Source organism: Chiloscyllium plagiosum, unplaced genomic scaffold (assembly GCF_037043375.1).
Source record: "Chiloscyllium plagiosum isolate Xiang-an unplaced genomic scaffold, Cpla_swu_hap1 HiC_scaffold_4, whole genome shotgun sequence".
Taxonomy (NCBI): Eukaryota; Metazoa; Chordata; class Chondrichthyes; order Orectolobiformes; family Hemiscylliidae; genus Chiloscyllium; species Chiloscyllium plagiosum.
Window position 1 is genome coordinate 108149467 of NW_028270142.1, and position 288358 is coordinate 108437824.

General features: G+C 45.7%; 1 protein-coding gene and 30 non-coding genes across 32 annotated transcripts; 29 read left to right on the forward strand and 2 right to left on the reverse strand.

Annotated features, from left to right (window-relative positions):
- The first annotated feature begins 417 nt into the window (after window positions 1-417).
- trnay-gua (transfer RNA tyrosine (anticodon GUA)) lies at window positions 418-507 on the forward strand. Its single transcript is given in 2 exon segments — window positions 418-454; window positions 472-507. It is a non-coding gene; the product is annotated as a tRNA-Tyr (tRNA).
- A 1155-nt stretch (window positions 508-1662) lies between these two features.
- Window positions 1663-1752, forward strand: trnay-gua (transfer RNA tyrosine (anticodon GUA)). The gene is given in 2 exon segments: window positions 1663-1699; window positions 1717-1752. It is a non-coding gene; the product is annotated as a tRNA-Tyr (tRNA).
- Window positions 1753-2904: 1152 nt separating this feature from the next.
- trnay-gua (transfer RNA tyrosine (anticodon GUA)) lies at window positions 2905-2994 on the forward strand. The gene is given in 2 exon segments: window positions 2905-2941; window positions 2959-2994. It is a non-coding gene; the product is annotated as a tRNA-Tyr (tRNA).
- A 1152-nt stretch (window positions 2995-4146) lies between these two features.
- On the forward strand, window positions 4147-4236 carry trnay-gua (transfer RNA tyrosine (anticodon GUA)). The gene is given in 2 exon segments: window positions 4147-4183; window positions 4201-4236. It is a non-coding gene; the product is annotated as a tRNA-Tyr (tRNA).
- A 1155-nt stretch (window positions 4237-5391) lies between these two features.
- On the forward strand, window positions 5392-5481 carry trnay-gua (transfer RNA tyrosine (anticodon GUA)). The gene is given in 2 exon segments: window positions 5392-5428; window positions 5446-5481. It is a non-coding gene; the product is annotated as a tRNA-Tyr (tRNA).
- A 1152-nt stretch (window positions 5482-6633) lies between these two features.
- On the forward strand, window positions 6634-6723 carry trnay-gua (transfer RNA tyrosine (anticodon GUA)). Its single transcript is given in 2 exon segments — window positions 6634-6670; window positions 6688-6723. It is a non-coding gene; the product is annotated as a tRNA-Tyr (tRNA).
- A 1152-nt stretch (window positions 6724-7875) lies between these two features.
- Window positions 7876-7965, forward strand: trnay-gua (transfer RNA tyrosine (anticodon GUA)). Its single transcript is given in 2 exon segments — window positions 7876-7912; window positions 7930-7965. It is a non-coding gene; the product is annotated as a tRNA-Tyr (tRNA).
- A 1152-nt stretch (window positions 7966-9117) lies between these two features.
- trnay-gua (transfer RNA tyrosine (anticodon GUA)) lies at window positions 9118-9207 on the forward strand. Its single transcript is given in 2 exon segments — window positions 9118-9154; window positions 9172-9207. It is a non-coding gene; the product is annotated as a tRNA-Tyr (tRNA).
- Window positions 9208-10359: 1152 nt separating this feature from the next.
- trnay-gua (transfer RNA tyrosine (anticodon GUA)) lies at window positions 10360-10449 on the forward strand. The gene is given in 2 exon segments: window positions 10360-10396; window positions 10414-10449. It is a non-coding gene; the product is annotated as a tRNA-Tyr (tRNA).
- A 1152-nt stretch (window positions 10450-11601) lies between these two features.
- trnay-gua (transfer RNA tyrosine (anticodon GUA)) lies at window positions 11602-11691 on the forward strand. The gene is given in 2 exon segments: window positions 11602-11638; window positions 11656-11691. It is a non-coding gene; the product is annotated as a tRNA-Tyr (tRNA).
- A 1152-nt stretch (window positions 11692-12843) lies between these two features.
- Window positions 12844-12933, forward strand: trnay-gua (transfer RNA tyrosine (anticodon GUA)). Its single transcript is given in 2 exon segments — window positions 12844-12880; window positions 12898-12933. It is a non-coding gene; the product is annotated as a tRNA-Tyr (tRNA).
- A 1155-nt stretch (window positions 12934-14088) lies between these two features.
- On the forward strand, window positions 14089-14178 carry trnay-gua (transfer RNA tyrosine (anticodon GUA)). The gene is given in 2 exon segments: window positions 14089-14125; window positions 14143-14178. It is a non-coding gene; the product is annotated as a tRNA-Tyr (tRNA).
- A 2394-nt stretch (window positions 14179-16572) lies between these two features.
- On the forward strand, window positions 16573-16662 carry trnay-gua (transfer RNA tyrosine (anticodon GUA)). The gene is given in 2 exon segments: window positions 16573-16609; window positions 16627-16662. It is a non-coding gene; the product is annotated as a tRNA-Tyr (tRNA).
- A 1155-nt stretch (window positions 16663-17817) lies between these two features.
- Window positions 17818-17907, forward strand: trnay-gua (transfer RNA tyrosine (anticodon GUA)). The gene is given in 2 exon segments: window positions 17818-17854; window positions 17872-17907. It is a non-coding gene; the product is annotated as a tRNA-Tyr (tRNA).
- Window positions 17908-20301: 2394 nt separating this feature from the next.
- On the forward strand, window positions 20302-20391 carry trnay-gua (transfer RNA tyrosine (anticodon GUA)). The gene is given in 2 exon segments: window positions 20302-20338; window positions 20356-20391. It is a non-coding gene; the product is annotated as a tRNA-Tyr (tRNA).
- Window positions 20392-21546: 1155 nt separating this feature from the next.
- trnay-gua (transfer RNA tyrosine (anticodon GUA)) lies at window positions 21547-21636 on the forward strand. Its single transcript is given in 2 exon segments — window positions 21547-21583; window positions 21601-21636. It is a non-coding gene; the product is annotated as a tRNA-Tyr (tRNA).
- Window positions 21637-24030: 2394 nt separating this feature from the next.
- trnay-gua (transfer RNA tyrosine (anticodon GUA)) lies at window positions 24031-24120 on the forward strand. The gene is given in 2 exon segments: window positions 24031-24067; window positions 24085-24120. It is a non-coding gene; the product is annotated as a tRNA-Tyr (tRNA).
- A 7362-nt stretch (window positions 24121-31482) lies between these two features.
- On the forward strand, window positions 31483-31572 carry trnay-gua (transfer RNA tyrosine (anticodon GUA)). Its single transcript is given in 2 exon segments — window positions 31483-31519; window positions 31537-31572. It is a non-coding gene; the product is annotated as a tRNA-Tyr (tRNA).
- Window positions 31573-32728: 1156 nt separating this feature from the next.
- On the forward strand, window positions 32729-32818 carry trnay-gua (transfer RNA tyrosine (anticodon GUA)). Its single transcript is given in 2 exon segments — window positions 32729-32765; window positions 32783-32818. It is a non-coding gene; the product is annotated as a tRNA-Tyr (tRNA).
- A 2394-nt stretch (window positions 32819-35212) lies between these two features.
- Window positions 35213-35302, forward strand: trnay-gua (transfer RNA tyrosine (anticodon GUA)). The gene is given in 2 exon segments: window positions 35213-35249; window positions 35267-35302. It is a non-coding gene; the product is annotated as a tRNA-Tyr (tRNA).
- A 1152-nt stretch (window positions 35303-36454) lies between these two features.
- trnay-gua (transfer RNA tyrosine (anticodon GUA)) lies at window positions 36455-36544 on the forward strand. The gene is given in 2 exon segments: window positions 36455-36491; window positions 36509-36544. It is a non-coding gene; the product is annotated as a tRNA-Tyr (tRNA).
- Window positions 36545-40180: 3636 nt separating this feature from the next.
- Window positions 40181-40270, forward strand: trnay-gua (transfer RNA tyrosine (anticodon GUA)). The gene is given in 2 exon segments: window positions 40181-40217; window positions 40235-40270. It is a non-coding gene; the product is annotated as a tRNA-Tyr (tRNA).
- A 1152-nt stretch (window positions 40271-41422) lies between these two features.
- On the forward strand, window positions 41423-41512 carry trnay-gua (transfer RNA tyrosine (anticodon GUA)). Its single transcript is given in 2 exon segments — window positions 41423-41459; window positions 41477-41512. It is a non-coding gene; the product is annotated as a tRNA-Tyr (tRNA).
- Window positions 41513-43906: 2394 nt separating this feature from the next.
- Window positions 43907-43996, forward strand: trnay-gua (transfer RNA tyrosine (anticodon GUA)). Its single transcript is given in 2 exon segments — window positions 43907-43943; window positions 43961-43996. It is a non-coding gene; the product is annotated as a tRNA-Tyr (tRNA).
- A 1152-nt stretch (window positions 43997-45148) lies between these two features.
- On the forward strand, window positions 45149-45238 carry trnay-gua (transfer RNA tyrosine (anticodon GUA)). The gene is given in 2 exon segments: window positions 45149-45185; window positions 45203-45238. It is a non-coding gene; the product is annotated as a tRNA-Tyr (tRNA).
- Window positions 45239-48874: 3636 nt separating this feature from the next.
- On the forward strand, window positions 48875-48964 carry trnay-gua (transfer RNA tyrosine (anticodon GUA)). Its single transcript is given in 2 exon segments — window positions 48875-48911; window positions 48929-48964. It is a non-coding gene; the product is annotated as a tRNA-Tyr (tRNA).
- Window positions 48965-50115: 1151 nt separating this feature from the next.
- On the forward strand, window positions 50116-50205 carry trnay-gua (transfer RNA tyrosine (anticodon GUA)). The gene is given in 2 exon segments: window positions 50116-50152; window positions 50170-50205. It is a non-coding gene; the product is annotated as a tRNA-Tyr (tRNA).
- A 2394-nt stretch (window positions 50206-52599) lies between these two features.
- trnay-gua (transfer RNA tyrosine (anticodon GUA)) lies at window positions 52600-52689 on the forward strand. The gene is given in 2 exon segments: window positions 52600-52636; window positions 52654-52689. It is a non-coding gene; the product is annotated as a tRNA-Tyr (tRNA).
- Window positions 52690-53841: 1152 nt separating this feature from the next.
- On the forward strand, window positions 53842-53931 carry trnay-gua (transfer RNA tyrosine (anticodon GUA)). The gene is given in 2 exon segments: window positions 53842-53878; window positions 53896-53931. It is a non-coding gene; the product is annotated as a tRNA-Tyr (tRNA).
- Window positions 53932-93805: 39874 nt separating this feature from the next.
- LOC122547880 (uncharacterized) lies at window positions 93806-215385 on the reverse strand. Of its 2 annotated transcripts, XM_087986569.1 has the most exons (5): window positions 214617-215359; window positions 185413-186673; window positions 136981-137169; window positions 103834-103909; window positions 93806-94340 (listed from the first exon to the last, which is right to left on the reverse strand). In XM_087986569.1, the coding sequence occupies exons 1-5, from the start codon at window positions 214720-214722 to the stop codon at window positions 94185-94187; spliced, it is 1788 nt and encodes a 595-aa protein (XP_087842695.1). In that variant the 5' UTR covers window positions 214723-215359; the 3' UTR covers window positions 93806-94184. The 2 variants fall into 2 exon arrangements, with proteins under 2 accessions (XP_087842695.1, XP_087842696.1); XM_087986570.1 differs by lacking the exon at window positions 103834-103909 and having other exon boundaries at window positions 94199-94340; window positions 214617-215385.
- On the reverse strand, window positions 172916-172988 carry trnaa-agc (transfer RNA alanine (anticodon AGC)). The gene has a single exon. It is a non-coding gene; the product is annotated as a tRNA-Ala (tRNA).
- Window positions 215386-288358: the final 72973 nt, after the last annotated feature.

Here is a 288358-nt window from a genome sequence, read left to right on the forward strand (position 1 = left end):
GGTCCTGCTGTTTCAGGGTGCAGCGTAGGAAGAAAGTCGAGCTGCGCAGCGAAGGCAAACGCCTGCGGGTGAAAGTCAGCTCCTTGAAAGGATCATACAGGTGGTGGGTGAGCTGCCTGAGGTCAGCGGGCACGTCCTGGACGTGTTTGGAGGCAACTTGAACCAGTCGGTAAGCTGCGGCCCAAACCCTAACCTGACATGTACATGAAGCTGCGAGTCAGGTACTGTACCGGCAGAATCTGGCAGTTTCGGATCAGCACTCAAGACGATTTCTTCATGCCAGCACTGGCCGAAGCTGTGGAGATCAGCCATTGGCTCAGGATCTCCCAGAGTGACAGATTTTCAGGGAGGCAACGGCGTCACATTAGTGGAGGAGTGCGGCAAAGTATCAGCAAGGGAGAGCCACTGCTGGGCTCTCCTTCGATAGCTCAGCTGGTAGAGCGGAGGACTGTAGTGTGTCGCAAATCTGTCATCCTTAGGTCGCCGGTTCAATTCCGGCTCGAAGGAGCCTCGGCTGCGTTTTTGGAAAGAGTGAGCATTCACCAGCACGCGGGCCACAGCAACACAGATGAGCTGAAAACGCGACACCGCTTTCAGGACACATCAGCACACGCCCTTCCCCCTCTGCAACGAGCCAGCTGTCTCCGTGCTGCAGCTGACGGCCAGCAGGGTGCCTTTTTTTCAACACAAACGCATGAAAGCACTTTGTGCTCACTGCAACCAAATTAAGTCTTCTATCAGTCAGGCGGGGCCACCCGACGTCACCTCACGCTCGTGGTGGCTGCGCCAAGGTTGAAGTCGTTTCGACCTCCAATCAGCAATTGCCATCTCCTCAGCACTTCTTTCCTCGTCCATGTGGCCTTCCGCCTCGCCTGAGTCCACCAGCTGCCGCTGCTGCTGCTCCTCCGACAAGTTGGTTGTTTCAGCGAGACAGGCATCAGCAATGTTTGGTCTCAGCCGTCCGACGGATGAGAGGATTTTCTGCACATCCTGGAGCGTGGCTACTCAGGATCCACTGCGGAAGAAGTCAAAGCATGGCCAGCTCACCGCCCGGGCGATTGGCTCAAATGGCAGAGTGCATGCTTGAGGTAGTGGGATCAATGCCCGCATTCTTCACTTGCTTTTAAAACTGCAAGTGCACCCACTCACTCAGCTGGTCTGCAGCAGACGGATTACCGTTTGCGTACGCCGCCTCCCTGAGAGTGGTCCCGAAAGATCAAAAGCTTCAAGCGTGAGCGACAGGCAGGTCCTGCTGTTTCAGGGTGCAGCGTAGGAAGAAAGTCGAGCTGCGCAGCGAAGGCAAACGCCTGCGGGTGAAAGTCAGCTCCTTGAAAGGATCATACAGGTGGTGGGTGAGCTGCCTGAGGTCAGCGGGCACGTCCTGGACGTGTTTGGAGGCAACTTGAACCAGTCGGTAAGCTGCGGCCCAAACCCTAACCTGACATGTACATGAAGCTGCGAGTCAGGTACTGTACCGGCAGAATCTGGCAGTTTCGGATCAGCACTCAAGACGATTTCTTCATGCCAGCACTGGCCGAAGCTGTGGAGATCAGCCATTGGCTCAGGATCTCCCAGAGTGACAGATTTTCAGGGAGGCAACGGCGTCACATTAGTGGAGGAGTGCGGCAAAGTATCAGCAAGGGAGAGCCACTGCTGGGCTCTCCTTCGATAGCTCAGCTGGTAGAGCGGAGGACTGTAGTGTGTCGCAAATCTGTCATCCTTAGGTCGCCGGTTCAATTCCGGCTCGAAGGAGCCTCGGCTGCGTTTTTGGAAAGAGTGAGCATTCACCAGCACGCGGGCCACAGCAACACAGATGAGCTGAAAACGCGACACCGCTTTCAGGACACATCAGCACACGCCCTTCCCCCTCTGCAACGAGCCAGCTGTCTCCGTGCTGCAGCTGACGGCCAGCAGGGTGCCTTTTTTTCAACACAAACGCATGAAAGCACTTTGTGCTCACTGCAACCAAATTAAGTCTTCTATCAGTCAGGCGGGGCCACCCGACGTCACCTCACGCTCGTGGTGGCTGCGCCAAGGTTGAAGTCGTTTCGACCTCCAATCAGCAATTGCCATCTCCTCAGCACTTCTTTCCTCGTCCATGTGGCCTTCCGCCTCGCCTGGGTCCACCAGCTGCCGCTGCTGCTCCTCCGACAAGTTGGTTGTTTCAGCGAGACAGGCATCAGCAATGTTTGGTCTCAGCCGTCCGACGGATGAGAGGATTTTCTGCACATCCTGGAGCGTGGCTACTCAGGATCCACTGCGGAAGAAGTCAAAGCATGGCCAGTTCACCGACCGGGCGATTAGCTCAAATGGCAGAGTGCATGCGTGAGGTAGTGGGATCAATGCCCGCATTCTTCACTTGCTTTTAAAACTGCAAGTGCACCCACTCACTCAGCTGGTCTGCAGCAGACGGATTACCGTTTGCGTACGCCGCCTCCCTGAGAGTGGTCCCGAAAGATCAAAAGCTTCAAGCGTGAGCGACAGGCAGGTCCTGCTGTTTCAGGGTGCAGCGTAGGAAGAAAGTCGAGCTGCGCAGCGAAGGCAAACGCCTGCGGGTGAAAGTCAGCTCCTTGAAAGGATCATACAGGTGGTGGGTGAGCTGCCTGAGGTCAGCGGGCACGTCCTGGACGTGTTTGGAGGCAACTTGAACCAGTCGGTAAGCTGCGGCCCAAACCCTAACCTGACATGTACATGAAGCTGCGAGTCAGGTACTGTACCGGCAGAATCTGGCAGTTTCGGATCAGCACTCAAGACGATTTCTTCATGCCAGCACTGGCCGAAGCTGTGGAGATCAGCCATTGGCTCAGGATCTCCCAGAGTGACAGATTTTCAGGGAGGCAACGGCGTCACATTAGTGGAGGAGTGCGGCAAAGTATCAGCAAGGGAGAGCCACTGCTGGGCTCTCCTTCGATAGCTCAGCTGGTAGAGCGGAGGACTGTAGTGTGTCGCAAATCTGTCATCCTTAGGTCGCCGGTTCAATTCCGGCTCGAAGGAGCCTCGGCTGCGTTTTTGGAAAGAGTGAGCATTCACCAGCACGCGGGCCACAGCAACACAGATGAGCTGAAAACGCGACACCGCTTTCAGGACACATCAGCACACGCCCTTCCCCCTCTGCAACGAGCCAGCTGTCTCCGTGCTGCAGCTGACGGCCAGCAGGGTGCCTTTTTTTCAACACAAACGCATGAAAGCACTTTGTGCTCACTGCAACCAAATTAAGTCTTCTATCAGTCAGGCGGGGCCACCCGACGTCACCTCACGCTCGTGGTGGCTGCGCCAAGGTTGAAGTCGTTTCGACCTCCAATCAGCAATTGCCATCTCCTCAGCACTTCTTTCCTCGTCCATGTGGCCTTCCGCCTCGCCTGGGTCCACCAGCTGCCGCTGCTGCTCCTCCGACAAGTTGGTTGTTTCAGCGAGACAGGCATCAGCAATGTTTGGTCTCAGCCGTCCGACGGATGAGAGGATTTTCTGCACATCCTGGAGCGTGGCTACTCAGGATCCACTGCGGAAGAAGTCAAAGCATGGCCAGTTCACCGACCGGGCGATTAGCTCAAATGGCAGAGTGCATGCGTGAGGTAGTGGGATCAATGCCCGCATTCTTCACTTGCTTTTAAAACTGCAAGTGCACCCACTCACTCAGCTGGTCTGCAGCAGACGGATTACCGTTTGCGTACGCCGCCTCCCTGAGAGTGGTCCCGAAAGATCAAAAGCTTCAAGCGTGAGCGACAGGCAGGTCCTGCTGTTTCAGGGTGCAGCGTAGGAAGAAAGTCGAGCTGCGCAGCGAAGGCAAACGCCTGCGGGTGAAAGTCAGCTCCTTGAAAGGATCATACAGGTGGTGGGTGAGCTGCCTGAGGTCAGCGGGCACGTCCTGGACGTGTTTGGAGGCAACTTGAACCAGTCGGTAAGCTGCGGCCCAAACCCTAACCTGACATGTACATGAAGCTGCGAGTCAGGTACTGTACCGGCAGAATCTGGCAGTTTCGGATCAGCACTCAAGACGATTTCTTCATGCCAGCACTGGCCGAAGCTGTGGAGATCAGCCATTGGCTCAGGATCTCCCAGAGTGACAGATTTTCAGGGAGGCAACGGCGTCACATTAGTGGAGGAGTGCGGCAAAGTATCAGCAAGGGAGAGCCACTGCTGGGCTCTCCTTCGATAGCTCAGCTGGTAGAGCGGAGGACTGTAGTGTGTCGCAAATCTGTCATCCTTAGGTCGCCGGTTCAATTCCGGCTCGAAGGAGCCTCGGCTGCGTTTTTGGAAAGAGTGAGCATTCACCAGCACGCGGGCCACAGCAACACAGATGAGCTGAAAACGCGACACCGCTTTCAGGACACATCAGCACACGCCCTTCCCCCTCTGCAACGAGCCAGCTGTCTCCGTGCTGCAGCTGACGGCCAGCAGGGTGCCTTTTTTTCAACACAAACGCATGAAAGCACTTTGTGCTCACTGCAACCAAATTAAGTCTTCTATCAGTCAGGCGGGGCCACCCGACGTCACCTCACGCTCGTGGTGGCTGCGCCAAGGTTGAAGTCGTTTCGACCTCCAATCAGCAATTGCCATCTCCTCAGCACTTCTTTCCTCGTCCATGTGGCCTTCCGCCTCGCCTGAGTCCACCAGCTGCCGCTGCTGCTGCTCCTCCGACAAGTTGGTTGTTTCAGCGAGACAGGCATCAGCAATGTTTGGTCTCAGCCGTCCGACGGATGAGAGGATTTTCTGCACATCCTGGAGCGTGGCTACTCAGGATCCACTGCGGAAGAAGTCAAAGCATGGCCAGCTCACCGCCCGGGCGATTGGCTCAAATGGCAGAGTGCATGCTTGAGGTAGTGGGATCAATGCCCGCATTCTTCACTTGCTTTTAAAACTGCAAGTGCACCCACTCACTCAGCTGGTCTGCAGCAGACGGATTACCGTTTGCGTACGCCGCCTCCCTGAGAGTGGTCCCGAAAGATCAAAAGCTTCAAGCGTGAGCGACAGGCAGGTCCTGCTGTTTCAGGGTGCAGCGTAGGAAGAAAGTCGAGCTGCGCAGCGAAGGCAAACGCCTGCGGGTGAAAGTCAGCTCCTTGAAAGGATCATACAGGTGGTGGGTGAGCTGCCTGAGGTCAGCGGGCACGTCCTGGACGTGTTTGGAGGCAACTTGAACCAGTCGGTAAGCTGCGGCCCAAACCCTAACCTGACATGTACATGAAGCTGCGAGTCAGGTACTGTACCGGCAGAATCTGGCAGTTTCGGATCAGCACTCAAGACGATTTCTTCATGCCAGCACTGGCCGAAGCTGTGGAGATCAGCCATTGGCTCAGGATCTCCCAGAGTGACAGATTTTCAGGGAGGCAACGGCGTCACATTAGTGGAGGAGTGCGGCAAAGTATCAGCAAGGGAGAGCCACTGCTGGGCTCTCCTTCGATAGCTCAGCTGGTAGAGCGGAGGACTGTAGTGTGTCGCAAATCTGTCATCCTTAGGTCGCCGGTTCAATTCCGGCTCGAAGGAGCCTCGGCTGCGTTTTTGGAAAGAGTGAGCATTCACCAGCACGCGGGCCACAGCAACACAGATGAGCTGAAAACGCGACACCGCTTTCAGGACACATCAGCACACGCCCTTCCCCCTCTGCAACGAGCCAGCTGTCTCCGTGCTGCAGCTGACGGCCAGCAGGGTGCCTTTTTTTCAACACAAACGCATGAAAGCACTTTGTGCTCACTGCAACCAAATTAAGTCTTCTATCAGTCAGGCGGGGCCACCCGACGTCACCTCACGCTCGTGGTGGCTGCGCCAAGGTTGAAGTCGTTTCGACCTCCAATCAGCAATTGCCATCTCCTCAGCACTTCTTTCCTCGTCCATGTGGCCTTCCGCCTCGCCTGGGTCCACCAGCTGCCGCTGCTGCTCCTCCGACAAGTTGGTTGTTTCAGCGAGACAGGCATCAGCAATGTTTGGTCTCAGCCGTCCGACGGATGAGAGGATTTTCTGCACATCCTGGAGCGTGGCTACTCAGGATCCACTGCGGAAGAAGTCAAAGCATGGCCAGTTCACCGACCGGGCGATTAGCTCAAATGGCAGAGTGCATGCGTGAGGTAGTGGGATCAATGCCCGCATTCTTCACTTGCTTTTAAAACTGCAAGTGCACCCACTCACTCAGCTGGTCTGCAGCAGACGGATTACCGTTTGCGTACGCCGCCTCCCTGAGAGTGGTCCCGAAAGATCAAAAGCTTCAAGCGTGAGCGACAGGCAGGTCCTGCTGTTTCAGGGTGCAGCGTAGGAAGAAAGTCGAGCTGCGCAGCGAAGGCAAACGCCTGCGGGTGAAAGTCAGCTCCTTGAAAGGATCATACAGGTGGTGGGTGAGCTGCCTGAGGTCAGCGGGCACGTCCTGGACGTGTTTGGAGGCAACTTGAACCAGTCGGTAAGCTGCGGCCCAAACCCTAACCTGACATGTACATGAAGCTGCGAGTCAGGTACTGTACCGGCAGAATCTGGCAGTTTCGGATCAGCACTCAAGACGATTTCTTCATGCCAGCACTGGCCGAAGCTGTGGAGATCAGCCATTGGCTCAGGATCTCCCAGAGTGACAGATTTTCAGGGAGGCAACGGCGTCACATTAGTGGAGGAGTGCGGCAAAGTATCAGCAAGGGAGAGCCACTGCTGGGCTCTCCTTCGATAGCTCAGCTGGTAGAGCGGAGGACTGTAGTGTGTCGCAAATCTGTCATCCTTAGGTCGCCGGTTCAATTCCGGCTCGAAGGAGCCTCGGCTGCGTTTTTGGAAAGAGTGAGCATTCACCAGCACGCGGGCCACAGCAACACAGATGAGCTGAAAACGCGACACCGCTTTCAGGACACATCAGCACACGCCCTTCCCCCTCTGCAACGAGCCAGCTGTCTCCGTGCTGCAGCTGACGGCCAGCAGGGTGCCTTTTTTTCAACACAAACGCATGAAAGCACTTTGTGCTCACTGCAACCAAATTAAGTCTTCTATCAGTCAGGCGGGGCCACCCGACGTCACCTCACGCTCGTGGTGGCTGCGCCAAGGTTGAAGTCGTTTCGACCTCCAATCAGCAATTGCCATCTCCTCAGCACTTCTTTCCTCGTCCATGTGGCCTTCCGCCTCGCCTGGGTCCACCAGCTGCCGCTGCTGCTCCTCCGACAAGTTGGTTGTTTCAGCGAGACAGGCATCAGCAATGTTTGGTCTCAGCCGTCCGACGGATGAGAGGATTTTCTGCACATCCTGGAGCGTGGCTACTCAGGATCCACTGCGGAAGAAGTCAAAGCATGGCCAGCTCACCGCCCGGGCGATTAGCTCAAATGGCAGAGTGCATGCTTGAGGTAGTGGGATCAATGCCCGCATTCTTCACTTGCTTTTAAAACTGCAAGTGCACCCACTCACTCAGCTGGTCTGCAGCAGACGGATTACCGTTTGCGTACGCCGCCTCCCTGAGAGTGGTCCCGAAAGATCAAAAGCTTCAAGCGTGAGCGACAGGCAGGTCCTGCTGTTTCAGGGTGCAGCGTAGGAAGAAAGTCGAGCTGCGCAGCGAAGGCAAACGCCTGCGGGTGAAAGTCAGCTCCTTGAAAGGATCATACAGGTGGTGGGTGAGCTGCCTGAGGTCAGCGGGCACGTCCTGGACGTGTTTGGAGGCAACTTGAACCAGTCGGTAAGCTGCGGCCCAAACCCTAACCTGACATGTACATGAAGCTGCGAGTCAGGTACTGTACCGGCAGAATCTGGCAGTTTCGGATCAGCACTCAAGACGATTTCTTCATGCCAGCACTGGCCGAAGCTGTGGAGATCAGCCATTGGCTCAGGATCTCCCAGAGTGACAGATTTTCAGGGAGGCAACGGCGTCACATTAGTGGAGGAGTGCGGCAAAGTATCAGCAAGGGAGAGCCACTGCTGGGCTCTCCTTCGATAGCTCAGCTGGTAGAGCGGAGGACTGTAGTGTGTCGCAAATCTGTCATCCTTAGGTCGCCGGTTCAATTCCGGCTCGAAGGAGCCTCGGCTGCGTTTTTGGAAAGAGTGAGCATTCACCAGCACGCGGGCCACAGCAACACAGATGAGCTGAAAACGCGACACCGCTTTCAGGACACATCAGCACACGCCCTTCCCCCTCTGCAACGAGCCAGCTGTCTCCGTGCTGCAGCTGACGGCCAGCAGGGTGCCTTTTTTTCAACACAAACGCATGAAAGCACTTTGTGCTCACTGCAACCAAATTAAGTCTTCTATCAGTCAGGCGGGGCCACCCGACGTCACCTCACGCTCGTGGTGGCTGCGCCAAGGTTGAAGTCGTTTCGACCTCCAATCAGCAATTGCCATCTCCTCAGCACTTCTTTCCTCGTCCATGTGGCCTTCCGCCTCGCCTGGGTCCACCAGCTGCCGCTGCTGCTCCTCCGACAAGTTGGTTGTTTCAGCGAGACAGGCATCAGCAATGTTTGGTCTCAGCCGTCCGACGGATGAGAGGATTTTCTGCACATCCTGGAGCGTGGCTACTCAGGATCCACTGCGGAAGAAGTCAAAGCATGGCCAGTTCACCGACCGGGCGATTAGCTCAAATGGCAGAGTGCATGCGTGAGGTAGTGGGATCAATGCCCGCATTCTTCACTTGCTTTTAAAACTGCAAGTGCACCCACTCACTCAGCTGGTCTGCAGCAGACGGATTACCGTTTGCGTACGCCGCCTCCCTGAGAGTGGTCCCGAAAGATCAAAAGCTTCAAGCGTGAGCGACAGGCAGGTCCTGCTGTTTCAGGGTGCAGCGTAGGAAGAAAGTCGAGCTGCGCAGCGAAGGCAAACGCCTGCGGGTGAAAGTCAGCTCCTTGAAAGGATCATACAGGTGGTGGGTGAGCTGCCTGAGGTCAGCGGGCACGTCCTGGACGTGTTTGGAGGCAACTTGAACCAGTCGGTAAGCTGCGGCCCAAACCCTAACCTGACATGTACATGAAGCTGCGAGTCAGGTACTGTACCGGCAGAATCTGGCAGTTTCGGATCAGCACTCAAGACGATTTCTTCATGCCAGCACTGGCCGAAGCTGTGGAGATCAGCCATTGGCTCAGGATCTCCCAGAGTGACAGATTTTCAGGGAGGCAACGGCGTCACATTAGTGGAGGAGTGCGGCAAAGTATCAGCAAGGGAGAGCCACTGCTGGGCTCTCCTTCGATAGCTCAGCTGGTAGAGCGGAGGACTGTAGTGTGTCGCAAATCTGTCATCCTTAGGTCGCCGGTTCAATTCCGGCTCGAAGGAGCCTCGGCTGCGTTTTTGGAAAGAGTGAGCATTCACCAGCACGCGGGCCACAGCAACACAGATGAGCTGAAAACGCGACACCGCTTTCAGGACACATCAGCACACGCCCTTCCCCCTCTGCAACGAGCCAGCTGTCTCCGTGCTGCAGCTGACGGCCAGCAGGGTGCCTTTTTTTCAACACAAACGCATGAAAGCACTTTGTGCTCACTGCAACCAAATTAAGTCTTCTATCAGTCAGGCGGGGCCACCCGACGTCACCTCACGCTCGTGGTGGCTGCGCCAAGGTTGAAGTCGTTTCGACCTCCAATCAGCAATTGCCATCTCCTCAGCACTTCTTTCCTCGTCCATGTGGCCTTCCGCCTCGCCTGGGTCCACCAGCTGCCGCTGCTGCTCCTCCGACAAGTTGGTTGTTTCAGCGAGACAGGCATCAGCAATGTTTGGTCTCAGCCGTCCGACGGATGAGAGGATTTTCTGCACATCCTGGAGCGTGGCTACTCAGGATCCACTGCGGAAGAAGTCAAAGCATGGCCAGCTCACCGCCCGGGCGATTAGCTCAAATGGCAGAGTGCATGCTTGAGGTAGTGGGATCAATGCCCGCATTCTTCACTTGCTTTTAAAACTGCAAGTGCACCCACTCACTCAGCTGGTCTGCAGCAGACGGATTACCGTTTGCGTACGCCGCCTCCCTGAGAGTGGTCCCGAAAGATCAAAAGCTTCAAGCGTGAGCGACAGGCAGGTCCTGCTGTTTCAGGGTGCAGCGTAGGAAGAAAGTCGAGCTGCGCAGCGAAGGCAAACGCCTGCGGGTGAAAGTCAGCTCCTTGAAAGGATCATACAGGTGGTGGGTGAGCTGCCTGAGGTCAGCGGGCACGTCCTGGACGTGTTTGGAGGCAACTTGAACCAGTCGGTAAGCTGCGGCCCAAACCCTAACCTGACATGTACATGAAGCTGCGAGTCAGGTACTGTACCGGCAGAATCTGGCAGTTTCGGATCAGCACTCAAGACGATTTCTTCATGCCAGCACTGGCCGAAGCTGTGGAGATCAGCCATTGGCTCAGGATCTCCCAGAGTGACAGATTTTCAGGGAGGCAACGGCGTCACATTAGTGGAGGAGTGCGGCAAAGTATCAGCAAGGGAGAGCCACTGCTGGGCTCTCCTTCGATAGCTCAGCTGGTAGAGCGGAGGACTGTAGTGTGTCGCAAATCTGTCATCCTTAGGTCGCCGGTTCAATTCCGGCTCGAAGGAGCCTCGGCTGCGTTTTTGGAAAGAGTGAGCATTCACCAGCACGCGGGCCACAGCAACACAGATGAGCTGAAAACGCGACACCGCTTTCAGGACACATCAGCACACGCCCTTCCCCCTCTGCAACGAGCCAGCTGTCTCCGTGCTGCAGCTGACGGCCAGCAGGGTGCCTTTTTTTCAACACAAACGCATGAAAGCACTTTGTGCTCACTGCAACCAAATTAAGTCTTCTATCAGTCAGGCGGGGCCACCCGACGTCACCTCACGCTCGTGGTGGCTGCGCCAAGGTTGAAGTCGTTTCGACCTCCAATCAGCAATTGCCATCTCCTCAGCACTTCTTTCCTCGTCCATGTGGCCTTCCGCCTCGCCTGGGTCCACCAGCTGCCGCTGCTGCTCCTCCGACAAGTTGGTTGTTTCAGCGAGACAGGCATCAGCAATGTTTGGTCTCAGCCGTCCGACGGATGAGAGGATTTTCTGCACATCCTGGAGCGTGGCTACTCAGGATCCACTGCGGAAGAAGTCAAAGCATGGCCAGTTCACCGACCGGGCGATTAGCTCAAATGGCAGAGTGCATGCGTGAGGTAGTGGGATCAATGCCCGCATTCTTCACTTGCTTTTAAAACTGCAAGTGCACCCACTCACTCAGCTGGTCTGCAGCAGACGGATTACCGTTTGCGTACGCCGCCTCCCTGAGAGTGGTCCCGAAAGATCAAAAGCTTCAAGCGTGAGCGACAGGCAGGTCCTGCTGTTTCAGGGTGCAGCGTAGGAAGAAAGTCGAGCTGCGCAGCGAAGGCAAACGCCTGCGGGTGAAAGTCAGCTCCTTGAAAGGATCATACAGGTGGTGGGTGAGCTGCCTGAGGTCAGCGGGCACGTCCTGGACGTGTTTGGAGGCAACTTGAACCAGTCGGTAAGCTGCGGCCCAAACCCTAACCTGACATGTACATGAAGCTGCGAGTCAGGTACTGTACCGGCAGAATCTGGCAGTTTCGGATCAGCACTCAAGACGATTTCTTCATGCCAGCACTGGCCGAAGCTGTGGAGATCAGCCATTGGCTCAGGATCTCCCAGAGTGACAGATTTTCAGGGAGGCAACGGCGTCACATTAGTGGAGGAGTGCGGCAAAGTATCAGCAAGGGAGAGCCACTGCTGGGCTCTCCTTCGATAGCTCAGCTGGTAGAGCGGAGGACTGTAGTGTGTCGCAAATCTGTCATCCTTAGGTCGCCGGTTCAATTCCGGCTCGAAGGAGCCTCGGCTGCGTTTTTGGAAAGAGTGAGCATTCACCAGCACGCGGGCCACAGCAACACAGATGAGCTGAAAACGCGACACCGCTTTCAGGACACATCAGCACACGCCCTTCCCCCTCTGCAACGAGCCAGCTGTCTCCGTGCTGCAGCTGACGGCCAGCAGGGTGCCTTTTTTTCAACACAAACGCATGAAAGCACTTTGTGCTCACTGCAACCAAATTAAGTCTTCTATCAGTCAGGCGGGGCCACCCGACGTCACCTCACGCTCGTGGTGGCTGCGCCAAGGTTGAAGTCGTTTCGACCTCCAATCAGCAATTGCCATCTCCTCAGCACTTCTTTCCTCGTCCATGTGGCCTTCCGCCTCGCCTGGGTCCACCAGCTGCCGCTGCTGCTCCTCCGACAAGTTGGTTGTTTCAGCGAGACAGGCATCAGCAATGTTTGGTCTCAGCCGTCCGACGGATGAGAGGATTTTCTGCACATCCTGGAGCGTGGCTACTCAGGATCCACTGCGGAAGAAGTCAAAGCATGGCCAGCTCACCGCCCGGGCGATTAGCTCAAATGGCAGAGTGCATGCTTGAGGTAGTGGGATCAATGCCCGCATTCTTCACTTGCTTTTAAAACTGCAAGTGCACCCACTCACTCAGCTGGTCTGCAGCAGACGGATTACCGTTTGCGTACGCCGCCTCCCTGAGAGTGGTCCCGAAAGATCAAAAGCTTCAAGCGTGAGCGACAGGCAGGTCCTGCTGTTTCAGGGTGCAGCGTAGGAAGAAAGTCGAGCTGCGCAGCGAAGGCAAACGCCTGCGGGTGAAAGTCAGCTCCTTGAAAGGATCATACAGGTGGTGGGTGAGCTGCCTGAGGTCAGCGGGCACGTCCTGGACGTGTTTGGAGGCAACTTGAACCAGTCGGTAAGCTGCGGCCCAAACCCTAACCTGACATGTACATGAAGCTGCGAGTCAGGTACTGTACCGGCAGAATCTGGCAGTTTCGGATCAGCACTCAAGACGATTTCTTCATGCCAGCACTGGCCGAAGCTGTGGAGATCAGCCATTGGCTCAGGATCTCCCAGAGTGACAGATTTTCAGGGAGGCAACGGCGTCACATTAGTGGAGGAGTGCGGCAAAGTATCAGCAAGGGAGAGCCACTGCTGGGCTCTCCTTCGATAGCTCAGCTGGTAGAGCGGAGGACTGTAGTGTGTCGCAAATCTGTCATCCTTAGGTCGCCGGTTCAATTCCGGCTCGAAGGAGCCTCGGCTGCGTTTTTGGAAAGAGTGAGCATTCACCAGCACGCGGGCCACAGCAACACAGATGAGCTGAAAACGCGACACCGCTTTCAGGACACATCAGCACACGCCCTTCCCCCTCTGCAACGAGCCAGCTGTCTCCGTGCTGCAGCTGACGGCCAGCAGGGTGCCTTTTTTTCAACACAAACGCATGAAAGCACTTTGTGCTCACTGCAACCAAATTAAGTCTTCTATCAGTCAGGCGGGGCCACCCGACGTCACCTCACGCTCGTGGTGGCTGCGCCAAGGTTGAAGTCGTTTCGACCTCCAATCAGCAATTGCCATCTCCTCAGCACTTCTTTCCTCGTCCATGTGGCCTTCCGCCTCGCCTGAGTCCACCAGCTGCCGCTGCTGCTGCTCCTCCGACAAGTTGGTTGTTTCAGCGAGACAGGCATCAGCAATGTTTGGTCTCAGCCGTCCGACGGATGAGAGGATTTTCTGCACATCCTGGAGCGTGGCTACTCAGGATCCACTGCGGAAGAAGTCAAAGCATGGCCAGCTCACCGCCCGGGCGATTGGCTCAAATGGCAGAGTGCATGCTTGAGGTAGTGGGATCAATGCCCGCATTCTTCACTTGCTTTTAAAACTGCAAGTGCACCCACTCACTCAGCTGGTCTGCAGCAGACGGATTACCGTTTGCGTACGCCGCCTCCCTGAGAGTGGTCCCGAAAGATCAAAAGCTTCAAGCGTGAGCGACAGGCAGGTCCTGCTGTTTCAGGGTGCAGCGTAGGAAGAAAGTCGAGCTGCGCAGCGAAGGCAAACGCCTGCGGGTGAAAGTCAGCTCCTTGAAAGGATCATACAGGTGGTGGGTGAGCTGCCTGAGGTCAGCGGGCACGTCCTGGACGTGTTTGGAGGCAACTTGAACCAGTCGGTAAGCTGCGGCCCAAACCCTAACCTGACATGTACATGAAGCTGCGAGTCAGGTACTGTACCGGCAGAATCTGGCAGTTTCGGATCAGCACTCAAGACGATTTCTTCATGCCAGCACTGGCCGAAGCTGTGGAGATCAGCCATTGGCTCAGGATCTCCCAGAGTGACAGATTTTCAGGGAGGCAACGGCGTCACATTAGTGGAGGAGTGCGGCAAAGTATCAGCAAGGGAGAGCCACTGCTGGGCTCTCCTTCGATAGCTCAGCTGGTAGAGCGGAGGACTGTAGTGTGTCGCAAATCTGTCATCCTTAGGTCGCCGGTTCAATTCCGGCTCGAAGGAGCCTCGGCTGCGTTTTTGGAAAGAGTGAGCATTCACCAGCACGCGGGCCACAGCAACACAGATGAGCTGAAAACGCGACACCGCTTTCAGGACACATCAGCACACGCCCTTCCCCCTCTGCAACGAGCCAGCTGTCTCCGTGCTGCAGCTGACGGCCAGCAGGGTGCCTTTTTTTCAACACAAACGCATGAAAGCACTTTGTGCTCACTGCAACCAAATTAAGTCTTCTATCAGTCAGGCGGGGCCACCCGACGTCACCTCACGCTCGTGGTGGCTGCGCCAAGGTTGAAGTCGTTTCGACCTCCAATCAGCAATTGCCATCTCCTCAGCACTTCTTTCCTCGTCCATGTGGCCTTCCGCCTCGCCTGGGTCCACCAGCTGCCGCTGCTGCTCCTCCGACAAGTTGGTTGTTTCAGCGAGACAGGCATCAGCAATGTTTGGTCTCAGCCGTCCGACGGATGAGAGGATTTTCTGCACATCCTGGAGCGTGGCTACTCAGGATCCACTGCGGAAGAAGTCAAAGCATGGCCAGTTCACCGACCGGGCGATTAGCTCAAATGGCAGAGTGCATGCGTGAGGTAGTGGGATCAATGCCCGCATTCTTCACTTGCTTTTAAAACTGCAAGTGCACCCACTCACTCAGCTGGTCTGCAGCAGACGGATTACCGTTTGCGTACGCCGCCTCCCTGAGAGTGGTCCCGAAAGATCAAAAGCTTCAAGCGTGAGCGACAGGCAGGTCCTGCTGTTTCAGGGTGCAGCGTAGGAAGAAAGTCGAGCTGCGCAGCGAAGGCAAACGCCTGCGGGTGAAAGTCAGCTCCTTGAAAGGATCATACAGGTGGTGGGTGAGCTGCCTGAGGTCAGCGGGCACGTCCTGGACGTGTTTGGAGGCAACTTGAACCAGTCGGTAAGTTGCGGCCCAAACCCTAACCTGACATGTACATGAAGCTGCGAGTCAGGTACTGTACCGGCAGAATCTGGCAGTTTCGGATCAGCACTCAAGACGATTTCTTCATGCCAGCACTGGCCGAAGCTGTGGAGATCAGCCATTGGCTCAGGATCTCCCAGAGTGACAGATTTTCAGGGAGGCAACGGCGTCACATTAGTGGAGGAGTGCGGCAAAGTATCAGCAAGGGAGAGCCACTGCTCGGCTCTCCTTCGATAGCTCAGCTGGTAGAGCGGAAGACTGTAGTGTGTCGCAAATCTGTCATCCTTAGGTCGCTGGTTCAATTCCGGCTCGAAGGAGCCTCGGCTGCGTTTTTGGAAAGAGTGAGCATTCACCAGCACGCGGGCCACAGCAACACAGATGAGCTGAAAACGCGACACCGCTTTCAGGACACATCAGCACACGCCCTTCCCCCTCTGCAACGAGCCAGCTGTCTCCGTGCTGCAGCTGACGGCCAGCAGGGTGCCTTTTTTTCAACACAAACGCATGAAAGCACTTTGTGCTCACTGCAACCAAATTAAGTCTTCTATCAGTCAGGCGGGGCCACCCGACGTCACCTCACGCTCGTGGTGGCTGCGCCAAGGTTGAAGTCGTTTCGACCTCCAATCAGCAATTGCCATCTCCTCAGCACTTCTTTCCTCGTCCATGTGGCCTTCCGCCTCGCCTGAGTCCACCAGCTGCCGCTGCTGCTCCTCCGACAAGTTGGTTGTTTCAGCGAGACAGGCATCAGCAATGTTTGGTCTCAGCCGTCCGACGGATGAGAGGATTTTCTGCACATCCTGGAGCGTGGCTACTCAGGATCCACTGCGGAAGAAGTCAAAGCATGGCCAGTTCACCGACCGGGCGATTAGCTCAAATGGCAGAGTGCATGCGTGAGGTAGTGGGATCAATGCCCGCATTCTTCACTTGCTTTTAAAACTGCAAGTGCACCCACTCACTCAGCTGGTCTGCAGCAGACGGATTACCGTTTGCGTACGCCGCCTCCCTGAGAGTGGTCCCGAAAGATCAAAAGCTTCAAGCGTGAGCGACAGGCAGGTCCTGCTGTTTCAGGGTGCAGCGTAGGAAGAAAGTCGAGCTGCGCAGCGAAGGCAAACGCCTGCGGGTGAAAGTCAGCTCCTTGAAAGGATCATACAGGTGGTGGGTGAGCTGCCTGAGGTCAGCGGGCACGTCCTGGACGTGTTTGGAGGCAACTTGAACCAGTCGGTAAGCTGCGGCCCAAACCCTAACCTGACATGTACATGAAGCTGCGAGTCAGGTACTGTACCGGCAGAATCTGGCAGTTTCGGATCAGCACTCAAGACGATTTCTTCATGCCAGCACTGGCCGAAGCTGTGGAGATCAGCCATTGGCTCAGGATCTCCCAGAGTGACAGATTTTCAGGGAGGCAACGGCGTCACATTAGTGGAGGAGTGCGGCAAAGTATCAGCAAGGGAGAGCCACTGCTGGGCTCTCCTTCGATAGCTCAGCTGGTAGAGCGGAGGACTGTAGTGTGTCGCAAATCTGTCATCCTTAGGTCGCCGGTTCAATTCCGGCTCGAAGGAGCCTCGGCTGCGTTTTTGGAAAGAGTGAGCATTCACCAGCACGCGGGCCACAGCAACACAGATGAGCTGAAAACGCGACACCGCTTTCAGGACACATCAGCACACGCCCTTCCCCCTCTGCAACGAGCCAGCTGTCTCCGTGCTGCAGCTGACGGCCAGCAGGGTGCCTTTTTTTCAACACAAACGCATGAAAGCACTTTGTGCTCACTGCAACCAAATTAAGTCTTCTATCAGTCAGGCGGGGCCACCCGACGTCACCTCACGCTCGTGGTGGCTGCGCCAAGGTTGAAGTCGTTTCGACCTCCAATCAGCAATTGCCATCTCCTCAGCACTTCTTTCCTCGTCCATGTGGCCTTCCGCCTCGCCTGAGTCCACCAGCTGCCGCTGCTGCTGCTCCTCCGACAAGTTGGTTGTTTCAGCGAGACAGGCATCAGCAATGTTTGGTCTCAGCCGTCCGACGGATGAGAGGATTTTCTGCACATCCTGGAGCGTGGCTACTCAGGATCCACTGCGGAAGAAGTCAAAGCATGGCCAGCTCACCGCCCGGGCGATTGGCTCAAATGGCAGAGTGCATGCTTGAGGTAGTGGGATCAATGCCCGCATTCTTCACTTGCTTTTAAAACTGCAAGTGCACCCACTCACTCAGCTGGTCTGCAGCAGACGGATTACCGTTTGCGTACGCCGCCTCCCTGAGAGTGGTCCCGAAAGATCAAAAGCTTCAAGCGTGAGCGACAGGCAGGTCCTGCTGTTTCAGGGTGCAGCGTAGGAAGAAAGTCGAGCTGCGCAGCGAAGGCAAACGCCTGCGGGTGAAAGTCAGCTCCTTGAAAGGATCATACAGGTGGTGGGTGAGCTGCCTGAGGTCAGCGGGCACGTCCTGGACGTGTTTGGAGGCAACTTGAACCAGTCGGTAAGCTGCGGCCCAAACCCTAACCTGACATGTACATGAAGCTGCGAGTCAGGTACTGTACCGGCAGAATCTGGCAGTTTCGGATCAGCACTCAAGACGATTTCTTCATGCCAGCACTGGCCGAAGCTGTGGAGATCAGCCATTGGCTCAGGATCTCCCAGAGTGACAGATTTTCAGGGAGGCAACGGCGTCACATTAGTGGAGGAGTGCGGCAAAGTATCAGCAAGGGAGAGCCACTGCTGGGCTCTCCTTCGATAGCTCAGCTGGTAGAGCGGAGGACTGTAGTGTGTCGCAAATCTGTCATCCTTAGGTCGCCGGTTCAATTCCGGCTCGAAGGAGCCTCGGCTGCGTTTTTGGAAAGAGTGAGCATTCACCAGCACGCGGGCCACAGCAACACAGATGAGCTGAAAACGCGACACCGCTTTCAGGACACATCAGCACACGCCCTTCCCCCTCTGCAACGAGCCAGCTGTCTCCGTGCTGCAGCTGACGGCCAGCAGGGTGCCTTTTTTTCAACACAAACGCATGAAAGCACTTTGTGCTCACTGCAACCAAATTAAGTCTTCTATCAGTCAGGCGGGGCCACCCGACGTCACCTCACGCTCGTGGTGGCTGCGCCAAGGTTGAAGTCGTTTCGACCTCCAATCAGCAATTGCCATCTCCTCAGCACTTCTTTCCTCGTCCATGTGGCCTTCCGCCTCGCCTGGGTCCACCAGCTGCCGCTGCTGCTCCTCCGACAAGTTGGTTGTTTCAGCGAGACAGGCATCAGCAATGTTTGGTCTCAGCCGTCCGACGGATGAGAGGATTTTCTGCACATCCTGGAGCGTGGCTACTCAGGATCCACTGCGGAAGAAGTCAAAGCATGGCCAGTTCACCGACCGGGCGATTAGCTCAAATGGCAGAGTGCATGCGTGAGGTAGTGGGATCAATGCCCGCATTCTTCACTTGCTTTTAAAACTGCAAGTGCACCCACTCACTCAGCTGGTCTGCAGCAGACGGATTACCGTTTGCGTACGCCGCCTCCCTGAGAGTGGTCCCGAAAGATCAAAAGCTTCAAGCGTGAGCGACAGGCAGGTCCTGCTGTTTCAGGGTGCAGCGTAGGAAGAAAGTCGAGCTGCGCAGCGAAGGCAAACGCCTGCGGGTGAAAGTCAGCTCCTTGAAAGGATCATACAGGTGGTGGGTGAGCTGCCTGAGGTCAGCGGGCACGTCCTGGACGTGTTTGGAGGCAACTTGAACCAGTCGGTAAGTTGCGGCCCAAACCCTAACCTGACGTGTACATGAAGCTGCGAGTCAGGTACTGTACCGGCAGAATCTGGCAGTTTCGGATCAGCACTCAAGACGATTTCTTCATGCCAGCACTGGCCGAAGCTGTGGAGATCAGCCATTGGCTCAGGATCTCCCAGAGTGACAGATTTTCAGGGAGGCAACGGCGTCACATTAGTGGAGGAGTGCGGCAAAGTATCAGCAAGGGAGAGCCACTGCTCGGCTCTCCTTCGATAGCTCAGCTGGTAGAGCGGAGGACTGTAGTGTGTCGCAAATCTGTCATCCTTAGGTCGCTGGTTCAATTCCGGCTCGAAGGAGCCTCGGCTGCGTTTTTGGAAAGAGTGAGCATTCACCAGCACGCGGGCCACAGCAACACAGATGAGCTGAAAACGCGACACCGCTTTCAGGACACATCAGCACACGCCCTTCCCCCTCTGCAACGAGCCAGCTGTCTCCGTGCTGCAGCTGACGGCCAGCAGGGTGCCTTTTTTTCAACACAAACGCATGAAAGCACTTTGTGCTCACTGCAACCAAATTAAGTCTTCTATCAGTCAGGCGGGGCCACCCGACGTCACCTCACGCTCGTGGTGGCTGCGCCAAGGTTGAAGTCGTTTCGACCTCCAATCAGCAATTGCCATCTCCTCAGCACTTCTTTCCTCGTCCATGTGGCCTTCCGCCTCGCCTGGGTCCACCAGCTGCCGCTGCTGCTCCTCCGACAAGTTGGTTGTTTCAGCGAGACAGGCATCAGCAATGTTTGGTCTCAGCCGTCCGACGGATGAGAGGATTTTCTGCACATCCTGGAGCGTGGCTACTCAGGATCCACTGCGGAAGAAGTCAAAGCATGGCCAGCTCACCGCCCGGGCGATTAGCTCAAATGGCAGAGTGCATGCTTGAGGTAGTGGGATCAATGCCCGCATTCTTCACTTGCTTTTAAAACTGCAAGTGCACCCACTCACTCAGCTGGTCTGCAGCAGACGGATTACCGTTTGCGTACGCCGCCTCCCTGAGAGTGGTCCCGAAAGATCAAAAGCTTCAAGCGTGAGCGACAGGCAGGTCCTGCTGTTTCAGGGTGCAGCGTAGGAAGAAAGTCGAGCTGCGCAGCGAAGGCAAACGCCTGCGGGTGAAAGTCAGCTCCTTGAAAGGATCATACAGGTGGTGGGTGAGCTGCCTGAGGTCAGCGGGCACGTCCTGGACGTGTTTGGAGGCAACTTGAACCAGTCGGTAAGCTGCGGCCCAAACCCTAACCTGACATGTACATGAAGCTGCGAGTCAGGTACTGTACCGGCAGAATCTGGCAGTTTCGGATCAGCACTCAAGACGATTTCTTCATGCCAGCACTGGCCGAAGCTGTGGAGATCAGCCATTGGCTCAGGATCTCCCAGAGTGACAGATTTTCAGGGAGGCAACGGCGTCACATTAGTGGAGGAGTGCGGCAAAGTATCAGCAAGGGAGAGCCACTGCTGGGCTCTCCTTCGATAGCTCAGCTGGTAGAGCGGAGGACTGTAGTGTGTCGCAAATCTGTCATCCTTAGGTCGCCGGTTCAATTCCGGCTCGAAGGAGCCTCGGCTGCGTTTTTGGAAAGAGTGAGCATTCACCAGCACGCGGGCCACAGCAACACAGATGAGCTGAAAACGCGACACCGCTTTCAGGACACATCAGCACACGCCCTTCCCCCTCTGCAACGAGCCAGCTGTCTCCGTGCTGCAGCTGACGGCCAGCAGGGTGCCTTTTTTTCAACACAAACGCATGAAAGCACTTTGTGCTCACTGCAACCAAATTAAGTCTTCTATCAGTCAGGCGGGGCCACCCGACGTCACCTCACGCTCGTGGTGGCTGCGCCAAGGTTGAAGTCGTTTCGACCTCCAATCAGCAATTGCCATCTCCTCAGCACTTCTTTCCTCGTCCATGTGGCCTTCCGCCTCGCCTGAGTCCACCAGCTGCCGCTGCTGCTGCTCCTCCGACAAGTTGGTTGTTTCAGCGAGACAGGCATCAGCAATGTTTGGTCTCAGCCGTCCGACGGATGAGAGGATTTTCTGCACATCCTGGAGCGTGGCTACTCAGGATCCACTGCGGAAGAAGTCAAAGCATGGCCAGCTCACCGCCCGGGCGATTGGCTCAAATGGCAGAGTGCATGCTTGAGGTAGTGGGATCAATGCCCGCATTCTTCACTTGCTTTTAAAACTGCAAGTGCACCCACTCACTCAGCTGGTCTGCAGCAGACGGATTACCGTTTGCGTACGCCGCCTCCCTGAGAGTGGTCCCGAAAGATCAAAAGCTTCAAGCGTGAGCGACAGGCAGGTCCTGCTGTTTCAGGGTGCAGCGTAGGAAGAAAGTCGAGCTGCGCAGCGAAGGCAAACGCCTGCGGGTGAAAGTCAGCTCCTTGAAAGGATCATACAGGTGGTGGGTGAGCTGCCTGAGGTCAGCGGGCACGTCCTGGACGTGTTTGGAGGCAACTTGAACCAGTCGGTAAGCTGCGGCCCAAACCCTAACCTGACATGTACATGAAGCTGCGAGTCAGGTACTGTACCGGCAGAATCTGGCAGTTTCGGATCAGCACTCAAGACGATTTCTTCATGCCAGCACTGGCCGAAGCTGTGGAGATCAGCCATTGGCTCAGGATCTCCCAGAGTGACAGATTTTCAGGGAGGCAACGGCGTCACATTAGTGGAGGAGTGCGGCAAAGTATCAGCAAGGGAGAGCCACTGCTGGGCTCTCCTTCGATAGCTCAGCTGGTAGAGCGGAGGACTGTAGTGTGTCGCAAATCTGTCATCCTTAGGTCGCCGGTTCAATTCCGGCTCGAAGGAGCCTCGGCTGCGTTTTTGGAAAGAGTGAGCATTCACCAGCACGCGGGCCACAGCAACACAGATGAGCTGAAAACGCGACACCGCTTTCAGGACACATCAGCACACGCCCTTCCCCCTCTGCAACGAGCCAGCTGTCTCCGTGCTGCAGCTGACGGCCAGCAGGGTGCCTTTTTTTCAACACAAACGCATGAAAGCACTTTGTGCTCACTGCAACCAAATTAAGTCTTCTATCAGTCAGGCGGGGCCACCCGACGTCACCTCACGCTCGTGGTGGCTGCGCCAAGGTTGAAGTCGTTTCGACCTCCAATCAGCAATTGCCATCTCCTCAGCACTTCTTTCCTCGTCCATGTGGCCTTCCGCCTCGCCTGGGTCCACCAGCTGCCGCTGCTGCTCCTCCGACAAGTTGGTTGTTTCAGCGAGACAGGCATCAGCAATGTTTGGTCTCAGCCGTCCGACGGATGAGAGGATTTTCTGCACATCCTGGAGCGTGGCTACTCAGGATCCACTGCGGAAGAAGTCAAAGCATGGCCAGTTCACCGACCGGGCGATTAGCTCAAATGGCAGAGTGCATGCGTGAGGTAGTGGGATCAATGCCCGCATTCTTCACTTGCTTTTAAAACTGCAAGTGCACCCACTCACTCAGCTGGTCTGCAGCAGACGGATTACCGTTTGCGTACGCCGCCTCCCTGAGAGTGGTCCCGAAAGATCAAAAGCTTCAAGCGTGAGCGACAGGCAGGTCCTGCTGTTTCAGGGTGCAGCGTAGGAAGAAAGTCGAGCTGCGCAGCGAAGGCAAACGCCTGCGGGTGAAAGTCAGCTCCTTGAAAGGATCATACAGGTGGTGGGTGAGCTGCCTGAGGTCAGCGGGCACGTCCTGGACGTGTTTGGAGGCAACTTGAACCAGTCGGTAAGTTGCGGCCCAAACCCTAACCTGACATGTACATGAAGCTGCGAGTCAGGTACTGTACCGGCAGAATCTGGCAGTTTCGGATCAGCACTCAAGACGATTTCTTCATGCCAGCACTGGCCGAAGCTGTGGAGATCAGCCATTGGCTCAGGATCTCCCAGAGTGACAGATTTTCAGGGAGGCAACGGCGTCACATTAGTGGAGGAGTGCGGCAAAGTATCAGCAAGGGAGAGCCACTGCTCGGCTCTCCTTCGATAGCTCAGCTGGTAGAGCGGAGGACTGTAGTGTGTCGCAAATCTGTCATCCTTAGGTCGCTGGTTCAATTCCGGCTCGAAGGAGCCTCGGCTGCGTTTTTGGAAAGAGTGAGCATTCACCAGCACGCGGGCCACAGCAACACAGATGAGCTGAAAACGCGACACCGCTTTCAGGACACATCAGCACACGCCCTTCCCCCTCTGCAACGAGCCAGCTGTCTCCGTGCTGCAGCTGACGGCCAGCAGGGTGCCTTTTTTTCAACACAAACGCATGAAAGCACTTTGTGCTCACTGCAACCAAATTAAGTCTTCTATCAGTCAGGCGGGGCCACCCGACGTCACCTCACGCTCGTGGTGGCTGCGCCAAGGTTGAAGTCGTTTCGACCTCCAATCAGCAATTGCCATCTCCTCAGCACTTCTTTCCTCGTCCATGTGGCCTTCCGCCTCGCCTGAGTCCACCAGCTGCCGCTGCTGCTCCTCCGACAAGTTGGTTGTTTCAGCGAGACAGGCATCAGCAATGTTTGGTCTCAGCCGTCCGACGGATGAGAGGATTTTCTGCACATCCTGGAGCGTGGCTACTCAGGATCCACTGCGGAAGAAGTCAAAGCATGGCCAGTTCACCGACCGGGCGATTAGCTCAAATGGCAGAGTGCATACGTGAGGTAGTGGGATCAATGCCCGCATTCTTCACTTGCTTTTAAAACTGCAAGTGCACCCACTCACTCAGCTGGTCTGCAGCAGACGGATTACCGTTTGCGTACGCCGCCTCCCTGAGAGTGGTCCCGAAAGATCAAAAGCTTCAAGCGTGAGCGACAGGCAGGTCCTGCTGTTTCAGGGTGCAGCGTAGGAAGAAAGTCGAGCTGCGCAGCGAAGGCAAACGCCTGCGGGTGAAAGTCAGCTCCTTGAAAGGATCATACAGGTGGTGGGTGAGCTGCCTGAGGTCAGCGGGCACGTCCTGGACGTGTTTGGAGGCAACTTGAACCAGTCGGTAAGTTGCGGCCCAAACCCTAACCTGACATGTACATGAAGCTGCGAGTCAGGTACTGTACCGGCAGAATCTGGCAGTTTCGGATCAGCACTCAAGACGATTTCTTCATGCCAGCACTGGCCGAAGCTGTGGAGATCAGCCATTGGCTCAGGATCTCCCAGAGTGACAGATTTTCAGGGAGGCAACGGCGTCACATTAGTGGAGGAGTGCGGCAAAGTATCAGCAAGGGAGAGCCACTGCTCGGCTCTCCTTCGATAGCTCAGCTGGTAGAGCGGAGGACTGTAGTGTGTCGCAAATCTGTCATCCTTAGGTCGCCGGTTCAATTCCGGCTCGAAGGAGCCTCGGCTGCGTTTTTGGAAAGAGTGAGCATTCACCAGCACGCGGGCCACAGCAACACAGATGAGCTGAAAACGCGACACCGCTTTCAGGACACATCAGCACACGCCCTTCCCCCTCTGCAACGAGCCAGCTGTCTCCGTGCTGCAGCTGACGGCCAGCAGGGTGCCTTTTTTTCAACACAAACGCATGAAAGCACTTTGTGCTCACTGCAACCAAATTAAGTCTTCTATCAGTCAGGCGGGGCCACCCGACGTCACCTCACGCTCGTGGTGGCTGCGCCAAGGTTGAAGTCGTTTCGACCTCCAATCAGCAATTGCCATCTCCTCAGCACTTCTTTCCTCGTCCATGTGGCCTTCCGCCTCGCCTGGGTCCACCAGCTGCCGCTGCTGCTCCTCCGACAAGTTGGTTGTTTCAGCGAGACAGGCATCAGCAATGTTTGGTCTCAGCCGTCCGACGGATGAGAGGATTTTCTGCACATCCTGGAGCGTGGCTACTCAGGATCCACTGCGGAAGAAGTCAAAGCATGGCCAGTTCACCGACCGGGCGATTAGCTCAAATGGCAGAGTGCATGCGTGAGGTAGTGGGATCAATGCCCGCATTCTTCACTTGCTTTTAAAACTGCAAGTGCACCCACTCACTCAGCTGGTCTGCAGCAGACGGATTACCGTTTGCGTACGCCGCCTCCCTGAGAGTGGTCCCGAAAGATCAAAAGCTTCAAGCGTGAGCGACAGGCAGGTCCTGCTGTTTCAGGGTGCAGCGTAGGAAGAAAGTCGAGCTGCGCAGCGAAGGCAAACGCCTGCGGGTGAAAGTCAGCTCCTTGAAAGGATCATACAGGTGGTGGGTGAGCTGCCTGAGGTCAGCGGGCACGTCCTGGACGTGTTTGGAGGCAACTTGAACCAGTCGGTAAGTTGCGGCCCAAACCCTAACCTGACATGTACATGAAGCTGCGAGTCAGGTACTGTACCGGCAGAATCTGGCAGTTTCGGATCAGCACTCAAGACGATTTCTTCATGCCAGCACTGGCCGAAGCTGTGGAGATCAGCCATTGGCTCAGGATCTCCCAGAGTGACAGATTTTCAGGGAGGCAACGGCGTCACATTAGTGGAGGAGTGCGGCAAAGTATCAGCAAGGGAGAGCCACTGCTCGGCTCTCCTTCGATAGCTCAGCTGGTAGAGCGGAGGACTGTAGTGTGTCGCAAATCTGTCATCCTTAGGTCGCTGGTTCAATTCCGGCTCGAAGGAGCCTCGGCTGCGTTTTTGGAAAGAGTGAGCATTCACCAGCACGCGGGCCACAGCAACACAGATGAGCTGAAAACGCGACACCGCTTTCAGGACACATCAGCACACGCCCTTCCCCCTCTGCAACGAGCCAGCTGTCTCCGTGCTGCAGCTGACGGCCAGCAGGGTGCCTTTTTTTCAACACAAACGCATGAAAGCACTTTGTGCTCACTGCAACCAAATTAAGTCTTCTATCAGTCAGGCGGGGCCACCCGACGTCACCTCACGCTCGTGGTGGCTGCGCCAAGGTTGAAGTCGTTTCGACCTCCAATCAGCAATTGCCATCTCCTCAGCACTTCTTTCCTCGTCCATGTGGCCTTCCGCCTCGCCTGGGTCCACCAGCTGCCGCTGCTGCTCCTCCGACAAGTTGGTTGTTTCAGCGAGACAGGCATCAGCAATGTTTGGTCTCAGCCGTCCGACGGATGAGAGGATTTTCTGCACATCCTGGAGCGTGGCTACTCAGGATCCACTGCGGAAGAAGTCAAAGCATGGCCAGTTCACCGACCGGGCGATTAGCTCAAATGGCAGAGTGCATGCGTGAGGTAGTGGGATCAATGCCCGCATTCTTCACTTGCTTTTAAAACTGCAAGTGCACCCACTCACTCAGCTGGTCTGCAGCAGACGGATTACCGTTTGCGTACGCCGCCTCCCTGAGAGTGGTCCCGAAAGATCAAAAGCTTCAAGCGTGAGCGACAGGCAGGTCCTGCTGTTTCAGGGTGCAGCGTAGGAAGAAAGTCGAGCTGCGCAGCGAAGGCAAACGCCTGCGGGTGAAAGTCAGCTCCTTGAAAGGATCATACAGGTGGTGGGTGAGCTGCCTGAGGTCAGCGGGCACGTCCTGGACGTGTTTGGAGGCAACTTGAACCAGTCGGTAAGTTGCGGCCCAAACCCTAACCTGACATGTACATGAAGCTGCGAGTCAGGTACTGTACCGGCAGAATCTGGCAGTTTCGGATCAGCACTCAAGACGATTTCTTCATGCCAGCACTGGCCGAAGCTGTGGAGATCAGCCATTGGCTCAGGATCTCCCAGAGTGACAGATTTTCAGGGAGGCAACGGCGTCACATTAGTGGAGGAGTGCGGCAAAGTATCAGCAAGGGAGAGCCACTGCTGGGCTCTCCTTCGATAGCTCAGCTGGTAGAGCGGAGGACTGTAGTGTGTCGCAAATCTGTCATCCTTAGGTCGCTGGTTCAATTCCGGCTCGAAGGAGCCTCGGCTGCGTTTTTGGAAAGAGTGAGCATTCACCAGCACGCGGGCCACAGCAACACAGATGAGCTGAAAACGCGACACCGCTTTCAGGACACATCAGCACACGCCCTTCCCCCTCTGCAACGAGCCAGCTGTCTCCGTGCTGCAGCTGACGGCCAGCAGGGTGCCTTTTTTTCAACACAAACGCATGAAAGCACTTTGTGCTCACTGCAACCAAATTAAGTCTTCTATCAGTCAGGCGGGGCCACCCGACGTCACCTCACGCTCGTGGTGGCTGCGCCAAGGTTGAAGTCGTTTCGACCTCCAATCAGCAATTGCCATCTCCTCAGCACTTCTTTCCTCGTCCATGTGGCCTTCCGCCTCGCCTGAGTCCACCAGCTGCCGCTGCTGCTCCTCCGACAAGTTGGTTGTTTCAGCGAGACAGGCATCAGCAATGTTTGGTCTCAGCCGTCCGACGGATGAGAGGATTTTCTGCACATCCTGGAGCGTGGCTACTCAGGATCCACTGCGGAAGAAGTCAAAGCATGGCCAGCTCACCGCCCGGGCGATTAGCTCAAATGGCAGAGTGCATGCGTGAGGTAGTGGGATCAATGCCCGCATTCTTCACTTGCTTTTAAAACTGCAAGTGCACCCACTCACTCAGCTGGTCTGCAGCAGACGGATTACCGTTTGCGTACGCCGCCTCCCTGAGAGTGGTCCCGAAAGATCAAAAGCTTCAAGCGTGAGCGACAGGCAGGTCCTGCTGTTTCAGGGTGCAGCGTAGGAAGAAAGTCGAGCTGCGCAGCGAAGGCAAACGCCTGCGGGTGAAAGTCAGCTCCTTGAAAGGATCATACAGGTGGTGGGTGAGCTGCCTGAGGTCAGCGGGCACGTCCTGGACGTGTTTGGAGGCAACTTGAACCAGTCGGTAAGTTGCGGCCCAAACCCTAACCTGACATGTACATGAAGCTGCGAGTCAGGTACTGTACCGGCAGAATCTGGCAGTTTCGGATCAGCACTCAAGACGATTTCTTCATGCCAGCACTGGCCGAAGCTGTGGAGATCAGCCATTGGCTCAGGATCTCCCAGAGTGACAGATTTTCAGGGAGGCAACGGCGTCACATTAGTGGAGGAGTGCGGCAAAGTATCAGCAAGGGAGAGCCACTGCTCGGCTCTCCTTCGATAGCTCAGCTGGTAGAGCGGAGGACTGTAGTGTGTCGCAAATCTGTCATCCTTAGGTCGCTGGTTCAATTCCGGCTCGAAGGAGCCTCGGCTGCGTTTTTGGAAAGAGTGAGCATTCACCAGCACGCGGGCCACAGCAACACAGATGAGCTGAAAACGCGACACCGCTTTCAGGACACATCAGCACACGCCCTTCCCCCTCTGCAACGAGCCAGCTGTCTCCGTGCTGCAGCTGACGGCCAGCAGGGTGCCTTTTTTTCAACACAAACGCATGAAAGCACTTTGTGCTCACTGCAACCAAATTAAGTCTTCTATCAGTCAGGCGGGGCCACCCGACGTCACCTCACGCTCGTGGTGGCTGCGCCAAGGTTGAAGTCGTTTCGACCTCCAATCAGCAATTGCCATCTCCTCAGCACTTCTTTCCTCGTCCATGTGGCCTTCCGCCTCGCCTGAGTCCACCAGCTGCCGCTGCTGCTCCTCCGACAAGTTGGTTGTTTCAGCGAGACAGGCATCAGCAATGTTTGGTCTCAGCCGTCCGACGGATGAGAGGATTTTCTGCACATCCTGGAGCGTGGCTACTCAGGATCCACTGCGGAAGAAGTCAAAGCATGGCCAGCTCACCGCCCGGGCGATTAGCTCAAATGGCAGAGTGCATGCGTGAGGTAGTGGGATCAATGCCCGCATTCTTCACTTGCTTTTAAAACTGCAAGTGCACCCACTCACTCAGCTGGTCTGCAGCAGACGGATTACCGTTTGCGTACGCCGCCTCCCTGAGAGTGGTCCCGAAAGATCAAAAGCTTCAAGCGTGAGCGACAGGCAGGTCCTGCTGTTTCAGGGTGCAGCGTAGGAAGAAAGTCGAGCTGCGCAGCGAAGGCAAACGCCTGCGGGTGAAAGTCAGCTCCTTGAAAGGATCATACAGGTGGTGGGTGAGCTGCCTGAGGTCAGCGGGCACGTCCTGGACGTGTTTGGAGGCAACTTGAACCAGTCGGTAAGTTGCGGCCCAAACCCTAACCTGACATGTACATGAAGCTGCGAGTCAGGTACTGTACCGGCAGAATCTGGCAGTTTCGGATCAGCACTCAAGACGATTTCTTCATGCCAGCACTGGCCGAAGCTGTGGAGATCAGCCATTGGCTCAGGATCTCCCAGAGTGACAGATTTTCAGGGAGGCAACGGCGTCACATTAGTGGAGGAGTGCGGCAAAGTATCAGCAAGGGAGAGCCACTGCTCGGCTCTCCTTCGATAGCTCAGCTGGTAGAGCGGAGGACTGTAGTGTGTCGCAAATCTGTCATCCTTAGGTCGCTGGTTCAATTCCGGCTCGAAGGAGCCTCGGCTGCGTTTTTGGAAAGAGTGAGCATTCACCAGCACGCGGGCCACAGCAACACAGATGAGCTGAAAACGCGACACCGCTTTCAGGACACATCAGCACACGCCCTTCCCCCTCTGCAACGAGCCAGCTGTCTCCGTGCTGCAGCTGACGGCCAGCAGGGTGCCTTTTTTTCAACACAAACGCATGAAAGCACTTTGTGCTCACTGCAACCAAATTAAGTCTTCTATCAGTCAGGCGGGGCCACCCGACGTCACCTCACGCTCGTGGTGGCTGCGCCAAGGTTGAAGTCGTTTCGACCTCCAATCAGCAATTGCCATCTCCTCAGCACTTCTTTCCTCGTCCATGTGGCCTTCCGCCTCGCCTGAGTCCACCAGCTGCCGCTGCTGCTCCTCCGACAAGTTGGTTGTTTCAGCGAGACAGGCATCAGCAATGTTTGGTCTCAGCCGTCCGACGGATGAGAGGATTTTCTGCACATCCTGGAGCGTGGCTACTCAGGATCCACTGCGGAAGAAGTCAAAGCATGGCCAGCTCACCGCCCGGGCGATTAGCTCAAATGGCAGAGTGCATGCGTGAGGTAGTGGGATCAATGCCCGCATTCTTCACTTGCTTTTAAAACTGCAAGTGCACCCACTCACTCAGCTGGTCTGCAGCAGACGGATTACCGTTTGCGTACGCCGCCTCCCTGAGAGTGGTCCCGAAAGATCAAAAGCTTCAAGCGTGAGCGACAGGCAGGTCCTGCTGTTTCAGGGTGCAGCGTAGGAAGAAAGTCGAGCTGCGCAGCGAAGGCAAACGCCTGCGGGTGAAAGTCAGCTCCTTGAAAGGATCATACAGGTGGTGGGTGAGCTGCCTGAGGTCAGCGGGCACGTCCTGGACGTGTTTGGAGGCAACTTGAACCAGTCGGTAAGTTGCGGCCCAAACCCTAACCTGACATGTACATGAAGCTGCGAGTCAGGTACTGTACCGGCAGAATCTGGCAGTTTCGGATCAGCACTCAAGACGATTTCTTCATGCCAGCACTGGCCGAAGCTGTGGAGATCAGCCATTGGCTCAGGATCTCCCAGAGTGACAGATTTTCAGGGAGGCAACGGCGTCACATTAGTGGAGGAGTGCGGCAAAGTATCAGCAAGGGAGAGCCACTGCTCGGCTCTCCTTCGATAGCTCAGCTGGTAGAGCGGAGGACTGTAGTGTGTCGCAAATCTGTCATCCTTAGGTCGCTGGTTCAATTCCGGCTCGAAGGAGCCTCGGCTGCGTTTTTGGAAAGAGTGAGCATTCACCAGCACGCGGGCCACAGCAACACAGATGAGCTGAAAACGCGACACCGCTTTCAGGACACATCAGCACACGCCCTTCCCCCTCTGCAACGAGCCAGCTGTCTCCGTGCTGCAGCTGACGGCCAGCAGGGTGCCTTTTTTTCAACACAAACGCATGAAAGCACTTTGTGCTCACTGCAACCAAATTAAGTCTTCTATCAGTCAGGCGGGGCCACCCGACGTCACCTCACGCTCGTGGTGGCTGCGCCAAGGTTGAAGTCGTTTCGACCTCCAATCAGCAATTGCCATCTCCTCAGCACTTCTTTCCTCGTCCATGTGGCCTTCCGCCTCGCCTGGGTCCACCAGCTGCCGCTGCTGCTCCTCCGACAAGTTGGTTGTTTCAGCGAGACAGGCATCAGCAATGTTTGGTCTCAGCCGTCCGACGGATGAGAGGATTTTCTGCACATCCTGGAGCGTGGCTACTCAGGATCCACTGCGGAAGAAGTCAAAGCATGGCCAGCTCACCGCCCGGGCGATTAGCTCAAATGGCAGAGTGCATGCTTGAGGTAGTGGGATCAATGCCCGCATTCTTCACTTGCTTTTAAAACTGCAAGTGCACCCACTCACTCAGCTGGTCTGCAGCAGACGGATTACCGTTTGCGTACGCCGCCTCCCTGAGAGTGGTCCCGAAAGATCAAAAGCTTCAAGCGTGAGCGACAGGCAGGTCCTGCTGTTTCAGGGTGCAGCGTAGGAAGAAAGTCGAGCTGCGCAGCGAAGGCAAACGCCTGCGGGTGAAAGTCAGCTCCTTGAAAGGATCATACAGGTGGTGGGTGAGCTGCCTGAGGTCAGCGGGCACGTCCTGGACGTGTTTGGAGGCAACTTGAACCAGTCGGTAAGCTGCGGCCCAAACCCTAACCTGACATGTACATGAAGCTGCGAGTCAGGTACTGTACCGGCAGAATCTGGCAGTTTCGGATCAGCACTCAAGACGATTTCTTCATGCCAGCACTGGCCGAAGCTGTGGAGATCAGCCATTGGCTCAGGATCTCCCAGAGTGACAGATTTTCAGGGAGGCAACGGCGTCACATTAGTGGAGGAGTGCGGCAAAGTATCAGCAAGGGAGAGCCACTGCTGGGCTCTCCTTCGATAGCTCAGCTGGTAGAGCGGAGGACTGTAGTGTGTCGCAAATCTGTCATCCTTAGGTCGCCGGTTCAATTCCGGCTCGAAGGAGCCTCGGCTGCGTTTTTGGAAAGAGTGAGCATTCACCAGCACGCGGGCCACAGCAACACAGATGAGCTGAAAACGCGACACCGCTTTCAGGACACATCAGCACACGCCCTTCCCCCTCTGCAACGAGCCAGCTGTCTCCGTGCTGCAGCTGACGGCCAGCAGGGTGCCTTTTTTTTCAACACAAACGCATGAAAGCACTTTGTGCTCACTGCAACCAAATTAAGTCTTCTATCAGTCAGGCGGGGCCACCCGACGTCACCTCACGCTCGTGGTGGCTGCGCCAAGGTTGAAGTCGTTTCGACCTCCAATCAGCAATTGCCATCTCCTCAGCACTTCTTTCCTCGTCCATGTGGCCTTCCGCCTCGCCTGAGTCCACCAGCTGCCGCTGCTGCTGCTCCTCCGACAAGTTGGTTGTTTCAGCGAGACAGGCATCAGCAATGTTTGGTCTCAGCCGTCCGACGGATGAGAGGATTTTCTGCACATCCTGGAGCGTGGCTACTCAGGATCCACTGCGGAAGAAGTCAAAGCATGGCCAGCTCACCGCCCGGGCGATTGGCTCAAATGGCAGAGTGCATGCTTGAGGTAGTGGGATCAATGCCCGCATTCTTCACTTGCTTTTAAAACTGCAAGTGCACCCACTCACTCAGCTGGTCTGCAGCAGACGGATTACCGTTTGCGTACGCCGCCTCCCTGAGAGTGGTCCCGAAAGATCAAAAGCTTCAAGCGTGAGCGACAGGCAGGTCCTGCTGTTTCAGGGTGCAGCGTAGGAAGAAAGTCGAGCTGCGCAGCGAAGGCAAACGCCTGCGGGTGAAAGTCAGCTCCTTGAAAGGATCATACAGGTGGTGGGTGAGCTGCCTGAGGTCAGCGGGCACGTCCTGGACGTGTTTGGAGGCAACTTGAACCAGTCGGTAAGCTGCGGCCCAAACCCTAACCTGACATGTACATGAAGCTGCGAGTCAGGTACTGTACCGGCAGAATCTGGCAGTTTCGGATCAGCACTCAAGACGATTTCTTCATGCCAGCACTGGCCGAAGCTGTGGAGATCAGCCATTGGCTCAGGATCTCCCAGAGTGACAGATTTTCAGGGAGGCAACGGCGTCACATTAGTGGAGGAGTGCGGCAAAGTATCAGCAAGGGAGAGCCACTGCTGGGCTCTCCTTCGATAGCTCAGCTGGTAGAGCGGAGGACTGTAGTGTGTCGCAAATCTGTCATCCTTAGGTCGCCGGTTCAATTCCGGCTCGAAGGAGCCTCGGCTGCGTTTTTGGAAAGAGTGAGCATTCACCAGCACGCGGGCCACAGCAACACAGATGAGCTGAAAACGCGACACCGCTTTCAGGACACATCAGCACACGCCCTTCCCCCTCTGCAACGAGCCAGCTGTCTCCGTGCTGCAGCTGACGGCCAGCAGGGTGCCTTTTTTTCAACACAAACGCATGAAAGCACTTTGTGCTCACTGCAACCAAATTAAGTCTTCTATCAGTCAGGCGGGGCCACCCGACGTCACCTCACGCTCGTGGTGGCTGCGCCAAGGTTGAAGTCGTTTCGACCTCCAATCAGCAATTGCCATCTCCTCAGCACTTCTTTCCTCGTCCATGTGGCCTTCCGCCTCGCCTGGGTCCACCAGCTGCCGCTGCTGCTCCTCCGACAAGTTGGTTGTTTCAGCGAGACAGGCATCAGCAATGTTTGGTCTCAGCCGTCCGACGGATGAGAGGATTTTCTGCACATCCTGGAGCGTGGCTACTCAGGATCCACTGCGGAAGAAGTCAAAGCATGGCCAGTTCACCGACCGGGCGATTAGCTCAAATGGCAGAGTGCATGCGTGAGGTAGTGGGATCAATGCCCGCATTCTTCACTTGCTTTTAAAACTGCAAGTGCACCCACTCACTCAGCTGGTCTGCAGCAGACGGATTACCGTTTGCGTACGCCGCCTCCCTGAGAGTGGTCCCGAAAGATCAAAAGCTTCAAGCGTGAGCGACAGGCAGGTCCTGCTGTTTCAGGGTGCAGCGTAGGAAGAAAGTCGAGCTGCGCAGCGAAGGCAAACGCCTGCGGGTGAAAGTCAGCTCCTTGAAAGGATCATACAGGTGGTGGGTGAGCTGCCTGAGGTCAGCGGGCACGTCCTGGACGTGTTTGGAGGCAACTTGAACCAGTCGGTAAGTTGCGGCCCAAACCCTAACCTGACATGTACATGAAGCTGCGAGTCAGGTACTGTACCGGCAGAATCTGGCAGTTTCGGATCAGCACTCAAGACGATTTCTTCATGCCAGCACTGGCCGAAGCTGTGGAGATCAGCCATTGGCTCAGGATCTCCCAGAGTGACAGATTTTCAGGGAGGCAACGGCGTCACATTAGTGGAGGAGTGCGGCAAAGTATCAGCAAGGGAGAGCCACTGCTCGGCTCTCCTTCGATAGCTCAGCTGGTAGAGCGGAGGACTGTAGTGTGTCGCAAATCTGTCATCCTTAGGTCGCTGGTTCAATTCCGGCTCGAAGGAGCCTCGGCTGCGTTTTTGGAAAGAGTGAGCATTCACCAGCACGCGGGCCACAGCAACACAGATGAGCTGAAAACGCGACACCGCTTTCAGGACACATCAGCACACGCCCTTCCCCCTCTGCAACGAGCCAGCTGTCTCCGTGCTGCAGCTGACGGCCAGCAGGGTGCCTTTTTTTCAACACAAACGCATGAAAGCACTTTGTGCTCACTGCAACCAAATTAAGTCTTCTATCAGTCAGGCGGGGCCACCCGACGTCACCTCACGCTCGTGGTGGCTGCGCCAAGGTTGAAGTCGTTTCGACCTCCAATCAGCAATTGCCATCTCCTCAGCACTTCTTTCCTCGTCCATGTGGCCTTCCGCCTCGCCTGAGTCCACCAGCTGCCGCTGCTGCTCCTCCGACAAGTTGGTTGTTTCAGCGAGACAGGCATCAGCAATGTTTGGTCTCAGCCGTCCGACGGATGAGAGGATTTTCTGCACATCCTGGAGCGTGGCTACTCAGGATCCACTGCGGAAGAAGTCAAAGCATGGCCAGTTCACCGACCGGGCGATTAGCTCAAATGGCAGAGTGCATACGTGAGGTAGTGGGATCAATGCCCGCATTCTTCACTTGCTTTTAAAACTGCAAGTGCACCCACTCACTCAGCTGGTCTGCAGCAGACGGATTACCGTTTGCGTACGCCGCCTCCCTGAGAGTGGTCCCGAAAGATCAAAAGCTTCAAGCGTGAGCGACAGGCAGGTCCTGCTGTTTCAGGGTGCAGCGTAGGAAGAAAGTCGAGCTGCGCAGCGAAGGCAAACGCCTGCGGGTGAAAGTCAGCTCCTTGAAAGGATCATACAGGTGGTGGGTGAGCTGCCTGAGGTCAGCGGGCACGTCCTGGACGTGTTTGGAGGCAACTTGAACCAGTCGGTAAGTTGCGGCCCAAACCCTAACCTGACATGTACATGAAGCTGCGAGTCAGGTACTGTACCGGCAGAATCTGGCAGTTTCGGATCAGCACTCAAGACGATTTCTTCATGCCAGCACTGGCCGAAGCTGTGGAGATCAGCCATTGGCTCAGGATCTCCCAGAGTGACAGATTTTCAGGGAGGCAACGGCGTCACATTAGTGGAGGAGTGCGGCAAAGTATCAGCAAGGGAGAGCCACTGCTGGGCTCTCCTTCGATAGCTCAGCTGGTAGAGCGGAGGACTGTAGTGTGTCGCAAATCTGTCATCCTTAGGTCGCCGGTTCAATTCCGGCTCGAAGGAGCCTCGGCTGCGTTTTTGGAAAGAGTGAGCATTCACCAGCACGCGGGCCACAGCAACACAGATGAGCTGAAAACGCGACACCGCTTTCAGGACACATCAGCACACGCCCTTCCCCCTCTGCAACGAGCCAGCTGTCTCCGTGCTGCAGCTGACGGCCAGCAGGGTGCCTTTTTTTCAACACAAACGCATGAAAGCACTTTGTGCTCACTGCAACCAAATTAAGTCTTCTATCAGTCAGGCGGGGCCACCCGACGTCACCTCACGCTCGTGGTGGCTGCGCCAAGGTTGAAGTCGTTTCGACCTCCAATCAGCAATTGCCATCTCCTCAGCACTTCTTTCCTCGTCCATGTGGCCTTCCGCCTCGCCTGGGTCCACCAGCTGCCGCTGCTGCTCCTCCGACAAGTTGGTTGTTTCAGCGAGACAGGCATCAGCAATGTTTGGTCTCAGCCGTCCGACGGATGAGAGGATTTTCTGCACATCCTGGAGCGTGGCTACTCAGGATCCACTGCGGAAGAAGTCAAAGCATGGCCAGCTCACCGCCCGGGCGATTGGCTCAAATGGCAGAGTGCATGCTTGAGGTAGTGGGATCAATGCCCGCATTCTTCACTTGCTTTTAAAACTGCAAGTGCACCCACTCACTCAGCTGGTCTGCAGCAGACGGATTACCGTTTGCGTACGCCGCCTCCCTGAGAGTGGTCCCGAAAGATCAAAAGCTTCAAGCGTGAGCGACAGGCAGGTCCTGCTGTTTCAGGGTGCAGCGTAGGAAGAAAGTCGAGCTGCGCAGCGAAGGCAAACGCCTGCGGGTGAAAGTCAGCTCCTTGAAAGGATCATACAGGTGGTGGGTGAGCTGCCTGAGGTCAGCGGGCACGTCCTGGACGTGTTTGGAGGCAACTTGAACCAGTCGGTAAGCTGCGGCCCAAACCCTAACCTGACATGTACATGAAGCTGCGAGTCAGGTACTGTACCGGCAGAATCTGGCAGTTTCGGATCAGCACTCAAGACGATTTCTTCATGCCAGCACTGGCCGAAGCTGTGGAGATCAGCCATTGGCTCAGGATCTCCCAGAGTGACAGATTTTCAGGGAGGCAACGGCGTCACATTAGTGGAGGAGTGCGGCAAAGTATCAGCAAGGGAGAGCCACTGCTGGGCTCTCCTTCGATAGCTCAGCTGGTAGAGCGGAGGACTGTAGTGTGTCGCAAATCTGTCATCCTTAGGTCGCCGGTTCAATTCCGGCTCGAAGGAGCCTCGGCTGCGTTTTTGGAAAGAGTGAGCATTCACCAGCACGCGGGCCACAGCAACACAGATGAGCTGAAAACGCGACACCGCTTTCAGGACACATCAGCACACGCCCTTCCCCCTCTGCAACGAGCCAGCTGTCTCCGTGCTGCAGCTGACGGCCAGCAGGGTGCCTTTTTTTCAACACAAACGCATGAAAGCACTTTGTGCTCACTGCAACCAAATTAAGTCTTCTATCAGTCAGGCGGGGCCACCCGACGTCACCTCACGCTCGTGGTGGCTGCGCCAAGGTTGAAGTCGTTTCGACCTCCAATCAGCAATTGCCATCTCCTCAGCACTTCTTTCCTCGTCCATGTGGCCTTCCGCCTCGCCTGGGTCCACCAGCTGCCGCTGCTGCTCCTCCGACAAGTTGGTTGTTTCAGCGAGACAGGCATCAGCAATGTTTGGTCTCAGCCGTCCGACGGATGAGAGGATTTTCTGCACATCCTGGAGCGTGGCTACTCAGGATCCACTGCGGAAGAAGTCAAAGCATGGCCAGTTCACCGACCGGGCGATTAGCTCAAATGGCAGAGTGCATGCGTGAGGTAGTGGGATCAATGCCCGCATTCTTCACTTGCTTTTAAAACTGCAAGTGCACCCACTCACTCAGCTGGTCTGCAGCAGACGGATTACCGTTTGCGTACGCCGCCTCCCTGAGAGTGGTCCCGAAAGATCAAAAGCTTCAAGCGTGAGCGACAGGCAGGTCCTGCTGTTTCAGGGTGCAGCGTAGGAAGAAAGTCGAGCTGCGCAGCGAAGGCAAACGCCTGCGGGTGAAAGTCAGCTCCTTGAAAGGATCATACAGGTGGTGGGTGAGCTGCCTGAGGTCAGCGGGCACGTCCTGGACGTGTTTGGAGGCAACTTGAACCAGTCGGTAAGTTGCGGCCCAAACCCTAACCTGACATGTACATGAAGCTGCGAGTCAGGTACTGTACCGGCAGAATCTGGCAGTTTCGGATCAGCACTCAAGACGATTTCTTCATGCCAGCACTGGCCGAAGCTGTGGAGATCAGCCATTGGCTCAGGATCTCCCAGAGTGACAGATTTTCAGGGAGGCAACGGCGTCACATTAGTGGAGGAGTGCGGCAAAGTATCAGCAAGGGAGAGCCACTGCTGGGCTCTCCTTCGATAGCTCAGCTGGTAGAGCGGAGGACTGTAGTGTGTCGCAAATCTGTCATCCTTAGGTCGCTGGTTCAATTCCGGCTCGAAGGAGCCTCGGCTGCGTTTTTGGAAAGAGTGAGCATTCACCAGCACGCGGGCCACAGCAACACAGATGAGCTGAAAACGCGACACCGCTTTCAGGACACATCAGCACACGCCCTTCCCCCTCTGCAACGAGCCAGCTGTCTCCGTGCTGCAGCTGACGGCCAGCAGGGTGCCTTTTTTTCAACACAAACGCATGAAAGCACTTTGTGCTCACTGCAACCAAATTAAGTCTTCTATCAGTCAGGCGGGGCCACCCGACGTCACCTCACGCTCGTGGTGGCTGTGCCAAGGTTGAAGTCGTTTCGACCTCCAATCAGCAATTGCCATCTCCTCAGCACTTCTTTCCTCGTCCATGTGGCCTTCCGCCTCGCCTGAGTCCACCAGCTGCCGCTGCTGCTCCTCCGACAAGTTGGTTGTTTCAGCGAGACAGGCATCAGCAATGTTTGGTCTCAGCCGTCCGACGGATGAGAGGATTTTCTGCACATCCTGGAGCGTGGCTACTCAGGATCCACTGCGGAAGAAGTCAAAGCATGGCCAGCTCACCGCCCGGGCGATTAGCTCAAATGGCAGAGTGCATGCGTGAGGTAGTGGGATCAATGCCCGCATTCTTCACTTGCTTTTAAAACTGCAAGTGCACCCACTCACTCAGCTGGTCTGCAGCAGACGGATTACCGTTTGCGTACGCCGCCTCCCTGAGAGTGGTCCCGAAAGATCAAAAGCTTCAAGCGTGAGCGACAGGCAGGTCCTGCTGTTTCAGGGTGCAGCGTAGGAAGAAAGTCGAGCTGCGCAGCGAAGGCAAACGCCTGCGGGTGAAAGTCAGCTCCTTGAAAGGATCATACAGGTGGTGGGTGAGCTGCCTGAGGTCAGCGGGCACGTCCTGGACGTGTTTGGAGGCAACTTGAACCAGTCGGTAAGTTGCGGCCCAAACCCTAACCTGACATGTACATGAAGCTGCGAGTCAGGTACTGTACCGGCAGAATCTGGCAGTTTCGGATCAGCACTCAAGACGATTTCTTCATGCCAGCACTGGCCGAAGCTGTGGAGATCAGCCATTGGCTCAGGATCTCCCAGAGTGACAGATTTTCAGGGAGGCAACGGCGTCACATTAGTGGAGGAGTGCGGCAAAGTATCAGCAAGGGAGAGCCACTGCTCGGCTCTCCTTCGATAGCTCAGCTGGTAGAGCGGAGGACTGTAGTGTGTCGCAAATCTGTCATCCTTAGGTCGCTGGTTCAATTCCGGCTCGAAGGAGCCTCGGCTGCGTTTTTGTAAAGAGTGAGCATTCACCAGCACGCGGGCCACAGCAACACAGATGAGCTGAAAACGCGACACCGCTTTCAGGACACATCAGCACACGCCCTTCCCCCTCTGCAACGAGCCAGCTGTCTCCGTGCTGCAGCTGACGGCCAGCAGGGTGCCTTTTTTTCAACACAAACGCATGAAAGCACTTTGTGCTCACTGCAACCAAATTAAGTCTTCTATCAGTCAGGCGGGGCCACCCGACGTCACCTCACGCTCGTGGTGGCTGCGCCAAGGTTGAAGTCGTTTCGACCTCCAATCAGCAATTGCCATCTCCTCAGCACTTCTTTCCTCGTCCATGTGGCCTTCCGCCTCGCCTGAGTCCACCAGCTGCCGCTGCTGCTCCTCCGACAAGTTGGTTGTTTCAGCGAGACAGGCATCAGCAATGTTTGGTCTCAGCCGTCCGACGGATGAGAGGATTTTCTGCACATCCTGGAGCGTGGCTACTCAGGATCCACTGCGGAAGAAGTCAAAGCATGGCCAGTTCACCGACCGGGCGATTAGCTCAAATGGCAGAGTGCATGCGTGAGGTAGTGGGATCAATGCCCGCATTCTTCACTTGCTTTTAAAACTGCAAGTGCACCCACTCACTCAGCTGGTCTGCAGCAGACGGATTACCGTTTGCGTACGCCGCCTCCCTGAGAGTGGTCCCGAAAGATCAAAAGCTTCAAGCGTGAGCGACAGGCAGGTCCTGCTGTTTCAGGGTGCAGCGTAGGAAGAAAGTCGAGCTGCGCAGCGAAGGCAAACGCCTGCGGGTGAAAGTCAGCTCCTTGAAAGGATCATACAGGTGGTGGGTGAGCTGCCTGAGGTCAGCGGGCACGTCCTGGACGTGTTTGGAGGCAACTTGAACCAGTCGGTAAGTTGCGGCCCAAACCCTAACCTGACATGTACATGAAGCTGCGAGTCAGGTACTGTACCGGCAGAATCTGGCAGTTTCGGATCAGCACTCAAGACGATTTCTTCATGCCAGCACTGGCCGAAGCTGTGGAGATCAGCCATTGGCTCAGGATCTCCCAGAGTGACAGATTTTCAGGGAGGCAACGGCGTCACATTAGTGGAGGAGTGCGGCAAAGTATCAGCAAGGGAGAGCCACTGCTGGGCTCTCCTTCGATAGCTCAGCTGGTAGAGCGGAGGACTGTAGTGTGTCGCAAATCTGTCATCCTTAGGTCGCCGGTTCAATTCCGGCTCGAAGGAGCCTCGGCTGCGTTTTTGGAAAGAGTGAGCATTCACCAGCACGCGGGCCACAGCAACACAGATGAGCTGAAAACGCGACACCGCTTTCAGGACACATCAGCACACGCCCTTCCCCCTCTGCAACGAGCCAGCTGTCTCCGTGCTGCAGCTGACGGCCAGCAGGGTGCCTTTTTTTCAACACAAACGCATGAAAGCACTTTGTGCTCACTGCAACCAAATTAAGTCTTCTATCAGTCAGGCGGGGCCACCCGACGTCACCTCACGCTCGTGGTGGCTGCGCCAAGGTTGAAGTCGTTTCGACCTCCAATCAGCAATTGCCATCTCCTCAGCACTTCTTTCCTCGTCCATGTGGCCTTCCGCCTCGCCTGGGTCCACCAGCTGCCGCTGCTGCTCCTCCGACAAGTTGGTTGTTTCAGCGAGACAGGCATCAGCAATGTTTGGTCTCAGCCGTCCGACGGATGAGAGGATTTTCTGCACATCCTGGAGCGTGGCTACTCAGGATCCACTGCGGAAGAAGTCAAAGCATGGCCAGCTCACCGCCCGGGCGATTGGCTCAAATGGCAGAGTGCATGCTTGAGGTAGTGGGATCAATGCCCGCATTCTTCACTTGCTTTTAAAACTGCAAGTGCACCCACTCACTCAGCTGGTCTGCAGCAGACGGATTACCGTTTGCGTACGCCGCCTCCCTGAGAGTGGTCCCGAAAGATCAAAAGCTTCAAGCGTGAGCGACAGGCAGGTCCTGCTGTTTCAGGGTGCAGCGTAGGAAGAAAGTCGAGCTGCGCAGCGAAGGCAAACGCCTGCGGGTGAAAGTCAGCTCCTTGAAAGGATCATACAGGTGGTGGGTGAGCTGCCTGAGGTCAGCGGGCACGTCCTGGACGTGTTTGGAGGCAACTTGAACCAGTCGGTAAGCTGCGGCCCAAACCCTAACCTGACATGTACATGAAGCTGCGAGTCAGGTACTGTACCGGCAGAATCTGGCAGTTTCGGATCAGCACTCAAGACGATTTCTTCATGCCAGCACTGGCCGAAGCTGTGGAGATCAGCCATTGGCTCAGGATCTCCCAGAGTGACAGATTTTCAGGGAGGCAACGGCGTCACATTAGTGGAGGAGTGCGGCAAAGTATCAGCAAGGGAGAGCCACTGCTGGGCTCTCCTTCGATAGCTCAGCTGGTAGAGCGGAGGACTGTAGTGTGTCGCAAATCTGTCATCCTTAGGTCGCCGGTTCAATTCCGGCTCGAAGGAGCCTCGGCTGCGTTTTTGGAAAGAGTGAGCATTCACCAGCACGCGGGCCACAGCAACACAGATGAGCTGAAAACGCGACACCGCTTTCAGGACACATCAGCACACGCCCTTCCCCCTCTGCAACGAGCCAGCTGTCTCCGTGCTGCAGCTGACGGCCAGCAGGGTGCCTTTTTTTCAACACAAACGCATGAAAGCACTTTGTGCTCACTGCAACCAAATTAAGTCTTCTATCAGTCAGGCGGGGCCACCCGACGTCACCTCACGCTCGTGGTGGCTGCGCCAAGGTTGAAGTCGTTTCGACCTCCAATCAGCAATTGCCATCTCCTCAGCACTTCTTTCCTCGTCCATGTGGCCTTCCGCCTCGCCTGGGTCCACCAGCTGCCGCTGCTGCTCCTCCGACAAGTTGGTTGTTTCAGCGAGACAGGCATCAGCAATGTTTGGTCTCAGCCGTCCGACGGATGAGAGGATTTTCTGCACATCCTGGAGCGTGGCTACTCAGGATCCACTGCGGAAGAAGTCAAAGCATGGCCAGTTCACCGACCGGGCGATTAGCTCAAATGGCAGAGTGCATGCGTGAGGTAGTGGGATCAATGCCCGCATTCTTCACTTGCTTTTAAAACTGCAAGTGCACCCACTCACTCAGCTGGTCTGCAGCAGACGGATTACCGTTTGCGTACGCCGCCTCCCTGAGAGTGGTCCCGAAAGATCAAAAGCTTCAAGCGTGAGCGACAGGCAGGTCCTGCTGTTTCAGGGTGCAGCGTAGGAAGAAAGTCGAGCTGCGCAGCGAAGGCAAACGCCTGCGGGTGAAAGTCAGCTCCTTGAAAGGATCATACAGGTGGTGGGTGAGCTGCCTGAGGTCAGCGGGCACGTCCTGGACGTGTTTGGAGGCAACTTGAACCAGTCGGTAAGTTGCGGCCCAAACCCTAACCTGACATGTACATGAAGCTGCGAGTCAGGTACTGTACCGGCAGAATCTGGCAGTTTCGGATCAGCACTCAAGACGATTTCTTCATGCCAGCACTGGCCGAAGCTGTGGAGATCAGCCATTGGCTCAGGATCTCCCAGAGTGACAGATTTTCAGGGAGGCAACGGCGTCACATTAGTGGAGGAGTGCGGCAAAGTATCAGCAAGGGAGAGCCACTGCTCGGCTCTCCTTCGATAGCTCAGCTGGTAGAGCGGAGGACTGTAGTGTGTCGCAAATCTGTCATCCTTAGGTCGCTGGTTCAATTCCGGCTCGAAGGAGCCTCGGCTGCGTTTTTGTAAAGAGTGAGCATTCACCAGCACGCGGGCCACAGCAACACAGATGAGCTGAAAACGCGACACCGCTTTCAGGACACATCAGCACACGCCCTTCCCCCTCTGCAACGAGCCAGCTGTCTCCGTGCTGCAGCTGACGGCCAGCAGGGTGCCTTTTTTTCAACACAAACGCATGAAAGCACTTTGTGCTCACTGCAACCAAATTAAGTCTTCTATCAGTCAGGCGGGGCCACCCGACGTCACCTCACGCTCGTGGTGGCTGCGCCAAGGTTGAAGTCGTTTCGACCTCCAATCAGCAATTGCCATCTCCTCAGCACTTCTTTCCTCGTCCATGTGGCCTTCCGCCTCGCCTGAGTCCACCAGCTGCCGCTGCTGCTCCTCCGACAAGTTGGTTGTTTCAGCGAGACAGGCATCAGCAATGTTTGGTCTCAGCCGTCCGACGGATGAGAGGATTTTCTGCACATCCTGGAGCGTGGCTACTCAGGATCCACTGCGGAAGAAGTCAAAGCATGGCCAGTTCACCGACCGGGCGATTAGCTCAAATGGCAGAGTGCATGCGTGAGGTAGTGGGATCAATGCCCGCATTCTTCACTTGCTTTTAAAACTGCAAGTGCACCCACTCACTCAGCTGGTCTGCAGCAGACGGATTACCGTTTGCGTACGCCGCCTCCCTGAGAGTGGTCCCGAAAGATCAAAAGCTTCAAGCGTGAGCGACAGGCAGGTCCTGCTGTTTCAGGGTGCAGCGTAGGAAGAAAGTCGAGCTGCGCAGCGAAGGCAAACGCCTGCGGGTGAAAGTCAGCTCCTTGAAAGGATCATACAGGTGGTGGGTGAGCTGCCTGAGGTCAGCGGGCACGTCCTGGACGTGTTTGGAGGCAACTTGAACCAGTCGGTAAGTTGCGGCCCAAACCCTAACCTGACATGTACATGAAGCTGCGAGTCAGGTACTGTACCGGCAGAATCTGGCAGTTTCGGATCAGCACTCAAGACGATTTCTTCATGCCAGCACTGGCCGAAGCTGTGGAGATCAGCCATTGGCTCAGGATCTCCCAGAGTGACAGATTTTCAGGGAGGCAACGGCGTCACATTAGTGGAGGAGTGCGGCAAAGTATCAGCAAGGGAGAGCCACTGCTGGGCTCTCCTTCGATAGCTCAGCTGGTAGAGCGGAGGACTGTAGTGTGTCGCAAATCTGTCATCCTTAGGTCGCCGGTTCAATTCCGGCTCGAAGGAGCCTCGGCTGCGTTTTTGGAAAGAGTGAGCATTCACCAGCACGCGGGCCACAGCAACACAGATGAGCTGAAAACGCGACACCGCTTTCAGGACACATCAGCACACGCCCTTCCCCCTCTGCAACGAGCCAGCTGTCTCCGTGCTGCAGCTGACGGCCAGCAGGGTGCCTTTTTTTCAACACAAACGCATGAAAGCACTTTGTGCTCACTGCAACCAAATTAAGTCTTCTATCAGTCAGGCGGGGCCACCCGACGTCACCTCACGCTCGTGGTGGCTGCGCCAAGGTTGAAGTCGTTTCGACCTCCAATCAGCAATTGCCATCTCCTCAGCACTTCTTTCCTCGTCCATGTGGCCTTCCGCCTCGCCTGGGTCCACCAGCTGCCGCTGCTGCTCCTCCGACAAGTTGGTTGTTTCAGCGAGACAGGCATCAGCAATGTTTGGTCTCAGCCGTCCGACGGATGAGAGGATTTTCTGCACATCCTGGAGCGTGGCTACTCAGGATCCACTGCGGAAGAAGTCAAAGCATGGCCAGCTCACCGCCCGGGCGATTGGCTCAAATGGCAGAGTGCATGCTTGAGGTAGTGGGATCAATGCCCGCATTCTTCACTTGCTTTTAAAACTGCAAGTGCACCCACTCACTCAGCTGGTCTGCAGCAGACGGATTACCGTTTGCGTACGCCGCCTCCCTGAGAGTGGTCCCGAAAGATCAAAAGCTTCAAGCGTGAGCGACAGGCAGGTCCTGCTGTTTCAGGGTGCAGCGTAGGAAGAAAGTCGAGCTGCGCAGCGAAGGCAAACGCCTGCGGGTGAAAGTCAGCTCCTTGAAAGGATCATACAGGTGGTGGGTGAGCTGCCTGAGGTCAGCGGGCACGTCCTGGACGTGTTTGGAGGCAACTTGAACCAGTCGGTAAGCTGCGGCCCAAACCCTAACCTGACATGTACATGAAGCTGCGAGTCAGGTACTGTACCGGCAGAATCTGGCAGTTTCGGATCAGCACTCAAGACGATTTCTTCATGCCAGCACTGGCCGAAGCTGTGGAGATCAGCCATTGGCTCAGGATCTCCCAGAGTGACAGATTTTCAGGGAGGCAACGGCGTCACATTAGTGGAGGAGTGCGGCAAAGTATCAGCAAGGGAGAGCCACTGCTGGGCTCTCCTTCGATAGCTCAGCTGGTAGAGCGGAGGACTGTAGTGTGTCGCAAATCTGTCATCCTTAGGTCGCCGGTTCAATTCCGGCTCGAAGGAGCCTCGGCTGCGTTTTTGGAAAGAGTGAGCATTCACCAGCACGCGGGCCACAGCAACACAGATGAGCTGAAAACGCGACACCGCTTTCAGGACACATCAGCACACGCCCTTCCCCCTCTGCAACGAGCCAGCTGTCTCCGTGCTGCAGCTGACGGCCAGCAGGGTGCCTTTTTTTCAACACAAACGCATGAAAGCACTTTGTGCTCACTGCAACCAAATTAAGTCTTCTATCAGTCAGGCGGGGCCACCCGACGTCACCTCACGCTCGTGGTGGCTGCGCCAAGGTTGAAGTCGTTTCGACCTCCAATCAGCAATTGCCATCTCCTCAGCACTTCTTTCCTCGTCCATGTGGCCTTCCGCCTCGCCTGGGTCCACCAGCTGCCGCTGCTGCTCCTCCGACAAGTTGGTTGTTTCAGCGAGACAGGCATCAGCAATGTTTGGTCTCAGCCGTCCGACGGATGAGAGGATTTTCTGCACATCCTGGAGCGTGGCTACTCAGGATCCACTGCGGAAGAAGTCAAAGCATGGCCAGTTCACCGACCGGGCGATTAGCTCAAATGGCAGAGTGCATGCGTGAGGTAGTGGGATCAATGCCCGCATTCTTCACTTGCTTTTAAAACTGCAAGTGCACCCACTCACTCAGCTGGTCTGCAGCAGACGGATTACCGTTTGCGTACGCCGCCTCCCTGAGAGTGGTCCCGAAAGATCAAAAGCTTCAAGCGTGAGCGACAGGCAGGTCCTGCTGTTTCAGGGTGCAGCGTAGGAAGAAAGTCGAGCTGCGCAGCGAAGGCAAACGCCTGCGGGTGAAAGTCAGCTCCTTGAAAGGATCATACAGGTGGTGGGTGAGCTGCCTGAGGTCAGCGGGCACGTCCTGGACGTGTTTGGAGGCAACTTGAACCAGTCGGTAAGTTGCGGCCCAAACCCTAACCTGACATGTACATGAAGCTGCGAGTCAGGTACTGTACCGGCAGAATCTGGCAGTTTCGGATCAGCACTCAAGACGATTTCTTCATGCCAGCACTGGCCGAAGCTGTGGAGATCAGCCATTGGCTCAGGATCTCCCAGAGTGACAGATTTTCAGGGAGGCAACGGCGTCACATTAGTGGAGGAGTGCGGCAAAGTATCAGCAAGGGAGAGCCACTGCTGGGCTCTCCTTCGATAGCTCAGCTGGTAGAGCGGAGGACTGTAGTGTGTCGCAAATCTGTCATCCTTAGGTCGCTGGTTCAATTCCGGCTCGAAGGAGCCTCGGCTGCGTTTTTGGAAAGAGTGAGCATTCACCAGCACGCGGGCCACAGCAACACAGATGAGCTGAAAACGCGACACCGCTTTCAGGACACATCAGCACACGCCCTTCCCCCTCTGCAACGAGCCAGCTGTCTCCGTGCTGCAGCTGACGGCCAGCAGGGTGCCTTTTTTTCAACACAAACGCATGAAAGCACTTTGTGCTCACTGCAACCAAATTAAGTCTTCTATCAGTCAGGCGGGGCCACCCGACGTCACCTCACGCTCGTGGTGGCTGTGCCAAGGTTGAAGTCGTTTCGACCTCCAATCAGCAATTGCCATCTCCTCAGCACTTCTTTCCTCGTCCATGTGGCCTTCCGCCTCGCCTGAGTCCACCAGCTGCCGCTGCTGCTCCTCCGACAAGTTGGTTGTTTCAGCGAGACAGGCATCAGCAATGTTTGGTCTCAGCCGTCCGACGGATGAGAGGATTTTCTGCACATCCTGGAGCGTGGCTACTCAGGATCCACTGCGGAAGAAGTCAAAGCATGGCCAGCTCACCGCCCGGGCGATTAGCTCAAATGGCAGAGTGCATGCGTGAGGTAGTGGGATCAATGCCCGCATTCTTCACTTGCTTTTAAAACTGCAAGTGCACCCACTCACTCAGCTGGTCTGCAGCAGACGGATTACCGTTTGCGTACGCCGCCTCCCTGAGAGTGGTCCCGAAAGATCAAAAGCTTCAAGCGTGAGCGACAGGCAGGTCCTGCTGTTTCAGGGTGCAGCGTAGGAAGAAAGTCGAGCTGCGCAGCGAAGGCAAACGCCTGCGGGTGAAAGTCAGCTCCTTGAAAGGATCATACAGGTGGTGGGTGAGCTGCCTGAGGTCAGCGGGCACGTCCTGGACGTGTTTGGAGGCAACTTGAACCAGTCGGTAAGTTGCGGCCCAAACCCTAACCTGACATGTACATGAAGCTGCGAGTCAGGTACTGTACCGGCAGAATCTGGCAGTTTCGGATCAGCACTCAAGACGATTTCTTCATGCCAGCACTGGCCGAAGCTGTGGAGATCAGCCATTGGCTCAGGATCTCCCAGAGTGACAGATTTTCAGGGAGGCAACGGCGTCACATTAGTGGAGGAGTGCGGCAAAGTATCAGCAAGGGAGAGCCACTGCTCGGCTCTCCTTCGATAGCTCAGCTGGTAGAGCGGAGGACTGTAGTGTGTCGCAAATCTGTCATCCTTAGGTCGCTGGTTCAATTCCGGCTCGAAGGAGCCTCGGCTGCGTTTTTGTAAAGAGTGAGCATTCACCAGCACGCGGGCCACAGCAACACAGATGAGCTGAAAACGCGACACCGCTTTCAGGACACATCAGCACACGCCCTTCCCCCTCTGCAACGAGCCAGCTGTCTCCGTGCTGCAGCTGACGGCCAGCAGGGTGCCTTTTTTTCAACACAAACGCATGAAAGCACTTTGTGCTCACTGCAACCAAATTAAGTCTTCTATCAGTCAGGCGGGGCCACCCGACGTCACCTCACGCTCGTGGTGGCTGCGCCAAGGTTGAAGTCGTTTCGACCTCCAATCAGCAATTGCCATCTCCTCAGCACTTCTTTCCTCGTCCATGTGGCCTTCCGCCTCGCCTGAGTCCACCAGCTGCCGCTGCTGCTCCTCCGACAAGTTGGTTGTTTCAGCGAGACAGGCATCAGCAATGTTTGGTCTCAGCCGTCCGACGGATGAGAGGATTTTCTGCACATCCTGGAGCGTGGCTACTCAGGATCCACTGCGGAAGAAGTCAAAGCATGGCCAGTTCACCGACCGGGCGATTAGCTCAAATGGCAGAGTGCATGCGTGAGGTAGTGGGATCAATGCCCGCATTCTTCACTTGCTTTTAAAACTGCAAGTGCACCCACTCACTCAGCTGGTCTGCAGCAGACGGATTACCGTTTGCGTACGCCGCCTCCCTGAGAGTGGTCCCGAAAGATCAAAAGCTTCAAGCGTGAGCGACAGGCAGGTCCTGCTGTTTCAGGGTGCAGCGTAGGAAGAAAGTCGAGCTGCGCAGCGAAGGCAAACGCCTGCGGGTGAAAGTCAGCTCCTTGAAAGGATCATACAGGTGGTGGGTGAGCTGCCTGAGGTCAGCGGGCACGTCCTGGACGTGTTTGGAGGCAACTTGAACCAGTCGGTAAGTTGCGGCCCAAACCCTAACCTGACATGTACATGAAGCTGCGAGTCAGGTACTGTACCGGCAGAATCTGGCAGTTTCGGATCAGCACTCAAGACGATTTCTTCATGCCAGCACTGGCCGAAGCTGTGGAGATCAGCCATTGGCTCAGGATCTCCCAGAGTGACAGATTTTCAGGGAGGCAACGGCGTCACATTAGTGGAGGAGTGCGGCAAAGTATCAGCAAGGGAGAGCCACTGCTGGGCTCTCCTTCGATAGCTCAGCTGGTAGAGCGGAGGACTGTAGTGTGTCGCAAATCTGTCATCCTTAGGTCGCCGGTTCAATTCCGGCTCGAAGGAGCCTCGGCTGCGTTTTTGGAAAGAGTGAGCATTCACCAGCACGCGGGCCACAGCAACACAGATGAGCTGAAAACGCGACACCGCTTTCAGGACACATCAGCACACGCCCTTCCCCCTCTGCAACGAGCCAGCTGTCTCCGTGCTGCAGCTGACGGCCAGCAGGGTGCCTTTTTTTCAACACAAACGCATGAAAGCACTTTGTGCTCACTGCAACCAAATTAAGTCTTCTATCAGTCAGGCGGGGCCACCCGACGTCACCTCACGCTCGTGGTGGCTGCGCCAAGGTTGAAGTCGTTTCGACCTCCAATCAGCAATTGCCATCTCCTCAGCACTTCTTTCCTCGTCCATGTGGCCTTCCGCCTCGCCTGGGTCCACCAGCTGCCGCTGCTGCTCCTCCGACAAGTTGGTTGTTTCAGCGAGACAGGCATCAGCAATGTTTGGTCTCAGCCGTCCGACGGATGAGAGGATTTTCTGCACATCCTGGAGCGTGGCTACTCAGGATCCACTGCGGAAGAAGTCAAAGCATGGCCAGCTCACCGCCCGGGCGATTAGCTCAAATGGCAGAGTGCATGCTTGAGGTAGTGGGATCAATGCCCGCATTCTTCACTTGCTTTTAAAACTGCAAGTGCACCCACTCACTCAGCTGGTCTGCAGCAGACGGATTACCGTTTGCGTACGCCGCCTCCCTGAGAGTGGTCCCGAAAGATCAAAAGCTTCAAGCGTGAGCGACAGGCAGGTCCTGCTGTTTCAGGGTGCAGCGTAGGAAGAAAGTCGAGCTGCGCAGCGAAGGCAAACGCCTGCGGGTGAAAGTCAGCTCCTTGAAAGGATCATACAGGTGGTGGGTGAGCTGCCTGAGGTCAGCGGGCACGTCCTGGACGTGTTTGGAGGCAACTTGAACCAGTCGGTAAGCTGCGGCCCAAACCCTAACCTGACATGTACATGAAGCTGCGAGTCAGGTACTGTACCGGCAGAATCTGGCAGTTTCGGATCAGCACTCAAGACGATTTCTTCATGCCAGCACTGGCCGAAGCTGTGGAGATCAGCCATTGGCTCAGGATCTCCAGAGTGACAGATTTTCAGGGAGGCAACGGCGTCACATTAGTGGAGGAGTGCGGCAAAGTATCAGCAAGGGAGAGCCACTGCTGGGCTCTCCTTCGATAGCTCAGCTGGTAGAGCGGAGGACTGTAGTGTGTCGCAAATCTGTCATCCTTAGGTCGCCGGTTCAATTCCGGCTCGAAGGAGCCTCGGCTGCGTTTTTGGAAAGAGTGAGCATTCACCAGCACGCGGGCCACAGCAACACAGATGAGCTGAAAACGCGACACCGCTTTCAGGACACATCAGCACACGCCCTTCCCCCTCTGCAACGAGCCAGCTGTCTCCGTGCTGCAGCTGACGGCCAGCAGGGTGCCTTTTTTTCAACACAAACGCATGAAAGCACTTTGTGCTCACTGCAACCAAATTAAGTCTTCTATCAGTCAGGCGGGGCCACCCGACGTCACCTCACGCTCGTGGTGGCTGCGCCAAGGTTGAAGTCGTTTCGACCTCCAATCAGCAATTGCCATCTCCTCAGCACTTCTTTCCTCGTCCATGTGGCCTTCCGCCTCGCCTGGGTCCACCAGCTGCCGCTGCTGCTCCTCCGACAAGTTGGTTGTTTCAGCGAGACAGGCATCAGCAATGTTTGGTCTCAGCCGTCCGACGGATGAGAGGATTTTCTGCACATCCTGGAGCGTGGCTACTCAGGATCCACTGCGGAAGAAGTCAAAGCATGGCCAGTTCACCGACCGGGCGATTAGCTCAAATGGCAGAGTGCATGCGTGAGGTAGTGGGATCAATGCCCGCATTCTTCACTTGCTTTTAAAACTGCAAGTGCACCCACTCACTCAGCTGGTCTGCAGCAGACGGATTACCGTTTGCGTACGCCGCCTCCCTGAGAGTGGTCCCGAAAGATCAAAAGCTTCAAGCGTGAGCGACAGGCAGGTCCTGCTGTTTCAGGGTGCAGCGTAGGAAGAAAGTCGAGCTGCGCAGCGAAGGCAAACGCCTGCGGGTGAAAGTCAGCTCCTTGAAAGGATCATACAGGTGGTGGGTGAGCTGCCTGAGGTCAGCGGGCACGTCCTGGACGTGTTTGGAGGCAACTTGAACCAGTCGGTAAGTTGCGGCCCAAACCCTAACCTGACATGTACATGAAGCTGCGAGTCAGGTACTGTACCGGCAGAATCTGGCAGTTTCGGATCAGCACTCAAGACGATTTCTTCATGCCAGCACTGGCCGAAGCTGTGGAGATCAGCCATTGGCTCAGGATCTCCCAGAGTGACAGATTTTCAGGGAGGCAACGGCGTCACATTAGTGGAGGAGTGCGGCAAAGTATCAGCAAGGGAGAGCCACTGCTGGGCTCTCCTTCGATAGCTCAGCTGGTAGAGCGGAGGACTGTAGTGTGTCGCAAATCTGTCATCCTTAGGTCGCTGGTTCAATTCCGGCTCGAAGGAGCCTCGGCTGCGTTTTTGGAAAGAGTGAGCATTCACCAGCACGCGGGCCACAGCAACACAGATGAGCTGAAAACGCGACACCGCTTTCAGGACACATCAGCACACGCCCTTCCCCCTCTGCAACGAGCCAGCTGTCTCCGTGCTGCAGCTGACGGCCAGCAGGGTGCCTTTTTTTCAACACAAACGCATGAAAGCACTTTGTGCTCACTGCAACCAAATTAAGTCTTCTATCAGTCAGGCGGGGCCACCCGACATCACCTCACGCTCGTGGTGGCTGCGCCAAGGTTGAAGTCGTTTCGACCTCCAATCAGCAATTGCCATCTCCTCAGCACTTCTTTCCTCGTCCATGTGGCCTTCCGCCTCGCCTGAGTCCACCAGCTGCCGCTGCTGCTCCTCCGACAAGTTGGTTGTTTCAGCGAGACAGGCATCAGCAATGTTTGGTCTCAGCCGTCCGACGGATGAGAGGATTTTCTGCACATCCTGGAGCGTGGCTACTCAGGATCCACTGCGGAAGAAGTCAAAGCATGGCCAGTTCACCGACCGGGCGATTAGCTCAAATGGCAGAGTGCATGCGTGAGGTAGTGGGATCAATGCCCGCATTCTTCACTTGCTTTTAAAACTGCAAGTGCACCCACTCACTCAGCTGGTCTGCAGCAGACGGATTACCGTTTGCGTACGCCGCCTCCCTGAGAGTGGTCCCGAAAGATCAAAAGCTTCAAGCGTGAGCGACAGGCAGGTCCTGCTGTTTCAGGGTGCAGCGTAGGAAGAAAGTCGAGCTGCGCAGCGAAGGCAAACGCCTGCGGGTGAAAGTCAGCTCCTTGAAAGGATCATACAGGTGGTGGGTGAGCTGCCTGAGGTCAGCGGGCACGTCCTGGACGTGTTTGGAGGCAACTTGAACCAGTCGGTAAGCTGCGGCCCAAACCCTAACCTGACATGTACATGAAGCTGCGAGTCAGGTACTGTACCGGCAGAATCTGGCAGTTTCGGATCAGCACTCAAGACGATTTCTTCATGCCAGCACTGGCCGAAGCTGTGGAGATCAGCCATTGGCTCAGGATCTCCCAGAGTGACAGATTTTCAGGGAGGCAACGGCGTCACATTAGTGGAGGAGTGCGGCAAAGTATCAGCAAGGGAGAGCCACTGCTGGGCTCTCCTTCGATAGCTCAGCTGGTAGAGCGGAGGACTGTAGTGTGTCGCAAATCTGTCATCCTTAGGTCGCCGGTTCAATTCCGGCTCGAAGGAGCCTCGGCTGCGTTTTTGGAAAGAGTGAGCATTCACCAGCACGCGGGCCACAGCAACACAGATGAGCTGAAAACGCGACACCGCTTTCAGGACACATCAGCACACGCCCTTCCCCCTCTGCAACGAGCCAGCTGTCTCCGTGCTGCAGCTGACGGCCAGCAGGGTGCCTTTTTTTCAACACAAACGCATGAAAGCACTTTGTGCTCACTGCAACCAAATTAAGTCTTCTATCAGTCAGGCGGGGCCACCCGACGTCACCTCACGCTCGTGGTGGCTGCGCCAAGGTTGAAGTCGTTTCGACCTCCAATCAGCAATTGCCATCTCCTCAGCACTTCTTTCCTCGTCCATGTGGCCTTCCGCCTCGCCTGGGTCCACCAGCTGCCGCTGCTGCTCCTCCGACAAGTTGGTTGTTTCAGCGAGACAGGCATCAGCAATGTTTGGTCTCAGCCGTCCGACGGATGAGAGGATTTTCTGCACATCCTGGAGCGTGGCTACTCAGGATCCACTGCGGAAGAAGTCAAAGCATGGCCAGTTCACCGACCGGGCGATTAGCTCAAATGGCAGAGTGCATGCGTGAGGTAGTGGGATCAATGCCCGCATTCTTCACTTGCTTTTAAAACTGCAAGTGCACCCACTCACTCAGCTGGTCTGCAGCAGACGGATTACCGTTTGCGTACGCCGCCTCCCTGAGAGTGGTCCCGAAAGATCAAAAGCTTCAAGCGTGAGCGACAGGCAGGTCCTGCTGTTTCAGGGTGCAGCGTAGGAAGAAAGTCGAGCTGCGCAGCGAAGGCAAACGCCTGCGGGTGAAAGTCAGCTCCTTGAAAGGATCATACAGGTGGTGGGTGAGCTGCCTGAGGTCAGCGGGCACGTCCTGGACGTGTTTGGAGGCAACTTGAACCAGTCGGTAAGTTGCGGCCCAAACCCTAACCTGACATGTACATGAAGCTGCGAGTCAGGTACTGTACCGGCAGAATCTGGCAGTTTCGGATCAGCACTCAAGACGATTTCTTCATGCCAGCACTGGCCGAAGCTGTGGAGATCAGCCATTGGCTCAGGATCTCCCAGAGTGACAGATTTTCAGGGAGGCAACGGCGTCACATTAGTGGAGGAGTGCGGCAAAGTATCAGCAAGGGAGAGCCACTGCTGGGCTCTCCTTCGATAGCTCAGCTGGTAGAGCGGAGGACTGTAGTGTGTCGCAAATCTGTCATCCTTAGGTCGCCGGTTCAATTCCGGCTCGAAGGAGCCTCGGCTGCGTTTTTGGAAAGAGTGAGCATTCACCAGCACGCGGGCCACAGCAACACAGATGAGCTGAAAACGCGACACCGCTTTCAGGGCACATCAGCACACGCCCTTCCCCCTCTGCAACGAGCCAGCTGTCTCCGTGCTGCAGCTGACGGCCAGCAGGGTGCCTTTTTTTCAACACAAACGCATGAAAGCACTTTGTGCTCACTGCAACCAAATTAAGTCTTCTATCAGTCAGGCGGGGCCACCCGACGTCACCTCACGCTCGTGGTGGCTGCGCCAAGGTTGAAGTCGTTTCGACCTCCAATCAGCAATTGCCATCTCCTCAGCACTTCTTTCCTCGTCCATGTGGCCTTCCGCCTCGCCTGAGTCCACCAGCTGCCGCTGCTGCTCCTCCGACAAGTTGGTTGTTTCAGCGAGACAGGCATCAGCAATGTTTGGTCTCAGCCGTCCGACGGATGAGAGGATTTTCTGCACATCCTGGAGCGTGGCTACTCAGGATCCACTGCGGAAGAAGTCAAAGCATGGCCAGCTCACCGCCCGGGCGATTAGCTCAAATGGCAGAGTGCATGCTTGAGGTAGTGGGATCAATGCCCGCATTCTTCACTTGCTTTTAAAACTGCAAGTGCACCCACTCACTCAGCTGGTCTGCAGCAGACGGATTACCGTTTGCGTACGCCGCCTCCCTGAGAGTGGTCCCGAAAGATCAAAAGCTTCAAGCGTGAGCGACAGGCAGGTCCTGCTGTTTCAGGGTGCAGCGTAGGAAGAAAGTCGAGCTGCGCAGCGAAGGCAAACGCCTGCGGGTGAAAGTCAGCTCCTTGAAAGGATCATACAGGTGGTGGGTGAGCTGCCTGAGGTCAGCGGGCACGTCCTGGACGTGTTTGGAGGCAACTTGAACCAGTCGGTAAGCTGCGGCCCAAACCCTAACCTGACATGTACATGAAGCTGCGAGTCAGGTACTGTACCGGCAGAATCTGGCAGTTTCGGATCAGCACTCAAGACGATTTCTTCATGCCAGCACTGGCCGAAGCTGTGGAGATCAGCCATTGGCTCAGGATCTCCCAGAGTGACAGATTTTCAGGGAGGCAACGGCGTCACATTAGTGGAGGAGTGCGGCAAAGTATCAGCAAGGGAGAGCCACTGCTGGGCTCTCCTTCGATAGCTCAGCTGGTAGAGCGGAGGACTGTAGTGTGTCGCAAATCTGTCATCCTTAGGTCGCTGGTTCAATTCCGGCTCGAAGGAGCCTCGGCTGCGTTTTTGGAAAGAGTGAGCATTCACCAGCACGCGGGCCACAGCAACACAGATGAGCTGAAAACGCGACACCGCTTTCAGGACACATCAGCACACGCCCTTCCCCCTCTGCAACGAGCCAGCTGTCTCCGTGCTGCAGCTGACGGCCAGCAGGGTGCCTTTTTTTCAACACAAACGCATGAAAGCACTTTGTGCTCACTGCAACCAAATTAAGTCTTCTATCAGTCAGGCGGGGCCACCCGACGTCACCTCACGCTCGTGGTGGCTGCGCCAAGGTTGAAGTCGTTTCGACCTCCAATCAGCAATTGCCATCTCCTCAGCACTTCTTTCCTCGTCCATGTGGCCTTCCGCCTCGCCTGAGTCCACCAGCTGCCGCTGCTGCTCCTCCGACAAGTTGGTTGTTTCAGCGAGACAGGCATCAGCAATGTTTGGTCTCAGCCGTCCGACGGATGAGAGGATTTTCTGCACATCCTGGAGCGTGGCTACTCAGGATCCACTGCGGAAGAAGTCAAAGCATGGCCAGTTCACCGACCGGGCGATTAGCTCAAATGGCAGAGTGCATGCGTGAGGTAGTGGGATCAATGCCCGCATTCTTCACTTGCTTTTAAAACTGCAAGTGCACCCACTCACTCAGCTGGTCTGCAGCAGACGGATTACCGTTTGCGTACGCCGCCTCCCTGAGAGTGGTCCCGAAAGATCAAAAGCTTCAAGCGTGAGCGACAGGCAGGTCCTGCTGTTTCAGGGTGCAGCGTAGGAAGAAAGTCGAGCTGCGCAGCGAAGGCAAACGCCTGCGGGTGAAAGTCAGCTCCTTGAAAGGATCATACAGGTGGTGGGTGAGCTGCCTGAGGTCAGCGGGCACGTCCTGGACGTGTTTGGAGGCAACTTGAACCAGTCGGTAAGCTGCGGCCCAAACCCTAACCTGACATGTACATGAAGCTGCGAGTCAGGTACTGTACCGGCAGAATCTGGCAGTTTCGGATCAGCACTCAAGACGATTTCTTCATGCCAGCACTGGCCGAAGCTGTGGAGATCAGCCATTGGCTCAGGATCTCCCAGAGTGACAGATTTTCAGGGAGGCAACGGCGTCACATTAGTGGAGGAGTGCGGCAAAGTATCAGCAAGGGAGAGCCACTGCTGGGCTCTCCTTCGATAGCTCAGCTGGTAGAGCGGAGGACTGTAGTGTGTCGCAAATCTGTCATCCTTAGGTCGCTGGTTCAATTCCGGCTCGAAGGAGCCTCGGCTGCGTTTTTGGAAAGAGTGAGCATTCACCAGCACGCGGGCCACAGCAACACAGATGAGCTGAAAACGCGACACCGCTTTCAGGACACATCAGCACACGCCCTTCCCCCTCTGCAACGAGCCAGCTGTCTCCGTGCTGCAGCTGACGGCCAGCAGGGTGCCTTTTTTTCAACACAAACGCATGAAAGCACTTTGTGCTCACTGCAACCAAATTAAGTCTTCTATCAGTCAGGCGGGGCCACCCGACGTCACCTCACGCTCGTGGTGGCTGCGCCAAGGTTGAAGTCGTTTCGACCTCCAATCAGCAATTGCCATCTCCTCAGCACTTCTTTCCTCGTCCATGTGGCCTTCCGCCTCGCCTGAGTCCACCAGCTGCCGCTGCTGCTCCTCCGACAAGTTGGTTGTTTCAGCGAGACAGGCATCAGCAATGTTTGGTCTCAGCCGTCCGACGGATGAGAGGATTTTCTGCACATCCTGGAGCGTGGCTACTCAGGATCCACTGCGGAAGAAGTCAAAGCATGGCCAGTTCACCGACCGGGCGATTAGCTCAAATGGCAGAGTGCATGCGTGAGGTAGTGGGATCAATGCCCGCATTCTTCACTTGCTTTTAAAACTGCAAGTGCACCCACTCACTCAGCTGGTCTGCAGCAGACGGATTACCGTTTGCGTACGCCGCCTCCCTGAGAGTGGTCCCGAAAGATCAAAAGCTTCAAGCGTGAGCGACAGGCAGGTCCTGCTGTTTCAGGGTGCAGCGTAGGAAGAAAGTCGAGCTGCGCAGCGAAGGCAAACGCCTGCGGGTGAAAGTCAGCTCCTTGAAAGGATCATACAGGTGGTGGGTGAGCTGCCTGAGGTCAGCGGGCACGTCCTGGACGTGTTTGGAGGCAACTTGAACCAGTCGGTAAGCTGCGGCCCAAACCCTAACCTGACATGTACATGAAGCTGCGAGTCAGGTACTGTACCGGCAGAATCTGGCAGTTTCGGATCAGCACTCAAGACGATTTCTTCATGCCAGCACTGGCCGAAGCTGTGGAGATCAGCCATTGGCTCAGGATCTCCCAGAGTGACAGATTTTCAGGGAGGCAACGGCGTCACATTAGTGGAGGAGTGCGGCAAAGTATCAGCAAGGGAGAGCCACTGCTGGGCTCTCCTTCGATAGCTCAGCTGGTAGAGCGGAGGACTGTAGTGTGTCGCAAATCTGTCATCCTTAGGTCGCTGGCTCAATTCCGGCTCGAAGGAGCCTCGGCTGCGTTTTTGGAAAGAGTGAGCATTCACCAGCACGCGGGCCACAGCAACACAGATGAGCTGAAAACGCGACACCGCTTTCAGGACACATCAGCACACGCCCTTCCCCCTCTGCAACGAGCCAGCTGTCTCCGTGCTGCAGCTGACGGCCAGCAGGGTGCCTTTTTTTCAACACAAACGCATGAAAGCACTTTGTGCTCACTGCAACCAAATTAAGTCTTCTATCAGTCAGGCGGGGCCACCCGACGTCACCTCACGCTCGTGGTGGCTGCGCCAAGGTTGAAGTCGTTTCGACCTCCAATCAGCAATTGCCATCTCCTCAGCACTTCTTTCCTCGTCCATGTGGCCTTCCGCCTCGCCTGAGTCCACCAGCTGCCGCTGCTGCTCCTCCGACAAGTTGGTTGTTTCAGCGAGACAGGCATCAGCAATGTTTGGTCTCAGCCGTCCGACGGATGAGAGGATTTTCTGCACATCCTGGAGCGTGGCTACTCAGGATCCACTGCGGAAGAAGTCAAAGCATGGCCAGTTCACCGTCCGGGCGATTAGCTCAAATGGCAGAGTGCATGCGTGAGGTAGTGGGATCAATGCCCGCATTCTTCACTTGCTTTTAAAACTGCAAGTGCACCCACTCACTCAGCTGGTCTGCAGCAGACGGATTACCGTTTGCGTACGCCGCCTCCCTGAGAGTGGTCCCGAAAGATCAAAAGCTTCAAGCGTGAGCGACAGGCAGGTCCTGCTGTTTCAGGGTGCAGCGTAGGAAGAAAGTCGAGCTGCGCAGCGAAGGCAAACGCCTGCGGGTGAAAGTCAGCTCCTTGAAAGGATCATACAGGTGGTGGGTGAGCTGCCTGAGGTCAGCGGGCACGTCCTGGACGTGTTTGGAGGCAACTTGAACCAGTCGGTAAGTTGCGGCCCAAACCCTAACCTGACATGTACATGAAGCTGCGAGTCAGGTACTGTACCGGCAGAATCTGGCAGTTTCGGATCAGCACTCAAGACGATTTCTTCATGCCAGCACTGGCCGAAGCTGTGGAGATCAGCCATTGGCTCAGGATCTCCCAGAGTGACAGATTTTCAGGGAGGCAACGGCGTCACATTAGTGGAGGAGTGCGGCAAAGTATCAGCAAGGGAGAGCCCCTGCTGGGCTCTCCTTCGATAGCTCAGCTAGTAGAGCGGAGGACTGTAGTGTGTCGCAAATCTATCATCCTTAGGTCGCCGGCTCGAAGGAGCCTCGGCTGCTTTTTGGAAAGAGTGAGCATTCACCAGCACGCGGGCCACAGCAACACAGATGAGCTGAAAACGCGACACCGCTTTCAGGACACATCGGCACACGCCCTTCCCCCTCTGCAACTAGCCAGCTGTCTCCGTACTGCGGGTGCAGCTGACGGCCAGCAGGGTGCCTTTTTTTCAACACAAACGCATGAAAGCACTTTGTGCTCACTGCAACCAAATTAAGTCTTCTTGCAGTCAGGCGGGGCCACCCGACGCCACCTCACGCTCGTGGTGGCTGCGCCAAGGTTGAAGTCGTTTCGACCTCCAATCAGCAATTGCCATCTCCTCAGCACTTCTTTCCTTGTCCATGTGGCCTTCCGCCTCGCCTGAGTCCACCAGCTGCCGCTGCTGCTCCTCCAACAAGTCGTTCGTTTCAGCGAGACAGGCATCAGCAATGTTTGGTCTCAGCCGTCCGACGGATGAGAGGATTTTCTGCACATCCTGGAGCGTGGCTGCTCAGGATCCACTGCGGAAGGATTGAAAGCATGGCCAACTAACCATCTGGGTAATTACCTCAAATGGTAGAGCACTCAGTTCACACCTCAGACGTAGTGGGATCAATGCCTGCATTCTGCACTTCTTTTTAAAACTGCAAGTGCACCCTCTCACTCAGCTGGTCTGCAGATGGAATACCGTTTGCGTACGCCGCCTCCCTGAGAGTGGTCCGAAAGATCGGCATCTTCTGTATTGGCTTTTCTTACTCACCTCAGCTTTCCCCCTAAGCTGCACACCAAAAGCAGCTGCACACCAAAAGACAGACTTGCTGAGTCTGCCCAGACATCTCCAGCTTCGAAAGGGAATGGAGTATGCATCAGTCCTGCAACTTCTCAGATTCAAAGCCAGTGCTCTACCATTTAATCTAATTAACCTCATTCGAAGGTGTTTACACTTTCACATCTTTCCCAGTGGACTTTGAACCTATCCTTCAACATTCCATGTTCTGCAAGAAAACATCGTCGCCATTAACTCGCTAACCACAGTCGATGTTTTGCTCCAAACAACATGTCTGAGTAACAGCAGGTGAACTCAGACAAGGCAGAAAGCCACATAAACAAAAGAAGACCATACGATGCAGGAGCATTAGTAGGCCTTTCGACCCGATGTATTCACTCCATCATTCAACAAGATTCTGGCTTTTGTCATAATCCTTTTCTCAATTTTCTAGCCATTTCCTCATAACCATTGATTCACTTACTCATTAAAAAGTTGTCTATCTCAGCCTTGAACATAATTAATTATTCATTATCTACAATCCTCTGCTTATGGCATGCTGGCTCAATGGCTAGCACTATTGCCTTATGGGTACCTGGGTTCGATTCCAACCTCAGGTCACTGTGCTTGTATGGGTTTCCTCCCACAACCCAAAGATGTGCTCGTTAGACGAGTTGGCCATGCTAAATTGCAAAGTGTTCAGGGATGCAGAAGTCAGGGGTAAACATAAGGGGAGGGGAATGGGTCTGGGTTGGTTCCTCTTCTGACGGTTGTTGTGAACTTGTTGGGCTGAATGGCCTGTTCCCACAGTGTAGGGATTTTAAATTTTTTAATAATTCCACTTATTCACTTTCCGCAGAGAAGAAATTTTTCCTAATCTCCATCTTAAATGAAGAATACTTGGGTATTATGTCCTCTAGTTCGAGATTATTCTGCACCATGAAAGAACCTTTCCATACTTAAACTTACAAGTCCTGTAATAACCTTACATGTTTCAGCAAGATACCTTCTCATTCTTCTCAACTCTAAGGAGACCAGATCCAACTACTCAATCTCTCTGTTCAGAAAATGCCTCCATACCCAGAATTAACATCGTGAACCTTCTGTGGACTGTCTCCAATGTCCATATTTCTTTTCTTAGGTAAGGAGACAAAAATGTACACAATATTTTAGATTCAGTTTGACTAATGCCGTGCACTGATTTAGCAAGACCTCCTTATTTTGAATTGAGTTTAACTTATTGTCACACCTGCCAAGGCACAGTGAAAAGCTTTGTCTTGTGGGCAATTAAGGAAGATTAAAAAGTTAAGTAACATTGATAAGTAAATAATAGGTAAACAGCGGCAAAAACAAAAACACAGGTACAAGCGAATGTTAAGAGTTGTCAGTCCATTCAGTATTCTAACAACAGTCGGGTAGAAACTGTTTTGAAACCTGGCTGGTGCATGTGTTCAGGCTTCTGTATCTTCTCCCTGATGGTAAAGGATGTAGAAAAACATTGCCAGGGTGGGATGGATCTTTGAGAATGCTAGTAGCCTTTCCTTGACAGTTGGCCTGGTAGTTGGAGTCGATAGATAGGAAGTTGGCCTTTGTGAATGTCCGGGCCGAGTTCTCTATTCTCTGTAACCATCTCCAATCTCGAATGGTATAGTTGCCATACCAGGTAGTGATACATCCAGATAGAATGCTCTTCATGGCACACCTATAAAAGTTGGCAAGAGTATTCGCCGTCATGCAAATTTCTTCAGCTGCCTGAGGAAGAAGAGACGTTGTTGGGCCTTTGTAACCAGTGTGTCCACATGAGTCCAAGAAAGCTTGTTGTAGGTGACCACTTCCAGGAGCTTGACACTCTCTCCTCGTTCCATCTCTGTGCTGTTAATGTGTAGGGGGCATGAGTAACATCCCGCCAAAAGTCAATAATTATTTCCTTGGTTTGACCAGCATTGAGAGCTAGGTTGTTCTCGGTGCACCATTTCTCCAGATCTCCTACCTCCCATCTGTAGTCTGTTTCATCGGCATCTGAGATTCGACCGATTATGGTGGTGTCATCAGCGAATTTGTAAATGGCATTACTCGGATACTTGGCGATGCAGTCATGAGTATACCGTGAGTACAGTAGGGGGCTGATTACACGCCCCGGAGGGGCTCCAGTGTTGAATGTCAGTAAGAATGAAATATTATTCCCAGTCTTCACTGATTGTGGCCTATGGGTCAGGAAACTAAGGATCCAGTTGCAGAATCGACCTGACATTAAGTTATACTTGCCATTTTTTAAATACATTCCTAAAGTGTTGCAATTATCCATTTATCTTCTTTGGTTTTCTACAGTCCTTACCATATTTCCTATTTCAGGATCATCTACAAATTACAAGACCAATTTTTAAGGCCAAAGTTGAAATTAATCATTTTCATTTTATGACCTGAAAAACTTTGGATAAAAAGTTAGGAATTTCCTTGATGACAAGTATGGTTGCAGGTCAACAATATCATTATCCAGCTGAGCTATCAGAAATCAGTTTAGCTCAGTTGGCTGGATTGCTAGTTTTACTAAGCAGTATGATACCAACAGTGTGGGTTCAATTCCTATCACTGGTTTGAGGCTATCATGAAACTTTCCTTCTTGACCTCTTCCCTGTCTGATGTCTGGTGGCTGTCAAGCTAAATCACCAGCAGTTGCCTCTCTCAAATGAAAGTCGCCCCTATGATCTGGTAAGACTATGGTAACGCAACAACTTGGGTCCTTAATCTGCAATAAACATAGCTTGACATACAGTTTACTTTAAATGTATTAACGTATATCACAGCATTTATAGTCAGACTAATGGTAGACAGCTTATCCTCAATCTATTACCATTGGTAGTTGACTTAACTGTCTAAATTAATGAAGTAATAATTGAAAATGTTATAAAATATTAATAATAAGTCTGGAATTTCATTCTTAAATTGCCAACAAAAACAATTAAAAATGCATTGCATGGTTACACCACAATAAGATACAGTGTTCTTCAGGAAAATACCATTGATTCACCTGTTAGTTTGCACAATTTGCTACTGGAGTGAACATACAATTATTCAGCTCAGAATTTATTTTCACCTATTGTGCCTCTGAAAGCTCTTTGAAAGGTATATCCAATCAGATCCACTCTGCTGTACTTTCCCCATTGCACTGCAATTGTTTTGCTTATAATGTCTTTTAAAAAAACTCTTTATATGGGAAAGAAGAGCAGGTGGGTTGGGGGGGGGGGGGGAGGTGCTACTGGGATAACACTTTATGACAGCTAATAAGACACAATGAATTAAATGGTTCTTTCCTTGTAATAATTCTTCAATTTCATCTCCATTCTCATTGTCATCAGTTATACCTTGATTTGAGATTGATGTATTTTCAAGACAAATGCTTGTGTCTGATTTTGTTTAAAAGGGGGCATTGGGGTTCACACATTCCTTATGGTTTGGTGATCAGACTGTGTGATTGACTGGAGCCACCTTCATTCTTCAACCTTCGCTGGTGATGAGATCCAACACCAACCTGTTCTGCTGTTGAAGAACTTTTGGACCACACATTCTATGGAACTTCCAACTCTTTAGTCAACAATAATGGATCTACACTCCCTGATCACTTACCTTCCTGCCAAAACAGGATCTTATAATAAAAGAATGAATTAGGAGACTTGGAAACACCCCATTAATGTCCCTTTAAGCCAATCCATTTTAAAGTTAATAATCCTTGAAAGTGGAATCGCAGGTAGATAGGATAGTGAAGAAGGCGTTTGGCATGCTTTCCTTTATTGGTCAGAGTATTGAGTACAGGAGTCATGTTGCGGCTGTACAGGACATTGGTTCGGCCACTGTTGGAATATTGCGTGCATTTCTGGTCTCCTTCCAATCCTTGAAACTTGAAAGGGTTCAGAAAAGATTTACAAGGATGTTGCCAGGGTTGGAGGATCTGAGCTACAGGGAGAGGCTGAACAGGCTAGGGCTGTTTTCCCTGGAGGGTCGGAGGCTGAGGGGTTACCTTTATAGAGGTTTACAAAATTATGAGGGGCATGGATAGGATAAATGGACAAAGTCTTTTCCCTGGGGTCGGAGAATCCAGAACTAGAGGGCATAGGTTTAGGGTGAGGGGGAAAGATATGAAAGAGAGCTTGGGGACAACTTTTTCACACAGAGGGTGGTATATATATGGTATGAGCTGCCAGAGGATGTGGTGGAGACTGGTACAATTGCAACATTTAAGAGGCATTTGGATGGGTATGTGAACAGGAAGGGTTTGGAAGCCTTAAGCCAACTGTGGGATACCTTTTTTTTTGAAGATGACATTTTGATAATCTACTTCCAAATCATACACTTTAGCACTACCTACACAAACAGTCCTTGTATTAGTGGAGTAAATAATACCAACTTTCATTCATTAGAGAGCAAAGCGTGGACTTTTGTTTGAAGAAAGTATATAATGTACATATTTAAAAATTCCGTCACGTCATTGTCCGCAACATTAACAAAGCCGGCATTTATTGCTCACCCTCGTCGCCCTGGCGGCTGCTCCAAGTTTAAGAATCAGAGAGATCCTTTTTGGGTGTGAAGTCAGGTAATGCGCCCAGGGTGAGTAAGGACAGTACACCTGCTGAGGCTCACCACACACACACACACACCATTTCAAGTCTCAAACCTTATTCCTTTTAACGGTCCTGCGATTGCGGACTGATTGATGGCTGGTTTGAGGCACTTTCCTGTAGGGTGGGATCCTCAGAAATCGAAGCACTCCTCAGCAGGAGGACGGCAGCACCGATCGTTGACACCAGCCTCCATCTTTCTCCTGTCTTCCCGCCATCGCAGCGGCAGCGGCCGTCAGCGTGATGCCGTCACGAACGTGAGCCTCGACAGCACCTCCTGCAGAGCGTTCCCCCGTCCCAAGTGCAGTCAGTCCCCTTGCCACGTGCAGAGCGTCCCTCCGTCCCAGGTGCAGTCAGTCCCCTTGCCACGTGCAGAGCGTCCCCCCGTCCCAGGTGCAGTCAGTCCCCTTGCCACGTGCAGAGCGTCCCCCGTCCCAGGTGCAGTCAGTCCCGTTGCCACGTGCAGAGCGTCCCCGGTCCCAGGTGCAGTCAGTCCCCTTGCCACGTGCAGAGCGTCCCCGGTCCCAGGTGCAGTCAGTCCCGTTGCCACGTGGAGAGCGTCCCCCGTCCCAGGTGCGGAAGGTTCCCCTTCCCACGTGCAGAGCGTCTCAGTCCCACTCAGCTCAGTGCGATCGGCAATCGTGCATTATTGTATTAAGCTGCCCGAAAAAGAGCGCATTTTATTGAAGAAGGGTTACTGGGGCCGAAATGTCGTCTTTGCATAGATGATACCGGACTTGCTGAATTTCTCCAGCAATTCCTGTTTTTGTAACTCAATTTATTATGGTCCGCAGTTGTTGAAATGCCTTTACATTTTCCGGCTCATGGACGGTCCCAGTATTTGATGCAGGCAGTGAGACTGCTCCCGGAAGCCATGGTAGTAGCAAACAACACCCATTCATTTTAAGTACAGCCAAACTAGGTTTACCCAGGGAGTGCACAGAATTGCGGGCTAACGTGCAAGAGCAGTTAATTTTTCACGATTATACAAAGGATACTTGTGATTAATTGCACTCAGAGGATGAAGTGGGGTTAGAGATAGGGGTATAACTGAACTAGAGAAGACTGTCCGAATTCAGTCCATCATTTCACAAGTTTGTCTTTCGGAAGTCCAGTACAAATTTCCACATTTACATTTAAAACGGAAATTACCAAGTTCTAGTTATTAGATTAGATGACTTACAGTGTGGAAACAGGCCCTTCGGCCCAACAAGTCCACACCGCCCCGCCGAAGCGCAACCCACCCATACCTCAACATATACCCCTTACCTAACACTACGGGCAATTTAGCATGGCCAATTCACCTGATCTGCACATCTTTGGACTGTGGGAGGAAACCAGAGCACCCGGAGGAAACCCACGCAGACACGGGGAGAACGTGCAAGCTCCACACAGTCAGTCGCCTGAGGCGGGAATTGAACCCAGGTCTCTGGTGCTGTGAGGCAGCAGTGCTAACCACTTCTGTCCAATTGCATACCGTGGCCACCTCAGCGTTTACTATTTTGGCCAGCAGCATGTTTGCCTCTGTCACTTCATCTTGCCTGCCATCCACCTTTCCACTGGATTCCTTCAATTATTTTTTCCTCCCACAGCACCACACCCCCAACCTGTTTTACCTGCAAAATTTGATTCATCATCAATATTTACTGTTGAAAAGGACATGGAAGGTATAGAATGTAAGGAAATAGATGGTGACTTCTTGAAAAATGTCCATATTACAGAAGACAAAGTGCTGGATGTCTTGAAATGCATAAAAGTGGATAAATCCCCAGGACCTGATCAGGTGTACCCTAGAACTCAGTGGCAAACTATGGAAGTGATTGCTATGCCTCTTACTGAGATATTTGTATCATCAATAGTCACAAGTGAGGTGCCAGAAGACTGGAGGTTGGCTAGCGTGGTGCCACGGTTTAAGAAGGGCAGTAAAGACAAGCCAGGGAACTATAGACCAGTGAGCCTGACCTCAGTGGTGGGCAAGTTGTTGGAAGGAATCCCGAGGGACAGGATGTACATGTATTTGGAAAGGCAAGGACTGATCAGGGGTAGCCAACATGGCTTTGTGCATGGGAAATCATGTCTCACAAACTTGATTGAGTTTTTTGAAGAAGTAACAAGGAAGATAGATGAGGGCAGAGCAGTAGATGTGATCCAACTGGACTTCAGTAAGGTGTTTGACAAGATTCCCCATGGGAGACTGATTAGCAAGGTTAGATCTCATGGAATACAGGGAGAACTAGCCATTTGGATACAGAACTGGCTCAAAGGTAGAAGACAGAGAGTGGTGGTGGAGGGTTGTTTTTCAGACTGAGGCCTGTGGCCAGTGGAGTGCCACAAAGATCAGTGCTGGGTCCACTACTTTTAGTCATTTATATAAATGATTTGGATGTGAGCGCAAGAGGTATAGTTAGTAAGTTTGCAAATGACACCAAAATTGGAGGTGTAGTGGACAGCAAAGAAGGCTACCTCAGATCACAACAGGATCTTGATCAGATGGGCCAGTGGGCTGAGAAGTGGCAGTTTAATTTAGATAAATGTGAGGTGCTGCACTTTGGGAAAGCAAATCTTAGCAGGACTTATACACTTACTGGTAAGGTCCTCAGGAATGTTGCTGAACAACAAGACCTTGGAGTGCTGGTTCATAGTTCCTTAAAAGTGGAATCGCAGGTAGATATGGTAGTGAAGAAGGCGTTTGATATGCTTTCCTTTATTGGTCAGAGTATTGAGTACAGGAGTTGGGAGGTCATATTGCAGCTGTACAAGATATTGATAAGGCCACTGTTGGAGTATTGCATGCAATTCTGGTCTCCTTCCTATCGGAAAGATGTTGTGAAATTTGAAAGGGTTCAGAAAAGATTTACAAGGATGTTGCCAGGGTTGGAGGATATGAGCTATAGGGAGAGGTTGAATAGGCTGTGGCTGTTTTCCCTGGAGCGTCAGAGACTGAGAGGCGACATTATAGAGGTTTATAAAATCATGAGTGGCATGGATAGGATAATTAGACAAAGTCTTTTCCCTGGGGTGGGGGAGCCAAGAGCTAGAGGGCATAGGTTTAGGGTGAGAGGGGCAAGATATAAAAGAGAGCTAAGGTGCAATTTTATGATGCAGACAGTGGCACATGTATGGAAGCGCTGCCAGAGGAAGTGGTGGAGGCTAGTACAATTGCAAAATTTAAAAGGCATTTGGATGAGTATATGAATCGGAAGGGTTTAGCGGGATATGGGCCAGGTGCTCACAGGTGGGACTAGATTGGGTTGGGCTATCTGGTCGGCATGGATGAGTTGGACCGAAGGGTCTGTTTCCGTGCTGTCCATCTCTATGACTCTATCTGAAGTTTTCCCATTTCTGACAAAATGTCAAATTTGTGCTTCCCTGCATTGATGCTGTTTGGTCTGTTGATATTGCAAACATGCATATTTTGTATTAGCTTTATCTGTTTGTATTGGGCAAGTGCGGCATGCTGAACAATCTCTCTGGTATTTATTATTATATTTATTGTAGCTCATCATCTGAAACTGAGGCACCAGGGTTTAGTGGAGGTCAGCTGCCGAAGGTCCCTCCAAGCAGGAGTGTGCACAGTGGCAGGCAAATGTAGCAATTATAAAGAAACAGTGCACGCCATTCACAGGTTTGCTTTAAGATACCCCAGAAGCTAATATGGAAAAATAATTTCAATGAAGAGTGTGATGAAGTAAGCAAGTGGCGCCCAACAAACATTCAGATGGATCAACAGGTAGCAGAGAAACAATTATTGCACCTTTGACGATAGCAATGACATCCCAAGGCTCTGTCACCACTCTTTGTGGCCAATGACTTTTCTTATTCAAGGGATTTAACTACCAAGGCCAACATCTGTTGTTTGTCTTTAACTTTCCTGGTGGGGAACTGCATTTGTGAACCACTGCAGGGTGTAGTGACTGTAGGGAAGGGAGTTGCTGTATTTTCACCGATTGAAGAAATGGCAGTATAGTTCTTAGCATGTCCATGTGGTTTGGATAGGCTTTTGCAGGGAGTGGTGTTCCATTGTGCCTGTAACCCTCATCAATTTGGGTAAAGGTGCTAGTGGTAGGTTTTGGGAGAGGTTTATGGGAGGAAGAATGGAAAGGTTACAGGCAAATCAAGCAAAACGATTTAAAGAAATGATTTGGATGTGAATATAGGAGGTATAGTTAGAATAGAATACCCTTTATTGTCATGTGTATTCAAGTACAGTTGAAAAGGGGTAGAGTGAAAAGTTTACAATGTTGTCTCCTATGGGCCATTTTAAGTGCAAGTACCTAGGTATAAATCTTAGATACAATAAAAGGAATAAAAGGTAAAATAGTTGCATTACTTTACAGAGATAAGACACAGTCATTACAGTCACATAAACAAATTACTCCACAACATTACATTGCAATAGGCAAGCACGGGGACTTCCATACGTTGTCTGACCACCTGCATCAGAACTCAGTCCAAGAAGCATCCTGCACTGTTCCAACCCTCCAGTCGGCTCCGCACCGGCTCTCAGCTGCTCCAGATTTCACCTCCAGAAGTTGCCAGCTCCTCCATTCCCCTCTGGGTAAGGCAAAGTCATTAGTTTAAAATAAAGCAAAAAGGAGGAAAATGAAAAAAAGTAAAAAGAAAAAAAGAATGGACAGAGCAAAGGAGATCTGGCTGAAGCATCTTACTCTGCTGCCAATTTGCACGAAAGTGTAAGTTTGCAGATGACCCCAAAATAGGTGATGTAGCGGACAATAGTGAAGAAGGTTATCTCATAATACAATGGGACCTTGATCAGATGGGGTAACGGGCTGAGGAGTGGCAGATGGAGTTTAATTTTGATAAATGCGAGGTGCTGCATTTTGGTAAGGCAAACCAAGGCAGGGCTTATAAAGTTAATGGTTGGGTCCTGAGAAGTGATGTTGAATAAAGAAACCTAGAAATGCAGGTGCGTAGTTCCTTGAAAGTAGAGTCGCAGGCAGATAAGGTGGTGAATAAGTTGTTTGGCATGCTTGTCTTCATTGGCTAGAGCATTGAGTATAACAGTTGGGATGTCATGTTGCATATGCTCAGGACATTGGTGAGGCTAATTTTAGAATACCGTGTACAGTTCTCGTCACCCTACTATAGGAAGGATGTTGTTCAATTTGAGAGGGTGTAGAACAGATTTACAAGGATGTTGTCAGGACTGGAGGATTTGAGTTACAGAGAGAGGCATAATAGGCTGGAGCCTTTTTCCCTTAAGTATTGGAGGCTGAGAGGTGACCTTATAGAGATCATGAGCAGCATGGATTAAAATCATAAGGGGCATGGATTAGGTTAACAGCTAAGGTCTTTTTCTAAGAGGGCATGGATTTAAGGTGAGAGGGGAAAGATTTAAAAATTACCTGTATACCTTAGTATTGCAAGTACAATCTGAATACTTCTTAAATGTCTAGAGGGTTTTTGCATCTACCACCCATTTAGGCAGTGAGTTCCAGATTCCCACCACCCTCTGGTGAAAAGGTTTTTCCTCACACTTCCACTCTAACTTCTGCCCCTTACCTTAAATCTATGTTCATCGGTCATTGATTCTCTACATCAACGGGAAAGATTAATTCCTGTCTACCTGATCTCTGCCCCTTATAATTTTATAAATCTCAATCAGTTTCCTCTCAATCTCCTCTGTTCTAAGGAAAACAACCCCACTCTCCAACCTCTCTTCATAACTGTAACTCTCCAGGCAACATCCTGCTAAATCACATTTGCACCCTCACTAGTGCATTTTAACAAAATAGTGCATTACCTATTACACAGTGCAAGATGATTGTGATCACTAAATCATTTGCAACAAGAAAGGTTTGAAAATCAGAGGTAAATTACCCATTATCTTATTATAGTCCACTGGTACTCTTATTTTTTATGTTCCTTTGCCTTTTTAAAAAAGTTTGATTAAGTATGTTTCTTCGTGGACTTCAACTGTACTCATTGTGTAACAATTTCATTTGGGTAAGTTTAGTAAGAAAAACAAGATCAGCTATGTTCATTAGATTGTGATTCAACATCAGAGTCGGGGTTCTGGGGAAGGTGAAAGTTATTTTAAAATGGAAGATGTCGCTCACCACATTTTATGCCGTTTCTTCCTGCCTCCTTACTTGAAGGCCACTTTGTATATGATTTCCAGAAGGGGCAAAATTTTGTTTGTCTGGCTAATCATCAACAGTGTCACTCTTTTGAGACCCTAGAAAAAAGTCCACTGCTCCAACAGTTCACTCTGTACCAATTCTCTGGTGGTTGATGTTTTCCTGACTTTCTCCTTTCCTCTCACTGCTTAATTTATTGCTGCTTCTGGAATGTTACTTTTGTTTACTATATCAGAAGTAATGCAAACTGACTATTCAATTCATCTTCCATTTCTTTATTTTACATTGATAATTTTTCAGTCTGACTTTCTCTAGAACCAAAGCAATTAGTCAACTTCTCTCAAATATTTGTAGAAACTCATTTTTTTTTATATTTCTGACTACTTTTCTCTTATACTCTAATTTTTCTCTTTTTATTAATTGTTGGTCATTCTTTGTGTGTGCATATATCTTGTTCAATCTTCTGACTTGTCATCTGTCTTTGCACAATTATATTCTTTTTCTCTGTTTGATACTACTTTTCATACGAATGGCCTACTCCTACCTCTTGTTTATATTTTCGCATGGATAAGATTTATTTAAGCACACCACTTTGAGACAGTTTTGATCTCCGTAGTTAAGGCGGAATACATCAGCATTGGAAGCAGTTCTGAGAATGTCCAGTTGACCGAATCCTGACATGAAAGAGCTGTCTTGTAAGAAAAGTTAAGTAGTTTTGGTTCATCGCAAATCATATGGACATTTCTTAGAACTGTAATGACATAGAGATAGCAAGCCAAATAAAAATCAGTATCATTATCACTGGATTCATAACGCAGTTGTCTTAAAACATTCATAATTGCTCAATTGATCCTAACCAGGCTTTGTAAGTAACCAGTGTTGACACCAAATTTATAACATAAAAATTCACAACTTATTATTAATAATGTAACTTTAGCAGAGCACAGATGAACAACATAAAGTCCAATCTTCTTTGATCGTAAACCACCCACTCAAACACAATCAGACAGACAGTTAAGGGATAATCTTTTTAAAAAATCATAATTTGCTAGTTCAATAACTGTTTCAAAGATGAATACCAGATCTTTATGAAATCCTTGAATATTGAGTTTCATTGCAGTCATATGGAAATTTCAGAGTCACCATCAATTCAAAGGCTTCCACTGGAGTCTTTTAATTGTTTCTTCCAGACTGGGATTATTTCATCAGAACTTTCAACAAGTCTATAACTGGAGAATAACTTGAGACAGCCAAACCAAAAACAGCTTCCCAGTTTGACAGCTCCTAAAGCAGAACTCACTCATGTCCAAAATTCAGTCAGAATCAGTTCTCTCTTTGTTTTTGCTTCCTTTATCAACATTTTATATGTCTAGCTGGCCAGTAATTGTCCTTCTTTGATTGGCCAATTCAACATCCAACCAGTTGCTAGTCCCTGACCATAACAGCACCTTGGCCCGTTTGTCTAAAGTGTTCATAGAACAGTAATTAACCTATGTTTTTTTTCCAGGCCACTTTCCAACAGCAAACATCAGTCTTTCATTCTGTCTTTTTTTTTTAAAAAGCTGCCATTCAAAGTTCAATTTTCTACCTGAATTCACAGTTCCAAACCAAAACAAAATGAGAGAAAAGGAAAGGAAAATAATGATGGTATTAACAGAAGGATGTGGCCCATAAGCTAGAGGTGAAACTGATGCCAGTTCCCTCTGATGACCCAGATTTCATTGAATCCTTTAACCAATGAGCAGCTTTGTATGCCAAGTAGCAGCTGGCTATGTACCATGATTCACTTGATGGATGTAGTAAATCATAGGTAAAGTTAATTTTGAATTTGTTATTTTACTGGGATTCTTATTAAAATGTAATCATTTAAATAGCACTGTTTGAGAAAACAAAACCTATTAAAGGTATTTTGTTCCAAAGCCAATTTACCAGCTTCACTTTCTGATTAAGTGTTTTATTCATCATATTGTTCATGCTTACAGTATATTACATCATTAAGACTTTGTGAGGTCTTTGCCACTTAAATAATCTTTGAAAAACTGGACATGGTGGTCTATACAATGGTGGTACCTTGACAAGGAAAAATTATGAAGGTAGGATACATGCCCCATACCTATTTTATATTAAATAGATATAATATGTGACCATATCTTATATCTATTGTGGTCACACCTTTATCTATGTTATACATATGTATGTTCTGCTAAAACAGAAGTTACATTATTAAGAAAAGGCACATCTGGAACTCTCATTACAGTGGTGACTGATCATTTGGCACTTTATTGGTTACCAGTTAAACAATTTTCTAATGCAATGAAATGTTCGAATTCATATGTATCTCAACTTTTGTTCTAAATATCAGGGTTGCCAAAATAACTTAATAATGTCTTCTTGATTTGGCAACTTGAATGTTCAATGGATAACATAATTCTGCAATTTTTATATGTCACAAGACTTGTCCCTTTTTTTCTAAAAGCTGTTTCTTGGCTCCAGGATATTCTGTCCTTGATTGTTTTCAGAGGAGTAATAAACCAGGCCAGGTTCCAATCAGTCTGGTTTGGTACAGAGTTGAAAAGGATTTCGAGAGGCCTTTTGTTTATATGTAGACAGATGAGACTTCAGGCTAAAGTGGTAATGTTTTAGAAGTGACCTGTATAATGAAAGGAGAGTGGTCAGCTCTCTAGCTGAGCAGTTTAGTTCAGTCCTGAACTGGTTGGGAGTTCAACAGTGAGCTGTGTGGAAACTGTCTGTCTCTCTTTCTGCCCTTCAACTTCAACCTGTAAGCATGTGGGCGGCACAGTAGTTAGCACTGCTGCTTCACAGCGCCAGAGACCTGGGTTCAGTTCCCGCCTCAGGTGACTGACTTTGTGGAGTTTGCACATTCTCCCCGTGTTTGTGTGGGTTTCCTCCGGGTGCCCCGGTTTCCTCCCACAGTCCAAAAATGTGCAGGTTAGGTGAATTGCCATGCTAAATTGCCCATGGTGTTAGGTGAAAGGGTAAATGTAGGGGAATGGGTCTGGGTGGGTTGTGCTTTGGTGGGTCGGTGTGGACTTGTTGGGCCAAAGGGCCTGTTTCCACACTGTAAGTAATCTAATCTAAACGTGTTCCATCTATTCTGGCTTTTATAGGGAGTTTGCTTATTAGGACTGTTGTGTATATTTGGATCAGCATACTTAAGTCTAGTCTGGTAGAGTTTCTTTATTCTGTTCTTTGTGTTTCATTGTGTAATTCTGTGAATAATTTTTTGTCTGTTTTAATATGTAGTAGTCAACGTGGCTAACTTATTCCGGGTAATTTTCAATGTACACTTAACGAAACAAATTGCAAAGTTTTGGTCTGGGCTGCCTGCTTAAGAATGTTTTGAGTGGTCTGGCCTAAGCCATAACAGACTGGGGGCTCTTTGCGGGATTTTGAACAGCAAGTGGTAGGTGCTAGTGTCTTTATTTTGGGTGTTGGCTTGGTTGGGTAGACAAAACTTGGGAGAGGAATGGCTCTTTCAGTCGCCAGAAGTTTTCTGGTTGTGGATCCAGTGACTTTGAAAATTTTGCAAAAAGTGAATAAGACCAAGTTGCAGGAATTAGCAGAGAAGCTGGAATTGTAACTGCTTGCTTCTGTGGCAAAAAGAGAGGGCAGCAGAACAGAGAGAAAAATAGAGAGCAGCAGAAGTGAGGGAAAAACAGAGAGCAGAGAAAGAAAAAGAGAGAGCTTTTGAACTTCAAAAACTGATACTTACTAAGGAAAAACAGCTTAAATTGCTGGAGATAAAAGCTGAAGTAACCTTAGTGAGGAAGTAGTGCGAACTCGTGTGGAGGAGCAGAGAGTTAAAACAGCAAGGTTAGCAGCTGATAATTATGAGCTGGTCCATAAAACTCGGTTTGGCTTCCAGAATTAATTTCAGTCCATGAAGGTTAGAAATTGGGGCAAAAAGAAATCCTCATGTGGAAAGGAAAAGGTAGATCTCAGTGAAGATCATAAGGATAACTTACCACAGGGTAAAAAGAAAACTCTTGAGGGAGATAAAGAAGTTAAAAAGCTCCTGTGTTCGCATTGTAATAAAGTGGGCCACATGAAATCACAGTGTTAGTGGGCTAGGAGAAAGCTAAATGTAGGAAAACCAGACAAGCCTGGAAGTGTTGTTGGACTAGTCACAAAAAGCACAAGGGAAGTTCGACAACTGCCTCAGAGTGTACAAGATGATCACAGGTTGATTAAGGAGGAAGAGCCAGATCTGCTTAAAAATGTACATGCAAGGGTAAAGTTTATTCACATAGGCCAGGAGTAATAGGTAAGGATGTTACAATGTTAAGGGAAACAGGATCCTCTAAGTCTATAATGCTGAAGAATGAGGAGGTATGCACTCCTGAGGGACTCTTGCCAGAAAAGGTACTTGCTCAATTATGTAAAGTGAGGCTAGAAAATCCAGAGAAGAGTGGAAAAGTTGTGGTAGGAGTACTGGACAAACTCTCAGCTCCAGGAATGCAATTTGTCCTTGCAAACGATATAGCTGATTCACCAGTAGGTGTGCTAGCTACTCTAGTTGAAAAGCCAGTGGAGACGCAGGCAACTGAAGAAATGAAGGATCTTTTTTCAGGAATTTTCCCTGATTGTGTGGTCACAAGACCAAAGAGGCACAAGTTGAAGCAGGAGAGATCAAACTGCACAGATAAGGAAGCTGACATAGTGTTATCTGAAATTTTTTTTGATCAGATAAGTGGAACAGTGAAGGAGCAAATGGGTAAACATGCAAGTATCTTTCACTCTGCTAAGCTGATCGAGTTATGGCTAAAAGGTGAGGAGTTAAAACAGTTATATCAAAAGGCATTTACAGAGAAGGAAAGTGAATGTTTTCCTCTGTGTTATTACTTAACAAATGATATCTTAATGAAGAAATGGAGACCATCACACATTCAAGCAATGGAAATGGGCAGAGATTCATCAAATTGTTTTGCCATTAAGGTATGGAAAGCAGGTGTGGCAAGTGGCACATGACCTACCACTTGGAGGTCATTTAGGGGTGAGGAAACACAGGCTAAAGTACAAAGACATTTTTACTGAACACCAAGCTGTTGACCCCGGGAAACATTGAGGAGCTCAAGAGGGATTACGCAGGTTGGAGAACCGTGAAGCCCCTCTTTGATTCCCCAGCAGACTGGTGGGAAACAGTAAAAGGGAACATCAAGAGGTTCTTCATCCTCAAAGGTGTTCAGGAGGCGAGAGAGAGACGGGGAAAACTGTCCCAGCTCCAGGAAAGTATGCAAAACCTGCTCCTGCTGCAGTCGTTGGGGTCGATGTCACGAAGGACCTCAAGGAGGTGAAGGGCCAGCAAGCCTCGCTCTTTGCCTCGGAGGCCGCCAAGATAATCTTCCGGTCCAGGGTCCGCTCGGTGGAGCAGGACGAGACGTGCTCACGTTTCTTCTTCCAGAAGGTGCACAAAGAGAGCTCCGTGCTCAGCAGCCTGAAGGAAGAAGATGGCTCGCTAACGTCATCTCAGGCTGACATCATGAGGATCAGCAAATCCTTCTATGCCAGTCTGTATGACTCGAAGCCGACCGACAGCGCGGCCTCCAAGTCGTTCCTGTCCTCTATCACGGAGGTCCTAGACGACGGAACACGAGAGAGGCTGGACCAGCCGCTATCTCTGGATGAGCTGACCAAGGCCCTCGAGTCCTTCGAAAAGAATAAAACTCCCGGAAGCGACGGCTTACCGGTCGAGCTCTATTCCGCTCTTTGGGACTTGATTGGTCAGGACCTGCTGGAGGTGTATGTCAGTACGCTTCGGGCAGGTACCATGAGTGAATCCATGAGGAAAGGCATCATCACCCTCATCTGCAAGCAGAAGGGGGAGAGGGAAGAAATTAGAAATTGGAGACCGATCTCACTGTTAAACACAGACTACAAAATCTTGTCAAATGTCATCGCCAACCGGGTCAGGTCTGCTCTGGGATCGGTGATCCACCCTGACCAAACCTGTGCTGTACCGGGCAGGAAGATCGCTGAGAGTCTCGCACTCCTCAGAGATACGATTGCCTACGTGCAGGACAGGGGGGTGGACACCTGCCTCATCAGCCTGGACCAGGAGAAAGCCTTTGACAGGATATCGCATACGTATATGAGGGATGTCCTCTCCAAAATGGGCTTCGGGGAGAGAATCGCTAATTGGATCAGACTGCTCTACACCAACATTGTCAGTGCAGTCTCAATCAATGGGTGGGAATCAGATAGCTTCCCAGTCAGATCTGGAGTCAGGCAGGGCTGCCCTCTCCTGCCTTGTTTGTGTGTTGCATAGAGCCATTTGCTGAGTCCATCAGGAAGGATGCGAGCCTGAGAGGGGTGACTATTCCTGGCAGCGGGGGTCTGCAGGTTAAGGCCTCCCTGTACATGGACGACATCACCGTTTACTGCTCGGATCCGCTGTCCGTGCACAGACTCATGTGCATCTGTGACCAGTTCGAATGGGCCTCGGGGGCCAAGGTAAACCGAGGCAAGAGCGAAGCCATGCTCTTCGGGAACTGGGCCGACCAATCCTCTATCCCCTTCACCGTCAGGACTGACCACCTGAAGGTGCTGGGTATTTGGTTCGGGGGGCCTGGGGCGTGCGCCAAGACCTGGGAGGAGCGGATCAGGAAGGTGAGACAGAAACTGGGCAGATGGGAGCAACGGTCGCTCTCCATCACGGGTAAAAACCTGGTCATCAGGCGTGAGGTACTCTCAGTATTGTTATACGTGGCACAGGTCTGGCCTATCCCCAGAACCTGTGCCGCCGCAGTCACCCGGGCCATCTTCCACTTTGTGTGGAGATCAAAGATGGACCGGGTCCGAAGAGATGTAATGTACAAAACCGGTGCAATGGGGGAAAAAACACACCCAATGCAACCCTCACCCTGATGGCCACCTTTGTGTGTGGCTGCATCAAGCTGTGCGTGGATCCCCGGTACGCAAACACCAAGTGTCACTACGTACTGAGGTTCTACCTGTCCCCGGTGTTGCGAAGGATGGGCCTGGTCTCGCTGCCGCGGAACGCTCCGAGTAGTTGGACCGTTCCGTACCACCTGTCCTTCGTGGAGAAATTTATCAAGAAAAACACCTTTGACCACAAGTCCATCAGGAAGTGGTCAGCATGTAGTGTCCTTGAGACCCTTCGGGAAAAGGAGAGGGCAGATCCTGTCGAGCGGTTCCCTGAGCAGACTGTCAAAGCCATTTGGCAGAATGCCTCATCGCCAGAACTTTCCAACAAGCACCAAGACATGGCTTGGCTGGTGGTGAGAAGGGCTCTGCCTGTGAGATCCTTTATGCACGCCCGGACTCTCTGCCGCACCGCACGCTGCCCTCGAAGCGGCTGCGGGGGGAACGAGACTGTCACACACCTCCTTCTGGAATGTGCCTATGCAGAGGAAGTCTGGAGAGGAATGCAGTGGTGTCTGTCGAGGTTCGTCCCGAGCAGCGCCGTGACGCGGGACTCCGTGCTCTACGGCCTGTTCCCCGGGACGCACACCGAGACGAACATCAACTGTGCCTGGAGGATCATCAACTCGGTGAAGGACGCTCTCTGGGTGGTCCGAAACCTGTTGATCTTCCAGCTGAAGGAGTTGACCCCGACTGAGTGTTGCAGACTGGCACATTCCAAGGTCCAGGACGACGTGTTGAGGGACGCGCTGAAGTTTGGGGCAGCTGCCGCCAAGGCGCGGTGGGGAAAGACCACCGTCTAACATCTGCCTGCCTGAGAAGGACAGGGGTCCCACGCAGTCATTTGGGCTCCGCTGGCGTCTCAGCTCAATGTAATCACACCAACCTGTGAATATGAATGATCACCCTGTTTCGATACGTAAAGAAATGGAATGTTTACAGAATGATGACATGTCCTATTGTATAGATTAAATATATATGAATAAAGTATATTTTTGAAATTTAAAAAAAAAAATTGGGGTTCGAAACACCGTCCGGGTGACTGTGAAGAAGATAGAGGATCGTACACCACTTGACCGCATGCTGTTTATCAAGAAAGTGCTGCTGGGATGCTGTGGGTTCACTGCAGCGGATGTGTACTGCCTGCAGGATTTCCCTGGGGCAGGCTACTTTCATGTGACCTTCAGGAGTGTGAAGCAGTGCGAACAGCTCCTGAAGGTCTTCAAGGAGAAGAAAGGGGAGCCACTGTTTTACATCTTGTCGGCAACCCCATTGTGTGTGCTTCCTGCACAGAGGAATCGGGTTGTTACAATCCATATGTACAACCCCTATGTTCCAGCGGCTGATGTCCTGACCTTCCTGGGAAGGTACGTCCAAGTTGAGCGAGAAGCCACTGATGTGATCGACCCCTTTGGGATTTGGACCAGTAAGCGGCAGGTCAGGGTGACTCTGAGGGTCGATGGCAATGGGAACATTCTTCACCCACCCTTGAGCTTCGCAATTGGAGGGAACAGAGGCTACCTGACATATGCAGGGCAGCTGAAAGTGTGCCGAACCTGCGGGAAGTCGGGACACGTGGCAGCGGACTGCAAGGGGACCATCTGCAGGAACTGCAAACAGGAGGGTCACCTGACTAAGGACTGTCAGGAAACAAAGAGCTGCAACCTGTGCGGAGAGGCGGGCCACATGTACAAGACCTGCCCAAGACGGGGGGGGGGGGGGCCACTTACGCATAGATGGCTGGAGGTAGCAATGTGAACCGTGGACCCCCAAAGACCAGTAAGGTGCACCCAGACAGCAGAGAAACGGAGTCTGGTGGCACCCATAAAGAAGAACAGGCTGGAGTAGAGGAGGCGGCAGACAGCGGAGAGACACAGCAGCTGATCCTAGCTCTAGCTGGGCAGATGGAAGCAATGGAGGAGAAGGTAATCGAGCAGACAGAGGAGTGGATACCTGTTAAAAACAGGAAGAGAAAATCCGGCCAGGCCCCCAAAGCCTCCCAGCAAAGGGGGAAAAGACAGCTGCATGAGGGAGGGACGGCCAGCTCTTCGGATGGTGAAGACGGGCGCAAAGAATGTCATCACCACCAGAAGAAGAGACAGAGCGCCATAGATAAAGAGGTGGGCATTTCCTCCCAACCAGGAAACAACGGACCCCCCGAAGTCCACCCTCCACCCAGTGAGAACCAGGGGGTACCCACTGTCCCACAACTACAGACAACTGAGAGCTGCGATCCTCTGACAGTCCCATTGTCAGACACAGAACTGGATGGTGCGGACCCTTGCCTTGGGGCTCAATGACTCCAGAGCAGGTAAATGACCCCAGTGAGAGCCTGGATAGCTACCTCAGCCCAGCGAGGGTCCAGCAGTTCGTGCTCACCATGGGGATGCAGACAGCTACCCCAGAGACAGGACAGTCAAATGGACAATGGTAACCCCATAAACTGGGATTAAATAAGGTTCATTTGCTATAGTATAACAGGGCACCCACTCAGTAGGTGGGTTCTGCTGAAGCCACAGCTAAATAATAAGAGACTGGATGGTTAATAAAGGGAACTGTAAATAGGATAACTGTAAATTCGAGTAATTCAATCTGTTCTTTGTAATGTTTAAGACATGCAATGTATATATCTATGAACGACATGAAAAATTGTACAAGTACCAAAGATTTATTTCTATGAATAAAGTATATTTTGAAATAAAAAAATAAAAAATTGGGGACTGTCATTGCTATTATACGTAGCACAGGTCTGGCCTATTCCCAGAACCTGTGCCGCTGCAGTCACCCGGGCCATCTTCCAGTTTATGTGGAGGTCAAAGATGGACCAGGTCCGAAGGGACTCGCTGTACAAAGATCTGGGCAACGGCGGAAAAAATACACCCAATGCCACCCTCACCATGATGGCCACCTTTGTGTGTAGCTGCATCAAGCTGTGCGTGGATCCCCGGTACGTAAACACCAAGTGTCACTACGTATTGAGGTTCTACCTGTACCCGGTGTTGCGAAGGATGGGCCTGGCCTCGCTGCCGCGGAACGCTTCGAGTAGTTGGACCGTTCCGTACAACCTGTCCTTCGTGGAAAAGTTTATGAAGAAAAACACAAGTCCATCAGGAAGTGGTCAGCACGTAGTGTCCTTGAGACCCTTCGGGAAAAGGAGAGGGCGGATCCTATCGAGCAGTTCCCTGAGCAGACTGTCAAAGCCATTTGGCAGAATGCCTCATCGCCAGAACTTTCCAACAAGCACCAAGACATGGCTTGGCTGGTGGTGAGAAGGGCTCTGCCTGTGAGATCCTTTATGCATGCCCGGACTCTCAGCCGCACCGCACACTGCCTTCGAAGCGGCTGCGGGGGGGAGGAGACTGTCACACACCTCCTTCTGGAATGTGCCTACGCAGAAGAAGTCTGGAGAGGTGTTTGTCGAGGTTCATCCCGAGCAGCGCCGTGACGCGGGACTCCGTGCTCTACGGCCTGTTCCCCGGGACGCACACCGAGACGAACATCAACTGTGCCTGGAGGATCATCAACTTGGTGAAGGACGCTCTCTGGGCGGTCCGAAACCTGTTGATCTTCCAGCTGAAGGAGTTGACCCCGACTGAGTGTTGCAGACTGGCACATTCCAAGGTCCAGGACTACGTGTTGAGGGACGCGCTGAAGCTTGGGGCAGCTGCCGCCAAGACGCGGTGGGGAAAGGCCACTGTGTAAAGTCTGCCTGCCTAAAGAAGAACAGGGGGCCCACGCAGTCATTTGGGCTCTGCTGACGCCTCAGCTAAAAATGTAATCGTACAGACCTGTAAATAGGAATGATTGCTTTGTTTTCGGTATGCAAACAAATGGAATGTTTACATATGTACGGCATGTCTAGTTGTACAGATCATCAAAGTATTTTATGAATAAAGTATATTTTTGAAATTAAAAAAAAGTAATTGGGGAATTTCCCACACCTTCAACAAAAAAAGCAGTACTACGGTTCCTGGGGTTGAGTGGATTTTACCAAAAGTTTGTGCCGAACTTTAGCAGTGTGACTGCTGCACTCACCGGATTGTTAAAAAAGGGCAAGAAGTTTCAGTTCACAGTGAACTGTCAAAAGGCATTTGACAGCCTAAAAACTATGTTAACCATTGCCACAGTATTAGCCACACCGGATTGCACAAAGCCTTTCAAGGGGGCTATCGATACCAGTGATGTGGGTGTCAGTGCAGTGCTCCTGCAGGAGGATGACGAGGGAATAGAAAGACACATCGGGTATTTTTCCAGGAAGTTGAACATTCATCAACAGAAATATTTAATGGGGAAGAAAGAGACTTTAAGCTTAGTGTTGGCATTACAACATTTCAGTGTTTATATTACAGCAATGCATCGATCATAACCCATTAACATTTGTGGAGAAATTTAAGGACAAAAATGCCAGACAGTTTAGATGGAGCTTGTTGTTGCAGCCAATCAATTTGACAATTGTACACGTGGCAGGTCACGAAAACGTGATTGTCAATGTGTTATCGAGACTCGAATGAGTTACGGAGGTGTTCAGTGGTGGGTGTGCCACAGCTGAATTTGCATGTGGTTGCGCATTTTTACATGTTTATAGTTGGTATAGTGTATATGCGTGTTTATAATACCAACCAAGAGTTTGAACGTTTAAAAATGAAGCCACCTTTTGGTATTGATGGTTCATTTTTTTAAAGGGGGAAGTGTCACAAAGTTGGTCCCTTTTTTTTCTAAAAGCTTTTGCTTGGTTCAAGGATACTCTGTCCTTGATTTTCTTTCAGAGGGGCAATAAACCAGGCCGGGCTCCGATCAGTCTGGTTTGGTACAGAGATGAAAAGGATTTTGAGAGGCCTTTTGTTTATGTGTATATGTGCTTTCCATTAGGCAGGGAGACTAGGACCCATAGGCACAGCCTTAGAATTAGAGGAGGTCAATTTAGAATAGAAATTAGGAGACATTTCTTCAGCCAGAGAGTTCATTGCCACGAAGCACAGTGGAGGTGGAGACGTTAAATGTCTTCAAGACAGGGATTGATAAATTCTTGACCTTGCAAGGAATTAAGGGCTATGGAGAGAGTACGGGTAAGTGGAATTGAAATGCCCATCAGCTATGATTAAATGGTGGAGTGGACTCAATGGGCCGAATGGCCTTACTTCCTCTCCTATGTCTTATGGTCTTATGTTTCACTGTACACTTACTGAAACAAGTTGCAAAGTTATGGTCTGGGTTGCCTGCTTAAGAATGTTTTGAGTGGTTTGTCCTAGTCCGCAACATATGTTAACATTAGAATATTAATGCTTAGTTCATAGATACAAGTTGACTGGTATGTATTTGCTTTTGAAATCACAAACCTATTTATGTTCTGTTGAGCCTCCAAGTTTTTTTTTGAACTAATTTGTTGTGATGTAGCCTTCAAATTGCAGAATCTTTTGTTGTACTTTCATATCAATTTGTATTTCCTTAAATTTGTCAGTTTTAAATTATTTTACTGATTTGCTAAGTATCTCAGAAACCATTACAATTCATCCCTTGCTTCAAGCACTCCGGTTTTTACATAGCTTGATTTTATCTGTTAATGTAAACATTTTACTTATAAGTATCATCATTTGAACATTTATTTCAAAAACTGGACTTTGACTTTTGACTAATACAACTTTGCCATTATTTGGCCTATTTGTTAACTAATTTGCTGTGTTTTTCTATATTCCAAGAGCTTTGACTTCTACTTTCAGAACAGATGTACAACAGCCACAGCTTCTACTGATTCAGACAAAATCTTAGAAAGAATGTCAAATTTATTAATAATGATCGACAATATTTTATACACAATGAAGATCTTATACACACTGGCACAGATTTTCTGATGACCAGAGAATCCTTATTTTAGTATAAATGGAATTGTGCATGGTGAGCTGTGGAATCCCCATTGTAGTAGACTCTGAAGGAATTGTCCAGGTAGATTCCACTGGCCAGAAGTCTCCATTTAAAACAGCGAATTCAATGATTCCGATGAAATTAAGTAAAGTAGTTAGTCAGCAAAAGTTGGACTATTAAATACGTAGTCTAATTCCTGAGTAGCTATTTGAAAGAGACCTACTTACCAAACACTACATCTTCCCTAGAACCTATTCTCCTTCGCCCCCACTTTACGTCAGATTCTAACAATCCTTCTCTGCTTCCTATCCTCGACTCCCATGTCTTCACAACCCCATTAGACTTTCTCCCACCTACTCTGATTTATCCTAACCATTGCATAACTCACCTGATGCCCTTGCCATCTTTCATGGCATCTTACCCACCTGTCAATCTACTTAACTGCCACCCTCTCCCTACCTTTCTAGCACCCTCATCCAATGGACTACCTATTTGACTCTGTTGGTACCTTATCCCCTATTCATCTGGCAGACACCTATTTATCTGGTGGCACATTATTCCTCCTGTTCATCTGGCCATCCCAGCACCCTAACCTCACACTTCCTTTATACCCTGCCTATTTGAGAACAGCTTCAAATTTCAGAATAAGGCAGCAGACCAGTGTGGGGAGGGGCCATATTTAGCCTTCTCCTAACAGTTCTGCATGACAAAAGAATTGTCAGAATGGATGAATAGTTCCATATTGTGAAGGAGTCCTGATTTGAATCTCTTCTCAGAAATACAGAACTCCTTTCTTTAGTTAAAAAGAAGAGCTTGATTGGAATCTGCATGATTGCCAATCCTCTGAACATTTGGCCCACTATTTCCAATTAAATCGCTCCTGATCATTTACCATTTCAGCATAATTAATATGTAGTCACTTATGCAAGCATGTGTTAGTTCTAGTTGGAGATGATTCTGAAAGGTAGGATTTACATGCACTTGGAGAGACAAAGAATGATTAGGGGTAGTCAGCATGGTTTTGTAAGGGCAATCATGTGTCACAAACTTGACCGAGTTTTTTTGAGGATGTGACCAAAAAGATTGAGGGCAGAGTGGTAGATGTTGTTGACTTGCACTTTAGTAAAGCCTTTGACAAGGTTCCACACAGTAGACTAATTAGTAATGTTAGATCAAGGTGAGCTTGTCAATTGGATACAAAATTAGCTTTACTGCAGGAGAAAGAGGGTGATGTTGTTTATCAGGCTGCAGACCTGTGATCAGTGCTGCTCCACAGGGATTGGTACTGTATCTACTTTTGATTGTCATTTATATAAAACGATTTGGATGAGAATATAGGAGGCATGGTTAGTAAGTTCACGATGACACCAAAATTGTGGACAGTGAAGAAGGTTATCTAAGATTACAAGAGATCTTGATCAATTGGGTCAATGGATAGAGGAATGGCCAATGGAGTTTAATTTGGATAAATGTGAGGTTTTGCATTTTGGTAAAACAAACAAGAGCAAGACTTATACAATTAATGGTAGGGTCCTCAGCAGTGTTGTAGCACAAAGAGATTTAGGGGAACAGGTACATAATTCTTTGAAATTTGCTTCAAGGCAGATAGAGTGGTTAAAAAGGCTTGCTTTCTTTCACTGCTCAAACCTTTAAGAATAGGAGTTGGGACATCGTGTTGAGGTTTAACAGGATGTTAGTGACGCTTCTTCTGGAGTAGTGTGTCCAGTTCTGTCGCTCTTCTAGAGGAAGGATATTATTAAATTAGAGAAGGTACAGAAAAATTTACCAGAATGTTGCTGAGAATGGAAGGTTTAAGTTGTAAAACTGGGCTGGACTTTTTTTTACTGGAGAATAGGAGGTTGAGGGCTGGCAACACAGAGGTTTACAAAATCATGAGGGGCATAGATAACTTGAATAGCAAAAGCTTTATCACTAAGCTGTGGGGATGCAGAACTAGAAGGCATGTTTTCAAGTTGAGAGGAGAAAAATTTAAAAATGACATGGGGGCAACATTTTTTACACAGAGAGTGGAATGAACATCCAGAGGAAGTGGTGGATGCGAATACAGTTGTAATGTTTAAAAGATATGTGGATTCATAGAGTCATAGAGATGTACAGCATGGAAACAGACCCTTCGGTCCAACCCGTCCACGCCGACCAGATATCCCAACCCAATCTAGTCCCACCTGCCAGCATCTGGCCCATACCCCTCCAAACTCTTCCTATTCATATACCCATCCAAATGCCTCTTAAATGTTGCAATTGTACCAGCCTCCACCACATCCTCTGGCAGCTCATTCCATACACGTACCACCCTCTGTGTGAAAAAGTTGCCCCTTAGGTCTCTTTTATGTCTTTCCCCTCTCACCCTAAACCTATGCCCTCTAGTTCTGGATTCCCCAACCCAAGAGAAAAGACTTTGCCTATTTATCCTATCCATGCCCCTCATAATTTTGTAAACCTCTATAAGGTCACCCCTCAGCCTCCGACGCTCCAGGGAAAACAGTCCGTCTGTTCAGCCTCTCCCTGTAGCTCAGATCCTCCAACCCTGGCAACATCCTTGTAAATCTTTTCTGAACCCTTTTAAGTTTCACACCATCTTTCCGATAGGAAGGAGACCAGAATTGCACGCAATATTCCAACAGTGGCCTAACCAATGTCCTGTACAACCGCAACATGACCTACCAACTCCTGTACTCAATACTCTGACCAATAAATATATGAAAAGGAAAGTTTTGGAGGGATATGGGTGCTGACAGATGGTACTAGTTTGGTTTAGGAACATGGTTGACATGGACTAGTTGGACTAAAGAGCCTGTTTCCATGCTGTATGACTCCATGACTCTATAATCTAATTGTGTCATTGAGTCATGGAGTTGTACAGCATGGAAACAGACATTTTGGTTCAACTCTTCCATGCCAATCAGATATCCTAAATTAACCTCGTCCCAATGTGACTTTATGTGTCCCACTTTACCATAGGGCAAACACCTGAGGCCTTTCACCTCATTTCCACTCTCTTGGGCTTCTTTTTTATCTTGTGGTAAATTTTTACCAGTGCTCCCTACTGTTGGTTTTGCAGTGTAGGATCTCCCCTTCTCCCAACTTCTATTCCTCACAGGATGAAATTCTTGCCAGAAGCTTGTCTTATGCACTAACATATATTCATCTGCTAATTCTGCTGCCCTTCTCATTTCCTGAACTTTCTGTTTCTCCATGTGAATTCTTACCATCTTTGGTAGTGAGTTTTTAAACTCCTCCAGCAGAATAATCTCTCTTAAAGCCTCAAAGGTCCTATCTAGTTTCAAAGCATGTACCCATCGATCAAAATGCCTATGTTTAATTCTCTAAACTCAACATAAGTCTGACCTGGTACCTTCTTTGTGTTTCTGAACCTCTGTCTATATGTGTCTGGTACCTATTCATAAGAACTTAAAATAGTCTGTTTCACCTCTTCATAATCTCTTGACACCTCATCTGACAGTGCGGAAGTACATCACTAGCTCTGCTTACCAGTTTATTCTGAACTAGCATTACTCGTATATCCTTGGACCACTCCATCTGCCTAGTCAATTTTTCAAATGAAATAAAGAAGGCTTCAGCATCTTTTGCATCAAAATGTGGCAGACACAACTTCTCAAGTTCAAATTCTCTCTCTTTTTGCTCAGCTAAGAACTTCCTCTTTTTCCTCTCTCTCTCTCTCCCTTCCTTTCTTCTCTCTCTGCTCAATCAAACATCTTCTCTCTCTCTCTTTCCTCTCTTTCCCTTTGTTTATCTTCTAATTCCATTTTCCTCAATTGTAATTAAAGTTTTTCTACTGCTACTGCACTTGAGAGTGTGTTGCTGGAAAAGTACAGCAGGTCAGGCAGCATCTGAGGACCAGGAAAATCGATGTTTCGGGCAGGAGCCCTTCATCAGCTCCAGCCCAAAACATCGATTTTCCTGTTCCTCGGATGCTTCCTAACCTGCTATATTTTTTCAGCAACACACTCTTAACTCTGAACTCCAGCATCTGCAGACCTCACTGTCTCCTCTATTGTATTGTTTGTTTCTCTGACACACCTAATTGTTTGAATAACTCCCTTTACAGCTTTAGTGTCCTTGGTTAAACCCAAATCTAGCTTATTTGCTAATTATAAAAGTATGACCTTTTTCTTCCCTTCTAAACTTTCTTGGCAAATTTGAGAAACATCTTCAAATCCGAGCATCTCTTTAGCAATTTTAAGAGCCATTTGTCTCACTTTTAATTTAATCAACCATAAATTATTGAGATTAAACAAATTGTCTCACGTTTTATTTAAAGATCTAGGACACTAGCCTACAATTATTTAAATCTGCTGGGATTTTTCATACCATCAAATCTAGTCAAATCCATCTAAACCACTTCAAATCACAGACCAGGGACCCCAAAGTATTACAATATGGGGTAAACCCTCCTGCTTAACTTAAAACCAGCAACACAGAAAGGATTTAATCCGTGCGGTAATCTGTAAAAATCAGGTGACCAAAAGCTATTTAAAGTAAAAATTAACAACTTTAATTCTTAAAATAAAGTTAACTAATGACTATTTACAATTCTTTCCTCTAACCTATCGTTTACCTTCTCATCTATAATACTAGTCCAATAAAATTCCCAATTAAGATTTACAGGAAAATTCAAATTTTAAAACCAGCCATTGGTTGAATTTTCTCTTTATCTTCGTTGGTAGATTGGCTCTCCAGGTCAGTGTTAAGGTTTTTCTCTGTGCAAACTCCTTCTCTCAACAGGTACCTCTCAGAGAGTTCTGACTAGCAGTCTACAGCAGTTGGCCTGGTAGCAGTTCTCCTCCCAACTTTTCAATTTTCCCTAGTCTTATATCCCAAAGCATCATAAGATTGTCAATATACTCAATTAAAACTTGATTGGAATTTAGTTAATTTCCATGGTATAATTTAAACTGATTGGTCTAATTCAAATCTGTTTTGTCATTTCCAGGCAACCAGCTACCCCAATAGCTGGAGCACATGTTACGTAGTGTTTTATTGAGAATACTTGGTGCTATCACTGCTCGCTTTTAACTTTCTTAACGGTACATAACACCCACATTTTCATACCACTGGCCTGGACTGCACAAGGGTGTAGTTGCATTTTGCTAGACATGTCATACATATCAGGTAATTGGAAAACCACAGGCAGCAATAAAACATGCACCTTTTATACACATTCCTGCATTTGAGGAACCTTTTACAAGAGTCTTAATTGATTGTGTAGGACACCTACCTAAAACAAAAAGTGGGAATCAGTATTTGTTAACAATAATACATGTGTCTACTAGATTTCTAGAGATCATTCTATTACACTAAAAGAATTTTAGAAGAGTTACTGAAATTTTTCATGATATACAGACTAACGACAGAGATACAATCAGATCAAGGGTCAAATTTTACATCACAATTCTTCAAGGACGTTATAGACAGCATGGGAGAAAAACAATTCAAATCCACTGTGTACTATCCACAATTGTAGAGAACACTGGAAAGATAGCATCAGACATTATAGACCATGTTAAGGACCTAAATTCAAGACTATCCAGATGATTTTTACTTCTTGCCATTAGAGATGCACCAAATTAATCAACTGAATTCAGTCCAATTAAATTAGCTTCTGGGCATGAAGTGAGAGGACCACTAAAATTAATTAAGAAGAAATTGGTGAATCAGGATTCAGAGACCACATATTTGGATTGTGTGTCAAACTTTAGGGAATGGTTAAATAGAGCTGGCGAGAGAGCATTTAAAAATATCACAGCATACAATGAAATAGGAAGTAGACAAGAAATCAAAAACTCACAATTTTGCTAACAGAGGTAAAGTGTTAGTGTTTCTTCCCATGACAGGTGAACCTTTAAAAGCAAGGTTTAGTCGATGTTATCAAGTTGGAAGGAAATTGAGTGAGGTGAACTCTTTGATAAGGACTCCAGACAGAAAGAAATCTTTAGAGTGTGTCATGTCAATATGCTCAAAGGGTATTTTGATAGGGAAGGAAAGCATAAGTAGAATGTGGCATTGGTTACAACACAGTGTGTTGAACCAAGTTCAGAGGATTCTGAATTGGACATTCCTCAAATTAAATTGGACAATGAGGAAGTTGTCAAAATTAGGATAAATTATTAAGTTACCTTTCAAAGGAAAATCAAAATGACCTAAAAGAGTTATTGCTATCGCACAGGGAGATACATGGAAATAAGCTAAGACATACTTATCTAATTATGCAGGATGCAGATGTATGAAATGCTGTTCCAATTAAGCAACATCCTTAGAGACCTAACCCTCTAACGGTGGCACAGAATCAAAAAGAGATTGAACGCATGCTCCAAGACAACATAATTGGAGTGAGTTGAAGTGACTAGAGCTCACTCATAGTCATGGTTCCAAAACCAGATATTACTCATTATGGACCAGGCCAGACCCCCTCAAAACATATCAAGAAAGTAGCCCAACCCTAACTTTGCTAATTGTTTTAAGCAGGAATACAGTGGATATTCCAGGAGAGATGCAGCTGGCCCACTTTTTAAACACAGCAGAATTTATTTGCAAGATGACGGAATAAAACACAAACAAAAGAGAACAGAATATAGAATAACTTAACCCTCTCCAAAAACACAACAGATTATCCCACTAATGATGCTGTTCCAAATTCCTGCAACAATCCACATAAACACCCCTTGGCAAAAAAAAGGTAAAATCAAACACAGTCTTACAGCAGAGAGAGATAACGGAGAGATTCAATATGGAACATCTAATTCCATGTAGCTGTTACTTTGACCAGCAGTCATTATAAAAAACTGATTGCTTGCTAAAAACAAAGTAGACTAGAGAAAAACTGAGCTAGGAGAACTGACCACACCCCTTTCATTGTACAAGTGTTTTTTTTTTAAACTTGAAAGCCTTTCAACTGAGGCAGTATCTGTTGCTTTAATCAAATTGGCCCTAAAACCCATCCACACTAGACACCCCAGAACCTCTGCATTTAGGATCACACCAAAAAAAATCAAGGACAACATAATCTTGTTAAAGTAGCAGTATCATCACATACCTAACATTTATGTGTGGACTATTGCAAAGTCAACGCAGTTACAAAGTCTGATGCATGTCTGATTACAGTTTGGAAGACTGTATTGAAAAGGTGGGACAGGCAACTTATATTTCTAAGTTGGACTTACTCAGAGGATACTAGCAGATTCCTTCTATCTGAAACAGTGAAGACAATTTCAGCTTTCGTAACACTGAATGGATTGTATCAATTTAAAGATATGCCATTTGATATGAAAAATGTGCCAACCACATTTCAAAGACTAACCAATAAAGTCATTTCTGGATTACCCAGTTGTGTGGTATACATCGACAACTTAATGATTTTTAGTCACACATGGAAGGAACATTTGCAACATTAATCAGAATTATTCAACCAACTTTGGAAGGCAGGCTTGGTGATAAACCTAGCTAAGAGTGATTTCACCGAAGCTCAAGTCAAGTTCCTGGGCCATATTATTGGTCATGGACAGATGGCCATATTGAATGTGAAAAGAAAGGTTTTTGAGGAGTTTCCCATACCATCGATGAAAAGAGCAGTACACGATTCTTTGGATTTAGTGGGTTTTATCGGAAATTTGTACCGGATTTTAGCAGTGTGGCTGCTCCACTCACTGAATTACTGAAGAAAAGCAGCATGTTTCAGTGGATGGCAGACAGTCAAAAAGCATTTGACAGCCTCAAAGCTATATTAACCACTGCCCCAGTATTAGCCACACCTAATTATGCAAAGCCATTCAAGGTGGCTATTGATGCGAGTGATGTGGATGTGGTGCTGTACTCTCTCAAGAGGATGATGAGAAGATAGAAATACCTACCAGATATTTCTCCCGGAAATTGAACACTTACCAACAGAAATATTTAATAATTGAGAAGGAGACTTTGAGCTTGGTGTTGGCATTACAACATTTCAACATGTATGTTGCCTGTAATGTGTCTGAGACAATCATATATACTGATCATGATTCACTAAAGTTTCTGGAGAAATTTAAGGACAAAAATTCTAGATGGAGATTATTATTGCAGTCATTCAATTTGAGAATTGTGCATGTGGCAAGACAAACAAACATAATTGCTGACATACTGTTGAGTCTTGAATAAAAGAACGGATACATTCAGTGGAAGGAGTAAACAGACTGAAATAGAATGTAGTAGTGCATGTTTGCATAGATATAGTCAAGTAATGTATATGTATTGTAGTGTACTAACAAAGTAAGACTAAGGGGTTTTAAAATGAAACCATCTTTGGAAATGTATAGTTTTTTAAAAAAGAGAATGTGACGATGCTGCCCCTTTAACAAGGTTATTTTGTCCTTGGGCTTTTTAAGAGATGTCGTGAAAACAGAGTGCCAAAATGTCTGGGAAAGAGCATAGTTTATTAATTGCAGAGGAGTGTCCCATTCTCTCAGTTCATGTTTTCTTCTAGTTTCTTTCAGTTTTAACAGTGAGAAGCTGCTTCCAGTGGAGAAAGGTTCCAAGCTTCAGCAGATAGTTCCTGACTGGCTTTCTCTCTGAAATCTCTCCTGCTTGTAAGAACTTGTGCTTGAATTTACCTTTTACGAAGGGGTGTGTTTATGGGATGTTCCGGGAATTGGAACAGGCCTCAGTTACGTTGCAGCATCAAGTCAGTTAAATTTTCTTTTGCTTGTGTTTCAACTGTGGTGTTTAAATAATTTCTGTTTTGCTTACAATCAACCAGCTGCATCACCCCTGGAATATCCACTTCACATCTGCCTTTAAAATAAAAAAAAGTTAGTGTCAAGGCTACCTTCTTGAAATATTTTGAGGGGGTCTGGCCTGGTCCTTAACATCTGAACTCCTATTAATTCTCTTGACCCAGTTCTCCATAACTGTACCTACAGCAGCATTTTAAAAAAATTCTTACATCAGATCAGAGCATTTGATGTCCCAAGCAACTTTGTACCTCAGCAGGAGGTAACGTTTAGAATAAAAATATATGTATTACCATACTCTGCAGCTGGCACCATCAATTGTCCAAACAATTGTCAAAAGATAATTAGAGCAAGTGTGTGTCAATCCATCTACCTCTCACAAATGGTCTAATTGTTTGAGTTAATTTCACAGGTTTTACAGTCCACCTACTGTGGATTGTTTTGTAGGAGGCCCTCAGACCCAATTTGCAAGTTACTTTGTGATTAGCAAGGAAATCTTACTGACTGAACACATTAATCTCTTTGCTCTAATTACCATTCCCAAACAGCAGTCTCCAAGCATTAGCAGAAAAGATAAAGGCACTAACAATCTAATAATAAGCTAACAACAGCCTGAACTTGCATTGGAACAGCAAGGTGATCAAATGCTAGCAATCATCCTGAACTTGAGGGGAGCAGTTGAGAATTTTGAGACACTGACAGAAGACTTTTATTGCTTTCAAGCGAATGTTGACTGTTTCAATGCATCCAGGCTCAAAGGAACTCCCTACTGGTTAACCTATTTGTTTTAACCCGGTTGCAAGACTGTTGGTTCTCATGCTAAACATATCTTGCTGAAGTGTTATAAATTTTATTTCAAAAATATACTTTATTCATAAAAATTATCTTTGTATATATAATGTGGAAGAGCTATTGTTGGACTGGAGTGGACAAAGTTAAAGAACAGTTTGTGACTATGTATATATACAAAGTTAAAAATCACACAACACCAGGTTATAGTCCAACAGCAGCAGTGATCCAAACACTAGTGTTTCCAAATAAATCTGTTGGACTACAACTGACATCATGTGGTTTTTAACTTCGTATATATACATAGTCACAAACTGTTCTGTTCATTTTCCATCAAAAAGCACAGATGATCTTTATCTGTAAAAAAAGCCCCACATTTTTAAACAGGTTACTTTTATTCCAAACACCTTTTGGTCTTCTCAATGCATGCTGCTAAGATTGGATTAATTTTTATATACTTACTTGCACCAAACAGCGTTCTATATTTTATTTAATTTAATCTGGTGGTATACCTGAGTGGAATGGCTTTGACATATTTCAACCATAAATTTCACTTATTTTAAAAATGCTTTGGAAAAAAGTATGTGCACTAATGCACATGGACATCTGACACCAGCATGGTGTCTGAACAATTGCTCCAAGCCATTTTTGCTCCAACCTAAAAATGATTGGACGATGCAGGTGTCAGTCCAACATCACCTCACATGCAAAGTGAACACTATTATTTGAGTTAATTCCTCTCTCTGTTTACATCTTACTCCATCTTGCAATGCAGGAAACCCTGTTCCAAGCTTCTCTGCGATCACCAGGGAACTCCTGCTTCAGGCTGGCCGGTGCCTGAGCACATGAAATGTTATGCTCCATCCACTCCTGTCTGAACAATGGCAGGCAAGCACCAGCAGGATAGAAAGGCACAATCATGGCAAAGAAGCTAACAACCCAAGTTGCTGAAGAGAGGTGACAATGCTGCACTGTCAGAGCATCCATTATTAGGATGAGACATTAAATCAGAACCCTGTATGTCTTCTTGCAGTTTGTTTTTGCAACTTCACAGTTGTGTTCCCTGGGTAAAGGTGACAGATGTAAACCTCATGCAAACTTCCTAACCATAAAGAGAGAGAAAAGAAATGAACACAACCACACATGCTACCAATAAATTTAAAAAGATTTATTTCAGTACTCAACATCTTTGTTTTCCAATTTTCAAAGGTCAAAACAAAAATTCCACAAGAGAGAGAAAAATATAGCCAGGGTGGCTAAGTACAAAACTCAGCAGCAAACGTATATCACACCATCAGACTGCAATAAATGATCAATCAAAGCAAGGTTGCTGGGGTCACGATTCATGTTGAGGACAGGAAATTTTTTCACTGTTTTCTGTCTTTTTTGTCAAACAAATAACAAAGGATTTCTTGTAATTATTTCTCTTTTCATATATATATTTATATAAAATACATCAAAGCATGCTAAGCGTTTCATAAGGCAGGAGAAAAACTGTAATTTTTTTTAAAATGGACACTTTTGCAATTGTTTTACATCATGTTATTCTGTAGTGAGTTTACCTCTGCACTAGCACTTTCCTTGTTGTCATGTTTTGGTGTCCAGTTGTTTTGCACATTGAGTGAATCTCCATCTTTCGGGCAAGTTTTTAATGATTCTTGAGTTTTAGTTTGTCCGTTCACATCATCCTGGAGATAGAAATTTTACAAAACAAAAATCACACACAGATATATTTACATAGGTAAACATATAGACACATAAGCACACATGCACACTCAGATAGACACACAGGCAAACACACAGGCACAGACATATACAAAAAAAAGGCGTGTACACAGACGCACCCGCGCACAAGCACACACACACATTCAGACACAGATAAATAGACAGATATACACAAACACATAGATGCCCACACAAAGATATCAATACACAAACACACAGATATACACACAGATACAAAAACACATAAAAATACAGATAGAGATATACGTCCAGACACATGCATAAACATACACACACACAAATACAGTTGACCAGACATAGACACATATTGAGACAGACGCACAACCACACAGACACAGACAAACACATAAACAAACACAAACATACAGATGCCACAATAAACATAGACACACAGATGTATGGACATAAATACATCCAAACACATGCACACATACATATACAGGGAAGAAGAACAGAAGGAAAGAATTAAATGTGTTGTTTCTGGAAATGTTGCACAAACGTAGTTTTCCCTCACATCATGTTTGACAGTGAAAAATATCTGCTGCCTATCACAGCACATATGGGAAATTTATAATCCAGGATGGAAAGTGAACACAGTTTTCTTTATTGAGAATCCAATAAATTTACATGCAGGTCAATGTAACATTACAACCAATTGTAATGGGTTAATTAATAAAATGGAACGTAGATCTCGCAAGCATATAGGTTTACGGGGTGAATTTGTATTTGCAGAATTATATTTGCAGATTCATTCTATTTTGCTCAAAAAATGCATTACCTGCAAGCAGTAAATACAGGCATCAATCCATATATTTGTAAATTCCACTTTGCAAATAGAACCAGTCTGACTCAAGATTGGGATACAGACAGACTCTAAGCTCAGACCTTTAAGGCATTGTCTGAGCTGAGATGTCACCTTTTGTAATAAAACCTTAAATTTTCTTGAGGATGTGACTTAAAAGAAGTTCTGGGATTTACATATTAAAGAACCAAAACAAGCAAATCCATTCTAAAAGATGAAAGACTTAACAATCTCGGTTTGTTCACTGTATCATTGTATCCTTGTAATCTTTTGCTATAAATTCTGTGTCTTATGGTTCTGCTTCACAACCACCTGATGAAGAAGCAGTACTTCAAAAGCTAGCACTTTCAAATTAACCTAGTGGATTATAACCTGGTGATGTGTGATTTTTAACTTTGTCCACATCAGTCTAACACCAGCACCTCCAAATTAGAGTAGAGATGAGTGTTGGAGGGGGTGGAAACAGAAACAAGAACTTCTCCTCTGATGAAAAACCACAACACAGCAGGAAGCATTGCCTATGGTGTTGGGGTTAGTTTATTCTTTTTATTATTTGTTTTCTTGTTTTACCCCCACACTACCGCCTAACTGCGGAAGTGCTTATGTTTTCCCCAGCACCCATGTTGTGTGTGTGCAGGTGTGCGACACAGTGAAAGACAGCAGGTGTACAAATCTTTATTCAATTTCCACCACCAGGAAGAAAGGAAACACCCAAGTGGTCAGTGACAAGCAATGCTCTTCTCATCAAAGGGCAATGCTGCATGATCAAAAAAGTAAAGGGGAGGGCAGGGATTGAATCAAAATAGAGTTGGAGGGGGAAATAAAGCACTCCACTCCCTGTGGTGCCCACCTCTTGGGGTTACTTTATTAGCATGAATAGAATATTGGGTAACCAGTAGAAGACAGAGAGTTAGGATAAAGGGAGAATTTTCAGAATGGCAACGTAACTAGAGTGCCACAGGGATCAGTGCTGGGCCACAATTATTTATATTGTACAGGGGTCCCCGATTTCCAAATGTCTGACTTACAAATACTTCTACTCAGGAATGCAATCTTATATAGGGATGATATTTTAAAGACCCAACATATAATCATTTCTTGTACTTATAAATGGCTGTATAATGTCCTGCATTACGTTCCAATATGCGAACAAATCAACTTGTGAGCAGAATCTGGAATGGAACCTATTTGCAACCCAGGGACTGCCTTAATATATTCATGAGTTCGATGAGGAAAATGAATGTTTTATAACCAAGTTTATGAATCACAATAAAAAGGCAGGAAGCCAAGTAGTGAGGATGACGTAAAGTATCTATAGAGGGATATAGACCAGTGTTCCCTCGAACTCTGTTGCTGACTGCACAGGCCTCTGAAACCGAGTGATTTGGAACTGGAAGTCAATGCCATGAATGATGGGCAAACACCGATCACCATGGATAGAAGCTTGGAGTTGTGTGGCTTAGAGGGAATATTGATATTGACTGAAACAAAAACAGAAACTGCTTGAAAAGCTGAGCAGGTCTGGCAACATCTGTGAAGAGAAATCAGAGTTAATGTTTCGGTTTGAGTAACCCTGCCTCAGAACTGATGGTAGCTATGAAAATGTTGGTTCATATGCAGAAGATAGGATGGAGGGAGGGGAAAGACAAAGGAGTGGCGATCAATCAGGCTAGGAGAATGAATTATTAATGGAGACTGATAGTGGCAAACAATGAGTTGTGTGAAATAGCAGACTAGGTGATAACAAGGCCTGGTTACCTCATAAAAGACCCTGAGCTTTCAGTTGCCTGCCACTCCAACACACCACTCTATTCCCTGAACAACATCTCTGTCTCAGGCTTGCTGCAGTGCTCCAGCAAAGCTCAGTGCAGTCTGGAAGAACAGCACTTCATCTTCCATTCAGAGACCCTGCAGTCTTCTGGAGTTCAATATGGAGTTCCATAACTTCATGGTTTGAGCTGTCCCACGTCTTTAACCCAACCTCCATACACCAGGCCTTGTTATCACATAGTCTACTGTTATACATAACACATTGTGAGCCACTAACAGTCAACATTAGCAGCTATTCACCCCCCAGCCAGATCTAATATTTTGCCTAACTGTCCTTTTCTCTCTTTGGGGTCGACCCCACTTATCGTTTACTCCTTACCCCTCCCCCCACTCTATCTGTGCATATAAACCAATATTTTCCTCTGATGTGTCTCCACAGATGTTGCCAGACCTGATGAGCTTTTCCAGAAATTTCTGTCTTTATTTCTAATTTACAGCCTGCACAGTTCTTTCAGTTTTTAGTGTTATAGACTGGATATTAAGTGTGTAAAATCTTAGCAGATGGAATATAATGTGGGAAAACATACGTATTGCATTTGGCAGAAAGAATAGAGGAGCTGAGTATTATTTAAGTGAGGATGAATGCAGAAAGCTGCAGCAGGAGGGATTTGGGACATATATATATATATATATATATGTCCTTGTGCTAAAATCACAAAAAGCGAGTATTCAATTTTAACAGGTAATGGGAATGTAAATAAATATTGACCTTTATTTCAAAGGAAGCAATATATAAAAGTAAGAAATTCTTGCTAAAACTATACAATGCCACAACTGGAATACTGTGAATGGTTTTCGTTGCTCTGTACAAGGGAATATATACTGGCATTGGGGGCAGTCAAGAGAAAGGTCGCTTGGCTGATACTGGGTTCAGAGGAAATGTCTTTTGAGGAGAGATTGAGTAGACTGATCTTGTACTCAATGGAATTTAAAAGAATGAGAGGAGATCTTGCTGAAGTATTTAAATCCTCAGGAGGCATAAGAAGATCAATGAGGAGAGTTTGTTCCCACCTATAGAATTCTTTAGGACCAGACAGCATAATCTGAAAGGGCTCACACATTTAAAATAGCAATGAGGAGGAATTTCTTCTCTCAGAGGGTAGTGAATCTGTAACATTCTTTACCACAGAGGGCTGGAGCACAAATTTCACCTTCATATCTAGCCCTGATGTTTGGTTCCACAGTGTAACAAGAATGTATCCACCTTTTGCTTAAAAAAATCCTGCCTCTGCCCCCCGTGATCCTAGTTCTGAGCAATCCCATAAGCAGAAACATCATTTCCATGTTGACCTTGTCAAAGTAATTCACAATCTTATACTACTTAATCAAGTCACACTTCATTCTTCTAAACTCCAATGGAAACAATGCTGGTCTAACAAACATTCCTCCTCAGAAGACAACCTTCTCATTCCGGGTATAAATCTACTGAACCCCCTTTGAAACACCTCTAATTCACTAAATCCTTACTTAAAAAAGGAAATCAAAACGAAATACAATATTACAGATGTGGTCTTACTAGTGCCCTGCATAACAGAACTACAACATCCTTGCTTTTATGTTCAATTCCTCATATATTAAAGGATAGCATTCCATTCTTCTCTTAATTACTTAGTGTACTTGAAAACTAACGTTTGGTAATATGCACCAGAACGCCTTGATTCTCTGCAGTCATTCTCCAATTAAGTAATACTCTGCTTTTTCATCCTTCCTGTCCAAGTGAATAACTTCGTGTTTTTCATATTATATACTCTTTGTCAGATTTTGCCTACTCACTCAACCTACCGATATCCATCTGCAATCTTCACAACGTACTTTCCTCTCTTTTTATAGCATCTGCAAGTTTACCTACTATGCCCTTGATCCCTTCAGATATGATAAAGATTGCAAAGGCTGAGGGCCCCTGCCCCCTGCATGACTCTACTCATCACATCCTGCCAATCAGAAAAAACTCATTTATTCTTATTCTCTGTTATCTGTCAGCCAGCCAATCTTCCGTCCATGCTAATATGTTACTCCAGCAATAACATTTCACGTGTCACTTTGATAAATGCCTTCTGGGAATCCAAGTATAGTACATCAACATGCTTTATATCCTAGGTGTACATTACTCCATCAAAGAAATGCACTAAATTGTTTAAACTTGACTTCCCTGTCTGAAAACCACACTGATTCATCCTGATTATCTTGATATTTTCTAAGTGCCCAATTTTAACCTCTTTAAAGGTCCATTCCAACAACTGTTTTCATGCAGTGGATAGTGCACGTACAGCATGAGCTGCCAGAGGAAGTGGTGGAGGTTGATAAACTTTCAACATTTAACAGAAATCTGGTTGGGTATATGAATAGGAAGGGTTTAGAGGGATATGGGCCAAATGCTGGCAATGAGACTAGGTCAGATTAGTATGTCTGGTCAGTGCAGATGAGTTAGACCAAAGGGTCTGTTACCATGCTGTATGACTCTATAACTATCTCATGACAGATGTCAAGCTCACTGGCTTATAGTTTCCTATTTTCTGCATCCCTTCTAAAACAAGAATTATATTTGCTACTTTCAAATCTAATGGGGCCCTACTAGAATATGGTGCAGTTTGCAGAATGAACACTAATGCAATTACTTCCACACTAACCATCTCTGACAAGCTCACCTGGAGACTTGTCAGCCTGCAGATCCATTAGTTTGCTCAGTACCACTCCCTCGTAATTGCAACTTCACCAATATACTCTCTCCCTTCAACTTCAAGTGCTGTCACATATAGAAAATATCTTTTTAAGAATGAAGTTCTAAACTTTAAAAGCTGCAGGATAATTGAACAATAAAAGCCAGCAAGAATTAACATGAGAATCCCATCCCTTTCTTAGATTCCCAATCTAACATTCAGGAATGAGATTTTGACATGAAGTTAAAGTGGGACAATCACATGATGATGCAATGTCTCAGTGGTGCCACAACTCAGTTGGGTTGCTTTAGCTGGAAGCAATACAATCAAGCTCTGATTAGTGCATCTCTCACTTTACAAGGGATTTTCTATTCTGTAGAGTGGGAAATGGAAGGACATAAATCAAAGCTCATTGGGATATATATAAATTGGAATTTCATGCAGTGAAACTGAATTGCAAGAGGTTGTCAAATCTAATTTTATTCGATGGATGGCTTTGGGATGGAGGCTGTACCATTTGAAATGTAGACAATGGGAGTAAATGGGACAGGGTTTGTTCTGTTAGGAATCTAGTTAATGCAAGTAAGTGAGATAAGGTTTGTGAATCCAAAAATGTGAGTTATTAGGGCACGACTTGCTCCTTTGGAGTTGTGTATGCATAGATTTAACATGAGGGCTGAGCTCTGTTGGATTTATAAACAATGGGAATGAAATAGTTCGCATTTGTTCCTTAGGGTTTATTTATTTCACACATTCATAGTATGTGGATTTCAACTAGCTAGGCCAGCATTTATTGCCCATCCCTCATTGCCCAGAGGACAGTTAGAAGTCAACCACATTGGCATATGTCTGGAGTCATATGTAGACCAGACCAGGTAAGATGGCAAGAACATTAGTGAACCAGATCAACAATCAACTGTGGTTACATGGTCACTATTAGATAGGAGGTTTCTACATTCCAGATTTTAATTTAATTCAGGTTTCACCATAGACCTGTTCCAGTGACAATATGATTACACCACTGCCTTCCCCAGAATAATTAGATTGGGTGAAAAGGGTCTTTTTTCCACGGAAAGGGTTTTAATACATTGTGATTCTAAACAATATGAAAGCATGGGAAAGGAGCTGTTGCATTGTGATTTTGTACACATTGGAAGAACAAGCTGGGATTTGGGTTGGGATATGTGTTTTTCTGGACTTTAGCATCAGCCAATCAGTTCCTTGAATTTCAGTTTCTTAAGCAAGCATAAATTACTATCAATTTCCTACAAAAGTTAAAGGCAATGCCCCTTTTCACCTTTTTCATATTTATTCTATTTATTCATTTTTAATTTACTGCAAGTTTAGAACTATTTAGCAGTCAATGCGTATTCTGTTGCAATAGAGAAGGATGAACATATTAAGTCATTTAACCAGTTTGAGCTAAGTTTGTACATTCTGTATCTCAATATGAATTGACTTTACTCCAGTAAAATGCTTTTCAGATGACTAGGATTTTTTTCCTTTCTCCTTTTAATGCTCTCATTCTTCCTGGGCTATCCTGTGTTTTAATTTTCCATTATGCTTTTGAGTGTCGACAAGCCATTAATTCATCAAGAGAGTCAAACTTGATTTAGTTCTCAACCACCAACAACAAACGTGCTTTTGAGTGCGAAGTATGCATGTGTTCAGAGATCATAAGCAAGTAACTTGGCAAAATATGTTTCCTGCTCTGGGCAAAGAAAGAATTTCAGTATGACTCTATTACCGAAGTTGAGAATCATAATATAAATAATGAATATAAATTAATATAAACTTAATATAAATTAGACCTTGTATCTCAGACCTTCTTGGCTCCATTATTCATTATCAAACCAGATGGTACATTAATAAGTTGTCCTCAGGATGAGGGTAACATTGGCAAGACCATATTTATTATTCATTACTCATGACCCTGTTACTTTAAAAAATCAACACAATTTGTAGAATTGGAATATCACGTAGGTAAGTGATGTAAGTTTCCTTCTGTGAAGAGTAGGTTCGACCATTAGGATTTTACAATAATATGGAACTTTTTAAAGTTTTTTTTGGTGTCAGCCCAAAAATTATAAAATGCATTCAATTCAACAATTTTCATTGTAGAATTTGAACTCCAGACTAGGGCTGCTAGATATTTAGCGTCACTGCTAGACTGAATTGATGGTTAACAGGTTATACTAGGCTGCTATGCACTTCAGAACAGGCTACAGCAGCACTTCAAAGCATTTCAAAGAAGTACTATCAGCACTGCCTTCACAAGATCTAGTGGCAATCCAGTTCAACAGCAGCATCCTCTACTAAGGCAACTTGGCCAGCATCAAGATGCTATAAAAGCCAGCTCTGCTGAGTGGGACGGGTTGCTCACACGTGTAATACAATATTCCTGAAGTAATTTCTCAACTTGAACTTGATCACTGCAGGAGACTCCCAGGAAAACAACGGAAAGACTTTTGGCATGCCCTCAGAGCATCCCCAAAGAGATCAAATATCCCTGCAGACTCATGGGAGTTCCTGGCTTGTGACCAGCTGAAATGGAGAGGTGGAGTCCAGTCAGGAACTTGCAGTCAAGGCATTATGGATAGCGTGCACAACTACCAAACACTTATTTGCCCAACAAGTACTGCCTGCTTCACATATGGCAGAGACTGTAGGTTGTGCATTCGCTTATCAGCCATCTGAAAATCCAGTGAACTGGAGCAAATACAAATCATCCCAAGGGACTGCCTGAGAACAGCTAGGTACTGTAATCCTGTATAACCAAGGCATTAATAGGTTACTTAATAAATTAAACATCAATGATTAACTATGAATCACAGTGGATGTTTCTCAGCACTCCCTTCCTAACATTATTGTGGGTCTACCTGCAGCAAATGGACTGCAGCAGTTCAGGAAGGTAGCTCACCACCAGTTTCTCAAGGGCAATTAAGATGGGCAATAAACGCTACCCAGTGCTGCCCCCAAGTCCCATGAACAATTTATTTTTAAAATACTGGTCAATCTACAGTTTCCTGTTCTACTTTAGTGTTATTGGGTCAAAATCTGCTGGTACATGAACCAACGTGTATCCACTTTGTACTGCACAGATACACTTTCTATATCCCTGGCACAGTGGTTTCCTAAAACGATTCAACCTGCAGCCAGCTGAGGTTAGAAATGGGACAGAGTAGGATATAATGGGACATTTTTAGACATTCCCTGGAGACCATGTGCAGAGGTCTTTGGCAGTATCCTTAAGTTTGTGACAAGAGATTTATGCCAAGGGCCTGAAAGAGTCTTGAAATGCAATTAAATGTTCAAAATGGAACAATTTATAAAGAATGGTCTTTGCCTTTCTTCAAGAACTGCTCCAGTGCACAACCAATCTTACACCATTCTGTGTAATCCTTCCACACAAAATATGGAGGAAGCAGATTGAATAGTAACTTGCAAAGGAGATTTGAATGTATCTTTGAAAAGGAGCCCCTTCTGGACTATGGGTAAGGTGTAGGTAGTGGGAATTATTGGAAGATTCCATCAAGAGCTGGCACAGTCCTAATGTGCTAAATGACCTAGTTCAGTTAGATTTTCATATAAATCCAACATAATGCCTTCACTGATGCCCTTTAGGGAAGGAAACCAGCTATTGTTATCCAGTCTAACAGTAAGTTACATAAGTCACACATAAAAATAATTGTTTCTGAACTGGTTGAGCAATTCCTGACCTGTATGCATGATTCCCAAGAAGAAAAATAAAACTCCACAAGTCAGCAGGTTCTGCATTTTCACCACTCTGCCACTGAAGTAAGATCGGATGAGAACAATAACCTCTGAAAACATCTTCCTTGAATATACCGTCTTGGACCTATTTCCACTACTTATAATTGCTTATTGTCGAATTCAATTACTGTTCAGCACAGAAAACTTCCCCTGACTTTAATCAGATGTTTTGTTTTTCTGAAGTACTGTGGGATTCTGATATAAGATCAGACCTGCTCTGAATGGCTGGTAGACTTTGCTTCTCACTGTGGGATCAGAGGCATTTAGAAAATATACATGAAAAATGATTACCTGATATATAATGTTATCATAGTAAACCAATGCTTAATCATGGGGAAAAACATTAGATGAAATGGTGCATAATTTTCTTACATTTGCTTGGGAGCCCTCAGCAATGGTGGAGAGAGAGAAATTATCATTGTGCTGTTCCAGCTGAGGCCTGTATTTGCTGAAAAAAAAGGGAGAATGTTTCTTTTAATATATTACATTCATACAAATTACCATGAAGGACAGATTTCACCTGTGAATTATGTTGATTTTTCTGACTCCTCAATGTACAATTAACAGTTCACACAGTGTGGCCACTGCGAGAAATTTCTTCTGCCTTTCATTAAAGTCATTGTTCATAAAATGAGTTTTTAATTTTGTCTGCATCAAAGAGAGATGAGCAGACTTTAATGCAGGTGACAGGGGTTACACCTACCAAATGGTAGATTGAGTAATGGTAAAGTCATTGAACTAGTATCCCAAAACTCCTCTCAGGGTAATGTTCTGGGACCATGGGTTTGAATCTCACCATGACAAATATGAATTTTGAGTTCAATAAAACACAACCAGCTCATGTGATGGCAACTATTGTTGTTTGTTGCAAAAATCCATCCAGTTCAATTATGCCTTCTCTGATCTACATGTAATTCCAAAGTCACAGCAATGTGGTTGACTCTAACTGCCTGCTTAAACTCATGCCATTTTAACAATAGGTTTTCAATTTTTTTTTTCCTTAAATAGGGAGGCAATGACATAGGTGAGTTATCACTTGACTGGTACTCCAGAGACTCAGGTACAAATCCCACCATGGAATTTAAAAAAAAAATCTCTGAAATTAAAAGTCTAATGATGATCATGAAACAAAGATTGATAAAACCAGAAAACTAATACCACTTAGGGAAGGAAATCTAGCCTACATATGACTCCAGAATGATAGCAATACAAGTTAGTCTTAACTGCACTCTGAAATGGCCCAGCATGTCACCTGACTGCTAGAATGTCTCAGAAAAACATTTAAACCAGACAGACAAGGCAAAAGAAATAACAACTGCAAAGTACTGCTCACTAACATCTGTGAGCTCCCAATATCAGGACAACTGTGTCAGACTAGTTAGGGAAGAGCCTGGCATAGACTTACAGAATCATACTTCCTGGTATGTCCTGTCCCACCAGCAGGACAGATCCAGGAGAGATGGCAACACAATAATACAGAGTCTTGAGGAGCAACCCGGGGTATTCTCAACTTTAGCTCTGGGTGCCATGATGTTTCATGGCATCAGGTCAACCAAAGGCAACAAAACTTCCTGCTGATTAGTATGTAATGTTCTCCCTCAGCTGATGAATTAGTGCTCTTCCTTGTTGACTTCCACTTGGAGGAAACACTGTGGGTGGGCAGGGCTCAGAATGGAGGATTTCAATGACCACCAGGAGTGGCACAGCAGTACCACTAATGATTGAAGGACACAGCTGCTACTGTGGGTCTGCAGCATGTGGTACAGAGCCAATAAGAGGGAAAACATACTTACCCTCATCCTCACCAATCAGCCTACCACAGATCATCTGCCAGTGACAGTATTGGTAACTAACTACTGTACAGTCTTTGGAGACAAAGTCCTTCCTTCACATTGAGAACATCCTATATTGTGTTGGGTGGCACTAACACCTAGCTAAATGGGACAGACTTCAAACAGATATAGCAACTCAAGAGTAGGCATCTATGAGGCGCTGTGGGCCATCAGCATCATCACAATCATACTCCAATACAATTCTGCAACCTCATGGCTTGGCATATCCCCGACTCAACCGCTACAAGTGAACCAGAGAATCAGTCCTGGTTCAATGGAGAGTGGAGGAGGACATGCCAGGAGCAGCACCAGGCTGTCTAAAAATTAAATGTCAACCTGGTGAAGCTACTAAACAGGACCACTTGCCAGTTAAATGGCATAAGCAATAAGTGATAGACAAAGCTAAGCAATTCCACAACCATCAGAATAGAGTCATAGAGATGTACAGCATGGAAACAGACCCTTTGGTCCAACATGTCCATGCCGACTTGATTGATATCCCAACACAATCTAGTCCCACCTGCCAGCACCCGGCCATATCCCTCCAAACCCTTCCTATTCTTATACCCATCCAAATGCCTCTTAAATGTTGCAATTGTACCAGCCTCCACCACTTCCTCTGGCAGCTCAGTCCATACATGTACCACTCTCTGTGTGAAAAAGTTGCCCCGTAGGTCTCTTTTATATCTTTCCCCTCTCACCCGAAACCTATGCCCTCTAGTTCTAGACTCCCAACCCCAGGGAAAAGACTTTGCCTATTTACTCTATCCATGCCCTTCATAATTTTGTAAACATCTATAATGTCACCCCTCAGCTTCCGACGCTCCAGGGAAAACAGCCCCAGCCTGTTCAGCCTCTTCCTATAGCTCAAATCCTCCAACCCTGGCAACATCCTCGTAAATCTTTTCTGAACCCTTTCACGTTTCACAACATCTTTCCAATAGGAAGGAGACCAGAATTGCATGCAATATTCCAACAGTGGCATAACTAATGTCCTGTACAGCCACAACATGACCTCCCAACCCCTGTACTCAATACTCTGACCAATAAAGGAAAGCATACCAAACGCCTTCTTCACTATCCTGTCTATCTGCAACTCCACTTTCAAGAAGCTCTTTGTTCAAGGTCTCTTTGTTCAGCAACACTCCCTAGGACCTTACCATTAAGTGTATAAGTCCTGCTAAGATTTGCTTTCCCAAAATGCAGCACCTCGCATTTATCTGAATTAAACTCCATCTGCCACTTCTCAGCCCATTGGCCCATCTGGTCAAGATCCTGTTGTAATCTGAGGTAACCCTCTTTGCTGTCCATACACCTCCAATTTTAGTGTCATCTGCAAACTTACTAACTGTGTCTCTCATGCTCGCATCCAAATCATTTATGTAAATGACAAAAAGTAGAGGACCCAGCATCGATCCTTGTGGCACTGCACCAGTCACAAGCCTCCAGTCTGAAAAACAACCCTCCACCACCACCCTCTGTCTTCTACCTTTGTGCCAGTTCTGTATCCAAATGGCTAGTTCTCCCTGTATTCCCTGAGAGCTAACCTTGCTCATCAGTCTCCCATAGGGAACTTTGTCAAACGCTTTACTGAAGTCCATATAGATCACATCTACCGCTCTACCCTAATTAATCCTCTTTGTTACTTTCTCAAAAAACTCAAGTTTGTGAGACATGATTTCCCACGCACAAAGCCATGTTGACTATCCCTAATCAGTCCTTGCCTTTCCAAATACATGTACATCCTGTCCCTCAGGATTTTAAAAAAAAACCTTTACACAGATCATTGCCTCAGGCAGTATCTGTTAGGTCCCTATATCCAGACAAATCGTAACCTCTGCCTTTTACAACCCATCTTAAGAAAAAAAACAAGGAAAACATAACCTTATTAAAGAAGCAGCATTGTCACACACCAGTACTGGTGCCTGCACTGGAATCCACTTCTCCCACACCAGGCTTTGAGCCATATATTTATTCATTTAATCTAATTTGTCAAATACCAATTTGCACATGGCTAAGGTAATAATCCAGAAGTTCTGACCTTTAATGTTCTGCTTTCTTCATTTGATGCCTAGCTCCTCATACTGATTATGCAAAACCTCCTGCTTTGTACTGCCTGTCATTAATATCCATATGGTCAATGAGGACTGAATCCTCCCCCTACAGCTACAATTTCCTCTCCAGCAGATGCCCCAAACTTTGGGAACAGGAATAAAACACAACTAAGTGGACTCACTGCAGAGAACTGTACTAGTTCTTCTCATTGTACTATCATCTACTATCATTGCAATTCTTTTTGGTCTCCCCTTTTGAATGGCTTCTTGTACTTTGGTGCCATGATCAGTTCATCCAACTGCAACCCTCAATCTCATTTGGAAGGGCCTCTAGCCAGTTGATCAATTCCAAATCCTGAAGCTCCTGCCCTCAGGATCCCTTTATCTCCCTCATCTGCAGTCACATTCTTCTGTCCATCAACACTGACCAAATCAGATTACTCTATTTAACTAGTGTGACTACCTCCTGATACAATGAATTCAGGTAACATCTATTTCTCTGGTATTGCACAATGTCTGTTGTTCAGCCTCCAGTTCATAAACTCTGACCTGAAGCTATTTGAACTTCAAACACTTACCACAGAAGTGTTTGCCCTGGATCACACAAACATCCAGGAGCTCCCACATGCTGCAGCTATAACACATCAACCTCCTGCCATCCTTCAAGCATTCTAACTTAATACATAATGATATTATTTAAATGCATATGTTTTAGAATATTTTATTAGCCTTACCATGAGTTGCTATTTTATTTTGAATCTCAGAAATAAACCTTTACTTACCAGACACTCATTAAATAACTAATCTCTTCTCCTGAGGGATAATGACTCTATTTTGTATCACTTGGACTTTCACTTCATTCATTTATGTATGCCCATTACATTTTTGTAGCAAAAGGTATATCCTTGATGGTTTCAATCCATCCTTTCATCACTACCTCCTGCACTTGACGTATTACATCGTGCTGAATAGTTTTCTTGATTCAAGCAAGATGCTTATTTTTCAGATTTAATGTCTTTGCTGAATTGGTGGCTTCCAGAACATGTTGACCTGTGGCTTTTCCTTGAATCTGAAGATTTTACATTCTGTCTTAGCATCCTCAACTTGCTTCTTAAACAGACTGCTCTTATCATCATGTCTGTTTTGTGCATCTATTTGCCTTGTTCCATTGTACTGGCAGCACATTGCAAGGTGCCTTCATCATTGACATCATATTATCTAGGAACTGGTGTTGCCAATACTAGTTGTTTGTTTCCAGTAAAAACTGCTTCCTGTTCAATGCCCCAATACCACTGCACATCCTTAACTATGAGCTTGTTTAGAGGTTCACATTCTAATTAGGCAGAACTTTGCTAGATAGTTCATTGCACTTCTACCACATCTATTGATCATTGTAGTATGCTATAGCTACCACTTTATCAGGACTTGGGTGAAGACCTTTTGCTGTCAGTACATGACATGTGCTTGACTTTAGGCATTTTCAACCCCACCTTTATCTTTTTCAACTTCAGGGTCATCTCTCCAGCCATCAGATTATGTTCAAATCAAGGTCTGTGATGGTTTCCTTCACTGTACCTCCACATCACAGATGAGCAGATGTGGATTGTTCCATTATATAGCTTTATCCTTACCATCAAAAGTTTCATTTTTGGGTCATCAATTTGAGTCACTTTGCACAAGTTTGCAAAGCTCATGAAATTGTATGAAGCACACATCTGACACCTTGTTTGTTTGATGCCCTGCTTCTGCAGTCATCATTCTAACAGTCTTAACTATTTATCACCTTTGGATGTGATGATGCCAACCTTTTGTGTAGAGTGATTCATAAAATGTGGCACCTGTAATTTCTCCAGGAACATTCTTTGTAGGTTTACTTTCCTTCTTTCCAGTCAAACACCTGTGTGCAAACTCTTTCCACTCAATGTTAGAGTACTGCTTTTTCCATACTAGACATGCTTTCCTTTCTGTTGTGTGCTGCCCTCTGTAATATTTACAATCAATCTTCTGCTCTTGAACTTTTTGCTGTAATTTCTGCAATCATTTCCTGGTATAGAGTTCAAACTGTGCCTTCAAGGCCTTCAGTATCTCTCAGGCCTCTTCAGTGAGGTCTAGAGTTCATTACATGCTTGCAGCGTACTTTCCCCAGCGCTGCGAGCAAAGTTGTTCCTCTTACTTAGTAAGGCTTCTTTCTCAATTTTGAAGTGATCTCATAGTTTTGCCACTGAGACTGGAAGAAATTTCAATTCTTTCTTACGTCACCTTTCATTTCCATAGCACCAGGAAGTGGAAAATTTGCAGCCATTCTGGCTTACCCAGTAATGTGAAGTTGCAGACTGATATTCTAATTTTACTTGCTGCTTCTTACAGTAGCTGGCTCTCTTTCTGTGCTGAAAATCCACAATTTCAGCTGGACTCTTCCATGTAATGCATTATAAAGGTTACTGCTTCAAAAGTGAAAACAAGTAGATGTCCCATTATTGTATTCCAGGACACAATTATATAATGTAAAATGCATTTCTCTAAACACAGAGTGAAGCTCCCTCAACAATTTCCTATCAACCACTCAACATGGGATAGATACAGAGGAAGCCCTTACATCTCTTGTTGTACATTGACAACTGGGAAAGTGGTAGAAACCCAGAACATAGAAAAATAGGAACTGGAATAGGCCATTCAATCCTTCAAGCCTGCTTTGCCATTCAACATGATCATGGCTGATCATCCACTGCAATACCTTGTTCCCACTTTCTCCTATATCCTTTGATCCCTTTAGCCCTATGAACCATATGTATCTCCTTCTTGAAAACATTCATACTTTGGTCTCAATCTTTTCTGTGACAGAGAATTTGACAGGTTCACCACTCTTTGGGTGAAGAAATTTCTCCTCATCTCAGTCCTAAATGGCCTACCCTGTATCCTTAGACTGTACAATGTGTTCTGAATTCTTTCCTGAGATTATTCTGTATCAGTGGAAGATATAAAAATACTTGAAAGCTATTCTGTAACACTGCATAATAGATGTTTGTAAGTAGGAACAACTATTCAAGTTAAACAGACTTGACTAGAACAACATTTATAGAATGCGGTCTATCACATTGCTGCTGCTGAATCAAGCTAACAGTCCATAGATTCCTTTGCAGATGCAGTGTTCACCTAGAAGTCATTAAAGAACTTATTGGAGAAAATGAGATGATATCCTGACCTTCCCCACTGTCAACGAACAACCAGTATATCAGTGAAATGTCAAGAGTAGGGATGCAGAGCTGGTCCAATTTTTCAACTATTCCTTCAGTCTCAGTCCTCTTCAGCTAGGCAGGAGAAAATCAAATAGGATTTACGCTCATGATGCAAGGTTACCAACTCCCAAATTGTCCTGGAGTATTCCAGAATTAAAGATTAATTTTCTGAAACCTTGTCCACATAAAAATGAGAGCCACTTCGAACTAGGGTTGATATTTAATGCTGGCAGAGGGGTGTTGCCTGCCTCTTTTATGGAAGCCCCTTAAATGCCATTCAGCATTTCAGTGGACAGCAACAAGCCTTTCTACAATCAAGAGCAATGGGAATGCAAATCCTACCCACTGGGAACTGCCGATCAGAGCCCAGCAGCTTTATCTTAATATCACTGAGGAGGCTGCTGCAGAAAACACCAAAGGCCTAGGATCCAAGAATATGGGTGAATGCTTGTAGGATGTGTCCTGTGGCATTCACTTGGAGCAGAGGATGCAGTCAACTGCAAGGCCATAGTTCTCTCAGCTGGATTCCCATTCCAATGCTAGGTCCATCAATTAAGCAGTGCATTAGTGCCTTTGAATGATAGACACTTCCTAGGGAGCCTGCAAGCAAACATAGACAGATTTGCTCTGTGCCCTCCCATATAGCAAGCTCCCTGTCCCTGCCATTTGGTTATTAACAGTGATAGTGGGTCTGGCTCTTAAGCGAGCAATGCTTGCACTTTTAAGGTTTTTCTATCACAGATTGAATCAGAGTGATGGTGAGATTTGTGGGTTTGGAAGGTGCTGTCTAAGCATCTTTGGAGAATTGCTGCAGTGCATCTTGTAGTTAGTAGCGGCAGTATGTCTCGAATGTTGGCAGTGAAGACAATGGATATTTGCGGGTGTGGTGCCATTCAATCAGGCTGTTTGGTTCTGAACGATGTCAAGCTTGTTGAGTGTTGTTGGAACTGCACCCATCCAGGCAAGTGGTACCAGAGAAGGTAGATGAGTGTAATGCTGTTGATGTCATGTACATAGACCTTCAGAAGATATTTGACACATATCACACAACAGACTTGATAGAAAAATCCATCTTTCCACCCAATAATGTCTCCCAGCACACCAAACTCAAGGGGCATTAAATTTCTCCCTAGGTTGCACCATAAAAGCTGTATCCCCGCATGATCATTGGAGAATAAATGGGTCAGTGAAGTTATAAGGGAAGTGAAAATTGAGACAATATAAAATAAATATCAACTTGCTATCATCTATTTTGTATCAACATACAAAGTCAAGAGCTAGACCAGTTCTTTGAGAGATATAAACAAATGAGAAAATAGATCAAGTTATTTCAATACTTGAAATATATGGAGCCTGTGGGGTCCTCCTCAAATTTCTCTGGTTCTGATTCAATATGTGGGGGAGGTACCCTGATCACTAAAGGATTTTTTGAAAACACTTTACTGTGTTACTGGGGAAGTGTTTTTATCCCTGAATCTGTGCATCTGCAAATGAATTATTATCTCAGCTGATCACAATATTCTATTCATGGGAGCAAATAAGTGGGGCAAAACTTTATGAAGCATTGTCTCTGCATGACACTCAATATCACATTTAATATAAACACCTGGTAGTTAAAAGTTGGGAATTCAAAGTCCCCAGTTAAGTTGTAAGAGCAGCCTGATGTAACATTTTTTTAAAACAAAAATGAAGGTGTTCTTCCAGGCTTCATCTAATATTTCTTCCTCAATCTAAACCAGCGTAGATCATTCTTATTTCGGTTTGTGGCATTTTGCTTGTATAATATGACACCCATATATGTCGCCTGTCACTGCACTCAAAATAATTTGTTATATGGAGAAGACTTTGAGATTCATACAGTAAAGTGCTCCCTCGGTGCATCACCTTTGAATACAGAAGCAACATTGGTCGATTTCCCCCACTTCCACAACATTAAGGAGTTGCATTAAGTTAATAAAAACAGTGAATGGGTTACATGGAAACAGATGGATTGATTAGAAACAGCCAGCAGATATTTCTAAGGGGTAGATCATGTCTAACTTGTTAGAATTCTTTTGAAGATGTACCAGAGAAGATAGATGAGTGTAATGCTGTTGATGTGGCTATATGGATCTTTAGAAGACATTTGATACAGTACCACACAACAGACTTGATAGAACAATTATAGCTCATGAAATAAAAGGGTCAGGAGCAATATGGATACAACATTGTCTGAGTAACAGGAAATGGAGAAGTGGTCATTGGAGGGGAACTTGCAGGTAGTGGTGTGCCCATTTACCTGCTACCCTTGTCCTTCTTGATGGAAGTAGTTGTATGTTTGGAAGGTGCTGTCTAAGGATCCTTGGAGAATGTCTGCAGTGTTTCCTGGAGATAGTAGCAGAAGTGTGTCCTGAGCATTGGCAGTGAAGGCAGTAGATGATTGTGGATGTGGTGCCCATCAAGCAGGCTGCTTTTTTTTGGATGGTGTTAAGCTTGTTGGGTGTTGTAGGAACTGCACCCATCCAGGCAAGTGGGGAGTATTCCATCACACTGCTGACTTGTGCCTTGTAGGTGGTGGATAGGCTTTGGAGAATTACTAGGTAAGTTGCTGTTTAAAGAATTTTCAAGGATCAGGCTCGCAGGAAAGTAGTCTGACACAGAACAAACGACCGAGAGACGAGTCTGCTAGAATATAAGTGTTTTATTCCCCGCAGCGTCGCCACAACCAGGTCTCGTACTTACAACGGGTCTGGTTTTATACTCACTCTACGTGTTACCGAACTGGGAGCCGTCAGTTCTCGTAGAGCGGTTGCCAACAACCCACGCTCGGCGGTTAGACGTAACCCGGAGCAGACTCTACCGAACTGGGGACTTTCCCAGCTTATATACTCTTTCGAGATCTAAACATTCATGCGAACAACAGGGCAAGACTAAGCAACCCCTTCCATTCTGGTAACATATTCATGCGAACAACAGGGCAAGACTAAGCAACACCTTCCATTCCGGTAACATATTCATAATAAGATTCACACATGTATTGGGACATAATTTTAACCCTTTCACCACAGTTGCTTGCCACAGTAATCCTGGTCTCTGACCTGCTCTTGTAGCCACTGCATTTATGTGGCAATTCCAGTTTCTTATTAATGGTAACCCCAATGATATTGATTGTGGAGGAATTCAGTGATTGTAACACCATTGAAATGTCAAGTGGTGATGGTTAGATTCTCTCTTATTGGAGATGGTCGTTGCCTGGCATTTGGATGGGATGAATGTTACTTGTCACTTTTCAGTACCAGCCTGGATATTGTCCAGATCTTGTTGCATTTGAACATATGCTACTCTGTATCTGAGGCATCACTGGACAACCAGGAGGCCAATACATAAGATACTTTTCCCTGAAGCAATGGCAACAATTACTCAGCCAGTAAAACTACAAGTACAGTGAGGCAGAAGTCATATGTAGCCAGAAACTGATTTCATGTGAAGAAGAGTGGATTTACTGTGTTTGCATACCCAATTGCTTTCACAATCAAATTTCCTATTAGCACCATCCCAATTCATTGAGTTAAACCATACAAGTTACCATGGTGAAATGTGAACACAGATCCTTTTAGTCATAGCCTCTGTACTTCTCATGTGAGGGATAGCAAGATCATCAGATATGTTAGGAACCTGAGATCCATTGAGATCATCAGACCATCAAGATCACTCAAGGCCGTCCTCCCACCCAGACCCAAAGTCTTCTCACAACGTTCCTAAGTCATTATAAAGGAAAACCTGTAGCCAATTCAAAAATTCAGTGAAACTTCTCTGACTCTATTCCAACAGAAAGCCAAAGTGTCACCTTACTTATTGATAAGACAAAGTGTGGAGAGCTGCATGCAATCATAATCTTTCTATTTCAAAATGACAGTGCAGAATAGGGAAACCTAATGGTACTGGAGAGAATTCACTATACAGTACCATTAGGTGGCTGTAAACTAAAATTACTTTGCCAGTTCCGATTGAGTCATTTAGTTACTTCTTCTTTCTTTGCACACCCTTATCCTCTATTATTGTAGCATTCAACTATTTCTTAACTCAGTCCAAGATTTCTGTCCCCACTTTTCTCTCTGGGAGTCAACTGCAAGTGTTCATCACTCTCCATGTGGTGAAGGATTTCTCAGCAATATTTTGCCTTTAATAGTTTGAACCTATGTCCATTAGGCCTACACATACTGATATGTATGTAATTGAAAGTTATGATGTGCATTTATCTTGTTCTCTCCGCTTACATGTATCACAAAGAAACATAGAAGACAGGAGCAGAAATAGGTCATTATGGGCTGCATGGTGGCACAGTGGTTAGCACTGCTGCCTCACAGCGCCAGAGACCTGGGTTCAATTCCCGCCTCAGGCGACTGTGTGGAGTTTGCACATTCTCCCTGTGTCTGCGTGGGTTTCCTCCGGGTGTTCCGGTTTCCTCCCACAGTCCAAAAATGTGCAGGTCAGGTGAATTGGCCACGCTAAATTGCCTGTAGTGTTAGGTGCAGGGTAAATGTAGGGGAATGGGTCTGGGTGGGTGCGCTTTGTGGGGTCGGTGTGGACTTGTTGGGCCAAAGGGCCTGTTTCCACACTGAAAGTAATCTAATCTAATCTAATCTAATCTAATCTAATCTCAACCCTTCAAGCATGCTCCGCCAGTCAATATGATCATGGTTGATCATCAAGCTAAATAACATAACCCTGCCTTCCTCTCATATCCCTTGATCCCTTTAGCTACTGGATCTACTTTCTTCCTGATTTTACTCCACAGAGGCTGGTTTCCTGTAACTAAGACCCCCTTATTTACATGTGAAAAGTCCTTCACACTGATCCAGCTTCTGTAGAGTTAACTTTCAGAGTGAGCAGCATCTCTGACATTCCTGTTTATATCTATCAGCCAAAGCTCCCTAACAGGACCAGATTAACAGCCTCAATCAGGTAACTCATATTCAATGATATCCACGTGACTGACCTCGCTACAATCACTACATCCCTCCATAAGCTGATTTTTATTGTAGCTCCTCCTGGGGCATTTCAGCACCAGGTCAGGTTCTTCTAGCTCTGCCTCTGATGCAGGCAGTATGTAACACATGGTAGCTCATCTCTTATGCCCAGAGCATCTCGGAAGAAATTTATTTTCTTCTTCAGGCAGCAAACGCATCAAGTAAGCAACATCCGTTGTGTCAGAATTTGAGGTATCTTCAACACTTGATGGAGAGGGAGAACCCATGGGTTCCGGAACAATTGGAATGGCAGACAAGGAGCCAGGAACATTTTGCTCCCACACCATTTGCAAGTTTACAGCTTTATATGGTCCATGTGCATGTTTAGGACCATTGTACCTACTCAAATGTCACTGGACCTGACCTTGCTTCAAACATGCCTCTTAGCCATGCAGGGCCAATCCTGGTAGTTCCTACACCAATTTCATCCCCTCAAGTAAACTCTCTCTCTTGCTTACCAGAGTCTTGTATCTGAGGTTCCTGGCATCATTTCACCCTCCCTGAACTAGGGAAAGTCAGATTTAATCAGTTGCAGAATGTTCTCTCCACTACCAATCTGCTGGACCTATGCCTGTAGTCGCAAAAGGGGTGATCCTATAATCTAAGTAGGAACCAGGACAGTTCAGTATTTAGAGAAATTTTAGACTGTTTCTTTAAGCCTGCTTCAAAGTTTGGACTGCTCTTTCTGCCAGACCATTGGATGATGGATGATATGGAGCTGTCCTTATATGACAAATACCACTTGACTCTAGGAAATACTCGAATTCCCTGCTGGTAAACAGTGGGCCTGTTATCTGTGACCAACACTTGCGGCAGTCCACATATTGCAAAAGATATGCATAGTTTTTCTAACATCGTTCCCATGTTTGACGAATGAACTCTACGTATGTGCAGCTATTTTGAGTGGGCATCTACAATGACTAAAAGCATTGAGACCATGAAAGGCCCTGCATAGTCAACATGTACCCAGCCAATCCCACAAATTGTGGGAGCTGCTGGTAGCAACTGTTGTCCTTGTTGGCACTCTGGGCACTGCCTCACCAATGCAGCTCTGTTTGTATCCAGTCTTGGCCACCAGTCTAACATGTCGCCAACATCTTCATTTTGGAAACTCCTGGATGACCCTAATGGAGTTCAGCCAGTATCTGGCAGTGACCTTTGCTTGGGAAAATCTTGCTTCTCATAATCATATGCTGTCCTGTTGTGTGTTCTGGTCTCTCTGCATCCAAAAAGGTTTCATTCATGTGACAGCTCTATGGTTTCTCCCATCACCACCAACTGTCTCAGTTTTGCCATGACAGGATCTTGCTGCTTCCAAAGTCTGATATTGTCAATTGTGACAGGAAGTGTGTCCTGAAACTTTAAAATCATTATTGACTCGACCAATGGGGGCACCACCAATGGCGTATCTGATGGTGGAAGGCAGCTGACTGCTTTTGCATTTGCATACTTGGATTCCTGATAGTGTTCCAACTTGTAATTATACACACATAATATTATAGCCCACTGGTGAATTCAGCCTGAAGGTATGGGTGGCATTGCCTTGTCTCTTTATATTAACCTAGCAGGGATTTGTGTTCCGTTAATATTATAAACTGACATCATTTAAGGAATTGCAGGCACTTCCTGACTTCTAATATGACTGCCCAATCTTTATTCTCTATCTGGGCGTATTTACACTCTGCATTAGCAAAAGTCCTAGATTCATACACTATTGGGCATTCCTCTCCATTGGGCTATCAACGAGCTAATATTTATTCCGATGCCATATATGGCATTGTATGTCAATACCAGTTCTTGCACTGGATCATAGTGTGTCAACACCTTACAGGATAATAACTGTTTCTTCACCTCCGTGAAGGTTATGGCTTGGCTATGTGACCATTTCCAAGACTGACCCTTTTTTTAAGAGTTAGATTGGATTAGATTCCTTACAGTGTGGAAACAGGCCCTTCGGCCCAACAAGTCCACACCGACCCTCCGAAGGGTAACCCATCCAGTCCCACTTCCCTCTGACTAATGCACCTAACACTAGGGGGAGTTTAGCACGGCCAATTCACCTAACCTGCACATCTTTGGACTGTGGGAGGAAACTGGAACACCCGGAGGAAACCCACACAGACACGGGGAGAATGTGCAAACTGCACACAGACAGTCACCCGAGGCTGGAATTGAAGCTGGGACCTGGTGCTGTAAGGCTCACCACTGAGCCATCGTGCAACCCTTTGATACAAAGATGCCAGGATTCACCAATCCAAGGAAAGACGTAAGCTCAAATACAGACCTGGAACCCAGAGCACCTTTGATCGCTCTCACTCTACCTTCCAACAGGTGTAACCCGGTCTCATTGACTCAGTAGCTTAAGTAGGATACTTGGGTTGCCTGGAACACATTTTTCCCTTCAGATGTATATCCCCGCCTGGGAGAAATATCTAACAAATGTCTCCAAGTTCTCTATGAACTTATTGGTTTTCCCTGTTATTAGCACATCCTCTAGATAAATGGCGATCAGGGTAGATCTTGTAAAATGTTCTCCATCATCCACTGAAACATTTCACAGGCTGACAATGCCCCAAATGGCTGTCTTGTTTCTTGGTGCAGATCCTTATGAGTATTAATTGTAGCAAATTTCTGGGTATCTGACTGCAATTGCAATTATGCATGGCTCATGTCCAGCTTCGTGAAGGACAGTCCTCCCACCTGCTTTGCATTTAAATCCTCTGTGTGAGGGATTGAGTATTTATCCAGCTGCAAAAAGTGATTTATCATTTGTTAAACCAACCCATCAACCTCCACAATTTGGCCAACCATTACTGCCCATTCTGTAAACTGGACTGATATGATGATTCCTTTGCTTAAGGAAGGCAAATAGTAATGGGTGGGCCTTGCAGAATGGTGGAATTTCTTCCTGGTCAACACGCAAGGTGGCTTTGGCTCCTTTGATAGCCCGTAGACCTTCCTGAAAAACTTCTGGATATTTAGTTAGAACCCTTTTCAGACATGCATTTTCTAATCAAAAAAGGTTTTAATATCTGGTGTCTCAGGGAAAGCTAGGCTTCTAATAACCACAAGAGCTGCAGGTCCACACAGTAGAATTATTCATTGCTTTTCATCTGCCCCAGTGTCATTTGTCTGGAAAACATAACTCATTTGGTTCACATACCGGGCCCAGTTTGCGATGGCAGGGTTAAGCAAGTCAAGCTTTCCAAATGATGGCATGATGCCAGAAATGCTTAACCCAACTCAAAGATGACTGTTGCGAATGAGTTTCTTCAGGAGCTTGCTTTCTCTTGTTGCCACTGAAATAACTCCACAGAGGCCAGTATCCATCACCAAGTCACCCTTTATTTAAACATGGAAGGTCCTTGACACTGATCCAGTTCTCTCACAGAAACTCACAGAGTGAGCCAACTCTCTGATACTCTTGTTTATATTTGTCAGCCAGGACTCCCTGATTGGACCAAATTAGCAGCCCCAATCAGGGAATTCAATATCTATGAGATCCACGTGGCTGACATTATTACAATCACTACACTTGCATTTAATATTTTTCTGCCTCTTTCAATCTCTTCTGTCATACTTCCTAACCTAGATTCCAAATCGTGAAGTCAACCATGCAGAAAGTTAAGATGGGGTGCTACTCTTCATCAAACTGGCCTTCCTTTCGCCTGACTTTACTGTTCATATATGAAATGCAGGGTCAGTTCATAAAATTTACAAGGGCCTGGTTATTCCTTCCTTAATTCAGAAGACAATACCAGGCTGAGATTAAAATAAAGATGCATTAAGGAAGGCCGTATAGCCTATTCAGAAGGAATTGCAGTGGTCAGCCAGCCTCTGACTGTACATGTTGCATTCTTTGATTCCTTTAATCCCAAATATGTCAAGGTGCAACATAGAGATTCTGGTTAGGTTTCAATTACCAATCATGCAGCAGCCCTGAGAACAACTATCTAAATCAATTAGACCCATAAAATACCAGCAGGACAAATTAGCTAACAATGGATAAACACAAATAGAATCTCGGCGTCCGAGTTTCAAAGGTGATATTACCTGCAGTCATGACTGGATTGCCAAGGTCCAAAGCTGAAGGAAGAATTAGGGTTGGACTTCCAAACTCAGAGTTGGATTGCCAAGATTTGGAACAGATTGCCATGCCTCAGGATTCAATCCACTCACATAATGAAACACTTTTTCCCATACACGGCAGTATCCTGGAAATATCCAGCTTAAGGTGTTAGATGACAAGTGCAACTAATACAAATGCCAGACATTAACCATCTCCATCAAGATGGAGTCCAACTATCTCCCCAGTACATCAATGGCATTATTATTTTTGAATCCACCACTATCAACAATCTGGGATCACCAGTGAGCAGAAACCTTACCGGACCATTATATTGTTGGTAGAGGAGCAGATCAGAGATTGCTTATTCTGAAATAAATGGCTCAACATCATGAATTGAAGACACAAGAATAAAGAAATACAAATTGAATATTCTCCAGATGTCTGGATGACTGCAGGTTTGCAACTATACTCAGATAGCTTAACATTATCCAGTCTGATTGTTCAGAACTCACGCACCAAGTTAAAGGTTCACTCCTTCCATCACATCCTATTTTGCTTACCATCAATAAGATGAAGTGCAGCAATTTGCCAGCACATTTTCAACAGCACTTCTTAAAACTGCTAATTATACTACCTAGAAGCATTAAAGCAGCAACTGTGTAGAAACAGTTCCACCTGCAGATTCACCAAATCACACACTATCCTGACCTGAGACAATATCATTTTCCTTCACCATCACTGGGTCAAAATCTTAGAACGTTCACCCTAACGGCACTGTGGCAGTCCCTACATGGCAAAGACTGCAGCATTTCAAGAAGCAATTGTTCACCACCTTCTCAAGGGCAATTAGGGATGAGCATTAAATGTTATCCCAGCCAGAAACACCCACACGCTGTAAAACAAAACAAAATGAGAAGAATATTCAGGGCTGAATTGCTGAGGATTTCAAAGATTTAGAGTCCCATAAGTTAAATGGGTCCTCATATTGTCTTTACCCCACAATTTGAACACCTTTGTTTTAACAATTCCCAAGATTTTGGTTTCATCACTACAATCAAAGACCACCCCAAGCACTGACCAAGCTTTGGCTGGCTTTATGATGCCATGTAGTTATGTCAGTACCATTCCTCAATGCGGCTATTCCACCAGCCAAAAGCCCCTCTGGCTGTCAACTATACTAAGTTTGCACCTTTGTTTTGTAAATTGAGAATAAATGCAGCTTTTGTAGAATTACTAAAAACAGATTAATTGAGAATTGAATCTGAGCCTCTCTAAGTTGTACCTTAATTTATTGTGGTTCTTTTCACCGCGCTGGGAATTTGTGTTGCAGACATTTCATCCCCTGTCTAGGTGACATCCTCAGTGCTGTGAAGCACTTCTGTGATCTTTCCTCCGCCATTTGTAGTGGTTTGAATCTGCCGCTTCCAGTTGTCAGTTCCAGCTGTCCGCTGCAGTGGTCAGCAACTAGCCATGAAACGACACGACCAGCTATCCTTGGTAGCCACACACGCAGATGACAAGCAACATGAATTCGACTGGGACAACACTACTATTATAGGACAAGCCAAACAGAGAACAGCCAGGGAATTCATAGAGGCATGGCACTCATTCACAGATATAATCAATAAGCACATCGACCTGGACCCAATATACCGACCACTGCAACGGACAGCTGGAACTGACAATCAGAAGCAGCAGATTCAAACCACTACAAATGCCGGAGAAAAGATCACAGAAGCGCTTCACAGGAGGCTCCCAAGCACTGAGGATGTCACCTAGACAGGGGACGAAACGTCTGCAACACAAATTCCCAGCACGGTGAACAGAACCATAACAACGAGCACCCGAGCTACAAATCTTCTCACAAACTCTGAACCTTAATTTATCTATTGGGTGCTCAATGATGCTATCAAGGATGGGACTTAGTACCAGAGGGGTACAGTAAAATCTTTAAAAATGGTCGATAGTTATCTTTAGAATCAACCACATCATGTGAGACTGGAGTCATACATAGGGTTAAGAGTTCCCTTCCTTGTTAATGACTCCCATTTGGGGTTTGAACATAATTTTCAGGTTTAAAGTTCATTTTGTCTAAACCCTCCCCAAGAATGACCAGCTTTACAGAGTTTAATTTCATAATGTATTCTGGAGGGATCTGAAGTATCAAACCCTGGTTTACTGGCTGAGTATCCTTATACCATTTGATACTAATTGCTGTAATAGATAGAAATATGTCTGCTTTATTCAGCAACGTTTTCACTGGAAATCAACGTTCAGTAGATTATAAATTAGGACTGAATCTTCATGTAGATCCAGAAGCTCTTCATCTAAGAAAAATGCCATGAGAGCCCAAAATCTGGAAATGCCATCTCCTACCCAGGGGAAACAGGCAGTTCGATTCTTGGCATCAGCTATCCATATAAGTCAACAGCTGCATCTACTCATACGTAATTTTGATGAGGTAGAGTATCTGAAACTCAAAGTGTGTAAATAAATCTGTTATAATCAGGTATGAAACTTGTGGATTCATTTAGATAGCTAGGGTACCCTTTTGGAGAGGTAAAGTACACCTTTTGATATGGTCCTAGATACTTTGGGAGAGGAAAGGTACCACTTGAACTAGATTAAGTGTGCCTTGGGATCATTAAAGATAGGCATGAATGTATGCGAAAACTACATAAGCCTATTGGAATTGTCGAGGCTGTCAAAGAACTGTCAAGCTGTCAAAAAATTGTCAAAAGGCCAAAGTATTACGAAGACACAAATAATTTTTGAGATGCCATAGGTGTTAACAACTTTCAACTGTTAAATTCCTTGTAACTATCAATTGTAGTAAGTCCCGACATCAAATTATGGCTGCCTTTCAGAAAATCACAAATGTAAGTGGAATGACTTTCAGTGAATCATATGTCATGGAAATTAATGTTAAATCTGGAGTTATATTACTTCAGTCATTTCTTGCTCTGAAAAAATAATACACAGTTTGAAAAGATGTCCTGTATGTGCACAGTATTGTTTATTTCTAGCTTATATAACTTGCAATATAAAATACGTCATGAAATGTGAAATAAACACTGAACAGTTTGATACACCAGGACCTTCTCAACTGAAAACAAATCTAAGCCATTATTAAATTGAAATGGTACACATTCTTAAATGCCTACATTCTGTTATGAAGATGTAGCATTGTTTCTTATTGAGAACACTTGGTGCTGTCACTGCTAACTTTTAACTCTCGCAAAGGTACAGTTCACCTACATCTTCATAACAGTTCATAAATAAGACAACGAATAAAACAAATTTTAAAATATTGAAGAAATACAATAGAAATTTAAGGATTGTAAACAAATATTACAATTACAATTAACTGAGAGCTATCATTAAAGGATTTGCACTGCATGGTGGATTTTACAATATAAAGTTGTCACCGTGAGGGTCACTGCTAAGTCAACAGTTTGACTGATAGCTCCAAATTGTTATAGACTAGAAATGCTTGTTGTCATAAGAGGTTAAGTATGAGTAAAAATTTTTTTTTAAAACAAGGTAAGGATGGAAGTGTATTTCATAAGTAATTAATTGAAGGAATCACAATGCACTGAGATTTTGTTTAAATGAATGAGTGTCTTTTTTAAAAAAGGGGACATCAAAAATGGACACAGTTTTATTAGAGACAATTTTATTTTATGTCAGCATGACCTCTAGTAGATATTAGGGACCTGGCATGAAGTGGCTAAGGAAAAAGGGTGGTCGGTGAGAACCATGATTTAGCATATGCTGGCACTATTTTGGCATGGGGCTGTAAAGGATAATGGGGAAGAGAGGAGGGCTGGGTTGGGCTATGGGGTATGAAGGGCCTTTGAGGGAAAAGTAGGGCTATACAGTTGTATATAGAGTATGAGGGGCTATGGAGCATTTATCAGGTTATATGGGAGCACAGAGGATATGAGGTGTTGAGGCAATGGGTAGAAGGACTGAGAGTGATATGGAAGGTACGATAAACCAAACAGATGGGTAAAGCAGTGCATGGTGGTGCATTGGGAATGAGCAGCCTTAGATTGAGAAATAGAGGGTGGAAAGAGACAGATGAGGGGCGGAAGATTGACATGAGCAGGAATTGGTGTGGATAAGGGGACCTACATTGGTCTCGAGTGTTTTTGGGGTTAGGCATGGTTAGGGGATGTAGAGTGTGTGAAGGGGTGGGGTTGCTGAGGGCTGTTTCTCAATTGAATCAACCTTCTAAGAACTTTAACACAGTATCTTCTACACGACCCACCTGTGCACTCAGCTGTCTCCACACGCGAGCTTGGGAAGCCCACCAGCCTGGAAGGAAAATCCGATATCTCTGGGCACGTCTTCCTGTGCAGGCCTGCAGAGCTGGGAAATATCCCAACTTCTGCACTGGAGCAAAAATGTGGGCCTTAATATCAATACTACCATGTCCTGCCTCAGTCTGTGCTGAGTCAGATGATTAACGTAGAACAAGGGATTGGATTTCTCCTTCCTCAGAGTCAGCTTGAATCTGGGGTCAACTCCAGGAGATCTCCAGCAATCTGCCACTGTGGTAGGAAAATTCAAAACTAAAGGGCACAGTCTTAAGGTGAAGGGGAAAGATTTAAAAGGGACTTGAAGGGGAACTTTTTCACATAGAGGTTAGTATGTATATGGAATGAGCTGTCAGAGGTAAGGCAAAGCCAGGGAACTATAGACCAGTGAGCCTGACGGCAGTGGTGGGCAAGTTGTCAAAGGGAATCCTGAGGGACAGGCTTTCCATGTATTTGAAAAGGCAAGGACGGATGAGGGAGAGTCAATGTGGCTTTGTGCATGGTGAATCATGTCTCACAAACTTGATTGAGTTTTTCGAAATAGAGGATTGATGAGGGCAGAGCAGTGGACATGATTTATATGGACGTTCAACAAGATTCCTCAAGGTAGACTGGTTCGCAAGCTTAGATCACAAGGAAAACGAGGAGAACTAGCCATTTAGATACAGAACTGGCTCAAAGGTAGGAGACAGAAGGTGGTGATAGAGGGTTGCCTTTTAGACTGGAGGCCTGTGGCATGTGGTGTGCCACAAGGATCGGTGATGGGTCTACTGCTTTTAGTCATTTATATAAATGATTTGGATATGAACATAGGAGGTATGGTTAGTAAGTTTGCAGATTACACCAAAATTAGAGTGTAGTGGACAGTGAAGAAGGTAATCTCAGAGTGTAACAGAATCTTGATCAGATGGGTCAATGGGCTCGAGGAGTGGCAGATGGAGTTTAATTTAGATAAATGTAAGGTTTTGCATTTTGGAAAAGCAAATCAGGACTTGTATGCAATGAAAAGGTCCTGGGGAATATTGCTGAACAAAGATACCTAGGAGTGCAGTTTTATAGTTCCTTGAAAGTGGAGTCACAGGTAGAGACAATAGTGAAGAATGCGTTTGGTATGCTTGCCTTTATTGGTCAGTGCATTGAGTGTAGGAGTTAGGAGGTCATGTTGCAGCTATGCAGGACATTATTTAGGCCACTTTTGAAATACTGCATACAATTCTGGGCTCCCTGCTATAGGAAGGATGTTGAAACTTGATAAGGTTCAAAAAAGATTTGCAAGGATGTTGCCAGGGTTGAAAGGTTTGAGCTATAAGGAGAGGCTGAATAGGCTGGAGTTATTTTCCCTGGAGCATCTGAGGCTGAGGGGTGACCTTATACAGGTTTTATAAAATCAGGAGGGGCATGAATAGGATAAATAGCCAAGGTCTTTTCACTGGGTTAGGAGAATCAAAAACTATAGGACATAGGTTTAGGGTGAGAAGGGAAAGCTTTAAAAAGGACCTAAGGAGCAATGTTTTCATGCAGAGGGTGGTCTGTGTACGGAATGAACTGCCAGAGGAAGTGGTGGAGGCTGGTACAATTACAACACTTAAAAGGCATCAGGATGGGAATATGAATAGGAAGGGTTTAGAGGGATATGGGCCAAGTGCTGGCAAATGGGACTCGACTAATTTAGGATATCTGTTGGACATGGATGAGTTGGACCAAAAGGTCTGTTTCCATGCCACATTTTAGGAAATGGTGGGTGCTGGTACAGTTACATTTAAAAGAAATTTGGACAGGTACATGAATAGGAAAGGTTTCAAGAAATATGGGCCAAACACAGACATATAGGATTAGTTTGGTTTGGAAAACCTGGTCAGCATGGACGATTGGATCAAAGGGTCTGTTTCCGTGCTGGATGACTCTATGACTGCCAATAGCTGTAATTAGCTTCAGTACCACTGGGCTCATACGCTTTGCAAAGTAACCGCTTAAGCTTGTGTCCTTGGTCACTCTTCTGTGGCATTTGCTGGAAGGTGGGAACTAGTTAAGGGGTTAGCATCAGACTTGACTGTCATGCCCTGTGACAAATAGCCCAGTAGGATTTAGATACGTGTGAGATCCATGGTGGCTGGATGGTGAGAAATGCAAATGGTAGCCCCAGGAACAATGAAACTATATTCTGGAAGGAGGCATCTTCAGAGCAGTCCACCCCAGCAGTCGAATAATTTTACATTGTGAGTATCCAATCAAAATCGAACAAGGAATTCCAAGGTTCAGGTGCCTAGTTAGTGCTAAAGTGTCTGCTTGCCTCTTTGACACAGGAACAGCAGTTGATCATTTAGTCCCTCAAGCTTTTGCTATTTCTCGATCCTATCTGACATCTGGTCTTGAAAAGAGTGTGTAAATGAAGGTTACAGTATATAAGGACAGGATGGGAATGGTTTCTCATACTCTCAGAAGAAAATGCAATAAAACTAGAATAGAAAACATAATGTGTACAAAAATCTTTCATTGAATCCCTGGCTAATTTTGAACAGCTATTCACCATTCATCTCCATGGAAACCACAGATCAAGGCTGGTTCACGCCTACTTAATCCCTTCTCAAGCAATTCCCAGCATTATATTTTTGCATCCAACTGACATAACCTTGATTGGCAAGAGATTGTGAAACATTTGCTTTGAAAGTTGTTTCTCTTCATCATGCAGGGAAAACAAGAAAGGTCAATAATGACAGGATTCCTTAATTAGATTTCACATAAACCGTTCTTTCATAATTGATCACACAGAGAGCCCTGTCTGTCTCTGTGCTAATGAGCATCATGCACAGACTTGATAAACATCCCACTGAGAGACCTATTTCCAATCAGCAATATAGCTTGGGTCCTGTTGTGCTAAGTTCACTTTTTCAGGTCATTGTTGCATAGGGGAAATTCAATGACAGGTATCACTAGAATCTCTGAAAAATGAAGCTCTCCATGATACTGAATGCCTAAAGGATGCTCCTGTATTTTTATTTTAATTGTTCTTGGAACACTAAACCAGTTTGGGTATTCAGATATAACAAATGCAACAGAACCTTTGCTGTTGCGGAAATCACCAGAATCAATCTGAGGATGTGCAAATCTACCTCAATGGAAGTGACTTAACCTAGAGTGATGAAGGAATAGACCAGGTGCATACTGACTGAAGGAGAGAAGCAATATGAATTCAGGGAGAGAGAGGTATGGTATAAGCAGAGGGTGAGGGAGTAATATGAACACTGATAGAGTGCCAATGTAGTGAGAGGAAGTAAGTTAATATTCGTAGGGAGTCGAATGGAATGAGTTACTGTTAACAATATCTCTGAGTGTGTGCTCATATTGAAGGATATCTCTGAGGTCCTGCACCAAAAGAAAGTGTTATGATTCATAGCATGTCTCTGGGAGTATTTTCCTATTAATTGGGTGTCAATGGGTATGTGTTATTGTTGACAGGGTGTTTCTAGGAGAGTGTTTTTATCAATAGCATTTCTCTGAGAGTGTGTTACTATTGACAGGGTGTCTCTGAGAGGAGACAGTGAGGACAGCAGATGCTGGAGCTCAGCGTCGAGAGTGTAGTGCTGGAAAAGCACAGCAGATCAGGCAGCATCCGAGGAACAGGAGGATCGATGTTTCGGGCATAAGCCCTTCACCAGGAGGATTCCTGATGAAGGGCTTATGCCCGAAACGTTGGTTCTCCTGCTCCTCGGATGCTGCCTGACCTGCTGTGCTTTTCTAGCACTACACTCTCGACAGGGTGTCTCTGAGAGTGTGTTATTGATGAGGTGTCTCTGGGAGTGTGTTATTGTTGTTGGTATATCTCTGGGAATGTGTTACTATTGCCAGAGTGTCTCTGGAAGTTTGCAGTTGTTGATGGTGTATCTCTGGGAGTAGGTTATCATTAACAATTTAACTCTGGGATTGCATAATTATTGATAGGTGTTTCTGGGAGTGTGTAAAAGTAAAGTTAACAAAGTGATCACTAGTGTCATAGAAAGCAAGTCTGGTTGACTCTTAACTGCCTTCGAGCAAGTCAGTCAGATCAAGGGTCAATCGTGGATAGGCAATAAAAGCTGACCCAGCTGGAGATATCAACAGGAAGCAACAGGCCAATTAATATAAAATTTGTTATATGGAAGATATTAGAAGTTACACAAAGGCATTATAGCAGAGAACTTAGAAAAGTTCAATGTAATCAGGCAGAGTAAACATGATGTTGTGAAAGGGAAATCAGGTTTAACCAATTTAATGGAGTTCTTTGAGGAAGTAACATGTTTGGAATGATGGGAATCGCTGGATGTACTATACTCAGACTTCCAGAAAGCATTTGATAAGCTGCCATCAAAGGTTATTCATGGAAACTAAAACGTTATGGTGTAGTGGGGGGAGGTGGGGTAACATATTGGCATGGATAGAATACTGGCGAGTTAACAAGAAATTGACTAGATATAAAAGGGTCTTTTTCTGGTTGGCAAGATGCAATGAATTGTGTGCCACAGGGGTCAGTGCAGGGCTTCAACTTAGTTACAATTTTTATGAGTTATTTACATGAACAGACCAAAGGTATGGTTGCTAAATTTGTTGATGTTACAACGATAGATAGGAATTTAAGTTGTGAAGAGAACATAAGAGAGCTATAAGGAGAGTCACCCTTTTTCAGTTAGTTGAGAGTCTTTGGAATTCCCTTCCTCAAAAGGCAGTAGATGCAGAATTTTTAGATATTTTTAAGGCAGCTGAGTGGCCTACACTTGTTCCTTGTTCATAAGTTTGTAGGCAACAAAGCAATATAGTCAGGTGAAGTGAGTGGAAGTTCTGGCAAATAGAGTATAATATAAGGAATTGTGAGATTGTCCATTTTGGCAGGATGAATAAAAAATGTAATATCTAATAGTGAGAGAAGTAGAGGTCTGAGAAGAAGACGGATCTTGATGTTTTCACGCATAAATTGAAAGAGATTAGTATGCAGGTGGAGTCATTGAGTCATAGATGTCTACAGCTTGGAAAGAGGCATTTCATGCCATTGTGTTCACACCCGTCATTAAGCACCCATCTACCTTAGTCCTATTTTCCAGCATTTAGCTCCTAGTCTTATATGCTATGGCATTCAAGTGATCATCTAAATAGTTCTTCAATATCATGACGGTTCCTGCCTCTACAAGCCCTTCAGGTAGTGAGTTCCAAATACTCAGCATCCTCTAGGTGAAATATTTCTTCCTAAAATCCCCTCTGAAACTCTTGCCCTTCACCTTAAATTTATGGCCCCTGGGTATTGATGCTTCCACTGAGGGGAAACATTTCTTCCTATCTACCCAGACTATGCCTTGCATAATTTTCTACACCTTAATCAAGTCCCTCCTCAGCCTTGTCTGCTGTAAGCAAAAAAAAACTCTCAACCTATCTAATATCTATTCATTGTTAAAATACTCCAGCCCAGCCAAAATTCTGGTGAATTTCCTCTGCAACCTCACTCCTACATCACATCCTTTCAATAGTGTAGCAACCAAAACTGCACACAGTTGAGGCCTGACTAATATCTCACATTGCTCCAACACAACCACCCCGCTTTTGCATTCAATGCCTTGACTTATAAAAGCCATAGGTAAAAACAATGACCGCAGATGCTGGAAACCAGAGTCTAGATTAGAGTGGTGCTGGAAAAGCACAGCAGTTCAGGCAGCATCCAAGGAGCAGTAAAATCGACATTTCGGGCAAAAGCCCTTCATCAGGAATACAGGCAGAGAGCCTGAAGGGTGGAGAGATAAAAGCAATATACCATTTTAACTGTCTGATCTACTGTCCTGCTTCCTTCAAGGATCTGTGACCATGCACTCCAAAGTCCCTCTGATCTTATGCACTTTCTCTGGTTCTATCATTAATCAAGTACTCTCTTGCCTTGTTAGCTCTCAGAATGCTTTCACCTCACACTTTACAGGTTTGAATTATATTTTCCATTGAACTGTCCATCTAACCAACCAGTCTATATCTTCCAATAGTCTAAGGCTTTCTTCCTTGCTATTCACACTACCAATTTTCATGTCATCGATGAATTTACAGATCAAACCATCTCCACATTCATGTCTACAACAAACATCAAGAGACCCAGCATGAAACCCTGCAGTACCTCACGAGACATATGCTTCCAATCCCAAAAGCAACCTTCAGATATCACCTTTTGCATCCTGCCATTCAGCCAATGTTGGTTCCAATTTACCAAATTGCCCTGATTCCCATGAGCTCTTACCTTCTTGACCAGTCCCCAGTTGAGAACTTGTCAAACTGAAGTCTATGTGGAACACATTCACCTCAATACTTCTATCTATTAACCTAATCACTTCCTTGAAAAACTTAATCAGTCTGTCAGATATGATTTCCCAATGCTGAAGCCGTATTGACTATCCTTGATTAATCTTTACCTCTACAAATGAAGATTAATTCTATCCCTTAAAATTTTTCCGAACAGTTTCTGCCACCAATGTTAGACTCATTGGCCTATCATTCTTCTTTATCATGAATATTGATGTAAAGTACTCATTTAAAACCTCACCTATATCTTCCAGTTCTACCCACAGCTTGCCACTTAGATCCTTAATAGGTTTCATTCTATTCCTGGTTATCCTCTTGTCCTAATTTTCTCATAAAATACCTTTGGATGTACCTTTATTTTATCTACCAGTGTTTTATCATGCCCCCCTTTGACTTTCTAATTTCCTTTTTGAGTAACCCTCTTGGGTTTCTGTAATACTGAGCCCTTAATATCTACCACAAGCTTCCTTTTCTTTTCTTATTCAATCCTGTAAATACCTCATGCAGTTATCTGGAATGTTAGGCCCCAATTTTTGCTTTTACAGGCACAAGTTGGCCCCATGCTTTCACGATTTCCTTTATGAAAGGCTCTTGCTGTTTCAATATAGATTTTCCTACAAATAGCTGCTTCTAGTCCATTTTGGCCCAATCCTGTCTTCTAATGTTAAAATCAGCCTTCCCCCAATTCAAGTTTTTTTAAATTTTTGGCAAGCTTTATTTGTTTACAAGACTAGAACAAGTAATTAGGAATGTTAATAGAATGTTATAATTTATTGCACAGGATACTAAACACGAAAGTAGGAAGGTTAGAACATAGAACATCACAGCACAGTACAGGCCCTTCAGCCCTCGATGTTGCGCCGACCTGTCATACCAATCTGAAGCCCATCTAACCTACACGATTCCATGTACGTCCATATGCTTGTCCAATGACGACTTCAATGTACTTAAAGTTGGCGAATTTACTACCGTTGCAGGCAAAGCATTCCATACCCTTACTACTCTCTGAGTAAAGAAACTACCTCTGACATCTGTCCTATATCTATCACCCCTCAATTTAAAGCTATGCCCCCTCGTGCTCTCTGTCACCATTCTTGGAAAAAGGCTCTCCCTGTCCACCCTATCTAACCCTCTGATTATCTTATATGTTTCTATTAAGTCACCTCTCAACCTTCTTCTCTCTAACAAAAACAGCCTCAAGTCACTCTGCCTTTCCTCGTAAGACCTTCCCTCCATACCAGGCAACATCCTAGTAAATCTCCTCTGCACCCTTTCCAAAGCTTCCGCATCCTTCTTATAATGTGGTGACCAGAACTGTACACAATACTCCAAGTGCGGCCGCACTAGAGTTTTGTATAGCTGTAGCATAATCTCATGGCTCCGGAACTTGATCCCTCTATTAATAAAAGCTAAAACACTGTATGCCTTCTCAACAACACTGTCAATCTGGGTGGCAACTTTCAAGGATCTGTGTACCTGGATACCGAGATCTCTCTGCACATCTACACTACCAAGAATCTTATCATTAGCCCAGTACTTTGCATTCCGGTTACTCCGACCAAAGTGAATCACCTCACACTTGTCCGCATTAAATTCCATTTGCCACCTCTCAGTCCAGCTCTGCAGTTTATCTACATCTCTTTGTAACCTACTACATCCTTCGTCACTATCCACAACTCCACTGACCTTAGTGTCATCTGCAAAATTACTTACCCACCCTTCTACACCCTCATCAGCAGTGGACCCAACACCGACCCTTGCGGTACACCACTAGTAACTGGACTCCAGGATGAACATTGCTTAAAAATGTGTTGCTGGAAAAGCACAGCAGGTCAGGCAGCATCAAAGGAACAGGAGAATCGACATTTTGGGCATAAGCCCTTCTTCAGGAATGAGAAGGGTGTGCCAAGCAGGCTAAGATAAAAGGTAGGGAGGAGGGACTTGGGGGAGGGGCGCTGGGAATACGATAGGTGGAAGGAGGTTAAGGTGAGGGTGATAGGCCGGGGAGGGTGGGTGGTGGAGGATCGGGAAGAAGATTGCAGGTCAAGAAGGTGGTGCTGAGTCTGAGGGTTAGGACTGAGAAAAGGTGGGGGGGAGGGGAAATGAGAAAGCTGGAGAAATCTGCATTCATCCTTTGGTTGGACGGTTCCTAGGCGGAAGATAAGGCGCTCTTCCTCCAGGCATCGTGTTGCCATGGGATGGCGATGGATGAGGCCAAGGACCTGCATGTCCTTGGCAGAGTGGAGGGGGAGTTAAAATGTTCAGCCACGGGGCGGTTGGGTTGGTTGGTGCGGGTGTCCCAGAGGTGTTCTCTGAAATGTTCCACAAGTAGGCGGCCTGTCTCCCCAATATAGAGGAGGCCACATCGGGTGCAGCGGATGCAGTAAATGATGTATGTGGAGGTGCAGCTGAATTTCTGATGGATATGGAAGGATCCCTTGGGGCCTTGGAGGGAAGTGAGGGGGGAGGTGTGGGCACAAGTTTTGTATTTCTTGCGGTTGCAGGGGAAGGTGCCGGGAGTGGAGGTTGGGTTGGTGGGGGGTGTGGATCTGACAAGGGAGTTGTGGAGGGAGTGGTCTTTCCGGAATGCTGATAGGGGTGGGGAGGAAATATATCCTTGGTGGTGGGGTCTGTTTGGAGGTGGCGGAAATGACAAAGGATGATACGATGAATCTGGAGGTTGGTGGGGTGGTAGGTGAGGACCAATGGGGTTCCGTCCTGGAGGTGATTGGAGGGGCGGGGTTCAAGGGCGGAGGAGCGGAAAGTGGAAGAGATGCAGTGGAGAGCATCGTCAACCACGTCTGAGGGAAAATTGCGGTCTTTGAAGAAGGAGGCCATCTGGGTTGTTCGGCATTGGAATTGGTCCTCCAGGATGAACATTTCCCATCAACCACCACCCTCTGATCCAAACTGCTATATCTCACACAATCCCATTCCTCGCATTTTGTACAATAGCCTACTGTGGGGAACCTTATCGAATGCCTTGCTGAAATCCATATTCACCACATCAACCAGTTTACTCTCATCTACCTGTTTGGTCACCTTCTCAAAGAACTCAATAAGGTTTGTGAGGCACGACTTACTCTTCACAAAACCGTGCTGACTATCCCTAATCAAATTATTCTTTTCTAGATGATTATAAATCCTATCTCTTATAACCTTTTCCAACACTTTATCAACAACTTAAGTGAGGCTCACTGGTCTATAATTACCAGGATTGTCTCTACTCCCCTTCTTGAACAGGGGAACCACATTTGCTATCCTCGAATTTTGGGCTTCAGTTAAACAGAAAAGTGCCGAGACTACATTTGGAGTACTATACAATATTGTGCCATGGACAAATTTGGTCGCCTATTTAAGGAAGATGTAAATACATTGGTAGCAGCTCTGAAAAGGTAATACCTGCATTGAACGGGGTATTTTATTAGGAAATGTTGAACTACCTAGGCTTGGATGTTTAGAAGAGTGAAGGTTGACTTGACATAAGATCCTGAGGGATCTTGTTAGGATACATGGGAGAATCTAGATCTATCAATCAATGTTTAAAAATAAACAGCCACCCTTTTAATACACGAATAAGAACATAGTTAGATTTGTAAAAGGCATTAAAGGTTACAAGGCATAGGCATGAACATAGAGTAACGATACCAGTTGTGACCTTAAAAATGCAGAGCAGACCTGCTCCTGCTCCAAATTTGTATGTTCACGTGGATGGTTCATATGTTACTAGATTAGATTCACTACAGTATGGAAACAGGCCCTTCAGCCCAACAAGTCTACACCAACCCTCCGAAGAGTAACCCATCCAGACCCATTCCCCTACATTTACCCCTGATTAATGTACCTAACACTTTGGGCAATTTAGCATGACCAATTCATCTGACCTGCACATCTTTTGGATTGTGGAAGGAAACATACAGACACAGGTAGATTGTGCAAACTCCAGACAGTCACCCAAGGCAGGGATCAATCCCAGGTCCTTGGTGCTATGAGGCAGCAGCGCTAACCACTGAGCCACCCTGCCACCCATCTATTTCCAGGATGTCTCCAGCAGTGTGACATTATTGACAGAGTGGCTCTGGGACAGTATTATTACTGACAGGTGAGTCTCCAGGTGTGTGTTATTATTGACAGCAGGACACCAGGCGTGTATTATTACTGACAAGGTTTGTCTGGGCATGTGCTATTATTGACAGGGAGTCACTAGGAGTGTGTTATTATTGACAGGGAGTCTCCAGGAAGGTTATTATTGACAGCGTATCTCTAGGATAATGTTATTATTAACAGGGAGTCTCCAAGAATGTGTTATTACTGACAAGCTATATCTGGAAATATGTTATTATTGACAGGTATTACAGGGAGTGTTATTTCAAAACGGTCAGTGGAAGTGTATTAATAGAGTCAAAGAGTCATGCAGCATGGAAACAGACCCTTTGGTAGAACTAATCCATGCCAACCATAATCCAAAATTAAACCAGTCCCACCTGCCTGCGCTTGGCCTATAACCTTTCAAACATTTCTTATTCATGTATTTATCCAAATGTTTTTTAAATGTTGTAACTGTACCTGCATCCAGAACTTCCTCTGAAAGTTCATTCCACACACAAACCACTCTCTGTGTGTCAGCATTGTTTCTCTGGTGTTATTATTGACTTTGGGAGTTATTTTTCATTGAAGCAGTCAATGTGATCTATATGGACTTCAGTAAGGCATTCAACAAGGTTCCCCATGGGAGACTGGTTAGCAAGGTTAGATCTCATGGAATACAGGGAGAACTCGCCATTTGGATACAGAACTGGCTCCAAGGTAGAACAGAGGGTGGTGGTGGAGGGCTGTTTTTCAGACTGGAGTGCCACAAGGATCAGTGCTGGGTCCACTACCTTTCATCATTTATATAAATTATTTGGATGTGAGTACAAGAGGTATAGCTAGTAAGCTTGCAGATGACACCAAAATTGGAGATGTAGTGGACAGCAAAGAAGGTTACCTCAGATTACAACAGGATCTTGATCAGATGGGCCAATGGGCTTAGAGTGGCAGATGGAGTTTAATTCAGATAAATGAGAGGTGCTGCATTTTGGGAAAGCAAATCTTAGCAGAACTTATATACGTAATGGTAAGGTCCTAGGGAGTGTTGCTGAACAAAGAAACCTTGGAGTGCAGGTTCATAGCTCCTTGAAAATGGAGTTGCAAGTCGATAGGATAGTGAAGAAGGCATTTGGTATGCTGTATTGGTTAGAGTATTGAGTACAGGAGTTGGGAGGTCATGTTGCGGCTGTACAGGACATTGGTTAGGCCACTATTGGAATATTGCGTGCAATTCTGGTCTCCTCCCTATTGGAAAGATGATGTGAAACTTGAAAGGGCTCAGAAAAGATTTACAAGGATGTTGCTATGGTTGGACGATTTGAATATAGGGAGAGGTTGGATGTGCTAGGGCTGTTTTCCCTGGAGCGTCGGAGGCTGAGGGGTGACCATATAGAGGTTTATAAAATCATGAGAGGCATGAATAGGATAAATAGACAAAGTATTTTCCCTGGGGTGGGGGAGTCCAGAACTAGAGGGCGCAGATTTAGGGTGAGAAGGGAAAGATATAAAAGAGACCTAAGGGGCACCTTTTTCACACAGAGGGTGGTACGTGTATGGAATGAGCTGTCAGAGGAAGTGGTGGATGCTAATACAATTGCAACAGTTAAAAGGCATCTGGATGGCTATATGAATAGGAAGGGTTTGGAGGGATATGGGCCGGGTGCTGGCAGGTGGGACTAGATTGGGTTGGGATATCTGGTCGGCATGGACGAGTTGGAGCAAAGGATTTGTTTCCGTGATGTACATCTCTATGACTCTATGACTCTATGTGGACATCGTTAGTTAGGACAGCATTTATTATCCATTCCTAATTTGCCCAGATGACTGTTAAAAGTCAACCATATTATTCTGGATTGAAATCATATATAGAGAAACCTCGATTATCCAGCATTTGATAAACCGAATTTCGGATTATCCAAGCAAAATCGCAAGGTCCCGATACTTAGCTAACTATGTTATCCAGCATTCAATTAACCGAACGAAATATTCCTCACCCGAGCCCTTTGGATAATCGAGGTTCCTCCATACAGGCCACACCAGAAAAGGTGGCAGATTTCTTTTCTCAAAGAGATTTAAAGAACCAGATGGATTTTTATTAATCAAAATATTGTGCCAATTAGCCTACCTTGTTATCAAATTCAATCACCTAACCAAGATGGGATTCAAACCCATATGCCCAGAACAATCACCTGGGATCCTAGGTTACCAGTCCGGTGATATTACCACTTCTCCATTGAATCCCTTCAAGTGTGTGCAACTTGTCCCTCTCACTAACCGGATCACTGTCTTATGCTCCCTATCCCACAGATTGAGAGACAAATACCAGAGGAAAGTAAGTCAGGAAGAATAAGATAAATGAAAAGTAATTAAGAAAACATACTAAAGCAACCATGTAAGACACAGAGATAGAGAGGAAAAGAAATATTTCAGAAAGAGATAAAAATAAAGACATGAAAGACAAAAAGTGAAATAAAGGTTTGAAAAGTGGAAGAGTGATAAGTAGATCAGATCTGATACTGGTGTTGTTTTAATGAAAATTATTAAAACACTTTTTCATGTACTCACCATTACCTTTGTTCCAGAGGGATGGTTTCACTATACTCACCTCCTCTTCCGAAGCTTTTTGTTTTCAGTTTTTAAGGAGTACACCTTCTTTGCAAAGAAGACAGTGAGCATAAAGAGGAGCAGGATCACCACTGCCGAGGAACCAACAGCTATACACATCACCTGGAACTCTGTGATGATAAATTCACATCGAATCCCTTTGTGCCAGATGTAGTCCTGAGCATTACATCTATGGGAAGAACAAATTGCTGTGTAAATATGAAAATTAACATTTGGGCTCCACTCTCTTCCAGACTTGCCTAGGTGACTAATGACAAAATTATAAAATATATCTGAAATTATTATTGATTATATCCCTCTCAAGAATTCATAATGGTAATTGCTGTGTGTGGACGCTCCTCAAGCCCAAGGTGGTCGAGTCCAAAGGTTCAATGGTCTATTGAGAAGAATCATACCTATGTGATCTAACTAAAAGACTCTTGATGTGGAGGTGCCAGTGTTGGACTTGGGTGAACAAAGTTAAAAATCACATTACACCAGGTTATAGTCCAACAGGTTTATTTGGAAGTACAAGCTTTCAGAGCTAGCTACCTGATGAAGGAACAGTGCTCCAAAAGCATGTATTTCCAAATAAACCTGTTGGACCAACCCCTGGTGTTGTATGATATTTATAAGATTCTTGTTCAATAAACGACAGGGAATTTATTGTATTACTGCAACTGTTTACTGATCACGTGAAAAAAGACTACTAACAGGCTCTGGAGCACATTAGCACTTAGGTCACTCTAACCAAGTCCTTGTGACATCAACACAGTGGATGGTGCCTTATTGCATTTGTATAAACCCATCCAGACCCATATACAGCTGCCCTGATTTTTGCAAAGTCGGGGAAGATCCAGACTTTGCAATCCTAATCTTTATAAATAGCCAATTACATCTCATAATTTTGATCCAGAAATGTGTGAGCTGGATTGGCAATCCTGGAAGGTCCTAAGAGGTTATCCAGTTCTTGATTCAGATTGGGTGGAAAGCTTATGTAGAGCTTCCAATACTGCTATAAAGTTTAAAAGTAATTATTTAAACAGAAAGTATTCCTCCTGCTCTCAAGACCTTAATCCTTCATTTTTATGATCTATCCTTGCCAGCCTTGCCCTCACCCCTCATAGCCCCTCCTATCTCTTAAACATTCCTATAGTCATTTCTCATGTCCCTCGTACCCCATACAGTCCAATCATCCTTTTTTTATTGCAAAAGTATACTTTATTCACAAGAAGTCTTTATATACATACACAGTTACTGAAGCATTTCTGTACAGCCTTTGCATATGAATAACAACAAAAATTGGAAATTTGGCATTCTCTGGAATTGTAATCAAAAGCCAATTTCCTACTTACACAGGGCTATATTTACAAACATTGAAGACATTGAAAGGGTCTGATAATTAAACGGACCCCTATTAACTTCAGCAGAAAGACTTTAAACAGGGGTTTTTCCCCATGGTGCTTTGGTGGCAGCTGCCAACAAGCTTTAGTGCGTCCCTCAGCACATAATCCTTGAGCTTGCAATGTGCCAGTCTGCAACATTCGGTTGACGTCAACTCTTTTCACAGGAAAACCAATAAGTTTTGGGCAGGCCAAAGAGCATCTTTCACCATATTGATGGTCCTCCAGGTGCAGTCTCGGTGTGTGTCCCAGAGAACAGACCATAGAGCACAGAATCTGGCATCAGGGAGCTGCTCGGAACGAACTTCAACAAAAGCCATTGCATCTTTCTTCAGAATTCCTTTGCAAAGCACATTCCAGAAGGAGGTTTGTCTCTAGCAGGTCCCCTTTCTTCCTCACAACTGCTTCGAGGACAACATGCAGTGGCACACCGAGACTGGGCGTACATGAAGAATCTCACAGTAAGTGCCCTTCTCACACCAAGTAAGTGCTTGTTGGAAAGTTCTACTGATGAGGAAATCTATGAAATGACTTTGACAGTCTGCTCAGGGAACAACCCAAAAGGATCACCCACTCCTTTTCCTGCAGGATCTCAAGAACACTATATGCTGACCACTTTCTGATGGACTTGTGGTCAAAGGTATTTTCCTTTACAAATTTTTCCTGGTGAGACTGATGACACAGAATAGTCCAACCTTGGAATGTTCCTTGGCAACAAGGCCAAGCCCATCCTTCATTACACTAGGGACAGGTAGAACTACAGTATGTAGTGGCACTTAACGTTTGCATACCGAGGGTCTACACATATCTTGATGCAGCCGCACACAAAGGTGGCCATCAGAGTGAAGTAACATTGGATATGTTCTTCCCCACCTTATCCAGAGCTTTATACATGGTGTCCCTTGGACCCAGTCCTTCTTTGACTTCCAAATAAAGTGGAAGATGGCTCATGTGACTTCAGTGGTGCAAGCTCAGGGGATAGACCAGAATAGATCACTGCTCATTCTTTGTTGCCTTGTTTGTGTGTTGTATAGAACCTTTTGCCAAATCCATCTGGAAGGATGCGAGCCCTTAGGGGTGACTGTTCCAGGCAGTGGAGGCCTGCAGGTCAAAGCTTCCTTGTATATGGATGACATCACCATTTTCGGCTTGAATCTGCTGTCAGTGCACAAACTCATGATCATCAGTGACCAGTTTGAACTGGCTTCAGGAGCCAAGGCAAGAATGAGGCCATGCTCTTTTTGGGCCAACCGATCCTTTATGTCCTTCACCGTCAGGACAGATGACTGAAAGTGCTGGGCATATGGTTCAGAAGGGCTCAGGTCATGCGCCAAAACATGGGAGGTGTGTATCGCCAAGATAAGACAGAAACTATGCAGATGGGAGCACTGCTCCATCTCCATTGCAGGTAAAAAAACCATCATTCATATAGTTTTTTATATCCTCTATGCCAACTCAACACAAACTCACCAGGTGATGGTGGCTCAGTAGTCAGCACCGCTACTGCACAGCACCAGGGATTTGATTCCAACCTTGAGTGACTGTCTGCGTGGAGTTTGCACATTTTCCCTGTGTTTGCATACGTTTCCTCCAGGTGTTCTGGTTTCCTCCCACAATCCAAAGCTGTGTATGTTAAGTGCTTTAGCCATGGGAAATGCAGGGCGAGAGGGATGGGGTGGGATGCCTTTGGATAATCAGCATGAACTCTATGGGCTGAATGGCCTGCTTGCACACTGTGGGCATTCTATGAATATGCCTATTATTCAGCATGGGCATTTACCGGGAGGCATCACAACAGAAAATAAACTTCCCAGTTGATTGGTAGGTCACTCTTGCAAAAAAGCACAATCTCATAATAAACAAGCCTCGAAGACAGTGAAATTTCAAAATAATTGTTATGTGAACAAACATTTCACTTGTGGTTAACACTTCCCTCACTGAAATACTTAAAAACATTACATCAGTGAACATTTCCATTCATTAACAGATGGAGCTACAGGCACCCCATTGTGAAAGAAGAAGGGCTAATGCCCGAAACGTCGATTCTCCTGTTCCCTAGATGCTGCCTGACCTGCTGCGCTTTTCCAGCAACACATTTCCATCTCTGATCTCCAGCATCTGCAGACCTCACTTTCTCCCCATTGTGAAAAAAAGTTTATCGAATCAATCATGCAGACCAATTCCTATAATGGTTTTATATTACCAGACACTTCCAAATGAGCAAGCATTTTAACTGCCTATTTTTAAACAGTTTCTTGACAAATTTGCAGGTTTATGCATTTTTTATACACTAGCATTCCTTTTCACAGTCCCAAAGGATGCCTTATCTCTCCCAAAGCTATCTCACCTGCACCAAATGCATCCTGCCAAATCTGAAAGATTGAGAGATATGTAAAACATTTCTTCAACATTTACCCCTCACACCTCTTCTCTTCCCTTTGCACCAATACTGATAAAGACAAACAGACTATGACAGTATAGGATAGAGATAAAAAATCTAAGAGGAAACCAACAATAAGATACAAAGTTACAAAAAAGTGATATAATGAAACACTCTATCTGAATGCACATAACATTCAAAACAAAGTAAATGAGAATTGAAAGTGCAAAGGAAAATAAATACACATTTGGTTGCCATTGCAAAGATATGGCTGCACGATGTCATGGCTTGAGACTTGAATCGTGAAGGGATCTGGTTATGTAGGAAAAACAACAAGTTAGGAAAAGGTGGAAAGGTGGCTCACTATTTATGCACTATTTATGCCCATTCTTCCCTGATGTTAACTATCATAAAGGACACTTTTATCCCCGCCTGACTCTCAACTAGAAAGAATACCAGATATCCCCTTCACAAGAAAGATCCATGCCCTTAATGCCCATATTTGTAGGAGTGCCTCAGCTCATCAAAGAAGTACCCTGACCATCCAAAAGAATAGCACTGAGAAGTGGCCTGTTCAAATCTGGTCTAATCTCCGTACTCTGGGTTCCACACTCCAGGGATCACGAAATCCATTTTCAGAGAAAGCAGCTGGTCACGTATATGGCCAGATTTCTCCAGAAATTGGACATGCATGAAATATAAACTCGCCCCAAAATCTTCCCACTGTGAAAATGAAAGAATCCAGGTGCAGGGATGAGAATTGTGGATGAGATTCCTCCCAGCATTCTTGCGAGGATGGGACGCTCTCTGTCCTGGCACAAATTGGGGCCAACATCTCCCCGCAAGTCTTTTTTTCCATCGTACAATTACTGCTTTTTAAATATATATTTACATTTACCACTACTCCATTTTCCCCAAAGTCTTTACCAGTCTTTCAAGACTAAAGAGAACATATTTGGGGATAAGAATGAAACCTCCACATCATCTGGATACGTAAAGTAAGTTTGTTGGCTTGAAGGTAGTTTAATTGGACTGTCTTTCAGACAATGTGAAGTCTATGGTTCTCTCTTGAACTGGAGGGCCTTTAATCACTTGTATTTCCTTTGTAGAGGAGTCAACAATATATGATTATTGTTTATTGCTGTTGTGTGATCCCTGTTTCATCAGCCAATTTCTTTCTTTGCAACATTCCAGGTTTTTGCATGTCATTTGTCTTTTCATAGTGGTGTCTTCCATGGAATTGCATTGACTACACCTTCAATTTGTGTTAATAGAATTTGGTTCTCTTTCCACTTCTTGAATAAGATAATTATTCAACTTCTTGAGTATTTTGGTCTTCCATCTCCCCTCTCAGTGACTGGATGATTGGCGTAATCATCTTGTTCACTTCCTTATTTGCAATACCTAGAGATTCAGTCTTACTTGTTATGTTACCCTGTCCTATTGTTGGGGATTCTTCCTTGGAAAATGGAGTGGTCAGGCATTTTACTTCAACTTGTCCCTTCACCCCAGCTCCTAGTGACAGGCTTGAAGTTGGAATAGATAGTTGTTCACTGTGCTGTGTGTCAAATTCAGTTGCAGATGCTTCCATTGTCTGTCGTAATGCACCCTCTGAAGTAATGTAGATGATTCAGTTTCTGCCAATTTGCTTATAAAGAATCACAGAATTGCTACAGTGTGGAAGCAGGCCATTTGGCCCATCAGGTCCGCACTGACCGTCCCCTATCCTGTAACCCTACATTTCCCATGGCTTATCTACCTAGCCTGCACATCCCTGGACATCAGGGACAATTTAGCATGGGCAGACCACTTAACCTGGCCAGCTTTGGTCTGTGAGAGGGTGGGTGGCACGGTGGCACAGTGGTTAGCACTGCTGCCTCACAGTGCCAGAGACCCGGGTTCAATTCCCACCTCAGGCGACTGACTGTGTGGAGTTTGCACGTTCTCCCCGTGTCTGCGTGAGTTTCCTCCGGGTGCTCCGGTTTCCTCCCACAATCCAAAAGATGTGCAGGTCAGGTGAATTGGCCATGCTAAATTGCCCGTAGTGTTAGGTAAGGGGTAAATGTAGGGGTAGGGGTAGGGGTAGGGGTAGGGGTATGGGTGGATTGCGCTTCGGCGGGGTGGTGTGGACTTGTTGGGCCGAAGGGCCTGTTTCCATACTGTAAGTAATCTAAAAAAACCAACACCGGGAGAATGTGCAAACTCAATACAGACAGTAGCCGAGGGTGAAATCAAACACAGATCCCTGGCACTATGATGCAGCAGTGCAATCTACTCGTATGCCTTCTCAAACTTTGTTGCCACTTGGAATCTGAACTTTTTGATTCCAGGGAAAACAGCCCCAGCCTATTCAACCTCTCCCTGTAGCTCAAATCCTCCAATCCTCGCAACATCCTTGTAAATCTTTTCTGAACCTTTTCAAGTTTCACAACATTTTTCCAATAGGAAGCAGACCAGAATTGCACGCAATATTCCAACAGTGGCCTAACCAATGTCCTGTACAGCCACAACATGACCTCCTAACTCCTGTACTCAATACTCTGACCAATAAGGGAAAGCATACCAAACGCCTTCTTCACTATCCTATCTACCTGTGACTCCACTTTCAAGGAGCTATGAACCTGCACTCCAAGGTCTCTTTGTTCAGCAACACTCCCTCGGACCTTACCACTAAGTGTATATGTCCTGCTAAGATTTGTTTTACCAAAATGCAGCACTTCACATTTATCTAAATTAAACTGCCACTTCTCAGCCCATTGGCCCATCTGATCAAGATCCCGATGTAATCTGAGGTAATCTTCTTCGCTGTCCACTACACCTCCAATTTTGGTGTCATTTGCAAGCTTACTCACTATACCTCTTGTGTTCACATCCAAATCATTTATATAAGTGATGAAAAGTAGTGGACCCAGCACCGATCCTTGTGGCACTCCAATGGCCACAGGTCTCCAGTCTGAAAAACAACCCTCCACCACCACTCTCTGTCTTCTACCTTTGAGCCAATTCTGTATCCAAATGGCTAGCTCTCCCTGTATTCGTTGAGGTCGAACCTTGCTCACCAGTCTCCCATGAGGAATCTTGTCGAATGCCTTACTGTAGTCCATATACCGCTATGCCCTCATCAATCCTCTTTGTTACTCCTTAAAAACACTTAATCAAATTTGTGAGACATGATTTCCTATGCACAAAGCCATGTTGATTATCCCTAATCAGTCCTTGCCTTTCCAAATATATGTACATCCTGTCCCTCAGGATTCCCTCCAACAACTTGCCCACCACCGACGTGAGGCTCACTGGTCTATAGTCTGGATCAGTGGTGCTGGAAGAGCACAGCAATTCAGGCAGCATCCGACGAGCAGCAAAATCGACGTTTCGGGCAAAAGCCCTTCATCAGGAATAAAGGCAGAGAGCCTGAAGCGTGGAGAGATAAGCTAGAGGAGGGTGGGGGTGGGGAGCTCTGGTCTATAGTTCCCTGGCTTGTCCTTACTACCCTTCTTAAACATTAGCACCACGTTAGCCAATCTCCAGTCTTCCGGCACCTCACCTGTGACTGTTGATGATACAAATATCTCAGCAAGAGGCCCTGCAATCACATCCCTAGCTTACCACAGAGTTCTAGGGTACACCCAATCAGGTCCTGGGGATTTATCCACTTTTCTGCATTTCAAGACATCCAGCACTCCCTCCTCTGTAATATGGACATTTTCCAAGATGTCACCATCTATTTCCCTATATTCCATATCTTCCATGTCCACTTCCACAGCAAATACTAATGCAAAATACTCATTTAGTATCTGCCCCATCTCCTGCGGCTCCTTGCTGCCTTGCTGCCTTGCTGATCATTGAGGGGCCCTATTCTCTCCCTAGTTCCCCTTTTGTCCTTAATGTATTTGTAAAAACCCTTTGGATTCTTGTTCACTATATTTGCCAAAGCTCTCTCATGTCCCCTTTTTGCCCTCCTGATTTCCATCTTAAGTATATTCCTACTTCCTTTATACTCTTCTAAGGATTTATTCGATCTATCCTGTCTATACTTGACATATGCTTCCTTCTTTTTCTTAACCAAACCCTCAATTTCTTTAGTCATCCAGCATTCCCTATACCTACCAGCCTTCCCTTTCACCCTGACAGGAATATACTGTCTCTGGACTCTCGTTATCTCATTTCTGAAGATTCCCATTTTCCAACCGTCCCTTTGCCTCAGCTTTTGAAAGTTTTTGTTTAATACCGTCAAAATTAGCCTTTCTCCAATTTAGAACTTCAACTTTTAGATCTGGTCTATCCTTTTCCATCACTATTTTAAACAGAATTATGGTCACTAGCCCCAAAGTACTCCCCCACTGACACCTCAGTCACCTGCCCAGCCTTATTTCTCAAGAGTAGGTCAAGCTTTGCACCTTCTCTAATAAGTACACCCACATACTGAATCAGAAAGTTTTCTTGTACACACTTAACGAATTCCTCTCCATCTAAACCCTTAACGCTAAGGCAGTCCCAGTCTATGTTTGGAAAGTTAAATACCCTACCATAACCACCCTATTATTCTTACAGATAACTGAGATCTACAAATCATCTACGGATTCATCTAGACACTTTGCTCGTTTATCGAATCTTACCCTATCAAGAATCATATCTGTTCCAGAATTAAAATAATTGTCAAAGATTTCCAATACACCTCAAATTTTTCAGGTGTTTCAGGTACCTCTTGGCAAACAATAACATAATCTACTAAACATTTAATTGTGTAGAGAAGTGCATATACTTGCTCAGCTTTTGTATTAATGTTCAGTTTAGAAGTTCTTAGAACATCAAAATTGTTTTCTTCAGTGGTGGGAACATATGTATTTATGGATTATGAAAATTGAATTGTGAACACATTTGGATATTACTGAGTTGCAATTAATTTATCATGTGTTTTCTCGAAGTTGAAGGCCAAATGTTAAAGGAAAGTATAGTTAATCTTGCCATTAAACAAGTGAGTTTGGAAAGCAGTGTCCAGCAAAGTTATCAGAGAAAGGTTTGGTGGAGCTTTATTATTTTAATTGCTGAGCGAAAAGGCATGGAAAATCCTAGTAGATAAATGCTGCTGTCACACTGGGACAGGCTTTTTCAAAGCACACCTTGAAGCTGTGGATGTTGCTGAAGACGTTTGTAAGGACAGACAGAATAGTTTTTCTTATTAAGTGTGAGAATTTGGAGCTAAAAGCAACACTCTCTATAGCTATCTCAGTGGGGTAGTTTCAAACAAATTAATAACGTTTCAATAATCAGGACTTTGAAATGTTTCTCAATTGAATTTGAAGATTTGCTATTGTACTGCATCTGTCAGCAATCAGATCTCATCAGCACATGTTCAAACGAATTGTGAGAAGTCAATTTGTCATTGAATTTAGTCCTTGCCTTACAGTGCGTTTTTTCTCCGTTCTGCCTAATTTTTTTCCTCTAAATATAATAGTTTTACAGAGCTGTACATGTCAAGACTCATAAGTGGGGCTGTAACTTTCCAACTCAGAAGTAAGAGTGCAATAAGGAAATAGACTGGATGGTGGGCTAAACTGATGGAAAACTCTCACCCATCTGAAACAACTACCATCAAAGAATCAAATGAATAGTGTGGAGCTCGAACCACTTGTATACCAGAAGATGTAGAAGTGGCAGCTCTCCTTCTCTGAACAGACTACCAATGAAAACATTTGTAGAGGACTGTGTTTCCAAGTATGTGATGTGCTGTCTTACAGACAAGATGGTTAAAATTTCAGCAAGCTAGAACACAAGCAATGTTGCCTGGTCACATCTCAAACTGCAGTTATTACTCTCAATAAGACAAAAGCAAACCCAGTTCTGATGAAAAGTTATCAACCTGAAACATTAACTCTGTGTCATTTCCAGGAAATATATCACATCTATAAACTCAAGGTACTGATTTAGGTCAATTTGGCTTTTAAAAGTGGACAATATGTCGCTACAAAAGTTGCTAAAGGTCAGGTGACTACTGTTTATGATTTCTGCACGGAAAGAATTTAACTTATGAGTCAACCTGCTTCTGAAAATTTTGCAAATTAGAAATGAGTGATAGTAAATCAAATGCAAATTTATTAACTTGCTAATTTTGAAACACTTATGAAGACAATACAAGTGTTGATCAGGTGGGTCATTGATCAAAACTGACTTGAGATAACAGAGCTCATTGTTCCAAGAACTAGGCAGAATCATGTCAGTCTCGAAACTAACAAGAGGGCTATTTCTCCATCTAGAACAACAGAACCATGCCTGAACAACCAGTCAACTTAGCCAGTGAGAAAGAGATTTGTCTTCTCCTATAAAGATTTGTCTCCACTGAAACTTGGCCACAATTTTATCTGAAAACACAAGTACGCTCATCCAAGAATCAGGGGATAAAACCCTCCAAGCATGCAAAAAAGGCATCTTAAAGGAGTGAAATGCAAACATTGACTTACTTCTAATACTTTTGTCAATAACCTAAATGTATGCTTGATCTCTGGAATCCATCTTTGTTTATATTGGAGTGTGTTTCTGTGCACGTGAGGAAATAAGTACATTTCATTGTATTTATATCTTGGGGTATTGTGTCAGCAAACATGATCTTTTCTTTCAAATTAAATATACTCAAAAGCTTACTTCATACTTATTATTAAAAATTACAATACACAAAAGGTTTAAAAAAATTTCCTTCAAAAGACATGCCTTTTCACCCACCCAAGAGAGGTAAGAGGGAAGTTATTTGTTTTTGTTTTCCTCATAGGGTCAGTATTATGGCTTCTTAGCTGCCTATTTTCTCTGGATGAGACAGGGAATTGTCTACAATGCCCCACTGTCCCAGTTGGAAGCAAAGGAACCAGGGAAGACCATTCAGCCCTTTTAACCTGTTCTAACACTTAATTAGATCATTACTGATTTAAATTTTAATGTCAACTCTTACCCAACTAAACCCAGCAATGTTGATTAAAAATATCTAAGTTTTTTGTCATGCTACCAAACAAATGACCTCTAGTCAACTTGCAGTAATGGAAGATATTAGCTGCAATATTTTTCATTTTCATACTAATGTCATTCACGATCTATAGGCCTCTGTAAATTTAAGACAAATTCTCTTTTAAGGTCGATGTAAGTAATTTGCATTTCTGTACTCTTCTTCTAATTCTGATTCTTGTTGGAATTTAGTTTGACAGGATCCAACAGTCCAGGTGATTGTTCTTGAGGTGTGGCCTCAGACTATCTATTGCAACATGATGGTTATATTGATTGAACTCTGTCAAGAGTTTCACTAATATACATATATGAACAGATCACAAACAGAATCCTGGTAGTTGTGTCCTTCATCTAATCCAGGTCAATTACTGCATCACAAGTGCTGTTTACTTAGTACAAAATGGGCATCAAACTTAAGACCTCTACATTAGGAAGACAAACACAGACTCAGCTACTTTGCAGTATATACATCCATTCAGTCTGCAAGCATGGCTATAGGTTCCCTGGTGCTGGCTGTTCCAATTCTCTACCAGTGTCAAGTATTATGCATATATTAGTAAAGGGTCATTTACTGACTTCTGTGGAGTTATTTCACTGTCCATCAGCTTTTCCCATCTGGACACAACATCTTTACTTTACTCATTACTACAAAATGTTTTGTCCTCTTTTCTCCTCAGCTGCCCACCATATTGTAGACCTTTACTTTTATTCTTCTCTTCCTCCACCCCTTCACAACTGTAATGAGGGATATGTAAAATAATGTATGACCATTTTTGGAATCTGGATTGTTTTAAAAAAGTCAAATAAATGTACGTTAATGCTGAGGGTTATTTTTAAAAGAAGGTCAAAAGGTCATTCTGGAACAGTGACCTAATTTATCAGTTCCACAAAGACATATGGCTGCCATCAAGAGCTAAGAGACTCTGTGGAGTGTTAATCAAACAAGATGTATCAATTTTGGGGTTTGTGACAGCTTGTACAAACACATTAAGCAATTAGTTTTGTTACAGTGCAGTTCAGAAAACACCATATTATGCTTTCTCAGATGTGCTCAAGAGGTAATGTAAGAATGCCACCTTCACAAGGACTGCAGCGGTTCAAAGAGAAGACTCGAATCAAGGCACCAAGGATGGAAAACAGATGTCTACCTTGTCAATTGCTTCCATGTTGATGCAAATGTTACTCCTGATGTTCCTTTATACCTCTTCCTTTTCCTTCTCAGAAGAGCTTCTAATTTTAATCAACATCCTCAACAATAAGTGTTGCCTGAAGGCATCCTTGGGTTGCTGAGATATCAGCTTCCCTGAACCTTTTTGAATCTCCAGGGAACCTGACTCAGCATCACTAACCCTTTTTTTTAGGCAAATGTGAGGACTGCAAATGCTGGAAACCAGAGTTTAGATCAGAGTGGTGCTGGAAAAGCACAGCAGGTCAAGCAGCATCCAAGGAGCAGGAAAATCAACGTTTCGGGCGAAAGCCCTTCATCAGGAATAGAGGCAGGGAGCCTCCAGGGTGGAGAGATAAATGGGGGGTGGGGCTGGGGAGAAGGTAACAAAGAGTACAATAGGTGCATGGGGGTGGGGATGGAGGTGATAGGTCAGAGGGGAGGGTGGGGGAAGGTAGCAAAGAGTACAATAGGTGAATGGGGGTGGGGATGGAGGTGATAGGTCAGAGGAGAGGGTGGAGCGGAGAGATGGGAAGGGAGATTGGCAGATATCACTATCCCTTCTCCATTACTCAACCTCATGTGAAGACTTTGTTTGGAGTAGTAGATTAAAAACTAAAGTAAGCACATTAACTGGCACAAAGAGTGGATTTTTAAAATGTTGCGATAGAAAAGGAATTTTTGTTTGTTCATTCCAAGCTTCCCTTTCTGGTCTTGGGTGGATAGAATCATAATATCTTACAGTGCAGAATGGCACCATTTGGGCTGACATTGCTTTTGCAGCTGTTTAAGAGTGTTGACTAATTTAGGCTCCTCCTCCAGCTTTCTGCACATGATCCAACATCAAGCAAATGGGCTGGGTCTACGGATAGCTCTTCAAACTGGCTGTGGATGCCAACCATTTGGGTGCGGTTTTACTGCAAGATTCTGAGATGGGGATTGAATGTCCCCATCATTTTCAAAAGACATGACAGCAAGAATACCTAAGTGTCAAAAAAGAGGCATTGAGCCTTGTGCTCACTCTACATCATCTTGAAATAAACATCAGCACAAGCATGGAAGAAACTGTCATTTATATAAATCACAATCCTATGATTTTCTTAGACCATATGATTATTTCAAAGGAATTTAATTCTCCAACTGTATAATATGAAAATGGTTCTTGCATTTAGAAAAGAAAATGCTATAGCAGATGCTTGAGTGAGGGCACATGTCCAAGACATTGTGTGAAATGGTACCTATGAACTGAAGTGAAGTGTTGTTGCTGTGTAATTTGTTGCATATTTGATGTCAATACGTAATTACTTTTATGACAGAAGTGGTGCTAAGCTAACTTTTGATATATAATGAAAATGCCTCTTAAGGATACTTTTTATTCTTCTTTGATGGGAGATGTGAAGTAGGGAATGCAATTTGTACATATTTTAATATCATTTAGTTTTACATTTGGAGTTTTGAATTTTGATTTAGTGACACATGGGTTTTCTATCTGTCTGAAGATAATGCCAAATTGGGGCAAATGATTAATGTAAATCTGTAATCAGTGTGACTTCTTTTAAAAGGGTTGGTAGAGGATTTGCCTCCAGGACATGATGGATTTTTGCTTGCTTCAGGAGAGTTTATTACTAACCAAGGTAAACAATTATGCATCAATGTTTCAGTTAGAAACTTCAGCAGTTTTTATTAAACTTTGGAGAAATATCCATAGCTTGAAAGAAAGGTCATTTTAGCTAGCTTGCGACAGTTCTGCAGAAGTCTTGGATGCTGATGAATGTGTAAAATAGTGCTTCTGAAAAAGAGAGAAAATAAAAAAAACACAGAGTGAAGAGTTTTGTAAAGGACCAAAATTAGAAGTGTTTGGATAAAACCCTGAAGCAGATATTTAAAACTGAATATATTTAAACCCAACTCCAGGAAGTGATTATTGAATTTTCCAGACTGAGATTTGAAGTCACAGTTAAATTAAGCCTATTGAGGTGTCAGAGATAGGTTATATTTCCTATTGTGTGTGTACAGTACAGGGTGCTTTTGTACTACACAGAGGTGCTTTTATCTGCAAGGATCAGTAAAATAATGTTTTTAAGATTAATGGGATTATATTTTATTGTCTGCTGCAAAATCTTTAAAGTTGTGTCAATTGTAAATTGATAGGCTTATTCTATTGATCTTCATTTCTTTTGTTTAACAAACGTTTGTCTTAATGTTAAAAGCAAATCTGCAACAATGAGTGCTTAAATTTCGGTGACAGACCACCTCGCTAAAATTATAACAAAACAAATATGATCTATCAAATCAGATTTCAGTCTGGGATTTGACTTGTCCAGTAATAATAGCAGCTGGGATTGTAACATTAGCTCAGATTATAAAACACCCTGTCTTGGAAACATATCACTATTCTTTCATTGTTGATATTAAATCCTGAACGTCCCTTCCTATGGCATTGTTCGATAATCTTCACCAGCCGTCCATCACCACCTTCTGAACAAGAATTGGCTAATAAGATTAAATGCCCTACAGTATGGAAACAGGCCCTCTGGCCCAACAAGTCCACACCTCCCCTCCGAAGGGTAACCCACTCCCCTACCATATATTTACCCCAACTTGGCAATTTACCATGGCCAATTCACCTGACCTGCACATCTTTGGATTGTGGGGAGTAAACTGGAGCACCCAGAGGAAACCCACGCAGACACAAAGAGAACGTGCAAACTCTACACAGACAGTCACCTGAGGCAGGAATCAAACCCAGGGCCCTAACACTGTGAGGCAGTGCTAACCACTGAGCCACCATACTGTCCAGTAAATGTTAATAAATATTCATCTAATCAGTAACCTCGCATCCTATTATCAAATGTTTAAAAAAATATTGTGTTATTATGAAGAAAAGCAGCAGAGTTATGTCTGATGTCTTGGCAAGTATCTGTCTCTCAACTACCATCACTAAATCAGATTATTTTGTTACCACTGTGCTTAAATTAGCTTCCATGTTTACCACATAATCATTGGTTAGTACATAGAATGACTTAATTTTACTTAAAAAAAATCTGCTTGGAAACTCCTGAATTTTAAAAACGTCAAGATAAATATGTTTTTTTATTTGCTCACAGGATGTGGGTGTCACTAGCTGGGGCCAGTATTTGTTACCCATCCCTAATTGCTCTGGAGAAAGCCTTCTTGACTTGTCAGAGTTCATGAATTGTAAATACAACCACAGTGCTGTTAGGGAGAGAGTTTCAGGATTTTTGACTGAAAAGACCCTTTCTTTATATATGTCATAATATCAATGAGATCTTTGAGTTGAGGATGTTTATTCCTGATCAATATGTAGAATGAAGTTGAAAGGGATTTTATCCATTCAAATAAGTAATTCAATAAAACCTGCATTTAGTGCTTTCTAAGTCTGGTTTTTGAATTATGTACAATCCCGGGGGGGGGGGGGGCGGTTACCAACAAATTTAATTTTCCTTTTAATCTATCTGGATGGCTTTCTACCAATAGATATTTGATTTTGAAGATTTGTATCATGATCCATAAACTTTCTAAGTATTTATATTTATTGTTGTCTGACCTAATGATTTCCTGCTGTTGCTGATATTGTTCTTTCATTCTATTTTTATTCATTGTGATCCATTCAATGTGAATAACTTTGGAATGTATGAAGAATTTAACAAGATGCTAAGCAAATATATATTTTAATTTTATTTAAACTGTATCTGCTCCACTTTCCCAAATTTCTCCAATGTGCTACCAAATATTGCTGGGGTTATGTTCACATGGTTTAATTATTTTATTGGTGTGTTATGAAGTTGAAAGTGTGTACTGCATCTTTAAGAGAGAGTGAATGCAGGCACCTGTCATATGACCTACCAGCAACCTCAGAGAGTACTGAAAAATTGAAAATAGGTAACATTTGGCTGCTATGCTCACAACAGTTTGAATTTAACCAATCAGTTTAAATTATGCCCCACGATACTAAAACCCAATCAAATTGAATTTTACTGTTTCGACAACATTGAACCAATGGGATGATCCGATGTTTGGGGTATGAATAAGCTGGCACTTTGAAAGTTAGCTGGAGAGCAAGCAACCAACTGCCATTGTCAGAATTACTGTTAGTCAAACACTCTCTATCAAAGGTACCTTTTTCATTTAAATATCTTTGCAGCAAAAGACCAAAGATGCCCCAGGGAGATCTACAGCCAGAGGAAGACACATGCCGACAACAACAGCCACTGTCTGGTTTTGAAAATTAAATTGATGTAATTTTAATAGGGGCATTTATGGGACCAGTATTTTGTTATAGAGTTGGACGTAGATAACAAGCAGTTAGGAGAAAGGAGGCTTAGAGTTGTAAATAGTTGTTGTTTAATGTTCACTGTTAGAGTTAAAGAATAAAATTGACATTTTTCTTTAAATAGTGGAATTTGGGGAGTTTCTGTCACTTATATTTCAACAGATTATGCAGCGAGGTGACCTTTTCTGTGTGTTTGGTTTAATTTGCAGAAGGATTTGCCACTATGTCGTAACAGTTTGGGAGCTCAGGTCCGTGATTTGGACAGGTTTAGACAGATCCAGTCAGAGATTTGGACAGATTTGAATAGATTTCGGGTACGAAAGATCTCGGCAGATTTAATCACTTGCCTATTAGTGTTCTAGATCATTAAATAAAACACAGATGAGACAATTTGTTTAATTTTGGTTATTGAGGATGGTTAAATTAAAAGTGAGAGAAATGGCTCTTAAGATTGCTAAAGAGATTCTGGGGTTTGAAGATGATTCCTAAAAGAAAGTTTAGAAGGACAGAAAAAGAGCATACTTTTAGGATTAGCAAAGAGGTTAGATTTGGGGTCAACCAAGGACAAAAGTAACGCTGAAATTGTAAGGGAATTACTCAAAGACTTTGGTGTGTCAGAGAAACAGACAAGTGCAGTGGAGTTAGTAAAACTTAAATTACAATTGAGGAAAATAGAGTTAGAAGATAAACAAATGAAGAGAGGGAGGGAGAAGAAAAAGAGAGATGAAGAAGAGAGAAGGTTCTTAGCTGAACAAAGAAAGAGAGAAGAAAGAAAACAAGAGAGACAGAAAGAGGGAGAGAAAAAAGGGAGAAAGGAAAAAGGAGAGAGAACTTGAACTTCAGAGGTTGTGACTTAGGAAAGTCAAGTTAACAGGATGGCGATGAAGGAAGAAGATAATGATATATACAAATATGTTAAATTACTGCCATATTTTGATGAGAAAGTTGTCAAAGCATTCTTTATTTCATTTGAAAAATTGACTAGGCAGATGGAGTGGTCAAAGGACTTGTGGTTAATGCTAATTCAGATTAAGCTGGTAGGCAGAGCTAGTGAGGTATTTGTAGTACTGTCAGATGAGGGGGTCAAGAGATTATGAAGAGGTCAAACAGGCTATTTTGAGTGCATATGACTTGGTACCAGAAGTGTATAGACAGTGAAGGAACCAGATCAGACTTATGTTGAGTTCGAAAGAATTAAACATAGTAATTTTAATAGATGGATGCGGGCCTTAAAAACTGATAAGACCTATGAGTCTCTAAGAAAGACTATTCTGCTAGAGGTGTTGAAAAACTCACTTCCAGAGATGATAAGAATTCATGTAGATGAACAGAAAATTCAAGAAGGGAGAAGAGCAGCAGAGATGGCAGATGAATATACATTGGTGCATAAGACAAAGTTTAGTTTCCAGCAAGAATTTCATCCTGTGATGGATAGAAATTGAGAGAACGGAAGATCCTACACTGCAAAACAAAGAGTAGAGAACACTGATAATTGTTTACCACAGATTAATATAGAAGCCCAAGAGGGTGGAAAGGAGGTGAAAGGCCTCTGGTGTTTTCACTGGAATGGAGTGGGACACTGAAAATTACACTGCCGATGATTTAAGAAAGGCACTGGGAAAACGTATTTGAACTGCCAGAAGGTGGGACATGTAAAGTCACAGTGTTGGTTGTTAAAGAAAGGCACTGTGGGAAAAGATATGGTAAATGAAACTAAGCCAGTGGCATTAGTGAAAATAGTAAAGGAAACCCTAAGAAAAGTTGAGGAGCTGTAGGAGAGTTCACAGCCTGGCAGGGGCTGGCTATGGAGTTAGTGCCTGATCTCTATAAAGAATTTGCCTCTGTGGGTAAAGTTTACTCAAAAAAAACAGGGAGAGAAGGGAAAGAAGTCATAATTTCCAGAGACAGAGGACCCAATCACCCTCTAATCATAAGAGATGAACTCTTTCTGACCTGCTACCTGAGAGAATGGTAATTTGTAGGATATGTGGACAGAAATTTCACATTCCCCAACTAAGATCAGGTTGGATTGCCAACTCAAGACTAAGGAAGTTACAGTGGGAGTGATTGACAGAGTGTCAGTTCCAGGAATACAGTTTGTTCTTGGGAATGATTTAGCAAGATCCAAGGTGGGAGTGACACCCCTTATTATGGAGAAGCCCAAGGAAGACCAGGGAACTGATGAGTTATAGAAGAAAAATACCCTGGAATTTTCTCAAACTGTGTAGTAACAAGATCCCATAAGTCACAGCCAGAAGCAGAAACTAAAGAGAAAGATGAAAGAGTTGAGGTTCAGTTAGCAGACACCCTGTCTGACGTAATGGTACATGAAAATCTGAACAGGTAGAGGGTCAGGAAGAAGTGTTTAGTCCTGAAAGGCTAATGGAATTACAACAAAAAGATGAGACAATATAAGATATATATGTTGATGCATACTCAGAGAAGGAGGCAGAGAATGTTCTTGAGGGTTATTATCTTAAAAATAGAATCCTAAATTGAAAGTGGAGACCACAGCAGGTTAGTACAGAGATGAAATGAGCAGAAGTGAACCAGATAGTGTTGCCGGTAGAAACAGAGAGGAGGTGTTACAGGTAGCATATAAATTACCAGTAGGAGGTCACTTAGGGGTACGGAAGGCTCAGGCTAAGGTACAAAAGCATTTCTATTGGCCTGGCATGCATAAGGATTTGGTTAACTTTTGCCAAACATGTCATACTTGCCAAATGGTGGGTAAGCCACAGGCGGTAATAAAACCTGTACCTTTGTTACCAATTCCCACATTCGAAGAATCTTTCACATGGTTAATGATTGATTGTGTATGCCCCCTCCTGAGAACTAAAAGTGGAAACCAGTACTTGTTAACCATGATGGATATGTCTCCCAGAGGCAATTCCATTATGGAGTATTAATACAAAAAGAGTTGTAGAGGAATTAATAGCTTTCTTCACGTGGTATGGGCTGCCCAGATATTAAGTCAGACCAAGGGTCTAATTTTACTGTTAGGCTGTTTAAGGAAGTCATGGATAGCTTAGGCATACAACACTTTAAATCAAATGTGTACCATCCTGAATCCCAGGGAGCTTTAAAAAGGTGGCATCAGACCTTGAAGACCATGTTAAGAGTGTACTATCAGAATGATTGGAATAAAGGTAGCCCATTCGTATTGTTTGCCATTAGAGATGCCCCAAATGAATCTACTCAGAATACACCCTTTAAGTTAATATTTGGACATGAAGTGAGAGGGCCTTTGAAATTAATTAAAGAAAAATTGACAGGACCAAAGTCGGAGATCTCACATCTGGATTATATATCAGAGGTAAGGGAGAGATTTAGTCAGGGAGGTGAGTTAGCTGAAGTGAGTTAGCTGAAGCAGCACCTGAAGAGTGCATAGCATAGAATAAAATAGGCAGTAGATTAAAAACTCTGAAATCTGGACATTTTCCTGTGGGGATGGCATATTAGTATTGTTACCCGTGTAAGAGACCCCTATCAAATTGAGAAAAAGTTGAGTCGGGTAAACTATCTGGTAATGATACCAGATAGAAAAACAACTCTACCAGACATGTCATGTGAATATGTTGAATCCGTATTATACCAGAGAGAAAGAACTGGAGAAACAGGTGTTAGTTACTGCCCCACAGAGTGAGGAATCAATGTGTGCAGTTTGATGTGCCTCAAACTATGTTAAACAATGAGGATGTCCTTGAGGTGTAGGATAGGTTAGTGAGCTATCTACCTGAGGAGCAAAGAATGCAGCTGAAAGGTTTGTTGCAGTGGTATGAGGACACATGCAGGAATAAGTTGGGGAGGACTAATGCTATTGTGCATGCGGTAGAAGTAGGGAATGCTGTTCCCATAAAACAACACCCCTACAAACTTAATCTTTTCAAAGCCACACAGGTCCAGAATGAAGTGGATGGGATGCTGGATTTACTGCATGGTTATTGGCAAGTACTTTTATCAGAGTCAGCGAAAGACATTTCTGCGGTTGTAACCCCAAATTGGTTTTAACAATTCAAAGTGATACCCTTTGAAATGAAGAATGCACCAGCCACATTCCAAAGACTCTTGAACAGAATTGTGACTGGGTTAACAAATCGTGCAGTCTATCTGGATGATCACCTGATGAAGGAACAGTGCTCCGAAAGCTAGTGCTTCCAAGTAAACCTGTTGGACTATATCATGGTGCTGTGTGATTTTTAACTTTGTATCTAGATGATGTAATGATCTTTAGTGAGTCACAGAAAGATCAAATGATAGAGTTGGCAGAGCTCTTTGTGTGATTAAGAGAAGCAAAACTGGTAATAAACTTAAAGAAAACAGAATTCGCAAAAGCTGAGGTAAAATTCTTGGGGCATAACATTGGTCATGGACGATTGACCCCAAGGATCACAAAGATGAAGGCCATCAAGGAATTTCAATGATCAACCTCGAAGAGAGATGTGCTTCAATTTTTGTGACTAAGCAGATTCTACTAGAAGTTTGTTCCAAACTTCAGCAGCGTCGTGGCTCCACTGACAGATTTGCTGAAGAAGAACACAAATTTCGGTGAACAAAACAATGCCAAGAGGCATTTGACAATTTAAAAACAGTATTAACCACCGCACCAGTTTTAGCTACACCAAACTTTTTGAAACCATTCAAAATTGCAATTGATGCTAGTGATTTAGAAGTTGGAGCTATATTGCAAAAGGAAGATCATAACGGAATTGAATGGCCAGTTGGTTACTTTTCAAAGAAACTCAACACTCACCAGAAAAAATACTCTACCATTGAAAAGGAATTATTAAATTTGGAACTGGCCTTACAACATTTTAATGTTTATGTGATGAGCAACATGTCAGAGACTGTTGTGTATTTGGATCACAAACTTCTTACATTCTTGGAATGATTTAAAAACAAGAATATGAGACTATTTCATTGGAATCTTATGTTACATCTTTTAATTTACAAATTGTACATGTTGCAGGTCGCAATATATGCATTCCATTGTAATGGGGTTATGAATTGGAGAAAAAAAAATAAGCCATCTTTTTAACATGATGGTTCACGTTTTCTTAAGGGGGGTGTTATGAGGTTGAAAGCACATATTGTACCTTTAAGGGAGAGGAAATACAGGCACCTGAAAATATGTAACAGTTGGCAGCTATGTTCACTACAGTTTGACTTTAACCAATCAGTTTAAATTATGCCCCATGATACTAAAACCCAATCAAATTTGAATTTTACTGTTTTGACAACATTGAACCAATGAGACGATCTGATGTTTAGGATATAAATAAGCTGGCATTTTGAGAGTTAGCCAGAGAGTGAGCAACTAACTACCATCGTCAGAGTTACTGCTAGCCAAACACTCTCCATCAAAGGTACCTTTTTCATTTAAATATCTTTACAGCAAAAGACCAAAGGCAACGCAGGGAGATCTACAGCCAGAGGAAGACACATGCAGCTGATGACAGCTGCCGTCTGGTTTTGAAAATTAAATTGATGTAATTTTAATAGGGGCGTTTATGGGACCAGTATTTTGTTGGAGGCAGATAACAAGCAGTTAGGAGAAAGGAGGCTTAGAGTTGTAAATAGTTGTTGCTCAATATTCACTGTTAGAGTTAAAGAATAAAATTAATATTTTCTTTAAATAGTGGAATTTGGGGAATTCTCTGTCACTCATACTTTAATAGATTACAAGGTGAGGTGAGCTTTTCTGTGTGTTTGGTTTAATTAGCAGAAGGGTTGACTGCTGTGTTGTAACAGTTTGGGATGGCTGTTCTTGCCAAACTTTAAATTGCAACCTGTCAGATCAGGGAGGAAAAGGAATGCCTTAGCCATCTCACTCCATTTTAACTGCCAAGCAACACGGCTTTGACTCATACAAACTGGCAGAAACTAAGTCAATTTTCCTTAAACCTTTGTACCCAAGGCAGGACCCTCCAAACCCACTGCCATGACCTTTTAGAAGGAGAAAGTCAGCAGGTATGTTGGAACACCATCACCACAACTTCTCCTCCAAGTCACTCACCATCCCAATTTGGAATATTTCTCACTGTTTATTCAGTGTCAGTGGGTCAAAATCCTGACATTCTCTCTCTAACTGCATTGTGGATTAATATAGGACACCAACTATAGAAGTTCAAGAAGACACCTCAGCACCAACTTCTCAATGGCAACTAGAAATGGACAATAAACGTTGGCTCAACGTGTGATGCTCACATTTCAAGGATGAATAAAAAAAATCAAGACACTAAAAACCAAATGCACTTGTTTTAATTTGTGGTCCATATGCAAATCAGCAATCAAAGCAATGAGTTTTGCATAAGTAGTCATAAAATGCAATATAAACATAATTTGAAAGTGGGGAATTTGTTGACTATGGTCAGCAGTGCATGTGTCAATCGTAAAATTAAATTCAATTAAATTTCATAATTTAATTTGAAACTTTTAGAACTGTTAATTAACTGTATTAAGCATCTTACATAGTTAACTATCTGAAATTGGTGTTAATTACTATAAGCAGAAAGCTGTGTTAGCACTTGTAACTTGACTTTGACTCAAAAAGATTTATGAAAATATATTGCATTTGCTGACATGGAAGCAATTGTATCAGTAGAAAGGTGGGGGAAGTGGCTGCCTTCATGTGGTGATTGACACTTTAAACAGGTTATTAAATGATTAGCTGTCTTTGACGGGATTACTAAATACAAGTTTTTTTTAACAACAGATGAAGGGATTTATATTCTTCGAACTGTTTTACTATTAGGGCAGGGTTTTTTCCCTTACAAATGTATATGAGGGAAAGCACCGTTACTTGCCCTCTCCACATGCCCGAGGCCTGCCCATTGCGGCTAAAGGATGAGAGTCCAGGTGGGAAGGAGGAATGGCAGTATGAGGTAGCATGGAGGTGGTATGACAGGTTATGAAGTGGCATGTAATATCTGTGGGAAATGGATCGAATGGGTGAGATGGTGTGAAGATGAGACCTAGTACGCCTACAGCTTTTAAAACACCTTTGAACTTGAAAATGTCTTCTACCCAGACGGGCTTGGCAATAGCCCATCCCCAAGTCACTCATAATTTGCTTCTGAGGTCTAATTCTATTCTGTCCTGCCTCCTTGGAGCAAAGGTTGTAACAGAACCCTTTAAACTGAGGCAGGTTGAACAAGTTAGAAAATTTTCTGACTTAAGCTACCTGCCTCGATATCGAAAGTCCAGGCTGTGATGTTTGAAAGGGTAAATGTACAATGGCTACCAAAATTCTGAATTTAGTTCATGTCAACTTCATTGACAGATGAGTAGAATGAAAGCCAGACAAAGGTAGCACAGTGGCTAGCACTGCTACCTTACAGAGCTAAGGATCTGGGTTCAATTCTAGCCTCAGGCAACTGTCTGCGTGGAGTTTGCACATTCTCCCTGTATCTGTGCATGTTTCCTCCTACAATCTAAACGTGTGCAGGTTAGATGAATTGGCTGTGGTAAATTACTTGTCGTGTTCAGGGAGTGTAGGCTAGGTGTGTCATAGAGATGCACAGTGTGGAAACAGACCCTTTGGTTATGCCGACCAGACATCCCAGCCCAATCTAGTCCCACCTGGCCCATATCCCTCCAAACCCTTCCTATTTATATAGCCATCCAAATGCCTTTTAAATGTTGCAGTTGTACTAGTCTCCACCACTTCCTCTGGCAGCACATTCCATACACGTACTACCCTCTGAGTGAAAAAGTTGCCCCTTAAGTCTCTTTTATATCTTTTCCCTCTCACCCTAAACCTCTGCCCTCTAGTTCTGGACTTCCCCACCCCAGGGAAAAAACTATGTTTATTTATCCTATTCATAAACGGTGTAGTGGAAAGGGACTGGGTGGGATACTCTTCAAAGGGTCAGTGTGGACTTGTTGGACCAAATGGCCTGTTTCCACACTGTAGGGATTCTGATTCTAAACTTAGAAGCTCTTTCAATGAATAAAACAATAGAAACTCTGTGGAATGGTAAAGTTAAGATATCTTAATGTGATGCAGAACAAGCACTGTACTCACCAAATAAAATAGAAATAAAAGACTGTGCAATTAATAGTCAAGGCATGATGCCTAAAAATATAACAGAAAAATGTAAAACATAGCATGGTGAGAATGTCACAAAGGTTGACAAAAAGAAAACGCAAAAGATATGAAAAGGGAGTATGGAAAGTTCTATAAAATCAATACAAAAAGTCTTTTAATAGATTTGTAAAGAGAAAGTAATCAGTAATAATGTGGATCCATTGAAAACTGATAACAGTGATATTGTGAATGAAATAAAGAAAGACAGGTATATTGAATAGGAAAATGATAGTGTGTCCAATGTCCCAAAGAAGGTAATACTGAATTAGGGAAAGAACTCAAACTGCATTCATATAAAAATTTGACAGAAGAAAATAATGTCATTAAAAAGTGACAAATACCCAAGAACAGATTGGTTTCCTTTCCAGAATTTTTATGAAGTCGGTGTGCACAATATACATGTCCCCTTTTTGTAATTTTCCAAAGTTTTCTTGATTTGGGAACCTTTCCTTTCAATTGGAAAATGGTGCATGTCAATCCATTATTTAAAAAATGTGAGAAGGTCTTGTTAATCCAACATCTGTCATCAGTAAATTATGAGAGTCTATTACTAAGATTAGAGTAGTTGAATACCTAGAAATTGATCAGCTGATCAGAGATACCCAGCATAGATTTGTTAATTGAGTTTTTTGTAGAGGTGATTGAAGTAATGGACAGGTCTATAAATGCTATTTACATAGAGTCATGGCAGGGTGTAGTGGTGTTGGATTTTGTGAAGGCTGCAAGCGAGGGAAACGTGGCATTTGAGATGATTTAGTTAGGTTGGGGTGAATATTTCATTTCCCAGCAATAGATTGAGAAGCAAAATTAAGTTAGTAACATGTTTGCAGCATGTTGAGCCTCATACCATCCCAAGGCAGCTTCCCACCTGTAGTACACAGGCATGCAATATATAGTCATTGGTGTAAAATGTATTTTAATCATGTCCCACCTTCAAGATAAAGCCAGCAATGTACAAGCATCTCAAGTTAACAATTTCACATTCCTTTACTGGTGGTATGCACCAGTTGGTGCTATGAGGTTATGCCTGAGATCAGCTGTTTTCCTTGTTGAACTCTAGAGCACGAGGGAGGGGATCAAGAGAATGGCAGCTTGGTTGGAGGCTTAGGGTCAGCAAGATAAGTCAGCAAGAAGAGAGCATTGTGGAGAAAAAGAGATGGAGGACTGGAAGGTGGCAGGACATGACATTCTGGATGTGGTGGGGTTGCAGTGGACAGTCAGTCAAGGTAAGAAAATGAATGGCCTAAAGACAGTTGCACCATTGTCCACACATGGGTTTATTTCATGGTGTTGGCTCACAGACTTTGAAAAGGGAGTATGGAAAGTTCTATAAAATTAATACAAAAAGTCTTTCAATAGATTGGGAAAGAGAAAGTAATCAGTAATAATGTGGATCCATTGAACTTGACTTTGAGTTTACTTCCACTATTTCATTATCCTCACTGAGAATGATCTCAGACAATGTCCTTTATAATCAAGATGGTGGCAGAGTAGGAGGGCTGAGCCTGGGCCTCGTCTGCTCCCATCTGCCTTCAATTTTTTTTCCCTCTTTTCTTCTTTTCTCTTTCTTTATTTTCCGTTTTGTTTCTTTGTTCTTTTTTCTTTAAAGCCTGGAGAGTGGCGGGTAAAGGAGGAGGCCACTGGCAGCAGTGCCAGGACATGCCAGATATGGCTCCACTCCAACCTGGGGTCTCCTGGTGAGTGAGGAGCAGGTGTCAGGCTTACTCGCTTGGCCTGGACTCCCAGTCTTGGCTGAGGCTCCAGGTCCACAGCTAGGCCCATGTACCCAAAGGACATTGGTGAAAGGGATAGAAAGAGATGGCAGCAGCGCCTAGAAGACCATCAGATGGGGAAGGGGAGATATGGAACCGGCACATCCCCAGGCCCTGGCTCCAGCTCGAATAAAGCAGCTGCAGTGGCAGCAGTGAAGGCCTATAACCGAGACCCCTGAGCCCATTACAGAGACCCCAGAGCCCATTACACGGATCCCAGAGCCCATTACACGGATCCCAGAGCCCATTACATGGATCCCAGAGCCCATTACAGAAGCCCCAGAGCCCATTACAGAAGCCCCAGAGCCCATTACAGAGACCCCAGAGCCCATTACAGAAACCCCAGAGCCCATTACAGAGACCCCAGAGCCCATTACAGAAGCCCCAGAGCCCATTACAGAGAGCCCAGAGTCCATTACTGAGACTCCAGTCAATGTCAAGCAGTGACTAGAGGAGTAGTGGAGGAGAAACAAGGAGAAGAGAGAAAGGTGAACTCTATTGTAGTAAAATCTTGCATATTATATTTCAAGATGGCACCAGAATGTGGTGACACTTTGCATACAACTCATGAAAAACCACTTTTCACTCTATTTTCATATGTATGTCATGATAAATCTAACTTTAATCTTATCTCAATTTAAATGTTTTGAAAGAAGTCTAAACAAGTCTGCAAATACAGTCATGTCCCAGAATGGAAAGTACAACACTGGAAACTTAACATCAGCATTCAATAAACAGTCAATTTAAAAATACATTGTTTCTTACCTGAAATATTTACAAGTGAAACCTAACAAGCCACTTAGTTTAAAAGCAATTATGGATGCACAACAAATGCAAGCCTTGAGACCCTCACATCCCATTGGAAGAGTAATTGCAAAAGAATTGGACAGGCAAGTTTTGGCCATTTCAAACTTTCAGTTTCACCAAGAGACTCATTTTTACCCTGCCCATACCAACATTCTCCATCATATCATCACATAAGTCATTCGTAAAAACTGTTGGCACTTTAAATTTTAAATGGAATCACTAAGAGTCAGCAAGTGGAGTCAGCTGGAGGCCCAGTGTGCGGACCGGCTGTGGACCTGGAGCACTGGGGTCTAGAGGTCCGGTGTGTGGAGCAGCTGTGGGTCCTGAGTCTCACAGAGCAAGCCTGAAGTGTTGGTGAGGAAGGTCCCCAGCATCAGTGGCATCGCGAGCAGGAAGCCCGAGGTTTCCCAGAGAGCAGGCCAAAGCAGAGGAGACTTAGCCATTGCAGAGAGTGCCCTTAAGAAAGACTGTTGAACTTTTACCTTTATTTCTTTATGTTTCCAGTTAATACTAGGAAGTTCTGTAATGTTAACTTTTAATTTTTTTTGTTACTTACACTCAGACCAATGGTAATGCTTTACTCTGATATTTGTTTCTCATTGTTGCTACTTGTACCTAAGTTTTGTGCCTTGGCACCTTCATACCGAAGATGACACTGTGTGTGGCGACATTGTACCTTTTCACTGTACTTCTATACTTGAGTACCTGCGACAATAAAGCATAAATCATGTTGAACAAGTTCAAAGGTCTTCTTCATATTATGCCTGCATCCTTTTCTCAGAAATTATATGTGTTCCTTAGTCCTTGTGCCGTCAGCTAATGAGAATAGTTTCATGGATTTTCAGAACATGTTTGATAAATCTTCTCACAAGACACTATTATTTGAAACAGAGTTTCATGAAATTGAAGGTAAATTATTGACTTGGTTTGGAAATTGAACAAGTGGCAGGAGTGTGAGAATCAGAATAATTAACAGGGACTTTGATTGGCAGGATGAGACAAATGATGTCACAGGAACATGGGAAAAAGGAGAAGGAGTAGGCCCTCAAGCTCATTTTACCATTCCATGAGATCATGGCTGATCTGTGGCTTAACTCCTTTGGCCCATATCCCTCAGTACCTTTGCATTTTAAAAAGTTAGCTATCTTGGATTTAAAATTAACAACTGATCAAGGTTCCACTGCTATTTGTGGAAGAGAGTTCCGAACATCTACCACCCTTCATGTGCAGAAATGCTTCCTAGGATATCTCCTGAATGGTCTGGCCCTAATTCTCAGAGTATGCCCCTTGCGCTAGAATCTCCAACCATGGGAATAGTTTATCTTTGTCTACCCTGTTTTTTCCTGTTAATATCTTGAATACTTTGATCAGCTCACCACTTAACTGTCCAAATTCATATAATTTCTCCTTATCACAACTCTTGAACTCAGATATCATTCTTGTAAATCTACATTGTACTCTCTCCAAGGCCAATATATCCTAAGGTGTGGTGCCAGATCTGCTCACAGTACTCTGTTTTACCAGGGTTTTATATAACTGCAGCAAAGCTTCTGCATCTTTATACCCCAGTCCTCCAGATGTAAAGTCCAACATTTCATTAGCTTTCTTGATTGTTTACAGCACCTGTTCATGGAATTTTAAATACTTATGCATCTGAACCCCAAGTCTCTTCAGACATCCACTGCATTTAACTTCATACCGTCTGAGAAGGTACCCTGATCTATCCTTCACAGGTCCAAATACATAACCTCACACTTGCTTACATTGAACTCCACCTGTCACAGTTTTGACATTCACCTATTCTATCAATATGTCTTTGTAATTTTATGCTATCATCTACACTGTCTACAATGCTGCATAACTTTGTGTCATCAGCAAACATGCGTATACGACTTGCAATACATTATCCAAATCATTAATAAATCATGTTAACAACAAAGGCCCAAACACAGAGCCTTCTGGGACACCACTGGACACATTCTGGTGATTTGAGTACCTACCCATTCTCCTTACTTTTTGTGAGTTACAAATACCTACAACCATCTGGGCGATAAACAATTTCCTCAAATCTTCTCTCAACCTCCAGCACTTTACTATGTCCCTGTTTTTTGACCTGTCTACAAAGAAAAAAGGTTCTCCCTATCTACATTTTAGATATCTCAAACTTATCCCCCCGTCAGTGTTCTCTGCTTTAAGAGAAAACAATTCCACTCTATTTAGTCATTCTTCATAGCGGAATTGTTTCAGGCTAGGCAGCTTCCTATTGAATCGCTTCTGCTTCCTCTCGAGTGCAATCACATCCTTCCTATAGTGTGGTGACAAGAAATTCACACAACAGCAAAAAGCTAAAATCATTATCATTAGAGAGAGACAGTTTGACCTGTGGGTCGCCATGCCTTAGGTGAGGTTTGAGGTTGAAAAGGTGAGGCCTTCATGAGAATCTCAGCTGGTATGGAAATTGAACCCACACTGCTGGTATCATTCTGCACCACAAACCAGCCTCCTACCAACAGAGCTAACCAGCCTCCAGTCCAGCTATCACTTAACTAGTGTCATATACAGCTCCATCATAACCTCCTTGCTCTTGCATTCAATGCCTTGACTAGTAAAGGCAAATAAGTGAGGGAATTAATTTAAATATTAAAGTGCTAACTTAGCACATAAGAGATTGTGGGATTGAAGACCACATTCACCACTTTGCAAGGACAATCGGGAGTATGAATGTGTACCTCAAGAGTTGATGCAGGAGGAAGGGTTTTAGATTCCAGATCACTGGGACCTTTCCTGGGGAAGAGGGACAATCCGCACCTGAATCAGAATAGAACTAACGTGCTTATGGGTGGATTCGCTGGTACTCTTGGGAGGAATTTGAAATGGGGAGGGGACACAGAGTGTTAATACAATAGGAGCACAGCATACTTTAGTAAAGGAACCAAGGCAAAGGGAATTCATCCAGATTCAAGAGATTAAGGTGAGAATAGATGGCTGTTAATACTAGGTATGACAGATGAGTTAGGACATGGATTGAATGTGGAATTGCAATACGGTTGTCAGGACAGAGATGTAGTTGAGGGATGAGCAGGACTGGCAGCTCGACACTGTGGGGTATAGAATCTTCAGGCATGGCAGGAGAAAGTGTAAAAGAGGAGGAAGTATTATTAATGAAGGAGTCAGTTACTACCCTAAGGAGGGCTGATATCTTGGAAGGCTCTTCAAATGACGTTTTATGGCTAGAGTTTGGAAATAAAAATGGGAGTAGTCACATTGCTGCGAGTGTATTAGAGGCTCTCAAACAATCTGTGGGCAATAAAGGAACACAAGTTACTGAGGTGTCCAAAAACAATAATAAAGAGTAATTATATTAGAGGATTTCAACTTCCCCAACATGAATTGGGATAGTCATAGTGTAAATGGTTTAGATGAGACAGATTTCTTGAATTGCATTCAAGAGAGCTTTTTATTTCAACATGTAGAAAGCCCAATAATGGGCAGTGCAGTCGTGAATCTAATTCTGGGTAACAAAGCCGGACTAGTGTTCAAAGTCGTATTGGAGTTGCATTTTAGTCACAATGACCACAACATTGTATGTTTTAAGGGTTTGTTATCGTAAAGGAGAAAATTACCTGCAATAAAGGATTTTAAATTGGTGTTAGGCAGATTTTATTAAAATAAGGCAGGATCTGGCCAAAGTAGACTGGAAATAGCTACTTGTAGGCAAATCTGCAGCACAATGGTGGTCAGCATTCAAAAAGGAATTGATGACACCACTTAGGGTGGCATGTACAAGTAACAAGCCCAGAGAACCCTGGATGCTGAGGAATATTCAGGACTGAATAAAAAGGAAAATAATGGCTTTTAACAGATACAAAGGGAGTAAATCAATGGAGGCCCTAATGAAGTAAAACAGAACTTAAGAAAGCAAGTAGGAGAGCAAAAAGGGGGCATGAGAAACACTGGTGAGTAAGATTAAGGAGAATCTCAAGGTTTTCTATAACATATCAAGTTAACTAAACAGGTCTTTACATATACCATAGGAAGGAGGAATGGTGAACTCTACCTCAGCTAGCAGAAGGTTGAGCAAGTTTTGGCTCTGTAAAAATATGAGATTGTGATCAGTGACAGGACCATTACATAAATACTTCAAGATAAGAATGGTGAAAAAAATCCATTCAAACCAGGAGAAAAATAATGATCAGAGGATCAGTGAGTTTTTCACTTTAAGGACAGTACTATTTTAAGAATTGTCAGTCAGTCAGCAGTTGTAAGCATTTGAGGAGAGAAGCGGAGTTGTGGAAAGAAAGGCAGGGTAAAAGCAGTTCTCTAGCCTCAGAGCTGGTTAGAGGCAAAGGAAGGACAGTGTCAGCTAGTGAGATAGCAAAACAACTACTCACACTTGGCAGTTACAGAGTCCTTAGAGAAGAAGGATCTGTAAGGGCAGTTCCGATTCGAGGTTTGGCTGGGAAGCAACCATTTCAGAGCTCCAGGATTAAAGTTAAAGGTCTCTGCAGACAAGAAAAAAACACTTTAAATTAACAGGGCAAAGGGCCAGGCTGGGAAGGTAACAAGGAACACTTACCATTCACAGCAGGTGTAACTGTCATACTGAGCGAACATGCATGGCTCAGTAGCTAAGTCAAGGTCTTTTAAATTAATATTGACTGAACCCACAACATTGGAATATTGTATGGCACATTTAATTTGACAGGAGGATAATATAAAAGATTTAGAACCCAATGTTTGAGTGAAGACGTCAGAAGGACTTTAGGACTGTGGTAACATCAGGAGATACATAATTTAAACAAGATTTGGCAGGAAGATTGATTCAGACCACAGCCACAGAAGTTTAATAGAAAACTCAGAGACAGGGACGTGCATTGTCTCTTAGATTGTGAAAGGCAGTAATGCATCCAGTTGCCCATGAAGACGTGGGAAAACTCAGTCCAGATTGCAGAAGGCAGGAAACTTCCATCTTGTCCACTGAAAGTGGGAAATCACAACTTGGATTACAAAAAGGGCAGCAAAAACACCAGCAAGCAGTACTGGTATATGTGCTGCTATTAAATTTTAAATAATGTAAGAAAAAATAACTACATCATTGTCATAATACAAAATTAAGATTTTTTGTAAGAAAATAATCCAGCATTGCTATAATAGAGTTTGCAAGTTTGTAAGCAAGGAAAAGCACACTGCATTGCTACAATATGAGTTTAAAGGCTTGAAGAAGCTTTAAAACAAGCAAATTAAAACAGGATTGAGATACCACAAAATTAATATCTTAAAAACAGCTGATTACAAATGGCATTGAGAATGTGCATATTTAAAAGAACTTTCAAGTATTAAAAAAATAGTAACACTACAAAACAATAGCAGGAGAAACAATGCTGTATTGAAGACGTAATGCCAAAGATGGGTCAAACAAGAATATGAGACTGGACATCTTAGAATAAAACACAAGTGTTTTGAAATTAAATATTAATCCTCAACTGCACAAGAAAATATGTAATGATATTTGTTTCGACATACAAAGAAGGCCATTATAAATCACCAAAATATAACAAAAGACTTACTTGAAGAAGTTCCAAAAGCATTTCATAATTATTTCAAACTGAGAACAGATTGGAAAAGCAACATGTAGCGGAAGGTTTCAGCATCCAGGAAAATTCATAGACAATTTAATTAATTACCTCTCTATATTAGTAGAACGTTGCAGCAGTGGGGCTTGAAAATCAGAATTTAAAAGGGACTGAATTCCTGAAATTAGTAATGAAATCATTGTCAAATTTATTACAATCCAAATATTTGACTTTGGAGAAAGTGATGTAAATTGTACTGGAAGCAGAAACCAGGAAGATGTTTGAGAGAAAATGGCAACCTTAACACAGGAGAGCAACAGAATCCATCCACTTTATAAAATGTGACACATGTGATAAGCTAACTCAAAGTAGATCAAACAACTTCTACTCAGTCAGCGTCAGTGCTGCAGAATGAAAAGTCTTCACAGCCAAAAGCAATGCCCAACTATGATAAAAGAATTCTACATATATAGAACAATAGGTCATTTTGAGGAGATGTGCAGAAGGTCGAATCAGCTTCAGAGCAGCAAAAAGCCAAATGTTTACTCATAGAAATTTGTCAATGTGACAGAACCTTCACTATTAAACAAAATCCCAGAAGAATCCCAAATGAAAATTGGTGACTCAACTGACTCAAGGTCCACAGAATTAATTTATGTCATTGGACATCACACTGATTTTTAGCTTGATATGGGGAGAGTATAACTGTCCTATCAGGTCAAATACCATAGATGAAGAAACAGAAGTTACAGAGATGAAAATACATGCTCCAGGTAGAATACTTCTTAAAAGTAAAGATATGCTAAAAGTAATATTATAACACAAAGCATGAGAGTTGAACATGTACATAATTACAATCAACAATTTTTACTTTTGAGCCTATATGTATATCTTGACTTCAATATTTTACAGGCAGCAGAGGAGTTCAACAAATTCCAAGAGATTAACTGTCCAGGCACTGATATAATTCAAATATTCAAGGGACAACCAGTAGAAGATTTCATTGGGCTTCCTAGACTCAAGGTGGAACCCAGAAAGAGAGAATTTTCTTGACATTACTTGTGTTGGCAAAAGAGATTGTTTCAAACTGTCAAAAGGAAGCAAATCTACAACTTCACAGAATTGATGGAGATGTTTCTATTCCAATCATCACTGGAGAAGATTCATAAAGATGACATCAACAAAGTTATCGAGATGGAATTACTGAGGTCAAGGATGAGCAATGCAACCAATCTGAGCTCATTGAGGAATCTTTAACTGAAGTTGTTCAGGCAGCTAATTAATCCACCGAATCAACTGATAAACAAATTTGACTTTGATGCTGGATGATGAATTGACATGTTCAAGAGCAACATTTCAATTTTTCATCTTCCAAAAAAGATCTATCAGAACTAGTGGCACAGATAGCACTTAGAAACATTGGTATATGGAGGGATCTTGAGGTGCAAGTCAATAGCTCCCTGAAAATTGCAACATAATGGATAAGGTGGTAAAGAAGGAATACAAAATGGCTACCTTTGTCATTTGGGGCATTGAGTATCAAAATTGGCAAGTCATATGGCAGTCGCATAAGAATTTGGTTAAGCCACATTTTAAGTATTGTGTGCAGTTCTGGTCACCACACTACAGGAAGGGTATGGAGGCTTTGGAGAAGGTGAAATAAAGGTTGAAACAACTGCACAGAGGGCAGTATCCTGTCATTGAGTCACTCTTTATCTATATGTGCATGGTACACTGTCTGTGGACAGACAGCTCAGAGTCAGTCACTGAAGTGAGGAGACTCTGAATCCTCTGTTTATATAGGAGAAAGTGAGGACTGCCGATGCTGGAGATCAGAGTCGAGAGTGTGTGGTGCTGGAAAAGCACAGCAGGTCATGCAGCATCCGAGGAGTAGGGGAATCAACGTTTCGGGTAAAAGCCCTTCATCAGGAATGAGGCTGGGAGCGTTGGGGGTGGAGAGATAAATGGGAGGGGGGTGGGGCTGGGGAGAAGGTAGCTGAGAGTATAGTAGGGGGATGGAGGTGGGGGGTAATGGTGATAGGTCAGAGGGGAGGGTGGAGCGGATAGGTGGGAAGGAAGATTGACAGGGGGACATAGAAACACCTGCCTGCAACATCAATTCTCCTGCTCCTCAGGTGCTGCATGACCTGCTGTGCTTTTCCAGCACCACACACTGTCATCCTCTGTTTATATGTCAGCCAGTGCTCTCTGACTGACCCAGGGTAAGAACCCCCAAGTCAATAAGATCCACCTGGTTCAAATCACTACATGTCTCGCCCTTATATCTGGGGATGGAGGCCTGGTCTTTCTCAGGTAGCTTCCCCTGCGACATTTTCATCACAGGTCCAGTTCCTCTGACTTGGACTCTGACACAGATGGCATGTACTGGACCATAGCTCGTCTCTTGAGGGAAGATAAAGAAATTATTCTGCTGGTTGTGGAGTTTTGGTCTGGGGCTTAACCAAACATTTTGAGACATTTGGAAAGGCAGGACTGAATAGAATAATCAGCATGGCTTTGTGCTTGGGAAATCATGTCTCACAAACTTGATTAAGTGTTTTGAAGAGGTAATAAAGAAGATAGACAAAGGCAGAGTGGTAGACATTGTCCACATGGACTTTAGAAAGACCCTTTTTGCCCTCCTGATTTCCCGACTGTCTTTATACTCTGGTAAGGATTCACTCGATCTATCCTGTCTATACCTGACATGTGCTTCCTTCTTTTTCTTAACCAAACCCTCATTTTCTTAGGCTCTTTGGTAAACGGAAGCACCTCCCTTCTTGCTGAGCAAAGGATCTTAGTGCGCTGTGGCATGGCTCTCCAGTAGCGGAGCCATCGAGACAAAGAGGCCGAATGTTGGCTGCCAAGAGCAAGACATACCGGGCTTTGCCGACCTCCTGACGCCATGGCTCTGCGGCACCGCGAGTGGGCCGTGTCTCTGCACGGGCCGGAGCCCAGCATGTAACGGGCGACGTACGTGATTGTGGATTGAAAGCCGATATCCTGGCCTCACTTGAGCTGCAGCTTACTGACAAGGCTTGTTCTGTGGCTCGCAGCACCTTGAAAACCGGCCTTTTTGGGCACCCGGTATGCCACTCGGCTGTCGGCTGGCCTTCTTAGCGTAGGAGGCAGTGCGTCAGTCTCATAATCTGAAGGTCCTGAGTTCAATCCTTAGAGAAGGCAAGACTGTGGCTTTTGCCACCGTGTGTGTTTTCTTTCTCTCTGTAGGCAAGAATATTTGCTTTGGACGGCTTCACGCCTGATTTGAGCTGACCACACCAGAGCAAACGTACTGCTGCAAGGTTTAACATCTGGGCGACACGTGCTCAACTTTTTGTTCTGCGCAGCATTTTGTAAACTCACCATCGTGCCATCTGTGCAGCAGCAAAGACTGGAGCCACATGCAGGGTTCACGCGAGTTCACACTGCTTGCGTCCCAAACGTGTCCCCAGGAAAAGCATTGTGGAGAATGTGGGCATCGATCCCACTACCTCTCGCATGCTAAGCGAGCGCTCTACCATTTGAGCTAATTCCCCTACGCTAGGCACTCGCCTTAGCCCCATGGTGCTTCGGAACGATGAGCTGAGAGCAGCAGGCGATTTCCTCTCGAGATTGTACGCTGTATTCAGCCGAACAACGCGATGCGACTATCGGCACATCCGAGCAGCAGCAGCACGTGCGCGAAGTCTTCTGGAAAACACGGTGCCGCCGAAAGAATCGCCAGCAAGACGCTCTGAGATTCCAGAATCCAAAGGAACCGATCGGCATGAGCAGTCACAACAAGTGTGAGGTAGCACTCGAGAGCGCTGTCTGACTGATTGGAGACTTGCGACACTTTCAAGTGAGTGCTGACTGACTGCGTGGATGTTGTGTTCCTCCAGAGGGCTCCCTGCTGCTCGTGGTTTGCAACTGCAGACGTCACAGCACACCAACAGGCAGAATTCTCTGAAGAAGAAGAAGGTGTATTTTGGAGAAAGAGAACACTGGGGGCTGTTACCAGACAAAAAAAGAGGGCTTCTCCTTCATCCTCGTGAGCTGCAGCCATGCGGTCAGGTTCCGCAAAGTGCTGCTTTCAGATACACGCCAAGCAGGCCGAGATGCAAATAGCAACCGCCACTCGTCTGAAGCAGCACCCGCGAGCCCTGTCTGACTGGTAGGGCCTTTCCTTAGTGCTGACCTGCTCGGATGCGTTGCTGTTCAACTTGTGCAACTGTGGAAGTGGCACACCGACGAAGTTCTGCATGGGAGATTGGTTAGCAAGGTTAGATCACATGAGATGCAGGGAGAGCTAGTCAATTGTATACAAAATTGGCTTGACAGTAGAAGACTGAGGGTTATTTTTTAGACGAGAGGCCTGTGATCAGCAGCGTGCCATAAGAATAGGTGCAGGGTTCACTGGTTGTTCATCATTGTGGGCGGCATGGTGGCACAGTGGTTAGCACTGATGCCTCACAGCGCCGGAGACCTGGGTTCAATTCCCGCCTCAGGCGACTGACTGTGTGGAGTTTGCACGTTCTCCCTGTGTCTGCGTGGGTTTCCTCCGGGTGCTCCGGTTTCCTCCCACAGTCCAAAAGATGTGCAGGGTCAGGTGAATTGGCCATGCTAAATTGCCCGTAGTGTTAGGTAAGGGGTAAGTGTAGGGGTATGGGTGGATTTCGCTTCGGTGGGTCGGTGTGGACTTGTTGGGCCGAGGGGCCTGTTTCCACACTGTAATGTAATCTAATCATTTATATAAACGATTTGGATGAGAATATAGGAGGCATGGTTAGTAGGTTTGCGGATGACACCAAAATTGTTGGCATAATTTACAATGAAGAAGGTTATCCAACAGTACAATGGGACCTTCATCAAATAGGCCAATAGGCTGAGGAATGGCCGGTGAAGTTTAATTCAGATAAATGTGAGGTGTTGCATTTTGGTAAGACAATCTATAGCAGGACTTACATAGTTAATAATTGGGTCCGAGAAAGTGCTTCGAGGAGAAAGTGAGGACTGCAGATGCTGGAGATCAGAGCTGAAAATGTGTTGCTGGAAAAGCGCAGGTCAGGCAGCATCCAAGGAAGAGGAGAATCGACGTTTTGGGCATAAGCCCTTCTTCAGGAATCCTGGGCGGCACGGTGGCACAGTGGTTAGCACTGCTGCCTCACAGTGCCAGAGATCCGGGTTCAATTCCCGCCTCAGGCGACCGACTGTGTGGAGTTTGCACATTCTCCCCGTGTCTGCGTGGGTTTCCTCCGGGTGCTCCGGTTTCCTCCCACACTCCAAAAATGTGCAGGTCAGGTGAATTGGCCACGCTAAATTGCCTGTAGTGTTAGGTGCAGGGGTAAATGTAGGGGAATGGGTCTGGGTGGGTGTGCTTCGGCGGGTCGGTGTGGACTTGTTGGGCCGAGGGGCCTGTTTCCACACTGTAATGTAATCTAATCATTTATATAAACGATTTGGATGAGAATATAGGAGGCATGGTTAGTAGGTTTGCGGATGACACCAAAATTGTTGGCATAATTTACAATGAAGAAGGTTATCCAACAGTACAATGGGACCTTCATCAAATAGGCCAATAGGCTGAGGAATGGCCGGTGAAGTTTAATTCAGATAAATGTGAGGTGTTGCATTTTGGTAAGACAATCTATAGCAGGACTTACATAGTTAATAATTGGGTCCGAGAAAGTGCTTCGAGGAGAAAGTGAGGACTGCAGATGCTGGAGATCAGAGCTGAAAATGTGTTGCTGGAAAAGCGCAGGTCAGGCAGCATCCAAGGAAGAGGAGAATCGACGTTTTGGGCATAAGCCCTTCTTCAGGAATCCTGGGCGGCACGGTGGCACAGTGGTTAGCACTGCTGCCTCACAGTGCCAGAGATCCGGGTTCAATTCCCGCCTCAGGCGACCGACTGTGTGGAGTTTGCACATTCTCCCCGTGTCTGCGTGGGTTTCCTCCGGGTGCTCCGGTTTCCTCCCACACTCCAAAAATGTGCAGGTCAGGTGAATTGGCCACGCTAAATTGCCTGTAGTGTTAGGTGCAGGGGTAAATGTAGGGGAATGGGTCTGGGTGGGTGTGCTTCGGCGGGTCGGTGTGGACTTGTTGGGCCGAAGGGCCTGTTTCCACACTGTAAGTAATCTAATGTTACAGGGATGAAGGTGATAGGTCGGGGGCGGGGGGGAGGATGGAGTGGATAGGTGGAAAAGAAGATAGGCAGGTAGGACAAGTCATGGGGACAATGCTGAGCTGGAAGTTTGGAACGGGGGTGAGGTGGGGGAAGAGGAAATGAGGAAACTGTTGAAGTCCACATTGATGCCCTGGGGTTGAAGTGTTCCTCCAGGCATCTGGTGGTGAGGGAGTGGTGGTGAAAGAGGCCCAGGACCTCCATGTCCTCAGCAGAGTGGGAGGGGGAGTTGAAATGTTGGGCCACAGGGCGGTGTGGTTGATTGGTGCGGGTGTCCCAGAGATGTTCCCTAAAGCACTCTGCTAGGAGGCGTCCAGTCTCCCCAATGTAGAGGAGACCGCATCGGGAGCAACGGATACAATAAATGATATTGGTGGATGTGCAGGTAAAACTTTGATGGATATGGAAGGCTCCTTTAGGGCCTTGGATGGAGGTGAGGGAGGAGGTGTGGGTGCAGGTTTTGCAATTCCTGGGGTGGCAGGGGAAGGTGCCAGGATGGGAGGGTGGGTTGTAGGGGGGGGGGGTGTTGACCTGACCAGGTAGTAGTAGTTTTTACCTACAATTCTGTTTGCCCTGCTATAGAAAGAATGTTATTAAACTGGAAAGTGTACAAAAATGATTTAAAAGGATGTTACTGAGACGGGAAAGGTTGAGTTATAAGGAGAGACTGGATAGGCTGAGACTTTTTTTCCCTGGAGAGTAGGAGGGTGAGGGGTGACCATACAGAATTTATAAAATCATGAGGGGCATAGATGAGTTGAATAGCCAAGGTCTTTTCCCAATTGGGTGGTGAATTCAAAACTAGAGGGCATAGGTTTAAGGTGAGAGGGGAAAGATTTAAAAGGGACCTGAGGGGTGACATTTTCACGCAGAGGGTGGTGCGTATATAAAACAAGCTACTAGAAGAAGTGGTAGAGTGGGTACAATTACAACATTTAAAAGACATTTGGGCAAGTACATGGATAGGAGAGATTTAAAGGTATTTGGGCCAAACGCAGGTAAATGGGATTAACTTAATTTAGGAAACTTGGTCGGCATAGACATGTTGAGCCAAAGGGCCTTGTTTCCATGCTGTATGACTATGACAGAACTTTCAAGAGTGAAATTAGGAAGTACATCTATTAGTATGGTGGAACTTTGAAATTTTGATCAAGATGCTGATCAGTTGTCAACTATAGCTCTGAGATTGATAGATTTTTGTGAAGCAACTTAATGGGGCAAAGTGGCTAGATCACCGATCAATCATGAGTTCTTTGAATGGTCAAACTAGTTCAAGGAGCTTTAGGACAACAAAAAAAAAGCAAGGTGAGACAGCAATAGAGAAACAGAGAGAGATTGCAGGGCATAGTGGATTTAAATCGTTCACAATGTTGTGGATGTATCACCTCCACATACAGTGGGGTATGTACACAACACTCAATAAAGTGGAACACCATCAAGATCCAAATTTGTGGATCAATCTATGTTCAGCCACTCATGCCACCTCATATGCTGCAACAAGCAGGATGACAGGGAATGGAGGCATCTTGTACAGAAAAAGCATTAATCATTGAATAGATTCCTCAGAGTATGAAAAAGCATCACAAACTTGTTCAGAGAAATTTGTTGTGTGTGGTGAGTGGTTCAGATCCTATGGTATTGAAGTTCAAAATGAGAACATGAGGGGCAGAAGGAGAACTGTTGTTACCCAAAATGTAACCAAGCTGTGGCATAATTACTTGCAGAGCACTGAAGTCATCAGTGAAATTGATCAGAGTCACAAATCAGTTTGGAGTTCTAGTGGGAAGGAGGTGATGGTGAAAATGTAGGTAGGTGGGGTTCATCTCAAGAAAAGGAATCAAAATGTAATTTAACATACCAATATTTTAGCAAATCTGGCAACAGATCAAAACCTTGGAATCACACTATTACAGTTTCACATTTACTTGAATATGTAGAAACTGGTTTTATTTTTGTTAATTTATTAATTTCCATTCAAATGGTTTTCAAGCTGCAGGTTTTTGATTATACGGTCAATGGGGGTGATGAGACTGATGAGGACACTAAAGAAATAACATAACCAAATTTGATAAAATCTATAATCTCACAAAAATTCATCAGCCTGCTGCATCTGATAATCCAGATTGCTCCAATCCTCTCACCACACATCAACCTGGCCACCCATCTTCTATATCTCCATTGACACATAGAACATAGAACATGGAAACGCACAGAACAGGCCCTTTGGCCGATGATGTTGTGCAGAGATTTAATCTTAATGTAAAATATAGTAACTTAACCTACGCACCCCTCAACTCACTGCTATCCATGTGCATGTCCAGCAGTTGCTTAAATGTCCCCAATGACTCTGCTTCTACCACCACAGCTGGCAATGCATTCCATGCATTCATAACTCTCTGCGTAAAGAACCTACCTCTGATGTCTCCTTTATACCTTCCTCCTAATATCTTCAAACTATGACTCCTCGTACCAATCAATCCTGCCCTGGGGAAAAGTCTCTGACTATTGACTCTATCTATTCCTCTCATAATTTTGTAAACCTCGATCAGGTCTCCTCTCTTCCTCCTTCTCTCCAGAGAGAAAAGTCCAAGCTTATTGAACCTTTCTTCATAAGGCAAGCCCTCCAGTCCAGGCAGCATCGTGGTAAACCTTCTTTGCACCCTCTCCAAAGCCTGTGTATATTTCCTATAGTAGGGGGACCAGAACTGGACACAATATTCCAAGTGTAGTCTCACCATGAACTTGTAGAGCTGCAGCAAAACCTCGCAGCTCTTAAACTCGATCCCCCTGTCAATGAAAGCCAAAACACCATATGCTATCTTGACAACCCTATCCACTTGGGTGGCAACTTCGAGGGATCTATGCATTTGCACACCCAGATCCCTCTGTTCCTCCACACTGCCAAGAATCCTGACTTTAATCCTATATTCAGCATTCGAGTTTGACCTTCCAAAATGCATCACTTCGCATTTATCCAGGTTGAACTCCATCTGCCATTTCTCAGCCCAGCTCTGCAACCTGTCTATGTCACGCTGCAGCCTACAGTAGCCCTCTATACTATCGATGACACCTCCAACCTTTGCTTCATCTGCAAATTTACTAACCCATCCCTCAACATCCTCATCCAAGTCATTTATAAAAACTACAAAGAGCAGAGGCCCAAGAACAGAGCCCTGTGGGACTCCACTCAACACTATCCTCCAGGCAGAATACTTTCCATCTACAACCACTCTCTGCCTTCTGTCAGCCAACCAATTCTGAATCCAGATAGCCAAATCTCCCTGTATCCCATACATCTTGACTTTATGAATGAGCCTTCCATGGGGAACCCTATCAAACGCCTTGCTGAAGTCCACATACACTGCATCCACTGCTTGACCGTCGTCAACCTGTCTTGACACATTCCCCATATTTCATCACGTGCAAAGGGTCATAATTGGTCGCAATTAAATAACTTTTCACTTACGTGCTCCTGGTGCAGGTTTTCATTCAGTGAGAGCAGACAAAATTTAACTAGCCTAAAATGTTCTGGAAGGTGGCATTATCCCAGGAGGAGAGATTGAGTAGATTAAGTTGATATTCCCTGAAGTTAAGAAGAATGAAAGGTAATCTAATTGAAGCACAATATTCTTAAAGGGTTTGGCAGGCTAGGTGCTGAGAAGGTTTCTTCGCCAGGGCACCTAGAACACCAAGTCACAGTTTCAGAATGAGTGGTCAGCAACTTAGGACTGAGAGGAAAAGTCTTTTACTCAATAATTTGGGTATCTTTGGAATTTTCCATCTTAGAAAGCTTTGCATACACAGTTACTGAATATATCCAAGTTTGAGGTTGTGAGATCTTTGGGAACTAATGGAATTAAGAAACGTAGGGATAATATGAGAAGGTGGAGTTGAGATAAGAGATCAGCCATGTTTTATTGAACATGAAGAAAGTTCAAAGGGATAACTGGCCTACTCCTGCCCTTACAATTTCTGTTCATCTGTTTAGCTGTGTGTCTTTGAGTTTCAGCAAAGTGAGTGCCAAAGACAGTGAGAACATTTGCCCCAGCACTTTAAGTTCAAATGTCCCTCAGCATCCCATAGCCTAAACATAATCATTACTATTTTGTATTCAGTGTTTTACACAGATCAACATAAAACTTTTGCTTTCCCACAAGTCTCATTTTTTTTGTACACTTTTAGTCAATTTACACTTATCGATTTACACTCCCTAGGTTCAATTTCACCCTTGGGTGACTGTCTGTGTGGCGTTTGCACATTCTCCCCATGTCTGCCTGGGTTTCCTCTGGATGCTTCGGTTTCCTCCCACAGTCCAAAGATGTACAGGTTCAGTGGATTGGCCATGCTAAATTTCCCATAGTATCCAGAAAATGTGCAGACTAGGTGGATTAGACATGGGAAATGCAAGGTTACAGGGATAGGGTGGGTCTGGGTAAGATGCTCTTTGGACGGTTCATGTAGACCTGATGGGCAGAATGGCCTGCTTCCACATTGTGAGGATTTTATGATACACTATATTTATATCATCATTCCGGGAGTTTTCTCACCTCAAAGTGTCAATGACACTGCACTTCTTTAGATTAAGTTACGCATAAATCTACTCCTTAAACTATCTAATTCAGCCTTTAACTGATTTGAATGGTTTTAACTGCTAACCCATATCTGCATGCATCTTGGTATATCCTATGAAGTTATGAGTGATTCTGCTGAAGTCCCTTCCAGGTAGATAACTATTGGAAATTATGGCCATCTAAAAATAGTCAAATGGAACCTCAATTTAACTAAATCTCCTGATGTTTCAGAACACGTCACTCCTTCTATGATTTTAGATAGCTACACATCCAGAGCTATAACATTCTGATATGTTATCTAGTATGGTGACGAAATGTCTGAAAATAAACCTTCCAGCTCAGCGAGCAAGCTTACATCCAGAGCTACAACATCCCATTATAATAACTGCCCCACAATCCAATTAGATCTGAATGTTTCTAGTCTAATAACTGCCCATACCACATTTTACATAACCAGTTTTTCGAATCAACCTGTTCAGAGATATTATTACACATCTTTGAAGCAGGTGAGCTTGAACCCAGACCTCCCAGACCAAAGTAGGGACGTTACCAGTGTGTTACATTATTGAACACTTTTTCTGGAATTTAGGGCTTACATCGTGAACCGATCTATACACATCCGACAATCTCTGAAGATAACATTTGGTTACTTAAATCAGTCCTACATTCCTGGTAATAATGCTAGGCAGTGTTAATCATTGGTTATATGCACATCCTGTATGATTTCATTCAACAACCTCTTTCCAACCAATGTCAAGCTCACAACTTGCCTGTACACTCTTTTGATGTTAATAAATAGATGCTTTTTTATTAACCCTGCTCTATAAATGGTTAAAGCTTTTCAGGATGTGGAAAATTGACTTTGTAGATGGGCAGCACAGTGACACAATGGTTAACACTGCTGACTCACAGCACCAGGGACCTGGGTTTGATTCCAGCCTCAGGCCACTGTCTGTGTGGAGTTTGCACATTCTCCCTGTATCTGTGCAGGTTTCAGCTGAGTGTTCTAGTTTCCTCCCACAATCCAAAGATGTGCAGACCAGGTAAATTGCCCACTGCTAGGTGTGTTAGTCAGGGGATACAATATAGGAGAATGGGTCTGGGTGGGATAATGTTCAGAGGGTTGGTGTGGACTTGTTGGGCCAAATGGCCTGTTTCCACACTGTAGGGAATCAAATCTAATCTAATCATTTACATTAAGATGTCCATACCAACAGGCTTATTTGGAAGCACTAGCTTTCAGAGCGCTGCTCTTTCATCAGGTGGTTGATGAAGGAGCAGCACTCCAAAAGCTAGTACTTCCAGTTAAACCTGTTGGACTGTAACCTGGTGTTGTGTGATTTTTAACTTGGTACACCCCAGTCCAACATCGGCACATCCTAATTATGCCCATACCGGGCTGACAACACGTCATTCCCACGTCAGGCAGAACACGGATTAAAACAAAATAAAGAATATTTGAAACACAAACAGAAAGTGCTGGAGAAACTCAGCAAGTCCAGCAGCATCTGCAGAGAGAAAAGCAGAGTTAATGTTTCAAGTCCAGTGACACTTAGTCAGTCCTGAAAGCAGCTGGGAAACGATGGTATTTATGCTGAAGGTGGTGGTGGAGGAGGAAGAAGGGTGGGGAGTGTCCAGAGACAGAGAGAGGAAAAAAAAACAAAGTCAAAGCAGACAAAGGAGTTGCTGATGATAAGCTGGGAGAGAGATTAATGTTGAATGCATGCTAACAGGAATTGTGAATAGTTAAAAATGGGTTGGATGTGCTGGGAACCACCTATACAGAACAGGTTGTATGGGGGTTGAGGGGGATAATGAACATGGAGGAGGGTGATCACATTCTGAAATTGTTAAACTCGTTATTGAGTCCTGAAGGCTGTAAGGTACAAACATGGAAGATGAAGTGCTGTTCCTCCAGTTTATGTTGAGCCTCACTGATGCACTGTAGCAGACCTAAGGCAGAAATGTTGGCCTGAGAACATGTTGAAGTTGCAGGCAGCTGGGGGTTCAGCATCACTTTTATGGACAGACCATAGGTTTTTGCCAAAGGTGACCCAGTGTGCGCTTTGTCTCCCCAGTGTAGAGGAGACTACATTGTGAGCAGCAAATACAGGAAATTAGATCAAGTGCAGTGCAGATAAATCACTGTTTCACCTTGAAGATATGTCCGGGGCCTTGAACAGTGAGAAGGGAGGAAGTAAATGGGCAAGTGTTGTATCATGGGAAGGTGCTGTTGTGGCATGGAATGGTGTTGGGAGTAGACGAGGATTGGAGTAGTGTGTCTGGAGGGAATGGTTCCTGCCGAATGCTGACAAGGGAGATGAGGGGAATATGTATCTGGTGGAGGCATCCTGTTGGAGATGGTGGAAATGGCAGCTTATGATCTTTGGAAATACAGAAAGTGAGGTGGAAAGTGAGAACAAGGTTGTTGTAGGAGGAAATGAAAGAGGCGAGGGTAAAAGTGTGGAAAATGGGTCATATACAGCTAAAGGCATGGTCAACCACGATAGCACAGAATGCTCAGTTATAGAATAGGGTGGACATGTCTGAGACCCCCTGTTTAAGGGGGCATCGTCAGCACAGATGTAATGAAGATGGAAAAACTGGGAGAATAGAATGGAGTCCGTATAGGAAGCTGGGTGTCAGGATGTATCATCAAGGTAACTGTGGGAGTTGGTGGGTTTGTAGTGTCATAGAGTCATACAAATTGGAAATAGACCCTTCAACCCAACTTGTCCATGCCGACCAGATTTCCTAAACTGAGCCAGTTCCATTTGCCTGTGTTTGGCCCATATCCCTCTAAATCTTTCCTATCCATGTACCTGTCCAAATGTCTTATACCTGGTGTAATTTTACCTGCCTGTATTGCTTCCTCTGGCAGCTTCTTATGCACCATCTTCTATGTGAAAAAGTTGCCCCTCAGGTCTGTTTTAAATCTTTCCCATCTCTCCTTAAACGTATGCTCTCTAGCCTACCCTGGGGAAAAGGCGTTGGCTATTCACCCTATCCATGCCCCTTATGATTTTATAAACCTCTATAAAGTCATCCCTCAACCTCCTATACTCCAGCAAGAAAAAAGTCCCAGCCTGTCCAGCTTCACCTGGTAACTCAAACTTTCCAGTCTTGATAACATCTTTGTAAACCTTTTTTTGCACATTTTCCAGTTTAATAACATCCTTTTTCTCAGAGGGTGACCAGAATTGCATGCAGTACTCCAAATGTGTCCTTACCATTGTCTTGTAACTTGATGTCCCAACTCCTGAACTCAATGCTCTGACCAATGCAACAAGCGTGCCACACACCTTCTTCATCACCTTGTCTAGCTGTGAGGGAACTTTCAGGGATTGATGCAAATGCACCCCTAAGCGTTTCTGTCTGTCAACACTACCTGGGGCCCTACCATTAACTGTGTAAGTCATGCCCTGGTTTGTCTTACGAAAATGCAACACCTTGCATTTATCTGTATTAAACTCCAAATATATTGATATATGTTGGAGGCCAGCCAACCCCTCAGAAATAGAAACAGCGATGTCGAGGAAGAGAAAGGAGGAGTCAGAGGTGAACCAGGTCAAGGTGATGGAAGGATGGAAATTTGAAACAAATTGATAAATGTTTCACAATTCCAGATGAGAGAGAGAAGCAGCACTAATCATAGTTAAAAATCACACAACACCAGATTATAGTCCAACAGGTTTAATTGGAAGCACACTAGCTTTCGGAGTGTGCTTCCAATTAAACCTGTTGGACTATAACTGGTGTTGTGTGATTTTTAACTTTGTACACCCCAGTCCAACACCGGCATCTCCAAATCATGAGCACTAATCATGTCATGGATGTACTCGAGAAAGAGTTGTGGAAGGGCCCTGAGCAGGAATGGAACAAGGAATGTTCCATGTACCCCACAATGCAACTGGCATAAATGCAATTGAAGAGCTAACTCTGCTTTTCTCTCCACAGAAGCTGCCAGACTCTGCTGAGTTTCTGCAGCGCTTTCTGTTTGTGTTTCAAAACACAGGTGATGTTTATGGTTAAAGTCTCTCTACACTTGTCCGAAAGCTTGTCTATTGAATATTCCCAATCCAGATACAGCAATTCCATCAATATTTTCTTTCTTCTCTCCTGTTGAGGCACTCCCACCCAACACACACCTTCAGATAGAACAAATTCAGTCTTTAAAACGGTTCATGCATGTTGTATGTATATATGAAACAGTAGATTTCTATCCTCTATTAAGGTGCTCTAAGGGTTAGCAACATATCAACATTATTGCAAGACATTTATTTTTATTAGAGATGGATGAGGAGACTTACATGTCTCATGAAATAATCTTTGTGGGTAATCTTTGCAAACTGGCTGCAATGAGACTGAGGAGCCATACTGTGGATTTTCTTACATTCGTAGGTAACCAGTGATGGACAAACTATTCCAATCTGATCCAGAGCTACCGTACATGTGAAGAATTGTGGGAGCAAATTGCAAGTCATTTCAGGGAAAGTTTAGAAAAGTCTGAGTAATCGAATAGGTTAATACTTACTGTCTTATGTTTTGTGTAACATAGTATGCCAAACAAGCTCTCCTTTCGGTTACACCTAATAAATGCATTCTGGGTAACACACTCAAGTAATACACCATCACAGTGATTGGGATCCAAGAAGTAATGAACCAGAGGTTCAGGAACTGAGCTTATCTGGATAGAGGGGTGAGGAATGTGAAACAGTCCCTCATTGCCTCTCCATCGTAACAACTGATGTAGGGAGTAAGCTTGTGTGCAAAGCCAACATCAATTTTTGCTGACAACTGGAAACAAGGGGTCAATTTGAACTGTACCTAATTGGTGAAAACAGGCACCAGGAAAGGAAAACAGGACATGGTGTAGAACGCTCAGCTGACCCACTACCATCTGTTTTCCAACCAGTAATATTCAGAACTGAGCCTTGAATGAGTGCAAGTGGGTCAGCTGATGACTGTTTCAAGGCCCCACTCCATGGTTTGAGTGCAGAAATTTGGCCAACCTTTCAGAATATACTGTTTTGTTCGAAGTGTCACCCTTTCTGCTCAAGCTGAACCAAGCCTGCTGGGGTGAATGTGAATACTGCAGTGAAAAGGAAATAGGACTGGTATTAATAAAGTAGGTCTTCTTCATCTGAAAGTTATGATGTGAGACTCACAAAGATTGCATTTATTGATGTTGGACTAATTCAAATCTAACCCACAAATAAAATTGCTTACCTGCAAATAGCTCCAACATTATCCATGACATAACACTGTCCACCATTGTAGCAGTAGCTTGGGACCATGTCACAAATGGACTTGCAAGACTTATTCTGCTTCACATATCCCAGTTTGCATTCACTCCCATTTTCTCCAAGAACAGGAGGTGACAGGCTAGCATCGTGTCTGCTTTCTAAGTCAGAGGAGCCCGTGAAGGCATTTTCCTTCAGGAAAGATTCTGATTGGAAGTCCTGATTGGGCACAGTCTGTATGTTTGTGGCTTCTTCTTTCGTCAACATGGTCTGTACCTTAGGAGAGACTGTGGTCAGCCTGAGCTCATTCTCATCCTCCAGCTCAATAGACACTTCTTCCCAATAATATAACGTGGTCATTTTGATATCTGAGATACTGACATCAGGACCAATTGTCAAGGCAGGTAGGTCAGGCAAATAATCTTCTGTGGACTCTATGTTGGATGATGTCATGGGAATGTCTGGAGCTTCAATGATGGGAAATTTGTCAAAAGAGCCAATAGTTGTATTATTGTTAGAGTCATAATTGTAGTCTGTAGGCACCTGAGAGGGTTCATGTGTTGTCAAGGGCTCAAGGGCAGGGGTGATACCCAGGGGGTCTGCCCGGGTGTAATCTGTGCTCACTTCTGCTCCTTGGGTTGTGATATTGGTGGCCACTTCAGACATGCTCAACTTCATGTCCTGCTTCTCTTTGAATGCAGTAGTACTTCCTGTCGATCCAAAAGTCTCTCCACTTCCCTCTACCCCTTTTATTGGGTCTAGGCTAGGGATTGCAACTTGCTGAGTGGATGGGCTTGTCAGGCTGGGTGGCTCCTCCTCCAGTTTCTGCTCAGCTCCTTGGCAGCCAAGGCAACCCCCAAACTCCTGATCCAAATCAGTTGTCAGAGGTGGCGAGGTTACCCTTAAGCCGCCCTGAACCTCTGACATAAAGTGGCTGCCATTTGCTCCCTGCTCCCAACTCACCTGTCCACTTCCAGTTCCATCATCTAGTCCCTCCCTCTGGGTCTGCTCTACCATGGAGCTCTTCACAAAAGCATCTGCTAGACTTTGGGAGAGGTCACCTGATGTTGACCAAGCAGACTGGCTGGGGACAATGGGAACATTAGGGGAATCCTTGTGGGGAGATATAGGAGAAGCTGTCTGAGCCTCTGAGAATTGGGAATGGGTGAGAGATGAGGAATTCTCGATGGTTAGCACAGCAGAAGCAGTATCCTCAGTGGGGAAGGCAGATGCTGTATCATCTTTTCCTGAAATAGAGCAGAGCAAATTGGGAATGAGGTAGGATGCATAACATGATGTCATTGAGTAAATGTGTATAAAATTTACACAATGTATCCATAAATAATAAATAGGTAATACAATACACCAGAACACAAGAGTATGCACAACAAAAATATTTATGTGCATAAAGTTTAAGTATGAGGGAAATTTTGTTTAATAGTTTCTGATGACTACCTTACTGATGCAATTATATGAGTTGATTATAGAGAACATAACATTTGTCCATAAGAAACATGCTGCACAACAAAATCAATGTACCGTGAATGCTGAAAATCTGAAATGTAAGTGGAAATTATTGAAGTCATTCAACAGGCTAGTCATCATCTATATAGAATTGAACTGAACTAATGTTTAGAATGATCATTCTATGTTAGTACCTGTATACATCTTACTAAAATGCACATATACTTGTAAATGACTAATCACATTTAAGAGATTGTAAGCATTAATATACACAAGTTATACTTTATATTGACAAACAATGTTTTCTTGGATAATATGTGAATTAATCCTATATATTTTTGTAAATTCATTCATGAGATGGCATTTATTGCCTGCCTTTAGTTGCCCTTGAGGAGGTGGTGGTGAGCTGCCTCCTTGAACCACTGCAGTCCATTTGCTGTTTGTAACCCTTATTACCCTTACGGAGGGAATTCCAGAATTTTAGCCCAGTGACAGTGAAGGAATGGCAATATATCTTCAACTCAGGTGAGTGGCTTGGAGGAGAACTTGCAGGCAGTACCCATGTATCTACTGTCCTTATTCTTCTAGATAAAAGTGGTCATGGTTTTGGAAGGTGTTTTGTGAATTTCTGCCATACATCTAATAAATAACACAAACTGCTACTACTGAGTATCGGTGATGGAGGGAGGTTTGCAGATGTGGTACCAGTCAAGCCGGTTATTTTGTCCTGGATGGCATCAAGCTTCTTGAGTTTTGTTGGAGCTGCACTCATCCAGGTAAGTGGGGAGTTTTCCATCACATTCCGAGTTGCACCTTGCAAATGGTAGATTGGATTTGGGAGGCAGGAGGTGAGTATGGGTACAATGGGCACTTTTATATCTATCATTTGTACGACATATATATCGATATATATTGGACAAATTGTATTAATAGCTGCATAGATGTGAATATAAGCCCTAATACAATACCAAACTACAGTCTGCATCTGTACACTACATTAGTATAAAACTCAAAATATACACCACATCTGAATATCATCACACTGAACATTACAAATTTATTTAACCAACTCAGACTGAACACTGGAGTTGTATATAGCGACATTGTGTTGTTATGAAGATGCTTCATTAATAATTCATTTTTTTAGGATTCCTGTTTAAAGTATTTTGGGCAGTGATTCATTTAGAAAAGACTGAAGAGATACTTGGATTTTTTTAAAGTGGCTTTAAAGACACAGGAACATTTTTAAGACACTCGTACTGACCACTTTTTCTGTGTTTCTGTTATGAAGTAAAATGGTAAAAGGACTATTTTATCACCGAGGGACAGAGAGAAGAATTACTGCACTTTTAAAAACAAGTAATTGATAATAATGCAAGCTTTGTTTGCACTGATGGTTTGCAAGCAGTGGAGTAGGTGAGATAAAACAGCACAATACCGGGGTGCCTACATTGAGAATTAGCCTGTAACAGATTGTGGATGTAACCAGTTGTGGATGACAGCAGGTCTCCGATTTTGCTGGGCAAGTGAACAGCTTGGTTGATTATAATAGCGGGATGAACCTCCTAATTGCTGGAAGAGCAAGTTTTGAGACTCTACCTCTCTGCAGTAAAATGATCTGAAGCCTGAAAATAGCTTGTTATTTTCTCCCACAGCAAATTGTTGTCCCTAACCAGTAACTAAGAGACTATGTAATTAGTGTACTAAACATCTTGAGAGGTAGTGAAACAGTGTGGAGAAAGGAGATTGAGAAACAAAATGTCTTGAGATTGAAAAGGAACATTTCATCAAACCCTGTGGACTTGTGCTATTGAAATAGAAAACATTGAAACACAAGATAAAATAAGGGATACAATTCTAAAGGAGGTAGAGGAACATCATCCCATCATGGGAGATTTTAATTTTCCCAACATTGACTGGGATACACTTATTGTCAGAAGTCTGGATGGGGCAGAATTTGTAAGGAGCATCCAGGGAAGTTTTCTAGAGCAATATATCAATAGGATGAAATCTTTGAGGAGAAGGGCTTATGCCCGAAACGTCGATTCTCCTGTTCCCTGGATGCTTCCTGACCTGCTGCGCTTTTCCAGCAACACATTTTCAGCAATATATCAATAGTCCAACTAGGGAAGGGGCCATATGAGACCTGGTGTTGGGGAATGAGCCAGGCCAGGTGATCGAAGTTGCAATAGGGGATGTCTTTGGGAATAGTGACCACAACTCTGTAAGTTTTAGAATACTCATAGACAAAGATGAGAGTGGGGTCAAGATTAGAGTGGTGCTGGAAGAGCACAGCAGGTCAGGCAGCATCCAAGGAGGAGGAAAATTGACATTTCGGGCAAAAGCCCTTCATCAGGGACATTCCTGATTCCATTAGCCCTTCCTGATAAAGGGCTTTTGCCCAAAACGTCGATTTTCCTGCTCCTTGGATACTGCCTGACCTGCTGTGCTTTCCAGTACCGCTCTAATCTGGACTCTAATCTCCAGCATCCGCAGTACCCATTTCTGCCAAAGATGACAGTGATCCAAAGGGAAGAGTACTTAACTGGGCCAAGACCAATTATATCAAAATTCGGCAGAAGCTGGGAAATGTGTATTGGGGGCAGCTATTTGAAGGGAAGTCCACATTTGATATGTGGGAAGCTCTCAAAGATAGGTTGAAGATTGTGCAGGACAGGTAAGTCCTTTTGAAAACAAGGGATAGGAAAGGCAAGATTTGTGAACTGTGAATGACAGGAGAAATTGTGTGACTAGCCAAAGGAAAAAGGAAGCATACATAAGGTCCAGGCAGCTAAGAACAGAACAGGCTTTCGAGGAATATCAGGAGACCTTAAACGAGGAATCAAGTGGGCTAAAAGGGGTCATGAAATAACTTCAGCGAGCAGAATCAAGGAGAATCCCACGACCTTTTATTCATATATAAGAAGCAATAGGGTAACTAGAAAAAGGATTGGTCCACTAAAGGATAAGGAAGGAAGGCTGTTTGTCGAACCTGAGAAATTGGGTGAGATTCTGAATGATTACTTTGCATCAGTGTTCACTGAGGAGAGGAACATTGTGAATGTTGAGATTAGAGATAGAAGTTTGATTAGTCTGGATCACGTTGACATAAGTAGGGAAGATGTGTTGGGTAGGCGAGAGGTTATTAAGATGGACAAATCCCCAGGACCGGATGGGATCTATCCCAGGTTACTGAGGGAGGTGAGAGAGGAAATAGCTGGGGTCCTGACAAATATCTTTGTAGCATCCTTAAACACAGGTGAAGTGCCGGAGGACTGAAAAGTTGCTAACATTATCTCCCTGTTCAAGTAGGTATATTCCAGGTAACTACGGACCAGAAGCCTGGCATCAGTGGTAGGAAGGTACTGAGAGAAAGGATCTATTAATATTTGGAAAAGAATGGGCTTATCAGTGATAGGCAACATGGGTTTGTGCGGGGGAGATCATGCCTTACCAACTTAATAGAGTTCTTTGAGGAAGTAACCAAGTTGATAAATAAAGGAAGGGCTGTAGATGTCATATACATGGACTTTAGTAAGGCATTTGATAAAGTTCTCCTGGTAAACTAATGGAGAAAGTGAAGTCAAATGGTGTGCAGAGTATTCTAGCTAGGTAGATAAAGAACTGGTTGAGCAACAGGAGACAGAGTAGTAGTTGAAGGGAGTTTCTCAAAATGGAGAAAGGTGACCAGTAGTGTTCCACAGGGGTCAGTGTTGGGGCCACTGTTATTTGTAATATACATAAATGATCTGGAAGAGGGCATTGTTGGTATGATCAGTAAGTTTGCAGATGATATGAAGATTGGTGGAGTAGCAGAAAGCATAGGGGACTGTCAGAGAATACAGGAGGATATAGATAGACTGGAGAGTTGGTCGGAGAAGTGGCAGATGGAGTTCAATTCAGAAAATGTGAAGTGATCCATTTTGGAAGATCTAATTCTAGAGTGAACAATACTGTAAATGGAAGAGCCTTGGGAAAAGTTGATGAGCAGAGAGATCTGGGAGTTCAGGTCCATTGTACCCTGAAGGTGGCCGCACACGTGGATAGTGTGGTCAAGAAAGCATATAATATGCTTGCCTTCATCGGACAGGATATTGAGTATAAGAGCAGGCAGGTCATGTTAAAATTGTACAAGACATTGGTTCGGCCGCATTTAGAATACTGTGTACAGTTCTGGTAGCCACATTACCAAAAGGATGTGACGCTTTGGAGAGGGTGCAGAGAAGGTTTACGAGGATGTTACCTGGTATGGAAGGTGCTAGCTATGAAGAGAGGTTGAGTAGGTTAGGATTGTTTTCATTAGAAAAAAGGAGATTGAGGGGTGACCTGATTGATGTCTACAAAATCATGAAGGGTATAGACAGGGTGGATAGAGATCAGCTGTTTCCCTGGGTGAGGGATTCAAACACAAGGTGTCACACGTTCAAGGTGAGAGGAGAAAATTTTAAAGGGGGATATACGTGGCAAGCGCTTTACACAGAGAGTGGTAGGTTCCTGGAATGCATTGCCAGCAGAGGTAGTAAAGGCAGGCATGGTGGATTCATTTAAGGTGCATCTGGACAGATGCATGAGTCGATGGGGAGCAGAGGGATACAGATCCTTAGGAATTAAGGGATAGGTTTAGACAGTGGATTTGGATCGGCACAGGCTTAGAGGGCCGAATGGCCTGCTCCTGGACTGTAAATGTTCTTTGTTCTTCTTTGTTCTTTATCATCTTACAGTAAAATGGCAGTGGAGTAGATCTTCTGAGCCCAGGGCTCGCTCGCTCCACCAACATTTCTTTTTGTTTCATTTCTTGTTGTTGTTGTTGTTGTTTTCCTCTTTTCTCCTTTTTTTTCTTTTTCGCTTCTCTTTTTTTTTTATGGCTTTGGCAGTGGCAAGTGAGCCTAGTGTGGACGCAAGCAGGCCCAGCTTGGACTTGAATAGGCCCAGCAGCACGGACTCATGGTGGCAGCAGCAGAGGTGACTTTGGTTTCCCAGCAGCTTCTGCATCGATGGGACGGTCCTAACACAGAACTCATGGCTGCTGGGGCAGAGGTGACTTTGGGTTCCCACCAGCATCTGCATCCAGCGCAGATTAATGGAGGCTATGGTGGAGGCAAGTTTGGGCCCAGTACAAGACCCAGCAGCGGCTGCATCAGTGAGGTGAGTCAGATGTAGACTCATTGCAGTGGCAGAGTCGAGTTTGGGCCGTTGGGTCATCAGTGATGTCTGCAATAGTGAGGCCCATTGAGGACTCATAGTGGCGAGGATGTCGGTGGAGGTGAGGTGACATTATTGAGTGATGACTTTAGTTCCAGTGGCAGCGACACGATGAAGGGGACCCGGGCCTGGCCACCAGGCCCACGGAACATGGCAGAGTACTTAACAAGAATGAGTGTAAAGTTGAACACCTTTTCTTTATTTATTCATTTCTCTGCCTTTATATTCTATGGTTTATTATTTTTCTGTGTTTTAAGATGGCACCAGTGAGTTGCAACACCATACAAAACTTTTCACTGCATTTTGTAACAAAATACATGTGACAATAACTAAATCAAATCAAGTAAAATCAGGAGCAAAGGGACCTGGGTGTATATGTGCACAGATCTCTGAAGCTGACAGGACAGGTTAAGAGAGCAATTAATAACACATACAGTATTCTCAGCTTTATTAATAGGTGCAAAGGTTACAGGAGCAAGGAGTAATGTTGAATACATGTGACATAGCATAGCCAGGTTTGGGAGTTCTCATGCACGAATAACAAAAAGCTGGCGTATATGTTCAGCTGGTAATAGGGAAGGCAAATGGAATGTTAGCCTTTATTTCAAAGGGAATAGAGTATAAAAGTACGGAAATTTTGCAAAACTTATGCAAGTACTAGTTCACTCAAGAATACTGTGAATAGCTTTGAACTGCTCACTGAAAGAAAGATATTCTGCTATTAGAGGCAGTGCAGCAAAGGTTCACTAGGCCGATTCTGGGTATGGAGGGACTTTATGATAAGTGGTTGAGTAAGTTGTGCATGTACTCATTAGAGTTTACAATTATGAGGAAACCTCATCAAACATGTAAGATTCTTAAGGGACTTGACAGGGTAAATGCAGAGAGGTCATTTCCACTTGTGTTAGATCTAGGACCAGAGGACTTAATCTCAGTGTAAAGTGTCACGCAGTTAAGGAAGAGATTAGTATGAATTTCTTCTTTCAGAGGATAGTCAGTCTGTGCAGTGCTTTAGCATAGAGCACTGTTGGGGCTGGGTCATTAAGTATATTTCATGTGAGATAAGGATTTTTAATCAATAATATCTTCAAGGATTAAGGGAAAAAGCAGGAAAGCGCAGTTGCAGATTATCAGATCAGCTAAAGATCTCATTGACTGGCAGAGCAGATACATAGGTTCACTTTTTTAATCATTCATGAGATGTGGGCATTGCTGGCTGGGCCAGCATTTATTGTCTGTCTCTAGTTGCTCTTGAGAAGGTGGTTGTAAGCTGCTGTAGTACATGTGCTAAAAGTGGACCCACAATGCCATGAGGGAGGGATTTCATGAATTTGACGCAGTGACAGTGAACGAAAGACAATGTATTTCCAAATTAGGATTGTGAGTGGCTTGGAGAGGAGCTTGCAGGTGGTGTTGTATCCATGTATCTACTATCCTTGTCCCTCTAGATGACAATAGTCATGGGTTTCAAAGTGCCATTGAAGGATCTTTGGCAAATCATTGCATTGCATCTGGTAGGTAACTCATACTGCTACTCTCAGCATAGTGATGGATGGATTGAATGATTGTGGATGTGGTGCCAAACAAGCAGACTGCCTTGTCCTTTTGGTAAGGGGCGGGCCACTGTTGGGGCAGCATGGTGGCTCAGTGGTTAGCACTGCTACCTCACTGCACCAGGGTCCCAGGATCAATTCCAGCCTTGGGTGACTGTGTGGAGTTTGCATATTCTCCCCGTGTCTGCGTGGGTTTCCTCCCACACTCCAAAAATGTGTAGGTCAGGTGAATTGGCCATGCTAAATTGCCCCAAGTATTAGGTGCATTGTTTGGAGTGAAATGGGTCTGGGTGGGTTATTCTTCAAAAGGTCAGTGTGGGCTTGTTGGGCCGAAGGGCCTGTTTCCACACTGTAGGGAATCTAAACTAATCCAGTTTCTTGAATGTTGCCGAATCTGCACTCATGGAAAATACTCCATCACACTTCTGGTTTGTGCCTTGTAGGTGGTGAACAGACCTTGGGGAGTCAGGAGGGGACTAATTTGCTGCAAGACTCTGAACTGCTCTTGTAGCCACTATATTTATATGGTGAATCTAGTTCCGTTTCTGGTCAATGGCAACCCTCAGGATGTTGATAATGGTGGATTCAATGATGTTAACACCATTGAATGCCAAGGAGCAGTGTTAAGATTGCCTGGCATTTGTGTGGAAAAAATGTTACTTGTCACTTGTCAGCTGAGCCTGAATATTTTCCAGGACTTGTTGCATTTAGACATGGTCTGCTTCCATATTTGTGGAGTCGTAAATGGTGCTGAACATTGGACAATCACCATCCACTGAAATTATGATGGAAGGAAAGTCATTGATGAAGCAGCTAAAGATGGTTGGGCCTAGGACATTACCCTGAGGAACTCCTGCAGTGATGTCCTGGAGCTAAGATGATTGACCTCCAATAATCACAACAATCTTCCTATGTGCCAGCAGATGGGTTTCCCCTGGTTCTCGTTGACTCCAGTTTTGCTTGGGCTTCTTGATGTCACACTCTATTGTATGTGGCCTTAAAGTCAAGAGGAGTCATACTCACCTCATATCTGCTATTCAGCTGTTTTGTCAATGTTTGAACAAAGCCTGTAATGAAGTCATAAGCTGAATGGCTCTTGAGGAACCCAAACTGGGCATCACTGAGTGGGTTATTTCTGAGAAGGTGACACCTTCCATCACTTTATTGATGATCTAAAGTAGACTGATAGGGTAACTGGCTGGGTTGGATTAGTCCTATTTTTTGTGTAAAGAATATAACTAGGCAATTTCCCACATTGTCAGGTACATGCCAGTGTTGTAAATATATTGGAACAGCTTGATGAAGAGTAAGGCAAGTTCTGGAGCACTATTGCCAGAATATTGTCAAGGCCCATAGCCTTTGCAATGTTCAATATTTCCAGCTGCTTAATGATATTATGTGGAGTGAATTGAATTGACTGAAAACTGGTATCAGAGATGTTGGTCCTCTGGAAGACGCTGAAATGGATCAGCCATTCAGCACTTCTGGCTGAAGACAGTTGCGAATGTTTCAGCTTTATTGTTTGAACTGATGTGTTAGGTTCTCCCATCATTGAGGATGGGGATGTTTGTGGAGCCACCTCCTTCAGTGAGTTATTAATTCTCCACCGCCGTTCACAACTAGCTTGTTCAGCAGTACCACTCTCAAGTCACTATTAGTGGTGAACAATGAAAGCCCAATTCACAGTACATTCTGCATCCTTGCCACCCTGAGTCCTTCCTCCAAATGTTGTTCAACATGGAGGACAACTCTGTCATCCATGTAAATGGTAATCAGCAGAAGGTCTCCTTACCCATATTTGACCTGATGCCATGAGACCTCATGTTGTCCAGAGTCAATGTTGAGGAATCCCAGAGCAATCACTGCTGACTATATACTACTGTATATCTTTGCTGTAAACCAGATACATTTTTCCCAAAAATTGTGGTTTCATAGTCATTTTCAGGCCATTATAGAAATTCCACCATCTGCTGTGACTGGATTTGAGCTCTGGTCCCCAGAACATTACCTCAACTTCTGGATTAATAGTCTAGTGATACTACCAATATGCAATCACCTCCTCTCTTCTGTGCCTATATCTTATGCTGTCATGATCTAAAGCTAGGAAGACAGCAAAAACAGAAGTACTAGCACAGCATTTGAGTTTCACAAGAATATAAGAGGGTCTATGTATTCTGGATGGTGAAACATCGGAATTGGATTTTATTGAAACACAGTTAAAGTAGCATGAACTCAAAGAAAACCTACAAAGTTCCAAAGAACAGAAAATACAAAGAATAGGAAATGGAATTAAAAGGTCAGGAAATGGAAGTGAGAAAACCAGAATTAGAATTGCAAAGGGAAAGGAGAGAGAGATCAGAAATATTTCCTTGAAATGTTGTTTTTTTCAAAAAGTCAAAGTGATGATGCAGCATCTGATGGCAAGAATCTGAGTCACAATCTAAAGTCCTGTAAAAAATTGTATGCCAACCCTACCTTACTTTGAGGAGGTGGACATGGAGGCATTCTTTATGTCTTTTGAGAAAATAGTGAGACAGATGAATGAGGCAACAGGAAACTGGATGTTACAGAGTAAGTTCCTGTCAGGTCAAAGGGCAAGGATAGCAGGAGGAGGGAACCCTGGGTGACAAGAGATATTGAGGCTTTGACCAGAAAAAATCAGGAGACATGGCTCAGGGACAGGCAGTTTGGATCAAGGGAATCCCTGGAGGTATGTAAGGATACACGGATTTATTGAAGAAGAAAATCAGGAGGACAACTGCTTTATATGCTGTTGGGGAAAAAAAAGTCAAAACAACAGCAGTTTAAAAGGGAGAAGAGAAGACAAAGGAAGCACATGGTGAGGACAGTGCAGGAGAGAGAGAGAGAGAACCTGCACAGTTACTGCCTTTGCTGTTTGAATTCGTGTATCGCTGGACATCGGAGTGCATCTGGGAAAATTAACAAACAGTGAAATTCACAACTAATCTTGGAGGAACTGTTGGGCGAAGTTCACAGCACAGAATCAGATAAGTAATTGTTTTTTTTAAGTCTATCCAAGAGAGAGGCTGTATTAGTGAGTACAGTGGGTTCTTTCTTGATTATATGTTTTTGGAGACAAGTCTCTTGATTAAATTTAAAATATAAGCCATCGCTATTAATTTAACCTGGGGCAGTGTTTGTAGAGGAATAAGATGGTGTTATTTTCTGGGTCTGTAGATTGTGAAGGAGCAAAAATGGCCTTTGCAGTGATATGTACTTCTTGTCAGATGTGGGAGTTTAAAGAGAGTTAAAGGGTTACTGCGGATTATAACTGCCATAAATGCTATTGGATGCAAATCTTATCAGATCGAGTGGATCAGTTGGAGAGACAAATAGAAGCGATGAGGAATTTGCAACAGCTACAGTATGTGATGGATGGCAGTTATAGGAAGGGGGGGAAAGTCTCAGATACAGTCACATAAAGGCAAAGAGAGGTAGGCAGCTAGAGCAGGAGTCTTTTGTGTATATACCCATTTCAAACAGATATGCTGTTTTGGAAAATGTAGGGGGTGATGGATTCTCAGGGGAACGTAGCACAAACAGCCAGGTTTCTGGTATTGAGACTAGCTCTAATGCAACGAGGGGTACGTTGGCTTCCAAGAGATCAATTGTGTTAGGGGATTCTGTAGTCCGAGGTACAGACAGACGTTTCTGTGGCCAGCAGAGAAAAAGCAGAATGGTGTGTTGTTTCCCTGGTGCCAGGATCAAGGATGTCTCAGAGAGGGTGCAGAATGTTCTCATGAGGGAGAGAGGCCAGCAGGAGGTCATTGTCCACATTGAAACCAACGACATTGGAAGGGAAAAGGTTGAGACTCTGAAGGGAGATTACAGAGAATTAGGTAGAATTTTAAAAAGGAGGTCCTCAAGGGTAGTAATATCTGGATTACTCCCAGTGCTACGAGCTACTGAGGGCAGAAATAGGAGGATAGAGCAGATGAATGCTTGGCTGAGGAGCTGGTGTATGGGAGAAGGATTCACATTTTTGGATCATTGGAATCTCATTTGGGGTAGAAGTGACCTGTACAAGAAGGACGGATTGCACCTAAATTGGAAGGGGACTAATATACTGGCAGGGAAATTTGCTAGAACTGCTTGGGAGGATTTAAACTAGTAAGGTGGGGGTGTGGGACCCAGGGAGATAGTGAGGAAAGAGATCGATCTGAGACGGGTACAGCTGAGAACAGAAGTGAGTCAAACAGTCAGGGCAGGCAGGGACAAGGTAGGACTAATAAATTAAACTGCATTTATTTCAATGCAAGGGGCCTAACAGGGAAGGCAGATGAACTCAGGGCATGGTTAGGAACATGGGACTGGGATATCATGGCAATTACGGAAACATGGCTCAGGGATGGGCAGGACTGGCAACTGGATGTTCCAGGATACAAATGCTACAGGAAGGGAGAAAGGGAGGCAAGAGAGGAGGGGGAGTGGCATTTTTGATAAGGGATAGCATTACAGCTGTGCTAAGGGAGGATATTCCCGGAAATACATCCAGGAGGTTATTTGGGTGGAACTGAGAAGTAAGAAAGGGTGATCACCTTATTGGTATTGTATTATAGACCCCCCAATAGTCAGAGGGAAATTGAGAAACAAACTTGTAAGGAGATCTCAGCTATCTGTAAGAATAATAGGGTGGTTATGGTAGGGGATTTTAACTTTCCAAACATCAACTGGGACTGCCATAGTGTTAAAGGTTTAGATGGAGAGGAATTCCTTAAGAGTGTACAAGATAATTTTCTGATTCAGTATGTGGATGTACCTACTAGAGAAAGTGCAAAACGTGACCTACTCTTGGGAAATAAGGCCGGGCAGGTGACTGAGGTCAGTGGCCATAATTCTATTCGTTATAAAATAGTGATGGAAAAGGATAGACCAGATCTAAAAGTTGAAGGTCTAAATTGGAGAAAGGCCAATTTTGACGGTATTAGACAAGAACTTTCAAAAGCTGATTGGAGGCAGACGTGCGCAGGTAAAGGGACGGCTGGAAAATGGGAAGCCTTCAGAAATGAGGTAATAAGAATCCAGAGAAAGTATATTCCTGTCAGAGTGAAAGGGAAGGCTGGTAACTATAGGGAATGCTGGATGACTAAAGAAATTGAGGGTTTGGTTAAGAAAAAGAAGGAAGCATATGTTAGGTACAGACAGGATAGATCGAGTGAATCCTTAGAAGAGTGTAAAGGAAGTAGGAGTATACTTAAGAGGAAAATCAGGAGGGCAAAAAGGGAACATGAGATAGCTTTGGCAAATAGAATTAAAGAGAATCCAAAGGGGTTTTATATAATAAGGACAAAAGGGTAACTAGGGAGAGAATAGGACCCTTCAAAGATCAGCAAGGCGGCCTTTGTGTGGAGCCACAGAAAATGGGGGTGATACTAAATGAATATTTGCATCAGTATTTACTGTGGAAAAGGATATGGAAGATATAGACTGTAGGGAAATAGATGGTGACATCTTGAAAAATGTCCATATTACAGAGGAGGAAGTACTGGATGTCTTGAAACGGTTAAAGGTGGATAAATCCCCAGGACCTGATCAGGTGTACCCGAGAACTCTATGGGAAGCAAGAGAAGTGATTGCTGGGCCTCTTGCTGAGATATTTGTATCATCGATAGTCACAGGTGAGGTGCCGGTAGACTGGAGGTTAGCAAACGTGGTGCCACTGTTTAAGAAGGGTGGTAAGGACAACCCAGGGAACTATAGACTAGTGAGCCTGACCTTGGTGGTGGGCAAGTTGTTGGAGGGAATCCTGAGGGACAGGATGTACATGTATTTGGAAAGGCAAGGACTGATTCGGGATAGTCAACATGGCTTTGTGCATGGGAAATCATGTCTCACAAACTTGATTGAGTTTTTTGATGAAGTAACAAAGCGGATTGATGAGGGCAGAGCAGTAGGTGTGATCTATATGGACTTCAGTAAGGCGTTCGACAAGGTTCCCCAAGGGAGACTGATTAGCAAGGTTAGATCTCATGGAATACAGGGAGAACTAGCCATTTGGAGACAGAACTGGCTCAAGGGTAGAAGACAGAGGGTGGTGGTGGAGGGTTGTTTTTCAGACTGGAGGCCTGTGACCAGTGGAGTGTCACAAGGATCGCTGCTGGGCCCTTGACGTTTTGTCATTTACATAAATGATTTGGATGCGAGCATAAGAGGTACAGTTAGTAAGTTTGCAGATGACACCAAAAGTAGAGGTGTAGTGGACAGCGAAGAGGGTTACCTCAGATTACAACAGGATCTGGACCAGATGGGCCAATGGCCTGAGAAGTGGCAGATGGAGTTTAATTCAGATAAATGCGAGGTGCTGCATTTTGGGAAAGCAAATCTGAGCAGGACTTACTGCATTTTGGGAAAGTGAATCTTTATGGTAAGGTCCAAGGGAGTGTTGCTGAACAAAGAGACCCTGGAATGCAGGTTCATAGCTCCTTGAAAGTGGAGTCGCAGGTAGATAGGATAGTGAAGAAAGCGTTTAGTATGCTTTCCTTTATTGGTCAGAATATTGAGTACAGGAGTTGGGAGGTCATGTTGCAGCTGTACAGGACATTGGTTAGGCCACTGTTGCAGTATTGCGTGCAATTCTGGTCTCCTTCCTATTGGAAAGATGTTGTGAAACTTGAAAGGGTTCAGAAAAGATTTTCAAGGATGTTGCCAGGGTTGGAGGATCTGAGCTACAGGGAGAGGTTGAACAGGCTGGGGCTGTTTTCTCTGGAGCATCGGAGGCTGAGGGGTGACCTTATAGAGGTTTACAAAATTATGAGGGGCATGGATAGGATAAATAGGCAAAGTCTTTTCCCTGGGGTTGTGGAGTCCAGAACTAGAGGGCATATGTTTAGGGTGAGAGGGGAAAGATATAAAAGAGACCTAAGGGGCAACTTTTTCACGCAGAGGGTGGTACATGTATGGAATGAGCTGCCAGACGATGTGGTGGAGGCTGGTACAATTGCAACATTTAAGAGGCATTTGGATGGGTATATGAATAGGAAGGATTTGGAGGGATATGGGCCGGGTGCTGGCAAGTGGGACTAGATTGGGTTGGGATATCTGGTCGGCATGGACGGGTTGGACCGAAGGGTCTGTTTCCATGCTGTACAGCTCTATGACTCTATAAAAAGGGGCATAAGATAGCTTTGGCTGACAAGATTAGGGTGAATCCAAAGATTCTTTAAGTATATTAAAGGAAAAAGAATAACCAGAGAGAGAATAAGACCCCTCAAGGTCAAAAGTGGACATATGTGTGTGTGGAACTGCAGGAGATGGGTGAGGTTCTCAATGAATACTTCTGCTCTGTGTTTACCATGGAGAAAGACATGAAGACTTGGGAACTTGGGGGAGTTCATGGTAATATCTTGGGAACAGTCCATATCATGGTAGAGGGGGTGCTGGACAATTACAATGTATTAAGGTGGATATACCTTCTGCTCCTGACCAGATATATCTAAGAACCTTGCAAGAGGCTAGAAAAGAAATTGCAGGGGCACCGGCTGATGTATTTGCATCATCATTAGCCATGGTGAGGTCCTGGAGGACTGATGGATAGCAAATATTGTGCTCTTATTCAAGAAGGGCTGAAAGAAAAAGTTGGGAACTATAGACCAGTAAGCCTAACATCTGTGGTAGGTAAGTTATATAGCAAATTTCTGAGGGATAAGATATACTTGCATTTGGAAAGACAGGGTTTGATTAGAATTAGTCAGCATGGCTTTGTGCGTGGGACATTATGCCTCAAATTTGTGAGAGTTCTTTGATGAAGTGACCAGGAAAGTTGATGAGGTCGGGTGCTATACGTAGTCTATATGGATTTTAGTAAGGTCTTTGATAAGATTCCACATGGTAGGCTGCTCTGGAAGGTTAGATCACTTGGAAACCAGGGAGAGCTGGCAAATTGGATACATAATTGGCTTAATGGTAGGAAGCCGAAGGTAATAGTGGAAGGATGCTTGTCAGACTGGAGGCCTAGTGGCGTGTCTCAGGGTAAGTGCTGGGCTCATTGCTGTTTGTGATCTATATCAATGATTTGGATGAGAGTGTACAAGGCATGATTAGTACCTTTGCTAAAACAGGCAGAATCATGGACAGTGAGGAAGGTTAACAGAAATTGCAGCAGGACCTTGATCAGCTGGGGAAGTGGACTGAGAAATGGCAAATGGAGTTTGAAGTAAAAGTATGAAGTGTTGTATTTTAGAAAGTCAAATCAAGGCAGGAGTTTCATGGTGAATGGCAGGGCTTTAAGAAATGTAATAGAACAGAGGGACCTTTGAGTTCTCTGAAAGTGGAGCCACAGGTAGACAGGTCTATAAAGAAGGCTTTTCGCACATTGGCTTTCATCAGTCAGGGCATTGAGTATAGAAGTTGGGAAGTTATGTTGCAGTTGTACAGGACATTGGTGAGGTCACATTTGGAATATTGTGTTCAGTTTTGGTCACCTTGCTATAGGAAGGATGTTATTAAACTGGAAATAGTGCAGAAGAAATTTACTAAGCTGTTGCCAAAACTCAAGGGACTGAGTTTTTGGAGAAGTTGAACAAACTAGGACTTCTTTCTTTAGAATGTTTAAGACTGAGGGAGTCTTATAGACGTGCATAAGATCAAGAGAGGCATGGATAGGAAGAATGCACTCAGTCTTTTTCCCAGGGTTGGGGAATTGAGGACTAGAGGGCATCAGTTTAAGGTAAAAGGAGAAAGAATAAATGGGAACCTGAGGGGCAACGTTTTTACACAGAGGGTGGTATGTATATGGAATAAGCTGTTGAGGTCGGTACATTAACAACATTTAAAAGACATTTGGACAAATACATGAATAGGAAAGGTTGAGAAGGATATGGACCATCTGGAGGGAAATAGGGTTAGCATGGATGGACATTTTGATTGACATAGACCAGTTTGAGCCAAAGGACCTGTCTCCAAGTTGTAGGACTCAATGACTCTATGACTGTAAGTTGACAAGTAAAGAACATGAAATTTATGCTACACTGTCAAAGGAGATTGTGACACTGGGAAAACAAAAGTCTGTTTATCATTTAGTGCCTGAGGCATATCAGCAAATGTTTAGAAATGTAAAGAAACAACTTGGAAAAATGTATATTGAATTTGAAACAATTAAGCAATGTCACTTTAACATTTGATATAAGCATTAGAAGCTGAAATCACATGTGAAATCTTTAAAGAGATTATTTTCTTAGAAGAATTTAAAAATTTCCCACCATGATACAAACCCATGTTAAGGATCAATGGGTTGCAGTAATGGCTGATGATTAAGAGCTGATCCATAAAGCTAAACATTTTTTCCGTCAGCTTCATAAATTTGAAAGGCATCGAAAGAAGAATTGTGAAAATAAGGAAGTAGCTAAGATAAAGAACAGATAGTTGAGAATGCACCAAGATTCCTTAGATCAGAAAGGGAAGTACTGATGGTGGAGGTGACAATCGAAAGCTGATGTGTTTTCATGGAATACATGTTTTCAGAATGCTGGAAGATGCAAGGGAAGCCCATGGGGCTTAATGAAGTTTATAAGAATGAGTCCAAAAAGAAAATTCAAAAGGAAAATGCCTTGAATCAAATTGTAGTTTTAATTACACAAACAGACTGGAGGTAAACACTACTGTTCTATTCTCTGTTCTGTTTTCACTGCTGTGAGTGCAGAAGGTGTACATGGGCTAGATGAGATATATAAAGAATATTTGTCTGAAATGAAGATTTCTTCAAATGATACTGCCAAGCTCATAATTTTACAGAGGAATAAGGAGATTTTAAACTCTCCTGTTGGAGAAGGATTTAGATTGCCTCCAGAGAGTTCAATACATGCCAAAATGTTGATAAATGAGAGGTGGAGACTTTAATTCAGTTCTCTTGTACAAAGTCCAGTTGGAGTGTGACTTGTTATCTAGATTAGTGGTGGTCAAGGTAGTTAAGAAATTATCTGTGGATAGAGTTGATTTATTCTTGGAGAATGATATTATTCTTGGAGAATGATTTAGCAGAAGTGAAGTTTGTGGTTTCGTCTATTATCATGGAAGGTCAAGTTGAGGTTAAACAGACAGAACAGTTTTAAGAACCAAGTTTCAGATGTTTTCTATTGTGTGCAGTGACCAGAGCAATGGCTAAACAAAGACTATCACCGAAAGGTCAAAGTACTATCATACATAGATCCTAGGATAGCTGAAACTCTACTGAAGAATGAAGGAAATTCAAAAGAATTCATTGGCTGCTGAATGAAAATTTACATATTTCGTGGTGACAACTATTCAGTATAACTCATCTATGTGCACAGAATGGTGACAGTTATCTTGAACATTTCATACCTTACCTCTCTTAACTGTAAGAATTAACAATTATTGGCAAAATCATCTTACAAAATAGATCTCTGGAGACAAGCTTTTTGTTTGTTTCTTTAATTTAACAAGCATGTGTGTGTTGTGTTATTTAGAAAAATAGATATTTATATTTTCAACGTTCAAGCTGTATGTTAATCAGCCTAACATCTCTGCTGAAGAAGGTTTGTATTATAATAAATGAATTTTTTTTGCTTATTAAATAAATCTAGTTAATGGGTCTTTCTATTTTCAACCTAATATAAATAAATTATATAATTGACCAGAACGGTAATTGAGTAAAATGTTTACATTTATGTTCTGACTGATGGAATATTAGAACTAAAGAGAGACAGAACACTCCTCCAGCCTCCATCATAACACTATATACTACATCTGCTCCCACCCCACATTTAACATCTGTATATAGCCACATTCAATACACATAATGTCAGTTTAGAAATACAATATCAATGACATTTATATATAACTCCACAGTGAAGAGTGGGGAGTAACAATGAATGTTAATTTGCCTCCCTGGTGCCAGAGTCAGGGATGTCACAAAGTGGCTAGCAGGGCATTCTGAAGGTGGAGGTGGACAGCCAGCAGACATGGTACATGTCGGTACCAATGACATGGGCAAAAAAATGAGGTCCTGCAGCAGAAATGTAGAAAGTTCGATAGTAGCTAAAGAGGAAAACTTCTAAGGTTGTAATCTCTGAATTATTTCCAGTGCCATGTGCTACTGAGTATAGGAATAGGAAGATAGGTCAGATGAACATGTGGATAAAGGGATAGTATAGGAGGGAGGGCTTTAGATTGTTGGATCTTTGGGACAGCTTCTGAGATAGGTGGGACCTGTACAAGCTGGAGGTGTTGCACCTGAACCAGAATGGATTCAATGTCCTTGTTGGTCAGTTTGTTCACTGTTGGGGAGGTTTTAAACTGATTTGGCAATGGTAGAGCAGAGTGGTTGACGCTGTCTACATGGACGTTTGTAAAACCTTCAACAGGGTTTCACATGGTAGACTAATTAGTAAAGTTCTATCACATGGGATGCAGGGAGAGCTTGCCAGCTGGATACAACATTGGTTTGACGGTAGGAGACAGAGGGTGGTGGTGGAGGGTGTTTTTTGGACTGGAGGCCTGTGACCAGCGGTGTTCTGCAGGGAAAAGGAAATACTGGAAATCACAGCGGGTCGGGCAGCAAACGTGGAGAGAGAGAGAGCAAGAGAGAGAGCTAATATTTCAATTCTAGATGACTTTTCAGGGGTGTCCAGCAGGGAATGGCAGTAGTCCAGCTTTGTCAATTATATTAATGAGTTGGTTGAGAAGTTTGGACGCATGGTTAATAGGTTTGCAGATAGCATCAAAATTAGTGATATAGTTGACAGTGAAAAAGATTACAAAAGGATCTTGATCAATTGATGTTGTGAAACTTGAAGGGTTCAGAAAAGATTTACAAGGATGCTGCCAGGGTTGGAGGGTTTGAGCTATAGGAAGAGGCTGAATAGACTGGGGCTGTTTTCCCTGGAATGTCAAAGTCTGAGGGGGTGATCTGGCAGAGATTTATAAAATCATGAAGGGCATGGATAGGTTTAATAGACAAGGTCTTTTCCCTGGTGGGGAATCCAGAACTAAAAGGCATAGGTTTCAGGTGAGAGGGGAAAGATTTAAAAGGGAACTGAGGAGTAACTTTTTCATGCAAGGGATAGTGCATGTATGGAATGATGGGCCAAGTGCTGGCAAGTTGGACTAGATTAATTTAGGATATCTGGTTGGCATAGATGATTGGACCAAAGGGTCTGTTTCGGTGCTGCACATCTCTATGACTCAATGACTCTAATTGGACCAATGGGCTAAGGAGTGGCAGATGGGTTTAATTTGGATAAATGCAAGCTATTGCAATCTGGTAAGACAAACAAGGGCAGGATTTATACAGTTAATGGTAGGGTCCTCAGCAGTGTGCAATACCTCACACTTATCCAAACTAAACTCCCCTAATACACTGTGCTTGCCATATGCTTCCTTTTTCTTTATCAAACTCTTGATATCCTTTGGTTATGTCCTCAAAAAAATTCAATAAAGTTTGAGAAACACGGTTTCCCAAATACGAAACCATGCTGACTATCCCTAACCATTCCTTACCTCTCTAAATGCATGTAACTCCTATCTTTCAGAATCACCTCCAACAACTTGCCCACCACGATGTTAGATTCACAGGTCTACAGTTCCCAGGCTTCTCCTTACAGCCTTTCTTAAATAAAGGCACAACTTGAAAGGGTTCAGAAAAGATTTGCAAGGATGTTGCCAGGGTTTGAGGATTTGAGCTACAGGGAGAGTTTGGATAGGCTAGGGCTGTTTTCCCTGGAGCATCAGAGGCAGGGGGGTGACCTTATAGAGCTTTATAAAATCATGAGGCATGTGGATAGGATAAATAGAGAAAGTCTTCCCTGGAGTGCGGGAGTCCAGAACTAGAGGGCAGAGGTTTAGGGTGAGAGGGAAAAGATATAAAAGAGACCTAAGCAGCAACTTTTTCACGCAGAGGGTGGTACGTGTATGGAATGAGCTGCCAGAGGAAGTGTAGCTTGTACAATTGCAACATTTAAAAGGCATCTGAATGGGTATATGAAAAGGAAGTGTTTGGAGGAATATGGGCTGGGTGCTGGCAGGTGGGACGAGATTGGGTTGGGATATCTGGTCGGCATGGACGAGTTGGACCGGGGGGTCAGTTTCCATGCTGTACATCTCTATGACTCTATGACTATATGACTCTATTAGCCACCCTCCAGTTTCTGGCACCCCACCCATGGCTGTAGATAACACAAATATCTCTGCTAGGGGCCCTGCAGTTTTTTTGCTAGCTTCCCACATCATCCTGGGATATCATTGATCAGGTCCCAGATAATTATCCACCTTTATGTTTCTTTAAGACCTCCAGCACTTCCTCTCCTTTCAAGGCATTAATATTTATTTCCCTGAGTTCCCTTGCCTCCATTTCTTTCTCCTCAGTTAAAATGAATGGGAAATATTCATTTTGTATCTCTCCCGTCTCCTGTCATTCCACACATACACAACCTCATTGATCTTTATAGAGCCCTATTCTCTCCTTAAGAATGAGGAACATCAGTTGCATGGTTGGAGAAGCTGGGATTGAAAAGAAGATAAAGTGGCATTTTCGGTATTCAAAACAATTCTATGGATCTAAAACAATGTTGTAGCTTTTCCACTCAGTAAACAACATATGGATATAAACAATATATGTATATGTATATAAACCGACCGACTCCCACAGCTACCTAGAATACACCTCCTCCTACCCTGCCCCCTGTAAAAACGCCATCCCACATTCCCAATTCCTTCGTCTCCGCCGCATCTGCTCCCAGGAGGACCAGTTCCAAAAACCGTACAACCCAGATGGCCTCCTTCTTCAAGGACCGCAATTTCCCGCCAGACGTAGTCGACGATGCCCTCCACCGCATCTCTTCCACTTCCCGCTCCTCTGCCCTTGAGCCCCGCCCCTCCAACCGCCACCAGGACAGAACCCCACTGGTCCTCACCTACCACCCCACCAACCTCCATGTACAACGTATCGTCCGCCGTCATTTCCACCACCTCCAAACGGACCCCACCACCATGGATATATTTCCCTCCCCTCCCCTATCAGCGTTCCGAAAAGATCACTCCCTCCGTGACTCCCTCGTCAGGTCCACACCCCCCACAAACCCAACCTCCACTCCCAGCACCTTCCCCTGCAACCGCAAGAAATGCAAAACTTGCGCCCACACCTCCCCTCCAAGGCCCCAAGGGACACTTCCATATCTGCCACAAATCCACATGCACCTCCACACACATCATCTATTGCATCCGCTGCACCCGACGTGGCCTCCTCTATATTGGGGAGACAGGCCGCCTACTTGCGGAATGTTTCAGAGAACACCTCTGGGACACCCGGACCAACCAACCCAACCACCCCATAGCCCAACACTTTAACTCCCCCTCCCACTCCACCAAGGACATGCAGGTCCTTGGACTCCTCCATCACCAGACCATGGCAACACGGCGGTTGGAGGAAGAGCGCCTCATCTTCTGCCTGGGAACCCTCCAACCACAAGGGATGAACTCAGATTTCTCCAGTTCCCTCATTTCCCCTCCCCCCACCTTGTCTCAGTCAAATCCCTTGAACTCAGCACCGCCTTCCTAACCTGCAATCTTCTTCCTGACCTCTCCGCCCCCACCCCACTCCGGCATATCACCCTCACCTTGACCTCCCTCCACCTATCGCAATTCCAACTCCCCTCCCCCAAGTTCCTCCTCCCTTCCTTTTATCTTAGCCTGCTGGACACACTTTCCTCATTCCTGAAGAAGGGCTTATGCCCGAAACGTCGATTCTCCTGTTCCCTGGATGCTGCCTGACCTGCTGTGCTTTTCTAGCAACACATTTTCAGCTCTGATCTCCAGCATCTGCAGTCCTCACTTTCTCCTCATATGTATATAAATCCCAAACAATGCACTAGATCTGCATATAAACACCAACCCATACACTACATTTGAATAACAACCTCACAATGTCGAGTAAACAAAAATCTGAAAGAACTGCAGATGCTAGAAATCGGGAAGAAAAACAGAACCTGAAACTTCAGGACTGAAGAAGGACCACTGGATGCAAAATGTTAACCCAGCTTTCTCTCCACAGATGCTATCAAACCTGAATGGGAGAAATTCCTGGTTAGTTGTAATGGAAAGAACATGAGAGCTTCTACCATCATTATCTGTAGCACTAGACTGTAAGAAGCAGGTAAAAGTGCATAGTGCCATAACACTCAGCCTCCCTTAGTGAACCACAACACACCATCACTGTAGAATATCTGTACAACTCTACACTGTAGAGCACATTTGACTGTTCCACTCACAGAGACCCTTCTGCTGGATATAACCACACACTGTACATAACCCCACTTCATCTGTACACGCTGTACCCACTCTGTATACTATATCAGCATAACATACACACACTGTAGAATTCATCTCATCGCCACACCCTATGCTACATCTGTATATAAATTCCCCTTTGTACATCATATCAGTATATTTCCCCAAATTGAACACTACATTTGTATCTCATCCCAGACTATACAGTACATCCATGTATAAACCCACATTGTATATTTGATGTGCATATAATCCCCACACTGTACAGTGTATTTGGATTCCTACTCCACAGTACATCTGAATATCAATTCCATAATTTATATTATGTCTGCACATAATCCTACACTGTACAATTTATCAATAAATCAAGTCAAGTCACGGCAGTCTTACCAGACAATAGGGCTGTTTTCTTATTGGAGAGAGAGAGAGAGAGAGAGAGAGAGAGAGAGAATTAATGGTGATTTAACCATGAGGGTGACTATACTCCAGCAAAGGGAAAGGTTGAGAAGAAGAGTCCTTCATGGTAACCTCAGCTGGTGATAGGAATTGAATCCAGGCTGTTGGAATCACACTGCTTCGCAAACCAACCATCCAGCAAACAGACCCCCCCCACCCGCCATCTCTAAATTACCCCAATGCTGAACAATACATCTGTACATTACAAGACTAAATGATATACAATGAATGGTAGGATTCTGAGAAGTGGAGAGGATAGATGGATGTTGGAGTGCACGTCCACAGATTCCTAAATTTGGCTGGACAATTGGAGATGGTGACCAGAAAGGCATATAGGACGTATGTTTCATTAGTTGAAGCACAGAACATTAAAGCGGAGGGGGTGATGATGAACTAATTAAAACATGAATTAGACCAGAGCTCAAGTACTGTCTGCGGTTTTAGTTGCTGCATTGTAGGAAAGATGTGATTGCAATCGAGATGATTTATGAACATGTTGCCTGAACTCAAAAATTTTATTGATGAAAAAAGATTGGATAGGTTAAGTTTAGACACCGAGGAAACACCTATTTGAAGAGTAATCAATTGAGAGGTCTGGATAGAATGGATATCAATGTCCAGTTTAGGGATAGATAACAAGACAGAATAGATTCAGAGTAAAACATCAGAGATATAAAAGGAACTCAGAAAAAATCTTTTCACTCAGAGGATGGTAGGGATCTGGCATTTACTGCCTGAAAATGTGTTGGAGGCAGAAACACTCATATCACTTTAAAAACTCCTTGGATATGCACTTAGAATGCTGAAACTCAAAAGGTTACAAACATAGAGCTGAGAAACATGGTTAGGCAGGATCAGCCACCAGTCACTATGAAACAAGTTTCCTCTATCCTGCTGTCAGTTTCTATGACTATTTTATTTTATCTAAGCTTATCATCACCTAACTGTACAATGCATCTATAGATAAATTCGCACTTCTGACATGCTCACAGGCACATTACCTGGGTAAACATCCCATCTTTGAACACTGTTGTTTATATAACCAACACACAAACAGTCAGGGAGAAATAGGAGAGCAGACCGGTAAGTAATTTCAAAGAAGTAAAAAACTAAAAGAGTAATAATAATAGGAGATTACAACTTCTAAAATATTAATTCAGACAGATAAAGTGTGAAAGGATTACAGAAGGTGGAATTCTTAAAATGTATCCAGGAGAATCTTTTTGAGTCATAGAATCACAGAATCCCTACTGTGTGGAAATAGGCCATTCGGTCCAACAAGTCCATACTGACCCTCCGAAGAGTAACCCACCCAGACCCATTCCCCTCCCCAATTATTCTACATTTACCCCTGACTAATGCACCTACCCCACACATCCCTGAACACTATGGGCAATTTAGTATGGCCAATTCACTTAACTTGCACATCTTTGGGGTTAGTTTGTATAATGTCCCAAAAGAAAAAGGGCAGTGCTGGACCTAGTTTTAGGGAATGAAGTCAGACATGTGGTTGAAAGCTTAGTGGAAGAACAATTCAATGATAGTAACCATAACTCAGGAAGATTCAAGGTAGTCATGGAAAAAAGACAAAGAGAAAACAGAAATAAAGGTTCTGAATTGGGTCAAGGCAGATTTTAATATGATAAGACAAGATCCAAAGAGAAATGGCTGCGCTTATTTTGTGGGAAAACCTATGTCAGAACAGTAGGAGACATTCAAAAAGGGAAAATTGAAAGGCAGGACCAACATTTTCTGTTAACAAAGAAGAGTGGAACTAAATATTCAGAGAACCCTGGATGTTGAGGAATAGACAGGGTTGGATTAGAAAAAAGGGGACACTTACGACAGATACCGTGAGTTCAGTACACTAGAATCGCTAGAGATGTTTAGAAAGAGTAAGGGGATAAATAAAAATAAATTAGCAAATCAAAGACAGGGCATGAGAAAACATTGGCAAGGATAACAAAGAAAAAATTCAAATGCATTTTATAAGAATATATGGGGCAAAAGGATAACCAGGGTAAAATTGGACCCATTAGAGGCATCAATGGAAAACCGTCTCTGGAGCCAAAAGACACATATGAGATTTTAAATGAGTATTCAGAATGAAGAAGAACATTTAAGTATATGAATCAAGGATGGAACTGTGACATACTTGGACAAAATACAATAGAGTGAAAGAGGTTTTAGTGATTTATCGGCCTTAAAATTGGATAAGTCCTTAAGCCCAAGTGAGATAAATCCCACGCTGCTGTAGGAGATTGTAGGACCCTGACAACAATTTTCAAATCTTCTTTGGAGCATTGTGAGAAGATTGTAGGACAGCTAACAAGATGCCATTATTCCAATAGGGATAAACCAGGAATCTATAGGCCAGTGAGACTAACATCAGTGCGAAGGAAACTATTGAAAACAGTTCTGAGAGACAGATTTGATCTCCATGTAGAGAAGATGGGATTAATCAAGGATAGTGAGAATGGCTTTGGCACATTGAAATCATATTCAATGGTTTTAATTAAATCTTTCAAGGAGATGACGAGATGCATGGATGAGGATAGTGCAATGGATGCAGTATACATGGACTTCAGGAAGGCATTTGACAAGGACTCACATGGGAGATCAGTCAAGAAGGTAGGAGCTCATGGGATCCTGGGCAATTTGACAAAATGGATCCAAAATTAGTTGACTGTCAGGAGGCAAAGGGTAATGGTCAATGGTTGTTTTTGTGACTAGAAGTCTGTGTCCAATGGCATAACACAGGGTTCAATGTTGAGTCCCCTGCTGTTTGTAGTGCCCCTGTGTGGGAGTATTTCAGCTTTGAGGAAAAACTAGATAGGCTGGGGTTATTTTCCTTTGAACACAGAGGTGAAAACATTGTGGGGGAAGCCTTATTGAGTTGTACAAAATTATGGAAGTCGTAGTTAGGATAAATAGGAAGCTTTCTCTTCAGTAGAGAGATCAATAACCAGGAGGCATAGATTTAAGGTTAAGGGTAGGAAATTTGAAAGGGATTCAATGAAGAATTTTTCACTGGAGTATGGTGGGTATCTAGAACTTACTGCCTGAAAAGGTGATAGCGAGGGGAACCAACACAACATGCAACAAGTATTTAGATGATCCAATGAAGCACCAGAGCATACAAATTGTGGGCCATGTGCTGAAAAATCAAACTGAAGTAGATAGGTGCTTAATAACAAGTGCGGACAGTGCAATGAGCAGAATGGCCTCTTTCTGTGATATAAATTCTTTACACTGGGACTCTATAACACCCAAACTATACACTGTATCTGTGATACAACTCCTCAAACGACATAACATCTCTACGCAACCCTAAACTTTACACTACATTTGTACAATCACACCGTGGATGAAATCTGAATATAGCCACCTCCATCCAAAATCTCACAAAGGAGACCAAAGATGCACACCACCTCACACTGCCCCACCCAGTAACTCTACATTGGTATTTAATGACTGTTTGATGTTGAAACATTGTAGATAAATTAGATTCTTAACTTTGGTCTATTTGATGCATATGTAGAGTATTTGGCAAATGTATGTGTCTGCGTGCATTGTGCAATGACTGTAATGGTTGTATGATCATAATTGGCAGAGACACGTTGAATTCTACTGTTGCTGAAGCTGTACCATTATCATCCAATGCTGTGCAGAAGATGTACTACCTTGTGTCAAGACACATGTTACATGAAGTCTGTATCAGCCAAGGACTGCAAACCCCCTCTGCCCTATATTCAACTCCTTTTTTCTCTGTCTCTCTTAAGGATGTGATGGTTCTGAATCAGTAAATACCAAGGTGATTTTGGCTACAATATAGAAAGAAATTACTGGCTCACACAGAGCAGACATCTTAACTGGCAAATTCTAACACAGGCAACAAGAAAGAGAACAAAAAAAGACAAAGCTGCTGGTTATCTTTTCCATCAGAAGTGGTTTAGAATACAGGGAATGTCACGGTGTGCAAAAATAAGGTGTGATGGTAATAGTCACAAACATGCAATATTATCGTTACTTCTTTATAGGAATCAATAATAATTTATACCTCAATCTGTGTAAGAACCTGATCAACAAATGCCAGTTTTTGTATTATATGTATAAAAAATGCATTCATGATCTCTAACCAATCTGTATTCTGTCTTTATTAAACTGACCACCAATCTAGATCACCCCACCTTTATACAATCTAAATATACAGCATATATTACTGAACAATTGGTACTTATATATACAATACAGAAGACAAATTTACATTATTCTACCTGAACCATTTAAAACAGATACTCCAACATACAACCCATTCAACCTTCATCACTGAATCTAAACACAGTACACATTACCAAATATTATTTATATTTTCCAATATGCATTTGGTACATAACATCAATCTACATTGCCATTCCACATTTAATCTATATTTCCCAAGATGTATAAAATCTTTATACCTAATCCGCACGCAAATATCTGTACTCAATCTATGTAACTGGCATTCCTCACCTACATGCAAATTATATTATTCCAATCTCTATATATTCAAACTAGATAAACATATATAACCTCATTGGTATGTAGAAATTTCCCAATCCAACCTATACACAGTCTATCTATATAAGTCAGCCTTTATACAACTCATATTACCCAATCTGTATATAACCCATATTATTCGACCACACAAATCGGTATATAACCCATATTGCCAAAGCTATATAGAATTTACATTGCCGAATGTACAACCTATAATCGCCCAATTTACGTAGATCACACGATCGATATTGTCAAATGTACATACAGCACTTTCAAAATTGCCCAGTCTGAATATAACCGAGACTACCCATTCAATATAGTATAGCTCTCATAATATAGAGCTCACAGGGAAGGCTGGGAGGGACTGGTTCCACATCTGATTATTTCTGATACATCAGTTGTTTGAGATGAAGCTTCTTTCCGTGTCTTTGATGCAAGTGTTGCATGTGGAACCGCCACCTCCCCCTCTCCTTTAAATCATTCCTCCACATTATATTGCAATCCCATCGAAGCTCCATCCCTGTATCCTATTTATAGCAAGTTGGACTGTGGAGGCATTTAAAGACCATTGGGATCAACAGCTTTACCATATATTACACTGTAGGCAGGAAGGTTTGATCAGAAGGAGAGACAAAAGCTGGTGATGACCGCCACGCTCGCCACATCCAGGAGGAATGGGTTCCCCTCAGTCACTGCCACAAGTTTATCAGTTACTCACCGGTAATAGCCGCTTCCATGAAGTGGACGGAGAGAGCCCAGGCAAACAGAAGCAGCTGCCAGCCTTGCAGGCTGCAGCGGGGTTTACCCTTAATCCTCATGTCCATGTTGGAATATCTCGATTCTCTCGGCTCCCAAGCAACCAAACTTCCAACTTCTCTCTATTATGATTTTTTTAAAAAATTAGATTCTGCACTTCTTCATCTTTTGTTTTAATTCGGTTGGATTGTTTGGGGGGTGGGGTAGGGGAGGGGAAGGGTGAGGTCCACACACACTGTTGGAGAAGATGAGAATCCAATTAATCCGTGGGTTTAGTTCTCTCTCTCTCTCGGTGTCTGTGCTGCAGACGTAGCTATGACGCGCCCTGGCTGTTTCTCGCCTTAACCCCACATCTAGCATTCACTCTCACACTCCCCTCCAGTCTAAGCCCCACTTTACTCAGCGTTGTTGCAGTGGACAGACTGGGAGATGGCGCCTATAAAACAGCATTACAGTAATCGGTTTACACTCTGCAATCTGGATTATTTAGACGTTGAATTGATTCAAACAGACAGACCGCGGTGTGCACCACTCAGCTCCCTCATCGTTAGTGATTCATGTTGGGCAGCGGGGAAAAGGCTTGTCGCTGTGAATGGATGAGTGAACCTCCAACAGCTCTCTATCTCTCACACACACTCATTCAACTCTTATCCTCTCTCACATACACATTCCATTTGCACTCTCGTCCAGACACGTTCTCACATACATTCGGCCCCACGCATACTCACACATTCACACACGCTCACACACACTGACATTCACACACACTCACAGTCACATTCTCGCACTCACATTCACACACACACACTCACATACACACGGTTTGAAACCCATACATGTTCTACATTTTCACACGCACACACATACATTGTCAAATGTTGGAATCCCTTTGTAGATTTACATGGGGGGTCGAGCTCGGACGATGCCGACTGAATGTGACAACCATTCCCTTGCCTTTAAAACGCATCATCTCGAATTGCTTAGCAACGCGCCCTTTCTAGATGGCAATGGGAATGCGAGAAGAATCTGCAATGTCTCTATCCCCTACCCCTCCTACCCACGGTCTGTAGAGTGAGGGAAGTGGGTGGAACTTGATGAATTTGTTAACGCGTCTCAGGCAGCAGGACATAGGGGTCTGACCGGACTGGGATGAAGACATTGTCTCCCTGTTTAGGAAATGATGAAAAGGAGACTAAAGAGTAGCGCAGAAAGTGGGCGAAAAACAGAGAAGGAAGAGATATAAAAGAGAGAAAGGGGAGAGGGAAGGCTACAGAAACATTTATTTATTTCTATGGCTGGGCTGCAGAGTTCGAACTGTAGGTCATAGAGATATACAGCACGGAAACAAACCCTTCCGTCCAACTCGTCCATGCCAACCAGATATCCGAAATTAATCTAGTCCCATTTTCCAGCACTTGGCCCATATCCTTCTAAACCTTCTTATTCATGTACTCATCCAAATGTCTTTTAAATGCTGTGTTGTAACTCCACCACTCCCTCTGGCAGCTCATTTCATACAAGTACCACCCTCTGCTCGAAAAAGTTGCCCCTTAGTTCTCTTTTATATCTTTCCCCTTTTACCTTAGTACTGGACTCCCTCAACCAAGGGAAAAAAAAACCTTGTCTATCTTATCCATGCCCCTCATAATTTTATAAACCTCTGTAAAATCATCCCTCAGCCTACAATGCTCCAAGGAAAACAGCCCCAGCCTATTCAGCCTCTCCCTATAGCTCAAACCATCCAACCCTGACAACATCCTTGTAAATCTTTTCTAAATGTTTTCAAGTTTCACAACATCTTTCCTATAGGAGGGAGACCAGAATTGCTGGCAATATTCCAACAGTGGTCTAACAGCCATAACATGACCTCCCACCTCCTGTACTCAATACTCTGACCAATAAAGGAAAGCATACCAAACGGCCTTCTTCACTATCCTATCTGCCTACGACTCCACTTTCAAGGAACTATAACCCTGAAATCCAAGGTCTCTTTGTCCAGCAACACTCCCCAGGACCTTACCATTAAGTGAGTAAGTCCTGCCCTGATTTGCCTTTCCAAAGTGCAGCAACTCACATTCATCTAAATTAAACTCCATCTGCCACTCCTCAGCAAATTGGCCCATCTGATCAACATCCAGTCATACTCTGAGGTAACCTTCTTTGTTGTCCACTACACCTCTAATTTTGGTGTCATCTGCAAACTTACTAACTTTACCTTCCATGATCATATCCAAATCATTTATATAAATGATTAAACGTAATGGACCCAGCACCACACCACTGGCCACAGGCTTCCAGCCTGAAAAACAATCCTCCACCACCACGCTCTGTCTTCTACATTCAAGCCATTTCTGTGTCCAAGTAGCTGGTTCTCCCTATATTCCATGTGATCTAACCTTGTGATCAATCCATTAACAGATGATAAATAGGGATCATATCATGGAAAAAATCAATTAAAGTCAGTAAAAATTAATCTATTCACACTGAGGAACAAGGAGTAAAAAGAGGAAGGGCAGTTCAGGTTTTAGTCCCATTAAACTGTGAGACCCCATCAGTGTAATGTTAGTGTAAAACACAAGTGACATCTCCTGCCAATCTGTCACCAAACATCTATCAAACCAACCAAAAAAGAACTGCAGCAAAAACAGGAACATCTGGAGACACTCAGTGGGTCTGTCCGCATCTGTGGAGAGAAAGCAGAGTTAATGTTTCAGGTCCAGTGACACTTGTTATCCACCTATTGACTCACACCAGATACCCCAGGTCATTTCAGAGGACAGAATCTTACAGTATATCATTCAGTCTATCATGTCTATGCCTGCTCTGTAAAAGAGCTGCCCAGCTTTACCTCTGGCAATTGATTGCCTCAACACAGCATGTTGAAGGCTCCTTGGATCACCAGCTCATCCAACATCAACAAGTACATACCAAACAAGAATTACTGCAGAAGAAATGCTCAGAATTTCACATAGAGTCACATAGAGTCACACACCATGGAAACAGATCCTTCAGTCCAACATCTCATACATGTTCCCAAACTTAACTTGTCCCACTTGCTTGCATTGGCCGATATTGCTTCAAACCTTTCCTTTTCATGTATTTATCCAAATGTCTTTTGAATATAACTGTACCTGCATCCACCTCTTCCTCTGGCAGTTTGTCCCACACACTAACTACTCTGTGTAAAAACAAAATTGCTCCTTATGTCCTTTTTGAATCTTTCTCCTCTCACCTTAAAAACTACGCCCACTCACTTGGAAGTTGTGCACTTTAGGGAAAAGACCTTTGCTATTCACCTTATCTAAGCTCCTCATGATTTTATAAAACTCTATAAGATCACCCTTCAACCTCCTATGCTCCAGCAAAAAAAATTCCAAGCCTATTTTTATAACTCAAACCCTCCCTTCATGGTAACATCCTGGTAAATCTTTACTGAACCTTTTCCAGTTTAATAATATCCTTCCTAAAACAGGGCAACCAGAACTGCACACAGCAGCAACGTCCTGTACAACCTCAACATGATGTCCCAACTCCTAAGCTCAAAGATGAGTCCATGACACATACACATCTGGAGAGTAATGGTTGTTTTCAGGTTTGCATGGTTGAGTTAAATGCCTGGCCTGAACAAAATGGCAGAAAGAACGAAAAAGAAGCACCTACCTTAATGGTGAGAGATTGCAGAGCTCTGAGATTCAGGGGGCTCTGGGTGACCTAGTGTATAAATCACAGAAGGCTTGTATGCAGGTACAGCATGTAATTGGGAACACTAAGAGAACATTATCATTTATCGCAAGGGTAACTGAATACAAAAGTAGGAGTTAATGCTTCAGCTATTTGCACTGGTGAGATGCATATGGAATTTGCATTATTTAAGAAAGGATGTAAATGCATTAAAAGTCATTCAGATAATATTCAGCCCATTCAGCCCAAGACTAATATCTGGAAAGGGAAGGTTGTCTTATGAGAAAGGGTTGCATAGGCTAGACTTATGTCTGCTGGTAAAAAGGCCGACAGATGACGATAACCTGATTGAAAGATGTAAGATTCTGGTGAGTTTTGACAGGGTAAATGTGAAGGTAATTATTTTGTCAACAACTGGGGATCATTTTTTTAAAAATCAGGTGTCCCTTTTAAATCAGAGATTAGGCAATGCATGTTTGTTTTTTCTCTCAGAGAGTGGTGAGCCTTTGAAATTCACTTCTTGAAAAGGTGACGGAAGCAAAGTCTTTGACTAGTGTAAGGCAGAGATGGGATTCTTGACAAACAACAAGATGAAAGGTAACCAAGGTGGCTAGGAATTTGGATTTGAGGTTAAAATCAAATCAATCTCATTGATTGGTGGAGCAGACCTGAAGGGCCAAATGGCCTGCTCCTGCAGCTTGGTCTGTTGTTACACTGTTACTTTCTGCTGTGCTGAAAGAATTTATGAAACAGAAGGCAGGACATCCATATATACCGTGCCCTTCTCAACATCGGGACATTCCAAAATGTGTAGCTGTCCACTCGTTGGTGTAAAATAAAAGTGGCTGCTAATTTCCACTAAAGACAATGAGACAATTTGTCATTGTGGCATTGGCTGATGGCAAAATTGTTGGCCAGGGTCTGAGAAATACCCATCCCCTCCCCATTTTCTATTTTTCACCAAGTGCTTTGGGAGTCGAAGGGAGCAAATATAGATATCTGACACGCAAAACCAGCACTTCTGGCATTTTTCCATTCCTGACAATGAGGTGTTTAGAGTAGGTTTGAATCTACACCCACCAGATTCTGAGATTACAGCATTAATCACTGTGACACAGCTCCTCACTGTCCTGCACACTTGGAGACACCAGCAGCCAAGGCTGCTGTTAGATATATTGGGTACTGCTGCCAAAGCTTTGAAACAAATACATGATTATTCATTACAGTTAAATCTCCTCTTAGTGCGACATGTACAGGTGGGATTGTTGCTCCAGCGGGTTCTGATTCAGACAGCAGTTTAACGGCTGCCTGAAGTGATGAGAATCTACCAACTCAAGGAAAAGTGCAGAGTCTAGATTAGAGTGGTGCTGGAAAAGTACAGCAAATCAGGCAGCATTCCTGATGAAGGGCTTTTGCCCGAAACATTGGTTTTCCTGCTCCATGGATGCTGCCTGACCTGCTGTGCATTTCCAGCACCACTCTAATCTAGACTCTGATCTCCAGCATCTGCAGTCCTCACTCTTGCCTCAAGGAAGAGTGCAGCCTCTTCATAACTGACTAAAAATCTCCAGCACATTGTAATTTCTAATAACCAATGTTTTGCATAAAAGAAGTGTATGTTTTGCTGGAGAATGTAGCTGTGTGCCACAAACAATGGGACTCTGTCAACCATGATGGGAAGAAAAAGATCAGCCGCTCAGGGAAGCCTGATCGAATTTGATAATATCTGTGGTTACATTTCAATGACATAAATATCCCACCCGTAGCCCCGAGCTCATGGTTCACAGTCCTAAGCCACTCCTGGGAGAGTCAAAGGTTAAGCCAAGGGAGAAAATAAACCAACAATGAGGGGGAAAAATACAAAACCAGGAAGTGCTGGGAATACTCAGTGGCTTTGGCATCTTCAGTGGAGAGAGTTAACCTTTTTTTAGATCAAACATGCCTCTTCTATTCTGAGGAAGAGTCACAGAATCTCCAAATTGTTTCAGCACTGGAGGCCATTCAGCCCATCATGTCTGCATTATCTTTTGGAATAAGTAATCCATCCACTGCCGGTCTCCTTTTCAGGTGAAAGTCCAATTTCACACTGTCCATGTGATAGAAACCAGTCTAGGAGATTACATTGTGAAATCAATTATTAATCCACTTACCTTCCGTAAAATGCAATATGAGCTGAGAACCAGTCCTGCTCCCGAGTACAGGCGATAAAACAGAGCAATGGGATCTTGATCAGATGAGCCAATGAGCTGAGGAGTATCAGATGGAGTTTAATTTAGATAAATGTGAGGTGCTGCATTTTGGAAAAGCAAATCAGCACAGGACTTATACACTTAATGGTAAGGTCCCAGGGAGTGTTGCAGAACAAAGAGACCTTGGAGTGCAGGTTCATAGCTCCTTGAAAGTAGAGTCACAGGTAGATAGGATAGTGAAGAAGGCATTTGATAAGCTTTCCTTTATTGGTCAGAGTATTGAGTACAGGGGTTGGGAGGTCATGTTGCGGTGGTACAGGACATTGGTTGGGCCACTTTTCAAATATTGCCAGCAATTCTAGTCTCCTTCCTATCGGAAAGATGTTGTGAAACTTGAAAGGGTTCATAAAAAATTTATAAGGATGTTGCCAGGGTTGGAGGATCTGTGCTATAGGGAGAGGCTGAACAGGCTGGAGCTGTTTTCCCTGGAGCATTGGAGGCTGAGGGGTGATCTTACAAAGGTTTATAAAATCATGAGGAGCATAGATATGATAAACAGACAAGGTCTTTTGTGTTAGGGAGTCCAGAACTAGAGGGCAAAGAAAAAATTAGGTATGAAGGTAAACTGGCCAAAAATATAAAGGAGGATAGTAAAGGCTTTTTTTAGGTATGTGAAAAGAAAAAAAATGGTTAAGACTAAAATTGGGCCCTTGAAGATGAAACGGGTAAATTTATTACGGGGAACAAAGAAATGGCAGAAGAGTTGAATTGCTACTTTAGATCTTCACTGGGGAAGACACGAGCAATCTCCCAGATGTAATAGTGGCTGAAGGAGCTGAACTGAAGAGAATTTATATTAGGCAGGAAATGGTGGTGGAGAGATTGTTAGGTCTGAAGGCTGATAAGTCCCCGGGCCCTGATGGTTTGCATCCCAGGGTACTGAAGGAAGTGGCTCGAGAAATCATGGATGCATTGGTGATCATTTTCCAATGTTCTATAGATTCAGGATCAGTTCCTGCGGATTGGAGGGTGGCTAATGTTGTCCCACTTTTTAAGAAAGGAGGGAGAGAGAAAACAGAGAATTATAGACCAGTTAGTATGACCTCAGTGGTGGGAAAAATGCTGGAGTCAATTATAAAGGATGAAATTACAACACATCTGGATAGCAGTAACAGGATAGGTCAGAGTCAGCATGGATTTATGAAGGGGAAATCATGCTTGACTAACCTTCTGGAATTTTTTGAGGATGTAACTAATGAAAATGGACAAGGGAGATCCAGTGGATGTAGTATACCTGGACTTTCAGAAAGCCTTTGATAAAGTCCCACATAGGAGGTTAGTGAGCAAAATTAGGGCACATGGTATTAGGGGCAAAATACTGACATGGATTGAAAATTGGTTGACTGACAGGAAACAAAGAGTAGTGATAAACGGCTCCCTTTCGGAATGGCAGGCGGTAACCAGTGGTGTGCTGCAGGAATCAGTGCTGGGTCCGCAGCTTTTTACAATGTATATTAATGATATCGATGAAGGTATTAAAAGTAATATTAGCAAATTTGCTGATGACACAAAGCTGGGTGGCAGGGTGAAATGTGAGGAGGATGTTAGGAGAATACAGGGTGACCTGGATAGGCTAGGTGAGTGGACGGATGCATGGCAGATGCAGTTTAATGTGGATAAATGTGTGGTTATCCACTTTGGTGGCAAGAACAGGAAGGCAGATTACTACCTAAATGGAGTCAAGTTAGGTAAAGGGGCAGTACAATGAGATCTAGGTGTTCTTGTACATCAGTCAATGAAAGCAAGCATGCAGGTACAGCAGGCAATGAAGAAAGCTAATAGCATGCTGGCCTTCATAACAAGAGGAATTGAGGATAGAAGCAAAGAGGTCCTTCTGCAGCTGTACAGGGCCCTGGTGAGACCGCACCTGGAATGTGTGCACAGTTTTGGTCTCCAAATTTGAGGAAAGACATTCTGGCTATTGAGGGAGTGCAGCGTAGGTTCATGAGTTCAATTCCCGGAATGGCAGGACTATCTTACGCTGAAAGATTGGAGTGACTGGGCTTGTACACGCTTGGGTTTAGAAGGCCGAGAAGGTATCTGATTGAGACGTATAAGATTATTAAAGGATTGGACATTCTGGAGGCAGGAAGCATGTTTCCCCTGATGGGTGAGTCCCAAACCAGAGGACACAGTTAAAAAATAGTAGGCCACTTAGAACAGAGTTGAGTGGTGGGTGTATGGAATGCTCTGCCCCAGAAGGCTGTGGAGGCCAAATCTCTGGATACTTTCAAGAAAGAGTTGAATAGAGCTCTTAAGGATAGTGGAATCAAGGGTTATGGGGATAAGGCAGGAACAGGATATTGATTGAGGATGATCAGCCATGGTCATAATGAACAGTGGTGCTGGCATGAAGGGCAGAATGGCCTACTCCTGCACCTATTATCTATTGGCATAGGTTTAGGGTGAGGGGGAAAGATATATAAGAGGCAACGTTTTCACACAGAGGGTGGAATGAGCTGCCAGAGGAAGTGGCGGAGGCTAGTACAATTGCAACATTTAAAAGGCATCTGGAATGGAACATGAAAAGGAAGGGTTTGGAGGGATATGTGCCAAGTGCTGGCAAATGGGACTAGATTGGGTTGGGATATCTGGTCGGCATGGACGAGTTGGACTGAAGGGTCTGTTTCTGTGCTGTACATCTCTATGACTCTATGACTAAGTAAACACTTCAAAAGACGATAGGTGCTCAAAGCTCACTGTTCTCTGGAGAAAAGCATTAGTCAATACCTTTTAATTCCAATTTCCCTTTAAATAGTTCAAACGCATGTCACTGACCTCACTAATCCATCAAACTGAATCAATATTTCAGTAACCATGTAACTCAGCTTTTATTATTTTACATGCCTCTAGATAAATACCTCAGAGTACAATGGGATCTTGATCAAATGGGCGAATGGGCTGAGGAGTGGCAGATGGAGTTTAATTTAGATAAATGCGAGGTGCTGCATTTTGGGAAAGCAAATCTCAGCAGGACTTATACTTGATGGTAAGATCCGAGGGAGTGTTGCTGAACAAAGAGACCTTGGAGTGCAGGTTCATAGCTCCTTGAAAGTGGAGTCGCAGGAAGATAGGATAGTGAGGAAGGTGTTTGGTATGCTTTCCTTTATTGGTCAGAGTACTGAGTACAGGAGTTGGGAGGTCATGCTGTGGCTGTACAGGACATTGGTTAGGCCACTTTTCGAATATTGCGAACAATTCTGGTCTCCTTCCTATCGGAAAGATGTTGTGAAACTTGAAAGAGTTCAGAAAAGATTTACAAGGATGTTGCCAGGGTTGGAGGATTTGAGCTATAGGAGAGGCTGAATAGGCTGGGGCTGTTTTCCCTGGAGCATTGGAGGCTGAGGAGTGACCTTACGAAGGTTTATAAAATCATGAGGGGCATGGATAGGATAAATAGACAAGGTCTTTTTGCTGGGTCGGGGGAGTCCAGAACTAAAGGGCAGAGGTTTAGGGTGAGAGGGCAAGATATAAAAGAGAGCTAAGTTGCAACTATTTCACACAGAGGGTGATATAGAGTGAGCTGCCAGAGGAAGTGGTGGAGGCTGGTACAGTTACAGCATTTAAAAGGTATCTGGATGGGTCGTTGAAAAGGAGGCGTTTGGAGGGATATGGGCCAAATGCTGGCAGGTGGGACTAGATTGGGTAGGGATAACTGGTCGGCATGGACAAGTTGGACCGAAGGGTTTGTTTCTGTGCTGTATATCTCTATGACTCTATAACTAAGTAAACACTTCAAAAGACGATAGGTGCTCACAGCTCACTGCTCTCTGGAGAAAAGCATAAATCAATACCTTTTAATTCCAATTTCCCTTTAAATAGTTTAAACGCATGTCACTGACCTCACTAATCCATCAAACTGAATCAATGTATCAGTAACCATGTAACTCAGCTTTTATTATTTTACATACCTCTAGATTTATAGTTAGTTCAATAGATCTGATCCCTCAACATCTTTAACATCAGCACTATCCCACTGTTCTCAGTATGAGGTCAGAATTACAATGACACCGTATTATCAGATGAGCTTAAAGATGTAATTTTAGAACGATTGTCTCAGCTTTGCACAAAATTCAGAGAAAGTCCTGCCTCTTGCCTCAACATATCCGCATGGAGTGCGTTATGTCTGAAGTAAGTGTAGATGCTGGACAGACTGGTTCACAATGGAGTAAACAATTGAACCCCATGAAATCAAGGGAGGCTTCATACAGTAAACAGGCTCATCCTCTCCCATGGACAAAGATAAGTCATCAGGTCTGCCCAGGCTTGTTCAGTTGGGTTATTCTTGTATCTTTTCTATCTCAAGCGATTAGTACTGTTACTCAACAGTATGGTCGATATATATTAAAAGCAGGGCGTCAACACAGGACCTGAATCCCGGAGGGAAGGAGTATTGGAGCTTGATGTTTGAATGGCATTTCTCAGGTAGAAACCTAATGGGCGGGAGGCGAGGGTGGGGATTGTGATTGCTGCCACCATTGGCCGGGAGATTGAGCAAGCGGCCAAGCCTCTCTGGTGTCTGTCTCCCACCTGAGGGTGATATTGAAAATTCACACCTGTGTGCTCGAGATTGAGACAGACTCGACTTCCCCCAGGAAGTCAGGTCATGTTTGGAAAAGGGAATCGGTGTAATAATGTGGGCACCACTGACACAAGGAAATTTCCTTTCGCACTTCCTAGTTACATTTTTTAACTGACTGCAACTACACTGAGAAAATTCCTTATAAGTCGTTGATAACATTGTGTCACTCAATTTATATTGTGCACTTTAGCATGTCAAAGTGCTTTACAGCTAATTAAATATTTACTAATGTGGCCACTATTGCAATGTGGGAAGTGGGATCCATATTGCCCGAAACAAATTTTCATAAGCAGCAATAACCTGCTGTGCTCTTCCAGCACCACTAATCCAGAATCTGGTTTCCAGCATCTGCAGTCATTGGGTTTACCTAGCACACTCACAGTACTGACCCATGACGGTGCAGCACATTCTCAGTACTGACTCCTGACAGTGCAGCATAGACTCAGTACTGACCCCTGACAGAGCAGCACAGTCTCAGTACTAACTCCTAACAGAGCAGGTAAAAACAATGACTGTAAACACTGGAAACCAGATTCTGGATTAGTGGTGCTGGAAGAGCACAGCAGTTCAGGCAGCATCCAAGGAGCTTCGAAATCGACGTTTCAGGCAAAAGCCCTTCATCAGCCCTTCCTAACAGAGGAGAACACACTAGGTACTGACCCCTGATGGTGCAGCACATTCTCAGTACTGTCACCTGACAGTGCAGCACTGTCTCAGTACTGACCCCTGACAGTGCAGAACCATCTCAGTACTGACCCCTGACGGTGCAGCACATTATCAGTATTGACTCCTGAAAGAGTAGCACACTCTCAGTACTGTCCCTGGACATGGCAGCGCATTCTTAGTACTGACCCCATATGGTGCAGCAAATTCTCAGTAATGATCCCTGATGGTGCAGATCACATTCAGTACCGACCCCTGACAGAGCAGCACATTCTCAGGACTGACCCCTGACAGTGCAGCACATCCTCAGTACAGACCTCTGACAGTGCAGCACAGTCTAAGTACTGACCCGGACAGTGCAGCACTGTCTAAGAACTGACCCCTGATAGTGCAGCACAGTCTCAGTACTGACCCCTGACAGTGCAGCACAGTCTCAGTACTGACCCCTGACAGTGCAGCACACTCTCAGTACTGACCCCTGACAGAGCAGCACAGTCTCAGTACTGACCCCTGACAGTGCAGCACACTCTCAGTAGTGACCCCTGACAGAGCAGAACAGTCTCAGTACTGACCCCTGACAGAGCAGCACAGTCTAAGTACTGACCCCTGACAGTGCAGCACAGTCTCAGTACTGACCCCTGACAGAACAGCACATTCTCAGAACTGACCCTTGACAGTGCAACATATTCTCAGTACTGACTCCTGACAGTGCAGCTCATTCTCAGTACGGACCCCTGAATGTGCACCACATTCTCAGTACTGACCCCTGACAGAGAAGCACACTTTCAGTACTGACCCCTGACAGTGCAGCACAGTCTCAGTACTGACCCCTGACAGAGCAGCACACTCTCAGTACTGACACCTAACAGAGCAACACATTCTCAGTACTGACCCATAACAGAGCCGGTAAAAACAATGACTGTAGACGCTGGAAACCAGATTCTGGATTAGTGGTGCTGGAAGAGCACAGCAGTTCAGACAGCATCCTAGGAGCTTCGAAATCGACATTTCGGGCAAAAGCCCTTCATCAGCCCTTCCTAACAGAGCAGAACACACTAAGTACTGACCCCTGATGGTGCAGCACTTTCTCAATACTGTCTCCTGACAGTGCAGCACATTCTCAGTACTGACCCCTGATGGTGCAGCTCATTCTCAGTACTGTCTCCTGACAGTGCAGCATTGTCTCAGTACTGACCCCTGATGGTGCAGAGCACTCTCAGTACTGACCACTGACGGTGCAGCACATCCTCAGTACTGAGGACTGACGGAGCAGCACACTCTCAGTACTGACCACTGGTGGTGCAGCACATTCTCAGTACTGACTCCTGACAGTGCAGCACAGACTCAGTACTGACCCCTGACGGTGCAGCTCATTCTCAGTACTGTCTCCTGACAGTGCGGCACCATCTCAGTACTGACCCCTGACAGTGCAGAACCATCTCAGTACTGACCCCTGACAGAGCAGCAAATTCTCAGTACTGACCCCTGACAGTGCAGCACAGTCTTAGTACTGACCCCTGACAGTGCAGCACACTCTCAGTACTGACCCCGGACAGTGCAGCACATTCTCAGTACTGACCCCTGACAGAGAAGCACATTCTCAGTACTGACCCCTGACAGAACAGCACACTCTCAGTACTGACCCCTGACAGAGCAGCACACTCTCAGTACTGACGCCTAACAGAGCAGCACATCCTCAGTACTGACCCATAACAGAGCTGGTAAAAACAATGACTGGAGACGCTGGAAACCAGATTCTGGATTAGTGGTGCTGGACTCAGCACAGCAGTTTAGGCAGCATCCAAGGAGCTTCGAAATCGACGTTTCGGGCAAAAGCCCTTCATCAGCCCTTCCTAACAGAGGAGAACACACTAAGTACTGACCCCTGATGGTGCAGCACTTTCTCAGTACTGACTCCTGACAGTGCAGCACAGACTCAGTACTGACCCCTGATAGAGCAGCTCATTCTCAGTACTGTCTCCTAACAGTGCAGCACTGTCTCAGTACTGACCCCTGACAGAGCAGAACACACTAAGCACTGACCCCTGATGGTGCAGCACTTTCTCAGTACTGTCTCCTGACAGTGCAGCACATTCTCAGTACTGACCCCTGATGGTGCAGCTTATTCTCAGTACTGTCTCCTGACAGTGCAGCACTGTCTCAGTACTGACCCCTGACGGTGCAGCTCATTCTCAGTACTGTCTCCTGACAGTGCAGCACACTCTCAGTACTGACCCCTGACAGAGCAGCAAATTCTCAGTACTGAGCCATGACAGTAGAGCACAGTCTCAGTACTGAGCCCTGACAGTGCAGCACAGTCTCAGTTCTGAGCCCTGACAGTGCAGCGCAGTCTCAGTACTGAGCCATGACAGTAGAGCACAGTCTCAGTACTGACGCCTGACAGTGCAGCACAGTCTTAGGACTGACCCCTCACAGTGCAGCACAGTCTCAGTACTGACCCCTGACAGAGCAGCAAAATCTCAGTGCTGACCCCTGTCAGTGCAGCTCATTCTCAGAACTGAGCCCTGACAGTGCAGCACAGTCTCAGTACTGAGCCCTGACAGTGCAGCACTGTCTCAGTACTGACCCCTGACAGTGCAGCACTGTCTCAGTACTGACCCCTGACAGTGCAGCACTGTCTCAGTACTGACGCCTGACAGTGCAGCACAGTCTTAGGACTGACCCCTCACAGTGCAGCACAGTCTCAGTACTGACCCCTGACAGTGCAGCACTGTCTCAGTACTGAGCCCTGACAGAGCAGCACTGTCTCAGTACTGACCCCTGACAGTGTAGCACTGTCTCAGTACTGACCCCTGACAGTGCAGCGCAGTCTCAGTACTGACCCCTGACAGTGCAGCGCAGTCTCAGTACTGACAGCTGACAGAGCAACACATCCTCAGTACTGACTCCTGACAGTGCAGCACATTCTCAGTACTGACCCCTGACAGTGCAGCACAGTCTCAGTACTGACCCCTGACAGTGCAGCACAGTCTCAGTACTGACCCCTGACAGAGCAGCACACTATCAGTACTGACCACTGATGGTGCAGCACATCCTCAGTACTGACCCCTGACAGAGCTGCACCTCCTCAGTACTGACCCCTGATGGTGCAGCACATTATCAGTACTGACCCCTGACAGAGTAGCACACTCTCAGTACTGACCCCTGACAGGGCAGCACAGTCTAAGTACTGACCCCGATAGTGCAGCACATTCTCAGTACTGACCCCTGACAGTGCAGCACAGTCACAGTACTGACCCCTGACAGTGCAGCACAGTCTCAGTACTGACCCCTGACAGAGCAGCACACTATCAGTACTGACCACTGATGGTGCAGCACATCCTCAGTACTGACCCCTGACAGAGCTGCACCTCCTCAGTACTGACCCCTGATGGTGCAGCACATTATCAGTACTGACCCCTGACAGAGTAGCACACTCTCAGTACTGACCCCTGACAGGGCAGCACAGTCTAAGTACTGACCCCGATAGTGCAACACAGTCTCAGTACTGACCCCTGACAGTGCAGAACAGTCTCAATACAGACCCCTGACAGTGCAGCTCATTCTCAGTACTGACCCTGGACAGTGTCGCACACTCTCAGTACTGACCCCTGACAGTGCAGCACATTCTCAGTACTGATCCCGGACAGAGAAGCCCACTCTCAGTACTGACCCCTGACAGTGCAGCACAGTCTCAGTACTCACCCCTGACAGTGCAGCACACTCTCAGTACTGACCCCTGAATGAGCAGCACATTCTCAGTAATGACCCCTGACAGAGAAGCACACTCTCAGCACTGACTCCTGACAGTGCAACACAGACTCAGTACTGACCCCTGATAGAGCAGCTCATTCTCAATACTGTCTTCTGACACTGCAGCACTGTCTCAGTAATGACCCCTGACGGTGCAGAGCACTCTCAGTACTGACCCCAGACAGTGCAGAACCATCTCAGTACTGACCCCTGACAGTGCAGCACACTCTCAGTACTGACCCCTGACAGAGCAGCAAATTCTCTGTGCTGACCCAGTCAGTGCAGCTCATTCTCAGCACTGATCCCTGACAGAGCAGCACAGTCACAGTACTGACCCGTGACAGTGCAGCACTGTCTCAGTTCTGACCCCTGACAGTGCAGCGCAGTCTCAGTACTGACAGCTGACAGAGCAACACATCCTCAGTACTGACCCCTGAAAGTGCAGCACGTTCTTAGTACTGACCCCTGACAGTGCAGCTCATTCTCAGTACGGACCCCTGACTGAGCAGCACATTCTCAGTACTGACCCCTGACAGAGCAGCACAACCTCAGTACTGACCCCTGGCAGTGCAGCACATTCTCAGTACTGACCCCTGACAGTGCAGCACAGTCTAAGTACTGACCCCTGACAGAGAAGCCCACTCTCAGTACTGACCCCTGACAGTACAGCACATCCTCAGTACTGACCCCTGACAGTGCAGCACAGTCTAAGTACTGACCCCGGACAGAGGAGCACTGTCTCAGTACCGACCCCTGACAGTGCAGCACAGTCTCAGTACTGACCCCTGACAGTGCAGCACAGTCTCAGTACTGACCCCTGACAGTGCAGCACATCCTCAGTACTGACCCCTGACAGTGCAGCACATCCTCAGTACTGACCCCTGACAGTGCAGCACAGTCTAAGTACTGACCCCGGACAGAGGAGCACTGTCTCAGTACCGACCCCTGACAGTGCAGCACAGTCTCAGTACTGACCCCTGACAGTGCAGCACAGTCTCAGTACTGACCCCTGACAGTGCAGCACATCCTCAGTACTGACCCCTAACAGAGCAGCACATCCTCAGTACTGACCCATAACAGAGCCGGTAAAAACAAAGACTGTAGATGCTGGAAACCAGATTCTGGATTAGTGGTGCTGGAAGAGCACAGCAGTTTAGGCAGCATCCAAGGAGCTTCGAAATCGACGTTTCGGGCAAAAGCCCTTCATCAGCCATTCCTAACAGAGGAGAACACACTAAGTACTGACTCCTGATGGTGCAGCACATTCTCAGTATTGTCCCCTGACAGTGCAGCACACTCTCAGTACTGACCCCTGATGGTGCAGAGCACTCTCAGTACTGACCCCTGACAGTGCAGAACCATCTCAGTACTGACCCCTGACAGTGCAGCACACTCTCAGTACTGACCCCTGACTGAGCAGCAAATTCTCAGTGCCGACCCCTGTCAGTGCAGCTCATTCTCAGTACTGAGCCCCGACAATGAGCACAGTCTCAGTACTGACCCCTGACAGAGCAGCACAGTGTCAGTACTGACCCCTGACAGAGAAGCACACTCTCAGTACTGACCCCTGACGGTGCAGAACCATCTCAGTACTGACCCCTGATGGTGCAGCACATTCTCAGTACTGACTCCTAACAGTGCAGCACAGACTCAGTACTGACCACTGATAGAGCAGCACTGTCTCAGTACTGACCCTTGACACTGCAGCACATCCTCAGTACTGACCCCTGATGGTGCAGCACATTCTCAGTACTGTCTCCTGACAGTGCAGCACTGTCTCAGTACTGACACCTGACAGTGCAGCACATCCTCAGTACTGACCCCTGATGGTGCAGCACATTCTCAGTACTGTCTCCTGACAGTGCAGCACAGTCTCAGTACTGACCCCTGACAGTGCAGAACTATCTCAGTACTGACCCCTGACATTGCAGCTCATTCTCAGTACTGTCTCCTGACAGTGCAGCACTGTCTCAGTACTGACCTCTGACGGTGCAGAGCACTCTCAGTACTGACCCCTGACTGTGCAGAACCATCTCAGTACTGTCCCCTGATAGAGCAGCACATTCTCAGAACTGACCCCTGACAGAGCAGGACACCCTCAGTACTGACCCATGACAGTGTAGCACATTCTCAGAAGTGACCCCTGAGAGAGCAGCACACTCTCAGTACTGACCCCTGACAGTGTAGCACATTCTCAGAACTGACCCCTGACAGAGCAGGAAACCCTCAGTACTGACCCATGACAGTGTAGCACATTCTCAGAACTGACCCCTGACAGAGCAGGACACACTCAGTACTGACCCATGACAGTGTAGCACATTCTCAGAAGTGACCCCTGAGAGAGCAGCACATCCTCAGTACTGGCCCCTGACAGTGCAGCACATTCTCAGTACGGGGCCCTGACAGTGCAGCACATTCTCAGTACTGACCCCTGACAGTGCAGAACCATCTCAGTACTGACCCCTGACATTGCAGAACCATCTCAGTTCTGACCCGACAGTGCTGCACATCCTCAGTACTGACCACTGACAGTGAAGCACAGTCTTAGTACTGACCCCTGATGGTGCAGCACATTCTCAGTACTGACCCCTCATAGAGCAGCTCATTCTCAGTACTGTCTCCTGACAGTGCAGCACTGTCTCAGTACTGACCCCTGACAGTGCAGCACCCTCTCAGTACTGACCCCTGACGGTGCAGCACATCCTCAGTACTGACCCCTAACAGTGCAGAACCATCTCAGTACTGACCCCTGACATTGCAGCTCATTCTCAGTACTGTCTCCTGACAGTGCAGCACTGTCTCAGTACTGACCTCTGACGGTGCAGAGCACTCTCAGTACTGACCCCTGGCAGTGCAGCACATTCTCAGTACTGACCCCTGACAGTGCAGCACAGTCTCAGTACTGACCCCTGACAGTGCTGCACAGTCTCAGTACTGACCCCTGACAGTGCAGCCCAGTCTCAGTACTGACCCCTGACAGAACAGCACACTATCAGTAATGACCTCTGATGGTGCAGCACATCCACAGTACTGACTCCTGACAGTGCAGCACATTCCCAGTAATGATCCCTGATGGAGCAGCACATCCTCAGTACTGACCCCTGACAGAGCAGCACAACCTCAATACTGACCCCTGACGGAGCAGCACACTCTCAGTACTGACCCCTGACGGTGCAGAACCATCTCAGGACTGACCACTGACGGAGCAGCACACTCTCAGTACTGACCCCTGATGGTGCAGCACATTCTCAGTACTGTCTCCTGACAGTGCAGCACTGTCTCAGTACTGACCCCTGACAGTGCAGCACATTCTCAGAACTGACCCCTGACAGTGTAGCACATTCTCAGAACTGACCACTGACAGAGCAGGACACCCTCAGTACTGACCCATGACAGTGTAGCACGTTCTCAGAACTGACCCCTGACAGAACAGGACACCCTCAGTACTGACCCATGACAGCGTAGCAAATTCTCAGAAGTGACCCCTGAGAGAGCAGCACACTCTCAGTACTGACCCCTGAGAGAGCAGCACACTCTCAGTACTGACCCCTGACAGTGCAGCACATCCTCAGTACTGACCCCTGACAGTGTAGCACATTCTCAGAACTGACCCCTGACAGTGCAGCACATTCTCAGTACTGATCCCGAACAGAGCAGCACATTCTCAGTACTGGCCCCTAACAGTGCAGCACATTCTCAGTACGGGCCCCTGACAGTGCAGCACATTCACAGTACGGACCCCTGACAGAGCAGCACATTCTCAGTACAGGCCCCTGACGGTGCAGAGCACTCTCAGTACTGACCCGTGACAGTGCAGAACCATCTCAGTTCTGACCCCTGACAGTGCCGCACATCCTCAGTACTGACCACTGACGGAGCAGCACCCTCTTAGTACTGACCCCTGATGGTGCAGCACATTCTCAGTACTGACTCCTGACAGTGCAGCACTGTCTCAGTACTGACCCCTGACGGTGCAGAGCACTCTCAGTACTGACCCCTGACAGTGCAGAACCATCTCAGTTCCGACCCCTGACAGTGCAGAACCATCTCAGTACTGACCCCTGATAGAGCAGCACATTCTCAGTACTGACCCCTGACAGTGCAGCACAGTCTCAGTACTGACCCCTGACAGTGCAGCACAGTCTCAGTACTGACCCCTGACAGTGCAGCCCAGTCTCAGTACTGACCCCTGACAGTGCAGCACATCCTCAGAACTGACCCCTGACGGTGCAGAGCACTCTCAGTACTGACCCCTGACAGTGCAGAACCATCTCAGTTCTGACCCCTGACAGTGCAGCACATCCTCAGTAATGACCACTGACAGTGCAGCACAGTCTCAGTACGGACCCCTGACAGTGCAGCACATCCTCAGTACTGACGCCTGACAGTGCAGCTCATTCTCAGTACTGTCTGCTGACAGTGCAGCACTGTCTCAGTACTGACCTCAGACGGTGCAGAGCACTCTCAGTACTGACCCCTGACAGTACAGAACCATCTCAGTACTGACCCCTGATAGAGCAGCACATTCTCAGTACTGACCCCTGACAGAACAGCACACTATCAGTAATGACCTCTGATGGTGCAGCACATCCACAGTACGGACTCCTGACAGTGCAGCACATTCCCAGTAATGATCCCTGACGGTGCAGCACATCCTCAGTACTGACCCCTGACAGAGCAGCACAACCTCAATACTGACCCCTGACGGAGCAGCACATTCTCAGAACTGACCCCTGACAGAGAAGCTCACTCTCAGTACTGACCCCTGACGGTGCAGAACCATCTCAGGACTGACCCCTGATGGTGCAGGACACCCTCAGTACTGACCCATGACAGTGTAGCACATTCTCAGAAGTGACCCCTGAGAGAGCAGCACACTCTCAGTACTAACCCCTGAGAGTGCAGCACATCCTCAGTACTGACCCCTGACAGTGTAGCACATTCTCAGAACTGACCCCTGACAGAGCAGGACACCCTGAGTACTGACCCATGACAGTGTAGCAAATTCTCAGAAGTGACCCCTGAGAGAGCAGCACACTCTCAGTACTGACCCCTGACAGTGCAGCACATCCTCAGTAGTGACCCCTGACAGTGTAGCACATTCTCAGAACTGACCCCTGACAGTGCAGAACCATCTCAGTTCTGACCCCTGACAGTGCAGCACATCCTCAGTAATGACCACTGACAGTGCAGCACAGTCTCAGTACGGACCCCTGACAGTGCAGCACATCCTCAGTACTGACGCCTGACAGTGCAGCTCATTCTCAGTACTGTCTGCTGACAGTGCAGCACTGTCTCAGTACTGACCTCAGACGGTGCAGAGCACTCTCAGTACTGACCCCTGACAGTACAGAACCATCTCAGTACTGACCCCTGATAGAGCAGCACTTCTCAGTACTGACCCCTGACAGTGCAGCCCAGTCTCAGTACTGACCCCTGACAGAACAGCACACTATCAGTAATGACCTCTGATGGTGCAGCACATCCACAGTACTGACTCCTGACAGTGCAGCACATTCCCAGTAATGATCCCTGACGGTGCAGCACATCCTCAGTACTGACCCCTGACAGAGCAGCACAACCTCAATACTGACCCCTGACGGAGCAGCACATTCTCAGAACTGACCCCTGACAGAGAAGCTCACTCTCAGTACTGACCCCTGACAGAGCAGGACACCCTCAGTACTGACCCATGACAGTGTAGCACATTCTCAGAACTGACTCCTGACAGTGCAGCACTGTCTCAGTACTGACCCCTGACGGTGCAGAGCACTCTCAGTACTGACCCCTGACAGTGCAGAACCATCTCAGTTCCGACCCCTGACAGTGCAGAACCATCTCAGTACTGACCCCTGATAGAGCAGCACATTCTCAGTACTGACCCCTGACAGTGCAGCACAGTCTCAGTACTGACCCCTGACAGTGCAGCACAGTCTCAGTACTGACCCCTGACAGTGCAGCACATTCTCAGAACTGACCCCTGACAGTGTAGCACATTCTCAGAACTGACCACTGACAGAGCAGGACACCCTCAGTACTGACCCATGACAGTGTAGCACGTTCTCAGAACTGACCCCTGACAGAACAGGACACCCTCAGTACTGACCCATGACAGCGTAGCAAATTCTCAGAAGTGACCCCTGAGAGAGCAGCACACTCTCAGTACTGACCCCTGAGAGAGCAGCACACTCTCAGTACTGACCCCTGACAGTGCAGCACATCCTCAGTACTGACCCCTGACAGTGTAGCACATTCTCAGAACTGACCCCTGACAGTGCAGCACATTCTCAGTACTGATCCCGAACAGAGCAGCACATTCTCAGTACTGGCCCCTAACAGTGCAGCACATTCTCAGTACGGGCCCCTGACAGTGCAGCACATTCACAGTACGGACCCCTGACAGAGCAGCACATTCTCAGTACAGGCCCCTGACGGTGCAGAGCACTCTCAGTACTGACCCGTGACAGTGCAGAACCATCTCAGTTCTGACCCCTGACAGTGCCGCACATCCTCAGTACTGACCACTGACGGAGCAGCACCCTCTTAGTACTGACCCCTGATGGTGCAGCACATTCTCAGTACTGACTCCTGACAGTGCAGCACTGTCTCAGTACTGACCCCTGACGGTGCAGAGCACTCTCAGTACTGACCCCTGACAGTGCAGAACCATCTCAGTTCCGACCCCTGACAGTGCAGAACCATCTCAGTACTGACCCCTGATAGAGCAGCACATTCTCAGTACTGACCCCTGACAGTGCAGCACAGTCTCAGTACTGACCCCTGACAGTGCAGCACAGTCTCAGTACTGACCCCTGACAGTGCAGCCCAGTCTCAGTACTGACCCCTGACAGAACAGCACACTATCAGTAATGACCTCTGATGGTGCAGCACATCCACAGTACTGACTCCTGACAGTGCAGCACATTCCCAGTAATGATCCCTGACGGTGCAGCACATCCTCAGTACTGACCCCTGACGGAGCAGCACATCCTCAGTACTGACCCCTGACAGAGAAGCACACTCTCAGTACTGACCCCTGACGGTGCAGAACCATCTCAGGACTGACCACTGACGGAGCAGCACACTCTTAGTACTGACCCCTGATGGTGCAGCACATTCTCAATACTGACCCCTGACAGTGCAGCACAGTCTCAGTACTGACCCCTGACAGTGCAGCACATCCTCAGAACTGACCCCTGACGGTGCAGAGCACTCTCAGTACTGACCCCTGACAGTGCAGAACCATCTCAGTTCTGACCCCTGACAGTGCAGCACATCCTCTGTAATGACCACTGACAGTGCAGCACAGTCTCAGTACGGACCCCTGACAGTGCAGCACATCCTCAGTACTGACGCCTGACAGTGCAGCTCATTCTCAGTACTGTCTGCTGACAGTGCAGCACTGTCTCAGTACTGACCTCAGACGGTGCAGAGCACTCTCAGTACTGACCCCTGACAGTACAGAACCATCTCAGTACTGACCCCTGATAGAGCAGCACATTCTCAGTACTGACCCCTGACAGAACAGCACACTATCAGTAATGACCTCTGATGGTGCAGCACATCCACAGTACTGACTCCTGACAGTGCAGCACATTCCCAGTAATGATCCCTGACGGTGCAGCACATCCTCAGTACTGACCCCTGACAGAGCAGCACAACCTCAATACTGACCCCTGACGGAGCAGCACATTCTCAGAACTGACCCCTGACAGAGAAGCTCACTCTCAGTACTGACCCCTGACGGTGCAGAACCATCTCAGGACTGACCCCTGATGGTGCAGGACACCCTCAGTACTGACCCATGACAGTGTAGCACATTCTCAGAAGTGACCCTTGAGAGAGCAGCACACTCTCAGTACTAACCCCTGAGAGTGCAGCACATCCTCAGTACTGACCCCTGACAGTGTAGCACATTCTCAGAACTGACCCCTGACAGAGCAGGACACCCTCAGTACTGACCCATGACAGTGTAGCAAATTCTCAGAAGTGACCCCTGAGAGAGCAGCACACTCTCAGTACTGACCCCTGACAGTGCAGCACATCCTCAGTAGTGACCCCTGACAGTGTAGCACATTCTCAGAACTGACCCCTGACAGTGCAGAACCATCTCAGTTCTGACCCCTGACAGTGCAGCACATCCTCAGTAATGACCACTGACAGTGCAGCACAGTCTCAGTACGGACCCCTGACAGTGCAGCACATCCTCAGTACTGACGCCTGACAGTGCAGCTCATTCTCAGTACTGTCTGCTGACAGTGCAGCACTGTCTCAGTACTGACCTCAGACGGTGCAGAGCACTCTCAGTACTGACCCCTGACAGTACAGAACCATCTCAGTACTGACCCCTGATAGAGCAGCACATTCTCAGTACTGACCCCTGACAGAACAGCACACTATCAGTAATGACCTCTGATGGTGCAGCACATCCACAGGACTGACTCCTGACAGTGCAGCACATTCCCAGTAATGATCCCTGACGGTGCAGCACATCCTCAGTACTGACCCCTGACAGAGCAGCACAACCTCAATACTGACCCCTGACGGAGCAGCACATTCTCAGAACTGACCCCTGACAGAGAAGCTCACTCTCAGTACTGACCCCTGACAGAGCAGGACACCCTCAGTACTGACCCATGACAGTGTAGCACATTCTCAGAACTGACTCCTGACAGTGCAGCACTGTCTCAGTACTGACCCCTGACGGTGCAGAGCACTCTCAGTACTGACCCCTGACAGTGCAGAACCATCTCAGTTCCGACCCCTGACAGTGCAGAACCATCTCAGTACTGACCCCTGATAGAGCAGCACATTCTCAGTACTGACCCCTGACAGTGCAGCACAGTCTCAGTACTGACCCCTGACAGTGCAGCAGAGTCTCAGTACTGACCCCTGACAGTGCAGCCCAGTCTCAGTACTGACCCCTGACAGAACAGCACACTATCAGTAATGACCTCTGATGGTGCAGCACATCCACAGTACTGACTCCTGACAGTGCAGCACATTCCCAGTAATGATCCCTGACGGTGCAGCACATCCTCAGTACTGACCCCTGACGGAGCAGCACATCCTCAGTACTGACCCCTGACAGAGAAGCACACTCTCAGTACTGACCCCTGACGGTGCAGAACCATCTCAGGACTGACCACTGACGGAGCAGCACACTCTTAGTACTGACCCCTGATGGTGCAGCACAGTCTCAGTACTGACCCCTGACAGTGCAGCACATCCTCAGAACTGACCACTGACGGTGCAGAGCACTCTCAGTACTGACCCCTGACAGTGCAGAACCATCTCAGTTCTGACCCCTGACAGTGCAGCACATCCTCAGTAATGACCACTGACAGTGCAGCACAGTCTCAGTACGGACCCCTGACAGTGCAGCACATCCTCAGTACTGACGCCTGACAGTGCAGCTCATTCTCAGTACTGTCTGCTGACAGTGCAGCACTGTCTCAGTACTGACCTCAGACGGTGCAGAGCACTCTCAGTACTGACCCCTGACAGTGCAGAACCATCTCAGTACTGACCCCTGATAGAGCAGCACATTCTCAGTACTGACCCCTGACAGAACAGCACACTATCAGTAATGATCCCTGACGGTACAGCACATCCGCAGTACTGACCCCTGACAGAGCAGCACAACCTCAATACTGACCCCTGACGGAGCAGCACATTCTCAGAACTGACCCCTGACAGAGAAGCTCACTCTCAGTACTGACCCCTGACGGTGCAGAACCATCTCAGGACTGACCCCTGATGGTGCAGGACACCCTCAGTACTGACCCATGACAGTGTAGCACATTCTCAGAAGTGACCCCTGAGAGAGCAGCACACTCTCAGTACTAACCCCTGAGAGTGCAGCACATCCTCAGTACTGACCCCTGACAGTGTAGCACATTCTCAGAACTGACCCCTGACAGAGCAGGACACCCTGAGTACTGACCCATGACAGTGTAGCAAATTCTCAGAAGTGACCCCTGAGAGAGCAGCACACTCTCAGTACTGACCCCTGACAGTGCAGCACATCCTCAGTAGTGACCCCTGACAGTGTAGCACATTCTCAGAACTGACCCCTGACAGTGCAGAACCATCTCAGTTCTGACCCCTGACAGTGCAGCACATCCTCAGTAATGACCACTGACAGTGCAGCACAGTCTCAGTACGGACCCCTGACATTGCAGCACATCCTCAGTACTGACGCCTGACAGTGCAGCTCATTCTCAGTACTGTCTGCTGACAGTGCAGCACTGTCTCAGTACTGACCTCAGACGGTGCAGAGCACTCTCAGTACTGACCCCTGACAGTACAGAACCATCTCAGTACTGACCCCTGATAGAGCAGCACATTCTCAGTACTGACCCCTGACAGAGAAGCTCACTCTCAGTACTGACCCCTGACAGAGCAGGACACCCTCAGTACTGACCCATGACAGTGTAGCACATTCTCAGAACTGACCCCTGACAGTGCAGCACATTCTCAGTACTGATCCCTAACAGAGCAGCACATTCTCAGTACTGGTCCCTAACAGTGCAGCACATTCTCAGTACTGACCCCTGACAGTGTAGCACATTCTCAGTACTGACCCCTGACAGAGAAGCACACTCTCAGTACTGACCCCTGACGGTGCAGAACCATCTCAGGACTGACCACTGACGGAGCAGCACACTCTCAGTACTGACCCCTGATGGTGCAGCACAGTCTCAGTACGGACCCCTGACAGTGCAGCACATCCTCAGTACTGACGCCTGACGGTGCAGCTCATTCTCAGTACTGTCTGCTGACAGTGCAGCACTGTCTCAGTTCTGACCTCTGACGGTGCAGAGCACTCTCAGTACTGACCCCTGGCAGTGCAGCACATTCTCAGTACTGACCCCTGATAGAGCAGCACATTCTCAGTACTGACCCCTGACAGTGCAGCCCAGTCTCAGTACTGACCCCTGACAGAACAGCACACTATCAGTAATGACCTCTGATGGTGCAGCACATCCACAGTACTGACTCCTGACAGTGCAGCACATTCCCAGTAATGATCCCTGATGGAGCAGCACATCCTCAGTACTGACCCCTGACAGAGCAGCACAACCTCAATACTGACCCCTGACGGAGCAGCACACTCTCAGTACTGACCCCTGACGGTGCAGAACCATCTCAGGACTGACCACTGACGGAGCAGCACACTCTCAGTACTGACCCCTGATGGTGCAGCACATTCTCAGTACTGACTCCTAACAGTGCAGCACAGACTCAGTACTGACCACTGATAGAGCAGCACATTCTCAGTACTGTCTCCTGACAGTGCAGCACTGTCTCAGTACTGACCCCTGACAGTGCAGCACAGTCTCAGTACTGACCCCTGACAGTGCAGCACAGTCTCAGTACTGTCTCCTGACAGTGCAGCACATTCTCAGAACTGACCCCTGACGGTGCAGAGCACTCTCAGTACTGACCCCTGACAGTGCAGAACCATCTCAGTACTGACCACTGACGGTACAGAGCACTCTCAGTACTGACCCCTGACAGTGTAGGACACCCTCAGTACTGAACCATGACAGTGTAGCACATTCTCAGAAGTGACCCCTGAGAGATAAGCACACTCTCAGTACTAACCCCTGAGAGTGCAGCACATCCTCAGTCCTGACCCCTGACAGTGTAGCACATTCTCAGAACTGACCCCTGACAGAGCAGGAAACCCTCAGTACTGACCCATGACAGTGTAGCACATTCTCAGAACTGACCCCTGACAGAACAGGACACCCTCAGTACTGACCCATGACAGTGTAGCAAATTCTCAGAAGTGACCCCTGAGAGAGCAGCACACTCTCAGTACTGACCCCTGAGAGAGCAGCACATCCTCAGTACTGACCCCTGACAGTGCAGCACATCCTCAGTACTGACCCCTGACAGTGTAGCACATTCTCAGAACTGACCCCTGACAGTGCAGCACATTCTCAGTACTGATCCCTAACAGAGCAGCACATTCTCAGTACTGGACCCTAACAGTGCAGCACATTCTCAGTACGGGCCCCTGACAGTGCAGCACATTCACAGTACGGACCCCTGACAGAGCAGCACATTCTCAGTTCTGGCCCCTGACAGTGCAGCACATTCTCAGTACAGGCCCCTGACAGTGCAGAACATTCTCAGTACAGGCCCCTGACGGTGCAGAGCACTCTCAGTACTGACCCGTGACAGTGCAGAACCATCTCAGTTCTGACCCCTGACAGTGCCGCACATCCTCAGTACTGACCACTGACGGAGCAGCACCCTCTTAGTACTGACCCCTGATGGTGCAGCACATTCTCAGTACTGACTCCTGACAGTGCAGCACTGTCTCAGTACTGACCCCTGACGGTGCAGAGCACTCTCAGTACTGACCCCTGACAGTGCAGAACCATCTCAGTTCCGACCCCTGACAGTGCAGAACCATCTCAGTACTGACCCCTGATAGAGCAGCACATTCTCAGGACTGACCCCTGACAGTGCAGCACAGTCTCAGTACTGACCCCTGACAGTGCAGCACAGTCTCAGTACTGACCCCTGATAGAGCAGCACATTCTCAGGACTGACACCTGACAGTACAGCACAGTCTCAGTACTGACCCCTGACAGTGCAGCACACTCTCAGTACTGACCCCTGACAGAACAGCACACTATCAGTAATGACCTCTGATGGTGCAGCACATCCACAGTACTGACCCCTGACAGTGCAGCACATTCCCAGTAATGATCCCTGACGGTGCAGCACATCCTCAGTACTGACCCCTGACGGAGCAGCACATCCTCAGTACTGACCCCTGACAGAGAAGCACACTCTCAGTACTGACCCCTGACGGTGCAGAACCATCTCAGGACGGACCACTGACGGAGCAGCACACTCTTAGTACTGACCCCTGATGGTGCAGCACATTCTCAATACTGACCCCTGACAGTGCAGCACAGTCTCAGTACTGACCCCTGACAGTGCAGCACATCCTCAGAACTGACCCCTGACGGTGCAGAGCACTCTCAGTACTGACCCCTGACAGTGCAGAACCATCTCAGTTCTGACCCCTGACAGTGCAGCACATCCTCAGTAATGACCACTGACAGTGCAGCACAGTCTCAGTACGGACCCCTGACAGTGCAGCACATCCTCAGTACTGACGCCTGACAGTGCAGCTCATTCTCAGTACTGTCTGCTGACAGTGCAGCACTGTCTCAGTACTGACCTCAGACGGTGCAGAGCACTCTCAGTACTGACCCCTGACAGTGCAGAACCATCTCAGTACTGACCCCTGATAGAGCAGCACATTCTCAGTACTGACCCCTGACAGAACAGCACACTATCAGTAATGACCTCTGATGGTGCAGCACATCCACAGTACTGACTCCTGACAGTGCAGCACATTCCCAGTAATGATCCCTGATGGTGTAGCACATCCTCAGTACTGACCCCTGACAGAGCAGCACAACCTCAATACTGACCCCTGACGGAGCAGCACATTCTCAGAACTGACCCCTGACAGAGAAGCTCACTCTCAGTACTGACCCCTGACGGTGCAGAACCATCTAAGGACTGACCACTGACGGAGCAGCACACTCTCAGTACTGACCCCTGATGGTGCAGGACACCCTCAGTACTGACCCATGACAGTGTAGCACATTCTCAGAAGTGACCCCTGAGAGAGCAGCACTCTCTCAGTACTAACCCCTGAGAGTGCAGCACATCCTCAGTGCTGACCCCTGACAGTGTAGCACATTCTCAGTACTGACCCCTGACAGAGCAGGACACCCTCAGTACTGACCCATGACAGTGTAGCAAATTCTCAGAGGTGACCCCTGAGAGAGCAGCACACTCTCAGTACTGACCCCTGACAGTGCAGCACATCCTCAGTAGTGACCCCTGACAGTGTAGCACATTCTCAGAACTGACCCCTGACAGTGCAGAACCATCTCAGTTCTGACCCCTGACAGTGCAGCACATCCTCAGTAATGACCACTGACAGTGCAGCACAGTCTCAGTACGGACCCCTGACAGTGCAGCACATCCTCAGTACTGACGCCTGACAGTGCAGCTCATTCTCAGTACTGTCTGCTGACAGTGCAGCACTGTCTCAGTACTGACCTCAGACGGTGCAGAGCACTCTCAGTACTGACCCCTGACAGTGCAGAACCATCTCAGTACTGACCCCTGATAGAGCAGCACATTCTCAGTACTGACCCCTGACAGAACAGCACACTATCAGTAATGACCTCTGATGGTGCAGCACATCCACAGTACTGACTCCTGACAGTGCAGCACATTCCCAGTAATGATCCCTGACGGTGCAGCACATCCTCAGTACTGACCCCTGACAGAGCAGCACAACCTCAATACTGACCCCTGACGGAGCAGCACATTCTCAGAACTGACCCCTGACAGAGAAGCTCACTCTCAGTACTGACCCCTGACAGAGCAGGACACCCTCAGTACTGACCCATGACAGTGTAGCACATTCTCAGAACTGACCCCTGACAGTGAGCACATTCTCAGTACTGGTCCCTAACAGTGCAGCACATTCTCAGTACGGGCCCCTAACTGTGCAGCACACTCTCAGTACTGACCCCTGACAGTGTAGCACATTCTCAGTACTGACCCCTGACAGAGAAGCTCACTCTCAGTACTGACCCCTGACAGTGCAGCACAGTCTCAGTACGGACCCCTGACAGTGCAGCACATCCTCAGTACTGACGCCTGACAGTGCAGCTCATTCTCAGTACTGTCTGCTGACAGTGCAGCACTGTCTCAGTTCTGACCTCTGACGGTGCAGAGCACTCTCAGTACTGACCCCTGGCAGTGCAGCACATTCTCAGTACTGACCCCTGACAGTGCAGCACAGTCTCAGTACTGACCCCTGACAGTGCAGCACAGTCTCAGTACTGACCCCTGACAGTGCAGCCCAGTCTCAGTACTGACCCCTGACAGAACAGCACACTATCAGTAATGACCTCTGATGGTGCAGCACATCCACAGTACTGACTCCTGACAGTGCAGCACATTCCCAGTAATGATCCCTGATGGAGCAGCACATCCTCAGTACTGACCCCTGACAGAGCAGCACAACCTCAATACTGACCCCTGACGGAGCAGCACACTCTCAGTACTGACCCCTGACGGTGCAGAACCATCTCAGGACTGACCACTGACGGAGCAGCACACTCTCAGTACTGACCCCTGATGGTGCAGCACATTCTCAGTACTGACTCCTAACAGTGCAGCACAGACTCAGTACTGACCACTGATAGAGCAGCACATTCTCAGTACTGTCTGCTGACAGTGCAGCACTGTCTCAGTTCTGACCTCTGACGGTGCAGAGCACTCTCAGTACTGACCCCTGGCAGTGCAGCACATTCTCAGTACTGACCCCTGATAGAGCAGCACATTCTCAGTACTGACCCCTGACAGTGCAGCCCAGTCTCAGTACTGACCCCTGACAGAACAGCACACTATCAGTAATGACCTCTGATGGTGCAGCACATCCACAGTACTGACTCCTGACAGTGCAGCACATTCCCAGTAATGATCCCTGATGGAGCAGCACATCCTCAGTACTGACCCCTGACAGAGCAGCACAACCTCAATACTGACCCCTGACGGAGCAGCACACTCTCAGTACTGACCCCTGATGGTGCAGCACATTCTCAGTACTGACTCCTAACAGTGCAGCACAGACTCAGTACTGACCACTGATAGAGCAGCACATTCTCAGTACTGTCTCCTGACAGTGCAGCACTGTCTCAGTACTGACCCCTGACAGTGCAGCACAGTCTCAGTACTGACTTCTGACAGTGCAGCACAGTCTCAGTACTGTCTCCTGTCAGTGCAGCACATTCTCAGAACTGACCCCTGACGGTGCAGAGCACTCTCAGTACTGACCCCTGACAGTGCAGAACCATCTCAGTACTGACCACTGACGGTACAGAGCACTCTCAGTACTGACCCCTGACAGTGTAGGACACCCTCAGTACTGAACCATGACAGTGTAGCACATTCTCAGAAGTGACCCCTGAGAGATAAGCACACTCTCAGTACTAACCCCTGAGAGTGCAGCACATCCTCAGTCCTGACCCCTGACAGTGTAGCACATTCTCAGAACTGACCACTGACAGAGCAGGAAACCCTCAGTACTGACCCATGACAGTGTAGCACATTCTCAGAACTGACCCCTGACAGAACAGGACACCCTCAGTACTGACCCCTGACAGTGTAGCAAATTCTCAGAAGTGACCCCTGAGAGAGCAGCACACTCTCAGTACTGACCCCTGAGAGAGCAGCACACTCTCAGTACTGACCCCTGACAGTGCAGCACATCCTCAGTACTGACCCCTGACAGTGTAGCACATTCTCAGAACTGACCCCTGACAGTGCAGCACATTCTCAGTACTGATCCCTAACAGAGCAGCACATTCTCAGTACTGGCCCCTAACAGTGCAGCACATTCTCAGTACGGGCCCCTGACAGTGCAGCACATTCACAGTACGGACCCCTGACAGAGCAGCACATTCTCAGTACTGGCCCCTGACAGTGCAGCACATTCTCAGTACAGGCCCCTGACAGTGCAGCACATTGTCAGTACTGACCCCTGACGGTGCAGAGCACTCTCAGTACTGACCCGTGACAGTGCAGAACCATCTCAGTTCTGACCCCTGACAGTGCCGCACATCCTCAGTACTGACCACTGACGGAGCAGAACCCTCTTAGTACTGACCCCTGATGGTGCAGCACATTCTCAGTACTGACTCCTGACAGTGCAGCACTGTCTCAGTACTGACCCCTGACGGTGCAGAGCACTCTCAGTACTGACCCCTGACAGTGCAGAGCACTCTCAGTACTGACCCCTGACAGTGCAGAACCATCTCAGTTCTGACCCCTGACAGTGCCACACATCCTCAGTACTGACCACTGACGGAGCAGCACCCTCTTAGTACTGACCCCTGATGGTGCAGCACATTCTCAGTACTGACTCCTGACAGTGCAGCACTGTCTCAGTACTGACCCCTGATGGTGCAGAGCACTCTCAGTACTGACCCCTGACAGTGCGGAACCATCTCAGTTCCGACCCCTGACAGTGCAGAACCATCTCAGTACTGACCCCTGATAGAGCAGCACATTCTCAGTACTGACCCCTGACAGTGCAGCACAGTCTCAGTACTGACCCCTGACAGTGCAGCACAGTCTCAGTACTGACCCCTGACAGTGCAGCCCAGTCTCAGTACTGACCCCTGACAGAACAGCACACTATCAGTAATGACCTCTGATGGTGCAGCACATCCACAGTACTGACCCCTGACAGTGCAGCACATTCCCAGTAATGATCCCTGACGGTGCAGCACATCCTCAGTACTGACCCCTGACGGAGCAGAACATTCTCAGAACTGACCCCTGACAGAGAAGCACACTCTCAGTACTGACCCCTGACGGTGCAGAACCATCTCAGGACTGACCACTGACGGAGCAGCACACTCTTAGTACTGACCCCTGATGGTGCAGCACATTCTCAATACTGACCCCTGACAGTGCAGCACAGTCTCAGTACTGACCCCTGACAGTGCAGCACATCCTCAGAACTGACCCCTGACGGTGCAGAGCACTCTCAGTACTGACCCCTGACAGTGCAGAACCATCTCAGTTCTGACCCCTGACAGTGCAGCACATCCTCAGTAATGACCACTGACAGTGCAGCACAGTCTCAGTACGGACCCCTGACATTGCAGCACATCCTCAGTACTGACGCCTGACAGTGCAGCTCATTCTCAGTACTGTCTGCTGACAGTGCAGCACTGTCTCAGTACTGACCTCAGACGGTGCAGAGCACTCTCAGTACTGACCCCTGACAGTGCAGAACCATCTCAGTACTGACCCCTGATAGAGCAGCACATTCTCAGTACTGACCCCTGACAGAACAGCACACTATCAGTAATGACCTCTGATGGTGCAGCACATCCTCAGTACTGACTCCTGACAGTGCAGCACATTCCCAGTAATGATCCCTGACGGTGCAGCACCTCCTCAGTACTGACCCCTGACAGAGCAGCACAACCTCAATACTGACCCCTGACGGAGCAGCACATTCTCAGAACTGACCCCTGACAGAGAAGCTCACTCTCAGGACTGACCACTGACGGAGCAGCACACTCTCACTACTGACCCCTGATGGTGCAGGACACCCTCAGTACTGACCCATGACAGTGTAGCACATTCTCAGAAGTGACCCCTGAGAGAGCAGCACACTCTCAGTACTAACCCCTGAGAGTGCAGCACATCCTCAGTACTGACCCCTGACAGTGTAGCACATTCTCAGAACTGACCCCTGACAGAGCAGGACACCCTCAGTACTGACCCATGACAGTGTAGCAAATTCTCAGAAGTGACCCCTGAGAGAGCAGCACACTCTCAGTACTGACCCCTGACAGTGCAGCACATCCTCAGTAGTGACCCCTGACAGTGTAGCACATTCTCAGAACTGATCCCGAACAGAGCAGCACATTCTCAGTACGGGCCACTGACAGTGCAGCACATTCACAGTACGGGCCCCTGACAGAGCAGCACATTCTCAGTACTGGCCCCTGACAGTGCAGCACATTCTCAGTACGGGCCCCTGACAGTGCAGCTCATTCTCAGTACTGACCCCTGACGGTGCAGAGCACTCTCAGTACTGACCCCTGTCAGTGCAGAACCATCTCAGTTCCGACCCCTGATAGTGCAGAACCATCTCAGTACTGACCCCTGATAGAGCAACACATTCTCAGTACTGACCCCTGACAGTGCAGCACAGTCTCAGTACTGACCCCTGACAGTGCAGCACAGTCTCAGTACTGACCCCTGACAGTGCAGCACAGTCTCAGTACTGACCCCTGACAGTGCAGCCCAGTCTCAGTACTGACCCCTGACAGAACAGCACACTATCAGTAATGACCTCTGATGGTGCAGCACATCCACAGTACTGACTCCTGACAGTGCAGCACATTCCCAATAATGATCCCTGACGGTGCAGCACATCCTCAGTACTGTCTCCTGACTGAGCAGCGCAACCTCAATACTGACCCCAGACGGAGCAGCACATTCTCAGAACTGACCCCTGACAGAGAAGCACACTCTCAGTACTGACCCCTGACGGTGCAGAACCATCTCAGGACTGACCACTGACGGAGCAGCACACTCTCAATACTGACCCCAGACGGAGCAGCACATTCTCAGAACTGACCCCTGACAGAGAAGCACACTCTCAGTACTGACCCCTGATGGTGCAGCACATTCTCAATACTGACTCCTAACAGTGCAGCACAGACTCAGTACTGACCACTGATAGAGCAGCACATTCTCAGTACTGTCTCCTGACAGTGCAGCACTGTCTCAGTACTGACCTCTGACAGAGCAGCACAGTCTCAGTACTCACCTCTGACAGTGCAGCACAGTCTCAGTACTGACCCCTGACAGTGCAGCACATTCTCAGTACTGACCCCTGACAGTGCAGAACACTCTCAGTACTGACCCCTGACAGTGCAGAACCATCTCAGTACTGACCCCTGACATTGCAGCTCATTCTCAGTACTGTCTCCTGACAGTGCAGCACTGTCTCAGTACTGACCTATGACGGTGCAGAGCACTCTCAGTTCTGACCCCTGACAGTGCAGCACAGTCTCAGTACTGACCCCTGACAGTGCAGCACATTCTCAGTACTGACCCCTGACAGTGCAGCACCCTCTCAGTACTGACCCCTGACAGTGCAGAACCATCTCAGTACTGACCCCTGACGGTGCAGAGCACTCTCAGTACTGACCCCTGACAGTGCAGAACACCCTCAGTCCTGACCCATGACAGTGTAGCACATTTTCAGAAGTGACCCCTGAGAGAGCAGCACACTCTCAGTACTAACCCCTGAGAGTGCAGCACATCCTCAGTCCTGACCCCTGACAGTGTAGCACATTCTCAGAACTGACCACTGACAGAGCAGGAAACCCTCAGTACTGACCCATGACAGTGTAGCACATTCTCAGAACTGACCCCTGACAGAGCAGGACACCCTCAGTACTGACCCATGACAGTGTAGCAAATTCTCAGAAGTGACCCCTGAGAGAGCAGCACATTCTCAGAACTGACCCCTGACAGTGCAGCACATTCTCAGTACTGATCCCTAACAGAGCAGCACATTCTCAGTACTGGCCCCGAACAGTGCAGCACATTCTCAGTACGGGCCCCTGACAGTGCAGCACATTCACAGTACGGGCCCCTGACAGAGCAGCACATTCTCAGTACTGGCCCCTGACAGTGCAGCACATTCTCAGTACGGGCCCCTGACAGTGCAGCACATTCTCAGTACTGACCCCTGACAGTGCAGAGCACTCTCAGTACTGACCCGTGACAGTGCAGAACCATCTCAGTTCTGACCCCTGACAGTGCCGCACATCCTCAGTACTGACCCCTGACTGAGCAGCCCCCTCTTAGTACTGACCCCTGATGGTGCAGCACATTCTCAGTACTGACCCCTGACAGTGCAGCACTGTCTCAGTACTGACCCCTGACAGTGCAGCACAGTCTCAGTACGGACCCCTGACAGTGCAGCACAGTCTCAGTACTGACCCCTGACAGTGCAGCACATTCTCAGTACTGACCCCTGACAGTGCAGCACCCTCTCAGTACTGACTCCTGACGGTGCAGAGCACTCTCAGTACTGACCCCTGGCAGTGCAGAACCATCTCAGTTCTGACCCCTGACTGTGCCGCACATCCTCAGTACTGACCACTGACGGAGCAGCAACCTCTTAGTACTGACCCCTGACAGTGCAGCACCCTCTCAGTACTGACCCCTGACGGTGCAGAGCACTCTCAGTACTGACCACTGACAGTGCAGAACCATCTCAGTACTGACCCCTGACAGTGCGGAACCATCTCAGTACTGACCCCTGACAGTGCAGGACACCCTCAGTCCTGACCCATGACAGTGCAGCACACTCTCAGAAGTGACCCCTGACAGAGAAGCACACTCTCAGTACTGACCCCTGACGGTGCAGCACATCCTCGGTACTGACCCCTAACAGTGCAGAACCATCTCAATACTGACCCCTGACAGTGCAGCACACTCTCAGTACTGTCTCCTGACAGTGCAGCACATTCTCAGTACTGACCCCTGACGGTGCAGAACCATCTCAGTTCTGACCCCTGACAGTGCCGCACATCCTCAGTACTGACCACTGACGGAGCAGCACCCTCTAAGTACTGATCCCTGATGGTGCAGCACATTCTCAGTACTGACTCCTGACAGTGCAGCACATTCTCAGTACTGACCGATTACGGTGCAGCTCATTCTCAGTACTGTCTGCTTACAGTGCAGCACATTCTCAGTACTGACCACTGACAGTGTAGCACATTCGCAGTACTGACCCCTGACAGTGCAGCTCATTCTCAGTACTGTCTGCTTACAGTGCAGCACATTCTCAGTACTGACCACTGACAGTGTAGCACATCCTCAGTACTGACCCCTGACAGTGCAGCTCATTCTCAGTACTGTCTCCTGACAGTGCAGCACTGTCTCAGTACTGACACCTGACAGTGCCGCACATCCTCAGTACTGACCACTGACGGAGCAGCACCCTCTAAGTACTGATCCCTGATGGTGCAGCACATTCTCAGTACTGACCCCTGACAGTGCAGCACATTCTCAGTACTGACCACTGACAGTGTAGCACATCCTCAGTACTGACCCCTGACAGTGCAGCTCATTCTCAGTACTGTCTCCTGACAGTGCAGCACTGTCTCAGTACTGACCTCTGACGGTGCAGAGCACTCTCAGTACTGACCCCTCACAGTGCAGAACCATCTCAGTACTTAATCCTGACGGTGCAGCACATCCTCAGTACTGACCACTGACGGAGCAGCTCATTCTCAGTACTGTCTCCTGACAGTGCAGCACTGTCTCAGTACTGACCCCTGATAGTGCAGGACAGTCTCAGTACTGACCCCTGACAGTGCAGGACAGTCTCAGTACTGACCCCTGACAGAACAGCACACTATCAGTAATGACCTCTGATGGTGCAGCACATCCTCAGTACGGACCCCTGATAGTGCAGCTCATTCTCAGTACTGTCTCCTGACAGTGCAGCACTGTCTCAGTACTGACCCCTGACAGTGCAGCTCATTCTCAGTACCGTCTCCTGACAGTGCAGCACTTCCTCAGTACTGACCACTGACGGAGCAGAACACTCTCAGTACTGACCCCTGATGGTGCAGCACATTCTCAGTACTGACTCCTGACAGTGCAGCACAGACTCAGTACTGACCCCTGATAGAGCAGCTCATTCTCAGTACTGTCTCCTGACAGTGCAGCACTGTCTCAGTACTGACCCCTGACAGTGCAGAACCATCTCAGTACTGACCCCTGACAGCGCAGCACACTCTCAGTACTGACCCCTGACAGAGCAGCAAGTTCTCAGTGCTAACCCCTGTCAGCGCAGCTCATTCTCAGTACTGAGCCCTGACAGTGAAGCAAAATCTCAGTATTGAGCCCTGACAGTGCAGCACAGTCTCAGTACTGACAGCGCAGCACAGTCTCAGTACTGACCCCTGACAGTGCAGCACACTCTCACTACTGACCCCTGACAGAGCAGCACACTATCAGTTCTGACCCCTGATGGTGCAGCATATTCTCAGTACTGACCCCTGACCGAGCAGCACATTCTCAGTCCTGACGCCTGACTGTGCAGCACATCCTCAGTACTGACCCATGACAGTGCAGCATAGACTCAGTGATGACCCCTGACAGTGCAGCACAGTCTCAGTATTGATCCCTGACTGTGCAGCACATTCTCAGCACTGACCCCTGACAGAGCAGCACATTCTCAGTACTGACCCGTGACAGTGCAGCACAGTCTCAGTATTGATCCCTGACTGTGTAGCACATTCTCAGCACTGACCGCTGACAGAGCAGCACATTCTCAGTATTGACCCCTGACAGTGCTGCACATTCTCACTACTGACCCCTGACATAGCAGGACATCCTCAGTACTGACCCATGACAGTGTAGCACATTCTCAGAAGTGGCCCCTGAGAGAGCAGCACACTCTCAGTACGGGCCCCTGACGGTGCAGCTCATTCTCAGTACTGTCTCCTGACAGTGCAGCACTGCCTCAGTACTGACCCCTGACGGTGCAGCACATTCTCAGTACTGACCCCTGACAGTGCAGCACAGACTCAGGACTGCACCCTGATAGTGCAGCAAAGTCTCAGTACTGACCCCAGACAGTGCAGCACAGTCTCAGAACTGACCCCTGACAGAGCAGCACACCCTCAGTACTGACCCCTGACAGTGCTGCACATTCTCACTACTGACCCATGACAGAGCAGCACACTATCAATACTGACCACTGATGGTGCTGCTCTTCCTCAGTACTGACCCCTGACAGTGCAGTGCACTCTCAGTTCTGACCCCTGACAGAGCAGGACATCCTCAGTACTGACCCCTGACAGAGCAGCAATTCTCAGTACTGACCCCTGACAGTGCAGCACATCCTCGGTACTGACCCATGACAGTGCAGCATAGAATCAGTAATGACACCTGACAGTGCAGCACAGTCTCAGTACTGACCCCTGACAGTGCTGCACATTCTCACTACTGACCCCTGACAGAGCAGCACACTATCAATACTGACCACTGGTGGTGCAGCACTTCCTCAGTTCTGACCCCTGACTGTGCAGTGCACTCTCAGTACTGACCCCTGACAGAGCAGGACATCCTCAGTATTGACCCCTGACAGTGTAGCACATTCTCAGCACTGACCGCTGACAGAGCAGGACATCCTCACTACTGACCCCTGACAGAGCAGCACATCCTCAGTACTGACACCTGACAGAGCAGAACACACTAACTACTGACCCCTGACGGTGCAGAACAATCTCAGTATTGACCCCTGACAGTGTAGCACATTCTCAGCACTGACCGCTGACAGAGCAGGACATCCTCACTACTGACCCCTGACAGTGCAGCACATTCTCAGTACTGACCCCTGACAGTACAGCACATCCTCAGTACTGACCCCTAACAGAGCAGAACACACTAAGTACTGACCCCTGACGGTGTAGAACACTCTCAGCACTGACACCTGAAGGTGCAGAACACTCTCAGTATTGACCCCTGACAGAGCAGCTCATTCTCAGTAATGACCCCTGACAGAGCAGCACATTCTCAGTACTGACCCCTGACAGAGCAGCACACTCTCAGTACTGACCCCTGACAGTGCAGCACACTCCCAGTACTGACCCCTGACGGTGCAGCACAGTTTCAGTACTGACCCCTGACGGTGCAGCACAGTCTCAGTACTGACCCCTGACAGAGCAGCACACTCTCAGCACTAACACCTGACAGAGCAGTACAGTCTCAGTACTGACCGCTGACAGTGAAGCACATCCTCAGTACGGACCCCTGACAGTGCAGCACATTCTCAGTACTGACCCCTGACAGTGCAGCACAGTCTCAGTACTGACCCCTGACAGTGCAGCACAGTCTCAGTACTGAACCCTGACAGTGCTGAACACTCACTGTACTGACCCCTGACAGTGCAACTCATTCTCAGTACGGACCCCTGACAGAGCAGCAATTTCTCAGAGCTGACCCCTGTCAGTGCAGGTCATTCTCAGGTCTGACCCCTGATGAGCAGGACACTCTCAGAACTGACCCCCTGACAGAGCAGCACATTCTCAGTACTGACCACTAACAGAGCAGCACATCCTCAGTACTGACCCCTGACAGAGCAGGACATCCTCAGTACTGACCCCTGACAGAGCAGCACATCCTTAGCACTCACCCCTCACAGTGCAGCACATTCTCAGTACTGACCCCTGACAGAGCAGCACATTCTCAGTACTGACCACTAACAGAGCAGCACATCCTCAGTACTGACCCCTGAGAGTGCAGCACATCCTCAGTACTGACCCCTGACAGTGCAGCACATCCTCAGTACTGACCCCTGACAGAGCAGCACACTCTCAGTCCTGACCCCTGACAGAGCAGCACACTCTCAGTACTGACCCTTGACAGAGCAGCACACTCTCAGTACTGACCCTTGACAGAGCAGCACACTGACTCTCAGTACTGAACAAGGGTTTCTGTTTTGACAATATGCTCAAGTCTCTGGAGTAGAATTCAAACTCACAACCTTCTGATGAAGAGATGTGAATACGAATAATGCCAAACGTGTGTTGTGAAAGAATCAGAAATTGCATGAAAAACCCATGCCATTAGGCACAAGCTTACTAAAACTATCCTCAGAATTATTCAATTGTGAATTTCTGTTAGTCCCCAGTACTCTTTTCCCACTGAATACTGATTGATATGAACAGCAACTGCATTTGACCCAGATAAAGCAGTTCTGTCTTAATGGTTTTATAACAGATCTAATGGGAATGGACATCTACTTCTTCAAAAAATCATAAATTATTCCTGTTAGTTTTTCATTAATCCTTATTTATTAATCAAGTTATTCCTCACTAAAAACCTAAAAATTAATGAAATATCTTTCTATTATTATGTACAATTTATTTCATTAATTCAAAGCTCACATTCTAAATATCAGAGAGCCACAATTGTTGCTAGGTTACTGAAGATATCTCTGCTTGCTATGCACAGGGGATGGGTTCCCCTCCAAGTTCTATTTCTCCTGTTCCCTCCCGACACCCACTTCCCTCTCCTCAAGTACATTCCCAGGCATAGTCTCCCACAAGTATTAGTTGTTCAGATATCTTTAAATCAACTTTTCAGATATGTTGTGATACAGATCTGAAGCCAGTGGGACTTGAAATGAGTTTTCTGGCCCAGAATTAGGGACATTACCATCACAAAGAGCCCTCTCACATGTTAATTCTTTAGGTACTTTCACATGATCCTGCTCAGAGATGTTATGACACAGCAAGCCCACTGTCCCATAAGTGCCCCGGTATTAATTGTTCAGATATTTTAAAAGATATTTTGTAATTGACCTGTTAAGGCATATTATGACACAACTCTGAAGCAGATGGCACTTGAACCCAGACCTCTTGGTTCAGAGGTAGGGACACTACCATTGCACATCAACCAACCCCCTCCCCATGTTAATTTTTAAAAAGTATTTCCTCTTTTATCCATAGATGCTATAACACACCTCCGAATGTTTTTAATCACCTGTGTTTTTATTTTTTCACCTGTTAACCACCAAGAATTCACCATGGTCTCCAATTAGTTAATTTATATGTGAAGTCAGGAAAGGCAATACAGGATTAATTGTTTATCAATTGGATATTAACTGCATTCAAGCAGTGGGTATTAATTGAAGATTCACAAGCTTGTAATTGTAGCAGCAAACCAAAAGATGGAAGTTGTAGGGGTGCACCTGTGCTGTAGGTTAGATTCCCGACAGTATGGAAACAGGCCATTTGGCCCAGCAAGTCCACACTAACCCTCTGAAGAGGAACCCACCCACCCAAATACCCTATATTTACTCCAAAAATGCACCTTAGCCAGGCTAACTCACCTAACCTGTACATCTTTGGATTGTGGGAGGAAACCCACGCAGACACAGGGAGAACGTGCAAACCCCACACAGACAGTCACCCGAGGCAGGAATCAAACCCAGGGTCCCTGTTGCTGTGAGGCAGCAATGCTGACCACTGACCCACTGTAGTAGCATCTTGACCTCTGCACCAGGAGACCCGGCTTCAAGTTCCACCTGCTCCAGATGTGTATCATAACATCTTGGAACAAAATGATTTAGAATAGTAGCTTAATAAAAATGATGGAGTTTTTAGTATGAGATACATTGTGTCTCTCTGGAATTAAAGTGATTGTATAAAGCATATATCAGTGTTATCCAGTTCTTCCCTGCCTGGTTATAACATTCTGACATGATTCCAGACAATTTGATTACTTTAATATGAAGAAAAAACGAGATTTACTTTCCTTGAATAAAAACTAAAATCCAAATAGCCATTTTGAAAAATGGCAGGCATAAATTTTGACAGACCGGCGAGGTGAGAAGGAGGAGTGAGGCGAGGGCTACCAGGAAGGTAAGGACTTAATATATATTTGGGCAGCGGCTGAACCTGAGATACTACATGTGTAGTATCTCCCTCCCGCTCCCCCCTCCTCTAACCAGACGAAAAATATTCTAAGGTAAGGCTTTTATTCTTTCTTTATCTTTCTTTTTCATATATTTAAGTGCATTGTTTGATTTTAGTTAGTTGATATAAAGCTAAGCTTACAATGGCAGGGGACCTCAGACCCGTGGCATGTGCATCTTGCTTGATGTGGGAGCTCAGGGACATGGCTGACATCCCTGACTCTTACACTGGCAAGAAGTGTGTCCAGCTGCAGCTCTTGTTTGACCACATGATGGCTCTGGAGTTGCGGATGGACTCACTGTGGAGCATCCGCGATGCTGAGGAGGTCGTGGATAGCACGGTTAGTGAACTGGTCACACCATAGGTTGGAATTGCTGAGGGACACAGTGAATGGGTGACCAAAAGGCAGAAAAAGAATAGGAAGGCAGTGCAGGTGGTCATCTGTGGTCATCTCCCTCCAAAACAGCTATACCATTTTGGACACTGTTGGGGGAGATGGCTCACCAGGGGAGGGCAGCAGTTGCCAAGATCATGACACCGTGGTGGGCACTGCTGTTCAGAAGGGTGGGAAAAAGACTCATAGGGCCATAGTCATAGGGGATTCTATTCTGAGGGGAGTAGATAGGCAGTTCTGTGACCGAAAACGGGACTCCCAGATGGTATGTTGCCTCCCAGGTGCTCGGGTCAGGGATGTTACTGATTGGCTGCAGAGCAGTCTAAAAGGGGAGAGTGAACAGCCAGTTGTCTTGGTGTACATAGACACCAACAATATAAGTAAAAAACGAAATGAGGTCCTGAAAGAAGAATTCAGGGAACTCGGAGAAAAGTTAAAGGGGAGGACTTCAAAGGTAGTGATCTCGGGATTACTACCAGTGCCACATGGTAGCCAGGGTAGAAATGAAAAAATAGGCAGGATGAACATGTGGCTTGAGGGATGGTGTAGGAGGGAGGGGTTCTGGGGAAGGTGGGGCTATTACAAAATGGACGGTCTACATCTGAACCAGAGCGAAACCAATGTCCTTGGGGGAGTTTTTGCTACTGCTGTTGGGGAGGTTTTAAACTATTGTGGCAGGGGACTGGGAACCAGCAGAGAAAACAAGTAGGCAGCGAGGTGGAGACTGGAGACTGTAAGAATCATGAAGATAGCATTAATAAAGGGAAGAGCAGGCAGAAAGCAGATGAACGTAAAAGAACTGGTGGCCTGAAAGGCATCTATTTTAATGCGAGTATAGTGTGTAAGGCAGATGAACTTAGGGCTTGGATTGGTGCCTGGGAGTATGACGTTATTGCAATCACAGAGACTTGGTTGAAGGAAGGGCATAATTGGCAACTAAATGTTCCAGGATATAAACACTTCAGACAGGGCAGGGAGGGAAGTAAAACGGGGAGGGTGGGGGGGTGGAGTTGCATTGTTGGTCAGGGATGATATCACGGCTGTGCTAAAGGAGGACACTATGGAGGTCTTGGGTGGTGAAGCATTATGGGTGGAGCTGAGAAATAAGAATGGTGCAGTTACATTGTTGGGGCTGTATTACAGGCCTCCCAACAGTGAACGTGAAGAACAACAACAAATAGGTAAACAGATTATGGAAAGATGTAGAGGCAGTAGGATAGTGGTGATAGGAGATTTTAATTTTTTCAACATTGACTGGGATACTTAGCGTCAGAGGTCTGGATGGGGGAGAATTTGTAAGAAGCATCCAGGAGAGTTTTCTAGAGCAGTATGTCAATAATCCGATAAGGAAAAGGGCCACATTGAGACCTGGTACTGGGGAGTGAGCAGGACAGGTGATAGAAGTTGTGATGGGCAATTTCTTTGGGAACAGTGACCACAATTCTCTAAGTTTTAGAATACTCATAGACAAAGATGAGAGTGGTCCTAAGGGAAGAGTACTAAACTGGGCCAAGGCCAATTATATCAAGATTAGCAGGAGTTCAGAAATGTGGATTGGACACAGCTATTTGAAGGGAAGTCCACATTTGAGATATGGGAGACTTTCAAAGATAGTGCAGGATAGGCATGACCTGTTGAAGGCAAAGGATAGGAAGGGCAAGATTTGTGAACTGTGCATGACAGAAGAAATCATACGACTAGCCAAGAGGAAAAAGGAAGTGTATATAAGGTCTAGGCAGCTAATAACAGAATGGGTCCTGGAGGAATATCGGAAGAGTAGGACCAGTCTAAAATGAGGAATCAAGCGGGCTAAAAGGGGTCATGACATAGCTTTAGCAAGCAGAATTAAGGAGAATCCCAAAGCATTTTATTCTTATACAAGAGGGTAACTAGAGCAAGGATTGGTCCACTAAAGGATAATGAAGGAAGGCTGTGTGTCGAACTGAGACAATGGGTGAGATTCTGAATGATTACTTTGCATCAGTGTTCACTGAGGAGAGGAACATGATGAATGTTGAGATTAGAGATAGAAGTTTGATTAGTCTGGATCACATTAACATAATTAGGGAAGATGTGTTTGGTAGGCGAGAGGTTATTAAGATGGACAAATCCCCAGGACAGAATGGGGTCTATTCCAGGTTGCTGAGGGAGGTGAGAGAGGAAATAGCTGGGGCCCTGACAGATATCTTTGTGGCATTCTTAAACACAGGTGAGGTGCTGGAGGACTGGAGTGTTGCTCATGTTGCCCCCCTGTACAAGAAGGGTAGTAGGGATATTCTGGGTAACTACAGACCAGTGAGCCTGACGTCAGTGATGGGAAAGTTGCTGGAGTAAGTACTGAGGGATTGGATCTATTTCTATTTAGAAAAGAATGGGTTTATCAGTGATAGGCAACATGGTTTTGTGTGGGGAGATCGTGCCTTACTAACTTAATAGAGTTCTTTGAGGAAGTGACAAGGTTGATAGATGAAGGAAGGGCTGTTGATGTCATATACATGGACTTTAGTAAGATGTTTGATAAGGTTCCCCTGGTAAACTAATAGAGAAAATGAAGTCACATGGTGTGCAGGGTGTTCTCGCTAAGTAGATAAAGAACTGGTTGAGCAACAGGAGACAGAGAGTAGTAGTTGAAGGGAGTTTCTCGAACTGGAGAAAGGTGACCAGTGGTGTTCCACAGGGGTCAGTGTTGGGGCACACTGTTGTTTGTAATATACATAAATGATCTGGAAGAGGGCACTGTTGGTATGATCAGCAGTTTTGCATTTGACACGAAGATTGTGGAGTAGCAGAAAGCATAACGGACTGTCAAAGAATACAGGAGGATATAGATAGACTGGAGAGTTGGGCAGAAAAATGATAGATGGGGTTCAATCCAGTCAAATGTGAGGTGATGCATTTAGGCAAGACTAATTCTAGAGTGAATTATATAATGAATGGAAGAGCCTTGGGAAAAGTTGATGAGCAGAGAGATCTGGGAGTGCAGGTCCATTGTACCCTGAAGGTTGCAGAACAGGTGGATAGACTGGTCAAGAAGGCATTTAGTATGCTTGCATTCAACGGACGGGTATTGAGTATAAGAGCTGGCAAGTCATGTTAAAGTTGTACAAGACATTGTTTCGGCCACATTTAGAATACTATGTACAGTTCTGGTCGCCACATTACCAAAAGGATGTGGACACTTTGGAGAGGGTGCAGAGAAGGTTTACGAGGATATTGCCTGGCATGGAAGGTGCTAGCTATGAAGTTGAGTAGGTGAGGTTTGCTTTCATTAGAAAAAATGGAGATTGAGGGGTGACCTGATTGAGGTTTACAAAATCATGAAGGGTAGAGATGGATAGAGATAAGCTTTTTCCCAGGGTGAAGGATTCAATAATGAGAGGTCATGCTCTCAAGGTGAGAGGTGAAAAGTTTAAGGGGATACACGCGGCAAGTACTTCACAGAGAGGGTGGTGGACATCTGGAACGTGCTGTCAGCAGAGGTGGTAGAAGCAGGCACGGTAGATTCATTTAAGATGCATCTGGACAGATCAGTAGGTGGGGAGCAGAGGGATACAGATGCTTAGGAATTAGACGACAGGTTTAGACAGTAGAGTTGGATGGCTCAGGCTTGGAGGGCCGAAGGGCCTGTTCTTAGGCTGTAAATTTTCTTTGTTCTTTAAATCTTAAATTATTGGCGTCTGAGAGTATCCTTCAATATTCTTGGAGTTTGAATCAAATGATCAATGGAAGAGTGTGGTTGTTATATTTGGACATGTTAAAACTCAGGTGTGATCTTGATGTTTTTGCTTTCCAAGCCAAATAGGATCAAAAGCAAGATATTTTCTGAGAAAGATGTCAATTAAATGGTCACGAAGATTTGGATGCTAATAGACCATCTGGATGAGATTTAGAAGAAGGTGACACATTAAATGTCTATCAGGCACGATTAGGAGTTGGTAATGTGTGGGAAAAAAATGAGCCGGAGGGTATACAATGGACATTAATAATCTGTACAAAACGCTGATAAAGTTCAGTGAGGACTTCCTGAATTCATTGCAGTCCTTATGTTTGGATTGTGCTAAAGTGTCTCATATGAATAAGCAGCTATTCCTAACTGGCACTGACTCTTTGGCTCACAGCATCACAGAATTGTTACGATGTAGAAGTAGTCATTCTACCCATTGTGCCTTCACTGGTAGTAGCCTCCTATCTCCTGCCTTTTCTGTATATTGCTGCACACCATTTCTATCCAAATAGTTATCCAATGCGCTCTTGAATGCTTTATTTGAACCTGCCTTCACCACATTTCCAGGCAATGTATTCCTTACCCTAACTACTTGCTGTGTGAACAAAGTTTTAGATTTTTGTGCACATCACTTTAAATCTGTACTGTCATGATCTTTTCTTCTTTTACAAACAGCAACAGCTTCTCCATATCTACTATATCCAGCCCATTCACAAGTTTGGAAACCTCTGTCAAATCTACTGTCAGCCTTTTGATTTGAACTTTGGTGCCACATGTATCTGAGTACAGTGAAACATTTTGTTTCACATGTAGTACAGGGAGATCGTAACAGACAATGACACACAGATCATAGTTTGATTGAACACAGCAAGGCAGACAAAGTTATGGTTGCACAGGAGGTGTACCAAAGCAAGATCAACATTAGATTAGAAATTTGAGAGGTCCATTCAGCAATCTAACAACAGCGGGGAAGACGCTGTTCTTGAACTTGTCGGTACAACTGTTTAAGCTTTTGTATCTTCTGCCTAATAGAAGAGGTTGGAAGAGATTATAACCGGGATGGGAGAAGATTTTGATGATGTTGGCAGCCTTTTTGCAGCAACAAGAAGTGTAAATGGTGTCAAAGTATGGGAGGTTGGCTTGCCTGTTGGTTTGGGCTGTGTTCACAACTTTCTGTTGTTTCTTACAGTCCTGGGCAGAGCAGTTGCCATAGCAAGCTGTGATTCACACAGATAGAGTGTAAAAGTTGGTGAAGGTCCTCATGGACACGCTGAATTTCCTTAGCCTCCTGAGGAACGAGTAGTATTGTTGTGCCTTGTTGACCCTTGTGTTTACATGAGTGGTCCAGGACAGATTGTTGGTTATCGACATTCCTAGAAATGTGACGCTCTTGACCCTCTCCACCTCAGCCCTGTAGACGTAGATAGGGATGTATCTTCCTCCTTTCTTCCTGAGGTCATTGATCAGCTCTTTAGTTTTGCTGATGTTGAGGAAGAGATTGTTATCTTTGCACCACAACACTAAGCAATCTATCTCCTTTCTGTATTCTATATTGTCATTGTTTAATATCTGGCCTACAATGGGAGTGTCATCAGCAAACTTGGAGAAGGCACTCAGATGAAATTTGGCTACACAGTCATGAGTGTACAGGGAATACGGTAGGGAGCTGAATACTTTTGGAGGGAGTGAGGGGCTTAGGGGGCAGATCCTTGTTCTGTCCAAGGAATTAGTTGATTGTTACTTTAAAAATATTCCTGGGAAACAGTCATTCCCTTTATCATTTATGGAATAAAAGAGGATTTTGTTGTAACACAAAGAATAGACAATACTGCCAGATTTCAAAACATCCCAGATATTAGACCGGCATCAATGGGACAGAAGAGTTAAAGACAGACTGAATAGAAATGAACAGGACTGCACAACTACTACATGGTCACCTTGGGTAGCAGGATTTGAGCAAAGGGGATGTGAATAGAATTGAGAGACTTTTTAACAGATCAGAAGCAAAAGCCAACCAGCAACACACAAAGCTACCTAGGCAGCAACTCACATTCTGTAAATTTCTGACAGTTTCTGAAAATGGTAAGTGATTGAAGAGTCAAACAGATTCTGTCTCCAATAAATCAAAGAACTGTGGATGCTGGACATCTGAAACAAACAAAGAAAACATTAATTGCTCAAGAAACTCAGCAAGTCAAGCAGCATCTGTGGAGGGAAAACCGATTCTGTCTTTCTCGCTTCTGTGTGTTGTGCATGTTCAAAATAGTTACCCACACTGGCACAGGCACCCCTGAACACACAGCACTTCAACGTGCAGAAAATTTGAACCGAATTCATGGAGGTGTCAGGCTTGCAGCTATATGGTAACAATTTGGAGGTAGTATTTTGGCATGAAAAAAAAGCATATTATCTAAACGATGAGAGGTTGTAGAACTCTGAGATCCAGAGAGTTCTGGGTGTCCGAATGCATTCATCACAGTAGGTCAATATCCAGGTAGAACAAGTAATTAGAAATCTAATAGAGAATTATGCTTTATTTTGCAAGGGGAATTGAATGCAAGGGTATGGAGGTAAAGCTTCAGTTGTACAGGGCATTTATGAGATCATATTTGGAGTACTGTTTACAGTATTGGTCACCGTACTTACGGGAAGATGTCAATGAGTTGAAAGCAGTTCAGAGAAGGTTTTGTAGACAACTACTGGAACCAGTTAGCTGGAAGGCTGAATGGCAATGCAAAGTAATGCCAGCAGGGTGGGTTCAGTTCCTATACTGGCTGAAGTTATCATGAAGCTCTTTCCATCCCAACCTCTCCCCTCGCCTGAGGCTTGGGGAGTCTCAGGTTAAACCACCACCAGTTGTCCCTCTCTCATGAGACAGCAGCCCTAAGGTCCAGTAGGAATGAATGGATTGCCTTAAGAGGAAAGGTTAAAAATTACACAACACCAGGTTGTAGTCCAACACGTTATTTGGAAGCATTAGCGTTTGGAGCGCTGCTCCTTCATCAGGTGGTTGTTATCACAGCTACATGATAAAGTAGCAGCATTCCTAAAGCTAGTGCTTACAAATAAACCTGTTGGACTATAACCTGGTGTTGTGTAATTTTTAACTTCGTCCACCCCAGTCCAACACCGGCTCCTCTCCACATTATGAGGAAAGGCTAGCCCTGTAGTGATTGGAGTTTAGAAACATATAAGATCCTGAAGGAGCTTGGCATGTTTGCATGAGGCTGGAACCTGGTCAGAGGGGGAGCAAAATAATTTTCAAAGGGAAAAATGTATCTTATCCTGGCATCAATGAATTTGCAATGCCCATGTTCGAAGGCAGCAAGATCTATTAAGCTGCAATTCCCTTAACTGGCTGCTAGCCTATTTATAATAATTCAATTTGGTATAAAATAAACTCTGTAATTGCTTAACTTTGATTAATTTTAATTAATTGAGGCTTCATTCTGAAAAACAACTCATTGTACTCATTTGTTTAATGTTCCTGATTTTGCAGGTGGATGAACAGCAGGAACATTAGTTTTGTGCATGTGAACTGTAGATATTGGTATTTGGACACAGTAATTACATAGTTATTAAGATACATATTAATACCATTATTAAAGTATTAAATATTATCGAGATAGTTGGGCAAGCAATATGTTGCCACTGTCGTGTGTGTGGGCACTGTTAGACATTGGTATGATCCACAGTGACCACATCTGCAGCAAGTGTTGGCTGCTCAAGGAACTTCTGCTCAGAATTGATCAGCTAGAGTCAGAGGTGTAGACACTGTGAAACGTCAGACTGCAGAGGGGAGGAACCTGGTAAATGTATTTCATGAGCCAGTGATAACCCTTAGGTTAATAACATGAAATTTGGTCTGTGGTCAGGAGCAGGGAGGTGTGAATGCAACTGAGGCATATATTGGTGATCCAAAATTTACCTTTGTAGGACCCTCAGCCAATGTCCTTGTCCAACTGGTCCAAAGTTCTTGCTCTCCATGTAGTCAAGAGCACAGATGAACAAGGGTGATGAACAAACTTACCAAAGCACCATGATGTACAGGTGAGTGTGTAACCACTTCCTTGGTGTAGGGAGAAAAGAGAAATGTAATAGTAATAGGGGATAGAATCACTAGGGGAATAGATACTGTTCTCTGCAGCAAAGGACAAAGATTCCTGAAGGTTGTGTTGCCTACCTGGTGCCAAGGTTCAGGATATCTGTCTGGATTAAAGAGGTACTCAGAGTAGGAGGGGGAAGGATCCAGTTTTCATCTGTGTAGATAGCAACAATATACAAAAGATGAGGAAAGAGGTTCCATTTAGGGATTATGAGCAGCACGGGACAAACTTAAAATGAAGAAGCAAAAAGGTAATAATCAAAGCATTACTATCTGAGCCATGTGCAAATTGGCATTGGTAATAAAGATTGGAGAGGTAAATGTGTGCAAAATAAGTCCCATCACCAAATCACACTTAATTCACATGTGGAGAGTCCTTGACACTGATCCAGCTCCCTCAGAGCCAGCTCTCAGAGTGAACAGGACCTCTGACACTTCTTTATTTTATTAAATAATACAGTTTACAAACAATTGACATTACCAGCTGTATACAGAGAAACAGCAATTTTACAAGGATGAGGAATGGCAAAACCAGGCCCCAAACCCTACTGTTCAACCAGTTTTCAGGGAAATGACAAACCTCAAATCCCAGTTTCACTCATTACAAAACAGTAACAATGACATTTTTACATAAAAGACAGTCCAATTACACAAAAAAACAGTGCACACAATACAGACCCCCAGCAACTCAGCAAGCCCCCCCGTCCCTCCCACCTTCCGGCCACTCTAAGGCAGCCCACACCTATGCCCCTTCCGGCTCATGGTCCACCCCATGTCCCTTCCAGTTCTTGGTCCGTCCTGACACACCTTCCGACCACCTCTAGAACAGCCATCCTACTTCCCCAACCTCCATCCCCCTACCCCACAGGATGACAGCAGTCGGGACAGCCTACCCACCTTCCAGCTTCCCTACCTGCCCTTAGCACCTTCTAGCCACCTCTACGAGGGCCTGCCCTGGTACCTGTCCATGGTGACAGTTCTGAGGACTGTCTACCCGCCTTTGGGCTCTTGGTCTGCCCCTACGTACCACTGGCTCTCACCCACCCTGATGCACCATCTGGCCTGTGGATTGCCCTGACACATCTTCTGGCCACTTCTCGGACAGCCCTTCCCCTTCCTAGGGACGACAGTGCACAGGGCAGTCCACAAGCCTTCCGAATCTTGGCCTGCCCCTACAAGCCTTCTGGTTCTCAGCTGCTCTTACACACCTTCCGACCACCTCTAGGAGAGCCCGTCCCGATCACCCCTTTTCGGGACGACAGCACTCAGAACAGCCAATCTGTCTTCTGGATCTCGGGGTAACCGGCATCAGGGTGGCCCACCCACCCTCCGGCTCTCGGGGTGACAGCTTTCAGGACAACCTATGAGTCTCCCAGCTCACAGCTAGGCCTGCCAGACCCAGGGACACAAGACAGTGCAGGTGATAAACCCAACAAGTAACATGACAGAGTCAATTATCAGCAAACAGAGCCCACAACCAAGGACAGAGTCCACTCCTGAAGGCAGCAAATGCACACCCCACAGCACACAGGTGTTCAGTCTCCATGGAGTCCTGGCCCATCCTTAGAGAACCAGGCCCACTCATGGGAACACAAATCATTGTAAAGGTGCAGTTAACTCACATGGGTTTGGACCACTCCCAAAGGCAGGGTCTTCTCCCAAACTCCAGGTTACAGCAAGTGCTCACCACCCAGCACACACAGGTGTTCAGTCTTTGCAGAGGCCGAGTCCAAAGGTCAGGCCTACCCACAGGAACAGCTCATCCGGTCAGATGTATTTTCTCACAAGGGATCAGTCCAAATACCAAAACAGTGAAGCCATATAAAAAGCAAGGAAAACTAGAGTGCAGGGGCTAAACCCTGCCACAAAATCAACATTGTCCTTTTCACAAAAGTGAAAGAGAAAAGAGTAACACACAGGCTGTAACCAGCCAGTGAAACAATAGTTCCCTAATGAATACCAGTTAACAAAACTGGCTTTGTAAACCAGCCAGTTTAAGAATCAGATTTCCCCCAAAAATCACAGAAACCAACAGTGGCGGTACACACTAGATGTGGGCAGCCAGCTCAGAGTCAGTCCCCTCCCTGACACAAAATGGAGAGTCCTTGACTCTGATCCAGCTCCCTCAGAGCCAGCTCTCAGAGTGAACAAAACCTCTGACACTTCCTGTTTATTTCTGTCAGCCAGAGCTCCCTGATTGGATTAGAATAACAACCCCAATTGGGAACACATATTCTGAAGTCTACCTGGCTGACCTTATTACAATCACTACATTGTAGCTCAAAGATTTCAGTGGGAGAAATGTGTTCCAAATAATGGGCCTCTGGGGGAAAAGAGAGCTGTTCTGTTGAGATGGACTTCCTTAGAACAATGCTGACACCAGTGTCCTGACCAATTGTATAACTAGTATTATATAGATAGAGCGTTAATTTATCCAGTGCAAAGTTTCCAATTGAAAAGAAGTTTTAAAAAAATCAAAAAGAAATGAAAGAACAGAGATGCAGAGTACTGAAGCAGCAGTCATCCATGTGTGACAGGAAGGTATTGAAAATATAACCAGAAGACTGTAGCATAAATTAGAACTTGAATAAGTAACAATGGTAAAAGGTCAAAGCTTAAGGTTCTTTATCTGAATGCACACAATGTTTGTAACAAGTTGGATGAGTTGACTGTGGAAATAGAAATAAATGACTTTAATAGCTCTTACAGAAATATAATTGCAGGGTGACCAGGACTGAGAACTCAATATTTACTATGCAACATTCTCTGTAAGATCAGGCAAAAAGGATGAGGACAAGATCACATAGTTAATCATGGACTATATCAGTGCATTAGGGGCAGTTAGTGGAATAGTGCTCATGTCACTTGACTAGCAATCTAAAACCCCTGGCCAATGTTCTGGGGACATGGATTTGAATGCCACTATAGTGTATGGGGAAATTCAAATTCAATAAAAAAAATTTTGGAATAAGGAGTTGATGTAAGGGTGAATGTATAACCAGTGTTGTCTGTTTAAAATATAATCTGATTTGGTAATGTCCTTCTGGCTAGCAAATCAGTCATCCTTCCTTGGTGTGGTCCACATGTGATTCCAGATTCACAGCAATGTGGCTGACTCCTAATTGCCCTCTGGGCATTAGGGATGGTCATTAACCACAGCCTGTGAACTAATGAAAAAAAAAGTATGGTACTGACTCGCGGTATCAATGCAATAGATCGTGATGTGGAATAAATTTGGATAGAAATAAGGAATACCAAGAAAAAGAAGTCATGAGTGGGAGTCATCAATGGCCCTTCCTCCAAAAGAATTCCCTCTCTCCATGATAACATATAAATCAGTACATACCAGAGGTACATAAGAAGGGCAGTGCAATTATCCCAGGTGATTTTAATCTGTGTATCGAATGGACAAATCAGATCAGCAAAAGTGACACGAATCAAGGATTGTTCCTTAGAGCAGTACATTGCACAACCTACCTGAGAAGGTGTTATTTCAGATCTAGTAGTGCATAGTGAAGTATGATTAATAAGAGATCTTACGGTGAAAGATATAGGGAAAGCAATGACAACATAGTCAAATTTCAACCCAGGTCTTAATACAGCTTTCTCAACTCATTACAGAGGTATGAAGAAATAATTGTCTAAAGTGGGAAGGGAAAATCTTCTAATGAGAAAGTCAGTTGATGCACAGAGGCAGACATTTACACAGATTATGCTCAGTAAAAACTTATTCCAGTCAAAAAGAAGGAGTTGATGAGAAGAATGAGCTACTCATGGTTAACAAAGGCCAGCACGGAGATTAGATTACCTACAGCGTGGAAACAGGCCCTTTGGCCCAACAAGTCCACACCGACCCGCCGAAGCGCAACCCACCCATTTCCCTACATTTACCCCTTTACCTAACACTACGGGCAATTTAGCATAGCCAATTCACCTGACCTGCACATCTTTGGACTGTGGGAGGAAACCCACGCAGACACGGGGAGAATGTGCAAACTCCACACAGTCAGTCACCTGAGTCGGGAATTGAACCCGGGTCTCTGGCCCTATGAGGCAGCAGTGCTAACCACTGTGCCACCGTGCCGCCCACAGAGAGAATCCAATTAAAACCAAAAGCAGCATAAACTAGAGGGGATTGGGAATTCTTTTCGGAACAATAATGCGAAGCTAATAATTTAATAATGAGGGAGAAAATTAGGTGTGAAAGTAAATTAGTAAGGAATATAAACACAAACAGAAAGAACTCCCATAGGTATATAAAAACAAAACGACTAGCTAAAGTAAGTGTGGGATCCTTGGAAAATGCAACTGAGAATTGATAAGGGGGAACAGGGAAATGGCAGATAATTTAAACCAATATTTTGCATTGATGGTCATGCTAGAGGACAGACAAACCTCCAAATGTCTGATAAACAAGGTGTTAATGAGAGGAAGCATCTTGCAACAGACTCTATCATAGGAGACAAAGTATTTAACAAACTAATGGGACTAAAGGCAGACAAATCATATGGACCTGATGGCCTGCATCCAATGGTTTTAATGGAAGTGGTTGAACAGAAATTGAAGGCATTGGTTGAAATATTCCTGAACTCACTGGATTCTGGGAGAGTTCCCAAAATTGGAAAACTGCTCACGTGAAGTTCCTGTTCAAAGATGGAGGGAGACTGAAAGCAGGAAACTATCGGCCAGTTATCCTAACACTTGTCATCACAAACGTGTTTCAGTCCATAATTAAGGAAGAAATAGCAGGACATTTCGAAAAGCTAAATGCAATTGAATGGTATCAAAATAGCTTTGTGAAAGGGAAGCCATGTTTGACAAATTTCCGAGAGCTCTTTGTGGGTGCAACAAGCAGCGTTAATAAAGGGGGACTGGTAGTTGGAGTATACTTGAATTTTTGGAAGGTATCTTAATGACTTGAATGCAGGGATAGTGGGTATTATAGCCAAATTTGTAGAAAGCATTAAAGTTGGTGGTAAGGTACACTACAACGTAGAAATAAAAAAATTATAAGTGGATATGGATAGCTTATTGAATGGACCAACATTTGGCAGAAGGAATTTATTGTGGATAAGTGTGAGGTTATGCATTTTGGTCAGAAAAATAGAAAAGCAATTTATTATTCAGATAGAGAGAAAAATCTGACTGCTTTGTTACAGAGGGATCTGGGTGTCTCTGTGCCTGGATCTCAAAAAGCAAGTATGCAAGTGCAGCAGATAATAAGGAAGGCAAATGAGAATGTGGCATTTATTGCTAAAGGAATAGAATATAAAACTAGGGAAGTACTGCTACAACTGTTCAAGGCATTATGAGACCAAATCAGGAGTATTGCATACAATTTTCATCCCCTTACTGGAGGAAAAATGTTGTATAATTGGAGGCAGTTCAGAGGATGTTCTGCAGATTGATTCCAGCGATGAGAGGGGTTGTCTTATGGAGAAAGATTGAGCAGTTTAGGCCTATACTTTCTAGGGTCTAGAAGAATGAGAAGAGATATAACTGAAGTATCTAAAGATGCTCGAAGGAATTGACGAAGTAAATGTGGAGAGGATGTTTTCCTGGGAGAGGCACAATCTAGAATGAGAGGTCATGGTTTTAGATAAGGGGTGTCAGATTTAAAACAGAGATGAGGGGGAATTACTTCTCTCAAAGTACAATGGATGCTGGGACACTGAATAAATTTGAGGTCATAGATTTTTAATTAGCAATGAGATTACAGAAAGCAGACAAGAAAGTGCAGTTGAATGGCGGAGCATGCTTGAGGAGTTGAATTGCCGATTCCTGCTTCTAGTTCTTAACTATAACTGAATAGCACAATTGGCAAAATTACTCTGATTACCTCTTCAGAACGCTCTCAAAATAAAACACAATTTATATTAATGCTGTACTCTGTAATGCCTACTTCAGGACCTATTCCAGCAAAGCCACAAGAGTCAAGTTACGAATGAGAAGTACCCACCTCCAAAAGCAGCAGAGTTTCGAGGTCCATCCAATCCCTGGCTACACTGGCCTTACCTTGTTTAATATTTTGAGCTCAGTATGACTCTTCTTTGGCACTCCAATCCTTAACAGCTGAAAGAAAGAGTTTCTGATGGTTTCAATTCTGAAGATATATACTGGACTCAGAAGATTGTCTCTCCATAGAAGCTCCCAGCGTTGAGTTTCTCCAGCACTTTGCATTTTTATTTCTGTTCTGAATCTCTGAGCCTGGTAGCAAAGGCACACTATCAGTTGTTTGGGAAAAAAAAATTATGTGGATTTCAAGCATTTTGGAAGGTGATATTCATCATGTTAATTTGTGATGGAAGAAACAGTCCGGATAGTGTTTTTTACTTCCAAATATTTATGAGGAAACTGAATTAAAAATTTCCAATCTCACACAAATTCTATTCATTTTTCCTTTGATTAATTTGATTTTTAGATTTTGAAAACTAATTCAATCAAAACTTTACTTGAAACAGTCTTGAAACAGAATTAAACTGTTATTTTTAAAACATGGATTTTCTTGTTCAAAAAAGCAGAGAGAAAAGTAATATTTTACTTGGAAAATTTATGAAAAGTTCTTTTGAAAAAAAATGGAGAGATTCTCTCCCCATTTTCTGTGTCTGTTAATGATCAAATTATTTAACATATCCAACCTCAATGATACTGTCAGTGAAACAGCTGTGTCTCAGAGAACAACAAGGAATAAACTGGAAACATCTGACCATAGATTAGTTCTGACTGTTCTTTTCCCTTCCCTGTGGGGTTGGCTAATTAATTACATTTGTTCTTTAGTTTAACTTCTTGTAAAGATAGTAAGTTTAAATAAGACACTCAGAACTGCTAAATGACACACAACATCCTCTCCAAGAGCGCGCTCACAATGCCAATTGCTTTGTATTTGCTTTCAATTCATTCATGGGATGTGAGTGACATTGGCGATTGTGAATCCTCTGAGAGAGGGAAGTTGAGAGTTTCATAGGGAGTCCGTGGACGTAGATACATCCACAGAGCTGTTAGGATGGGAGTTCCAGGATTTTGATGCAGCAAAACTGAGGGATATTGTTCCAAATCAGTTTTATGTATGACTTGGAAGGAATCTTATAGATACACTGCCCTTGTTCTTCTAGTTGATAGAGATCAGGTTTGGAAGGTGTTGTCTGTTCATGCATATATAAATTATTTGAATGCAAGGGACAATTATATATGGCAGATAATTCAAAACCTGGAAATTGTAAGCTGTGAGGAGGATGCAAAGAGGCTTCAAAGGGATTTAGATAGGCTTAGTGAGAGGGCAAGAGCACAGCAGATGGAATATAATGGTGAGAGATTGACTAGTACTAATTTCCAAAGGGACCAACTTGTCCTTGTTCATAAGTGACTCGGAGCCAGTATGTAGATACAGCAAGAAACCCAGAATGCAAATGGTACGTTGGTATTCATTGCAAGAGGGTTTCAGTACAGGAGTAAGGAAGTCTTATTTCAATCAGACAGAACACTGGTCAGACTGAGTATTGTGTGCAGTCTGGCTGCCTTGACAAAGGAAAGAAATACTTGTTGTAGAGACAGTGCAGCAGAGGTTCACCAGACTGATTCCTGGGATAAGAACAGAAAGTTCTGGAGAAGCCCAGCAGGTCCGGCAGAACCTGTGGAGAGAAACAGATTTAATATTTTGAGTCCAATATGACTTGTTCGGAACAGAAGGGGGATGGGAAATCATGCTTTTTTATGCTGTTGACAAATAGGGAAGAGGAGCAAGTAAACAGATAGCACCCAGAGCAAAAGATAAAGAGAGTGCTAATGGTAAGACAGATTTAGATGCAAAATATATCTTAATGATAGGTGTGAGTATTAGAAAATAGGTCAGCTGTGTTGAGAGCAAACCCATTCTAACAAGGCACTTGGGGTTAGTGGAGGAGCAGTTAATCAAAAAGCAGGACAGTTTTCATGCTCTGAAATTGTTGAACTCAGTGTTGAGTCCTCAAAGCTGTAACATGCCGAAGTAGAAAATAATGCAATTTTCCTCTCGCTTGCATTGGGCTTCACTGGAGCATTGTACCAGTTCTAAGGCAACCATTTTCGCAAATCCTACCATAAATTTTTACCTGAGCCATGTGCAAACTGGATAGAGAAAATCAAAGCAGAAGGATGTCCGTTTGGCTCAAAGTTGTGGGAAAAGTGAATTCTGGTTCATGGGATATTAGCACCATGACTGAGGAAAGTGGGGAATGTACCGTTAGGACAGTTTCTACCTGAACCAGAATGAGGCCAGTATCCTTGGGAGTCACATAACTGGGGAAGTAGATTGGTTTTTAAATGAAATGGTGGAGGGATGGTATCAAACTTTGCAAGATCTGGTAACTCAAAGAGCAGAGATAAGGCAAAGGGAAATGATAAATGGACCTGTCGATTTTTTTTTTAAGAGACCATAAATTTAAGAGTTAAATCAGCAGATAGGCCTGGAGGATAAACAAAATACTCCGTATTTGAATGCACATAGTATTCAAAAAGAACAGATAATTCAGAGAGCAAATGGAGAGGGACAAAGTGAGAAAGAGAGCAATTGAGCTCAAGATAAGGAGTAGTCTAAGAGCTTGAAAGCAGTGCAAGAGGAGCAGTCTGAGAGTGTAAATATGGTGCATGAAGGGAATGGTGAGAGGAGATGAGAGTCTGCACTTGGAGCTGCCTCCTATTGTTGGCTCTTACCTCAGAACAAAGGAAGAGTTGGTGAGTGCTAATACATTTTTACACCAGGCTGATTGGAATTTGTAACTTTTAAATGATCGGTTGGTAGGTCAGCTTAAAGTGCAGGGCTAGGTTTTGTAATTTGTAGTCAGCATTCATGAGGCAGTGAACTACGTGGATACATGTTTAGGGATTGTGGTCATACTGAAGGTTGGATGGATACCAAGCAGTGAGGGAATGGGTGAGTGTCAAGCTGTCTAAGAGAAGCATACATGCATGGCTGGAATTACCAAAGTCTATTTTGCTTGCTAATCAGCATTTCAGCTTTTGATACTTGTGAGGGCAACAGTTCCTCAGAAGACACTACAGGCAGCTCAGCTGTTCATAGAGTCAAGGAAGAAAAACAGAAGAATAATAGAAGATTCCATGGTCAGTGCATAGTGTTTCAGCAGTATGACTCTGGGATGTATGTTGCTATTACCCTGCTGCCAGGATGTTACAGTACAGTTGCAGGACATGTTTATTTTGGGGGTCAGGGGGTGGCGTGTGGTAGGATGATCAGTCATAAGTCATGGTCCATGTTGATGTCAGTAACTTAGGTAGGAATGCAAATGACTTCTGGGAGCTAGGTATGGCATTCAAAGACAGGAGCTCTAAAGCAGTAGTCTCAGGATTACTCCCAGTCCCACATGCTGGTGAGCATAGGAATAGGAGCTTTGAGTGATTGAACATGTGGCTGGAAAGTGGGTGTAGGAGGTGGGCATCAGATTTGAAGGACATTTGATGGAGCACCAGGAGCAGTTCTGGGGAAGGTGTGACATATACAAGCAACATGGCCAACAGCTGAAACAGGGCAGAGATAAATAATGTCATGGGGAGATTTGTTACTGATGGTGGGGAGGCTTTAAAATAAATTGGCAGGGAGATGGAAGCCTGAGAGCAAATTCAAAGCAGGTAACAAGAGACAGAGACCTAGTGAGTCACTCTGGAAGACACAGAAATAAAGGTTAAGAAAGGAACAACACAGAAAATTGTTTGTATTAAAAGGTGTTTATGGAAAGACAAGGAATGCAGTGAATAAAGCTGATGAGCTGAGGGCAATGATAGACACATGGCAGCGTGATATCACTGCTTTATCAGAGAGTTGGCTTAAAGACAGGCAAGGCTACCAGCTCAACATTTGTGGATATAGGGTTTATGTTGGGTTTTCAGGCAGGATGGACAAGAGGATGAAAACAGTTGGGGTATAGCACTATTGATTAAAGTCATAGTTGTGGAGGAGGGACGCATTTTAAATAAAGCCTCACATTAGGGCACATGACAATCCAAAAATAAAAAGGGACAGCCACGCTGCTGGGTGGGTGCTATAGAAACCTAAATAATGGGAGAGAATTAGAGGAGCAAATAGGTCAACAAATGCCTGAGTGACTTAGGAGACTGCACACCGTTCATAAAAGTGACAGTAATGACATGGTAGGTTGGATATATAGGAAGAAATAATGGGACCTTCTCAGAAAGGCACAGCAATAATCCTTAGATATTTTAATCCACAAATATGGACTGGCAAAGTTAGGGGGCAAAGGTAACCCATTGTATGAGGAGTTCATACAATATTTTCCAAATACTTTCTGACAACAGCATGTTCTGGAGCCAATCAGACAGGAGGGTACACCAAAATAAAACAAAGAACTTTGGATGCTGGAGATCTGAAAACAAACAAACTGCTGGAGAAACCCTACAGACATGGTAACGTGTGTTATGAGAAAGTGAAGTTAATGTTTCAAGTTCAGTGACTCTTCTTCAGAACTGGAGGTTATACTAGCATTGGCATTGTGCAATGAGACAGGATAAATTCAAGAACTTATAGTGAAGGCATGCCTAGATGGCATTGACTATAATAAGCTTGAATTTTGCACTCAATTTGAAAGAGAGTGTTGTGGCTGCAAGAAAAATTTGATAACATTTAAATAAGGGAAATCATGAGAACATGTGCAAGCTAAAGTGAACTGGCAAATTATGTTAAAGAATAGGTCAATCATCACCATCATCATCATTACTGGCAGTCCCTCGCAGATGAGAATGGCTCTCTTCCACTTTAAGGTTGAGTCCATAGAGACTCAGACCGGTGTGGTTTCTGCAGGCTCTGTTACAGTTTGGGTAGAAGATGGTTGTGGAAAGGGATGGTTGGGGCGTTAGTGTCATAGTGCACTCCTTTCATTGTTTTTGTCTGGCTTCTGCTTTTTCATGACAGCAAGTCTCGAGCTGCTCCTCCTCCAATTTGGACAGTATTGGGCCAGTGATTCTCAGGGTCAACAGAGATGCAGTTGCAGATATTTAAGGGGATATTTCAGAATACATTAGAACTTCGATATTCCGAATAGTAATTATCCGAATTTCAGATTATCCAAACAAGATCTCAAGGTCCCATAAAAACATTACACCAAAGAAGTAAGTGAATTCGATTTACTGAAGAACATGTGAAAACACTGGCAAAAACAAAGAAACACAAGCACCTCAAGTAACAGCAACTGGATATTTTTTACATAACGGTTAATTACACAGTGCTTTGCAAAAATAAATGCTTTATTCCCATGACTTTACTGGGCCGTTCATGAAAAACATAACGGAGAAAGTAAATGCATGCGCGTGTTTCTGTCCCATTGCAACATGAGTTCAGCAGAAACTGACAAATGCTCTTGTGATTGTAGAAGCTGTTTGGGACCTAGTTTAATGCTGGGATTTCATATATTTATGCGATGGCAAGGGTTTAGTCCTTCTCAGTTTAACCTGCAATTTGCAGAATGCAAAGATTAGTTTGTGTAAATAGCAGACTCATCAAAATTATAGATTTAAACAAACTGTCCGGTAGAACACAGTGTTAGATTAGCATGGCTTTCCTTTTTAAGGTCAAATGGATTATCCAAATAATTAATTATCCGAACAAGAAACTGCCTGCCCATCTCATTCAGATAATCAAAGCTCCTCTGTACACAGAATAGATACCTTTCAACAAACAAGAAAATCCTAAGGGACAGACCAACGTCAGTGGATAACCAGAAAGATTTAAGATAGGATCAGACTTAAATAAAAACAAATAATTGTGCAAAGCGAGAGACATTTCAATAGATTGGACAGAATTTTTTTTTAAAAAAAGCAAAGAGCAACTAAGAAATTAATAAGGAGGAAAGAAAATAAAGTACAAGAGAAATATTAATAGGCAAAATATAAAAACAGATAGTAAGAGTTTCTATAAATATTTTTAAAAAGGAAAATAGTTGGCAAAATGATCATTGGCCCTACAGAAATTGAGTCTGTAAAATTAATAATGAGAAATAAAGAGATGGCAAATTAATTGAAGAATCTTTACTATAGAGATACAAAGAACACCCCAGAAGCAGTTATAATGAAGAAAAGAAAGGGATTGAGGAATTTCAATATTTGAATCACTAGAGAAGTGGTAAATTGTTGGAGCTGAGGCTGTAAAGTACCTGGATCCTGATATATTTCTTCATAGGATTTGAAACGATAGGGACATTGTTGCCTGCACATCAAAATCCAGATTATGAATATATAAAGAAAAGTTGTGTCCCAATGCTGACTCCTGGGAAACACTACTACAACTGCCTTCTGGCTCAGAAAAATCCATTGAGCACTGTTCTCTGTTCCCTATTACTCAGCCAATCTTGTATCCATGTTGAAACTAGCCCTTTTATTCCATGACCGAAAACTTTCCTCACCAGTCTGTTGTGTGGCACTGTACCAAAAGCCTTCTGAAAGTCCATACATAGCGCAAGAACAGCATTACCCTTGTTGAGGAGAAAGTGAGGACTGCAGATGCTGGAGATCAGAGCTGAAAATGTGTTGCTGAAAAAGCGCAGCAGGTCAGGCAGCATCCAAGGAACAGGAGAATCGAAGTTTCGGGCATAAGCCCTTCTTCCAGCAACACATTTTCAGCTCATTACCCTTATTGAGCCTGTTACCTTCAAAACCTTCAGCAAGTTCCCCTTTAGAAATCTATGCTGATTTTCCCTAATCAATTCACCTTTTTCCATTCTATTCCACATAATTGTATCGCAAATCTTCCCACCACTGGAATTAAACTGACGGTCTGTAATTACTGGGAACATCCTCAGAATCTTTCTTGAACAAAGCCACAATGTTTACAATTATCCAGTCTTCTGCCACCTCACCCACATTCAGGGGAAGACGAAAGATTATGGACAGTGCTCAACAATTTCTGCTTCACTTCCTTCTAAAATCCTTCATAAAACCATTAAACTACTTTAAAGTCTAATCACTTCCTATTGCCTGCTCCATAATTCAATAAAATCATGGCTGTTCCAACATTCCAAATGTTTGCTTTCCTGTCCTTTCCCCATAACCCTCAATTGCCCCACCCCCCGATCAAAAGTCTATCTCAATCTGAAATAGGACTCTTTCAACTGCTCTGTGACAAGGAGCTCCGCAGACTCTCAACCTTATCAGAAAGGTAATTCCTCCTTTTCTTAGTCTTAAGTCTGTGCCCCTTCATTCTGAGACTCTGTTCTCTGGTCCCAGATTTTACTATAAGGGGAAACATCCTCTTAGTATTTACCCTATCAAGCGCCATAAGAATCATTTATATTTCAATGAGATCACATAAATTCTAAGGAGTAGAGTCCCAACCTCTTTAGGCTTTGCTCATAAGAGAATCCTTCTATACTGGAGAACTTCCTCTGAACTATCTCCAATGAAATGATATCATTCCTTAAAATAAGGGCACCAGAACTTCTCTCAGTATTCCAAATGTGGTCTCACCAGCACCTTAAAAAATTGCATTAAGAGTCTCCTGCTTTTATACTCCAACCCCTTAAAATAATGGCCAAAATAGGAGATGTAAAATACTTTATTTTTGACAGGCTTTGTGATGCAGTGGTAATGTATCTCATTCTGACCCAGAAGGCCAGGTTTCACCAGCCCCAGGCATGTGCCTTAACAGGTTAATTAAAACGCAATACCTACAGTATTACCTTTTGGAAGCAGTAAGAGGGAAAATTTGAGACTGAATAACACCAAGTGTCTTTCAAGTTAAGGACATTCTGCCTGGTAACAGCTGTCTGATTGCTTGAACTGCAGATTATTAAAAATTATGTTAAGTGCCAAGAGCACCAGAGTGTGAAAACACACAGAGCCTGCAGATAGAAATCATCCTCCTCCCTTTCTCTCTTCATGTGGGGACAAAGACAGAAAACTCCAGAAAGCTTAAAAGAGAGACTTCATACAAGAAAGACTTAAGTTGACACAATTTGTAAAATATATTCATTCATAATATGTCACCATTACTGACTGTACCAGTATTTGTTGTTCATCCCTAGTTGCCTTTCAGAAAGTGGTGGTGAGCTGCTTTTTGGAATTGCTGCAGTCCACCTGCTGTTGGTACACCACAGTGGCTCAGAGGGGATCTTGCATGTGGTGATCTTCCCTTACATCTGTTATTCTTGTTCTTCTAGCTAGAAGTAGTAGGAGGTTTGGAAGGTGATGTCAATCATTGAATTGAGAGATGACTATCACTGTGCATATAACATTGTGGTCTGGACTTTAGTCTTTTGTTCTTCAGAATTCTGTTTACTCCATTGTTTTTTTTCCCGTCCTTGGTATATGCTGTTCAACCATTTGGGTTATCAATTAGAAATATTTTCTCTTCACAGCGCTACTTAAAGTTGTGTTACAATGGTTATTTTTATGTTCCTAACGAAAACCTGGCATCTTTTTTTTCCCCTGGGTAACAGTCAGTCAGGAAGGCAAATGGGTTTTTGATTGTCTCATTGGCAGTTTTATGCATTTATACATTTAGTGACGATTCGTGAAACCAGTGGGTCATGATAATCAGTGCACTTACTCCTGTTGAAGTTGTGACACTTCCAGACATTTAAAAGTAATCTGAATTACTATTAAAAGCTGGTCAAATTTGTCCCTCTTCTTGTGGATATATTGCTCTACGTTATCAGGTTGATACCGGGTTTTGGTTTCGTTCTGAAACAGTTGGTATGCAGCTAGTTTTGCAGCACACAATCTTTAATTACAACTTGACTTTGTTGAGATCAGCAGCTTTTGCTGTGTTCACTGAAGACAACCTGAAAAAGGGTGGATGGGTACAAGGTTCGAGTAATGTAGTGTACAGAATGTCTGGAGCATAGGAGACAGCCAGCGGCTTAGGCAAGTAGTTTGCTGAAATGTATCAAAATAAGGAAACAGTTAGTGTAGTTCAAGTAGTTTAACTGCATATTCATACAAGAGAACAATTCGCAATTAACTGAAGGAGCAGCTTTTATTTGTATTTGATAAGAAAATCATGCTAAATGACCCCAAGATCACAGGTCATTACCATCACCAGCACCTGATCTCAAATGGTCATGCCTCCACTCACAGAAGATATGAATACATAGCTTTCTGTCATCACCGAACAAATTCTACTGCAACTTTGAGTTTTTGACGGCCCCAGTGATGTTCTACTGTGTCTCAGGTACTGCTTCCCTTTGTTATTCCTTCAGCTACAGCTACTTGTGTTGTGACACTGTTCTGTCTATCGACCGACACAAATCAAGTTCGAGACTATCAATTCTGGCCAAGTCCCTTGAAATTTAATCAGTTTGAAATTAATAAGAACGATGAACAATTTTTTGAAACATAGCTGCTTTTTTGCTTGAGATAAACTGGGACATAAACCAGTTTGTACTGTTATGAAGATGTAGGAGTACTGTACCTTTAAAGGAGCTGAAATTTCTGGCCAGCAGTGTTCTGAACAAGGTAACATTGTAACATTTGGCCAAACTAAGGATCTAAAATCTGGATTTAGGTTGTTGTCAGGAGCAACCATTTAATACATGCCCTTACTGACAACAAAATGGCTTCTTAATGCAAGTAACATAAAGTAACATAACAAAATGACTTCTCGGCTGCAAATTGACAATTTTATTTAAAATGGCTTGTAACCCTGTGAAAGCTGCATTCCTAAACTAACTGAACCAAAGATTAGCAGACAATGCTTCCTTCACAGTATGGAATTAACTAAGCTCGATAGGACATTACTAACCATCAGAGCTAACCTTGGAGACGCAGATGCCGAGAGATAAAATGTGCAAAACAAAGTTAGCTCCCAAGAAATGTGATTGGCTTAACCTTATGCCTATAATATAATTTTATTATGTTTGGTCTGTAATTAAGGCTGTACTATTCCTTGAGAACCATATAAAAATTGTCTTTGTTTTAAGCCATTTGCACAGTTTCTTCACGAGACACAGAAGTGTTTAACCTCTGTGATGCTGGACAACCTGTGCCCAGCTGTGATAATAAACCTGTGACATCTTGTTGAATCAGACCAAACTGCTAGTGTTTACCGAGGGACCCCTCCCGTGGGTTGAGATCTTCAAAACAACTAGCTAACAGCTGGGTTACCTTGGAAAAAAACAAATTCAAATTTGGCCAATTTAAATTATACCACAAGATACCAAACTCCAATCAAGTTTGAATTTAGTATTTTGACTATATTAAAACTAATGAAACAATCCAATGCTTTGGGATATAAATATCAGACATTTTGAACAGTTACCCAAAGCAGCAAAGAGCACCAACAAAAACAGAACGATACAGACTGCCCGCAGAACTGCTTCCTTAATCTATCAAAGATCTGTGAAGCAGAATCCCTAAGAAGAAAAGAAGACAGAGGATAATCTACAGAGGACACTTGGTTAAGCTGACTGGTTTTGAAACATGATTATAGTATGTTTTCTAAATCATAATTGGGATTTTTTAAAACGGGGAAAGTGAGGACTGCAGAAGGGCTTATGCCCGAAACGTCGATTCTCCTGCTCCTCGGATGCTGCCTGGCCTGTTGTGTTTTTCCAGCACTACATTTTTCAACAATTTTTAAAAATGGGACTAGTATTGTAGAGGGTTCTGTGAAGTGTTGTTGCTTTAACATGGCCATTCTTTCTCTTGTACAATAAAAACAAAAACTGCTGGGGAAACTTAGCAGGTCTGGCAGCATCTGTGGAGAAAAAACAGAGTCAATATTTCAGGTCCAGTGACTGAAGTGTTTGTTCTTTGCTGCTAATGACTTTTTTTCAGCTCTGCACTCAGCCCTCATTGCAGTGTTCACTGAATGAAAGATTTGGTTACCCTGTTACTCAAAACTCCTCTTCCTCCTTTATTGAATGGTCATTTTCATTGATTTTCTTCAACAGATCAGATCAATCATCGCGTCACGTATTGACAGTACATTAAACTTTTATGGCTATTGAACCAAAGACTTTACACTACATGCTGCACTTGATTTTATTTTATTTCATTTATTATTGTCACATTTAGGGAGATGCAGTGAAAACTATTGTTTTGTGTGCTAACCACACAAATTATATCTCACATAAAGTACATCAAGATATTAAAAAAAACTGCAGAATATAGTGTTATAGCTACAGAGAAGGTGCAAAGAAAGATCAACTCTGATATACAAGAGGTCCGTTCAGAAGTCTGAGAACAGCAGAGAAGAAACTGTTCTTGAATCTGTTGGTGCATGTTTTCAAACTTCTGTATCTTCTGCCTGATGGAAGACAGAGTACAAGTAGGGTAGGAGGAGTTTTTGTGTTGGTTGCTTTCCGAGGGCAGTAGGAAGTACAGGCAGCAGCATTGGAAGGAAGGCTGGTTTACTTGATGAACTGGGCCGCATTCACAACTCTAATTTCCTGCATCCTTGGGCAACAACAGTTCCCATACCAAGCTGTGAAGCATCTGGATAGGATGCTTTCGATGGTGCATCAATAAAAATAGTTAAGAGTCATTGTGGGCACCTGAAAATCCTTAGCCTTCTGAGGTGGTAGAAAATTGATACGCTTTCTTGACTGTAACATCAATGTGGATGGACCAGGACAGAGTGTTGTTGATATTTACTCCTAGGAACGTATCACTATGAGCCTTTTTTCTGATTTCACAGATGATGATGGAAGCGTGTTTTTATTGTAGTGTTTGTCTATTTTGCATGTTGCAGTGTCATACTGTTGCATGTTTCATTTTTTAAAAACTTAAATTTAAGATTGTTTGATGTTCATCTTTATTAGAAAAGGGGGATACCAATATCTGGTTAGAAATGTAGGTTTGATAGAGAATTGCATAATATTCAACCAAAAGTAGCCTGTTCCTGTTCCAAGCTGGCTCCTCAACATGCTCTGGAAAACCATTCAAGAATTCACTCTCTACAGTGTTTGTGAGATTTAGCCCGTGTGTGTGGTATATATATATTTGTGTAAATTTTTTGTGTATTATGTATTTGAATAATTACTGCATTTCCCTTGTTACAGGAACCACTACATTCTTAATTTATACCATGCCTGATGTAACACTGCTTTGTGTTATGTAATAAACTCCTATCAACATTTAAATAAAACGAAATAATTGAGCTGAAATAAATATGACATGCTAAAGAAACACAGCAGGTCTGGCAGCATCTGTGCAGAGAGAGAGTTCATGTTTCAAGTCTGATAAGGATTCTTCTTCGGAATGCTCCACCATAATTTGAAAGCTGAGTACAGGATTAAGGATAGGATTCTTGGTAGTGTGGAGGAACAGAGGGATCTTGGTGTGCAGGTACATAGATCCCTTAAAATGGCCACCCAAGTGGACAGGGTTGTTAAGAAAGCATATGGTGTTTTGGCTTTCATTAACAGGGGGATTGAGTTTAAGAGTCGTGAGATCTTGTTGCAGCTCGAGAAAACTTTGGTTAGACCGCACTTGGAATACTGCGTCCAGTTCTGGTCGCCCTATTATAGGAAAGATGTGGATGTTTTGGAGAGGGTTCAGAGGAGATTTACCAGGATGCTGCCTGGACTGGAGGGCTTATCTTATGAAGAGAGGTTGACTGAGCTCAGACTTTTTTCATTGGAGAAAAGGAGGAGGAGAGGGGACCTAATTGAGGTATACAAGATAATGAGAGGCATAGATAGAGTCGATAGCCAGAGACTATTTCCCAGGGCAGAAATGACTAACACGAGGGGTCATAGTTTTAAGCTGGTTGGAGGAAAGTATAGAGGGGATGTCAGAGGCGGGTTCTTTACACAGAGAGTTGAGAGAGCATGGAATGTGTTGCCAGCAGCAGTTGTGGAAGCAAGGTCATTGGGGACATTTTTTTTTAATAGATATTTTTATTAGAAATTTAACATTTTTACAAGTTTACAAAAATAAACAAAACTCTCAGATATAAACATTGATATACAATTAGCTCAAATATACAATAGCCAAAATTTGACAAAAAAAACAAAACAACAAAAAAAAACCGAAAAGAAAAAAAAAAAACAAACAAAACTCAACTATCGACTAATCTAACCTACAACTAACCAGGGTGTATATTTAAGTCTCTTACATGCTCGGGATGTGTTAGCATCAGATGTAATAAAACCCGTATTCGTGCGGGATTCCTCCCCCGAGGGGCCGCGGACCAGCCAGGTTTGGAATCTCAATTAAATAAAAGCCCTTGTTAGGATAGCCGAAATATCTGTATTTATGTAATTCAAAAAGGGCTGCCATATTTTATAAAATAATTCGGTCTTTCGGTGTACCATATTTGTAAGGAAGTCAAGGGGAATACATTCCATAATTAGTCTGTGCCAATTTGAAAGTCCAGGGGGGCCCTCCGCCGCCCAGTTCACCAAAATATTTTTCCTTGCACAGAAAGAAAGAATAGAAAATAGTCTCTTCCCGTACGTGTCCAGGGAGGGAAAGTTCGAAAAGCCCAAGAGGAGAGATACGGGGTCCACTTTTATTTCCGTTCCTAAAATTTCTGTCAGGGTACTTGCTACTTTAGTCCAATATCTACGGATCTTATGACAGGTCCATAAGCAATATACAAGAGTGCCCACCTCTATTTTGCATTTCGGACACATTGGAGATGCTCCTGCCTTAAATTTTGCCAATCGAACCGGTGCTATATGGGCCCTATGAAGTATCTTCAGCTGGATAGCCTGGGTTCTGTTACAAATGGTAATTCTTCTAGCATTTTCCCAGATATCATTCCACGTTTCTGTGGAGATTTCTAGTCCCAGATCCTGATCCCATGTTTTAAGCAGATTATCCATATCTCCCGATACTTCATCATGTAGTAAATGATAAATATTACTGACGGAAGATACCCCCACTGGTCATAGGACAGTACATTCTCTATCGGATTTATAAAGACTATCTAATAACGTAGTCTTCTTCTGTATATAATCTCGAATTTGGAAGTATCGAAAGAGGTCTCCATTGGGTAATCCGAATTTCTGACGCAGCTGTCCGAAAGACATCAGGACCCCATCTTTAAATAAATCCCCGAGACATGAGATACCCCTGGATCTCCAGAGTTTAAAAGTGGCATCTGTTAACCCCGGTTGGAATCCCCATGCTCCCACTATCGTGCATAGGGGGATGTTTTATGTGAATTACCCTCATTTTGCCGCATTATATTCCAAGCCTTGATTGTATTTAGTATTATAGGGTTTTTACAGTGATCTGTAATGATTTTCCTCTTGTCTGAGAATAAAAGGTTAATAAGTGGGTATTTTACTTGAGAAGCCTCGATGTCCAACCAGATTGATTGTGGATCAGACAAGACCCAATCAGCTATGTAACTTAATAGGGAACTTAATTGATATTTCCTAAAATCTGGGAAGTCCAATCCACCCCTTGCCTGTGGAAGCTGTAGCTTCTTCAGCTTAATGAGGGGCCGCCTATAATTCCAGATAAAGGAACTCAGCCAGCCGTATAATTTACATAAAGCTGTCCTCGGCAGCATCACCGGAAGCATTCTCATAGGATATAGGAGACGGGGCAGGATATTCATTTTGATTAATGCTATTCTACCCAACCAGGAAATTGGCAGGTCTCCCCATCGCTGGAGGTCCTGCCTTATCCTTTCCAATAAATACACAAAATTAGCCTTATACAACTGACCAAATACTGGAGTAATAAAAATGCCTAAATATAAGAAACCCTCCAGGGACCAGCGAAAGGGAAAAAGGGAACCGTCCGCTAAGCGGGGTATCACAGCAAGGCCACCCATTGGCATAGCCTCCGATTTTGAAAAATTAATTTTATAGCCTGAGAATGCATTAAATGTATTAATAACTTGGATTAAGCGAGGTATGGACATCAAAGGGTTACTGAGGAATAGAAGAACATCATCTGCATAAAGGGTAATTTTATGTTTACCTGTACCAATCCTTGGGGCCACTATATTAGGATCAGCTCGTATAGCTTCTGCTAGTGGTTCAATTATTAGCGTGAATAACAATGGCGAGAGGGGACATCCCTGACGGCAGCCCCTACCCACACTGAAGCTATCTGAGCCTAATCCATTGGTAACCACAACTGCTTTGGGATCACTATACAATGTTGAGGTCCATTTGGTAAACACCTGTCCAACACCAAACCTCTCCAATGTGTAAAACAAATATGACCATTCGACCCTATCAAATGCCTTTTCCGCGTCTAATGAAACCACTACTCCTGGTATCTTTCCCTGATGACAAGCTTGAATCATATTCAGAGCCCTTCTAACATTATTGGATGATCTACGGCTCTTAATAAACCCCGTCTGATCCTCCTTTATAATATGTGGCAGGATCCTTTCTAGTCTCAGTGCTAACGTTTTAGAGAGGATTTTAAAATCTACATTTAGCAAGGATATTGGTCTGTATGATGTACAATCTTCTGGGTCCTTTCCTTTTTTTAAGGATAAGAGAGATATTTGCCTCTTTCAGCAAAGGTGGGAGACAGCCCTGACTATATGCATAGTTATACATGTCCATAAGTGGACCAGCTAGTATTTCTGTAAATTCTTTATAGAATTCAGCTTGAAAGCCATCTGGGCCCGGCGCCTTACCATTTTGAAGGTGCCTAATTGCATCAACTATTTCTTGGGGTGTAAGAGGAGCATTTAGGACTGATACTTGTTCCGGAGTTAGGTCCGGAAAAGTCAAATTTTTAAAAAATGACTGCATCCTCTTCGTCCTATCTTCACAATCCTGTGATTTATATAACTCAGAAGAGAATTCTCTAAAGGTCGCATTAATCTTTTTATGATCATGAGTCAAAATACCCGTACTTTCCTTGATAGACATAATAGTCTGAGGGGCCTTTTTTTTCTTTGCAAGAAATGCTAAGTATCTACCCGGTTTGTCGCCATATTCATATAACCTTTGCTTTGCAAATAATATTTCCCTCTTAGCCGTTTGAGTAAGTGTAGTGTTTAGAGCTGTCCTAAGAGCTGTAATCCTTTGCAATTTAATAATAGAAGGTCTATCAGTGTATGCTGTTTCAGCCGCTTTTAAGCGGGCTTCAAGCAGACGCTGTTGTTCTCCCTTTAATTTCTTCTGGGTCGCTGAGTAGGAGATGATCAAGCCTCGCGTATAAGCTTTGATGGTCTCCCACATCATTGACGGGTTGCTAGCTGTACCTGAATTAATTTCTAAAAAAGTTTTAAATTCTTGAGAGAAGTACTTTACAAATTTACTATCTTTCATTAAGAAGGGGTCCATACGCCAATGCCGAGGGGATGTCCCACTGTTCCTCGCCTTAGTTTCCATATATACAGCAGCGTGGTCAGAAATTGCTATATTACCTATTTTACAGGATGATATGGAATTTAAAAAAATAGAGGGGGCAAAAAACATATCAATTCTGGTATGACATTTATGTGGATTAGAGTAGAAAGAAAAATCTCTACCCTGTGGATGAAGACATCTCCATACATCTACTAATCCTAATTCTTTGTTCAGATCCATCAATTGTCTAGATCTGGGAGATACTCCTGCAGTACTCTTGGGAATCCTGTCTATTTCCGGATCCATAATACAATTAAGGTCTCCCCCTCTAATTATATGACGGGCATCAAAAGCCATCAATTTTGAAAAGGCTTCCGTTATAAATTTAAAGGGGTGTGCCGGGGGGCAGTACAAATTTAAAATCCCATATTCCTCTCCATTTATGAGGGCTTTAATCAAGATATATCGTCCAGATTCGTCTTTTATCTGCTTTAGAATTTTGAAAGGGAAATTCTTCCGAACAAGAATAACAACTCCCCTGCTTTTTGAGCTAAAAGAAGAAAAAAAGGCCTGATCAAATCCGCCCTGTCGTAATTTCAAGTGTTCTTTATCTGACAGGTGTGTCTCCTGTAGGAGAGCTATATCAACTCTTTCCTTCTTAAGATTTGATAATATTTTCTTCCTTTTGAGTGGCGAATTACTCCCCTTGACATTCCAGGTGCACCACTTAACCGACTGATCAACCATAATCCTCTGGGCCAATCCGAGACCCCTCGGGAGGGGGAACCCTATCCAGAACATCCCGAGCGTGGAACATGTAAAATTTACAAAAATAAAGCCTCTTTAATACACTCACAACAATACAGTAAAAAACTATTTCTAAATAAAAAAAATATAAAACGTATCTAAGTGGAGACTTTCCCCCTTGTTCCCAGGAGGCGTCACTTCCTCTCCAAAAGTCCCTCATATCCTCTCCCAACCAATGCCCCACCCTTGACCCAGGCACTCCTCAATAAAATGAGGAGAATTCAAATATAATACAAAGCTAGAGTTAACAGTGAGCACCCCACCCCCACCCATACCAACACCTGGGTATATTTGGTAATGTTAATACCATATATAAACATATAACTATAAAATTACCACTTCAACAAATAATAATTAAAAATGATAATACAAAATAACGAAGGGAAAACAACCCCGCTCCTAAAGACAGAGGTAAAATCGAATAAGGT

Coding starts and splice junctions, on each gene's coding strand:
- LOC122547880 (XM_087986569.1), bottom strand. CDS start 214,722: ATGGACATGAGGATTAAGGGTAAACCCCGCTGCAGCCTGCAAGGCTGG. Junction 186,674..214,616: donor CATGGAAGCGGCTATTACCG/GTGAGTAACTGA, acceptor GCTCTATTTCAG/GAAAAGATGATACAGCATCT. Junction 94,341..103,833: donor CTGAGGGCTCCCAAGCAAAT/GTAAGAAAATTA, acceptor TTCTATCTCCAG/GATGATGTGAACGGACAAAC.